The 222,522-nt window shown below is 44.3% G+C and overlaps 5 protein-coding genes and 1 long non-coding RNA gene across 29 annotated transcripts; 2 read left to right on the top strand and 4 right to left on the bottom strand.

Moving 5' to 3' along the window:
• Positions 1-2,922: 2,922 nt before the first annotated feature.
• ST8SIA5 (ST8 alpha-N-acetyl-neuraminide alpha-2,8-sialyltransferase 5) lies at positions 2,923-78,879 on the bottom strand. Of its 4 annotated transcripts, XR_012584968.1 has the most exons (10): positions 59,322-59,815; positions 52,505-53,210; positions 36,128-36,235; positions 23,738-23,830; positions 21,022-21,108; positions 17,748-17,892; positions 15,361-15,473; positions 11,269-11,361; positions 9,774-10,296; positions 2,923-4,053 (listed from the first exon to the last, which is right to left on the bottom strand). XR_012584968.1 is itself a non-coding variant. In XM_074570674.1 (8 exons), exons 2-8 carry the CDS (start codon positions 52,633-52,635, stop codon positions 9,828-9,830), a joined length of 1,131 nt encoding a protein of 376 aa, XP_074426775.1. In that variant the 5' UTR covers positions 52,636-53,210; positions 78,706-78,879; the 3' UTR covers positions 6,906-9,827. The 4 variants fall into 4 exon arrangements, 3 of the variants coding, with proteins under 3 accessions (XP_074426775.1, XP_074426774.1, XP_074426773.1); XM_074570674.1 differs by lacking the exons at positions 2,923-4,053; positions 36,128-36,235; positions 59,322-59,815 and adding an exon at positions 78,706-78,879 and having other exon boundaries at positions 6,906-10,296; XM_074570673.1 differs by lacking the exons at positions 2,923-4,053; positions 36,128-36,235 and having other exon boundaries at positions 6,906-10,296.
• Positions 78,880-89,783: 10,904 nt separating this feature from the next.
• LOC141736474 (uncharacterized) lies at positions 89,784-105,286 on the top strand. 2 transcript variants are annotated; one of them, XR_012584969.1, is made up of 7 exons: positions 89,784-89,921; positions 95,293-95,510; positions 96,164-96,338; positions 99,373-99,478; positions 99,741-99,887; positions 102,313-104,361; positions 104,903-105,286. It is a non-coding gene; the product is annotated as an uncharacterized LOC141736474 (long non-coding RNA). The 2 variants fall into 2 exon arrangements; XR_012584970.1 differs by having other exon boundaries at positions 99,318-99,478.
• A 1,517-nt stretch (positions 105,287-106,803) lies between these two features.
• Positions 106,804-141,121, bottom strand: PIAS2 (protein inhibitor of activated STAT 2). 7 transcript variants are annotated; one of them, XR_012584966.1, is made up of 15 exons: positions 138,685-138,836; positions 129,816-130,290; positions 126,549-126,633; positions 125,867-125,917; positions 125,634-125,724; positions 121,423-121,557; positions 118,445-118,550; positions 117,758-117,831; positions 116,709-116,869; positions 115,958-116,091; positions 115,348-115,519; positions 112,915-113,054; positions 111,011-111,048; positions 108,321-108,934; positions 106,804-106,917 (listed from the first exon to the last, which is right to left on the bottom strand). XR_012584966.1 is itself a non-coding variant. In XM_074570667.1 (14 exons), the coding sequence occupies exons 2-14, from the start codon at positions 130,285-130,287 to the stop codon at positions 108,752-108,754; spliced, it is 1,842 nt and encodes a 613-aa protein (XP_074426768.1). In that variant the 5' UTR covers positions 130,288-130,290; positions 141,034-141,121; the 3' UTR covers positions 108,254-108,751. The 7 variants fall into 7 exon arrangements, 5 of the variants coding, with proteins under 5 accessions (XP_074426768.1, XP_074426767.1, XP_074426770.1 ...); XR_012584967.1 differs by having other exon boundaries at positions 108,321-108,908; XM_074570667.1 differs by lacking the exons at positions 106,804-106,917; positions 138,685-138,836 and adding an exon at positions 141,034-141,121 and having other exon boundaries at positions 108,254-108,934.
• Positions 141,122-144,424: 3,303 nt separating this feature from the next.
• Positions 144,425-182,080, top strand: KATNAL2 (katanin catalytic subunit A1 like 2). 2 transcript variants are annotated; one of them, XM_074571132.1, is made up of 16 exons: positions 144,432-144,606; positions 153,069-153,139; positions 153,534-153,700; positions 155,503-155,545; positions 155,970-156,093; positions 157,610-157,720; positions 158,179-158,277; positions 159,014-159,091; positions 162,010-162,108; positions 162,620-162,683; positions 165,429-165,547; positions 170,390-170,481; positions 172,385-172,495; positions 180,064-180,226; positions 181,192-181,294; positions 181,626-182,080. In XM_074571132.1, the coding sequence occupies exons 1-16, from the start codon at positions 144,556-144,558 to the stop codon at positions 181,763-181,765; spliced, it is 1,635 nt and encodes a 544-aa protein (XP_074427233.1). In that variant the 5' UTR covers positions 144,432-144,555; the 3' UTR covers positions 181,766-182,080. The 2 variants fall into 2 exon arrangements, with proteins under 2 accessions (XP_074427234.1, XP_074427233.1); XM_074571133.1 differs by lacking the exon at positions 157,610-157,720 and having other exon boundaries at positions 144,425-144,606.
• Positions 182,081-183,192: 1,112 nt separating this feature from the next.
• Positions 183,193-199,352, bottom strand: HDHD2 (haloacid dehalogenase like hydrolase domain containing 2). Of its 12 annotated transcripts, none has more exons than XR_012585020.1 (9): positions 199,216-199,270; positions 198,466-198,547; positions 196,586-196,687; positions 194,105-194,313; positions 191,119-191,203; positions 186,217-186,433; positions 185,761-185,824; positions 184,089-184,385; positions 183,193-184,006 (listed from the first exon to the last, which is right to left on the bottom strand). XR_012585020.1 is itself a non-coding variant. In XM_074571136.1 (8 exons), exons 3-8 carry the CDS (start codon positions 196,684-196,686, stop codon positions 184,282-184,284), a joined length of 780 nt encoding a protein of 259 aa, XP_074427237.1. In that variant the 5' UTR covers positions 196,687-196,691; positions 198,466-198,528; positions 199,216-199,276; the 3' UTR covers positions 183,193-184,281. The 12 variants fall into 12 exon arrangements, 6 of the variants coding, with proteins under 6 accessions (XP_074427237.1, XP_074427238.1, XP_074427240.1 ...); XR_012585021.1 differs by having other exon boundaries at positions 196,586-196,691; positions 199,216-199,265; XR_012585024.1 differs by having other exon boundaries at positions 198,466-198,528; positions 199,216-199,265.
• A 2,273-nt stretch (positions 199,353-201,625) lies between these two features.
• On the bottom strand, positions 201,626-206,378 carry IER3IP1 (immediate early response 3 interacting protein 1). 2 transcript variants are annotated; one of them, XR_012585025.1, is made up of 4 exons: positions 206,218-206,375; positions 204,831-204,932; positions 203,638-204,037; positions 202,945-203,147 (listed from the first exon to the last, which is right to left on the bottom strand). XR_012585025.1 is itself a non-coding variant. In XM_074571141.1 (3 exons), exons 1-3 carry the CDS (start codon positions 206,306-206,308, stop codon positions 203,092-203,094), a joined length of 249 nt encoding a protein of 82 aa, XP_074427242.1. In that variant the 5' UTR covers positions 206,309-206,378; the 3' UTR covers positions 201,626-203,091. The 2 variants fall into 2 exon arrangements, 1 of the variants encoding a protein (XP_074427242.1); XM_074571141.1 differs by lacking the exon at positions 203,638-204,037 and having other exon boundaries at positions 201,626-203,147; positions 206,218-206,378.
• Positions 206,379-222,522: the final 16,144 nt, after the last annotated feature.

Raw genomic sequence — 222,522 nt, 5'->3', positions numbered from 1 at the left:
TCCCTGGATCATCTTGGTAGCCCTCCACTGGACTCTCTCCAGTAGCTCCCTCTCCCTCTTGGACTGGGGAGCCCAGAACTGGACACAGTACTTTCTGGTGCCAAACCCTCTTATCGTTCTGATAAGTCCCTGCCAGGTGCTGCCAGAGGAAGAGGAATCACGGGCAAGGGATGGAGCAGGCAAAGATGTCCCCATCGTCCCCAAGGTGCGGGAGGATGCAAGCAGAGAAGGGATGCTGTCAGCAAGGAGGGAGGACACTGGTGCCACAGTGGTTTTCTGCAGCTTTGGGCAGAGAAGAGCAGGCGAGGTGTTCTGGACCTCTGATTTCACCTCCACGAGTTGGAATGAAAAGCAAAGCACAGCTGGTGATGACGAGCTGAAATAATTGCCCGTTGATGGCTTGTGAAAGGATATCTGACACATCCAAGACAGGAAAAGACAGTGCCTGTGTACAGGGTACAACTGTGGGTTTAGGGGATAAGAATAATCTGAGCGTGTTGGAGGATACATACGTCATTCATTCAAAAGGAGAGCAAGAAAAGGATTATTTTGTTAAATATTTCACAATTCAGTTTTGCATCTCTGCCTTTCTACACAGAGATGTCTACTTAGGGCTATCACAGTAGCAGACACCTAGTGAGACACCCTCCGGTAGCATTTGTGTTGCTTCAGTGGTAGGATCTGAGGTTTGTATCATTGTCTCCGAGGTCTACATAGCCATCTATTTTCTACATCCCACCTTCAACACAACACTCATCCTCCCAACTCTTGGTTGAGACCTGAACTTACTAATTCAATAGTTTTCAGGTGTAGCAAAAATTTAGTGGGGTCTGAGATTCTACAACTAGGAAGCTTTGGCATTGACGTCAAAGAATCACAGAATCACAGAATGGTTCGGGTTGGAAGGGACCTTAAAGATCATCTAGTTCCAACCCCCCTGCCCTGGGCAGGGACACCTCCCACCACACCAGGTTGCTCCAAGCCCCGGCCAACCTGGCCTTAAACCCCTCCAGGGATGGGGCAGCCACAGCTTCTCTGGGCAGCCTGGGCCAGGGGCTCACCACCCTCACAGCAAAGAATTTCTTCCTCAGATCTCATCTAAATCTCCCCTCTTCCAGTTTAAACCTGTTCCCCCTTGTCCTATGGCTCCCCTCCCTGATCCAGAGTCCCTCCCCATCTCTCCTGTAGGCCCCCATCTTTGTAACCAGGGTGTCTTCTCCACCTGAAAAGGTGCCCGTGGCAGCAGTTATACACACTTAATGGAATATTTTCCCTCTGTGTGGTGGACAATAGATCTTTTATGGATTTAAATGGTTTATTTCTCTAGCTATACACACTGGTAGAGCTTAGAGGTGACCGCAACCTTAGAGCAAGAAAACAACCTAAGTGATAAAAATGACCTGACTGCTAACACTTCGCAGCCCAAGAGTAGATTTTGGTTAGCAGTGCTCATCACAGACCTAGATCTGGTTGGGGGGAAAAAAAAGAAAGAAAAAAAAAAGATAAGTAGAGATTTATAAAGTTTTATTCCGAGAGTTGATGCCTGTGGTGGAAGAAGGCAGGCGATTATCTGCCTTGACTCCACTTAGTAGGTCCCACAAGCCAAAGGCATCTTGCTGGGTGCCCTTGGGAGAACGGAGCAGCTCACAAAAGCAGAAGGAATCGCTTCGTCACACGAGCGCGGAGCTAAAATCTGACACTCAGTAGCACGCAGCGTTGCTGAGGCCAAAGTTAGAAACCAGCAATACCAGTTTGAGGGAACACCAGCAAAAGGGCCATTTATTACTATTACTTACCATACTAGAATGGTATTTATTATTATTACTTTCCCTATTTCTTCTGCTCTTTCCCTAAGTATCCACTTCTGAGCACTGTCAGAGACAGCCTGTGGTGAAACATCTCCGTAATTCCCTTTTATTGAGACTTTCTCAGAGGAAAGGCTGCAAACGCCACGAAGGAAAATGACGGATGCTGCAGTCTTTAGGAAATGAACCATTCTTTGATTGCTTGCTTAGCTGAGCAATTTGCAACGTGATAGACAGCAATTATATCATCCAGTGTCAATTTGTCTATTCATTTTTCCCTCTCCACATGTTTCCTCTTCTTGATTGAATAATCACCAACAATAATCACAAGCAGCTGGGGGAAGGAAGTACATCCATCGGTTTTAATGTCAGCAAGAATGAGAAGTGATTCCTCCAGCACTCACCGCAGCTCTGCCTCTTCAAAGTCATTTACATTTTCCTTACACCAGTGCTAAGATCAAGACCGTATTATTTCCATTACCTACTCCTATTTCGGTTTATAATCTAGGAACAATGGAATGCCGCGGGAAAAGACCCAGTTTCAAAAAACGCATGGTTGTTTCATCTGCTATTCTGTATTCCCAAATACAAATATTTTTTCCATTTATGTTTTAATTCTCCTGATGCTGAGAACGTCGATGGAAGTGTAAGCTTGTAAGACGGCGGCTACGTTAAGACAGACCAGACCCAAGGAAGATGGGTTTAAGTGAAGGGTGAGGACAGTAAAGGACAGAGCTGTTAGGACAGCGTGAGTAGGCAAAACCCCAGGGACTGCAGAGCTTTTCAAAGCTTGTCTGCATACAGATTTCTACTTCTAGCAATAAATTACCCTACTGTGCCCATATATATCGTAGGCTACAAACCAGCATGCAACCTCGTATGTCCAGTGATCAAAATACCAAGTTCTCAATTTATATCGTCATATAACCCTACATATACTTGTACATACCTGTGCACACACCTGATATTATATCATCATGTAATTCTACCGTGGTATTCTCTAGTTATACGAACCAATTGCTATCCGCTGAGCTTCCAACTCTCTTTGCTTAGAGACGCAGAACAGCAGAAAACACCAAATGACTTTGAAGGCACAAAAAAAGCGGCCCAAAGATTGCCTTTCCCATAAAACTGTTAAAGTGGTTTATTCAATAGAACTAAATCATCTTTCAAACACAGTGACACAGACCCAAAAAATACCCTGATTACTGGTTTAGTTATGGCTTACATCAATTGATAGGCTTTCTATTACAACCATAATACAGCTACAGAAACAATAAGCAAAAATTACAGGGTGGAAGGTTGACAAAAGAAAGGCGAGTCAATGGACACGAGGGATTAACATCAGCATGAAACTGCCACGACTCCGCTTGGATTTCTCCACCCCGACTGTCACCGCCTTACAGAAACAACAAACATGAAACAGGCTTTATTTTTGTAATAACCCAAGCTCCCTTGGCGTGAAGACACACGGTTTTGCTCCAGTATTTCCAAACTAAGGTTTTTTTGTGGTTTTTTTTTTTTTCTTTCCACCAAGCGAACACGGGGGACGTATTCGACAGGCAGCAGCTGCTCCATACAATTTACATGGGCTGAACACAGAGGTTTGATCAGGGACCTCATGGTTGATAATAAGGAGGACCCAGAAGTGAAGCAAAATTCACCATGTCCTGTCCCAGGTGGAGCAGGTCCAGGCAGCTTTCCTCATCTCTAAGGGGACATAAGTGTATCACTTGGCCAACACAAGGTTAACAAATAGGGATTAATTCAATTCTGCTTGCTTCCCTCCGCTAAAACGGGTAATAATCACAGTCTTCATAAGTCGTATGGAGCACTGGAGATACTTCGGTGTCTTGGTCCGTCAGACAGTTTCAGGTAGAACAGACATTTCCAGAACTAGCCAACAGAGTGTCTGATTTTACTGGCTTTAGCTTGTCACCATTTTACATGCTAACACATTTTACAGTGATTAGTACAGTTAAAAACGTACATCAACTTACCCAAAGATCACACACCGAGAACATTTATGGCTTCTAAAGGGAAAGTCAGACACGTCGGTAACATATTTACAGCTTTCAATCCTCGAAGCGCTGAGGCAGATTTGTCTTTCTTTAAGTTTCCCACCACGGCCCAGTCCCACATTTCTGATGTTTCTCAGATGCTCAGGGCTTCGGGGAGCGCTGGAGGTGCCGACAGCCTGGGACTCAAGCTCTCTCAACTCTAACGCCTAGCGTACATTTGGATTTCCCTTAAGTTTGTTGAAAAAAAAAAAAAAAAGCACTTAAGTACAATTGCTTGTTGATTTTGAATACCATGCAGACAACACAGGGATGCCCAGCAGCCTCACCCACATTAGACAGGATGATAATAAGACATAAAATGATAATAGTCTGGGAGGGTATTTGGGGAGATGCGGGTTATTGGCTTGACTTACAAGCACCGTTCCCCATGGTTTTTTTTCTATCGAAGGCAAACACGAATATTGTGCTGGCTTCAAAGGGAACGGGCCAAATCCTGCCTTGAACACACTCGTATCCCTGATGAATTCCACGCTGGTATTTTAAAGCAAGCAGGAAAAACACCTCTTCTCTCGAGGCATGTGATTGACACGCATACAGATAGGTACAGAGGGCTCATTTGTGATTCGATACGGTGATTTACACTGCCACGGTGAAATGCTTTGCATAGATGATTTTGAAAAGATGAAAAGTGCCGAAATCTGGAAGGGAGAATGACAGTCACAACGTTTCTGCTTCCAGAGAAGTTTGTTCTTTACACACGCCATTAAAAACACAGGATTGCTACTGCACCGTATCTACAATATTTTAAAAAATGTATCTGAAATCAAGCGCGTGAGAATCAAGAGGCTGCTCTTCCTGCCCATGATCGGGGCCCGTTTCTGGAGGCTTTCTCTGAAGTACACTGCCCTTCCCACGGATTTTTGGAAAAGGCCCTAAGCATAAATACCGTCTCCTTTATTCCTAAAACCTCAGCTCACTCCAGAAGTTCCATGGGAATTTGGCCTTTAGGGATTGCCGAATTTCTCTGTTTCCTTCTTCATATATGTGTGGATGCGAGCGAGACGGGGGAAAGGACTATTTTCACTACCCAGCCTTGTGCTCTCTGCAATCAGAGCTTTGCTGACAAGCCACCAGACCTCAGGAGACTAAAAAGGACATGTTCCCTCTCGCTCCACACCTCGGTGTTTTATCCGCCCTGGTTTCCCTCACAGGCAAACCAGAGTTTGCTCCTTCCTGCCACGTAGCTGCATCACCACCGGTGTTTTTGCCTTCAAGGTCTGAGGAACATTTCTACTGATTGACCAAACCACCCCAGAGTGGACTATTCTTAGAGTTGATTCCCTTCCATCTACTACATCTAACATCTGAAACGAACATCACCTTTAATTTATCTGCATGGGGGCAGCTTTTGTCAGGGACCAGAGGAGCTACTCCTGGCCATTGGAAGCGGAGAAGCTTCATCTGTCTTCGCTGTCATGTTACTGCACAGCGCCGAAGGCTCTGGACAAAAGTTGTTCTTGCAATTTCCAGTATTCCCTTCACATCTCTTTTCCAGGCGATGCCAGACTTACTCACCATGATGTCTCTCCTCCCTGAAATCACAGCAGGAGGAGCTGCCACGGCATGGCTCTCCCTTTGCAATTCATGAGCCGGCTTTAACAACTCTGTTGCAATCACAGACAATATGCTAAAATATTATAATGGCCCCATCACCATTTAATCCATTCTGTCCAACAGCAAAGTTGGATTTCATAAATCAAAAGCAAGCAGCTAAACTATTTCGCCTAAATACTTCCTTCCTTTTGATGAAAGCACTGGCAGATTCATAAGCCTCCTCTGTTGACCTGACAAGAAAGCAGTCCTAGCTATGTTTTTCCGAGTGAATTTGCATTGCCAGACTATGCAGATCTCAGGAACTTCTTAAGAGACTCTCCTAAATAATATGAGAAGTTGGGGCTTAAACCATAATATTATCATTTTTTTTCTCCCTGTCTCAGATTTCATACCCTCAGCAACAGAGCTGGGATTACGGCCTGAGCTCAGGATGTGCCACCAGACAGCTGATGGCGCTTCTTCTCCGACAGATCAGATTTTTTGTATCAAGGGATTTCTCTGGGGCCTGTAGCCTTTTCTGTGGGAAAGCATGACACGCTACGCGTGCCCTTTACTTGCCATGGCAGGGTGCTGCCAACACACCCGGCTTCCTGACAGTCACTGCTTATCACTCAGGTATCATGCTGTTCAAAGAAGGTTAAGATTGGACATTGGACAAGGGGTAATGGTTTTAAACTGGAAGAGGGGAGATTTAGATGAGATATTAGGAAGAAATTCTTGGCTGTGAGGGTGGTGAGATACTGGCCCAGGTTGCCCAGAGAAGCTGTGGCTGCCCCATCCCTGGAGGGGTTCAAGGCCAGGTTGGCCGGGGCTTGGAGCAACCTGGTGTGGTGGGAGGTGTCCCTGCCCAGGGCAGGGGGGTTGGAACTAGATGGTCTTTAAGGTCCCTTCCAACCCAAACCATCCTGTGATTCTATGATTTGGAGCTCTGACAGCATGGGAAAAGGGAAAAAACACTGCCTCAAACTCAGACAAATTCTTGACGTCAAAAGAGCATTTTCTTATGCTCACTACACAAAAGAATGATGGCAGAAAACAAGGAGGGCCCTTCTTTCTGCAACAGCCCTTCTTTTAAACTGCCCGTTTAAGCAGGACGGGCAGAAGCTCAGGCTGATCACTGCTGGCTCACCCACCCCACAGCGCCATTGACCTCCACGGAGCTAAAATCTCCTGGGCAGTATTTATTTGCTGCCCATGGAGAACAGAGCAGCAGGTAGGATCCATCCTCAGACCCTGCTCCTGCAACCTGCCACCACGCCGTTTCCACTCAGCCCCACAGACGCCACGGTACAGCAGCAGGAATCTGATTTTCCAGCGCCCAGTGCAAGGTAAGAGGCCAAAAAATATCTGAAAGCTTCTGCATATGGCGTTTCTGACAAACGCCATAGTTTTTCAAGCATTTTCTGAGCAACACCTGAAAAAACGAATCAGAAAGTAAACGCGCTGCAACATGCATTTCATCTCAAGGAATATTTTATATATATTTAAGTATTTTTCTGGCTTGGAAATCACTCCTTATATCTAACTATACACCTATGTACACCTTCACAGGCACGTCCGGGCGTGTTTCTGCAGTCCCTACACAAATAAAATACCCATCCACTTGAATGGGAGCTCTTTTCAGATAAATGTGGCAAGATTGGGCCTTTGGTGCACACGTGCGAGTATCCTGCACACACATTTTAAAATCCTTAAAAAAATATAGTGGCTATAGATTTCTAACCCATCAAAATCGACACACAGTAAAACTGTACTTATTACAGTACAGCCTGGGTGAATTTACATTGCTCATTTCTATGAAGCAAACGAAGGAAAGGAAATGTCTGTGACTCTGTAATTACAGTTTAACTGTAATTACGGTTTTGCTTATCCTTATCCTAAAGTCCGAAAGGATTTTTGCAACTCAAAACGGGGAATCGCACCATTTCTTTCCAACACGTGGATGCTTCTCAAGTGCCTTCCCAGCTTTTTGGAAGTATCTTTCGCAACATCGCAGACTCCTTTCGCTTGCTTTTGTTCACTTCAATCACCACAGCAAAGAAAAACCCCTTACTAAAGAAGGTAACCTTCGCAAAGCAGCAGCAGCAAAGCAATACTGAAGTCACTACTAGTCCCGTACTCAGGCAGAATATGGAGTAAGGGCCCTAGGTACCAGCTTCAGTGTCATTCCCGTTATCATAAAGCTTAACGCACAGCAAGACGGCCAACCCACAGGGTCACATTGCTCTCTAAATAGCACTTTCATTACAGCACTTCATTATCAAAGCCCTTTGCACATACATTTACAAAACACAGCAAAGACAGAGATCTCTTTTGCATATTAAATCAAGGAAACTATCTCAGCGACACGTTCATTCTTAGTGTGCTGCCTATTTCACGGCTAGCCGATACGAGGCGGTGCTCAGTGCTACACGGCATACCTCTAAGACCAAAAGCACAACACAAATATATAAAGCTTAAGCACGGGTCCTTCACCTACCCCTGGCTGGTATTTCCCAAGTGAGTTCTGATATCTTTATCAAGGATACGGGTTGCTTTTAAAGCAATCAGACCTCTGGAATCCAGCGTAAAGTTAAGGAAATGCGCTCTCACATACCGTCCAGGTCACTGCTGGTCAGTAGGGACTTTTGAAATGGTGACCATTGTGCTTCACTTCCTTTTTGATCATTTTATCCGCAGCGTGAGCGACTTTCACAGCTCTCAGCATAGCACAGAGGCTTTTAAAAGAAGCTTTGTGCATTCATGCATTGCAAAAACAAAATCCAAGTCCAGGTTTGGATTTAAACCCTCTCCTAAAAAAAGAAAAAGTTTCCCTCATATCGAACTAGCACTTCAAACTCCAAATCCTTGACCAAGGATCTTGTAATCTAAGTAAGACAAGACAAGGCACTGGACAACAGCCCAAGTGCTTCAGACTAAGAACTTAGACAAGGAAACTCTGTTCATTTAACTACGCCAGCGGAGCTGAAACAGCAAACCTCACCCTCCTGTGTCCGCAGTCATGTCAGTATGAAAGGGCATCTGCCAGCAGCCTACTACACGGTAGCCAGCAGCCAAAATAAACGCCGGTAATACGTGGCATCTTTTCTGCGTCAGGATTCGGCCAGTTTAACTGTATCAGGTGAAAAATCGAGTTTGGCATAACTGACAGAGTGACATTGGTAACTTTTTAAAGAATACACCAGCCCTTTCACTATCCTAATAACATTCTCAACATACAAAAATGCCACGTTAAGACATCTGACATCTTGAGATGCCTAATTTTAAAATAAGCATCATAATCCGAGACACAAAGTATCTTCACTGTATTTTAACTTCAATTCCTGCCAGTACTTAGCACAGACACCTGACAGTATTTAACTCGACCTGCGCAACTGTGAATCAACATTCAGATACTCCTACAAAGTCTTTAATAAAAATCAAAGAGGAAATGCCTTTTTCTATCATACGCTGTGATATTTGAACCGAACAACCAACTCAGAAAATATAACTACGTAATCTCCTTGCTGTTCAGCCCAAGAAAAGCTTGCAAAAGCGTGAAAGGAGAATGCTTCTTCAATAAAAGACTCCAATCTGAAGCTGAGATGGTCACTGCAGGAGGAAGTGGACCCATTAGCTAGAAGGAAAGCATTACAGACCATGAGAAAGAAAACATGATGGGCAGAGGAGACCAGAAATATAGGACACTAGAAGGAAAAAGAAAGAAACTCTAAAACAATTGCACACCATGATCAACACAGTTACTTGACGCTGTGAATGGGGGGGGTTAACATTCTCTTCTACCCTGGCTGAACAATTTCATAAAGTGACCTTGTTTATTCCTATTGCATCTACCTGCTATTTTGCACCAATACTTTGTGACGTTACGGAACAAAGACCTCAAGTTATATACTTCTCCTTAAAACTATAGTGCTAAAGAGTATCGTCAAAAGCCCAAATGCCAGAGGACAGTGCTTTCAATAAAATCTGGCAACACCCCAAGGTGCTCGACTGAGAAACCTATGTAAAGTCACACAGTCTATGCTAAAATTCTTCACCACTGATTCTCCTCAAAAGTTTAGTGCTTTTCTTCATAGTGAAATGATAACTATATTAATGTGCTCTGTTTATCCCTAAACCTATTGGAAATGTGCTTCTTCTCTGACTTGCTTTCCAGGGCAGCGTGTACCCTGGGACGGAGGAGTTTTGCGTCTCCCACACTGTTACGGACCCAACTCTGCTTGCAGGAAAGATGCTGGTATCCTAGATCTCATGGGATGCAATGCCTTGAGGAAATTTATATCAAACAATTATTGCATAATCTCAGGGTGTAATAAAACCTCCTACATCATACACAGGCATCGAGTTCCTGTTACACTTTTGCATCAGGGAGGAAGAAGTGTCCCTGTCAACAGCAGCCACAGGTCCCTGTATGAACCCGCAGGATCCCCTTGCTGTGCATGTGGAGGAAGTTGAAGATTTCTGAAGGCATAGCATGAAAACCGGGGCGAGGTTTCACATTGTCATAGTAGTGGTGAGTTATAAAAATCCCTGAGGGGTTCATGGGGAAGGCCCAAAAGCCAAAAAGGTGGACCTCTTCGCAGAGCTCCAGGGCAGCAGTCACCAGGATCAGTCCAGTGCTAATCCGCTTGGCCCGCACCCCTTGGCCGAGCCAGTAGCGTGAGACGTTGATGAGATACTGGGGATGAAAGTAATAAACAGCTTGCTGAGATTCAAAATCATCCAGGACGTATTTGACCCGGATCGAGACGTCCGTGTTGCGAGTGTTGTAGAAAGCTGGCAGCAGCACAGAAGCGTTCTCGTAGACCTGGAGCACGTCGTAGAAAGGTTTCCTCCATTTTTCCAGCTTATGAAATCTAAAGGGAAAAGGACGTGAGTGATGGTCAGACCAGCATGGACTCAGTCGGGAGCCAGCAGACAAGAAACCTCCAATGGGCTTTTACTGAAACATTTCTGATAGAGACATAATTGAAAGGGGAATATATTTAGATTTGTAGCTAAAGTATCAGTATGAAATGTAGGGCAAAAATGCAGGGGATAAAAAAATACATTTTCTCTCCTCTTTCGGCAATACATTCATTAAACCGTGCACAAACTCTGTAGACATTTCTGATCATGTCTCACTTCTCATTTTATTATGAGAAGTGTGCAATTTTACTAAGGTTTGGTTAGCTCTATAGTGCGTTATGCAGTGCAGAACGGTATCAAAAGTGGTAAATACCAAAGTAGAGCAATAACACTTCTAAAATTACTAATATTTAAAAGAAATCCACAAGGCAAGCAAATGATTTAATGTTATTCAAGAAAAGAAACATTCCCCCAGCAAGAAAGGAAATCAGGAATTAGCCCCATGGTCCCAAACCTGTCAGGAAGGCGGTATTGAGGTATTGAAAATTAAAATCACTCAGTCACTCCTGGCTAGAAGGTTTAACTGGCATTTTTTTAAAAACACAGGACAATGTGTGCTACTTTATTTAAGCATTTAGGGTGGCAACCAGTCGCTTGCAGCCGAATGCGTCCAATACATCTGCCTGGGGCTTGCCAGCATGCTACAGGACTTCCAGGGGAAGGATGGCTCTGCTCTTAATGATTTAGCTCATCGGCTTCCCACTTTTTATTATCAACGTGCAAGTCTAAGTGTTTACCACATTTCTATCAGTTGTCACACATTTCATATACTGAATAACTTCAACTCAGAATGAAACGTATGATTCGCAGCGTCAGTTTAAAGTAATATTGGGGGAAAAATTCCCTGTAACAGTTAAAATGTAGTGAAAAGTAGACTTGGAAAAGCAATAGGAGATGAAAATACAAAAACCAGAAAAGACCTCTCAGTAATTATACTGGGATTGACTGTCACGACATCCGTCTTTACCCCAACGTCCGTGAAGTATTTCTCAGATATAGGAGGCAAATTGCACCTATAAAGGAAAGAAATTAGTAAGAAAGTTAAACGATTCCTTGCGCCTTTGCAGGACTAGAAAGTAGAACTGGTTTAAGCACTTCTTCCAAGCAACAAATCTAGAATCAGATCGAGAATTTAAGATTGTAGGAAACACACTGATGCCCAAACTATGCATTAAAGTAACAAGTACTTCGGGGCTGAACGAAAACCTCGATTCTTCCCTGAGTCTGTCAGAGCTGACCCCTTTTTGCAGACGTAGCCAGTGTTCACTCATGTTGCTTCCTTAAGAGCAGTACAGCGATTTACTTTGGCAATTTAGGACAAGAAATGGCATGAAGCCCCAAGCACAATCGGTCTATAAAATCAAAGACTTCCTCAGCAACACCCGAGCTGTATTCAATAATTAATAGATAAACTACATCTATAACGTCGCCTTTAACATGCTTTGTTTTATACCCAAGAGAATTGAGGGGAAATACTTCATAAGAGACATATTAGTCCAGTCCTAAATAATCTGAAACTATCTGCTTCCCTTCCTTTTCCCTTTATAAACGTCTCCCAGCGCAGTGTAAGAACAGCAATTCTGACTCTACGGATTCACCAGAGGATGTCAAAGCTATTAGGAGCAAACTTACAAAGATTTGCAAACCTTGACTTTGCTCAGCCTCCGCTCACCTTGGCCTTGACCTAGATCCATCATCTCCAAAAATTCAGAGCATCCCTCAAGAGATGCTGAAGTCACTGAAACACACGCACACACACACACAAGCTATCGCACAAGCTCCGCTTCCATAGCAAACCCAGCTAAAAAAAAGCTTCGGCATCCATCATCAGAGAGAGGGGACATGAGCGGCCATGCAACTAGTTTTACTCTCACTTTAAGCTAGCCTTAGGTATTTGCTGATGTTTTGAAAACTTTTTGAAGTGATCTACAAGCCACAATAAAAGCCATCACTGTTAAGATCCCCACATCTCAAAAATAGTGCCGTGCCTAATTCCCAAACTTCATATTTTTGAAGATCGGGGCTGAATAGGAGAAAACTGTGAAGGTATTTAGGGTAAGTGATGCTCAGGGTTTTCACAATACTAGAGTTCAGCTGCCATCATAATTTCTCAGCCACAGGGAGAGAGTGAGCAGGGGAGCAGAAGAATGCACAAAAATCCTTCCAAGTCCTTCTCAGACTCAGGAGGTTCACATCTACCTCCCAGAGAACCTCTCTTTATCAGGTCAGAGAATTTATTTTAGCCACCTCATCTTTCTCATAGGCAATGTTATTTCCAGCATATTCCTCTGCTAGGTCACGCAACGTCCTTCTGAAGTCCTCTAGAATCCTCAGTTCTACCTAGCACTGGGCACTGCGCTCACTAGATTATATTTGAAAAAGGTTTCTTTCAAATATTCAGCTTCGATATTTTCAAACAGCAAACTCCCACCAGGATCAAAAAAGAAGGAATTTGTTGAAAGTGATAATTCCTTACAAAGACGATACAATCTGCATAAACTGTAGTTTTGTCGTAGGACTTCAAAAATTCAACCCTGCAAAGAGAGTAGTCCCATCTCTAAATGCGTCTCATCACAGATCTCCACTTTGGCCAGTAGATGGAGATACACCCTAACAACTAGTAAATGCAATTCATGCGTGTGTATTTTATATATTATATTGTAATAGAATTCATTGTTATCAGTATTTATTTCATAGAAAACTCTTGGTTGCATCCTGCTGGCCACCAGTGTCCTGACAATTAACGATTTTCCCAGGTGTCCTGAAGGTATCACTGAATGTTAGCAGTGGTCCACGGGCAGTTTTTGAAATATTTTAAAGAATTACTTCGTTGGCGACCAGGATGGTGATTCCTGACAGTTTGGTGAACTGGTGTTAGACTGGAAAGCGGATGTGTTCGGACCTGACCTTAAACACAAGCTTTACTTTAAAAGCGATGATTAATGTATTTTAAAATTGATGTCAGCAGACCTTAAACTCTTAAACACTAGCACATCTTTGTGCGTAATGCTGGTCCCACATGTTTTGGAGATGGTGAACCGTGGGTTTCTTTTGCACAAGTACTGTTTTATTTATTCATTTTTCAGTTCTACTTAAGCCTCTATGTAATTAATTATTGCTACCAAAAGCAACCGATTTTCTAGGTTCTGTAGTGATCTGATCCGCTCCTTTTAATCAGTTTTGGCGCCGTTCAAGGTTGTGATGGTAAAAAGGGACCTCCACAGAAAGTTCTTATACGTAAATGATGAGATTTGCTGCCCATATTTCCGCTTCCGCTCAACAGCTTCTCGTCTCCACATGTAACACGCATCGCTCCTTTCAACCATACTGACAGCTGTGATCCCACACAATAGTAGGGAATCCACAATAATTATTTAATGTATATGGGGTATACTAGGCTTTTCAAAAGCAAATTCTATGAAGCCTTATATGAGCTAAGACAATAGTTTTCTATAAAGCGGGCACAAGAGGAGGCCACAAGGGTCTGAAAACAATGAATTAAGAATGCAGTTATTCTAAACAGCCAGCAACGTACTCAAGATCAGAAAACGGGCCAACAGAAGTAAAAAGATTTATCTTTTCTACAGAACAGGTCGTGAATCTGTGAGTAGCTGTCATATGCCACGACCCAGGCAAAGAGCTTAACAGGATTTAGACAGGGATTAGTCATGCATACGAATAATAAAAAAAAATCTTTCCCATATATATTAAGGATGAAAAAAGTGCTGCTAAACTCCATTATCCAGAGACGCCAGTCGTGGGACATCCCAGTCTATGCAAAACCTGGGTAACTCCACATGTGGTGGGGAGCATAATATGAAGACACTCAACGTTCACACTCATTCAGGTTTCTCTGCAGACCCTGGAGCCTACAGTACTCATTGCTGTAACTCCCAGCACTTGAGCTCTGCACCACTTCAGAAACACACCTCTGAATCACATGAGCTGCACAGCGTGGAGATATTGACATAGAATCATAGACTCATAGAATGGTTAGAGTTGGAAGGAACCTTAAAGACCACCTCGTTCCACCCCTCTGCCCTGGGCAGGGACACCTCCCACCAGAACAGGTTGCTCCAAGCCCCGGCCAACCTGGCCTTGAACCCCTCCAGGGATGGGGCAGCCACAGCTTCTCTGGGCAACCTGGGCCAGGGGCTCACCACCCTCACACCAAAGAGTTTCTTCCCAATATCTCATCTAAATCTCCCCTCTTGCAGTTTAAAGCCGTTCCCCCTCATCCTATGGCTCCACTCCCTGATCCAGAGTCCCTCCCCAGCTTTCCTGGAGCCCCTTTAGGGACTGGAAGGGGCTGGAAGGTCTCCGCGGAGCCTTCTCTTCTCCAGGTTGAACCCCCCCAGCTCTCTCAGCCTGTCCTCCCAGCAGAGGGGCTCCAGCCCTCCCAGCATCTCCTTCTGCTGTTGGTGCCCCAGAGCTGGAGGCAGCGCTGCAGGGGGGTCTCCCCGGAGCGGAGCAGAGGGGCAGAATCCTCCCCCTCGCCCTCCTGCCCACGCTGCTGGGGATGCAGCCCAGGCTGCGGGGGGTTTCTGGGCTGCCAGCACACGTTGCTGGCTCGTGTTGAGCTTCTCATCCACCAACACCACCAAGTCCATCTGGACAAGGTGCTTGTCACGCAAAGGAGGTTGTACCTCTGGTTCAGAACTGCCACAGAAAATCATGACCGCGTGCATAGAACACTGTTTATGGGATAATGTCCACGGAAGGATAAATCCACAGCCCGAGTAACAGGGGATGTCCTGAATGAGGACATCAACTTTGTCAGTCAGTCAGTGGATTAACCACATTAGGCAAAAGTGATACCTTCAAGCATAATTTTTAAATAAATGTTATAGAGTGAGGTGGGGTTTTTTTGGAGCGTTGCTTTTTCTACAAGAAGCAGGCTTGATATGGCCAGGTTGTCAAATCCCATGTTTCCATGTGGGAGAGAACAGTTTTATAATCCTTTACGTGTCATTGAAACAGGCAAAAAAGAAAAACAGTGCTGTGGTGATTACCGAAACACGAAGTCTGCGCTGTCAATCTCCCGGCCACATCGGCTGTTCTTCAGAATTCCTCCGTTCCCAACCACCGCACACTTCTTAAACTGGGAGCGGTGGTACGGCATATCCTGCAACAAGAAAGCAAGGAAACAGTTAAATATCCCGCAACATGGAGGCAACAAGTCTCTTTTTTACTTTTTCCTTTTTTTTTTTTTTTTTTGTGCAGCTGCATCTTGCTGCAGATGCACTAATCAGAGGAAGCTGACACTGGTTCTGGCCTGCAATATTCCCATGGTGTGCATAAATGGATGGGTTTTGTTTCTGCGCAATTAGAGATAGTATGGGCAACTAACTCAGAGGGGAAAAAAAAACCCCAATAACCTGTTTTTTTCCAGACTTAATAACGGAAGAAGTCATTTTAGAAATTTGCTTTCCCTTCTGGTTTCCACACGAGGGCATGAATCATAAAATTAGCGTTGCCTTCTGAGCTGCCGGCAGACTGCTCGCTCCTCAGGCTCTGATGTCCCGCTTTTTGAGAAGCCTGCACGCGTAGTTCCAGAGCAGCTAGTAAAGCCCAAGAAGTCGCTCTAAGTCAGACAGCACGTTACAGCTATTTATCAGAACCTAGCCCAAATTTTAGAGCTTGCAACACTAATAGTATTAATGATTATTAATTGGCACTTGTACTTCCTAGAGCCTTTGGTCAGGCACCTTTCTGGACTTGCGTAGGACGCATTTTTCTGTAACCTTTGGGCAAAATTCTGTCTTCATATGCAGACATGCAGCTGCTGCGGAAGCCAGAGAGAGTGAAAAGCACGTCTGCGGGAACAGAACTGGGCCATTAGGGTGAGAGGGTTGTGACGCAGAACCGAGCCGCGCTCCGCCTTATGAATATGGAGAGATGGGCTTACATAAGCATGAGGGCGCTCGTTTTGGTACATACATATTTTAACAATAATTTCATACCGCAAACTACAGAGAGATGCGACGGTGGCGTGACATTTCTAGGCGATTATTCCCCAGATCTTTCCGTAGCATTCGTAAGCCATGAGGCAAAAAGGGCATGCAATTACACCTGCCTGAGAAAAGCAGCAGCTGCCTAACAGAGGCATTATAGAGTCGTCTGTGCTTTATCCAGCGATTTCTTAACACGAAATGCCTTGATGGTTCCTTTCAGGGAGATGAGAAGCCAGGTCTCAGCACTCAGCACAAGTCTCTTGCCCTTACAGTCTTGCTCCCATGCTTTTAACCTGTTCATCTCCTATATTTGCTGTGCTGCAGCCCTGCTCCTAGGCAGAGGGTGGCTTTGGCCACATAACTGCTGCCCAGTGAATCCCAAAGGCACTTTGACTCGGGATAGAGCCTGCGAAGCATCCTCAGGGCATACCTGGATAAATACAACAGCAGCCATAGGACACTCCTAGCAAAAGCATAGTCTTTCATGCGTTCATCTGCGCAATCAGGCCGGGTTTGGAGGATAATACTCCCGGGGTTAGATGTACCCACTCTTTGCATGTCTCCAGATGCTAAAGTGCTTTCCTGGATCTGAGCCTTTCCCCTGCTCTGCCCCAGTTCCCCATGTGCCCATTTAAATAACATCACTACCCTACCTCTTAGTAGTGCTCCGAAAGCAAACAAATTACAAGCGGTTAGACCCTGAAGGACAACTTTAATGACACAAATCTAAGTGCTTAACCTGAATATTTTTCTGACTTTCTGAAAGGGATAAATTTCAGTTACGCCCTGCAAATACGCCACTTTAAATTGATGAGGTGTGCCCCACGATTAATCAGTGGTCACATAAGCCCATTTCTCCACATCAGTCACTATGCGCAAAGGGAATTGCCCACTGGTTATACCTTGGAATGGCCGTCTGGTCAGGGATTCTTTGCTGAAAAGGTGTTGAATAATCATTACGATGAATATATTTAAAAATTGGGCAGCCTGTTCACAGATAATCTGCGAACCGAAGTAAGTATGAAAATAGTCGGTCGTTGTGAACATGAATTATGAAACAATCATGCCCCTAAAAGTGCAGACCTACCCCAAATGTTGGATTCATCGTATATGAATACATGAATGTTGTATTTTTAGAAGTTCTGATCAGTAAGAACTGATTTTTGATTCAGCTTTCCTAAATTACTTAACTAGCCACTTTGTTGCTAGGTCAGTAATATTCTGCAGGAAAAAATATATATATATTGCATACTAGAGCAGATGACCACTAGAAAATAGGATAATCATCTAAAATACCACATCAAAAATAAACATTTTCAAAGCATAAGCACTGAAGTTTGTAAAAATGTCAAACCGCCAACTGCTAAATGCTTGGCTACAGGATAGCATCTAATGCAACAAGTAGAGCGATGCTGACTCTGCAAACGGACAGAGGCATGAGGCACCTTTGGAAACATCTTGAAGATTTCTTGGTTGATATGGAAGATCCCACTAGTATCCACTTCATATTTCAGTTTAGTTCCCAAGGGAGTATTTTTCTGGGTGGTGAACAGAAAGGCAGGGGCATTGCAACACCTCGACAAAGTAGACCTGTAAAATGAAAAAGAGAGAAATAAGATCAAGGAGCTTGATCGCACGCTTTAGGATTTCCAATTACTATTACTCCTGACAAAGCAAAAAGAAACTTTTCAGCTGTAGGAGGGGTAAGATGGTGGTTCGCTGGATTTTGCTGTAGGAAGTTTCATATTCAGTGAAATTTGCCTTGATTGAGGAACACAGAAGAAATGAGATTCCTGTACCTGTCTCTTCCAGGCTGCAGGAAATACGTGTGCAAATTCTGCCCTGCTCCAGACACCAAAGCTGAGCTTCTGTCCCCAATATCCTGGGGAAAACACCCTAACAACTTAGTCCCTCTCCACTTTAGAGGTCTTCCACTTTTTGTAAATTACTTACTCATCACTGGGCAGGAAACGCAGGGGTTAAAGTATTCATGTGGGGATGTGGAAGCTTGGCAGGGCAAGGACTTAAACACAGCAATACCAAGACACTACCCCATTTACCAGCCTACTGTGGAGCACGGCACGCTTTGATTACAAAAAAAAAACTTTGAAAGGTGTTACTTTTGCCTTTGACCTTGCGTATGTGCATCAGGAAGACGATGGGGCCCCGACAGATGGGTGCCAGGCAGAACTGGTCATGGCTCAGACAAAGGGCCAAAATGTTCTTTGTCGCTGGGACGAAATGGCAGGTATTCCAATGTAAAGAAGAACTGGTTTGAAATCTCAGAAATGGGATTTGGGGCATGAGAGAAAACTCATTATATGAAATATAATATTCTTCTTTATGAAATGTAAATAGGAAAAGTGGCTTTTCAAATAGTGGTCCATATCTTAGCTCCCATCCTTCCCTGAGCGCTTTACTCCTTTTACTGGTGGAACCGAAAGCCCTGACCCCAGTTTACTCTTACTCCAGAGCCAGTTTGTTTCTCAGTCAACGCGTCTTATACCTTTAATGAAAAATACATGTCATGGCAAATGCACTAACATGAAGGCAAAGCCAAATGGCTCTCAAATAACCCAGATTAAATACCTTGCCTCTCGGGTTTGTGGCCACATCATGAGTTGGAAGAATAAGCCAGTCTTCTTTATGGGCTTTATTACAAGCACCAGAAAGCAAATACAGAATTACGCAAACATTTCAGTGATGTCCAATTACTATTATATACTTGACTCATGCAGAATGACACGATATGATGATCAGATCGAGGCAGCAATTGAGACTGAATAAGTCAATGAATAATTTCTAATAACTAAATCGTTAAATAATTACAAGCAGGCAGCGGGACTGGATTGTGATATTTGAGCTATGAAAAAAACTCGTCATTAGTTCTGCATTAAGGAATTGAAAGAGATGTTGTTCTTTAATCTAATGTCCAACTAGTGTTCCAGAGGCACGTTCCTTAATGTAAATGTCTCATCCATCATGGAGGAAGACTGTCAAGGGAATTGTTTTCCTTAGTCTCCAGAGACAAACGCCAGTGGGATTTTTGTGCTTCCTCCCTCCCTGCTGCTTAAGTAACTGCCATTTAACTTTTGATGGATTCTCCCCAGCTCACCTGGTGGCCCAGAAACAACAAAGTTTGAAAGCGCAAAACTCAGTGTTGTTAGACCACCTCCTTTTAGCCTCCCACTAGTATTACCTCCAAACTCAGAGACTGTGGTCTGTTTTTAAGAGACTACAGTTTCCCCACACATTCACACACTGAAGTCTCTGTCTCATATGACAAAAATGAAACAGACTTTGAACTTCTTTATTTTCTTTTTTTTTTTTCATGACTAGCATGATTATTTTTTCTGGAACCAGTGGGAGTTTCTTAAGCAGATATAGTATCAGTCAGGCAGGTATAGCCAGCGATCTGGGTTTTTCATTTCTTTTTTCTCCCAATGCACTGTCTAGGATGGAGAGCGGTTCTTTTCTTAATGTGCTGGTGTTGGTGGCCTGAAAGAGAGCGATGGTCCTCCTGCTGGTCTTCTTTAGCTAGTCCTTTCTCATTGGTCCCACCTCTGGGCTGGCCTCCATACTTCAATGTGCTCCACGCACTCTGGGCACAATCACTAGTTCTCTTATTCCAATCAGTCTTTAAGATAGTAATCCTGAATGGCTCTTGTCTTCAAAATCAGCTCTGATAATTGCCGATCAAGTAATTTCCAGAAAAAAATATACTAAAAAAACAAAACCTAAAAAACCTTGTGTGTGGAGCTCGTGTTGGAAAAACTGATATGAGCCTGGGACTAACAATTAGTTCTTTTTAAAGATGTTAATGACTAACTCGGCACATGCCTTCTCACATTCTCTCATTAACTCATGACAGCTATTTCCTGAAATCATGCAAGAGAATTTGGGAGAAAGCTGTGGGGCCTTGTTCTAAACAACAGCTCTGAATCATGCCGGTGACTTAGAGACTTAACCAGTCTATATTCCACTTACTCTGAAATAATGTGGCTCCTCTAGACCTACTCAAATATGGCCCTTGAACATACTAATATACAGCATTCAAGTATTGTTCTGGCTTCATTCTACTATTGCCTTCACAAGATCAATTTCAAAAGCTGTAGCTTGAACGGACCATGGAGGACCTTCAGCAAAGAGGAAGTCACATGAAGAAAGACAGAGTGCTACAGAAACAAACTGCAGAGGTCTCCGAAGAACAGAAAAAGTATCTAGATAGTCAGGGAGCAACAGCCGTTAAAAAAACAACGGAGGTGATAAACAAAGTCCGACAGTACCTAATACACCACAGAAAAAATCCAGCTTGAGTACTTTGTAGGCCAAATTTGCAGTGTCACCAATGATATGACCATTTTACACCACCAGAGAGTTAGGCTGATGTAGTCAGTGCAGCCATTAAGTCTTGGCTCCATCCTTATGTCTGCCACCTTACCTGGAAAAGCCTTTCTCAAACCAAATTCCCTGCCTTTCCTGGGAAGACCGTGCCACGTACCAGAAGAGCTTTGCCAGAAGAGCTGTCTTTCACTCTTGCTGTTGACTTTTTTAAAGTAGAAAAAAAGTCCATATTTATTCAAAAGTATGATACTCAAGCAGTAACAGTGTTATAATGCATACTCTTGCTACCCATATGAAAGTTTGATCTCTCTACAGGAAGTTAAACTAAAACTAAACGCAATCTTACTCAGTCTCATTAACGTAGACCATTCTTACTTGAATAAATTAGCTTCTGTGACGTTCATCTCCCATTTGCACATCTGTAAGCTCTTCCATCTGTCAAACAATTCAGTTTGTTTCACCCTAAAAGATAAAAAGAAAGAAAATAAAAATTCACTTTATTACAAGGGCTTAATTTCCTAAAATAGCTGCGACCAGGGTACCATGCAGTAGGTGTTTGATAGGGCAAACCAGTCGGTCTATCAGTATAAAATTTCTCATTTTTATTTCTTTTTCTGCTCAGACATAGCAACCCTAAGCCACATATACAAAGGTGGAGCTCTTCAGATATTTGGGACTGATTTCTGTTCCCTGATAGGAATTCTCCATTTCTTCAGGATACAAAATCCAATATTGAGCAAGAAGCATCTACTGTACCGAAGTCTGTCCAGAGTCTGCTGGGAAGCTAATGAATGTCTGGCAACTAGAGTGGTTTTGGGGGGAAAAGTTGCACTTAGCAGAAGGGCCCAGCACAGAGGGTACTGGAAAAGATACTTCAGATAATTTGGCCAACTGTCATCATATTTGGGTGAAGTTACCTTAATCCATGAGATCCTACGGAACAGCACTGTTGGGAAATCCATTTTATAAACTGCAATAGGACACGTGTACGGTTAAGCATCTGTGATGGTAAGAGGACATGAAAAGCTCTTTACACAAGGATCTCTCCCTCCCTCTCTGTTAATAAATATACTATTAGCTATATCCAAAAATTACACTCCTACTTCCACTAGGCTGATACAGGATGACACATTTTTGGTGACAGCATCAATTCCAACAACTTCTACCTTCGAGTTCATACATACTCTTCTGTATTTGGACAACAGAGGTAACGAAGGCCTTGCAAATATGTAGAGCCAGGGAGCAATATCCTAACCTGGCTGGGAAATTTTGAAGTCTGAGATTTCTTCAAGACTGATAGGTCTTAATGAGTTCTCTTCAGGCTTGAGGGCTTTGAATGTTTGAATAAAGCAAAGACTTTTAAGATAATTATATATTTAAAGTGAGTAGAACTTAGGATTTCCCAGGCTGGGGAAGTTACAGGAAGGAATTAGGTCAGATTGTACTTTCTGTAGCCCACCAGAGCACATTAACTTGGAAATCTTCCATTACCGTAAGGGCTGACTTAGGAAATGTAGCGCATTAAAAGCAAGCACATCAGAAGAACCCAGCACAGGAGAAGAGATGAATGTCAAATGACATCTACCGTAAAAGTAAGGCTAACTCGATCCAGCTGAGTAGGAGTCCACTACCTTCTCTGTGCCATCGGATAAGATGAAGAGAAATGAGTAATTCTCTGTACCATCTGATAAATATGCAGAAAAGCGATTCAAAACTCCCCATCTTCAGCAGAGCACTGGCAGAAGCGTCACATTCTCACCCCTTCTATTTATTTTTAAGCCCTGCAAGTCAGCAAGCGGTGCAAAGTTGTTACTCGTGTATCCTTCATCCAGTACCAAATACAGAAGACAAGGACGTAACCTACATTTTTCTGTGCAGAAAAGTCAGCGAGGGAGACACGCTAAAAAATTCATGCAGACCGGGAGCAACACATTGTATTTGCTGTCGCCTTGTTTGCTTAACGTTGTGCATTTGTATAGCCGCACTTTCAATTGAGATTCTCAGTGCGCTTTACAGACCTTAATAAGCCTTGTGGATTGTCGATAAGATTACTAAACCACTGGGTTTAGATATGGTAAGGGATTAGGCATAACCTAGGCACCTAAATTCAGTGCAATACTGAAAATGCAAAAAGGCAACACAAAAATACCCTGCTTTTGTGTGTCCAATAAGGTCCATTGGCAACCTCCCTTTTTTGCCTGATTCCATCTCTACGGCTTCACGGATACATCTCATTCAACGCATTAGTTTCCTGATGTGCATGTTGGACCACAAAAGACAAAACACAGACATTTTATTATTTCTCAGAATTGCATTTTCCTACATTTTAGTGAGCGTTATTAACTCGTGAAACTCACTGCTGCAGGAAATTGTGGAGGTCAAAAAAAGTAGAAATGGTCTCAGAAAAGATCTAAACAAATTAACAGCGAGGTCTTTTGTCCACCCTGACTACTGTAGTCTGGTCACCACCTACCACTCAGCAAGTCCCCATGCCAGTATTTGTTACCAGGAACCTTTTTGCTTCATTTCTTAGCCTTCACTACTGGCCACTGCCAATGATAGAGCCTTAAGCCAGATGGATCCTTGCTGTGAGTCAGTCTGGCTGTTATTACTCATCAGTTACCCTGAGTAGAGGACATAGAATATAATATTACAAATAATATAACAAACACTGTATTTAATTCCAAATACTGCTACGGGCCTAACCCAAATGCCTCAATCTATGTGAAAAGCTTCCATTTTTTTCAAATGGACCTCAGATCAAATTCAAATGTCACTACTTGAACATAACAAGCATTGGAACAGTCTGCCCAGGGAAGTGGTTGAGTCACCATCCCCGGAGATATTTAAAAGACGGGTAGATGTAGTGCTGAGGGACATGGTTTAGTGGTAACTTGGCAGTGCTAGGTTAACGGTTGGACTTGACGATCTTAAAGGTCTCTTCCAACCAAAATAGATTCTATGATTCTATATAAGAGAATCCCTGTTGATGGGATCTCTTGAGCCTTGCATTTCTGACAATCTTCTTGTAGGTTATCATTTTTATTCTGCCTGAAAAGTAACCTTTTAGCAAACATTCATACATACTTACATAGACAAAACCTTCACCTCAATGATGTCCTGCCGTAATTCCAGGCATTTAGTAGAGTTGTATTCCAAAGGCCCTTCATAAAACTCAAAATACCTGAAGAAGGACAAAAAGAAAGATTATAAACAATCCTTAGTCTGGCATATTTGTCTTACACATCAACAGAAATTTGCTTAAAATTGTCATTTATGATTTCTGCTTAATTTGAGACTCCACTGTTTGGCCCATAGGCAGGTTATTATTTCACAGGAAAACACAGATATCGCTGCTGATGGTACCCAGGTCCAGTTTTCCCATCTCTACAAGAGTTCATCTATCTTGCAGGCACCAAGGACCAGCTACCTTTTCCAGCAGTCAGCACATGGCAGCTGCCACTGAAAGGGGAACACTGATCACTTAAGGAACACCGTTCCCATCCTTCGGGTGTCTAAATGTGCTCGGAGTTTAAAATCCAATACCTTAAATTTTGCTCTTAGGTGGAAAGCAAAGTGCTGGAGGTTGCGTCTTGTCTGTGGGGACTGTGGCGTAGCTCTACACAACTGAGCTTTTCATTGGGATTTACTCTTCTGAATATTTGAATTTTACTCCCAAAAAATTCTTAAAAAAAATTGAGATGGTTTTGACAATGAATGGGTTTGAATGCTCAGATGCATCCCGAGTGACAGGGCTATTCTTTATGAAAATATAGACATAAATATTTACTTTTTTGGTTAAACTCCTCCACCTTAGCCATCAGACTGGAGCAAATGGAAAACAAAACACAATGATGCTCGTGTTTAGGGGCCAGAGAAAGCCCAGGCTGGACAGTGAATTTAATGAGACTGTACCGAAATGACAAAAAAAGATGTAGGCTTTAAACAAAGCTCTGTATCAGTTTCACTACTTATCATTAGAAGTCTGTATTAAAACCTAATACCTAAGAACTTCACATACTCATAGAGCAGTTATGAGTATAATGAAGAAATACCAGCAGACAACCTGGAGGAATAGGCATTATGGCCAAGGCTAGAGCAAGTTATTTTGATGGATCCTTTAAAATCTCAGAATTCATGAGGCGGTAACTCCAAACTATCTTTTGAATTTTCAACACGAAAGAAAAATACAAGGTTCCTGGTTTATTTAAACCATCATTGGAAATGTAATATTTTGGTATTTTGGGTTTGTGTCATCTTAAAACAACAACAAAATTCATGTTTGACCTGAATTCATGAATTCAGTTCTGAATATATAATCCTTAAGCAGGAAAGCACTGTTAGTTTCCTTAGTAGTTCATGTTTATAGTTAATATCAAAATTGTGGGAGACCCAAAGTCTGATCTGTTCTGGAGAAGTATTAAGCATTCACACCTCCCAGGGGAACTGTAGGAAGGGAGATTGTCCAGAAAACAACCTCTCCAGGTATCTCCAACAGGGTCTCCAAAGGCCAGAAGCATCTAAAAACAAACAGCTTCTGAATTTTGCCTTGTAAATACATCCAGAAATCAATCTGATAAAGCGGGGAAGAGATTAACCTATAGAAGGGAGGCAGGGACTATCGTACATGACTGGAAAAAGCTCAAGAGCTTCCCAAAGCAATCTGCTACCAACTGGGAACGTTCCTATCCTGTCAAATGCTGCTTTAAGAAGTGTTTCCTTCACCTCTCCCCAAGGTTTTCACCATCCCAGCTTTGCCAAATCCCAAACCAACCATTTCGGTGATCCAGTGAGAGGAACAAACCTTGAGACTGAAAGGAAGAAGGCCATGCCTAGATGGTGGAAGGAGAACATCATGAATTCCTAATAAAGGAGTAAACTGATTATCGTCAGAAAAAAACAATAGCTCAGCAATCTTTAAAAAATGTGACTATTTGGAAATGTCTTTGCATAGTTTGCATTTGTTCAAGGCAACAAATACATTTTTATGAGTTTTGTAGAGGAAAATATATATTTAAAGCCCTTCATAATCAGTGATAAATCTGGGAAAAGCCTTCCTCAGCCTCCAGAAGGGAGATAAAGTTCATGTAACGTGAACCTTCATCTGGTCTCTCACCAAAAGGCTTGGGCTCTCCTTCCAATTCAATCATTCACCTGGACATTCAGCCTTTACTAAAGAGTAGCTGAAATCTGAAATCTAGCTGAAATCACTGGCACATCTCCTGCGTGCTCGGCTTGTTGAGCTGGAGCTGAGCAACTTGTGCATTTCAAAAGCTGCTCCAAGTGAAACTGGATTAAGAGCTCACCTGGTTGCACCAGGCCAAAGCCCTCTGTGAATGTACTCCAGATAAATTCCCAAAACTAAACTGAATTCTTTCTCTGTGGAGCCAACACCATAGGACTTCTTGCTGCTCACAGCATTTTACAGCAGTAAAGGAGTCCCCTCTGACTATCAGTCCAGACAACTTTTTTGTCCTTCTGCAATACTCCTTTTTCTTACTGTATTTTGCGGTATCCATTCTTTACTTTGGTTCTTTGAGTCAGACAAGACTGGGACCCTGAATGCCCATGTTCTACACAATAGCTGGAGGCAGGTATACATCTCCACGCAACACTCAGCACGTTACACACCACTCCTACCTCTTTGGGAGTATGGGGGATAGCAATGGCCATCAGCCTCATTAACACTGGATTTCAATTCCTTGTACGTGCCTCAGGACAGCTAAGAATGGCAAAAATCTAGATTAAACACGTATTTTGATCTTTCCTGCGCACTTCTGGCTCTGCTGCTAAGTTAGAGAACTGCGGCTCAGATGTCGAACAGCACATGCTATCACGTGGGAACACCGCAGCAGGGGAAAGCTGGCTTCAGCCCGTGGCACTGGAGACAAAGATGTCATTTTATGAAACAGAGATGAAATTTCCTGAGTCCCAGCCATTCCCTTTGATCATTGCCCGTTTACCCAATCCACAAACCAAAAATAGAAATGAAAAAGGATGTGGTACCAAAGAGGCAGAAGGGTAAGGAGGAAAGGACTAGGTAAAAAATAAACCACTACCGGATCTGAAAGGAAACCCATGCGACAGCGTTGCATTTGTAGGAGAGTTACTCCATTAGCCTACATCTTCGAAAAGCACAGGACTGTCCTGCAAGCCTCTAACACTCAAACTACCTCCAGTTTTTCCAGCAGAGTCAATGGGAGCGTTGAATTCACGATTTGGCACCTTGTGGAAGTGCAGAGGGAGGACTCGTGAAACAGGCTGGATGACACACTGCTGATGGGACACACACATGCCACCTGCAGCAAAGGCAGAGACATGGACAGTGGTGCCACTTCTGCACCAAGTGGGGAGAAGATGCTACTGGCCATGGGGTCAGCTTGATTGAAACTAACTCATCCTGCCTGAGCTGGTGAATAATCATCATCTGGGCTGTCGTTTATAAGCCCTGAACCACATCTGAAGCAGCCAGCCAGACACCGAGCCCCCTCAGTGTCAACGTTACCGATGCTGCAGCACTTAGTTGTAAGCATCAATGATACTACAACAGCAATAAGGAATTTGCAAGACAGTACCTGGTCAACAGACTGGGGAAAAAAAAAAAATTTCCTCTCTTTCTGCCAGGCGTGTTCATGCTATTTATTTGCTTCACAGCAAGCCCCCTCCTGCTACAGACATCGGGGCAAATTAGCAGAGGCAGCTCCCTGGAGCACCGGCCATCCTCTTCCCGTAGGAAGTGCTTCACGTTGTACTTTCCCAGAATACAGCTCTTGCAGAACACCAGGCTCTAGCACAAGGAACACGGATTCCCTCAACCCCCGCGGATGTTCTTGAAACCCAGCTCCTCCGCTCGGCAGGGTCTGGTCCTGCTGGGAGTGTTTGGAGACCGGTCCCCCCGCCGCCGTGCTCTCCCAGAGGAAGCATCAGTCTCACCCACTCCCTGGGCTCTGAGTGCTGCTTCTGTCTATTAACTCCCACTCTAAACCACGTAGTTCTCTGTGAACGAACATACATTTGCCTGTCAGAACGCTTAATTAGCACAAATGGAAGCTGTCCTCCTCATCGTCTTCCTCAGTCTGATATCCAGCTAAGAATCAAGGGTGCCGCGCAGTTTATTTTGATTTATGCTCTTGATTAGCGACGAGTGACAAACCTGACTACGCTACTCCTTTTGCTACGGAAAAGGGCTGTGTTTCAGCTTTACAAGAACGACAATCGTGTTTTATATCCATAAACCAGAGTTGATATGTCATCGCCAGAATGACCTCTCCCTGCATTGCCTTCGCTTCCCCTGCTTGAAATCTAAATAACTTTTATCCCTCAGAGGTCACAAGTCTACGGGAAAACCAACACAAGAATTCATGATTCTCTACAGCAGGGAACACAACTACAACGGAATCACAACAAACAGCTCAGCTGCACGTGGGATTGCATTTCCCCAGGGTACAGGGCACTACACACAACCCACAGCTCTATGTCCATTCGGGTCAATGGTAGCTCTGAATTTTATAACATTTTTCCAGGATCAAATCCTGCATCTGAACACCACACACGCTGCAAGTGCTCAGAGAGGACTCTTTTTTTATGGCTCTCAGTACTGAATGCCCAGAAATGAGATGCTATTCACTCTGTAATTTTCCATTTTTGACTAACTGAGACTTTCTTCTTTTCTAACCTTCGTGTCTCCCATTGCAACCGCACTTCCAGCTGAGCAGCTTACTGAGCTCGCTGGTGAGAGACAGATTTGGTTTCCCAGTATACCAGCTAACTCTTCGGTCTTTGATCATCTGCAGTTGGGCTGCTCCTGCTTTGATCAAAAGCAAGCTTTTCTTGATCATGCTCTACGAATTAAAAAGCCTGAGACTTCAATCCTGCCTTTGAGTGAGCTTGGATTGAGGCACTGAGTTGTCTGATAATATTGAACAAAGTTTTTAAGATATAATTGAGTGTAATTGTCAGGCGTCTTTTAAACCGGGCCATTTTGTCCTGCATAAAGAGGTCTTCCCATTCGCTCGTTCCCGCAGTGCCAGATCTGCGCCGTTCGCGGCGAGGCTGCAGCACTTACGCTGCAAGAGAGCAGAGTATCGCAGGAAGGATTCCACCTACCCTGCAGGAAAAACAAAGATCTTTCCAAAAATATATATTATCCAGTGACTAAGAAATAAGAATAAATGAACCAAGCCCTGCAGGTTTCTGCTAAATACTTACTAAGAGAATCATCCAATTAGCAGTGCCTGCACTCATCAGGATGGGCAGATCCATGGCCAGCCTCGGGTCTAGCGTCACCTTTGTTACTCAGGAATCTTGCAAGTGTGTCAGAGCACGCACCCCAAAGCACATGGGGACTCATGTTCCTCTGGCAAGGCCAGCATGGGATCTCCAGACCCTTGTAGCAAAAATACTGCTGAGGTGGAACATATCCTGGCTACAGAGGCTCTGGAAAACTCATCCAGAGCAGAGAAAACTGGGTGATGACTTCACGTGAATGAGCAACCAAATCCCACTAGCTTTTGTTTCTATTAATATTTCTATGTGGCAACATCAAAAACTACAAGATTCGGTGAAAAGGTTTAAGGGCCTGACAGCAACGCAGTGATTTTTTTCCCTTAAAGACTACATCCTACCACTTCTCATGGCATATTCACCTAAGATTATTTTGGCCCCGTTTGGAAGGCACGACCCCCTTTTGGCAGATAAAGAAGCTGATGTAGAGGCGGATTGACAGGTAAGTCCATGGCAGGCAGGAACAGGGACCTTGGGCTCTGCTCTCATGGACACTCCCTAGATTACACGATTACCACCAAGAACAAGAGCAGCCGCTGAAGTTGATGGAAATCATAATGACCTTTCACACTACACCTTGCAAAAGAAACCACCTGTGGACGTACCAATGTTAAATGAGATGCCCCCTGCCCCGAGAACTGGCAAGTGAAGCAGACACGTTTGATGCCCTCAGATGAATTTACACTTCACCGGGGCTGCGGCACAAAAAAATCACATTGCTGCATGCGTTGTTTCTGCTGTTTGAGAGCCTGTGTTGACTTGTCAACACCAGGATGGTGCTTGAAAGACTGAACTGAGAGAGAAGGTGCTGTGGGCACAAAGGAGGAGGCTGAAGAAGGAACAGTCTTCTCTTATACAGGTTGGTGAAACTATTTGTTTTCCTCCTCCTTGGGGACAACAAATATAAAAATAGATGGTTCACATTCCTCCTGGCTACCACCTGCTGATGCCAATGTCACTGGTTTAAATCTTTTACCATCTTCCTCTCTAATGCTACTAGATGTAGTAGATGTCCGACTGATCACGAACTTTCAGTATGCGGCCGCAGCTAGGAAAAAAATGTGTCATTATGAACTGCGTCGTGTAAAAAAAATGAAAATATAAGCAAGAGAAAATAGTCATACATCTTTCTATACATTACGTGGTGATAGCTCCTCTGAATTACTGCATCCAGTTCTGGTATTTCAGGTTTGAGTGTTTGAGACACTAGCAAGAGTTATGAAAGGACCTGCAGAAAGTACCTGGGTTCCAAAAAGTAGGAGAGGCGTATGAAGCTTAATCTAAATATATCGGGACTGAGTAGGGAGACGCTGCGCCAGGAAGCAATTACTAGTGGCAGGAAGGTTTTTCAGTACAGTGTAGCAAGGAAAAATAGTATCCAATGCCTGGATGTTAAAGATAGAAATGGCATCTTTAGTTCAAGGCTGGTTTTCTTTCTAGAAGAACCAGAGTAATCAAACAAAAGTCAGGATCTGGAATTCTTGTACGGGGACTAATGCTTCCCAGGAGATTCATGTAGCTGAGGTTAAAAGCTATAAACTCATGAACCTCTTGATTGTCCACCTAGGGTATTTTGAAATGTTTGGCTTGATTTGTCTCCTTACGGTGTCACAAGTTTTTCTGGGTTTTGATAACAGATGGCATAAGAAATATCCATCCACCAAGACAAGGGCAGTTTTCGAAGGTACCATGCCTGTCTTCCAAATTAAAGATTTTTCTTTAAAAAAAACTAACAAACCAAACGACACGAAAGTGCTTCCACAAACCAGCCCCAAATTCATAAGTTTGATCTTTCAAAGTGGAGTGGCATTTATATTTCTGTCCTTCAAAGGCAGTTCATTGATAACTCTATGTACCTCTTAAGTAACCTTAGAAAAGCACATGCATCCATCTGTCATATCTCGGAGCTGCCCCTTTTCTGGATTCCCTGTTTGATCTGGTCCCATGACTTCACAGACAGTTTGCACAGTTAAGACGATAGCTGTGATACCCCGAGGATGCGTTTTTCATCACAAAAAAGCTCCTGACAAACTGGCCCTGGCTGCTCACTGCCATTCTGATTTTGGTCTCCTGTCTTCATGTCTCAGCACACATTTGGGATTGCTTGGCTCTGCTGCCCAATGACACATCAGTAAGTTTGTTGATGACACCAAGTTGGGTGGGAGTGTTGAATTCCTTGAGGGCAGGAAGGCCCTGCAGAGGGATCTGGACAGGCTGGATGGATGCGCCAAGGCCAATGGTGTGAGGTTCACCAAGGCCAAGTGCCTGGTCCTGCACTTGGGTCACACCAACCCCAGAGTGGCTGGAGAGCTGCCTGGCAGAAAAGGACCTGGGGATGTTGTTCACCAGCTGTCTGAATATGAGCCAGCAGTGTGCCCAGGTGGCCAAGGAGGCCAACAGCATCCTGGACTCTATCAGGAACAGTGTGGCCAGCAGGGCTAGGGCAGTGACCATCCCCCTGTTCTCAGCACTGGTGAGGCCCCACCTCGAGTGCTGTGTCCAGTTTTGGGCCTCTCACGACAGGAAAGACATTGAGGGGCTGGAGCGTGTCCAGAGAAGGGCAACAGAGCTGGTGAGGGGTCTGGAGCACAAGTCTGGTGAGGAGCGGCTGAGGGAGCTGGGGGTGTTCAGCCTGGAGAAAAGGAGGCTGAGGGAAGACCTTCTCGCTCTCTACAGCTCCCTGAAAGGAGGGTGTAGCCAGGGGCGGTTGGTCTCTGCTCCCAAGGAACAGGCGATAGGACAAGAGCAAATGGTCTTAAGTTGCACCAGGGGAGGTTTAGGATGGATATTAGGAAAAAGTTCTTCAGCAAAAGGGTTGCCAAACATTGGAACAGGCTGCCCGGGGCAGTGGTGGAGTCACCATCCCTGGAGGTATTTAAAAGCCGGGTAGACGTGGTGCTGAGGGACATGGTTTAGTGGTGGACTTGGCAGTGCTAGGTTAATGGTTGGACCCGATGATCTTAAAGGTCTCTTCCAACCATAACGATTCTATGATTCTATGATGAGCAGTGTGAATTGACCAAATATCCATCCACTCCTGCCAATGCCATGTTGTTCCCTTCTCATCTGTCCACTTCTTTGGGACCCAAGTCTCTCCAAAATTTCAGTCTAATAACCTACCCAGTACAGCTCTACTGCAACAGCTGTGGGTATAACCGCAGGAGCTAAAGCAGAAACAGCCCTACAACGTGTCGCCCCCAGAATGGTCTACTAGAGATTATATTCAATTGGACTTTGTGGGAGACTTGGGTGTTTCTTTTCTTTCACAGTCACTGTGTCAAAACAACATTGGCTCCTGACAAGCAGCACTGGGGTATGCTGCAGGGAGTCCTATTTTACCAATGTCACTTCAGAACTCTTCCAATTTTTAATAAACCGCTGTTTGGCTGTTTTAATCCAGGCCATTCCCAACACTCTGATTGAAATAAGCTGCTGATGTTGCTATACATATGACCACCCGGGAGGCATAACAAAACACATGACAACACTTACACATCGATAACATCTCAAAAAACACATTTTAGTTTACCATTGCAAGCAATGGCTTTTTTTTTTTTTTTTTCTTGTGGTTCTCAAGGTTTTAGTATCTTTGTACGAGAAGTTCAGCACTGTGACTTAGCTACAACCTTAGCTACTGTCCAGGCAAATGAGGTCCGATGTCTCAAGCCCTTACGTTCATTCTTGTAAAATGTGTATTTGATGAATCCAGTTGATTATATTTTCTATTTTGTAGCCACTGGGGACAAAGCTCCAGATTTGTCATACTGAAGAATTCAGCCTACAAACTGACAGGCCCAAAAGTATAAAGCTCACGTCTCCTCTGACCCGTCAAAGGCTTCTGTGGTCTCACCACCTAAGTCCTACATTGAACCTTATCTTCAGCTCAGATGGCCTGATGGTGGCAGGGAACACCACAACCCAACTAGTATGGCAGATAGATCATCATATCATTAAGGCAGCTTCTTGGCAATGAAAAATGAAGACTTAAGCACGAAGACTCACAATCCCAGTAGGCTGCAAAACATATTCAAAAAGAACAGAGGAATCAGGGCTGTAGGAAGTAGTTTTATATTATTATTTCTCATAACCAGAATCAGATAGAATCCTTTACCTGATTCCCCATAAGGACGTTGTAAGATTTATAATACTTGGCACAAGATTAAAAGCAAAAGGTAGAAATCTGAGCAATGGCTGATACGGAAGAACCAAAAATAAGCCAGTATTCGACAACTGGTTGACATTGAATGGGTGTTTCAAAGAGCTTGCAGCCCCTCTAGTCCGCCTTTGTTTGAAAGCACACATCCTTATGGCTTTGGGGAGTTGTGGACTGTTTCATTCTTACTCCTTGCAAGTATTCACAACTTCTTCGCTAGCCAGAAGACCTGCAGCAATGCAATATGCACAGAAATTAAGCTTTTGGTCCCCAAAAAAGCCCCAGCAGAGATCTCTGTCAGGCAGATGCCTCAGATGCCACAAACATGATCCACGTTCTCGGTTGCAACAGATGCTGAGCTGAGCTCATGATATTACCTTTTATCTCCATAATCTACGTAATCTTTTATGTTCCATGAAATGTGCAGAAGTGGCTCTTGCAGTGGGATGAAAAGCCTTGGTTAGCGTGGTTACCCTGGCACAGTGGAGCTGTCTGCAATCAGGGTAGGGCTCGTTCTCTGAAACCGAGTCACGAGCTCCCCTCGACGGTTAAAACCATTCCAATTGCAAGCCACACTTTAACTTTGTGTATCAGTTAAGGTCTGGGTTGGTTTCTACTGAAATCAGACAACATGACATTCTTCGTTTCTGTCCTACTTGATCCTTTTCATGCAGTGTTTAATCTTCACTGTTCATTGGTTTTGATATGGCCACTACTCTTGTGAAGCCTGGCCGTCTTGCAACGCTAATGCATTTATTCTCTCTTTGCTTTGGAATCCCTTCATTTTCACCTAATAAGTCACTCCTACAGAATGTGCTGTCAATGCCTCTACACCATTACATGACTAAAAGGTAATTATAGAATATACACAGGTTGATACCACATATGTATGAATAAACATGTATCTATATACATATAGATCTATAAATGATATAAAACTAATGAAAAGCATATCAATATCTATTTCAATAAATATCTTTAAACACCAAACCTTTCACGGGGAGGTGATAACACACAGTAAACTGCAGAGCCGTGCAGTGAAAGGCATTTACTCTGCATATGCTGACATGTAATTAGTATCGTGCACTTTAGATATCTCTCTGGAGACCTGGGAATATATACAAGTAAAATCAGGTCGATAAAATGTAGTCTGCAAGTTTTACATTTGGTGGAAAGAATTATTCATTAAAGGAAGGCTTTTTTTCAATTGATATCAACAGCCTGAAGTTGGGTGGCAGATTAAGACTCTCAGGAGGTGTCTAGTGATAACACAGTAAGAAAGGTGATCAAAGGTACACAGGAAACAATTTATGACATAGCTCTGCAGTTATTCACCACACAGTCTCACCTCCACATTTATACAGTTCTTTCTTATTGTCCTGTATTCTCAGCTTTCAGACAGCAGACAAATGGATAAATAATATCGATAACGCATTCAGGTGCAGCTAGACTCATCCCTGACTCAAAATCCCCATCTTTCAGTGTCACAGTCTTTAACATAAATGACTTTGAAATTCGCGTCTTCTATTGATATGATAACCTTTGACATTTACACCTAACTTGTACAGTTTGAGCCTGTTTGTATAAAAACCACTTGCATCCTGAACCTCTTTGTCTTTGAAGGGGCTAAAGCGACTGAGAATAGTACTGTCGTTCAGTGCCTCGCAACTAGCCTGTATTTTGCAGTCCTGCAATCAAAGATGGTGCCGAGAGGGAGAAACCTACATTCCTTAATTCTCTCGTGTCTTCAAGAAGATATCTGCCATAGTGCCACGGTCCTTTTACACGCCAAGTGCCTAAACTGAAGACTTTGCATATACAGGCTGTAGGTGCATACACGCACAAGGCAACCAAAGTAAAGACTGACAGACAGACTGACAGATACACACATATGTACATACATAGAATGAACCATTTTTCCCTTGCTCTGAGTGAAAAACGGCTGCTTTGGCTGCTTCTTTTTACAAAGAACCTTAACTAGTTAATCCAGCCGAGCTGCGATCCTCATACAGGATCACATTACGGTGAAGAAGAGCCGTAACAGGAATTGCAGCATTGCTGCGGTTCAGTGAGACTGGATGATTTTTGTCAGGGCAGACTCCATACTTCCGCTTGCCTTTGAAATGGTATCTAGCTCCACAGCTGTAGTGGCATACGGTTACCAAAATTAGGGTATTTTAAATAAAAGATGTAATTTGTCCAGAGTTTTATTTATACATAGGTATTAAAAGTAAGCTTCTTTTAATTCAGTTTATGTTTTCTTTAACTTATAGCCTTTCTAAGATTTCCCTGCTACGTATTGAGCTTGATGCTACACATGATTCAGGATTTTTACCCTCTATTCCAGGAAGATACCCCAAATATTCACCCTATGCCTTTACGCAGATTTATGCAGCTAGCCCATGATAGCTGTGGAGCTCTTTAGGCACAACTGCAGCCCGGTTCCTGCCTCTGCACAAGGCTCTTCATGACCCTTCAGATACATGTCAGTCAAAAGGATCCTACCACAAATTAATAAGTACGAAATGTACAACGGCACATCAGTGCTTCTCATATTTTCAAAGCAGTGTAAATAAATTAAATACTCCGGTCTTATCTTGACAGAACGCTTTTCCCCTACTAGGCCCTGGAAAGATTTCAAGTTAAACTACGCTTTCTTAGAACACATAGAATTCTATTATCAAGAAAGCCTTGGGCCACATTCTCCAACGTGCTCTTCGTGCATCAATACTGTCGTGTTGGGACGTTCCCCACCCAAGTCCCACTGTCTCACACTGCCACGTGTTAATACATGGCATTGGTGGGGGAATGGAAACAGGAGAGAGACATGGATGCTTGTGGCATATTCCAAAATGTCCCCCAGGCCTTGAAGGGGGAAAACAGCACAGCATTTGGGCACCCCTGGCATCTTCTGTGTCATGAGGAGCAGTACCCAGCAGCCAAAGCAAACTGTAAATCTCATTTTTCATTCAGCCTGTGCTCACATTTGTGGTCCATACAAAGAGAGAGAGAGATCTCTGTAGTCATTCCCTCGGGTGTTGGTACCTGGTGCCTGTGTCACTGCCACTCTTCACTGCTCCGTCATCCGTGAAATTAAAGGTGCCGGTCCAATTTGCCAATTCCTCTCCATTCTGCCAGCTAAACTGCAGCCCTCTAGCAAGAAAACGAGGCAGTTGATATTTGACATCATTCATTAGGTTAAGTCTATCAGCATGAGTTCTCATGTCCTTTTTTTAACACAGATATGTGACTATGAGACATTCACCGAACACAATAAAAAGATACCAAGAACCGCAAGACATCACCTTACTAGTGGAAACAATTTTCAGTTCCCATAGACTCTAAAAGTCCTTGGCTGAAAACAACACCAGGGTCCCCAACCAAATTGGAAGGCCGGTAATCATCTGTGCTCATAAACAACATACATATGCGTGGAGCAAGGTGGAAATTTCATTCCCAGAGACCCAAGTGCAAAAAGCTGGAGACTTAAGTGAAAAACTACAGGGCTAAAGAAGCAAACCCTCCAAGCTTCAATTTTACACCTACGGTAGCTGTTAAATGTGGTGAGCTCTGGGTCCTTCTTCTAATTAGTTGGCTGTGCTAGCAACGGATTTGTCATTTGATGACTTCTCTAAGTCACACTATATTGCTCTTTTCCCTGTTTGGGAAGACAGTATTTTTTAAGCCAATGCATATCACAATCACCAGAACGCCCTGTTTTCCAAACTTTCACAAATTCATTCCAAGATCCACGATGCTTGCAGTCTTCTGGAAACTCCACCTATAGTTGGGTAGAAATCTCACATGCATTTAAAAAAGCCAGGTCGGAAGAAACTTTTGACAACACAAGTCAAATCCTTCCCTTAGCTCAGAAGTCAAGGAAAAAGAATCTTGCAGATTGTTATTTTTAACCTTCTCCATTTTAACCCAATTTCATGATTTCAGAAGCCTGGCAGCTGAGTTGTGAACATTTGATGCTGCCAATACTGAAAGTTAACTTCCCGGCTGGGTTGTGCGGGGACAGCCAGGAAGCAATCTGCCAGCCCGTTTTGCCCAAAAGAAAGGGCATCCAGGAGACCCTGCCAGTTTTCTCGGTCAACACGCTTATTACAACGACTGGAGAATCTCTCAGACCACGTTCATCCTCTAGTCTAATTGGCAGCTGTTATAAGAATAGGAAATTAAAAAGGAGCAACACGGGGTGTTAAAATAAGGCCTTTTTCCTTCCTGCAGCAGAAAAGAGGAGTCGCTCTAAACAGCTCCAAAAATGTAAAGGAGGAATTTATTTGTTCTGTACTGGGGAAATGTGTGCACATAACTTCTTGTTGTCATAGCTGTTTTAAGACAACTTCGTCTAACTTCAAGTACCTGCAGTCCAGGCATTTCCATGTGAACTAATTGTCCATGTTCTTAAAAATCAGTAGAGATTGGCTCAGTACAGTTAGTTTAGGGAAAGATTCACCCAATCAAAGGACCGATGCTGTTTAACGTCTTTATCGGCGACATGGACAGTGGGATTGAGTGCACCCTCAGGAATTTTGCCGATGACACCAAGCTGTGCGATACGGTCGACACGCTGGAGGGAAGGGATTTCATCCAGAGGGACCTAGACAGGCTGCAGAGGTGGGCCTGTGTGAACCTCATGAAGTTCAACCAGGCCAAGTGCAAGGTCCTGCACGTGGGATGGGGCAATCCCAGGCACAAATCCAGGCTGAGCAGAGAATGGATGGAGAGCAGCCCTGAGGAGAAGGACTTGGAGGTGTTGGTGGATGAGAAGCTCAACATGAGCCGGCAATATGTGCTGGCAGCCCAGAAAGCCAACTGCATCCTGGGCTGCATCCCCAGCAGCGTGGGCAGCAGGGCAAGGGGGGGGATTCTGCCCCTCTGCTCTGCTCGGGGGAGACCCCACCTGGAGTACTGCGTCCAGTTCTGGAGTCCTCAGCACAAGAAGAACATGGAGCTGTTGGAGCGGGACCAGAGGAGGTCCACGAAGATGCTGCGAGGGCTGGAGGTCCCTCTGCTGGGAGGACAGGCTGAGAGAGCTGGGGGGGTTCAGCCTGGAGAAGAGAAGGCTCCGCGGAGATCTTCCAGCCCCTTCCAGTCCCTCAACGGGCTCCAGGAAAGCTGGGGAGGGACTCTGGATCAGGGAGGGGAGCCACAGGATGAGGGGGAAGTGTTTTAAACTGCAAGAGGGGAGATTTAGATGAGATATTGGGAAGAAACTCTTTGGTGTGAGGGTGGTGAGCCCCTGGCCCAGGTTGCCCAGAGAAGCTGTGGCTGCCCCATCCCTGGAGGGGTTCAAGGCCAGGTTGGACGGGGCTTGGAGCAACCTGGTCTGGTGGGAGGTGTCCCTGCCCAGGGCAGGGGGTTGGAACTAGATGATCTTTAAGGTCCCGTCCAACCCAAACCATTCTATGATTCTCCTGTTTTCCAAAAAAATCAGAACAAGTGGAAGAGACTATCCTGATTGCTGTAAGCAAGATGCCATGATATCGCACACTTACATCTTACATTCGGCTTGGAGAGGGCTACTTTGGTGATCAATTTGGAGAATCACGTCAAAGGGTGTATAGGTTATGCTCTAATGGCTATAGGGTAATGCAATGCTACGGTTTGCCTGGGAGTCCCATACCTTCTTCGTTGCTCTGACAGTTTTTAATCAGCTGAGGCTGCCCAAGGTACAACTTCCGAGTAGAATATTGGTGTGAAAAAAATATGAGAAAATTCTCACTTTCACTAAGACACCTTCACTTTTAGGCTTGTTGAAATAAACACTTGATTCCCATCTACCACAGTCTAACACATTTTTTTGCCACACTGCAATTGGTATGGAAACATGTATCTTTTGAATACGTATGTATTTGTAAAAGGCATCTAAATATATGACCTTAAAAATATGTTTAAATTGCTAAGGGCAGCACTGAATGACACATCGGGAGAGAGAGTAGAAGTGCGGGAAAACCAAGTTGGAATCATACCTTTTAATTGGATTTAAATTAGATATTTGGGGCTTAGATATTTACTTGCAGACTGAAATAGAGAGCATTACTCTAGATAAATAGCTGGTGTTGGTGTGTCCTTCAGAGGTGAACTCTCCTAAAGCATAGCCAGTATTTAGGCAGACGAAATGAAGAATTAAAACAGTTCGTAAAGTCCCGTCCCTTTGTACATCTTCACTCCACATGTAACAGCTGGAAGGAAAGCTAAGTAAATGCTCAAAGGTGGAGAGCGGTGAATCAGTCCATAAAGCAAAAGAAATGATAAAACCGCTCTTTAATGCCCTCCTCTCATCAAGCCTTTTATTGGGAACAGTGTGTACTGCAGCTGAGGCACCAAGTTTAAAGGAGGACGTGCACATTTTGGGTAAGATCCAAGAGGAGATCAGGAAGACTAATGCTGAGGAATGGCAGATATGTCTTACGATGAACAGCTTAAAATACTTAGCTTTGAAATGGCAGAATGGGGGATCTAATTGAGGTACAAAAATATCTAACAAGGGCAAGCAAGGGCCCGGGTATGACACTTCTACGTGGTAAGGACAAAGTAGAAAGTTGAGCTTAGGGTCAGGAGCGAACTAAGTGTCTGACCCTGAACCAGACGGGAAAAGCGGACTGTACAGTGCTTTTCTTCCAACAAACAGGTACTCGAGAGTTTAACACCATATAGACTTACATACACACAAAACACACCACCGAAGAAACATTACACAGGTCACAGGGCTGTGTGTCTCGCTGTTGAGTCTGCAAGACCGAGACCAAGCTGCTGCTCTGCATTCGCTGGAGCGACGGTGCAATAAACCTCCTCCTCCTAGTAAGAACAACTCCCGAAATAATGGTTTGTAGTATTAGGACTGAGTAGAAATGAAGGACAAGATGTTTAAAAACACTGACCTGAAATAATTCTGTTCCTAAGAAAAAGATTACTGAGAGTTTTACCATTGATTTCGATCAGCCTTGAGTTGGGAGATTTCAATTTTAAAAATAAAAAATTTTCTAATCCTCTCTGTTGTGAGTCGTTAAGTGTTGATAAAAGCTGTCTGGCCAAATGTGCAAACAGCCTGAGAAAATAGAAAAGAGACTTGAACGGCTCCATCAGTATATTTCTTTGGCGTATTATGGTAGTTAAATTCAGAGAATTACAGAATGGTTTGGGTTGGAAGAGAAAACTCTACCACGTTCACTCTCAGCGCTAACTACATTTTAACAGGTAAACAACGAAGAGGTAAATTAAGCTTCTGTGAATCAGAATCGCAATAGAAAAGCACGCGCAGAATGGAAACACAGGAAAGGAAGAGGAAGAGAAAAAGAAGCAGAACAAAAAAGAAGGGAACAAAGATTAAAAGAAAGAAAGCAGAGGAAATGACTTACAGAAGCGTCCCATGTATTTAGACAGTTCGTGTCACAGAGTTTTTTTAATAAAAAAAAAAGTTAAAAAAAGCTAATTTTAAGCCTGGGATCATTACCAATTATTACCAATGGTGGAACTTTGCCATTTGCTCAATTTGCCCTAATGCTTTTTCCTTCTAAAATTAGTACGCTTCCCCAACGTGTGATGCTGACGATGACAAGGGAAGGCTTTATAAAAGATGTAAGAACCAGAAACACTCAGTGCAGAGATGCTGTTTTGCCCGTTCACTGTAAGCAAATTTCTCGTCAAGGTTTATGGACATCATTAATCACAGGACTGACCCCTCACAAATAAGGGTATGCGCAATGTCGCTCCTTGCATTAGAGAAACTGTTAAGTTGGATGTCTTAGCAATAAAGACCTTGAGTTTCAAGTAAATGTCAAAGCAATATTTTGATCCTAATTGTCAACTGTAAATGTTGAATGAGTATGTGGCCAAATAAACACCGGCGTAATATAAGAATAGCGGGAGGGCGTGAAAAAAAACCCAGAAAATTAACAAAGCAGCAGTAATTCTGAAGGGCTTGTCAAGACCGGCTGTCAAGAAGCAGCAGGAAGCAAAGTAAAAAGCCTGTTGCGGCAATCCAAACAAACAACTCCTGCACAAGCAGAGGTTTTAATAGCTGAGGAGGTCAAACAATTATGAGGTTTTTTGAACTATAAGGTGAGAATGAACAAGTGGATAGATTGCAGCAAGCAGCTTCGTATCCATGCTGCCGTCACACTGAGGTCCCACCTGAGGAGTGTCTTATTGCCTTTCTACAGCGCGAAGGCGACGTGAAAATTAAGCTGAGACGAGACGGCAAGGCTTTTAAAAGGGAGCTATTCTACAGCGAATAAATGGAGAAGACCCAAAAGACTTTAAGCACAGCTGGCAGTTCAGTCTAGGCTCCAACCAGAGAGCAGGCCATGACCATGTACACAGTGAAATTTATTCAGGAGAGACCTACGTGATTTTGAGGCATAAAAGCAGTTTGGAGCAAGTGGTTGAGTGATCAGCATCTATGAGTAATGAGGACTGAGTGGCAACGGGGGCATGGAATCAGAGAATCATAGAATGGTTTGGGTTAGAAGGGACATTAAAGACCATCTAGTTCCAACCCCCTGCCCTGGGCAGGGACACCTCCCACCAGACCAGGTTGCTCCAAGCCCCGGCCAACCTGGCCTTGAACCCCTCCAGGGATGGGGCAGCCACAGCTTCTCTGGGCAACCTGGGCCAGGGGCTCACCACCCTCACAGCAAACAATTTCTTCCTCACATCTCATCTAAATCTCCCCTCTTGCAGTTTAAAGCCGTTCCCCCTCGTCCCATGGCTCCCCTCCCTGATCCAGAGTCCCTCCCCAGCTTTCCTGGAGCCCCTTGAGGGACTGGAAGGGGCTGGAAGGTCTCCCCGGAGCCTTCTCTTCTCCAGGCTGAACCCCCCCAGCTCTCTCAGCCTGTCCTCCCAGCAGAGGGGCTCCAGCCCTCCCAGCATCTCCGGGGCCTCCTCTGGCCCCGCTCCAACAGCTCCGTGTCCTTCTGCTGTTGGTGCCCCAGAGCTGGAGGCAGCGCTGCAGGGGGGTCTCCCCAGAGCGGAGCAAAGGGGCAGAATCCCCCCCTCGCCCTGCTGCCCACACTGCTGGGGATGCAGCCCAGGATGCAGGTGGCTTTCTGGGCTGCCAGCGCACATTGTCGGCTCATGTTGAGCTTCTCGTCCACCAACACCCCCAAGTCCTTCTCCTCAGGGCTGCTCTCCATCCATTCTCTGCCCAACCTGGATTTGTGTTTGGGATTGCTGTTACCCAGCTGCAGGACCTTGCACTCGGCCTGGTTGAACTTCATGAGGTTCACACAGGCCCATCTCTCCATCCTGTCCAGGTTGCTCTAGATGGCATCCCTTCCCTCCAGCATGTTGACTGCGCCACACAGCTTGGTGTCATTGGGAAACTTCCTGAGGGTGCACTCACAGGTGGCAGCATAGAAGAGCATCTGCCACTCCAATGCCAACCCATTCCCCAAAACCACCAGCTCCTCTCATTTAGAGGAGAGGAAAAAGGCTATTTCCGCTCATCTTTCACCTTATCACTTCCCCCAGCCTGCCTCTACCAGAGGCAGACTAACCCGAAAGGCAAGCAAAACCAGACAGAAACCAATGTCATTTTATTTCGGTGAAGCTAAGCCAAAATCTGACTCAGCTTGCTGGTCTACCGCAGATGGTCAAGCAAGGGGAAGCAGAGGAGTCTACAGACTCCTTCTCTGAAGGCATGAAAGGAAGATACGAATGTCCCCAGGAGCAAGGCAAATTACTGCATTTTCTGTCTGAGCTCTGTCCTTTATTTGTCTTCACTTTCCCTGCTCTTTCTTTCTAGCAGTTCTCCTTCTCCATATGCATTTTCCCTAGCAAAGAGGCCATTAGGAGATGACAGCTTTTGTGACTCCCACTCCTGTTTAAGTTATAAGCTAATAGTATATACATTAATTCTGTATACATCATTAATAATTTTATAATCAGATTTCTACAGGCCTGGTCATGGTGCTGCACTAGACTGTTACATACTACCCAAACACAGAAGCCATATACAGTCCCTGCCCTGACAAACAGACAGTCCAGGGTATGTATAGGCTTCCTAAAGTCAGTGGAAAATCACTTACTTTCACTGTACCTCACTTTCCCTGTTTCATAATTCCTGTGCCCTTGAGAGGAGGAGTTGAAGACTTCAGTGTTAAATGATCACAGGATTTGAAAATGGAAAGTGATGCCCCTAGCCTGCTAACAGGGATGTCACAGTGGCGTAGGAAGGTCAGATGGTTAATCTCGCTGAAGACCCAGTTCCTTCTTTCTGCAAAAATAAGGAAAATATGACTCACTGTGTCCACAGGGTGTATGGAAAATAAAATGAAAGCAGTGGTATGCATGAATGACCTGCAGACCAGAGTGATCAGAAACACTCACTAAAATGGAACAGAGAGTAAGAGAAGCTCACTAAGAAAGAGGAATATCAGGAGTCTCCAGTGTGGGAGATTGCTGCACAAGTGAAGACAACCATAGGAGCCAACAGATGTACGATAAGAGGAGTTTGGGAGAAAAAACAAGGATCCTTTTTTTTGTCACGCAGGCCAGAAACAACAAGTTTATTTACACTGCACTTGAAAAGACATCAGAGGGGCTTAAACGGAGTAAAGCATCCACTCGGTAACAATGAGGTACTGAGATCAAACCCAACCCAGCAGAGTCAAAGCAGCCTAGTCTCCGTGTCCATAAACTCCCCTTTCCTGACAAAAAGCCCAGACTCAGGCCCTGAAGACAATGAATTTAGATGACAAGAGAAAGGCAAATGCTTACTTGAATAGTTTACTATCACTTCAAACACTCTAATCCATTTTGAAATAAATATTCAAAGCACGGCAATCTAGACAGACACAGCACAGCTGAAAGAAAGAAACGTAAATCTGCCTATAGCAGTCCAGATCCAATTCACCTGGGCTATAATGCCAGAAAAATATCATGTGCGTATCGGCCTCTTTCGGTGGAGAATCCATGGGCATAACCCTCCCAGGCACAGCACAAAGAAATAAAACATTTCTGGGGACAACTCATGTACTCGAGCAGGACGCTCCCCTTCTTATGTGAGCCCGTAATAAAACTCTTGTTTGCGTTCAGTGGAAGCAGGGTTGAATCTGACCGGTTCAGTTTAGAAAAATACTTATTTCTCCAGTAAAATGAGCAAAATGCAAGTTTTAGTCTGGATACATAGACATACATACTTCTGCTCGCTCCATTAACAGAGACCATTTTTTGTCTCATTGACCTACGGCTTTGCAAGTTGACTGACAGTGGGTAACTGCTGAGCTGATTGCTTCCTATCTAATTGGGAAAAAAAACCCTTAGAAAAGGTTTTGAAAACGTAGGAAAATAGGTGGGAGGGCAGGAATGGAGTATTCACAACAAAAGGAAGAAATATGGGTCCCACGAAAAGCAAACTGTGGGTGGAGGATGTGGGAAATGGGCGCATCTGGTTACACCACACACTTGGCCATACCGTATTATACCAGGGACAAGCTTGGCTCGGCATGTTCGAGGGAAATGGTAGTAATAAAGTGGTGGAGGAGTATATTTTGACTAGCACAAAGAGCAAAATTGGAAACATAGGTGGGAAGCTGCTGGATTATAACCACCATTATACAGAAAAAAAGGTTTTGTTTCACGTAGCACATTTCACATTTGGGTTGAAGCTTGTATGAAATGTTCACATGCAACATCTGGAAAACCTGATCTAAAATCAGTCCCCAAGAAAGATAAAATGGAATCAACTCCAAAATTCAACTAGTCAGCTTAAATGGGCTGGAGTGTTGACTAGGACATCAAAGGATACCTTTCAAAACAATACAATCTTTCCTTTTCTCATCTGTGGCCGGAAGATAAACATCCAAGGAGTAATAGATAATCAGTATCAATTCACTGTTTAATAAATATTCATAATTAAAATATTATTTGTAATAATTAGGGACAACACAAAGCCCGCAACAGAATGAGCTGACAGTGAGGCGGGTTGTTTTCTTATCAAGAAAAAAAAAGGCCAGTCAAGCCCTGAGACTCCCAGGAAAACCCAAATATTTTAAGATACCAGGAAATTCTGACATTTGAGATGGTAGCTCAGTGCAAAGACACCTGACACAGGATGGGCACCACGAGCAATCTCACCATAGCATTAGAGATCCGGCTGAGCTCATTGCTTCGCATCTCACGTTTCCAAAACTAATATATTTAGCGCCAGGTCAAGTGTCCCTACGCTGCCCTGTATTCTTCTGTGTAAACATGCCCACAGAGCCCCAGTTTCACCGGGGACTTGTGCTGAAGACAATGAGCAAAAATGCCATTTAGAGTTAACAAGTCTGTACCCCGTATCAGCCACAGGAGCAGGCAATATTCCCTCTCTCCGTGCACGGAAGTGGAAGGCACAATCTCCTCCTACTATTTGTGGAAGACCTCCAAACTGTTGACTGCCTCAGATTTTCAGCTGGGACTGTGAAAAGCCTAGCCTGGGCTGTATTTGTTCTTACAAAAAGTGCCATGAAACTACCAGAGAAAACTTCAAAAGTTTTCATCGTGAGAACTAAAGCATAAACCTAATTAAATAAAGAGGACGTGGAAGGACAGTGACTATCTGCAGGGCTGATGAAAAACGAAAATGGATGCAAGCAATGAAGGGCAAGGATGCCTCAAAGAAATGAGAGGTTAAGTCCACGACTTTCCCAAGGGAGGCACGGACTGCTAAGCAATGAATACACTTGAATTAAAAAATGAGAAATGAAATGAAATGAAAAAGCAATCAAGGGTAAGAACGAGGCACAGCGAAAGGAAGAAAATACGAAGCTTTGCACAGCGATTATGTCTGAACCAAATTCAGCAAGTGTAAGAACGATCAGGAAACTCCAGTCAGGCCAAAAATAAAAGACGGAAGTTACTAGGTCTGCAACGCTGGCCATGGAGGACAGCGGTCAAGGATGTGATCGCTCACAGCTGGGGCCATGGTAGGCACAGGTGTAGAAAAACTCAAAAGAAGACGACTGGGTGCTGGGTTTGACTTGCTACAAATGTAGGTAAGCTTGAACTTTGTACCTGCCCGTACACACAGAGGGCAAGCAGCTAATTTTTTCAAACCGACATAAAACATGTCCAGGGCAGGTTAGAACAGAGACGTTTTGGAAAGAAATGTCACGGGGTTTAAACCACTTTGGATGAAAGGGCTTTGATTCACCGGTGTTGAATGCTGGGCGTTGGCAAAACGCAACCATTATTTTGTTATTCGGAGGCAACAGATCTGTGTAAAGTGCAGAAAACGCAGTTAGCCTTGATACTCTGCCAAATATTAAAAAATACCTGTTGGCACGAACAGGAGCAGGCCTAGATCCCCACACAACAAAGCCAGAGACTGAAGCAAGCTGCTACTGGTTATTATTTGGATTAGAATTAGGATTTAATTGTCTCTGTATTAATCAGTGATACTAATCAGGGCGATAGCCACCTCTCGGCTGGTAAACGGGACACCTACAATTCACTGCTCCAGGGCATGAAGCTTCTGCAGAGCTCCCACAGCCCAACATGATTCAAACCCTAAGGAAACCAACCATTCCTGTGCAGGGTGGGCTTGTGGGAACTGGATTAGGGACTGCCGGATGGCCACAGCCACAGCGAAAGGGGCAACCATCTGTAGGTCACCCTGTAGTGGCTCACATCCCCTGTGGTCTGAGCTCAGGAAGGACCACAATGTAATACACCATGGGATGACACACTCAGGATAATGCAACTTGCACACGCGAAATATTGAAATAACTGACTTTCATTACCCTTAATTTACTGTCATCTGGGGAACGGAGAAGAACTGGCAATTCGCAGACTAGATCTGCAAGTGGTTTTGCCATCTTAACAGCAGAGCTGCAACCCAACAATGCTAGAAATAAAGCAAGTTTAGAGAGAGCAGGGATTCAAACCCTTCTGATTTCTGCACCAGAGCCATAGAGAGCACTGCCAGGGAGCACAGGAGAGGAAATAATAGGCCCTCATGCTTTGGTTCTAAAATATCAGCCCCTCAATGCTTTTCCTTAAAAGCAAATTAAAATTATGGATTAGGAAAAAAAACCTCCAAGTAGCAGAAGGTAAGATTTTGGCTTTGGGATGCTTTTCGCAATTCACGTCTCTGTTGCAGCCACGATAGAGCTGTGATTGCAAATTCTTGCAGAGCTTTAATTCAGCTGCCGTGTACTTGTGAGCTCTCTCCTTCTATTGGATGTGGAGAAACAGGAGCAGTATGGAAAGCAACAAACAGCAGCAATGAGAAAGGGAATGGGATGACCAGTGGGGAATGACTTTAGAGGCAGGTGAGTTAATCTATCAGCTCCCTGATTGTTCTGCCCCCTCCGTCCCACTGCCATCTCTCCCCCAGCACAGGCTCCAGTGCTGCTCTGACCACTCGGGGAGCTGGTTCAGCTCTCTGCCTTTGCAAGGTTAGTTAGGCACGATGGGGATGCCAATCCCCAGATCCCCAACCTTTTGAAATGCGGTTCGGAATATCCCGTAACAAGAACAGCATGGCTGGAGTCTCAGCTTCTCCTGCTATGCTAGACTAGGATCCAGTCACTTTAAGGTGATGGCCATATCCCATACATACATGTATTGGTGTATATAGCTTCCAGACTTTGCTGTCTCCTGAAGTTTCCAGTGCTCTTCTCCTCTGAAGAAAACAAACCAAAGCCAACACCTGCTCTACAGCCCCATCAGGGATTCAGCGAGGTGACTCGCAGGTCGTATGTCATTTCGTTGGGATAATATTTCACTCTGGTTAGTAAAGCAGGGGGCACGGAGCTGTGTGTTGGAGAGATGACTCATTAGGTGACCTTCGGCATACGTCTCTTGGGAAAAAATATTTCAATGGAAAAAGACTTTTAACACTGGTCTTATGTTACGGTTAACATCTTCACAGGGTGTTATGAACAGGGCAGAGGAGGACATATCAGGTTTGGGGCCGGATCTCTCAACTGACGTGAGTTGGCTGTAGTTCCTCAAGAACCCAAGCTGAGTATAAAATACAACTCAGGCCACATGCAGCCTCCATGTCCACATCGCAATTACTGCTGTCGCTGGTGTAAGTAAGATCTGATCTTGTCTCATAGAATGGTACAGAGTAAATGATCCCTCAAGGTATAGCCCAGGTTTATTTTCTGTGTGTTTATTCCTTATTTGCCCATACTGTGTATAAAAGGATCATAAGCCACCTTTCTTATGAGGGTAAGGAAGGGGTAAAGATGTCTGGGGATTGATTTGCAACTGTTGAATAAAAGCTGCTTCAGAAATCCCCAAATGGTGGTATAACCTCAAAGTTATGAGAGTCTGATATTAATTACAGGGTACACACGCATAGGAGTGATGTTTTATTCTCATTTCAAAGATGAAACGCTTTCAAATAATGCAGGTTGCTTGCATGGGAAGGTTTGCTGTTTCTTGCTGTGTGATTTTTTTGAGTTATTGTACACACTCCCTCTGACAAACCCCAGGGTAATCTTTGTTTAAAGTCTTTAATAGCTTTGAAAACATGTTCTCCTCACTTGGCTGAAAAAGAAATATTTTTAAAGGGGCAGATTCTCTTCTTCAGCTGACTCGCACCCTGAGCAGAAATCAGGCTTTTTTTAAAAAAAAAAACCCAGTATTTAGTGAATTCCCTGCCAATAGAATATAGGTCTGTAGCAAAGTATTGCTCTGATATTTTTCCCTTGCCAAAGCAGGCAAGGACTGTCCTGTTGATCTCTCCCATACAACAGGTTGGGAGATGAAGACAGGGACTATTTCAACATTTTTTACTGTAGTGGTAGTTTCCTGTTGTAATCCAGAATTACGCCCTGCTGGCCAAACAAGAGCTCACAAAAAAAAAAAAAGGCCAGCCCTCAGCTGAGCATCTGATTCAAAAGAAAATTCAGCTGAAAGCCGAGAATTGGAAAGATGAGTCAATACAAAAGCAAGCGGCAGCTCTGGATTTAAGCAGAAGTCCACAGCATTTAACCTACTTTAGCAGATCAATGCAGCGGATTTTTAATCATCACATTAATCCTAAAATAAAAATAATTACCCCAGAGATCCGTATTAAAGTCCCTTAATTATATCTCATTTCATCATTCTTTTTACTCAGGATCAGGAGCTACAGAGACCAGAGCTTCCCAATGTCATTCTCCAGCTTGCAGTTCAACTCTCTCGTGAGGAGTTTAGCTGCTACTACGGGGACGATGCGTTGGCCTTGCTGAGAGCACCCACATCCATCCTACGTGGAGGAAAACTGGAAAAGGGCAAAAAAAGGTGGGCAGGATTCTGCTTTCCAATGACACGGTACAAAACAGCCAGGGAAGGAGCAGAGAACATTATATAGTGGGTGAAAAATGTGTGAATACTTAGAAATTCAATCTCTACATTCGCCCCTTCCTTCTTCCAGCAATGCCAGGAGCTCATTAATATCTCATTAAGGGGAAAGAGAGGACTTGACGAGAGGCTGGGCCCCTTGTCAGATTTCACTGAGCAGAGTTTCCTTCCTGGAGCATCCTCTCCTGCCTGCAGTCCTGCCATCCCCACAGCCAGGCTTTGGGAGCATGGCCGTGGGCAAACACAGGACCAACAGCCTCCACGGCACCCTCCATGGAGAGCTTCAGGTGGGTTTTTATGGCAATAAAACCTTGTAAGGGCAAGTGGCATGGCACAGCTTATAGCCATACAGCTAATTTTTCCATCTTTCACCCAGAAAAGCGTGCCTTTGTCCACACCGCTTATTGGGACCAGTCTGTAGTCTATGCTGTCCCCTGCGCTGTGGCCAAGCTGCTTGTTTTAGGTCCGATTCCCTCTGCCTTGCTGGCCTTTACCCATTTCCACCATCTTCTTGCAAGAAACAAGCTAGCCCTGTGTTATATTTAGCCTTAAAAGCATTGTAGATTTACTGGAATAGTATTTCAGGGCAATCTTCAGGTTTCTCTAAATACATGAGGGAATTTCTTCCCACTGCCTTGAGAAGACGCCCAGAGGCCTGTTATTGTTGCAGATGTTGGGATGCAAGCAAAGGCTATCATGAAACAAGCAGCACGTTGAATCCTAGCGAGTAAATGGCTTTAGGTTTAGGCAGCGTCCCCAAGCTCCAGCTTGGCAAGCGGCACCGGAGTTATAAATATCCCACTTCTCCTCTGCAAGGATGCTCTCCAAAACCACCAGCTCCACCGTGATCCCTGGAGGTGCAAGCTATAATGTGTCCAAGGAACCTCACAGACAGTATCAGCTTCTAACAGGGGATTTAAGACCGGAGGTTTGTCAAATAAAAGAGTAATTAAAGGTTACGGCTACCCCTGCACGGAGAAGACTGGCAATCAGACTGCCTGGGAATGGTCACCATAACGCACTGCAGGGCATGAAAGCGAGAGAGGGAAAGAAAACGTGAAAAAGTACCTTCATGATAATATTATGGTAACGATGTGGGCTGCTGTGTAAACCACCTTTCTATCATTAATAACCGACAGCCTGAGACTGCCACATCCTGCATTTTTATTTCCATGAAAGATGGGAACTACCACTTCCCAGCAGAAAGGAGGCAAAGTGCTTTTTCCCTGCGCTGAGTCAGGGGGAACCCCCTGAGACTTTTTCATGTGATTAAAAAAAAAAAAAAAAAAAAAGGAAAAAACCCAAACCATTACAAGCTGGAATAAAAAAAAGAATAAATAAATGAACTGTGTTTTCCAGCCAAAGTGACAAAACGCATGCACATCTCCCTGCCTGAGTCCCTTTGATGGCAGAAGGCTCAGAACCAGACTTTGTCCAAGCCGGGGAAACGAACATCAACCTTTTTTTCATTCCTTGCAGCTGTCTGATGACTGGAGAAGCTCCCAGGGCATGAAGCAGGACAGAGAGCGGCCACAGAGGTCACCCACTGGAAGAGTTTTAGTTGCATCTTCTCACCATTTTATCTTTACTTTCCTATTTTTTATTTCAGTCTATACTTTGGATTTATTTTTCACTGCTGTAATCCTGTCGCAGTCACGTCAACTTAGAAAAGCAAGTATTGGTAGGGCTGCAAGGCCTATAGAACAAATGGGAAAAACTGAGAAAATAAGGCAAGATGAGACCTGAACTGGTCATAAAGTCACCTTGTCAGCACCAAGGCAGCTTGGTACTACCCTTGTCTACCTAACAGATTCCTGAAGGCCCCAAAGATGGAGATTTTATACCTCCCCAAGCAACTTTTTATTCTTTAAAAGTTTCCCTTCACGGTTAAAGCCAAATTTTTCCGGCTGCAACTTAAGCCCATGACTCCTTGTCATCTCATGAGTCTTCACAGGGATGTGTTTATTACCTTCCTCTTGGCAGAAATAGTTTGGGCATTTCAAGACAGTTATCTCTCCCCTCAATTTTCTCCAAGCCAAACAAGCACATTTTTCTACACCTCTGCTCGTTCTTGCTGCTTTCCTTTGGCTCCTTCCAACGGAGTCACGTCTTTCTGGAAGTGAGGTGCCCAAAACAAGATGGAGTCCCCCAGCCAAGGCCTCACGGCTAAGCAAGGCACAGAAATTGTTCTGTGGATAAACTACAATACGCCTGTCTATACATATTAATAACATGCTTGTTCTTTCCCTCCCAGTGAGAAACATTTGCTGATATGTCAGCATTTTGCTTGTTCTTGGCACAAGGCAAACAACTACATGAGTTGCAAACCAGGCAAGAATCAAACCATTGATCTCTCCTGGCAAAATGCAGCTAAATTCCAATAAAAAATTCCGCAGCAGCTACCTACGCTACCGAAACCCACTTACCTCAAAGCATGTAAGAGAAACGTTCCCCTTTATAAAATCATACAAGCCATAACACCTCAAACTAGATTTAAGTAAAATAAACTCTGCATGGGTCAAGGTCAAACACTTGGAAGATCATCCCCACTGCTGTCTGCCATAAAAAGAGCGGTACCGTTTTCAGATCAAAGGCTGATGTGCTCTACAATAAAGCAGCCTCAGCAGCAAATTCATGAGAATATGGCAGTGACAAAATAAAGTGCTGTAATTTGGAACACTAGTATTGCCACTTTGATTTTAGGAATTTCATCAGCATGTTTGTTTCTAAAGACATTAAAGTTCAGGTAATGAACATACTACCTTACTTCAACCTCTCAAGCCATTTCAGTTTGAACTTACATAGGGTGAAGAGCCTATATCAGGGGCAAATACCCAGCTGGTATAAGTCAGTCTATCTTAAGTTAAGCAAGACTTAGATTTTTACAACAGCTGAGGATTAAAACACAATCTAACAAACATACAAATCATTACACTCTGCCTAACATCCTCCTTTATTAATGATCTAACAGACATTACAGATGCTGGATGCACCTTCCCAGATTGACAAGATATTAATATTGTCAGCACGACACCGAGAAGTGGTTTGAACCGTTATAATGGTACGGCTGGATCTCTTTCTCCATTCAGTCCGATCAGACAACTTTTCCTATTCCCTCAAATCCCCCCTTACCTTTTGAGATAGTTTCTCCCATAGAGGATCTGCTGCAGCAAGGTGACCACGGCAAAGGCGCAGATGAATATGAAGAACAAAGTTCTGTTTCCCAGCAAATCCCTGCTTGACGAAGGGTCAGTGTATCCCATCCTTAAAAGCCACTGAAGCTCCGCTGGGTAAAATTCAGTTCATTGTCGCCTTCATGCCCCTTTTGCTGGGAAGCGGAGGGGAACGCTTGCTGGCTTTTCTCTGAGCAATCCAAGGACAAGGTATCCCATTGTTTGGCCCTGCTGCCCCTTCCTTGCCCCTTTTGGATGTTAGCTCCAGGATTGTGCGCAATGGCTTGCTTCCACGGTAAAGTTTCCAGGAGATTCAGACGTGGGTAACATCTAAAATCATCTCTCAGAGCTCTTTCAGCTCAGGCAGCCTGTGCTGTGCAAGAGGCATTCTGTTCCATCTAAGCCTCTCTTGAAAACCCGCTGCTAGCAATTATCTACTTCAATCCCATTTTCATATTCCAGATGGGGGAAGCTGCAAATAAACCAGAAAACTGCAGCCAATGGCAAACACAGGGCTCCGGCAACCCGCGTTGGAAACACATAGTCGTCAGCTCTTCTTTGCTTCTGCTCAGTGATTCCAACGAAATGTGCTTGCAAGGAGACGTGACTGGGGTGTGCTATTATTGAACAAGCGTGTAACGATCATGAGGATTTCATTCAGCCCCCTGCAAAAAAAACAACAGCAGCAATCTGGTCAGGCTAGAAAGGAAAGCTGCATTTTGTGTAGCAGCGTGCTGTCCGTACCGTGCCTTCGGTACTTCAGCATTTGCAGGCAGAATGCAGTGCCTTTAGTCATAGACCGCTCACTAGTTGGGCTCCTGTATTTCCCCCCGGTTATTCCTCCGGAGTAAGCGTAAGCAAGGTCACCGTGCATCTCTTCAAGGACACGGCTCTCAGTTCCTGCATGCTGATTTATTGGAGGCTCTGAGTAGCCTCACAGCCGCAGAGAGGGAGACTGCATCTCCGTGCAGGCTCTAAGAACCATTCATTTAAAGAGACAAATATTCAGATTGTTCCTCGACCAGAAACAGTTCTCTTTTGAAAGGGCAAAGCAACAAGACCTTATCCACGGCCATCGTAACTCCTCTAAAAATCTCCCCATTGTCAGGAGGGGCTCGATTCAGCTCCCAGGGAAATCAATGGGAGTTTTGTTGCTGATTTCTTTGGGAGTAGAAGCTTCCCCCAACCCTTAGCTTCTTAAAACAAGTTCCAATAAAAGCTTTATCCATGAATGAAACATCCTGGCTAGAAGGTTGTTTTGCCCCAATAACAGATGGGAAAAGGATTTTGACAACAAAATGCAGGGAAAAAATTCTTCGTCTAAGAGAATGGGCAGATTTTTGTGCGATTAAATTTTCCAACAGTCAAATCAGCATATGCAAAATGTTCCAGTGTGCCAGCAGCCCAGCTGTGTGAAGCAGCAAACAGGGACTGTTCCTGAACTCTGTCTCAGCTGTAATTGGTGCTGCATGGGAAGAAGGGCCAAAGGTAACTTTGTGCAACCCTTTCAACCCAGTTCCTGAAGCCAAGGCTAGTCCTCAGCATCACCTAGGGCAATTCAGTAAAGAAAATTAAGGGCTAAGAAAAAAACAAAGCCTGCTGGCTTTGCCCTACCTACTTTTAAGCAACAGAAGTATCAAAAGTGTTTAAGGTAGGAATCCGGTCACCCTGAACTGCAGGCAGGAACCCCCTGGGGACATCCAGCCTCTGACGCTTTCTTCAGCCCCTTTCAAAGCTCTCACACATGCACTTGTCAGTCCCGATAAAGGCTCCCATTATCACCTGCGCATATAAAAAGAGTGGTGATCCCTGGTCAGATCAAAGATTATCCAGCGCAGAGCCTTGTCCCTGACACTGGCCAGTGGTGGATACACAGGGAAAAACAGAAAAAAAGGGCAAGGACATACTGATACTTCCTTGGAAACACTCTCCTACTCTTCTGTGGTTCAGGGTCTTCCTGAACCAGGGGAAGAATCCCTGGAGGTTGCCCCATCCCTGGAGGGGTTCAAGGCCAGGTTGGACGGGGCTTGGAGCAACCTGGTCTAGTGGGAGGTGTCCCTGCCCATGGCAGGGGGGTTGGAACTGGATGATCTTGAAGGTCCCTTCCAACCTAAACCATCCTATGAGTCAAAGAAAAATATTTTGGTTAGGAAAATAACTGAGTTGGATGCACTCATTTTTACTGTACTGGGAATAATACACATACCAGGGGACTGCAAATTAAATAGCAAAAGCAGTTTGATTCCCTCTTGTCAAAGTCTTCAGCTCTAGGGCCAAATATGTTTCTTTTAACAATCAGTTCGTGAAAGCCCATAGAATACGAGAGTGTTTCCATACAGGAGCCATACCATTTAGATGGATCTAACCGCATAACCTTCTCGGTAACGGGAGAAGCACTACAGCCATCAGAAATCTACTGCCATCAGAAATCCCAGGTTGGGACCCAAGATACTACACAAGTAGCTTTTTATGGGGAAGCTGAGAGGTAAGGCCAGTCAGGGTAGATGTGAAGAAAAAGGCACTTAATGCTTTGATTTGTTAGATTTTTACTCATAGCTTTGAAAATCACCTCCAAGAAAATTGTCTCAGTTGCTCCAGGAGTTATTTTACAATAACACCAAAGTATCAGAGCATAGAATTTGGCTACTTGTGACCTTCTATGGGTATGATGGCAGTTTTGCAGATTTCAATTTCACTTAGGTTTTGGTGAAAACACTTTCTGCCTTTTCTCTTCTATTCCTCTTCATTCAAAGTGATTTTTTTCTTGAGATATCTGTGCTGTAGCGCACCAAACTCATGAGCCATGAGATATTCTTTCTCCTGGACCGATGGTCAGCCTGAGCTGCAGTAAATAGCCTGGAAGCGTCGTGTACTCTCAGCCAGTCTTTGATTTTGTGTGTCCTCTCAACCTTCTCTGCTAAATCGAGCTGGCCAGAAGATACAGCACCTGAGAGGCCGATGAGCAGGAAAGCTGCACGCGTAAAGCAAAAAGCAAAGTACAAACATATATATTATAATTGGAGAGGGTTTTCTGCGCCAGATCTTGCGCGGAAACCGTTCCCGATGTCACATGTAAAAGAAATCTGTTTGTTGCCTTCAGCCCACAATAATACTGCAGAACTGGAAGCAGAGCAGCTCTGTGCAAGCATAAAGAAATAGGATGTCTATCGATAAATTTTCAAAATATGCTCAAGCGTTGTAAGTGAAAATAGTCACATAATGCATGCAGAAGGGCTGAATGAGCAATGCCAGCATTCATTCCCAGGGGCCCTTTGCGAGTTTGACTTGTCAAGGACAGGCCTCCTTGAAAGCATCAGGCCTCTGCAGAAAATAATTTAAATTTCTTAAATTATTTTACATCCTGCATTTAAGCAAAAAACAGGCAGCAAAAGAGCCCCTCCAGATTTTGAGAAGGGCTTGGGGAAAAAGACATAACAGTAAGTTGTGTTGCAAACACAGATTTGCTGGGCATGACTGGGCCCCAGGCGCTGTGTACAGCACTGACTGCTGGTCACGGGGGTATTGACCCTGCAACGGACAATGTAGCTACAGTGGCACTGGCAGCATACAGGGAGTCGTAGAATCATGGCATGGTTTGGGTTGGAAGGAACCTTAAAGACCATCCAGTTCCATCCCGCTGCCCTGGGCAGGGACACCTCCCACCAGAATAGGTTGCTCCAAGCCCCGTCCAACCTGGCCTTGATCACCTCCAGGGATGGGGCAGCCACAGCTTCTCTGGGCAACCTGGCCCAGGGGCTCATCACCCTCACACCAAAGAATTTCTTCCCAATGTCTCATCTAAATCTCCCCTCTTGCAGTTTAAAACTGTTCCCCCTCATCCTATGGCTCCCCTCCCTTATCCGGAGTCCCTCCCCAGCTTTCCTGGAGCTCCTTTAGGGACTGGAAGGGGCTCTAAATTCTCCCCGGAGCCTTCTCTTCTCCAGGCTGAACCCCCCCAGCTCTCTCAGCCTGTCCTCACAGCAGAGGGGCTCCAGCCTTTGCAGCATTTCCGTGGCCTCCTCTGATCCTGCTGGAACAGGTCCATGTCCTTATGATGTTGATGCCCCCAGAGCTGGAGGTAGTACTCCAGGTGGGCCGCATCACTCTACACTCCAGTCAGCCTCATGCCAGAGCACAGGAACACACTAAATAAGATCTCTTCCGTCATCAGAGGACCACTTAACTAGTATCAGCTACTCAAAATGCCTCTTACAAAATGGTGAGAGAGAGATGGATAAGCTGCATGATATGCACAAGCTCAGAAAGGGTATTCCTTTATTATTTCTTGGAGTATAGACTTCAGAGGCTAAAGCAAGAGTGGCAAAATGGAACTGCTCTTAGCCTGTCATAATATGAAGCTGACAGAAGCAGTTGGGCTTACACGTTGCTGGCCTTTGTTGTATGTGAGCTCTTTGCTAAATATCATCAGAGACAATCTATCATCAGAAACTCCTCCAGCCTGAGCAGTGAGACTCTGACATGACAAACACGAACATGTTCCACACGGTGATACCCTCCAATGGGAGCTCATCGCTTGCTCTTAAGTCCAAATGAAGCAGAATGAAATGAAAAAAAAAGAAAGAAGAAAAAAAAAAAGAAGAAAAAAAAAGTTAAAATTGAATCTCAAATACAAAGATGTCTTGGCTAACCACCAAGACCATATTTCTGAAGCTCCGGAGAAGGAAAGCGGAATTGGCAAAAGGACAAAACCTGGACAAAATCTTGTCCCTGCATGAGAGAAGACTCTTCTTCTCTCATGCAGGGAAAAAGCACGCCTCTGCTGAAAGGACAATATTCAGTCCTTATTTCTAAGTTGCAGTTTATTTTTTAACGCAAATGAAAGAGAAGAATTCACTTTGGATGGGCAGGCCTGATTGGGAATTTCCTTAAGTACCTTTCACTGAACCTGTCATTTGAATCAGCGTTTGACTGATTGCACACTCTAATTTCAGCCGAAAGCAAGGGCATTTGGTGTCTCGGAAAGCAGGATCAGTCTGTTGGTTGTTTAAATCAAGGTGTACATGACCGAACATGTTGAACTCACAGTACTGTACAGGTTCAGAGTAAAGCAAAACATGCTTCATGTTCCCTTTCAGGAACTCCGCCACTCTCCACTCTTCTTCAAGACCATTATGCAGGTTGAAGAACTTCACACACAGCACAGCAGAATACTACAGGCTGTAAAAGGTTTTAGTAGAACACTTTTTACATCCCGATCTAGTATCTTTTTTTCCCCCTAAATTAAAATTAAATCAAGCCTATTTGCCGTTTCTACGATGCCTGTGTCAACAGATCCCTGATTTTGCAAAGCACTGGCACATTAGGTGTATGCCTGGAAGGTTCTACTGAATATGAAACTCATAAACATATGCTTATCAATATTAATTCTTTTGCAGATATAAAACTTGAATTTATTAGCATAATCTAGTGGTTAACACAATGTCTAGTCCCCCATCACTGCCACAAATCCATATGTCTTAAACTGGGATATTAAAGGAAGCTGAAAGGATTCAGCCAAGATGTAAACATTTATTTCCTCCTGAGTAGGGCTAAGCCACGAGGAGATGACAACATCTACGTTGGCACCCGGCCTCCTACCTGTGGAGCTGCCTAAATAAGAGGAGGTGTCCTGACAATAACATATGGTCCGCACAGTGGATATACATTACATCATCTATTGAATCATGACCAGTTTCCTTCCAGTTATGGGTCACATAAGCACTGGAGAAGAACTGACCTCGGTGCATAATATTTTTTACACTGCTGACACCATCTCTGTTGGAAAAGAAGCGAGGTCTTCCTCTCGCTGGTAGGAAGCTCTAAGGCAGAGGCTGCCATGGCCATAGTGCTGGACATTTACTATTGACAGTTCCTTATAGCTTGCTAAAACATATAGCAAAGTGTAAAATTAATCAGGGCTCAATGCTAGGGACAGCCTTGCTTTCCCAGTGGCGTTTCCAGATTCCTAGAAAATATAGGAAGTTTAGCATCATTGTCATGATCCCGTACAGGCTCACAGAAACCCTGCAGGTAATTGAGAAGGATGGAAGCTCAGTTTCCCTGCAGGGAAAAAGAAACAGGACCGAATTGCTTTTACAGGAATCATCTCTTAAAAGTTTGATTTCGGAGCACTGCATGGGAGCCTTGGCTTTAGCACCAAATCAACAGGACTGAGGTGTTGGCAGAACCATGGAGGGGTCAAAGGGTTTCCATGGCCAACATTTGCTCTCAGAATGGGAACATGATCCTGCCTGTATCCCAAGCAAGTCATAACTCCCACCTAGCTCATCAAATCCAAAACTTAGAACCTTCTTGTGAAAGTGCTGGAGTCAGTGACACTCACTTTATAAGTTTAATGGCCATTGAAAGTTTTGACGTTTCTTTTCCCTGGAAATATTCTAGCATTACCACTACAACGAACAAATATTTCCCATGGTCAGAATAAGGATCACACATTACCTAGTGCTGAAAAAGCCAGTTAATAAATATTTCACTATTTTAACAATGAATTCTAACAGCAAAAATAAAAATGGTAATCTGAGATATTTAAAAAAACCTAAAATATGGCATATAAAGTTAGATTTAATTCACAGAAACAATGAGTCTGATCTTGTATTATGTTCTGCTGTGTCAGTCAGTATTACTAACCAGAATGGGGGTAAATATCCCTCTGAATAACAAGCTAATTAAGTACTTCAGAAATTTTACACTACGCTTATAATCAAGATGTAGAAGAGACATATTCTAGAAAATTATTTGGGCTGTTGTAAAGTTACCTTTGCCTGTTTACCACAGTTCGGCATTGATTTTCGAAGGAAGGAGGTATACTCCTCTTCAATTAACCGTCAGCTTCAGTTCACACAAACTTGCAAGTAGTCCAGACATTCAGCTTTCAAACCATTCTTCATGGTGTCCTCCTGCAGCACTGATTACGTGACTAAATACACACTGGAGGCAACGAGCGTTGCCTTGGGTAGTCTACCTGTTTACTTGAGTTACTCTTCTAGGCAAAGCCAACATGTTTTCAGACGCATTTTTAAAATAGTCCATGCTAGTCCTTGCTTAGTTCAGTCCATGACAAAAATTATAAATAAAAAAAACCAAACAGCTGGCTTCTGTGGTCTTCAAAAATCCCCACTCTTCCTGAAATACGTTTTAATTTCCTCTTCTGGCACTGTGGAGGTGCTCACTGGAAACGTGGACAACCAACCCTAAAGGAACAAATCTCTGCCCCTACAGTACTGTGACCAGGCACATCCTTCTGTGCCTCCTGTGACAGTGTGGATTCAGCTTTTAAGCTCTGCACAGCGTCCGGTCTGACCTGCATGCGGTTACGGAGATAGCTATTAATAAAACTGGCGACCCTTTCAAATTCCTTCCTTTGCATCTGTGATCGGCCGTGAATTCCTCGGTCATGCTTATTTGTCCTAAGGTAGCAAATAGAGACCAATCCTGGAACAGGACAGTGTTAGATGCTGAGGCGGGGCATTAGCAGAGCCAATTTTTGACACGAGAATTTATAATTTAAGCAGGCAAGAAAGGAAGGGGAGAGAGAGATTTGTTAGCCTCTTTGACAGAGGGCAGGAATTGTGATTTAGGGGTGATGTTCGGCAGCATGCAACTTGCTCAGCTTGCAAACACATACTAGGATGCAAACCCGAGGCGATGATGTCCCATTTGGCTGACAAACAAGTCTGAGAGTCCCAAGGGGACATCTGGCCACCCAGACCGAGAAACTCATCCATAGACAGGGCCTGGATCACCCCTCACCTCTACCAGCAGTTTGAGCTTTGCTGGATCTGCAACAGTGAAAGTCACTGCGCTGTCACAGGCAGTGCCTGACACGGGCAGGGAGATTGAGGGCAGCAGCTAAAAGGGTATTTAAGCATCTTCCTCCTCTTGAAATTTTGGGAGTTAAATGAAAAAACTTGTTTGGCTCTTGGCTGCAGTGAATTGCCCAGGGCTACAACTCAGATAAGGACTTACAGTGAGATTGGGGCCTACAGGAGGGATAAGGAGGGACTCTTTATCGGGGAGTGGAGTGATAGGACAAGGGGGAATGATTTTAAATTCAAAGAGAGTGGATTTAGATGAGATCTGAGGAAGAAATTCTTTGCTGTGAGGGTGGTGAGCCCCTGGCCCAGGTTGCCCAGAGAAACTGTGGCTGCCCCATCCCTGGAGGTATCCAAGGCCAGGCTGGACGGGGCTTGGAGCAACGTGGGCTGGTGGGAGGTGTCCCTGCCCAGGGCAGGGGGGTTGGAACTGGATGGTCTTTAAGGTCCCTCCCAACCCAAACCATTCTATGATTCTATGAGATCTTAAACTCAACCAAAGCTTGGGGCTAGCTTGGGAGTTGTTCTGACCTAAACAAGGCATAGCCCTTGGGGAAACTGCAGCTTCCCATGACCCATGGCATGAGTTTAAAAATACTCCCCAGGCCAAAGGTAGTGATCTGTGCCTTCCCTGCTCGCACACCCAAACACACCATAAGCATGGCTGACATACTTTTCAAAGTACCACTAGTTATCACTAATGAATGTCTGACCAGACTTCCATCCTCACAACACACTGCCAAGAAGAAACCCCATAATCTACCCCATTGACATTTGCTATATTCCACCTACTCCCAGTGCTTCCTTCTCTCTGGCGTAGGACCTCCTTGCCATCGGCCAGAAAGTTCCGCACATTTATCAGCAGTCTTTGGTGGTGGTGTTGACCTTTTGCCAGCAAACCTGGAATAAATTTAAATATTTATTTAAATAGCACAGTACAGTCACTTGATTGTGTTTTTTCTTTGAAAACCTCAAATGGGGAAGCCAGAGTGGTAGTTTATCCACAGCCTATTATTAATCTCCAACGCAGGGAGTTGCGACAGCATCTGGCCTCCGGGATCCAGTGCTCTAAAAGTGGGAATTAAAGAAATGCCTTTGACAGGGAGAGATATCCCCAGGAGAGCTCTCGTCTGAGAGAGGGAAGCACAGCACAGCATTTAGCCAGAATAGGGGGTTTTTTGCGGAACATTCCCATCATCATCACCTTTATTTAGATTTCACTTTGAAACAGCTTTTTTATTTTCTTCCAGGTGCATCCAGCAGCTCCGCTGGAGCTAAGAAGTTTGTGCGTGGGGTTTTTTTCATGCAGTGTGGGTAGGAAGGTATGTGGGAACTGTAATTCAGTCACTTTAAATCACATGGAGCTGAAGCCTGAAAGGAAAAATAATAATAAATGGTTCACATTGTCAGGCTCAGTGCAATTCTCAATCAATTAAAGCTTATTTTAGCATCAGGGCAGCTCATTTTTAAAAAGTTCTCCTGGCGCTTTGATGCTTTCACGTTACTGTGTAGCTAGAAAGGTCTTGCTGGGAACAAATTACTCTTGGTAAAGCTTTTCTAAACTGCATTTTTAGTTTCTGTCAAATGACAATAAATAAGATCCACGTGAGCGAACGGCAGCAACAAAATAGCTAGTGGCAGCGAGAGAGTAAGGCTTTGGACCCAGGTAAAGGAGGAAGATAAATCTGGGGCTCAAGCACAGTAAAAATATGGTTGTTTGGGCTCGGAGTCTGCAAACATATTCCTCAATGCATCTAACTTTCAATTGTGCTTCAGTATGTTGGGACATTAAATGGTGAAAAGTCAGCAATGCAGGTATTCTACATCACATAGCTGCTTTTTTCACCATTCGTTTAAAACTAAATATTATATCTGCATTTTGGATCTTTATTTTGTGCCATTATCGTGTCACGGATGTGGATGACACAGGAACATCCGAATCAATATTCCTCTTTTGCAAGCCACGCGGCACTTAAGAAAATGAAACACGATGCCAGATTCACACTGAAAGTTTCACTGGTCCCAAAGTTGGCTAATTGATGAGGAAAGCTCTTCCCTGATGTGCTAACAAAAATCGTAACTAGTAGCGTTTGTAGCTCCTTGCAGTCTATGAGAGTAGATGGCAAACAAGGACAATGCTGTGAGTTCACCTCCGCTGGAATCACTGACAAAATATTTGCTTAATAAAAGGGGCAATGATCACACTACATTCCATATTTATTTTTTTTACTGTGGTGAAGACAAAAAGATTGTGGAGGATATATGCTATACCATTGCATACCGTCATTATAAGCTGATTAAACTTTTGCTCTAAAGTTTAACAGACAAGAAAATTAAAAGAAAGGTTGAAAGGGTCTACAAAGACTGTCCCTTACTCCTTTTTAATTTCCAGCTTTCTAGCCTCCCACTTTCTCTTGCTTTTCCTCCTCGAGTCCTGGAGCCGTCCCTCACAATACACCACCCTTGATAGCATTTTTTCATTCACTTTTCCCAACCGGAAAAATGCACGATATCAAATACAAAGCAATAGGGAATTTGAGACCTTTCAGCACAGCAGGGAACTACAGCACAGTCATCAGTTTCCCTCTGACAGCTGATTTTTGTGCCCGATCTCCTCACCTTGGAGACCACTACAGGTTTGGCTTGGGAATCCAAGGAAGCTGTAGTTCAGATCGATACATACAGCATCCATCTGCTTTGGGTGAAGGAAGGACGTACCTTTTCCCTCAGCATTGTTCCTTCCAGTTGATGAAGTAGAGGAATTGGCTGGCACTGCAAAAAACAGGCCTTTCATGATAAACATTCTTGTTGTGGCACAGTGGTGGATGAGAAGCTCGACATGAGCCGGCAACATGCGTTCACAGCCCAGAAAGCTCCCTGCATCCTGGGCTGCATCCCCAGCAGCATGGCCAGCGGGGTGAGGGGGGGGATTCTGCCCCTCTGCTCTGCTCGGGGGAGACCCCCCTGCAGCGCTGCCTCCAGCTCTGGGGCACCAACAGCAGAAGGACACGGAGCTGTTGGAGCGGGGCCAGAGGAGGCCCTGGAGATGCTGGGAGGGCTGGAGCCCCTCTGCTGGGAGGACAGGCTGAGAGAGCTGGGGCGGTTCAGCCTGGAGAAGAGAAGGCTCCGCAGAGACCTTCCAGCCCCTTCCAGTCCCTCAAGGGGCTCCAGGAAAGCTGGGGAGGGACTCCGGATCAGGGAGGGGAGCCATGGGACGAGGGGGAACGGCTTTAAACTGCAAGAGGGGAGATTTAGATGAGATATTGGGAAGAAATTCTTTGCTGTGAGGGTGGTGAGCCCCTGGCCCAGGTTGCCCAGAGAAGCTGTGGCTGCCCCATCCCTGGAGGGGTTCAAGGCCAGGTTGGACGGGGCTTGGAGCAACCTGGTCTGGTGGGAGGTGTCCCTGCCCGGGGCAGGGGGGCTGGAACTAGATGATTTTTATGGTCCCTTCCAACCCAAACCATTCTATGATTCTATGACATGATCTTAGTTTAGATGGTCACCAACTTCACGGGAATACATATCTTGCTCTGGGCCACGCACCTGGTAAATCCCTGCAAGCTCTGACCAGCCCTACCCAGAGCAGAGATGGACTTTGAATGTTAAATACATACTTGAATTCACCAACTGCTGCCTGCAACCGGCATATCATCCTTCCCTAAAATATGCAGGAAAGCCATTAACTCTGTATTTCATGTCTGTTGCCCTTCCTTGCCATCCCCGCTCTCCCATCACGGCACATCTGTGCTCCAGAACTTACATGTTCCTGTTAAAAGTATTATCTTCCCAGCAGCTAGTGAAAAGTCAACGATATCCATCCAAGCTGAGTTCAAACACCAGCTCCAAGTGTTTCATACCCCATTGGTTTTAATAGGTTATTCATATTAAAAGTAAGAGATTCAATTAAAAAATCAACTATTCCCTAGTTTGCTGCTTTTGCAGAACTATCCAGTCCTTTTTTAATGTAAAACCCTAAACTTCCTCCCAGCAGGCCAAAAGCCGAGTTCATCCCTATCCTCATCCCAGTGGGGACAACAGACCTAACTCTCATTTGCTAATTAGTAGGAGGTTTGGTCTCAGCTCCGTGTTTCACCAAGCTGCCTTCGTGACTTCAGGCAGAGCCACACTGCAGTGTTGAGGACTCCAAGCTGGCTTGGGAAGGCAAAACGGCACTTCTGCGAAAGCGCGGCTGCTTCCAGCACTTGATCTGTGATTTCTGCCTGGTGCGGTGGAGTCATCTACTGCTTAGTCACCTCATCGTACGCTCCGTATGCCACGCAGATGAGTATCTTTACCCTCCTCAGCATCTCCTCCCTTATTTCTGAGCTAGCAATCACAGCATTTCTTGGCCTTGCAGGTGTATTGCAGGAATAACAAGGACAGCTGCACGAAGCTGTCCACTTACCGTGTAAGGCAAAAAAACTCTTCTGCCTTTTAACATACAGCTTTGTCAGAGAACTGCAAGAGCAGGATCCACCTGACTCGGCACAGGATTCAGTTCCCTAAGCACTGCCACCCTGAACCACTTGAGGTGCCCCAGGAACATCTGGTTAAGTGTCTTGGTTTGAGCGACACAGGATTAATTTCTCTTTCAGCAATTTCACTTTTCACTAAGGTGTCTTCTAATGCTTGGGAACACTGCACTTTTAGAATAAACTAGTGTCTGAATTTCTGAAAATATTTATTTCATATCCAGCTACGGTATGTGGGTTTCAAGGTCTCAGTGTTTCCGAGCTCTCCAGGTGCAGGGACGAGGAGGAACGAGACCCAGGCACTCGATCCAAGCTGCCGACAGGGTTATTTCATACCATGAACATCACATTCAATATAAACTAGAAAGTTTGCTGAGGAGTCTTCTCTCTTCCTTGATGGCTGCCATCCTGAGAACTCCTTGCCCTGGTGCCAGAGCCCTGAGCCCTTCCCTTCCTCCCGAAGCCGCAGCGCTCGCAGTGTCCCACATTTGCTGTCCCTGCGGGAAGTGCACGGCTTCTGCTGATGGAATGGGCTGAGTATAGTCCTCGTATATTTTATATTGGCATCAGGATCAATACTGGTTCTTTAGTATTATTGTTGTTAAGTATTTAGTCTTATTCTATTAAACCTGTTTATATTTCAACCTTCAGGTTTCCTTGTTGTTTTCCCGATTTCCCTTCCCGGGTGGGGAGGGGTCATCAGCTGATAGAATAATTGTCTAAACTTGACAGTAAATTGTTGTGGGTGCCTCAAACCATAACATTAAGACAGACACGTATCATACACAGCTCATGGGAACCAGGAAACCTAGGTATTAATATACCTGTGTACCTGACTCCCACCATAAATGTATGGACCTACAGCCTACCGAAACCCTCCATGCAGTTGGCTGAGATTTAGTCAATCTGCTCCACAGAGACTAGCAATTTTTTCAATCCTAAAGTAAATTTCTAAGCTATGTCAAATGAAGCACATCCTAAAAACGCCTTTGTCCTTCCTGACTATAGCAGGAGCTTGGGATGACCAGTTCAGTTGCAGGTATGTGTATGGTGGATGCCTGAACGCTGGTGAGAGAGAGGGTCAAGTGTGCAAACATCATGAAAACAAGTTGAAGTTAACGCCAAGTAAACAACATAAGGAAGTGAGCTATGAATGTTTCCCCCTTAATATTTAATCTGCTGAAAGTGGATTATTATATTTGTCACCTATATTAATTCCAGCGAAACTGTCAGAGAAACTCGCATTTCCTGCAGCCACCTGCCATTGAAGGGAGACAAAGCTACAGAATTTCACCTCGATTTCCAGTAATATTCTGGTCTTTTTTTTTTTCTCTCTCATACCTACTGTAGACGATCATCAGCAAATGAATAAAACATACTTTCATGCGAATGAAACAACATGTGCCAGCTTTGCTGCTGGCATTCTGTCCACATGACTAGCCCTCCCCTTCTCTAACCCTTCTTCCCACTTCCACCATTAACCCCCCTCTCACAGTCAAACGGAAGACAAGGCAAATACGGGAGTCGTGATATTTCTTCCCCCCCAGTAACATTCAAAAATGGTCTGGGGTGAGGAAAGGGCGAGTTATATTTCCAGACAATTTAAGAAAATCAGATGCTTTAAAATACGGTTTCTGCTAGAACTGAAAGAATTTAAAAAGCAACAAAAATGAAATAATTTGAAACTATTAAAAGGGAATGGCCAGTTATATAGCGTATAGCTTTTGGAAGTCCCTGCCACGTGGCAAAGTGCTTACCGAGATTCAAAAACTCCTTGGACGACCCATGCAAAGGCAAAGAGAGAGAGCATTGACAGCTTCACGGATCGCGTACTAACACCCCAGAATCACTGTGTGAGCCACCCAAAACGTCCTCAGCTAGGCGATTCTGTAATCATCTGTTAGGAAGGTGAAAGATAGGAACAGCTTGCATAACCTCAAGCATTTATTATTCAACATTCCCTTATTTTCATGCCCTTCGCTAAGATGCCTGACCTCCAGGTTCCCCCACGGGGATGGCAGGGAACAGTGACAGGAATATAAAATGAAAAAAATACCCGTGCTTGCATAATTTGACCCCTGGATGAAATCTGAGAGTGAAATCAGGGAAGTTAAGGATCGTTAATAGAATCTGCCCTGGTTTTTAGGTTATATTTCACCCTTTGGTCATCTCACCTGGCTGCAGACTAAATACCACCTCATATAATACTAAGAAATACAGCTTACTGGAGTTGCGGTTCTTGGTACACACACTGCTTTGTTTCCTATGAAGACGTCAAGAAAGGGAGTTAAAATGCCTACAAAAGAAATCTTCACTTGCTGCACCTTTTGAAGGTTAGCAGAGAACCCTCGAACAACAAGCAGCTAACGACTGGGTACACGCCAGATTTCACTGAGTTGTGCCAGGGATGAATTTGGCCATGTATTTTTCATTTGTACATCCCCCATAAAGTTGAATCATCGGGCAAATTCTGCTTAATCAGAACCTAAGCCAGTACATGCTTAAATCAATGGGAGGCAATCTCGATTTCCAAGGGAGGAAGCAGAATCTAAATCACTTGATTATCAATTCAGATTCACTTTTCTTTTTTTTTTTTTGTTCTTACAGCAAAATCTACTATGCAAGTGGCTTTAACCCACCCCCGTTACCATCAGTAATAGAGATCCTTAATCCAGCAACCGGCCAAGCACCCACAAGCTCTTTTAAAGCCCTTCGGAAAGCTTAGAGCAATCCTGGGAAGCATCCAATATCATACTGGACTGATACGTAGAACAGCTATTTCAAGCTTTTTTTCCCCTATCTGTTACCATGCCGGATAAAAATGGCATTAACTAATTATTTTAATTGCACTTTTTGTAGTATTTCTCATGGGACCTGGACTGCAGCTGCCTCAGCTTGATCCCATCTGGCTGGGGGATGGGAAACTATTATAAAATGTGTTTTCCACGGAGTGAATAGGACTTTCTGCTGCAGCTGTCTTTATGGAGGTGGGGGAGCTATTGGAAACAGGTGTATCGCACAGAAATGCTCCCTGGTTTGAAACTATCTAATAGACTCCAGCAGGAAAACTTCAATCAACTCCACAGGATCAAAACCAGCCTAACTCCCACCCTCCTTTTGTGTGCGCATGGGGGAAACACACAGTGACTACTTTTAAAAGAACAAATATCTTTGCGGGGCTGATGTCCTGAAAAGTTACTTATGGCTTTCCAACACGAATTTATTGTTTCTGAAGGCAAAATATTGCAACTTTTTGGAGCAGTTGTTATCTTGCAGGCGATGAATTATCCGCAACAAGATCAAGATCACTTATGGAAAAATATGCTGTTACAAATGGAGTGAAGGAAAACACCCCCACAGAAACCTGATTAATCAAGTACAATTGGCAGCAAGCACAGAAGAGAGACTGTGTTCTTTAGGAGACATTTTTTAGCGCGGATGAGTTTTTGTTTGGCTCCAAGCGATGTTGTCTTGTTTTCTCTATTCCCATTCCCATTTCAGAACTTGTCAAAGGCTCTGTCGGTACCTCAAACCCCACATGTCCTGACTCATTTTGCTTGGGCTCCAGTCTTTTACGGATGCTTGGTAACAAGTAAGAGGGAAGGTAACTGGGATCTTCTTTGGTTCCAACCAGGCTATCGCTAAAAATCTGCATTTCCCCCTGAAAATCCTGCTCGTGTTAAAGATGAACTACATCAGTATAACAGGCACTGAGCTGGGTATAAGGCATTCCCAGGAGCATTCCCGGGGTCAGACCCCATTCTCCAGAGCATCCATGATAACATAACCTCCTGAACATGCTACTGGGAACCTCTTTGTGCCCAACTCTTTTGGGGTGGGCTAGACAGTGAAGTTTCCCCCCCTCACAGTTAGAATTTGATAGCCAGAAGTGGGTATCACTCCTTCTCCGTGTCTGACGTTAGGGAGTTAACTTTTTTCCCCCTGTGTTATTTTAGTTCCTTTTCTGAACACATAACAGATGTGCCCAGAGCCCAGAAAAGGAGCTTTGGGAAACATTTCTGTTTTTTCACTAAACAAATTCTGACAAATCGAACATCCAAAGTACAACAGCTCCCTTCCCCTCTCTGACCTCTGCCTCACAGCTTGGGGAGGCTGTCAAAGGCCTTTTCTCCTCCCAGCACGTTTTCCGCATCCGAAGCCTGGTCTGTGCACTGCTTGCATGCTGCCCTGGGGCAACGCAGCATCTCCTGACTCTGGAAGAGGCTAAATTATATAATTTTGGGTACAGAAAGGGTTTTCTTTGACTCTTCTACATCTGCAAAATTGCTTAATGAAAGTGCAGCAACTGGTCTAACGGACCCTAATTAAAAAAAAAAAAAAATACCGCTTTCTGAAACGTTTCCAACTTGCCGTTCCACACTAGATGATCATGGTGTGCCAGGACAGAATGGTTTTTTAATGGCTGGAGATAACAGGATGCTGCGGTATTGCAAGTACTACAACCTGGCCTAAGCTGGTCTTCCCAACAGAAAAAGCAAACCTGTCCTGCTCTCAGCTACTCATCTTTGCTGTTGCACTGCTCCTTCCCTCGTACAGCATTAATCTTTGCACAGATGCATCACGACTATCAGAGAGGTAATTCAGTTTAGAATTTAGAATAAACCCAGCAGAAAACAAATTTAAAAGGCTAAGTTTTCACATGGATCAGCCTCCCAGTCCGGATTCACTGTACAAGCACAGAAACACTCCCAGGAAAGAGGAGAGGGGATGCTACACAGGAGGCACGTGCAGGGAAGCCGGAGATGAAGGGGTGAGAAGAACGGACTCTTTTGGCAGCTGTGCTGGCTGTTGTCAGCGGAAAGTGTTTGCGAAATGATGGCCTGAATAAGTGGTATGTGGCATTTTCAAGAAAGCCCTGCTGAAATCTTTGGACAACATCGTATCACGTCTCTCTCTATTTTTACACAGCACAGGCTGATTTTCCAATAAAACCACTCTGTTCAAGTAGGCAGAAGGATAAAGGCATGTCACACAAGTGGCCAGGACAAAAAAAAAAACCTAAGAGCCATGTAGAGATGGGGGATTTTAGCTGCCGGAGAGCTACTGCCTCGCTCTGCAACCTTGGGAGAGGCGCTTGACCTCAATTTGCCTTAGCTGGAAAGCTGGTGGGGAGGGACGTGCGGGTGCACAGGCCTGACAGCGTGATGTTGTGGCAGGGCTAGGCTTTGCTGGATGTTGTGTAGCTGCTCGTGGGCAATTATGTACTAAATCACAAAAGTGACGCTAGAAAGCTCCAGGCATCTTCACCAGATTTTGCTGGCCATTAATCCAGCAGAAGGCTGCTAATGGCATGTGATTGCTTTCTTTGTGCTACTGCCATTTAAGGTCACTCTGAAGGACACAAACTCTTCTTTATTTTACAGCAAGAGATTCAGGCAAAATAATAACCATGGGTTTCAGAGAATAAGTCCTCAAAATGCCAATAAACTAATGAGATGTGAATTGTATGTTTTAAGTCTACAGCCATGAACTGAAAAGGAATAAACTCTTGAAATGCAAGGCGCTCTGATGATAAATGAAATACCACCTAGTGAAAGCAGATGAAGAATTCATCTGTGGCGCTTCCATAACTAAAAACCTTTAGAACAACCCTCTGATTATGAATCCCACCCACTGCAAAGCTCTACTGCACTGCAGCTCCTGCGCGTCCACCTGGCATCACTGCACATGGAGAAGTGCAGGCCATCCACCGGGCAGCTCACAACGTGCCAGTGTGCAGCAGAGATTTTCCATATGAATTAGAGACGGATGTACCAGCACAGGAGAAAGGGCAGCCAGCAGCGTCCTTCACGTCATCCATGCATAGAGAGGACCAGACCTGTCAGCTCCAGCTGGGCAAACTTTCAACACTAGGAGCTGGTATCAAGCTTAAAAGTCTTTCAGTCCAGCCTTTGGATGATGGCTTTTAGTGTGGTTACGTGATGGCCAGCGCTGGCTATGGAGGGTTATTGCGATTTGTAACAACCCTTACGTTACAATTTGTAATAATCCCAGCAAAGATAACAGACACATCATTCATTGCCTGATTTGAAAAGAACTCACACAGCAACATAGAAGACACCGACATTGAGTGTTGCTCAAGTGTTGGCCTGATATCAGAGGGTAACAGCTCTTTCTCAGAGTCCAAAGAGTCAACTACCATGTGCAAAAAGAGCAAAACCAGAGCCAAGCTATTGAGGCAAGGACTCTGCCTCTCTTGACACTCGGGCAGTTCCTTTCAGCCTCAAGGAAAGAGTTAATCTGACTCCGAAAGGCTGATGAGCATCACCACATGGGTTAGTTAGCAAAGAGATGTAGATTCCCTGCAGCTAAAGACAGCGATGATGAAATCGTGTCACTTGGCATGTGTACCACCACCTGCCTTCCTGTTTGTCCTCAGGAGGGATTAAGCTAGAAGCCCAGTATGATCACTCCTGCCTTGCATGAGAAAAACTCTGAGGGAGTAGGTGTAAGAAGTTAGGAAAGTACCTGGAAGTCAGAGGCAGCAGCTAAGCAGCATGAACCAGCCAGACGGAAGAATCCCCCATCCTATGGAACGGCTCCAGTACAGGTTAGGAACAACGACTCAGCTCTGCCCAGATCTCTGGGCAAAAACACATTGAAAATACATTTTAAAACACTGAAAAATCGGGGGGAGGGGGGGGTTATTACAGACTAGTGAATGTCCAGAGGGAAAACTAACCAGCTTAATATAGCAAGCGAGTCTCACCATTTAAATCAAATACAATTTTTCATATGTCTTGCAGTCAAAGGAGGATCCAAACAATGTACCGAATCCTACCTTTACAAGTACGTAGGTCAGCATTGTAGTTGGGAGAGAAAAATTTGATTGGAAAAGAGGAGTGAACTCCAATTGAACATTTCAATCCCTGCTGTAAGCATTCCTGATTAACCACAGCTGATGGTTTTAGAACAGTAGGTCTGAGGATTAAAGTATTATGTAGGCTGAAAACTCCACATCACATCTCTAAAATTACTTTGCTTTGTATCATTCAATACTCTGCATGCTCTTAGGAGCAATTCTTAGGTCCCGATTCACTAATGGGAACCTCCACCTCAAATCTAGTTAATGTTTAGGGTTACTCACTCTCTCTCAGAGGCTTTTATAAGAGATTCTGCCTCCAACTCTGCTTTATGACATTTTCTCATTGGTACTCTTCAAATCCTACCTTAATGGTTTCCCTGGGAACCAAGGAATGTCCCACATGTAGATTAAGAAGAACTACAAGCCCTATTTTTTCTTTACATGGATAATTCCTAACACAAAATAGTAACGCAATGTCCATTCATTCAAATATCTTAACTGTAAATAATATACCAGACTATCAGACTCGCTTCTGAGGAAAAAAAATGCATAAAAATGTACCCAGCTCCTAAAGTTCATGATCCAAATGTCCTCTTTTTACATGCTCAACTTCCAGAGTTCAAGCACAGGACTGCTTTACCTGTGGGACTTCACTCTGTTTAATGCAAATAATAGAAACTAAATTTAAATACACAGAAAGAGGGGGAAAAAAAAAAAGCATATTTATTAGAAGTGTCAAATAAGAAGTTTGATTGATGCTCAGTCTTCATAGAATTAATTACATCTACATCTAATTAAGGACACGTATTGTGCTTTTTCTGAACAGAAATTTTAAAAAAATTAAATTCAGCTTCCCTTCTGGAGGAAACATGTGCTGGCTCTTGCTATGGGCCTGCTCAGAACATATGTGTGGTGTGTAAAACGCAGAACTCATTTGGTCGAACGTTAGCTCTCTCGGTGATAGATCTCTAGAAGAGCTGTTCACTTGACTCCAGCTATAGCCGGCAGATGAAAACAGGCATCTCCAGAAATGTTTCATTGCTCTTTAAGGTAGACAGGCAGACAAATCAGTCATTGGGTGTGCTTCTCTCCCCCCACTGGCTACAGAAAGTGCTTAAATGACTAGCTTAGACTAGAGAGCTCGCTTCTTTACAACTAAAACTAAGTGAGATTAATCCCAGTTTGATTCCAATATTACCAAAGACAACGCAGAAACGCCTATTACATTCTTGAGAGGTGGATAAGGCCTCATTCAGTTCTTTTTGACACTTCTGTAGCTACTTTGATTCCTGCTTAATACCAAAATGAGGCGCCATGAATCTACACAACGATGTAAAAGAGTAGAGATATAGATACATGGTGATAGGAAATACATTGCAGCCTCCTCCATCGCTATGGGCCAGGGTTCAGCTCAGCCGTTCTCTGTCTTTTTAGCCTGGTGGCTGGGCTAAGCTCAGTCTGCTGGTAAATGAAATCCCGTTCCCCTGATCTCCCAGCTGGCTCGATGCCCACAGCACGGATTTATCTGTTGAAAGCTTCGCCCCCAAGCCATGGGCATGTTAAGGCATCCAGAGATATCATGACTTGCTCAAGACCCTGTAATGTGGAAGTGGCAGAGCCAAGACTACAACACTTAACACGGATCGAACCCAATGTACAGATGACACTTTCACCCATCCAAATCACCTTCTTTCCTTCTTATATCTCTGTTTTCATAGAATTATAGATCATAGAATGGTTTGGGTTGGAAGGGACCTTAAAGATCATCCAGTTCCAAACCCCCTGCCCTGGGCAGGGACACCTCCCACCAGACCAGGTTGCTCCAAGCCCCGTCCAACCTGGCCTTGAACCCCTCCAGGGATGGGGCAGCCACAGCTTCTCTGGGCAACCTGGGCCAGGGGCTCACCGCCCTCACAGCCAAGAATTTCTTCCCAATATCTCATCTCAATCTCCCCTCTTCCAGTTTAAAACTGTTCCCCCTCATCCTATGGCTCCCCTCCCTGATCCAGAGTCCCTCCCCAGCTTTCCTGGAGCCCCTTGAGGGACTGGAAGGTCTCCCCGGAGCCTTCTCTTCTCCAGGCTGAGCCCCACCAATTCTCTCAGCCTGTCTTCATAGGAGAGAATATTTCTTTCGTCTTTAAAAAGCACTCTAGTTGTTACTGGTACGGAAAGAAACCAAGAAAACAGGATGCTTTCATCTAAAGGTCATCATTTAATTTAAATGTCATCATTTAAAATTTCATCGTTGCTTAAAAACTCCTGGAAGAAAGGAGGGGTAGCAAGTTGGAGAAGCTTTATGGAACGAATGGTGAACACAGAAGGACAGACTGGGCGCATCAATACTGCTCACATATTGTCTGAATACGTAATGGGAACTAAGGTCAAGGTGACACATCTACTCAGCTCAAATTATGAGATTCCTTGGCTGAACTGGGATTTAAACTCATTCATAGAGTCCAAAACTCATACAATCACAGATTAATTTATGATAGAAGGAACTTTTGGAGGTGTCTAGTCCAACCCGCCACTCAGAGCAAGGCCTACTCTGAAATTGTGAGAGGTTGCTCAGGGCCTTCTCCAGTGAAGTTTTGAGTATCTCCAAGGATGGAGGTTCCACAGTCTCTCCCAGCAGCCTCTTGTAATGTTTGAATGAATGCTCCCAGAAGTCCACTTAATAAATTTGCTTTGAAATGCTACAAAACTTTAGTGATTTGTCTCACAGCAGATTTTCTTTCCTCTCTATCTATCTATATAAGCCTGCCAAAAATTAATCAACAGTGAAAAAAATCATATGAGAAATAGTTTGCTAAATGACTCAGAAAATCTAATGAGTTCAGAGGCCTAGGACCACAAGCAATTCACTTTCACCCCTAACTGAAACTATTATTTTTTTTTTTCACATAATGAAAAGCACTGCAGGTGGGATTCCTTTACCTAACTAATAACACCTCTCATTCTGTTCTAAGCCTTAAGAGACGTCAAAAGCTTAGATGAAAAGCAGTAGGAGCCATGCCACCTTTCCTGAGCTCAAAATGTTTTGCAAGAAACAATATTCCTGGTTTTCATGTGATTTTAATGGCACTGATAGCTGTGGATTACTCCAATGCATAACCTAGCAATATTTTTCTTCATAAAGAATACAAACTCCTTGCAAAATATATCTATTGAGGGGTGGAGGGAATAGATCTGCACAATATTTTGAATCTGCTCTTTGAAACTGATATTTTTATTATTAGGTGTCTAACTGGAAAGTGTATAAATTTCAGCTGGAGGTCTAGGAAGATACCAATGCTAAGAATATTCCACTGGTTGTAGTCTTGTTTCCAAAAATTAGATATCCATTGGACTGCAGGATCTTAATATATACACGCTTATCTTTACATCAATAAATACAAACATAGACATCTACTAAAATTGCTTTTCATCTACTAATAGCTGCTTTTCTTTTCAGAACCGAATGTTGCGCTTCATTACTCAAGCAAGGAAAAAGAATATTGATAGATACGAGCCCCTTACTAGGATACTGAATAGTACATCAGAATTGACATATTAACAGTAATACAATTTTAAAATTAACTCTAAAATAAATGGGATTGAAAAACAAGAAATTCCTTTAAAAGAGGAGATAACAATAGTTCGGGAACCACAACGCACTAAATGCTTGCCAGGATCACATGGAATATAGAGTGCCTCCAACAAAGATGATCACGCACCATTTTTACACGTAAAATCACATATGGGATATTGACAGAAGCAGCAGCAAAACAGAACTGGTAACTGAGCACATAGTTCTCACGTTGCCAGTAAAAACAGGCCAACAGATATTTCTTTGTCAGATCTTGAGTGAGGATGGATATAACTGAGTTCAAATTGGAACTGCTGATTTGCCCAGTGTTATTGGTCCAAAAAGAGGCGTTTTGCTAAAACTACACAAGTAGCTAAGAATGCAGAAATACTGTCAGTGTTTAAATTTGTCACACAGAAAGATGCTCTTCTAACTTAGCATTCAAGGGCAAAGACAGTAGGGTGAGATTTCACTTCAGAGGTTGTACTTCTCTTTCTCTTCTTGAAAAAGAGACCTAAAAGTTCCTTGGTGGGTCTACATCCTTGCTGGTGAGACCCAGTGGGATTTTTTAGTAAGCTATTTCTCTTGTACCAATTACAGCTGGTTTTCCTAACGGAGACTGTAATGACAGTTATAAGCAATACATTTAAGTATTTTACAACAATCCTTTTCACATCTTAATGCTGAAATAGTAAGAATCATGCCCTTGAGAGTTTTGTAAAGCAAATACATCCTAATTCTTTGGGGAATCATTGGAAAGCTGATAAATGAATGCTAAGGGTTATAACTGATGATGATGAGCAAATGCAATAAAAAGTCATTTTCTTGGTCTGTGACCCTGAGTCCCGTTAGATCAATTCACCTGACCTGCAACACCTCCTCTGGCACCCTCTTTCCCAGTGATGAACTGTTGATTACATCTCTACTCTGTCACTCTCAGTGACCTAATAAGCCTCCCGTATCCCAATTTAAAAAAATACTTTCCAAGTAAACGCTGGTCTGAAAAGGAGCTAGAGGTAAAATTAGCAAGCTGACACTCCCAGAATTCAATAAAAAGGGGTTATTCTAATTAAATCCTATACCAATACTGTCTATGGTACCAAAGCTGTACTGATCCAATTGCCAAAGCTCTAGACAGTTAAACTTGAGCTCTAAAGGTTATCTGTCAACTTTACAACAATTTAAGGTTGTCCCTTCCTTCATGCGTGGCCCCCCAGATATCACCCAGAGTATACCATGCCTATGGGTCAGAGAATGAACGGCTGAACTATTTAATGAGACAGATCATTTTCCATTCTTCCAGGTTTCCTTTCCTATGTAAATCCCGGAGTTCAGAGATTCCTGGCTGCATTTCCTCCGTCACATTCGGTGATTGACTGGCAAATATCACACAACTTTTTAAAGAAAACTCCCTGGATCTTGGGCAACTTACTATTTTCAAAGTGTTTCAATATCCTTTGAGAGAAAATGCTATATAAATTTTCTCCCATTTATAGGGAGAAAATATTTTCTCCCTATTTTCTCTCCCATTTTCTCTCTTTCCCCGACAGGAAAACACTGCTCGTTTTCAGTACTTTAGAAATACACACTTCTGCCTGAAATATGAAGTGAACTTCTAAAAATAAGTTAATATTACAGTAAATAGAATAACAGCCAAGAATAAAATCACTCTGCAAAAGCAGAGATTTAGATCTGGAGGAAACCAACGCTGGTGGTCAAAGAAACCTGTAGTCTTTAAATATCTTAGTCAAAAATGGTTGCAATCTTTCAAAAACATGATGCATTCACATATTCACATGCTTCAGAAAGCTTAGAATTGTTCTAGAAACAAGTTTAGGTGCTTCTGTACATTCATCCTAAACCAAGCTTATTTTGGCCCTGTGCATTACAAAATTTGGATAATTTTTGAGCAAAAAATCAAGTTGTTTGGCTACTGTTAATTTAAAATGCTACACCTAATTACTCCATCAAATACCTCATTCTGCTATATCGGTGAAAAAGTCTTTCAAGAACTTTTGAGTTACGCCCAGAGGCAGGGTGCAAAGCAGTGCTGAGCACAGGGCCGAACGGGCGGCTGGGGAGTCATTTAGGTCTTCAAGGCAAAGCTGCAATCGGACATGGGCGATGCATCATCCCTCTGTAATGCAATGAATTGCAGCTACTGTAACCTGTGTTTGTGGCTATTCCTGCAGGAATGCAGAAGCCAAGTATTTTTTTTTTTTTCCTCGCCCATGAAACAAGCTCAAAATGAAACAAGCTGCATTTTCTCTATTGGAATTTATCCTGGAAGTCCTGGTCCAGCATTTTTTGAATTCTTGGTTTTTATCTTTTTCTCTTTTCTGTGATGTTTCAGCACTCTTAAAAACCTTGCATGTAATTAGAGCGTGTAATGTCAGAGAGGTGCCATGCTGCTAGCAGCCTCCCCTGGATGTGATGGAAAGATTCATTATTGCAATCTGTCAACATATTGGTGGATAGTGGATACTAGATCCTAGATAAGAGATTTACTTGGAAACAGGAAATAAGATCTTAAATCTCTTTCTTCAAGGGCGGAGCCACGGTCACATTTGTAGGGTCAGATGCTAAGATACAGGTTCCTTTCTTCACCCATTTCCATCCACACGCTGGATGATTTGCTCTGTTACTTAGTTTAATGGGGTCCCGTAGGACCTGCAGCCTCAGCAAATGCCCTGATCTCTCATCCCTGAAGCTCATCTGTGTGCTCAAAATAATATTCGTTTCGTTAACTTGGCAGCATCTGCACAGTGCTCAAATACTATTTAGGTAGCACAAGAAAAAACACGCTGCAACCCCAGAGAAGTCAAGTTGAGGCAAATCATATCTGAGTCAGATTTAATTTGACTTCTGATTTGTTTACACTTCACCACACAGTCAGTTTCCATTACGATCCCTCTTTTTTTCCTACTTCTATCATTCCACGCCATTCTCTTAACATATGAAACTATTATGAGAGTTAGTTAAATACTCCAAGATTTTTTTTTTGGCAATTATGTTCAGTGCAGGTGTTAACAGCTTGCTAACACATCTAAGGGAAACAATCTAAAGCACACATGAAGTTCAGCAGCTAATTGCAAGTGATGTATTGCTTGCAGTCCCCCCTCCCATAACATGCATGCCTCTTACAGATGTTCCATGCCTGTCTCTGAACTCTCATTTTCTTCGATACAAATGTATTTTACTTTAAAAAAAGAAAATAAATTACCATTTGAAAACAAGTTCTGTTGTGTTCGAAGCTGATTCACAATTTTTTAAAAAGCTTTTGGGTTAATGCAAACCACTAAGGAGCTAGATTTCCTGTAAAGGTTTGCACAAATGTATCGGAAACGTGCTGTAGGGAGAACAGCACATACCAGCTACAAGAAATCCAGCCAGATCAGGAGCACAGCAGCAACCAGACGTTTTCCAATCAAATTGCCCCTTATTTTACTGTGATTACTTATTTACCTTCTACACGTGCTGTGGCTGCCCTCCTATTATGCCAGATTGCCCCTTGCTCTCCGTTTCTCCTCCACTGCCACTCGTGGACTCCTGCTTCTTTCGCTCTTTGAATCGCGGGCTGTCCCCCTCTTTCGCCTCCCCTAAGCGTTGAGCCAGGTCCAGCCTTCACCTCTGCATCACAGACAGCTTCCACCAATGCTGGGTTTCAATTTCCTCCTGATGACAAATTTCAGCCCAGCCCACCAAACCCACCCCCTGCCTCAGCTCTTGCATCACGAGCTGGAAAGCCCTCCTATGCTCAAGACTTTGTAAGGGATATTTGCAGGGAAGCAGCAGATTTATTCCCTCCGTCCTTTACATCCTGTTTCTTTTGCAGCTTTTCTCTCTTACGTGACAAAAAGCAGCTGTTTGTGTCGGGGGAAGCCTCTTTCTTGAGATAAATCCTTGCCTTTGCTGGAAACAGCTTTTTCAGTTGCTCCAGTGGCACTGAAATCCCCTGGAGTCAATAAAACTTCTCTAAGGAGTGTTTCTACTATCAAGCTTTGGGTTTGTATCTAAAAGAAGCGTTTAGACTGCCTTTGAAGAGGTTTATTTCTCTTAAAATATGAACACAATTCTAAATCAATGCAACTTTTTATAGGTATGACTCCTGAAAAGCAAAAAAAAAAAAAAAAAAGGGCAGAACACTTCTTTCCTGTGTAATTTTGAGTTAAATGCCGAATCTACAAATTAATCCTGCAAACTGTCTCATGAGTAACTCGACTCAAATACTGACCTGTTTGAGGCCACTCACGCAAGTACAGCAGTGACAAAAAATAGGTTAAAATTTGCAGAATATGGGCTATTAGATCAATAGCTAATTGAGGACAGGACTGCCTGCTGCTGTTTGTTTAACACGCAGCACAAAGCAGCTTTCTGCTCCCGCTAAAAGCCTCCAGGTAGATCTCCAGTAAGACTGAACAATAACAACAGATTGCTGATGACATCTGGAGCAACGTCCCTGCCTTATCAACTCTCCGTCACGTTTTACACCTCAAATCAGGTCTGAAGTTTTAAAGCTGGATAAATGTGCAAGCTTGGTTGGATACACTCACGCAGATGAGGTAATGTGCAAGACGTTACACTGCAGGACTTCTCTATTTCTGCTACAATTTCCCATCTCTGTAATTCTGTCATAACTTAGTTTACTTCACATTTCCACTTAGAAAGTGCTTTCCCCAAGCTCTGGGCAACGCATTCCGTTTAAAACACACCACCACTAAATCTGGACTTTAACACAGTGAAATTCGTGGCCGTGTCATGCTCCAGATTTCCCACTGGTAGACTAGAACTCCCAAACCAGATACATTTGCAGGATTCCCTGGGAGAAAAGGGAATAGGAGGGATAAAATGTTTCTCTGCCACCCAAGTATGGAGAAGAATCAGTGGTCATAAGGAGCTCGCAGCACCCTTGGCTCCACCATAAACTCACCTCAGAGCCCTACAGTTTATGGGACCATTTCTCAAAACTTCTCATGAAAGCGTTGGTTTTTTATCCGAATTGTGAAGGTTTGCTATACATGTTTCTTCCTGTGCTTTTACTCCTTACTGCATTTACACTTACAGAAATACGACTTCATCCTTTATTTACCACCACCATCACCACCATATAACAGGAGGCCAGCAGGAGTTGGGCAAAAAGGATTACAAACTCCTTAAGGTGACATTTCTGAATTTTTCAGAATTTTGTGTCCTCCCACAGAAAAGGCAGTAAAAAGGAAAGGGAGAACACTCTTTTATCAGATCCTGAGATCGAGGAGAAATTGCAAGTTCAGCTTAAGTATCTCAAGAGTGATTATTCACAGACAGATATCCCTCAAAAAAATCAAAGTAGATTAAAAGACATCAAGGTTAAAAATGCTGTAAAGGTGCATGCACAGGCTACTGAAGAGATCTGCTGCTTAAGAGCAGGGAAAAGATGAAGTCCTGCTGCTTCCAAGGGATATTGTTATCAATATAGGAGTGTCCACTGTTACCATTTGAAAACCTTGCTACCTGCTTTTCCTTTGGTTGTGGAGCAGTATTCTAATCAAAGAGAAAAACATTAAACTATAAATCACAATAAAATTAAAAACTCAGCAGATGGAAAGTAGTAATAGAGCATGCACTTGCCGGGAAAGCAAGATGCTGCTGCCATTTTGCTATTAATGTCACAAGTGACGTTCCCATAAATGTTTCCAACTCTGCTCTGCTCAACATTTCTGAAGTACGAGAAAGTATTTTGTCTAGGACACAGCAACGATGATGATGATGATGTCCAGTTCTTTCAACCAATATATACCGGTGTCAACAACAGCACTGCAGCAGGGCAGAGAAACAATCTGATGAATGCTCTGCGTGCCACTGCCAAGTCACACCATTTGCTGCCTGGAAGCGCACATCAGACTCCACTTTGTACCAGAATCTGCAATATTTGTTTTGCATCTAGTGCACATGAGTTCGAGTTAGTTCGCATTACTTCGCATTTTCAACTTCTGGGGGCAAGAAGGAGCTAAGGCAAAGCAAGGGAAGAAAGGGAAAGGAAGAGGAGAGAAAGGGGAACAGCAACTGTTAGGAACATAGCGAGCAACTCAGTATTTCAGCCCTGTAACTTATAGCTGTACTACAACCACACCGCAAAGCTGGCAGATGACAGCCTTGCCCAAATACGTGTCCACAACTTCCTTTCAGCCACGCTGGCTAACACGGCTCCAAGTTGCTAACCGTTTGGACGCCACAGTGCAGAAAGCCTGTGCTGTAAAAGTACCCTCAGTGGTACAAGTGCAGGGAACTTTGTAAGGGGTTAGTTTTGCTCTAAGGGATTTTGAGCAGACAGAAACCAGAGAGGTCAAAAGCCTAATGGGATTTTTAAAAAGGATTGGACAATGCAGATACCCACAGTTACATTAGAGGTAATAATGATGTGTTTTAGGAGACATAAAAACCCTTCCAGCTTCAGAATAGAAACCAGCCATTAAACTGCTTATGATTACAGACAAACTTCCCTGCACGGGCTTCTCATTTCAAAACTGCCAAGTGCCTGAGATTTATGCCTTTTTCCTCAGAAGCCGCAAGCAACAGCCTCACTCAGAAACCATATCGTATGCTGACTTGATACTGAAAGATGACACTGAGACAAATATAGCTACTACTACTTTTTGCTATAGTCTCTGATTACACATGTATCTGAGGCATTTCACTGGATTCCACACAAATGAAGGCCCTGGAGATGTGAAGCTCTCTGTGTAGTCCTGGACGTGCCTGGTCAAGCACAGGAGAGCAGGATGATAGGAACTCAGGTTTGGTTAACGCTGCTGCAGCTTCATGCCCTGAAGAGTGCACTGAGAAACTTAAACAATAAATAATAAATTCTGAAATGCAATACTTCCCACGCAGTCACCTCCAAGGCTAGGAAGGAAGTCTTGAGACCAAGCCAACTGCAGCTTAGCGTTACTGTAGGGGCACAAAAACTGGCTGAGGACCAGCACTGTTTTTCTTTGGAGCAGCTACTGCTTAAGATGGGAAGAGATCCCTTCTCCTGGAATTTCAGCATCCTAAAGTCTCCATTAAGGCCATTGAAATCCAAGCCTCTGTAACCTCTTCCACATTTTAAAGGTGGTTCGGACAATTAGTGAGGAAATTTCTCATACCTCTTCTCTGTTTCTTCTGGGGTTCTCTCTGAAGTGGGACTTGATCTAATAGGTAGTTTTGAAGATGGAGGAGCACTCTATTCCTAGGCACAAACAGAACAGTTGAATATATATTAGAACAAACATATTTGCCGGAGAATACAAGAGAAGGAAAATTCACAGTCAGAGCTGGAACATTATTGCACCATATGCTTTCCAACAGCCAAGCACAACAGGGTCCCTCCACAATCCTTGCCCTACTGCACCCTGTCGATTTCCACCTGGAATGGCATATGGCAGTGCCTAAGAAATAAATTCTTCTTTTTGTCTTTTTTTTTTTTTCTGATGTTAATGTAATTTCCCAGCTTTAAAGGAACATTTGATTATGAAACACGCTCAGGCCAAGGATTAAAAGAAGTTCCTATCTGTTCCCGCTAATGACAGAAACAGGTCCATTGACCCGTTGGCATTATGACCAAATAAAAACTGGAAAGAATGCTTGGAGCTTGGATACTACTTTGTCTCATGCATCACTGACAAAATTCTCTGCTCTGCAGAAACCTGATGCCTCACGGTTATGTCAGAGTCCTATTTTATTTATTGTACTAAAGAGTACAAATTTTATTATTCAGCTCCCAGAGAGCACTAGGGGAGAGACATTATAAAAATCATCCCTCTGCTTGTAAAATGAAAAATACTGCTTTGTAAAGAACTGACCATGAAGAAATGTTCAGCATCACAACAGACACTTTTACCCCTGATTACAGTCAGTTTTTATAATGCCATTTTTTACTGTGCACACATTTATCATTACAGTAAACTGCTCATCGCTGATGCTAGATGAGGGAAGAAGTTATGTTAGAAGATGGGAGTCCCCGGAAGAATGAAAGACTACACAAAAAGCTCTTATAACTATCCTATCATCACTCAGATAAGAAGAAAAATTTAACAGTGGTGTTATTGTAGCAGTAATGCTTTTCACCTCCCCACAGTAGCTCTAAGACAGTTATCTTCTGCTTGAAGAAGGCTATATTGAGTTACCTTTTCCAAAAAAAAACGTTCATAAAGGTCATTATTACAAGCCTCACCATAGTTGTGGTAAGAGAGGAAGATGGTGAAACTCTGGATTTGCTTCATGAGCCCAGATTAATATGACCATTGTGGCGGGTTGTTCCCATCCCCTTTAGTGAGGGTGCACTTCCTCTGGCCGTCTCACACTGCGCCTTGGCCCTGTGATATCCCTTGCCTCAAAGGGACACATCTACTTTGGCAGGCCGTAGCCAGAGATAAAGTTTGAATGCCCCAGGCAGCTGATCCAAATGGGCTTCAAAGTGTCAACTCCTCCATCCCAGACCTGAAAGTGATCACAGTGGTTTTACCATTGACGGAACCCAGCTGCTGGGTCTGGCTCAAGCTGGGAGCCTTCTTCTTAATCTGTTCGCTTCCTGAGTAATAAAGATACAGAGATTCCTTAAAGACTTCAAACCCTCTACACGTGGGTTCACTGGGACTGCTCATTCCCGATAGAGCTTCTTCAAATTGCGTTTACTTCCTCATTGGCTTTGCTCAGGGCAGACTTATTGCATTGCCACTTGGCCTATGCCATTCTTTTCAATCAATTACAAAACATATCCTGCTCCCAGATAAAAAAAATGTGACCTTTTCAGTGCAATTTGGCAGATGTTCTCAATGTAGCAAAGTTACCAGAAAGCTGAGTGGTAGCCCTTATTTAATTCATCGCAGAAAATCCGCCTGCCTTCTACCTGAAGCAGAAAAACATTCTTTGTACTTACCCTTCCTCTTCATTCTGTTTTACAACCAGAATTGAATGAACACAACTAAACTTTCTTGAATCTTTGATAAAACATAGCTACTTCTCCATCCATACCACCATATTTAATATTATACTTTAAAACAATCATACTTAATTATAAGAAGCATTATAATAATAAATTAGGATAAGGTAGGGAAGCATTATTAGTTTCATTCACAAGCACAGATCTCATGGCAAAGAGACTGTGTAATTTATGAGACCAACCCTCAACTCTAAATGAACTTGGTTCGGTTATGTTCTTGCTTATTTGGTGTGGGTAGACAAGCAAGCATGTTTCGCTAGCACAAATGATCACACAATCCATTTCAAATTTACACTGGTCTTTGCAAAATGCTCATTTTTACAGCTTGAGTTTTCAAAAATAGTCATTTGGGGCCAAATATTTCAAACCAATGACAACAGCAATCTCACTGATTTACGGAGAAAGGAATAAAGGCAACACAGAGACGGTACTTTTGAAACAAGTCATAGGTGCTGCTTTTATGTGTTACTATCAATACTGGATATTCTTGCAAACCACCCAGTGAAGGAGCAGAAATTATATCATGTGGCATATTCTACTAGTCATTCAGTCACAACAAATCACAGGCGATTAAAAAGCTGAAATGCCTTCCTGAAGTGCCTGTCTCTCTTCATTGCTAAGTAAGGCCTCCAATGTAGATCTCTCTGTTAAATGCCTAATATTTTGTGAGATGGACCCAAGGCATGCCCAAAGTGCAGGCAAAATCTGAAGAGATTGCTTGACTATAGCCAATGCATAATATAAAAAAAAAAAAAAAAATAGCTAAAGAACTCATCAGCTTTCTGATTAATAGCTTAAAGGAATTGCATGTTGTTAAGAAAACGCCTATGAGGAAAAAAAAAAGTTAAAGTCACACTTAATACATAACTATATACCCTTGGTTGTCTGAATCTCAAGATGAATTTAAGTTTAGTCAAAGGTTCAAACCCCCAGGCTGCTTGAGAAGAGAGGTTACAAAGTTAAAAAAAAAACTATGGCAACAGATTAAGGCAACTTTCAGCTTTAAAAGCAGGGCTGCCCTGGAAAATCCCAAAAGTTTATAGTGAATTTATTCATCGCCCTTCAAAAATTATTATACCATACAGCTTCAACTTACAACTCATAGGATTTTCTTTTCAGAGTCCTGAAAAGCAACACAAAGTTTAGATTTTTTTCTGCTCTTTACAAGGTTTACTGGCATCACTTTCACAGATTTTCTAACACTGTATTGGTCAGGTACCTTTTTGCTGCCATAAGCACGTCCATCACAGGCTTTTATTCATATAGAAATATTGTAAAGCAGAAAATCCGTAGTGGTATTTTGGGGTAAATGGTCTGCAGCTTGCTTGACGAAAAATTTGCAGGACTGGTCCCTGCTATTGATCGAAAAATTATGCAAATGATCTGTTATAAAGAAACAGTTGCCTCATCAGACATCTTAATCAGCAAAAGCTTTTCTTGTAGAGTCACTTAGTAATAAAGTCGCATTTTTTTTTCTTCTCACGCATCATTACTAGAAATCAGATCCAAATAGTTAATTGACTAAAACACGAATAAACATGCTGTCTTCATAGGATCCCCTCAGAGGTGGTAATGGTAGGTTTAGAGAAGTGTAAGTGGTAAATAAAACAAATAGGCTACAGATCAATCCCAGTTAACTGCAGTGTCTTAACTGGCGCTGTTTAACATCTTTATCGGCGACACGGACAGTGGGATCGAGTGCACCCTCAGGATGACACAAAGCTGTGTGGCTCATCCAGCTCTGGGGCCCCCAACATAAGAAGGACATGGACCTGTTGGAGTGGGTCCATAGGAGGCCACCAAGATGCTCCAAGGGCTGGAGCCCCTCTGCTGTGGGAACAGGCTGAGAGAGCTGGGGGGGTTCAGCCTGGAGAAGAGAAGGCTCCGAGGAGACCTTCCAGCCCCTTCCAGTCCCTCAAGGGGCTCCAGGAAAGCTGGGGAGGGACTCTGGATCAGGGAGGGGAGCCATAGAACGAGGGGGAATGGTTTTAAACTGGAAGAGGGGAGATTTAGATGAGATATCAGGAAGAAAGTCTTTGCTGTGAGGGTGGTGAGCCCCTGGCCCAGGTTGCCCAGAGAAGCTGTGGCTGCCCCATCCCTGGAGGTGTTCAAGGCCAGGTTGGCCGGGGCTTGGAGCAACCTGGTCTAGTGGGAGGTGTCCCTGCCCATGGGAGAGGTGGTGGAACTAGATGATCTTTAAGGTCCCTTCCAATTCAAACCATTCTACAATTCTATGATCAGTACTAATACTGCAAACGAGAAAACATTTTAGTCAATCCATTTGAACAAGACACAATTAAGACCCTGGATTTACAGAACAAGCTAAGTTGCTGGCTAAGGTGTTGCCATTCTTATCCAAGAAGGGTTGAAATTTGAATTGTTCTGGGGAAAATCCTATATACAAGCAGGCGAAGGCAGACTTGCGCTCTGCAGGCAACACCAGCGTAAAAGCTATATAGTAATGATAACTGAGTGCCACCCCTGAGTCAACACACTCCCTGAGAAAAGACAGACATTACTGGCTCAAAACCAGACCAAACGGGCTACCTGGCTTTCACGTCAGAGCTGTCTTCTGCATGGCTAACTTGGATGACAGCAGAGGTGGTTCTCCCTGCCTACACAAGTCCATGTACAAATAATCTTTGATAACGCCCATCCTCTAAACAACTGAATGTTGTCAAAATTAATTTTTATAGAAAATAGGACCATGCGGCTCAGTTACAGCCAAGGAAAACCAAGTACTCCATGCACTGGAAAGCAAGCCAAATCTATCTGAATCGAATAGAAAGCAGAATCCGGAACTACATAGGAAAAACCTATGCATGTGTATGAAAAAGAGCGGATCCAGAGCAAAACAGGGCAAGCAAAAATGGATTAAAAGCTCTAATAAACACTGAGAGCAGGAAATGGCTCCTCCTGTCCCATCACGGCTTCTCCTGACCAACAAGTTTTAACTAGCAAAACAATCTTTTTCCTGTTCCAATACATCTTTCTGAATAAGGACTCTGGCTTTTTGTATCCTTGATACAACAGTGAAGCAATACTGGGTACAGTTTGGACCAACGTCTTTTCATGAAGCCTCAGCTATGCTTTGACAAACCTCTCGTTTCCAAGTTTTTCAAACTTCCAAAATTTTCTACTGTCTACTTTTCCTTACACTGCTGTAAACACAGAATAATTAATCACTTACATGAAATCATTTTAGATTCTCCTAGGCTGTATCACAGCATATGAAAAAAATTCAAGTGAGTGAAGAAGGCAGGTACAAAAATAATATATCACTTCGATTTCACTTATGCCCTTAAAATGTGTGCTGAATGGCACAGAGCCCTTGGGCTGAGCTATTTCTATAGGCACAGCTTTCTTCAGGCAAAATTTAGTTGACTCTATTGATTGATTTTAGTGAATTTACAACCAGAATGGGTGTACACCACTCTCCATACCCATGGCTGAAGGTAACGCTGTGGAAGAGAGAATAAGGACAGTAATTGCTCCCGAAATACAAAAGAAGGTTGTGCTCCAAGTAAAGAAAATGTAGGAAGAGGAATGGTTAGCACCTGTAATAAGATTTTTGTAGGTAGTGTACAGGCTGAAAGATACTTGGCATAAAAGTAGCTATTTTTAAATGGAAAGGAGGTCATGTAAAGAACAAAATGCCCATAAAGATGGCAAGCCAGTAAACACTGAGGGTTTTTTTTCAGGGAGCCTGTTAATTTGGAAACCGTTCAACAGTTTTGTAAGGTTTGTTTTCCTGCACAGATTGGCATAAATTGGAATGCAATAAAAGACAGAGAAAAATAAAGTTAATTTCAATGATATTTATAGGATCATGGCTGAGCAGCAGCAGTAGAAAACAGTCCTAAGATTTTGTGTGCGCATGCACGCAGGCACAAGGAAAAGGTTTTGTAACCAGCCATCAGGTCTTCAAAAAGAACTCTCCATGTTGACAGAGAACTGTGCACAGGGCTGAACCTCAGCCTGCGGAAGAAGTCCATACGAGTGCTGCCCAGCCCTTCAGAACAAAACAGCGCTGCTTTTCCTCTGGTGTAACACAACCAGCTTGATTAAAGGAAGCTATCCGATACCTGCTTCACAACCCCTGGAAGACATGCTGGGAGAAAAATGAGCCTTTGGGTAGAAAAAGCTTGCCAGCAAAATATTTGGTGGACACTTCCTCTTGTTTGGGGAAAAGAGATGAGTAAAACAGCACATGCAAAGTCACAGGGTCTAATAGGCCAGAAGCTCTCAGCCTTTTTCTTTCTTGGCTGAGTAAAGGACTTTGGCCAAATAGATCATTTTGTTTCTAATACAGCCTATTCAATGCGAAGCTGCTAAGCATCTGGCCAGAGGAGGTCTGGAGCTCTCGGATCTGGCATTTCCTCTGTTATAGTATCACTTTGAGGAGTGTGGCGTAACTAATACCTGCTCTTTGATAAAACGAGTAATGCCTTTGAGGTAACGTGTAATTCTGAATGCCTGCTGGCCATTTATGACCATTGAAATTGCTGTTTAATAAAAAAAAACTGCAGGACAGAATTTCCTAATCACATTCTCACTCTTCTGCTCCTTCTTGAGTGCTTGCTCTTGCTATTTTCATATCTTAAATGTATTTGATTGTGCTAAACTTTATCTAATTGAGTAAAATCCTGCAAGTTCTGCGTGGGCAGAAGCTCTGTTGGAAGTAACAGTATTTTTCCACGCCTGAGGCTGGAAGCGGTTTCTGACAAGGACCATTCATTCTGTATGGCCGATACGGCTGTTTATTCCATCTATAGTGCTTTATATATAATAATATGCTTACACAATAGTTTGATTTGATGGTCGTCTTTTCCGATCATCAGTCCTTAGGAAGTACTACTGTATAAATTTTCCTTTAGTTTCATCCCAGAAGTTGGTGCTTTCAGTGAAGACATCCACGCGCTCACTCTGCGCTTGACAATTTAATTACCTCATATTTCTAAAAGACAATTTTCGGGTGAAAGTCTGCATTGAAAACCGTGAAGTGCTGTTATTACTTTAGTGCCTTTCACGACAGCAAGTTATTTTTAAAGGGAGGCAATGCCACCTTCACGTTCCAACAGGGAGCTGAGCAGTCATTTAACCTCTTTTTAAAAGTAACTAATAAGGGGTTACGGCACCCAGACTGACTACCTGTTCCAAGCAAGCAATCAAACCTGCCACTAAACATCTTATGAGGGAAAAACCTCCTCAGCAGCAGCGGCAGAGAGGCAAACCCCCACGGCCGCCTTCCCTCCCTCGCTGAGGGGAAGGGACGGGGCTCCACCTACCGTTTACCCGAGAGCTGACACAACCCGAGAGAATTCGCCTGATGGTCGAAGCCGGGACCTCTCCTCCATCTCCGCACAGCACCCTGGAGTTCAGAAGCCACGGGGGAATTATTGGTGAAGCCCCTGTAGTAGCGGGGCAGCCGCCGCCCCTCTGAGACCCTCGGGGGGCCGGGGCCATGGCTGGAGGGGGTCACGGCGGCCTTCGGGGCGCGGGGAGGAGCGGCGGGGAGGCTAGCAGCGGGCAGCTCACCTCCGGGGAAGGGTCGCAGCGGCAGCAGGCGGTGGCCAAGCGGGGCAGGGACCCGCCGCCGTGAGGGGAGGCCGCCCGCCCGCCCCTCAGCACACCGCGGGCGGCGGCTCAGCGGGGGGAGCCGGGGGATGCTGGAGCCCGGCGGCAGCTGATCTCGGCTCGTTCCCGGCTGAGGCGGCAGGTAGGATCCGCAGCCATATGCTACGATAGCGAGTGCTCCCGTGGGGAGGAGGCCAGCCCGCTCTCAGGCAAGCCGGGCTCTGCCCCCACCTTAACGAAGGGGACGGGGCGGGGGGGGCGCGGCGGCCATTTTCCTCAGCGTGCCTGTCAGGCGCAGGGGGCTGGGGAAGGGGTGGCGGGGCGGGGGAAGGCAGCCCGGCTGGCTCTTGCCGGAGCATGACACTTTCCAGGAGTTTCTCTTTATTCTCTCTCAGCCCCGGGGGCTGGCCGAAGCGGAGAAGGAGCCGGGTGGGAAGGCGGTTCCCGCCCTCCCGGTGCTGACGGGAGCCCGGCGAGGCGGCGGCGCTGAGGCGGTCCTGGCCGCGGCGGTGGGACTCGGGCACCGCGGAGCTTATTAATTTGTTTTTATCTCCCCCCCCATGCTCTTTTATTAGAAGGGTGCCAGATGGACGGGTAGGGAAGGTGCCGCTGCTTCTCTTTTTCTCCTCCTTTTGCAGGTGTGAGGAGTGCACCTCGTCAGTGTAGCTGACAACGTTTTGCCAACATGTGTAGGGAATTCAAGTGCAAGATTTGGGGTAAAATTCCGATCATCGGTGTTTGTAAGGATAGGAGATAAAAGCATTACTTCAAACGAGGCTCGGAAAAGGCTGTGAATATCTGTATTATACAGTGCTGCGCGGCACTGATCCTGAGGAAGGATGGTCTGACCTGAATCAGATCAACAGCATTTTCTCAGGGAAATCAATCTGTTAGAAACACTGCAGTGTGGGTTCTTTTGTTTTGTTTTAAATTTATTTTTCCCCCTGTCCCGTTATTTTAAATCGCTGCCGTTCTGGTAATGCATTTCACCTGCTTTGAGTCTCTTCTTATTCTGGTGAATTGGAATTTACCAACCTGTTTCTGTGATAAACGGGTGCTTGTAAATCTTTGCATTTCTTGATGATTAATGCTATCGGAACCCTTTCCTTTTATATTTTTTAATTCTTTTAATCTTTCACTGTATACCTATTATTGTTTACTGAAATGGACGTTCTAGTTACTTAAGTCAGCTTCAATAAATGTTTTCCTTTTTCTTTGTTTTTCGAATATGTATTTCTGAATTGAAGCTATGTAATGGTTCGTTACAATCAGAATTTGAACATCTTTAGGAGAAAGAGGTTACCTGCAGAGGAGGAAGGCAGACTACTCTGGAGGTGTGACTGATAGCCAGGGATATGGGCTACCCAAAGCTAAAAGGAGCAAAGTCATTGTCTGGCTGTAGTGGCCATGAAACTTGAGGGTTTGGGCAAAACTGATGTTCTGTTTGTAATAAAGCGGTGATGTTTCTCTCTTCTACAAGTATTGCTTTCATCTCCATCGTTTTTTGCTTGCTGTTGCACGCAGAAGACCTTAACCCCTCTGCCTGCCGCAAGCATTCCATAGCAAGGTAACTTTGATCCGGCTGCTGTCACAGCAGGACATAAACTCTGTAACAGCTCTTTAATGAAAAACATTTAAAATTAAAATTGCTATTAATTTTTAATCTGGCTTTGTGTTTTCAGTTGTATTTATGACCCAAAAAGAATTGTGATGCCAATGCCTCCGTTACAGAACAGCACTTACGGTAAACTCTGGTTTGGCATTTGTGTAAATAAAGTGGTAAATAAAATGTTTGGAAGTGGGTAGCATTTATTAATACATAATCCTGAAGTCCCTGCCAGGAGGCCTGGTAAGACGTTAATATTAATGCTTGAACTGAGCTCTTTATCTTTGCTAATATGCTATATTTTATTAACAAGATATTTGGCAGAAACATAAAAATGGTTTACCCCATTGTATTAACAAGAACAGCTGCTATGATATAACAAAGTGAATTAAAAGTGAGCCAGCGGTGTTAAGTTCTTAAAAATAGTCATTTAGGCCAAGGGAGGAACCAAACAATAATAAAGGAGTGCCACTTACCTAAACTTGACTCTTAATATTAACTTCCTACAGGCTGAAGGCTTTGTGCCCCGGTGTATTAAATTGTTATAGGCCTGGCAAAAAGTACTGATACAGTAACATCTGAGACACCGGACCTTCAGTTTCTGGGAAGGGATGCAGTCTTGTCATTGAGGAAAAGGATGGAAAGTTTGAAATAAACGTGTTCATGCTGTCGGCGTTGGCTTGCTGTGAGACCTGTGAGCAGAAGCTTTGAGGTCACTTAGGGAGGCCTCTTCACCTTCCAGACTGCGATGACGTCTTTTGAAGTATAATATTGGAGAGCTTTGGGTCCCACGGTCTGTCTAATGCCTTAAACTCGGCTGTAGATTCCCCTTGTCTTTGCCTTTCCTCCCACCCCTGTTCTGCCTGACCCCGCTCTCCTCTCACGGTGCTTCTTGCCTCTCCTTTCCTTCACCATGACTTAAGGAGTCTTCTCCATCTCAAACCCAAGTTGCTCCAGCTCCGCCACAAAGTGATAGTAATATATTAATGACTTCTTGAAACACCAAGCAACTAAACCCACAAAACTGACATTTTACATCCATGTCTTGTATAATGGTCACTCCATGTCTCTGTTTTCATTGTACTTTTTGTAACAGACATAATTATCCCAGCTGGAGAGTAAGGCTCCATTGTTTTTAGGCACAAATCAAGGATTTTACAACTCCAGTACCATTCTGTCTCAGATTATATGAATAACTTCAACACAGGAGAAAATCCAGCCCTGTTAGAGGACCGTGTGCGTGAAGTTTATGTTTAGAATTAATGTAAATGGACATGCGTAGGAGACCTGTATGCTTAAAATATAAGGAAGAAATATACTGCAGTGGTCACCTTGTTCCTTGCCCCAAAAGAAAATTACAGCGTAGCCAGTGTATATAACTATATTGGAAACTTGGAGACAACGGAAAAAATACAGGTTCCAGTTAAAAATGTGATGTCTGTGCTTGTTAAATGTTTATCAGAAGTAAATTTTGCTTGTTCCTTTAACGAACTGTATAATTAGCAAACACGAAGAGTGCATAGGTATAATTCTCAATACTTATTTATTTACATTTTGAAATAAGTGTATATAGCACAGCTATAGCGCTATACTTCATTCTCGCTATCAGTACAGATGTATTTTTTTTTTTAGCACAGCACAATTTAAAAACAAAAATTCTAAAAATAGAAAAGAAAAATGGTGATGCTGTTTTCTTTTAAGTGGAAAAGAATGAGAAGACAGAAATATTTCAAGGTCATCTTCTAAGTGTGTAAATTTTGCGTGAGTGAATCTTTGAATGCCAGAACACCCTAGAACATTGTGGAAAAGAAACACTGTTTTTTATTCAATTGAAGAATAACCAAACAGAACAAATTAAGAAATAAAGTGCCTTCATTTGAGGTGGATCAGTGACAAAACTGGAAGCACGCTCTAAAAATTTTCTTGTTTGTTCTGAATTTTCTTTAGCAGAAAAAAAAGGGGTGAGTTGGTTGTTTTCTCCATTGCAGACTTTGAGATGGAAAGAAACTATAAATGTAGGGGAGAGTGGGGAAATAATACATTCTGGGGGGAAGGGGCCAGGCTGCTGCTTAGTTTGGATATTTCTCATCTCTAAAAAGAACTTGGTTATTTTAATTAGAAGTATTCCTTTTTTTCATGGTTTTCTTGAGAAAATGCATAATGAAAAAGTTGAACTGAAGATCCAAAGTTAGTATGAGAATATGTAGTAATACTATACATATCGAAAGTGTATCTGTTCGTGTAAAAAAAAACCCCTGTTTTGTAATATAATAATATTTTTAGCTGGGGTGGGTTGGTTGTTTTTGTAAAATTAATATCTTATCTGTGCAAGAAGACAAGTTCCCTGTTTTCAGATGCGCTCGCTAAGCCCCAGACTGTTAGAAACTTTTGTTGGTGTAGCGACAGAAAAGTGTGTTTCATTATTTCTCTGTCAGTTGCAACTCAAACACAGATGAGGAATCTATTTAAGTGCTGGTTATGCTATATTTTTCTTTACTTGAGCAGTAGTATAAACTAGTGATGTGGTGTGTGATTTTTATGTTTGTTAATACTCCCCATCATTTTTTCCTCACAATTCTGTCTTTTTTGGTGTCCCGGTGAAGCACTTCATGCATGAAAGGGAATTGCAAGGATAACCACATTACCTGCACTCCTGTGACCTACAGGTGACTCTCGTTACAGAAGGAGACAGGCTGAGATTAGTAAAACTTCATCTTCCTTTGCTAAGTTGTCATGTTTTTAATAGTTAATTTCCAGGGCTTCTGAGGGTCAGGAATTTTTTTTATGCAAATTGAAGGAGGGTCCAGCCTGCTCTAGGGGAACCTGCTTTGGCAGGGGGGTTTGGACTAGATGATCTCCGAAGGTCTCTTCCAACCCCTACCATTCTGTGATTCTGGGAATTGTGCTTAGCAAGAGGCAGAAGGATTATGGAAATGAGAAAAATTTCTGGGATATCATTTGTGAGAGGGGCTGTGAAAATGTTGCTTTTTGGTAATTAAGTCTTTAAAGAGGTTTTTGACTGAGCTGGACCACCAGTTTCTAGAGCTGGTTTGTTGGCTACAAAAGGAGAAGACCCAGCCTCTCCTTGAATGCCCCAAAAGTGTGTCACCTGAAAATCCCTGGGAGATGGAGAGCAGGAGTGGGAGGGAGAGGTGGCCAAGTGAGGGGCAGTGGTGGGAGGAGAGGAGAAGGATGTGTTTGGAAAAGAAGGATGCGTGTGGAAGCTCTGATGAGAGCTACCCCTTGCAGTTGCGCGGACTATCCCTCCTGTAACGTTTGGCAGGGTTGAGCTGTTCTGTCTCCGCAGGTGGATTCTTCATTTTGGTGGTAGTTGACATTTTGTGATGTGGAATCTGAGCCGTATTTTAAGTTATGCCTCCGTTCTTCGTACTTACAAAATCATGCCAAAAATGTGAACAACTATGTGTAATGCTAAGCTTAAAACTATGAACTTCCAGTGCCTAAAGAGATCCTAGAGGAAAGACGGGGAGGGACCCTCTCAGGGAGTGAAGCAATAGGACGAGAGTTTTAACTGAAAAAGAGGGGAGATTTAGATTAGATATTAGGAAGAAATTCTTGGCTGTGAGGGTGGTGAGCCCCTGGCCCAGGTTGCCCAGAGAAGCTGTGGCTGCCCCATCCCTGGAGGGGTTCAAGGCCAGGTTGGCCGGGGCTTGGAGCAACCTGGTGTGGTGGGAGGTGTCCCTGCCCAGGGCAGGGGGGTGGAACTGGATGATCTTTAAGTTCTGTTCCAACATAAACCATTCTGTAATTCTATGAACTTAATTTATTCTTTAGGTTGTGAATTTAATAACAAATAGTAAAAGTTTAGTTTCACGTATACATTTGTGTACTTTAGAAGGAAGCAATAGCTGTTTTTCTTTTTTTCTTTTTTTTCTCCCTCATCCAGGTGAATTTCACAGTAGACCAGATCGGAGCAATCATGGACAAGAAGTCCCATATTAGGAATATGTCTGTGATTGCTCATGTTGATCATGGCAAATCAAACCTTGACAGACTCCCTGGTGTGTAAAACGGGCATCATTGCTTCAGCCAGAGCCAGAGAAACACGATTCACAGACCCACACGGAAAGCTGAGCAAGAAAGATGTATCACAATCAAGTCTACGTAAGAATTTGTTTGTATCTTTCTTTTTTTCGTCTTAGCCTGAAGAGAGGTTTGCTCAAAGCCTTGCATCTTGTCAGATCTTTTTGAAGTTGACATATGAATCAAACTGTGCATTACAGAAGTTCAGTCTTCAGAGTGCAATCTGGGCAGTATTGGAGTAGAGCTCAGAAGTGATATCTAGCGACCACTCTTACCTGCTTCTCACTATGGAGAAAGATGCTTTCAGAAGGATTCTTAGTAGTAACCTTCATTTTTATTGGATTCCTTGCAGACTAACACACTGTTCCTGCAAGCCAGTGTGGTGGGCTCTGTTTTATTAGTATTACCTCTGTCTATAATGTCTGCAACTGCAAAGTTAAGTTGGAAAGTGATTTGGAGCATGACTCTGCAAGTGTTTGACAGTGACATTATGCTGTGACTACTAGCTTGAGGTGTTGATTCTGGATAAAAATAAAAATTAATTACACTCAAGCAGAATTTTATATCCTAAGAAGCTTGTAAATTGAAATACTGAAGTCTCCTTGTGGTTTTTCCTTTAAACACATCGAGAAATATTGGCACTGTAACAGAGGAGGTACAGGTGCCTGACCAATGCAAGTTTTAAAATCAGTAAATTACGAGACATTATTAAAATGCCTTATCTTCTCTTACAGGGCAATTTCTATGTATTATGAACTCTCAGACAACAACTTGGCCCTCATCAAAGGGATGGTTCAGGTTTTCTTATTAACTTAATTGACTCCCCTGGACATGTTGATTTCTCCTCTGAAGTTACAGCAGCTCCGTGTGTCACTGATGCTGCCCTTGTTGTGGTTGACTGTGTTTCAGGTAAGAATGCTCTTCTAATTAGAAAGACCTCAGTGTATTTTATTTCCTTCCTCTTAAGGAAAAAAAAATCACATGTAATGGAAAAAATTTCTTTCTCTGGAAGTTTAACTTCTAATGGTATGAATTCCGATTTGCAGCCTTAGCCCATGGCTTCTCCTGTATCTTAGAGGATTATAGCCACTTTGTATGCAGCTTGTGGGTTGAACGTAGAGGAGCTGAGGAAATAAAATCAATCCTTCAGCAAAATCCTAGGGAGTGGAGCTGCCCGTCATTCTCCTCCTCCTTCAGTTAGAAGACAGAGCGATACATGTAACTGAGTAACGACAGTTTTGGAGAGCACCAAGACCACCACCAAATTCCCAGCTTGAATTTCCCAGTCGCTGCTGTACAAAGTAGATTAGAGGTTTTGCTTATATATATAACGCATGTTTTAATTGCGCTTATATTTTTTAAGGGGTTTGTGTACAGACAGAGACTGTTCTGTGGCAGGCTACTGCAGAACATGTCAAACCAGAATTGCAGCTGGAGCCTGAGGAACTCTACCAGACATTTCAGCGTATTGTGCAAACTGTCAGTGTCAACATTTCCACCAATGGTGAGGGTGAAACTGGACCAATGGGTAATATTATGGTAAAGAAAACTTTAAAACCTTTCCGTGATTGAAATCCTATTTTAGAGAATACCAGCCTTGATATGAAACAGTTGCCTGTAGGCAGTTCAGATCTCTGGCCAACCTGAAGGAGCATTCTTCAGTCCCCTTCCACCCCCACTGTTTCATATGTTTTCTTTTGGGGATATTATTTCACACCAACCAACTGGGGAGCGAAAGCAACTAGGAGAGAGGAGAGAATTCGCAAAGCAGATGATCCTCTAGTGATGCTTTCTCACTAACAAAATGTGTAGCCTCAAGCCAGTTGCTCGATGTCATTCAAACATCAAATGTCAGACATTTGCCTGGGGGAAACTGCTGAAGGGAAACTTTGGCTTGAAATTTAAGGCAACAGACCAGAAACCAGGAGATTAGCTTTCTGTGCCTGACTTTGCTGCTTATGTCTCTTACGCGACAAGAAACATGGCCTTTCTGCTATTCCTGACTGATAAGACATTTAATTTGCTCTTTTCTGATCCGAAGATGTAGGTCCGTGTTATCCTACCAGGAATTATATCATAATATGCTAGATATCTCTGAAACTAGAAGGCAAAATAGTATTTCCTATGTTGCAGCTGAGAATTGTAAAATAAAAACACAAAGTCAACCGAGAGTCTTCTCTGCTGGTCCAGCTTTTAGAATAAGGAATTGTCAGAATCAGGCTGCTTCAGATATTATTTTTTCCACCAAATATCTGCGGGATGGACCTTCTCACCAGAACCTGGTTCCCTTTGTTTAAATGTGATCATAATGAACTAGCTAGTTGGGCGGCTAAAATCGATTGCAGCATAATCTAGTTACTGAAACAAAGGACTCTCAGCTAGGATTGTATTCTGATTGTTATATTCCATGAATCTCAGCCATTCCGAAGTCAGACCATGTTTATCGGTGTGGCAGGAATGACATGGCCAATATTTTCATTTCCAGAGAAAGTTCACTAACAATTCATTTCTTTACAAAGTCGTAATCCTCCAAATCCTACTTAGCACTTTACAAGTATGTTTCTGAAGTTTTTATTTTTGCCTTTGTTACAAATGAGTTCACTGCATGGGACAAAGTAAGGCTCTTGCTTTAAAGTAGTATTCAACAGACCCATCTTAGGGGAAATATTTCCTTGGTTTATGTTTCAGAAAATATTTGACATAATTACTGATCCTGCCTGTCACCGAAGGCAATTCATACATTTCAAATCAGTGTTTAGTGAAATGTGTTCGCTTTTTTTTCCCCTTTTAAAGATCAATCCAGCTATCAGTACTGTCAGGTTTGGGTCCGGTCTGCACGGCTGGGCATTCACTGTGAAGCAGTTTGCTGAGACGCGTGTAAGCAAATTTGCTGCCAAAGGTGAAAAAGCACAACTCCCTCCAGCTGAGCATTCAAAGAAAGTGGAAGATAGGGTGAAAAAACTCTGGGGTGATAAGTAAGTAACACAGTACGTGTGGAAGGAATGTAGGTATGTGCTTAGATACCTCGCTCTAAGGACACTCTAAGGATGTCAGTGAGGCATACCAGAGCACGTTGAGTTTGTGCTTCTGTAAAACTAAGCTTTCACAGGCAGCTTAGAAAGCTAATTAGAGACACGAGTTTTTAACTCTTACAAACAAAAAATAGGTATGTATCTAAGCAAGGCAATTGCTTGTAGTGCAGATATGCTGTACGTGCTTTCTGTGGTGAGTTCCGATAACCTGCTCTGTGAGAGCAGAGAGAGAAGATGCACTCTCAGAACTTCGAACGTAAATGCTTTTATTGAACTGCCTAGGTAAAATTAATACACAACGGGTTATGGAGCAAATCCAGTCATTTGATACCAGTGAGTATTTTTGTAAATTTAATGAACCTTAAATCGTATCTCATAAACGACGGAGTTAATTTCATATTAGACATGTACGCATCTTGCTGTTAACTGAATGCTTTACACGCGTGTGAAAGCTTAATCTATTTGCCTGTCTTCTGATGCCTTATAATAAATTAACCTACCTTGACTCATTTAGCTCACAGCGTACTCCAAGATTTATCTTGTGTGGTATTTAAATGATTTTAGCAAGGCTTCAAAAGACAGTTACAGGTAACAGGGTGGAGTAAGAGAATTCTTGGCAACAGGTTTGCTTACAGTGCCTCGTTCCTTCTAAAAAGCCTGAAAATGCATGCCGATGTCAGTGTTTCTAAGTGTAGTAAGAAACCTCAAAAACCTAAACCAACAAAAAGCCATTCTTTGCCTCCCCAAAAATCTAACAGTTATTGCTACATTCAAATAAGCATTAGCTGTTCTTCTGCTATTTTAATCTCTGCTTAAATGTGAGACTTTACAAAATAACTTAAGTGGAAATTTGCAGGAAAAGTGGATACTCCTCAAGTTCAAACTGGATGAGTAAAAATAAACTTCTGTAGGTATTTTGATCCAGCAACTGGAAAATTCAGCAAATCAACCACTAGCCCAGATGGAAAGAAGTTGCCAAGGACATTTTGCCGGCTAGTTCAGGATCCTGTCGTTAAGGTAAAGCAATATTTTGTCTTGATTTGATTGCAGGGGCATAAGGGGAGACGTTTTTTAGTTTAGCAGGTCATCCCTTAGGAAAGCCATCCCTCTTCTAAAGTCGGCCCATACTTTCTGTAGAGACTAGAAAAATTTGGCAGTGTAAGAACAATGTGCAAAAGGTGGCAGAAGTAGAAGGCAGAAAATTGGAATGGTACTGAAAGAACATATTCTGCGTATCGTTAAAGATTTGTGTGCCTCGTGTGTGAACCTCTTCTGACAGGAATTTGGAATTTCCTTTGGAATAAGAAACATTTGATATAATTTGTGAATCTTGAGCTGTGTGATCCTTGCGAAGAGTTTTTTAAACAAAAGCCCAGAACAGAGAAACTGGAGGGTTTTCAGATGCGCAACATGTTTAAGATAAACGGTAAGCAAAACCTTTCTCTGTTATATTATTTACTCCGGTCGCTTGCTTCATATCTTTGATGCCATTATGAATTTTAAGAAGGAAGAGGCAGCCAAACTGATAGAGAACTTGATATCAAGCTAGACATTGAAGATCGAGATAAAGAGGGAAAACCCCTTCTTAAGGTAACTCGGCCTTTCTACTTCGTGAGAATTGCCAGCGTGGTAGCTATTATTACCCTTGAGCTATGTAACGAGAACAGTCTTTTAGGTCTGTCTAAAATTTGCAGAAACTTATCTTACTTGTCTTTCTATGATTTGTATATATATAAAAAAAACATTTCACAGAATCATAGAATCATTTGCTGGAGAGATAAAAAAAAAAAATAATAAAGAAAACAGCTGAATTCCAGACAACCTTTTGAAGAGTAATGTCTGAGAGCACACGGTCACTTTCTATGCAGGACTGAATGTTAAAAGCAAAGACTTTAAGAAACTGCCCGGTTCCTGTGCTAACTCGTGTTCTCCTCAGGTGTATTAAAACCCACATGAAAAGGGGGCCCAGGGGATACATGTGGAAACTTCTTGAAATAATCACTGGCGAAGGGAAATCCAGCCGCACCACTGTGGCAAATGGCCAGAGATTTAATAAAACATTTGGTTTTATTTTTATCTTCCGTATATGGAAGATACAGCCATAAAATATGACTATCCATGGACCTTTTTCCTTCTGCTGTTGTAAACTGTTGTCAGTAGGGACGAAGGACATTCATGTTTTATTTTAGGAGTTTAACGTAATCCATGAGTCCTAACATTTCTGTTGAAGTGTAAGTCACTAGCCCAAGGAAAAAAGGGAGTGCTGGTTTTCACTAATTCAAACATACAGTGATGGTCAAATTGCTTGTTCTAGATAAGTATTTTACTCATAGCTTTTAACAAGATTTAAGTAGTCATACGGAAATTTTAAGTGGTTGTTGTGACTTTTTACATTACATCCCTGAGTGTAGCCTTCTACATGCTATCCAGAAGGTTTATTTGGGGGTCAGTTGTTAATCGTAGAATCATAGAATGATTGGAAGGGACCTTAAAGACCACCCAGTGCCACCCCCTGCCCTGGGCAGGGACACCTCCCACCAGACCAGGTTGCTCCAGGCCCCGGCCAACCTGGCCTTGAACCCCTCCAGGGATGGGGCAGCCACAGCTTCTCTGGGCAACCTGGGCCAGGGGCTCACCACCCTCACAGCAAACAATTTCTTCCTCACATCTCATCTAAATCTCCTCTCTCCGTGTTTCCACATTCTTTTCCAAGAAACCATGACAGCTCCGTTCTACGTCCTTTAGATCAGTGATGCAAATAATTTGTTTGAGAAGAGGTTTTTCATTCCGAAGTTAGGGAAAGGTTTAATGGAAACAGCAAAACATAGGTGGGGAGGTGAATTACGCTGTTCTTTATGAATTGTCAGTACTTTTGGGGAAAGTTATAATTTGGGGTTTCGTTTGGGTTTTTTTTTTTGTCCCCTCCCTTCTTTCTGTCCCTGTTCAGGTGAACAAACAACGGGTATCCTAAACTACCAGAAAGAGCAGCATGGATTTTATTTTTTTTTAATAAGCTCTTTTTGAGCTGTGTAAACATTAACTTCTGCCCTTTGAATAACTGGATTTTCTTGGTAAATGAAATTCTTCCATGAAAGAGCCCGGAAAATGTATTCCGTGCTAGAAGTATTTGTTTATCCCCAAGTACAGCTATTCACATAAGAGTTTGTCTTAACTGTCTTAAAAGCAATTGGAAGATTTAAAACCTTCTTTAAAACTTAATTCCTGACTATGGTGCTGGGTGGTGGGCAGGAAATCTACCAGCTTAAAAAATGTCTTAAGCCATGAGTGCAAGTAAGGACAAAGCAGCAAAAATGGAGAATTTTTTCTCCTCGATGACTTGTGAGGCCTATCATGACAACGCAGGGGAGTTTTGCAGCTTTAGTGTGTGTTTCTAAGCAAAAGTGGGGTTTTTTTAGTACAGTTTTTTATCAGAGTGCTTGTCAGCCATGTTGTAAGTTCTAAGGTAAGGTACGACACGATTCTGTTTGTATAAAACTTGTATCCTGTAGTAAATGCATTGATTGCAAAGCACTAGAGCGCTCTGCTTTCTTGTGCCCAAAGATTGCTGAAGGTAACTCACCCAGCATATGCCCTTTTGCCTCACTTTGCGTACGTAAACTACAACCCAGTCGCCTGTATAGACAGTAATTGGAGACTTCACAGTCCGGTGAGGCGGAGAAGGCAGGCAGAGCTTCTGAAAGGTGCCTTGGGAGAAATTCCTCTGTGTGAGGAGCCATCGTGGGGGAAAACATCAAGAGAGCTGTCTAGAGGGATTGCCTAATGCTGCCCGGCTGTGTTTTAAGAACTGGTGATCTCCTCCTTTTATCTAACAACGGAATTTTTCTTTATAGTGCCCCGAACAAGTGGTTGGTGGGACCTATGGTGTGCTGAACCGGAAAAGGGGACGCGTTTTTGAAGAATCGCAAGTGGCGGGAACTCCAATGTTTGTGGTCAAGGCGTAGCTACCTGTAAATGAGTCATTTGGTAAGATGATGCTTTTCTTGTTACCCACATGCAATTAAAGGCAGGCATCTGCAGGATGAAAGGGACTTAAGAATTCCCATTTTATTTAGCTCCAAGCTTCTTCCTGTTGTCCCTCTGCATCTTCAGTTCAGAATAGTTTACCCCTTTTTTCCTGGGCTTTCGTGACAGCAGAGGGTGCCAAAAAGATGCGGCATCTTCTGCACATTAAGGCTTTTCAGCGTACACCAGATTGGGTTTCTATCATTTTAAGTCAAGGTCTTACTTTGAAGGAAGTCTAGAAAAAAGAACTGGTCTTCAGCAGCAGCAGGCTGGAAAATTTGATCTTTAAAAGGACAGAGGGCCAACCTGAACAGCTTAAATGGCGTCACCCCCCCTTGCCAATCTTAAGACTACCTTTAAAATAGTAATGTGTTTCTTCTTATCCTGCCCCTGAAACGTCAACTTTTCAGTGATACAGAGCCCTTCCTCTGGTCTTGTGGCTGGTGGACAACAAGTCACCCAGGAGCCAGCAATGTGCCCTTGTGGCCAAGAAGGCCAGTGGTCTCCTGGGGGGCATTAAGAAGAGCGTGGCCAGCAGGTGGAGGGAGGTCATCCTCCCCCTCTGCTCTGCCCTGGGGAGGCCACAGCTGGAGCGCTGGGTCCGGTTCTGGGCTCCCCAGTTCAAGAAAGACAGGGAACTGCTGGAGAGAGTCCAGTGGAGCCTACCAAGATGATCCAGGGACTGGAGCACCTCTCTGCTGAGGAAAGGCTGAGAGCCCTGGGGCTGGTCAGCCTGGAGAAGAGCAGACAGAGGGGACCTCATCAATGCTGATCAGTATCTAAAGGGTGGGTGTCAAGAGGATGGGGCCAGACTCCTCTCAGTGGTGCCCGGCGACAGGACAAGGGGCAACGGGCACAAACTGGAACACGGGAAATTCCATCTGAACATGAGGAAAAACTTCTTTCCTTTGAGGCTGCCAGAGCCCTGGAAGAGGCTGCCCAGAGAGGCTGTGGAGTCTCCTCTGGAGATATTCCAAACCTGCCTGGACGCGTTCCTGTCCAACCTGCTCTGGGTGACCCTGCTCTGGCAGGGTGTTGGCCCAGATGATCTCCGAAGGTCCCTTCCGACCCCTGCCAGTCTGGGATTCTGTTTGTGTGTCCCGTTTCCCTCCCGCCTTCAAGAGCATCCTGTGACATCGTGACAGAAAGTTTACCAGTTTCGTGGTGCGCATTTGGAACTCCTCACAGGGTAAAACTAAGAAATGTCATGTGTGATTTTGGAGGGGGCTTCTTTGCCAAAGTACATCAGTGTGGCAACTGCTAAAATAATCAGGGATGAAATAAGAGATGCTTTAACTTTTAAAGTCCAAACTGGCAATTTAACTTCTTAAAAGAACAATTTATGCTTGTGTTTGTGTGGCTGGGTTTTGAGTATTTTGGGTTGGTTTTTTTTTCCCCTTCTCCAAGTTTCCACAGAGCTTAATTTCACAGTGAGACCCGTTTTCCAAACATGGAAAACCAAAAAGAAGCGTAAGCTTAGGCTCGGTGGGATGTGTATTACACTGGGCTCTCGGTCTCAACTTGCGTAGCACCTTACCGTCCCTGTTCCACAAAACTACCTTTCGAGTTCCTTGCCAAAGCTGCGGTTGAATCTTGCTAAACCAGCATGCTAAAGATACGGGGAAACAGCGGCATTCCTCTGAACTAGCGGTGAGATGCGGTTCTACGGGCGCAAGTCGGGGCTCACCGGCAGCAGCTCGGAATACTTGAGCGAAGGGGATGATGCCGTGGTGAAGCCGAGGAAATGGCAAAGGAAACACCTCTGTGTCTTCAGTTAAATGTCAAGTCCTGGACTGTCAGGCTAAACGGCGAGTTAGCCCGGCACCTCGTTTGTGGCAGTGACTGAAAGGGAACGCTTAGGGAAGAGAAAGAACAAGGTAAGCTGATGGAAAACTCCCCCGGTTGCTTTTTTTATAACCACTTTCAGAGGCTTCCTGGGGCAGAAGTGGGTTCTGGATCAAGTTAGTAACCCTCGATGGATTTCTTTACGAAATCACTCAGTCTCCCCCTGCAGCATAAACCAGCAGCACCCACAGCACTGGCAGGGGGGTTGGAGCTAGATGATCTTTAATGTCCCTTCCAACCCAAACCGTTCTGATTCTATGACTTCACCAATCTAGACGGGCAAAGAACCACCTTCTTTTGAAACATAATTCTCCCCATATACTTTTCTATCTATCTAAATTGAATTTTTGTTTGCCTTTTTGTTGCTAATTTACTTGGTCACATGAGTTCTTTGGAGCTGGCCTCATTTTTACCTTGCTTGAAAGAAGTATCTGCAAAGTAGCGGTTTCTTAACAGTTCCGGAAGAGTGTTTTTAGGGTTTTGTCTATGCAGAAATTCATAATAAACCAGTTTGTTTGGTTGGTTTTTTTGGTGTAGCTGGCTCATCCCTTTTTATTTTGTCCTTCCGTCTAGGTTTTACCACCGGCTTGAGATCCAGCACTGGTGGCCAGGCTCTTCCACAGCGTGTCTTTGATCACTGGCAGATTTTGCCTGGAGATCTTTACGATGCAAATTCTAATCCTTGGCAAGTTGTGGCAGAAACACGTGAACGCAAAGGCTTGAAGGAGGGAATTCCAACTCCGGGTAACATCCTAGATAAATTATAGTCACTTCTGTTTCATGTTGTGTTTTGTTCCGATACCATTTCCTCGTAATACCAGGAAGGAAAGTTTTCAGCGTCACATTGAACACACACGCACACACACACACACACACACAGAGTGTTCACGTGTTGTGATGATGGCATGATTACCTACTTAAAAGAAGAAATAAAAATGACATGCTAATTTGACTTGCAGGATTGTTGTCGCATGTATCTTGTCTGTGGTCGCTGAAGCCTGTGTTAAAAAAAAATAATCAGTTGCCCGGGACTAATTGGCATTCTTTACAGTTTGCCCGATCCATAATTGTCTTTTAACTTAGGAGGCAGCTCCCTTCGCTGTTGCTCTTGCAGGAATTCTCGTTGAACTGACAGGTTTTGTCCTCTCAGCCAGAAGAGGCGTCCTTTTGGTTCCCAACTTGAATCCTCTTGTGCCTCTTGAAAACTGATAGTGAAAGGCTTGCGGTCACAGGTAAGCTTGCAAGCACCCAGCACCCGGATTTAAAGGCAGATAGAGGAAATGTCTGAAACGCCTCCAGCGAAGGTTTGGATTGGATATTAGGAAAAATGTCTCCAGAGAAAGGGTTGTCAGCCATTGGAGGAGGTGGAATCGGCGGCCCTGGAGGTATTTAAAAGACAGGTAGACGTGGTGCTGAGGGACGTGGTTTGGTGGTGGTTTTGGCAGTGTTAGGTTAATGATTGGACTTGATGATCTTAAAGGTCCCTTCCAACCCGGACCGTTCTGTGATTCTATGAACTCCTGCTGCTGGGCAGGTGCAGAACCTCCCGCCCCGGGAGGGATCGTTGAGGCTGGAGGGATCGTTGAGGCTGGAGGGATCATTGAGGCTGGATCATTGGGCAGCAGACTCCTGCCTACAAGGGCTCACGATTGTTTCGGGCAGCTTTATCTGACCTGGAAGTATGAAAATCAGATGCCAGCTCAGGCTAATGGTCTTCAGGCGTACAGGTCCAGCCTCTCTGTAGCTGGTATTTTAGCAGCTAGCTCAGGTCCAGAAAAATGATGCAGCAAATGGATGGGGGGGGGAAAAGCAAACCACGCAGCATGACTCATTGCATGCTGCTTATCTGCGCAGTAGAGGGACTTCGTATGAGTCTCATAAGCTTTGCTTTCCTTCTGCAGTTGGTTTGAAGGTATCTTTGATGTAGTCCACTCATAGCAGTAACCAGATGCTTCCGTAGTGGAAACAGAGAGGTAAGAAGTCACCTAACCTTTCCTTCATCCAACACTTTTCTCATGTTAGAAGTTCCTGCATAGACGTTCTGATGCCGTTTAGAACTCATTGAAGGAAAAAGAAGCCAAAAACTCACGTAAGAGTTCACCTGAACCACAGCCTGTGACAGTCTCGCTCTCTCCCAAACAGGGCGTGCTCGAATGACTTAAATTTTGCATTTGACGTCGCTGTCACGGGTCGAGAAGGTTTAAAGTGAAATGCAGCTGCAAAACTCCTGCCCAAAACAGCTGGAGAACACAACCGTCCATCAGCCCTGATAACTAACTACTCTCAGGGCACAATAATTAACAGAATTCCAGCTGTATTTTATGCTATCATGAATGGTTTAGAGCACGTCCTAAAAATGGGACCTTTGTGACATACATGTGAGACATTTACGTCCCTTTAGCCAGTTCAGCACTTGCCCGAGTCACGCTTCAGTTCGGCATTAAGAGTACAAACAGCATTTTCAGCAACAGAGACCAGTTTTAAACGCTTTATTCAGCATGACTCTGGAACCTCGCTCTCCACGCTCTATGTATAGTTCAGGTCACTGCGCGATTGTGATGCAGAAACCACAGTTGGGCTGCAGGCCGCTAGGAAAAAAAAAAAAAAAACCTTCATGAGTAGCATGGCTTTATTGGAAATAAATCATGCTAAAAAACTCATCCTCAACAGGTACAAAAAAATTCAACAGATACGGAAACGAAAGACTGGATGCAATATTAAGACCGGCATGTGAACTGAAGACTGCTGTGAAAGGTCGTACAAAAAAAAAAAAAAAAAAAAAAGGCAATGAGGGATAGTAACGCAGCATTAAAGGTGGGAGTACAGGGCAGAGGAGAGTTACAGATACATCCTGCTTCGATATTTCTTATCCGTGTACTTTGTTCAAATACTGTCACAGTAATGGAAGGCAAAAAGCACCAGACACCTGACTAAAGAAATAACAAAAAAAAGAAAAAAAAAGGAACACAAAATTAGGAAAAAAGTGAAAGCTGGTAATTAAGGAAGGAATCATCTCAAATACAGTTAACTCAACAGAAACACAACACTTGGAAAAGCTGCTGTCAACATATTTAGACAATAACATTATTCCAGCTGTGCGGAAATGACTCGATTTTCCTCGTCTGTAACCTCTTCCCCATACAGTACTGCTGAGGGGGGTGGGGAGAACACCGCATAGGCGCAAAGCGGCAGATTCATGGGGAGGAGTAAAACAGGAGGGAATTGTTCCCATTGAATTCGAAAAGCCGTGACTAGGAACCCCGTAACGGGGGACAAAGCGGCGCTAAGCCCTAAACATATAATTCCAGTTAGGGGGGGAAAACACAGTGCAGCTTTTATCTTCCAAAAAGCCAAGCCTGCCCCAGGGCAAGCCAGAGTGCAGTATTCCCAAGCGGAGTCCGGCAGTGCCAGCAGCAAGAGATCCTACAAAATAATCCTACACTGGAGAAAGCCATTCCTATTTTGTCTCCTTACAGCTGCCAGAGAAGTTTGATCATCCGGTCAGGGAGGGCCACCAAGGACTTTATAATCGAAATTTGAGTTTAAAGGCTTTTTTCCCCACCCCCCCCCCGCCCATCCCTTCTTAAAGCTATCACAGCAAAAAAATTCAACTGTACATAGTTTGGAGTTTTTGGTGGTAGAGGGGAAGTGTCTTAATTCTGACATGACAGCACCAAGATGGCGTAACGCAGGGTTTGCATAGATAGATTGGCCCCAGCCCAAAGAACATGAAGAGGAAGAAGTCACAGCTTAGGATTTCGTCGCATTTATGAAAAACATGAAATCAGGAGAAAAAAAAACAAAACAAAACAAACAAAAAACCCAAACAATCCCATTTACAGAGGCTTCCCCTGCATCCCCCAAATAAGGGGGAAGGGGGGGAACAAGAGACATATAACACAAGTCATGGCTATTTCACAAAGCTTCATTGTCTTAAATGAAGTTTTATTACAGGCCCCCGTGAAAATATTAAAAATTCACCAATGCGTACACTTCTGCACCTTTGTCCAGGTTGTTGGTGGTGGTGTTGTTCTAGAGTGGTTAAGTGCCTTTTTATTTAAAAAAAGTTTTTCTTTGTTTTTACATTATTGCTGTGGTTTACAACAAAATTAAAAGCCATTTGTAGAATCCACCCAGCAACAAAAAGTCAGTTTCCCCAGAACAAGCCGAAAGCGTAAAAGCATGTTCTGAAGGGGCCTTTTCTATACCAGCTATTTAATGAGCAAGAAAAAAAAAAAGTAATAATAATAAAAAAAAAAAAACCTATCACTTCTGTTCCTAGTGTAGATGAATTTACTCCATTTTCCAGAAGGCAAATCCTTTCAATAAATATCAGAGTAACTTCCGAGATGCTGAAGTTCCAGAGAGAGGAGCCGCAGCTCTGTGCGATTTCTCCTTGGAGTCCCCCTGCTGCCCCTGCTTTCAGTCCAGTGAGATGATGTCGGGAGCGCTGCCTCCGCTGCTGGTTATCACCCCCGTCTCGCTCCTGCTGGAGGAGCTAACGTGCGTGCTGCTCTCCTGGTGACTGGTGGACGTGATGATGCTGCCAGGCGTGCTGCTTGTTAAGGTTGAGGTGAGACTATCCAAAAACATAGGAGGACAGTACTGCTTGAAACAAACAACGAAGAATGAAGAGACTAACTGCACAAGGGAAATGTATGCTCTGAAGATACATCTTCCCTACAACGAGCACAAAACGCCGTACTAGCAGAACCTCAACGCATGCAGAGCGAGAACCGGAGTTCTGCAAACCGGCAAGTAAGCAAGCACAGATGGGAGCCAGGAGCCCTTCTCCCTCATCCTCCCCCTTCATTTTTGTTTTCTTATTAGCTTGAGCATTTACCAGCGCGTTAAGGAACACTGCCATGACTGCAGGATCATCACAAAAAAACCCCTTTGCCTTTGGAGAACGTTCACGGCCCGTGATGTCGGGCACAACTGCGTATTTCAGGCTCCTTTCCTCACGAAAGGTAGCAGAATGCTTTTTGCTACTTCAGGGGAGGTTAGAATAATTTCATCCCCTCGAATGGCAGCAGCTGTACTAATTAACATTTTCATAGTGTATTCCTGCAATGATACATGCAGGGCTCTAAACATTTTAGCGGTGATAAATGAGCCCTGATCGAGTCTGATTAAGAAAAATTAACTCAGTTGATTTAAATTGCCTGAAGTGGAAGACAAGCCTTCTCAAAGCAGAGCTAAACGTTCTAAGCATTTAGAAACAGACCGAGGTTGCCAGGTGTCAAAGAGGATAAAGTAAGACACCCTCCCACACGCGCGCACACACGTTTTGTTCAACACATCTTAATTTCTCTTACCCTGCGGATTCCGATCTCGGGTTTATGTTTGGAACTGAGCCTGAACTGTTTGAACTGTCCAAAGTGGACACTTCATAGCAGCATACCTGCTTCCAGTCTCCCACATGAACAAACTTCTGTTATTCCCACTTTGGCAGTTCAGATCTCAAAAGGTCAGGCACAGAGTATTGCAAGAGGCAGTAAGTGGAAAGAAAAGGAGGAAGTTCATCCTTTGTTTTTAAGGCAGCGGAAAAATCAAGTCTAGAGTCCTGTCACTACTATCTTGAGTGACAAAGAGATGAAACAGAGGGTCTGCTTCAGATCGTTTTGTTTTAGGGAGTCAATATAACCCCACATTTCAAGGCTTTAGTCTGTCTGCATAAAAGTTTAGTTACAGTAAGAATCAGCCTCCCTAACTGTGTAAAGTTTAAGTTTTCAGGGAAGGAAAAGCACCACCTAGTTACTTTTGACCTACAAAATTTCCATATAATCCAAAACCAATGAGGTTTAGATATTACATGGAACACTTGATTCTAAGAGTGATCAGTCACGTGCCCCGCAAATTAATGGAGATATTTTCTTTAAAACTTAATCTCCTAATATCAAAACCAACAGAAATAGCAATTAGCAAAGTCTATTTACAGAGCTTAATCTGGGCTACAGATACACGGTATGAACTAAGAGCGTGAAATATGTGATCACAGAATGGTTTGGGTTGGAAGGGACCTTAAAGATCATCTAGTTCCAACCCCCTGCCCTGGGCAGGGACACCTCCCACCAGACCAGGTTGCTCCAAGCCCCGTCCAACCTGGCCTTGAACCCCTCCAGGGATGGGGCAGCTTCTCTGGGCAACCTGGGCCAGGGGCTCACCACCCTCCCAGAAGAGAATTTCTTCCCAATATCTCATCTAAATCTCCCCTCTTCCAGTTTAAAACTGTTCCCCCTCGTCCCATGGCTCCCCTCCCTGCTCCAGAGTCCCTCCCCAGCTTTCCTGGAGCCCCTTGAGGGACTGGAAGGGGCTCTAAGGTCTCCGCGGAGCCTTCTCTTCTCCAGGCTGAACCCCCCCAACTCTCTCAGCCTGTCCTCATGGGATGGGAGCGTTCAAGTTAGCGCTGTGCAATACCTGCTTTAGAACGGCAAACTATCAATAAAGAGTGAGTTTCCACGCCTGGATTTATCATAGTAAGGCTAAACTGAATCCTCCCTTAACGCATCTTCATTACCACCTCCTGCTGGGAAAACTGATGTTCCTGGTCTGTGGTTAGGTCTAAGCAAGTGGACTGCAAACACGGCACGGATGATGACAGCACCCTGATAGTTACTCAAGCAGTATGTCACAAAAAACAGACTTGGCAATTAACCCCATAACAGTTCCGAAACATACCTGTGAATCAACTGGGATTAGGGAAAGAAAATCCAGACCTAGAAAGAAAAAAAAAAAAAAGAGAAGGATAATAAATTGATGAGTCTTTCTTTTATTCCTACACAACAAATTTAAGGAATTTTTTTTTTTTTTGTGGTCGTAGAACAGATTTTGCAATTGTTACACAGTTTCTAAATGGAATATACCACTGTGACACCACTCTCAACGACTACTTCAGGCAGCAGCAAAACGAGTAATCTAGTACAAGTGGCTCTTTTTAAGAATGAGAATGACAAAGTGATGTATTATTCACTGGATATTGCAGGGTGGTTCAATGTGGTTGCTTAGATGGAGGTTGCCATTTGGAGCTGTTGGTTCATAATGCAAGTTTCACTGCATATTGTACCTGACTTGGCCAAACTGGGACATGAAGAGTGTCATCACATTAAAGATGCTGGAATGAAGTAAAGTCACAACATGCACAAGTCCAAAAACAAGCAGCAGGTCTCTTCCTCCACCCACGGGCAGCCAATAAGGAAACATTTCTAATATCATCCCCGTTTTGTGTCTAGACAAATAAAAGGAACGAAGAAGAGGAAACTACAAGTAGTTCAACGTATATCCTCCAAGAGCAGTGACAACTAGCGTCCGTCTTATACACCATTAGCGTGTAAGCATTTAGGGCAAGATGTTTAAAATTATGAAACCAATAAGAAATTACAGCCTTTTTTTTTTTTTTTGGTTTGTTTCTAAATATTGGCCTTGTGTTTGCTATGTCAACAGAAACAAATGGTAAGCTTATTCCCTCCCTCTTCCCTCACCTCCAAATCTGTTCTGGCCAGTGGCATTTCTCCGCCTCTTCTCCATTAGGGAAAGATTTTGAAGGAGCTTTAAGCTCAGCTCGTTTTACAGAATTGACCGCTTCTTTTTTTCTTACGCATTCTAGAACTTCACTTGAGATGGACAAAACAGTTCTAGACGTCCATTCTCTCAGCTTACTCGCCTATCCAATTTGGGAAGACGACAGATTTCTTGACAAGGGAGAAGTGGAGGGAGGGAGCAGTAAGGGAACCAAAATGGACAGAGAAACAAGGGGAATGATATCCATCCCATTGCCAAACTGGTGCTGAAAGAAGAGGAAAAAACCCAGAGATGTTGCAGGGGAGAAATGAAGACAGGCAATGGAGGAGGGGGAGAGGGAAGTACAGGAGGCCAATGTGACACCTGTCACCACAAGTCACCATTTCCTGGGCTCTGGGTTCGTTACAGCCGGCAAAGAGAACCCCCAGAGTCCCTATAGACAGTTTTCTTTTCAAGGAGCCAGGATAGAAAACAATCAGTATCCCCACCTTTTGTCTGATATTTAGCAGCAGGGTTGAAGAATACATCATAGGCATTTAGGGTATGTCTAGGTAAAGAAAGTCAATAGAGGTCAGCTTACATATTGTAGCTCACCTTAACCTTTTTCATACAGTCTAGACAGAATCAGCTAGAATCAGCTACCAGAATATCTCTAGCGTCTAGGGTTGGGATGAGTCAGCGCCATCGCACTACTATAACTTAAATAAGCAGCTACTCTCCCTCGCATCTACGACACGTAACATCCGGACGTTTACACAAATTCTAACTGAGTACAGCGAGAAGCGTTTCTGGCTGCCGTTCCAAAGTGCCAATTTGTACCCCAGAAGCGATGCTTTTCGCCTCGCTGTTGCAAAGCGCGATCCGAAACCAGAAAGACAGCCTGTGCTGGACTCGTCTAGACATCACATCAGTGCAATACTGCATATAGTCTTGTGCCATTAAAGAAAAAAAAAAAAACAAACCACCAACACACACACACACAGTTGATCAATTCTCCCATTTTTTACCCACCCCGCAAAACGATAAGGCTGTCAGAATACGCAATAAAAATAGCCACCACCTACCTGGCAAGTCTGATGAAATACTGGATATTGGTGGATGATGGAATGGTACTGGGTAGTCTGTTAATGAAGGAGGAATAGCAGCAGCATCGACCGTCGTCACGCTGGGCACTCTGACAGTAGATGGCTGATACATGAGAACCCTGTTTTGAACAGCATGGGAAGTTACAAACAACCTGGCCGTTAGTTCCAGAAGAGAAATTACGCGCCGCTGTGCGCTCTCATTCACAAGGTCACTATGTTACAACGCAACTATAGCGTGGCTACTCACTACACAGTATTCCACTCTTAATTTCCTTTTTTCATAACAGTCTTCATAATAACATGACCGTATCTTGGCTCTCAACAGCAGCTGTGACATAAGAGCAAGTTGGCAATTAAAACAAAGTACAGTGCTGGAGCCTACCATTCAGAGACAAGAATGGAAATCTCTATCTGTGGAGCACCCCGGGAGGGACGTGCAGGTAGCCAGCGCCAGGAGGAAAGCGCTTGCTCGTTCCCACTTCTCCACGTTAACTGTTCCTGGGTGCTAACCTGTCGCACCAAGGGCACGACTGACCATTATTCAGCCCCCGCAGCACGGATTACACCCATGGGAGTTAAACATCAAACCCATCTTTACTCGCAGCCTGAGCTCAAGCTAAGGTCAGCTCTCTGGGAACGTGCAACCAGTTAAAACCCTTCTGCATCCCCATCTTCTGCCCAGCTACTTCGCGGCACTGTTAAAGACGACACCGCAAGGCGTTTAGGCACCAGCCACATGCATAAAATATTTCATCAACTCCAAGTCAGGTGGAAACACCCAGAGTCCCGCTCCCAGCCGCTCCGCATCGCTCCCTCCAGCCCACCAGCCGTGAGCGTCATCCACTCGTGTTCTCCTCCCCAGGCTGCTGCACTGGTGCATTTATGCTACTTCCGATTTCAGAAGGTTGGATTTCAGACCCCCCCTTCTCAAGCACCTCTTACGCTTCAGCCTATGATGCTTCTGCCTATAGGAAGATGCCCCGCGCTTTTGCCAAAACTAGCATTCAGGCAACACCAGTTAGGGGAAATAAGCTATTCCCCAAAAGCCTGGCTTTGACTTGGATTTGAAGAATAAAAACGTGCTATTTCCATACCCAAACAGTAAAGAAAATGCATTGGTCACAGATAGACAAGAAAACTCAGTCCTCCTACAGTTATGGTTGCAGGTGGCCATCTCAGACAGACACAGGAGCACGGAAGGAAGTCTTGTTGCCTTCTGAAACTTCATTAAGAGATATAGTTGCAGATTTTTTTTCGTATTAAAAAAAAGTAAGAAACAGTCTCTTGCAGAAGGAATCCTCCACAATCCTCACAAAAAGCAACAGCATTTCAATATCGCTGCTGAAAGTTGTTGAAGATGACCAACTTATTTGCTCACCAAAGACCACACATTCCTCTGGACTAGAGACACAGTACACCTGCTCAGCACTTCCAGAGCTGGCAAAAACAGACGGGGTTTGGGTTTATTACTATTATTTTAGTACAAGATATAAGCCACTATGCTGAGAGACACAGATGCACACACCACATGCATGTGGCAACACCAACTACTAAGCCATTAGTAAAAGCTGACACTTGTAATTGCCTCGCGGAGCAGTGACCGCTGGTGAGCCTGACCAGTGTCCCTCTCTCCCTGCAGTTCTCCTGCACCCTCCGGGCCAAGAGCAAGAACTTTATGGAAGCCACAAACTAACTGCAGCCTGCAGCTGAGTTGCGCAGATTGGGACAGACAGAAGGAGGCACAACAGTAAAGAAGCTGGTTAAGGCTGTGGCTGAAGTCAGGTGTGACTACAAAGATGGAGTGGTTGGCAGAGGACTTGGGAAGCCGTTGGTTGTGCTAACCGAAGTGCAGGACTGACTGACAACCACGGCCAACAACAATGTCCAAGACATTCCAGAGTTTAACAGAGAGAGAGAGGAAAAAGCTCATCTTGGTTCAAAACACAGCAAAGTGCCTCCCTTCCGGGACTGACAGGATGGATGTAACATGGAACGCAACCTAATTTCCTGGGTACCAGAACAGATTTGATAAAGGGTATAACAGACAGCGAGAGAAAAGCCTTTAAGATGACACTAACTTCGCCAGAATGCATAAAGCTCCTCCACTTGGCATAATCTGCCTTCTCAGGAGAATCCTGTCCATTAGCTTAATCGGATTCCTTTTCTATGGAGAAAGATCCCTGCAAACACAGCAACAATCAGCGCAAGTCTTTTGTGAGATGTAAAACTATTTAATAGTGTTTCACCTGTACAGAGGTACCGTATCAATACAACCTTCTGCAACGAAAGGCCTAGAAATCCTCCTCTGGAAGTGTGGAGCTGGATCCCGAGGAGAGATTACAAGTCCGTTTGTCTACACGTCAGTTTATCTGAGACATTACAGAATAACAACTAACTTTAAAATTGACAAACCCTTTGGTTGGGCTTCCTTGTGTTTCAGACATAAATATGCACTTCCTTTTGGCAGGAGGATCTTCCTCTTCATCAGAAGAGCTTTCTATTGTCAAGTCAATAACGTCAACTTTCTTCTTGTTTACCTCATTGGCCACCGTCACAGAACACGGTTTGCTAACAACACTGGAACCTAAACAAGAAAAATAAAATATCACTGGTTTTTAAAGGCTGTTGACATCAGCGGTTTCTCCTTGCAACAGAACCAGGAACTCAAACCCTGGTTTAACTCATCTTCCTGGCTACTACCGAGAACATTACGGCCCAGGAACTGTTTTATTAGTATTTTCTATCACGTTGAGAATAGTAAAGCGCAAGCTTTAATCTTCACTTTTCAGTTTAAGGACCTAAAACAAGAGCACCCTTTCGTTTTCTTAACTGTTATTATGGAGAGCAAAGATAAAGCCCCAAAATGCACCCTTTTTGTGACCTTTTTAGTTTAAATGACAAGAAGGTTAGAAGTATGAAGCCCTCCACAAAACAAACATCAACATCCATGCACATTATCCAAGCTACAACTAAGTCTCCGAGACTTTTTGTCTGTTTGCAACCAATACCCAGATGTACGTACTTTCTATTTTGGTGCACTGCGGACTTGAGACTTTCACAGCTTCTTTCTTTGGCCTCATGGGGCACCAGGAGCCATCTTCTTGGAATTTGATTTCATCCACATCCGAACATTCATTAAGGATTTCCATAAAGAGCCTGAAAACAAAATTAAAGCGGAGTGGCTTCGTTTTTTGATTCCCAGTGAATTTTTTTTATTCTAAATGAGAAGGAGACACAGCTGAAAAGCTAATTATGATCACCTTTGACCCATCGCATGCACTCACCCTAGTTCATCTAAAAGTTCACCTAAAAGCCTGTACTCACAGCCTTCAGACATCAAAACCTAAAAGAATATCCCAACCTACCCATATTCCACTCCAACATTACTGCAATTCATAGATTTCCACACAGAAACAGAAATCATCCTCCTTTGAATCAAGTTTGACACTTGTTTATGAGTTAACTTTTAACTTTTAAGAAAGTTAATAGCTTCAGAGAGAAAGTCATGTAAGAGGGAGATCTATCCTTAGATGTTACATTTGGATTTCTCCAGAGGAAATCTACTGAGAGAAACTTATTCTACTGAGAGAAACCTATGTCCTTCATTACATAGAAATAGAAACGGAACAGAGTCCAACGGTTCCTCCCAGTTTAAAATGTTTTTACAAAGACACTAGTGTGAAATGGCTAAACCTCAAGTCACAAAAGTAGCTATCAAATACATCACGAAAAAAATTTAAGTAGTTGCATAATCTGCAAACCCAGTCTCTCACCCATCTAAGATTAGGCTCTCATAAGCTGCCTTTTTGTCACAGACAGGGCAGATCCAGGTAGGCTTCTTTTCATTCATTTGAAGATAAAGAGCAGCATCAAAACATTGCAGGTGTGTGCAAGTAACAGCCCGGCATGGGATTGTCAGTCTCATTTTTCCCAGCTGCAGGAGATGAATTTAAAGAGAATCAGAACAGCAGACAGCAGTAGGCCTGGCTGGCTAACAAATGAAATGAGAAGCAATCAGTGCAGTAACTCTCTCTTCTCACTACAGAGGAGCCCAGCGCTAAGGTCACTGCAGACAAATCCACCCTAGCAAAGCACGTACAGCGCGCTTAGAGTAAGAATAAAGCCATCCTCGAAGTCTCCACTGAGTCGAAAACAGTCAGAAATATTTCCGATGGCCCTGCATCAATATTATTTCTAGGGGTTTATTTTTATTAAAAGACCTACTGAGGCACCTGCATTTATCATTTTCTTTTAGCCAAGTATTTCAAGGGGTTTTGTGAGCTCCAGTTACATTAGACTCAAAATGGAGTAACACCTATTTTAACATTAAGCTTAACAGACCAGTCACAAACGCAGGGCCTGTTTCTACCTGGGAAGGAAAACCCCACGACAGCATTAGCCTGTTACACGATCCATTTTTGTTTATTTGTTACAGTAGCTGGCAGTATAAGCAACACCACCAAGACGAGGAGATGGGAAGTTTCATTTAGCGTTGTATCTTTTAATTATTCTGTCACCCTGCCCAATTAGTCTCAATATACGAGCTTACACCTTCTAAGGGCCTCACTATAGACATGACTGGCAATTTGATTCTGACTGCATTACAACGGAGGCATTCACAGTTCTAAACCAGAACCGGTTGAATGCTGCTACAATCGTGTGCTTGTAGACGCAACCCTTCTCCCCGCTATTTTATATTAATGAATCCGTATAAACCAAAAGCCAGTTAAGTTCCTAAAGCAGGGCCTTTTCAAAGCAGCCCAACTCGACACTAACGACACAAAATACAAATCTGTATATGGTAATTTCTAGCCATACTTACAGGACACATGAGAGATACCCGCAGACTGGTTGTGGCGATCTCACTATCAGGATCTGCAGTTAGTTTTTCTTTAACTATTAAAATAAATTCAGAAGTTATACACGGATTCATTTATTTAACATGCTAATCTTGATTTGCCAGTACACGTACTTTATTTCCAGCTATCTAAAAAGAGTTAAGCATCTAGGAAACTAGTTTATAGCACTATCAAACAACGATAGTTTCACTATTTAGAAGCAACTGGCAAACACCGTGCATCACCAGATTGTTCGGCGTGCAGGGGACGCACTAACAGCCACAATGGTTAGTAGGGCAAACTCAACCCAACATGCCAAGAGATAAATAATCATCAGTGAGTGAGGTACAACGACAATCAGCATCACGTGCAAGTGAAGCTAATTTAGGGCATCTACCTGCACCTCACAGCCCACCACAGTAAGTGGTGCTCGTGCCATTCCCATAAGGACATTTCAGGTGGGATCTCTAGGTGCGTTCCCTATGGGCGCAGGGGACCCCCACTGAAAAAGGGCGCATGATGCCTCAGCAACAGCAAAAGCAACCTTTGATACTCTGGGCATGGACTTTCTTTTCAAAATGCTGCAAGTCCCCTAAGTATTACCAGTTCTAGTTTTAAAGAGCCACTAACCACCCTCAGAAAGTACAGGCAGGCAAATTAATTTGACTTACTTAGTGCTCTGGAATGATCGGGGTTTCTGATACCTTTCATCTTTAACCTCTGCAAAAGCATAGCTGAAGTGAGCTGACGAACAAGGTACACAGACATGGAGTAATTCTACAAAAAGAGCGATTAAAGATTAAATATTGATTTCATACAGTACCGCCACTATGACAACAGGTTACTACTTACACAAGTTATACCATACAGTAAAAACAAGCCTTTTTTTTTTTGCTTAATAGTTATGAAAAGCATTGACAGATGACTTCATTACTGTGAAAGAGTCCAATACTCTGACAGAACTCTCCTGCCAATCAAGTGCAACTGTCCTCCTCCGGTTGTGCCTTAAGCAAGAAGAATAACTCCACAACCAAGGGACAACCTGGGCTCTTTTCTGGGAAAGATGATTCACCTTCTCAAACATGCAGTCTTTAAGAACATCTCACGGTTGTCTCCTAAATCCTTGCATTTTTTCAGTGTCAATCTGTTAGCGTGGAGCACAAAGACCATCACATGATAGAGAGATGAATGTCACTCTCAGACACAGCACCTGGAGTGTCACACAGCTGCACCAATTTCCTCATACCTTCTCTTTAGCTGGCTCTGCACTTTCAAGCCAAGCCTCACTGCGCCACATCCACTCCTCTGAGACTGGCCACATTCCCTAGCATTTACTACTCTTCCCTAATTCACACCGCTTGCCAGCTCCTTTTGTTCAGTGTTCGCTCCCTCTTCAAGGTCACTAATGAAGAGAAAATTCTGCAAGTCCTACTACTGCGGAATAATAATGGTTTCATCTGTATAACACACACAACCTGCAATCCCTTATTTCCACTCCCCGGCAGCCACCTTCTTACGGCTCCTATACTGCGTGGGCACTGCACAAGAATTTTAAACAAGAACACTTACAGCTTTGCTCCTCCTTTACTACCTATAGGAAAACCAGCTCTTACCTAGACGAGCAGATAAAGTTATCTAAATGCACGGGAAACCACTAAGAAAAATTGATTATTTTTTTTTTTCCTTAAAGAACGACCATACGTTGCACTGTTTATTGCCTACAGAAAGAACTCTAGAGGCTCAAGTCTGACCAGCTCCGTGGGATGACTGCCTCCTGTGCTCAGAAGCCCTCCACTATCAGTAAAGTACTTGCCATTAAACCTTTAACGATGTGAGGCCACTGACATGCCACACTGTCCCCAAGGCTCTCATTTAGAGGATGAATAGCTGCTACTCGGGTTCTGATACTCGGAGCAGAGCACCAACATTAAAACCAAAAGAACCCACTTTACCTCTCAGGGCAATGGGGAATTCCTCCAATTCATCTCCTTCCACAAGAATACGTTTTGGCAAATACAGGGGAGGAAGCAAGCAGGGATGAGCAGGAGACCACCCACATCCCCGCAGTCACGTCAAGATTCTTGTGCTTTATGATTGGGAAGCCACAGCTTAGATCTTTCCCTCCACCTCTGTTTTAGAAAAAAATCAAACCCTTTTCTTTCAGCACTGCCCTTCATTTGTTTTCTGAATGTTAGCTTTCTCTCAGATTTCTTTTTAAAATTTTAATTAATATATCAAAGCTTATAGTGGAGTCTCACTTTGTAACATGTGGTATCTCTGGTCCACAGATTTTGCTTTTGAAAAAAATAAAAAAAAAGTATGAGGTAAGCTACTTTGCTAATTGAATCCAGAAAGATTTGCACAACTAGTCACCGATAGCGGAATAAGTAGTTCTTGACTTACCAACAGCGGAAAGGGCCACTGCAACAGCTATTTAAAACTCGGAAGAATTCAGAAGTTTTTCACACTCTCCCTTTCTTTCCTCAGTAAATCCATAGGGGGATTTCTAAACAGCCACCCAGCCATTTTAAAAGGCCAATTCCTTATCAACTGTGATTAATGACTGCAGGCACTAAAAAGCAACAGTCGCCACCCGCTTTCTCTCCTGCCACCTTAAGTCTAGCACACTTTTCCCCCACTGCAGCTTCCACCAAGTTTAGAACTGCATTATGAAGAGGCTTCAATTTCCATTTTTTTCCCCCAGCTCTCCAGTCTTCCTCCACGCTGAATCACTTTTCCCTCAAGTCACCCAAACTTCCAGAATACTCTTCGTTTGTAAGAAAACCCACGCTGCTCAGAAATCCTGCATTGCAAACACACGCACCACGCAAGCATGGGCCAACCAAGCATGTTTGAGATCCATCAAGCCGAGAAACAGCCGACACCAGCAGTCTGACACCCCCTCCAATAAACCCTTCCCAGCAACCTGCCATCTAGGAGTTTTCCAAGCTGGAAATTCCACCCCTGTTTTGGTTTATTTGCAAGTACAATTTTAAATCAACTCATACAGAGGTCATTGTCATGTATAAGAGGAATCTCAAAAGAATAGAGATGGAAGCATCTATTAATCAGTTTTTCCTATGAAATAAAAACAGCTTTTCTAAAACTAGTTAGTTATTACTTGCTTAGAAAGTTTGCTCAAAAGCAAATGCCTGTCTCCAAGCCCACGGTCTTGGCACATCTGGTCAGTTTAAAAAGCCTTCTCCAATGGACAGTTACAACAGATCCTGAGAAACGTGCCCTAGAATATATGGCTATAAAGTTTCATATTTTCTCACCAGCAGGCTACAAGGAAAAAAAGCAAGTTTTACTTTTGTTATTTTGTTACGTCCAAAGTGTTTTCTACTATTTACACCACAAAAAGATTCTGGTATTGGACACACATTTCAGGCAGCCCCTAACAGCAGGCTTTCTAATGGGAATTCCATAAGGGAGTCTTTGCCATCCGTATGCAAATCTTACATATGTTACTGTAAACTACCATACTTCTAGAGCAAACTTTGTTTCCTGGCAATGATAATGAGTTCAGCCTAATACTGAACACTTGCCGGTGCGTGCCTTGCCAGCAATATCAGGCAACAGGGGAGAAGGAATGCCAGATGAGGGGGTTTTAGACAATTTTCTGCATCCTACAGAACATACAGTTTACCTTTCCAATTTCAGAAGCCCAGGAAATGGAAATCTGGTTTGGCACTGCTGACGACAACCGAACTAGAGATGTTATATTCAAGGGGCGCCCAGGTCGCTTCTGTTCAATTCCATTTTTTGGCGGTGGAGCATATCCCTACGGGAAGAAAGGAGAAGGAAAGTGTTAACCAAGTCTCCCTGCTGTACTCTGAAAACCTGCTGAAACAGACTTACTCGTTTTAAACAGATCTACAGGAAGCAGGTCAACCTAGAGGCTCTCTACGCTGAAAACTAAATTCAACACTTACTCTGAGAAATATCAGTCTTTGACAGGCTCATACCATGTCTACCACAATTTTAAAGCATTTTTTTGTTTTTAATGTGGTTTTACAGAAGTGCTAGAAAGGTGGAAGAAAAACACAGTGCAGGTAAGTTCACTGGAAGGGTAAAAAGCAATGCTGATGCTTTGTCCTTTTTTCCTCCCCGGCCTCATACCTCCCCACCCCCCTCCCACTCCAGGGAAAGAGAATGGAACATCGCAAAGGACACAGCCTTAGCAACAAGCCCAGCAAGTCATGAAGAGTTAATTCAGTGTTTCACACCCAGAAAACACTTCATTGATTCTATTTAAGAAACAATAAAGTCTTAATCCAAGAGCTCCACACCTCTTTGGTGCCTGCTTTGCCTCCCATCAGCTACACCCAGCCCCATAAGCGCCAGGTTGTCAGCTGTGCTCTGCCAAGGCCCCTGAAGAAGGGCTGCACATGAAGTATCAGCTGTATTTAAGAGGTAATAGGCTTTGCTGTTGTCTGCAGAAACAAAACAAAGGAGATACTGCTTGCTCTCAGTTTTGATGAAGAATTTCATAGCCTGGACAGCTTTCCTCTGTAGTTTTATTTCCTATACGATGTTTGAGAATTAAATCGGGAGCCACTCAGTTCGCTTTTGCTTCCAGGCAAGCACATATTCGCCAGCACATCGTGAGCAGAAAGTACTTGTGCTATGTGAAGGAGCACGTGGCCTAACCGCAGCTTATTCACCTGACCCTGCGTCTGTCACTATGAAAGGAAGCCAGTCGGCAGCAGGAACTCGGAGAATCTCTGTTTTGAGCTCACACAGTCCACCCGCAGTCCACTCATCTCAAAAACTCATCCTGCACCAGAAGGATGCCGGTAAGAGATCGCAGCCCTACGTCTTGTGCAGAACTGACTGCCAGATTTCGTTTAGTTCGAGACAGTGGTGTTCTATGCAAGCAGCTCTCCCAGAAAGGATATGCTGAAAACCCACACACATTTGCTGGTTTGTCTTGTTTTGTTGGTTTTTTTGTTGTTTTTTTTTTTTTTTTTTTTTTTTTTTTTTTTTTTTTTTATCCAGAGAAGCACACACATTCAAAACCTAGTGCTTGGAAAAAGCACCACTGAAAGACACTAAGTCTGAAAACAATAAAACAGAAATAAACAGCCTCTTCCACTCATTAGCCTAGTATGCCATAGGATAATCACTGCCTTTAATCTAAGGAGGACTCGGCAGTTGTCACATCATTTCCTAGGTTTCCAGAGCAGCTCCATTACTAGTCCATACGTTTCACCTGACATCCAAGCCCTGGCTGTGCCTCACCACCGCCCTTTATTAACTTCAGACAGGACTCTTGCTTGCAGTGGCAGAAAACGGACTTGGCCTGCCAGGTCAGAGCAGCAGAGAGCAGTTGCTGAAGAACTCTCTCCAAAATGGTTGTCACCCCAGAGGAGCGACCCGGTAGCTCTCAGGAACCTTCCATGTGCGCTTTGTCACAGAACGCAGAGGCAGCAGATGTACGGATGACAATTTCACATTGAAAAGAATGCGTGATTTGCCATTTCTTTAATCGGACATAACAGCTGCAGCCATTTACAGAGCGTATCTCCCAACTGCTTCGCTGTAGTAGGCCCCTCTCTACCAGGGTGACTTTACAACGAGCTTATGTGAACAAACACACCTTCCCTGCAATATTTAGGAGAGTATTTCCGCACATACTGCACCAGCCACAATAATCCTGCTGGTCTCCAACCCGAAACGAAGCTGACCTTGCTTTACAGAGAGCAAGGATGCAAGTTCTCTCATATTTCCCAACTTTTTTTTTTTTTCTTTTTTAGAGACAGACTCTGCAGCGCACATGCTTCATTTCAGTCAGTGTTTTGATGTTTTCCTCCAGAGACCAATGACCTTGAGATCAAATTCAATCTTGTACTCCTAGAACACTTTAAAACCTTCCCTTCCTAGCCTTCCAGGACTCAGGTGAAGAGCACTCCACTTGCCTATCACAACCGGCATGGTCTAGCACTGTTTAGTTAGGTTGCCAATTCTAGTGGCTACCAAGTGCCAACATTTATTTTGGTCTTTAAGTATTCCATGCTTCTTGCAAGAACCGTATTAGTCTAAGTAGCTGGAACCTGCTATAGCCAGGAAAAAAAAACCCCACCTATCAACAGAAAGAGCAACTGCTCTTCTATCTGGCTGTTTCCAACCTGCCCTGACATATTTGATTTTGTCCTTTGAAAGGGACCTGCAGTGGTCCCCTGAGAAGAAAAGCAAATTACCTTTTTGGGCTTTCACATTTTGTCTTGCCTACAAGAGAAGTCAACAGGAGAACCACCTGCTGTAGTGCATTATGGATAAGATCCTTGTTACTTGCCATGACAGCAGCATGAAAGGCTCTGAATTTACTCCTCTTAATTCAGATCCAACACTATAAGAGGAGGACACAGTTGTAGGAATACAAGAAAACACTGTGTTAATGTGATTTGGCACAACCCAAAGCAGTACTGGCACACTGGCAGCAATTCTCTGAAGTTTCTAGTAAGGATGGCAGCCAAGGAGATGACCAAGAATAATTTACAGACATCTGCAGAGGCGTGAACTGCTATACCAGGGAAAGACAGAACACTTAAGAATTGTACAAGTTGGCAATAGAGGCAGGCATCACTGATTAATTACCTAACACCAACGCTATGGAGTTGGACAATAGTGGTCTTTGAAACAAAGAAGTTATCTTACATTTCCTGCAACAGAAAGGAACCACCAGAGGGATCCAGACAGTGACCACACCAACAAAGAAACGTTTGCAGGAGCACTCAGACTGAGACTGTATTTGTCATTCAGGAGAGGAAAGGAAGTTGCCAAGACAATAGTGATTTATTCACTTTCTCAAGTTTCTGCTGAACAGATTAAAGAATCATGATGCACAGGAAGAACTTAGGGTTTAGATCTAAAGCAAAGCAAGAACCCGAGATTACAAACAATTTTTTCTACGACTGTGACGTACGTTACACACAAAATGGATGGCATAACCTATTCTAGTAGGGGGTAAACGGTATTAGCAAGACTAAGAGTCAGTAGACATTGACGTCCACAGGAGAACATCAGACCCAATTCTTTTTGGTGGGTTGCTTAAAGAAAGGAAGACAATCTGCAGAGGAAAGAAGAAAGTCCTCAAGTTTATCACAGAGAACTTAACTGGCATTTGCAGAGAAAAATGACCAGGAAACATAGGAAAGAAATCCTCTTACACACTGAAGACAGAAGAACAGTGATGAAGTGGCTAAAGAAATAGAGAAGCTCGAGAGTCACATTTAAGCTGAGCAGAGGCAAAAAAAGCAGCCGTGGTTGCATATGGCAGGAGGGAGGGTGCAGGACAACACATCTCACACGCCAAGAACGTGACAAACATTCTGAAAAGGAGGTTTCACACCTCCTCTCTCCACACAGCATCTTCCCAAACCCACTGCTGGAAAAAAAACCCTCTGTATACTACTTTTTCCATCTTCTATAGCTTCTAGAACTATTTCAGAATGTGCCGCATAAGAGTTTCTCTCTGTTCTATTATACAGATACCCATCGCAGAGATTTTTCAGGAATAACGAGAGGGCTTTTCCCTTTTTGTATATATTCAAGCCTTGAGGTGACCCTACCTGCATACTAACTTTTGCAGCATCAGAAACTAGTAAAGCGTATGACTGCCAACTTGGTTTAGGTGGCTAAAACACAACTAATCCATGCAGCGGCTGTAACATGATTAAGAGTCGTAACGGCTATCTCACACAGCAAACGTACAAACCGTATGCCTAACATTAATAAATAGAGAAATTTGAGTGATAACAATAAGTAGCTTGATTGTTTTAGCAAGCTAACATTACAGAAAAAACACACACTCCAAAAAGTCACAAAGAAGCCACAAATACGTACAAACAAGCTTACCGGCAACGGAAACAGCTTCCCATTTACTTTAATACACAAACTATTAGGGTAATTATCTTCTTGAGGGCAGCTTGTCTCTGCTAGGCATAACCTATATCCCCAAAAAGAGAAAGCATCATTTTCAAGCGTCGCCACATTCACGTGTCCCCACATTCACGTGTCCCCACAAACATTTAGACTTGTGTTACGCTGGCCAATTAAGAAGTTGTTAGAGAACACTACAAAAAAGGTACCTTAGCTGAACTTGGACTGTGTAATCTCTCCTGCCCCCTGGCAAGAAGTCCCTGTGACAAAGAAAAAAAGAAGTAGACATTCAGACAGCAGATCTCATATTCCAGTCATATGCAGAAAGAACTGGCACGCATGCCCCAACATCACTAAATTTTGCTCTTATTTTTCTTCTATTGAGCTATGAACAAGTTTTAGGAGCAACATCGCTGTTTAGCTCCTGCAAGTTAAGCAGGGCTTTAGGATCAGCATCCTCTATCAAGAGTTTATAGTAACAAAGTATGATGTTGCCAGAGAGGAAAAAAACCCTATGAATTCTCTTGGCTTATACCATAGGTCTTGCAACAACATGAGCCCTGGGACGGAAGATAAAAGCAACCTTCCATTCCTGCAGCCAGCAAACATGCAGGGAAGAAAAGCTTACCACCTCTCTAAATAGTCACAATTATTTGGAACCAAGTAATTATTAACTGTTTAGTGGTGCAGGATTTACCCCAACTGCACACAAATTCTGTGCACAGTAGTTCCTGAAGAAAACAGAACAGATAAACTCAGAGTAACTTCAGTGAGGATCATCACCCTGCATCCGCAAGCTTATGCGAGGCATAAAATGAACCAAAACATCCACACTTTCTCCTGAAATTTTGCAAAAGTTTACCTACACTATGCCACAGCCTTTCTTCTTACCTGGAAATACAGATTTCTCTGACCTGCTGAGGTGTTAAAGCAAAGATAAAAAACTTCTCCTGGAACCTCTGAATACTGCTCTGTACTAGAAAAAAAGAGAAACAAAAGAGGTTAAACCATGGTGATTAAAGTCATTGATTAAAACAGGATCCGCAATTGAGTTTTTCCTGGAACAAGGCACAAGTCACTTAATATAATCAAATTGTGGTTGAACTGCATGTTAACTGTCAACAGGAAAGCAATGGAACAAACCATTCATTCAACTATATTCAGCTGCCTTAATATCACATTACACTTCAGTACTAAAGCAGCTTGGCAAGCCGCGTTATAATCCTTTCTCCCACAGGAGAAAGGTTCAAACAAACACACAACAAAACATAACACTGGATACCTGGTGAAAAGGGTACCACAGAGAAGATGTTTACAATTATTTTAAGGTACTACAAGAAGAGAACATGCCCCAGAAGTTATTCATGGACAGCTGGAATTCCAATTGGACTCAACTGAGAAAGAGCTAAAGGTAACTAAGCCTTTGGGGAGGAAGGGAGAGAGCACAACCCCTAACACCAGAGAAGACTTCAAGTCTGTGAATTACCCCTCAGTAGCATTTAGTGAAGAAAAAAAAAATTACATACAACTTTCATGTCAGAATCCTACTTGTCTGTCAGTGACGGCATGCAGTAATATTTTAGTATTAAGGTTTCATGGTATGTACACATTACTTTTCTACTTTCTTTCGACTTGCAAAGTTAGAAATCTTGACCTGAAATAAAGGTAGACTGGACTTGTCCAACAGTTCAAACAAACAGCAAAAGCAATCGCAAAACCAGCACAGCAAAACCAGGCAAATTTGGATGAGCTAGTTTCTCTTTTACACCATGAGATTCATTGAAGACAATCTCTGTGCCCAGAAAACACATACAAAACATGAAATAGAACCCAGGTGGAGCAAACAGACACATCGAGTTCCTCAAACAATTCAAAACAGCTACATTGTGCACTTACCTGCACACACACACACATCATAGACAGCATTTTATGTTTCAAAATAATACTTAAGCATGTGTTTAAAAGATCACGGAAATATTTTGTTGCTGAACTGAGCGTGGGTTAAAACTAAAGCCCACATCTACACCTGCTCTCGTGTTCTCGTATTAGTGCAAAAGAGTACCTACACTCACCTCTAAGACAGTCACAGTGGACTGTACTCTAGCTCTCTGACCAATTTGGTTTCCAAATCCTTAATTCTCAAACATAACAAACTTTTTTGTTCCATGTCCCAGTCACCCAAGTCTACTAAGTGGGCCTACAAGTTACCCGTATCAATCTAAAAATCTTAAATAAAGCCTCATTTGCAAACATGCTTGTGAATCCACGTTAGACTGATTTTCAGCCAATGTTCATATCTTCCAACATCAGATGGGCCAATTTGTACATCAAGCCATTCCTCACATCTTATTTGCCCACTCCTCCTCACACAGATCTGAGTTGTAGCTCTGGCTGCTACCACCTCCAAGTACTGTGCTCTGGAACAAGTTTGAAGGCAAGCAAGTACTCAGTTTAATCTTGTCCCCCTCGTCCACGTCCTAGAAGGACCCAAATGTTACAGGACTAAATAATCCTCACTCCTATGAAAACCAGGCAACATGCAACAAAGACCCTGCAGTCTTCAAGGGAAAGAGGAATTTACACACAGCTCTAACGATAACATAGCGACAACCCTAAGGAAGCATCCTCCCTTCGTCAAAAAACGATCATTTCCAAAGCTGAGGAAAACAGCTCTTAGGGAAATTTCTAGCATATCGCCACCACCTCCAGATATCATTGACCAGGAAACAAAAGGTAACTGCAGAGCAGAAATACAATGCGCAGCCCACGCTGCATTACATGGGACAGAGTAACCATGTGGCTGGCAACTAGACTGGCTAACTATGAGCCAACAGTTGTCCCATCACACAGAATAATTCAGGAAGTTAGTTAAGATACACAGCTACTTAGAGTGAACGTAAGCAGGAGTTGGCCAGGACATCGTAGCACTGACATCTCTGTAAATCTAACGGGAGCGCAAGCCACAGAGCTGCCCAATGTCACAGCAGCTGTTGTACCAATACATGGGTTTGATATTAAACTCTTCTCTAACAGGGCATCGCGACACAAAGAGAAGTGACAAGAGGCATTGTGAATAACGATTCTTAGTAATGTTTGCTGCTTTAGGTAGTGGAGGATGACCAAGCATCAGTATATGCTTCACAGAGGTACAAGTCACAGCCTAAAAGGCTCTATTATCAGTTAAGAAACTAAAACGTTTAAGAGGATACAAACAGCTTGCAAAATGCTAAGTGTTTCTAAACATTATTACTAAATAGTTAGGGAACGCTTTCTACCACGTAAGGTAAGACAGGTTGAGTTTCAAGACAGAAAACAACGTATTTCCAAATAATTAAATAGGTTTAAGAGTGAGGCATTTGAGGAAGCTAAACTGAGATTTCAGGTTATTTGGAAGACAAAGGTCCACTCTACATTTTAACATACAGTACGGCAACAACCCCTAGGCTGAGAAGCCTTCACTAATCTGATGCAACACTGAACTTTGCTGCACAAAGTATCTATTTCAGTGCGAGATGCGAGAACCTGCAGAATGGTTGCAGTGAAATAAGTATAAACTAACAAATCCAGTGAACTTGGTCTCTTTATGTTGTTGCAACTAATTAATTATCGACCCTGAAGCCCTTTTCCTGTTGGCCCTGACAGATGTGTTCCTCACTTGTACCAGGCAGACTTCAGGTCTAAATCCTTCAGCCAAAAGGGGAGGTTCAAAGTAGATATTAGGGAGCATTTCTTTACCAAGAGGGTGGTCAAACACCAGAAGGGGCTTCCTAGAGACATGGTCAATGCCCCAGACCTGTCCATGTTTAAGAGGTGTTTGGACAATGCCCTTTACTATTACTCTTTAACTTTTAGTCAGCCCTAAAGTGCTCAGGCAGTTAGATGATCATTGTAGGTACTTTCCAACTGAACTATTCTACTCTGTTATTTAATATTCAAAAGATAAGAGATCTTATATCATATTTACAGAAGAGAACACTATTTTCTGAAGTGTGGTCTTTGGGGACAGGTGGTGGAGAGAGGGCGAGGGCAGAAGCGAGAAGGAAAGGGAGTTTCCACCATTTCCCAGCTGCAAAAAGCAATTTAAGTCTGGACTTAGTACTATCATGAGCAACACCTATTTCATGAATTAGGTGACCTGCAGAACTAATAAACACTTACCTAGACTTGTAGGTTTTATGAGCACATCAAGCACATCATAAAAAGGGAGGCTTTTCAGTTGAACATCAGGATGAACGGGTGGAATCGGAGGGGATGGCTGCTGCATCTCAAAGTGGGGCTTAGTGTCTTGGAGGAGCACAGAACTGACAGGCGAGGAAGGAGACTGAGGCGTGACCGAAGTAGAAGGGAGTGGGTGAATGCCAGCAACAGCCAGGTCAGGCTCGACAGGAGAGGAACTATTGTCCAAATTGAAAACTGCAGGTTTTATAGCCGATAAGTCCGAAAGTCCTTCAATCGTCCTTGGGTACCGACGCCTATAGAGTTCTCGGATTTTTATCTGAACTGCTGGGCTGCAGCCGCTCTTCAATAAGTGCAGTGCCCTCATCAGGAGGTCATGTTTCCGCCCGCTTTTATTACGTCCAGCAAACCCCAACAACACTTGTAGTTCAGAAACACGAAAGCTTGATACCATATTCTAGAAAGAAGAGAGAGATAAGCACAGGTGAACCCCAAGTTTCTGAGCATCGTGAAGCTTATGAGCTTCCATCATTCTAGTTCCACATTCGTTATCTTAGGTACTACCCATACCTTTACCCAACACAAGAGTATAGTTAGTTTAAAACAAAGAAACAAAGTGTCCAGGATGAAGGTTGAGTTTGGGTGTGTTCTTGATTTCAAAGGCTTCTAATTGTATTCACACTCAAAACCAACAACAACATCTTAATGCAACCCATGCAGTGTTTTCTTAAATTCACACAGAAGCACAAGGTCTAAAAAAAAAAAAAAAAGAAGTCTCACTTCATGAAACAAACAAAAGAAATTTGATTAATCAGTATTATCATCTGTCTTCCAATACATTTTAAGAAATAGAATAAGCAACTGTAAGTCCTGCATAGTTTATTCTGAAACGCTCTTTATTTTGTTCATGCGTGCATTTAAAGTGCTCCCCAGAGACAGGCACATCAGGGTTCACTCTTGAAAGGATGGCACAGCAAGGTGGACACTCTAAACAAGATAAGTTGTATCACACGAACGAACTGTTTAACCAACATAACTGATTCTTCCAAAACATCACAGAAAACTACCTGTCCTTTTTGTATTACATTCTGGTACCGTGGGACACCAAAAGGTGTCTTTAAAGGAAATAATACTATTTACTTGATTATCAGAGTTAGTTTTAGAAGACTGAGGATTGAACTATGAATATCATAAGCAAAAAGATTCTCATTAAAAAATAAAAAAAGAAATAAAAAAGCCCACTATGCAAGGTGAAGCAACCTTCTGCCCCCATTACTAAAAAACAAGTAACTTAGCATAGGCGCATCATCTCACATTTTTGTGAGCAAGCTCTCTTTTCAGAGGTATAAAATTGTCCAGAATTCTTCTAAGCAACTTCCTATTTGTGGGACTCTTCCACCGTAACAAGGAGGTTAAGTTTAAAAGATGAAAGAACATCTGACTTCAATCTGTACTGCTGTACTGTACCAACCCCAGACTCAAGGACTGGCAGATGAAGGCCCTAACAGAAGGTACAAAGTAGTAGACATCTGGGACCATAAAAGATATTTTTAAAAACAGTTCAGAAGTGCATTGTTTGACTTCAAGTAGTAGTCCAATATACAATATTTAAAGCTTTGGGCACTGATTTCAGAAGGGATGCAACTACTATACAGTTAGAGAGTTTACACCCACATATTTAACACGGATCTGATCTCAGCTGAAGTTTTAATGCTACAACCATGCAGTCAGCCACCAAAAAAAAAAAAAAGTCTGAACTCCCCCTGTGCCTCTAGCTGCTTGCTCCCTATTCTCTCCTTAACATTGAGAAAATTGTTCGGGTTTTTTTTTTTGTTTTTTTTTTTTTTTTTTTTTTTTTTACAGTAAGACAGATCAGGGAACTGAGCCAGATAAAAACTGAACTTGTGCCATTACAAGACAGCAGGAGCAAAGAGCCAGGACCTGCCTTTTCAAGGGCCACATTATTCATGCATCTCAAAATAATCATCTAAAACACTACGTTAGGACTCTCATCAGGCACACCCTTTCTTCATTGTTGAGGGGACGAGGTTATCCTATTTCAGATACCCAGTTTTAACGTTTCCAGACGGCCAGTCTGGGTACGGTGATGCTTCTATCAAGGAGCTAATCCAGCAGTCTTCAAACTGGTATTCCCCCAACGCCCCGTCCACGGACACAATTTGCAACTGCCAGTGAAAGCAGTGTCACATGAGGCATTGAGTGTCTCACCCTACCTTCTGAAGAAGGGACCAACAGCAGATGTCACCTTGATTTCATCCCAGCAACCTCTCTCAACAGCAAAACCACACAAGAAAAGACAGAGACAGAACTCCACCCAGTTCACAGCTGCTGGAAAAGGTTAGCGTCCACCTGGCATTCCCCTGCTACTTTTCCTTAGTTTCACGGTTAAAAAGGGTGACAAAAATAAAGTGTTTCACTATTCATAAAAATAGCTTGAAGTACTGTAACAGCTTTATAGTCATGCCACATAAAAGAGAAATAGCGTTAAAAGATAATACTGATATTCGAGAATTTACTGAGAACTTCATGTTGCGTGCTTCCATAGATAGCTGCATAAGCTTGATAGCAATGTCAGCTCCTTTATTTCAGATGCAGGCAGTAAGCATGATTCTGGATTCCATAATCAGAATGCAAATGAATAAAATAATCCTTTACACAGAGATTAAGGAAACAGCATGTGTTGCAAAATACTATTACCCTGCCTGCTGCCTTCTGTGCATTCCCGCAAGTTAATCAAGGTGAAACGTACAGTCACTCATGCCTTGAAACAGCTAACATTTCATGTGGAAATTCCACAAACTAGCATTCTCTTACGAGACGGATTTCATTTTATAAGAAGACACAGGCTGGCTTCAATACCATAGTCAGCAAGATTTTAAATTGGCACCTCCATTAAAAATGCTTGGGAGTGTAAAAAAAAAAAAACACCAAACACAAAATATGGTTTTGTCCATCAACGCAAAAATCTAATGTATGGTTTTGAAAGAAGTCTTGCAAAAGTAAGTTTTACTGGAATTAATTAAACAATGGCTTTCGCAACATTTTCCCCCTAAAGCTGATTCCACATTCCCTTTAAGGCAACAAGAACAACGCGCACTAATACACAGCCAGTCTGATCTACACATTTGAGCTTATTACTCCATTTACAGATATATCAAAGTGGACACTTGTTATAATCACCAAGTTTTTATGGAAGCATAACATATGCTTAGGAGCATTTATAATCATGGTGCAAGACAGATATTACTTCCAACAAACCCTACCAAGTTATTTTCTTCTGAGGTTCCAGCAATATTGCAGAAGACTGCAGCCTAGCTATTAACATGCTTTTCACATCACTGAATTAAGATTAGACATTCAAGTTGTGTCACGTAAATGCCATCAATTTTCTCTTAAGAGAAGTTCTTTACAGCTGCACAGCCCAATAAAAAGCTTTTTTAACACAGAAGACCAAAGCCATTTTACTTTTAATGTTTCTCCGTGAACACAAAGAGTAGTTTGACAGAACTTTAAGGAAAGAAATCAGACTGGATAATTCAAGTACTTTCATATTCCAGAAACATTTTTCCCCCCTGAAATTCATACTTGAAGGTCATAAGAAGTTTCACAGGGTTTTTTTGTTTCTTATTGTTGAACTACAGTGACCATGATTCATAAGCAGAAATATTGTTCTAAAGCATTAAGCCGTAGGTGTATTTGGAATGGCATCCATTTCACAGAGATGATGATGTTAGGGAGTCCACAAAATGCAGACGCAGTGCTGAAATTAAGGGTAGGCACGTTTCAGAGCAAAGTAAAGGATCAAACACCTCTCTCAAACAAGAGGTACGCGATTCTCCACACTCCCCCCCACCAAGGCTACCTGCAGTTTTAACAGTCATTGTACTTACATAAATAAATAATATAAATGGAAGGTAACCAAAAATGCCTGTTAAATTCTTGACATGCATCTACAATAAACACCAACGGCTGTAGCTTCTAGGGCAACCGCAACTGCTCAGGTGGTGAACGCTGCACTTGAACCTGCAGAAGCAATCCAAGTCGATTCAAAAGTCCTAGTCAGCCTCCACCACCCGAGAGCTCTGCTTCAGCCCCACTGGGATGTTTTCTGAAGGCTATATAGGGAAGGGACGCACCACGGACCAACCCCACAAATCCTCACTCCTGACTTTAAGCCCTTTTCTGGACACTTACAGCAGAGAAGCAGCTTTATGACATCTTTTGCAATAAATTTGCATACGCGCTGATATATAGTGGGCTAGAAGTGTATAATACTGGTAAAAAAGAGCAACGTGTGTCTGTGGATGGTTGAAGATGTCTATGCTGACCCTAAATACAAATATACATATATTCTAGAAACTGATACAACTATAGATAAAAAAACTGCAAGTCTTAGGAAAGAATGAAGATGTCATTAATTAAATCTGCTTAAGTAGTACAGCACATTAAGAGCAGCTCTGAAGAACACAACAGTTGGTGCAACCAGCATGACCATCAGGTCCTCAGTATTACAGGGCTTTTTCTTTGGACTAACTCTAACCTTGCTCTGAAATTAGGCATTAGTCTTCAAAGTTGCATGCACTTAATAGAACAGTGAAAATCCTAAATCAAATACTTGTGTTCATTTCACATAAGATGCTCAAAACAAAGCTTGAACCATTTCATTGCAGCCTTTTTGTTGTTTAAGTACCATAAACTACATTATCTCCTTCCTTTCCCCATCACTATATCTCAGTGCAATCATTAATTGTTAATTATTCTAGATACAACAAACTTCTAAGGTACCACAATAAGCCTCACTGGTCCGAAAAAGCAACTGTGCATCTAGGAAGAGCAAAGGAATTATGTACAGATACAACAGTATATTATCATAGGTTATTATTTTTAGTATTTTATACTAGTATAAATAAAAATAAAACATAGTATTTTATCAGAGGTTATCTTATTTAATACACTCAATGTTAATTGCAACCTGAAGATCACTACATCACCAACAGAAACTTCTCAATATCCATTCTGTCCATCATTTTAAGTTTACCCCAGATCAACACACAGAGTTTGATTTCTACCCCAAACCCCCGCAACTAGTCAGCATATACAATACAATGTTATTAACACAGCTAAAATAAAACAGAATACAAAAGAGCGTTTTGCAATGAGCTTGAAGAGGACACGTGAGAATACCTCTCCGTGTTTTCTCCTTGGCTAACAATTTTGCACTAAGCACTGCTTCACCTGGTAAACAGGCAAACGCTGTCCATTCAGACCGGAAAAATAAAGCAAGATGAGCGGAAAGACAGCAAGTCTGGTATGAAGGAGAGATCCAGTACATACAGGAATGAGACTTCAATTTCTGTGTTTTAATATGGTGTCTGAACCATATTGCTCTTTCACATTTGAATTGGGTGACTTCAGTACTGGGTGTGCAAGCGCAAAAATTAAAAGCGGGACTTAACTTTCAGCATCTATAAACCCTGATTTTCCAGTCATCTCCCCTTCCACACAGGACATATGAGCACACTTCCACCTCGTCTCATTAAAAGGACGCTTTTTTCCACAATGGCCATAAAACTGATCAGTAGTGTCGCACAAATTAGGTTTGGCACAGGCATATTCATTCGCCTATAGTTTGGGGTTTGTTTTTTTATTCATAAAGATGAAACTAACACATTACTTCAAAACCCAATTCAATACAAACTATGAGACTGAAGCTGTTCTCTTCTAAACTAGGGATGTGCGATGTTTCAAGCATAGTGTGCACTCTGTATTATTTGTTTCCAGAGCCAGGATGCCAGCAGAAACTTAGGGGACCCAAGAGATGTTCTTTAAGTAATAATATATAACCGATTCTCTTATCTGCAGTATTTTGCTGGGATGCAAACCTTAGCTTCAAGCCAAATCTCAGCAAGTTGAGAATTTGTTGGGAACTGGAATTGTTTTCTCACAGATGGCTCTCAGAAGGAGCTGTAGTTCTCCACTCCTGGGCCAATTCTGTTCAAAAACGTGTTCACATGCCATCTCTGGCCTCCACACCAGCAGTCTGTTCCACTTCTGTTCCACGTCCACCTATGCCCGTGTAATCCCTTTGACATTCATCAGGCTACTCGTGAGTGAGGATTATGGATAAAGGTAGGAGCCACGCTTAAAAACACAGCTGTGAACAGCAGGTCTGGAAGCCGTAGCTCAAAATACAACGTACATACAGTTGTGCTCACCACATCTCAGCAGCTCCCTAATATTCCAGAAACTGGTAACCTACAGAATTCAATAAACACTACTAATTAATTAATCTGAAGGTCTGGAAGGGTAAGCCTTTTCCTCGAAAAGAGGTGACTGTGGTTATGGCTACTTCCGAATCCTTTAACAATAAACTGAAGATTTCCAAAAGGCCTGATGGAACAGCAGGTTTGAATTTCTTTGTTTTCTTTCACTCCAGCCTCTCGGTTATAACCCTTGCTCCCCAGAAGTTCTACTCTGAAGGTCCAGAGGATGGCAGGGATGGTACTAACAAATATCAAAATGATCCTTTGCCCTGAGAATAGAAAAATGCTGCCCCTGCATGTTTCCCTCAAAAACAGGATTTAAGGGAAAACTCTGACCTCCTGCCTTTAGCCAGTCCTTAACAATTTACTAAAATAAATTCAACTCTCCAAATTGCCCTAGTGGCCTTTTATAAGGCAGGCGGAGATCACATATTACAGGAAATTGCAATCAACAAGAGAGCAGCAAACAATAATGCCATAAAAACGTCACATACATTAATCTATAAAGCAGCAGTTTAAGATCACTCCTAAAGGTCAATTTATTAAATCTGTTGGAGGTGGTGGGGTGTCTCTTGGGCCAAAAGCAGGAAGAATTGGTTGTCTGAAGAAAAAAACTTAAACCTGCAAACCAAGTGTCTGGTATTCAAGCAGACACACTCAAATGTCTCCTCTCCAAAAAAAAAAAAAAGAGACAAGACAGTAGACTGCCTTACGTTTTCAAGGCCTTTACTATGTTCTCTTCCAAAAATTATCTAGAGCTTTCCCAAAATGGATCATTAATTATGATCAGCCGGATGTTGAACATTTAGAGAAGCTCCAGGCTAACAGATTAATTTCACAGGCACCCCAGGTTAGAAATAAGATGAATGAGAACATCAAAAGACATTTCTCCAGACTAGTATTTTTTTTAAACTGCTGATACCTATTCTTTTGAGTGACAAAAGAGCAGTCCTGTAGTTGGCCTGAAACCCAGTTGCCTTTTCCCCCCCCATACTTCCTGCATTACTTGTGGCAAGCAACTCAGGTGCGTATATAATTTCAAAGGTATTTAGGTACCCAATTCCCAGACAAAGTCTATCAATACTTACGCGTATCTAGATAAGCGATTGTAGTGCTTTGGAAAATGCAGACCATAGCTCAAGCCTAAGGAAGAGGCGCTACACAAAGAAGAGTCATCTCTGCTACAAAGTTTATACTGGGGGTTTAGCTACCTACATAGCTACACCCTTTGAGAGACCTTGGAAAGAGGACACTAAACAAGAAAACATGTAAACACAAACAAGTTAAAAAAACCCTGACGTTTAACTTAGGGGGGGAAAAAAAAGCTAACCCTTCTCAAACCTAAGGCTGAGATAGAGCACTGTTGTCCACAAATAAAGAAACTCAGTTCTTTCCATGGCATTTTTTATAACCGAGTTCCTCAGCTACACTACAGCCACTTCAACCCGCGCGGTGTTAGTGCTGGAAGAAGCCTTGGTGTAGGAAATTCTCTGGCGATTGCAGCATATTTCCCACTGTTGGTCAGACTACTGTCAGTACAGCCCATCAGACCTTTCTCTACACTAAAGCCTAACTCACAGTAGTTCCTATTTAACTGGCTTTTATTCCTTTTGTAGAAAAGTCGGGGGGGGGGGGGGGGTCGGTGTGCATGTAGTATTCCCTCGGCAGCACTTCTGCAGGTGTGGATGCTGCAGAAAGACATTCTCCTTCCGAACAAAGATACTCAACAGACTGTTCAAGAGACATGAGGAAAAACAAAAACGATGTAGTCAGCTCTTTGTGTACACACCTTAAAATACAAAAGGCCACACAGCCCCCCCGAAAAAATCTGTTACAGGAAGTCCGCAAGTGCAATATAAAAGGCATTCAATCGAAGATAAAACAGGTCTGAAAAGAAAAACTGGATTTCACGCTTCAGAGGCATAGCTTTCCCGGTGAGAAAACTGTTAATGAATTGTCAGAAGATTCAATAATTATTAGTATTCTCAAAAATGGGGTAGTTACTGGGCATTCTCCCCTCAGCGGGCAGTAATGGTGCTCCCGAGGGCGCGGAGCCCCGCCGTGCGACCCTCCGGCAGCGGGCCGGGGCCCGGCTTCTCGCCAGGTCGGGCCGCAGGCAACCAAAACAGCTTTTAAGATGTCGGGAACCGGGGAGGGGGGTGAGCGCACCCCGCCACCAGCACAAGCCACCCGGCGGGGATGGAAAACGGGCTCCCCGAGCCCCCCGTCCCGTCCCAGGGCAGTGACAGGGAAGGTTTTCCTCAGGCTCCCGCGTTCCAGGCCGGCCCCTCTTCCCCTCCTCGGGGAAGGCGCAGGCGGCCGCGGGGCCCCGCCGGTTTCCGGGCGACCGTTACGGGCCGCCGCCTCAGCGAGAGGCGCCGGCAGCTCACCGCCCCCCCGTCCCCCGACACGCACCGAGGTGCGCGGCGGGGGCTCCCCGTGAGGAAAGGCCGGGGGGAGGGGGCGGTGGGTGAACGACCCACACACACACACGCGCCACCACCCCTTCCCACAACGAGAACGGCCGGGCGACATCTTGTCCCGCGCCTCCCCCGCCGCGTCCTCACCCGCAGCTCCTCGAAATCCGCCATTTTCTACCCGCTGCTGCTGCCGCCGCCGCCGGGCCCCGCCGCTGCCGCCGCCGCCACCACCACCATCGTGCACCCGGTGCGCGCCCCCGGCACGTGACGGGGGAGGGCGGCTCCAACGAGACGGCGCGGGGGAAGCACCGCGCCACCCTCCCGGTGCCGCCTCTCCGCCCGGCGGGGAGGCCCCGAGGGAAATCCTGAGGTAAAAACCCACCGGTACCGGCCCGCCGTACCCCTCACCGACCCCCGGAGTCCCGGGCAGGCCCAAACCCGCGGGGAAGCGGCAGCTCCAGTGCCGGCAGGGCGGCCAAGGGCTCCGGGGACATGAGGAGGGAGCGGCACCCCCAGGGCCACCGCTCTCCAGAACGCTGAGGGCATACCCGCTCAGCGGTTAAACAGAATTAAATTCACCAAAAAGAACGGAAGATAATACAGCCTTGCGATTGAAGCTTGTTAAATGCAAGAGGTTGGACTCGCGCTGCGATGCAGTAGCTTTCTTAGTTTCATCCATCTTGTCAAGAACATTGTCATAATTTGTTATAATGACGGCGTGACACGTTTTATTAATAAAAAATGAAACAAAAATGTCACTGGCAGTAAGCTTCAAAACTGGATAATGGGTTTCCTGCTGTAAGGGAAATGTTGAGACATTTACAGAAAAATAAACATCGAGGTGCAGCTGAGAATATTATTTTCAAAAGCAGCCAGAGATCATTATCTAGTCACAATAATTACCTAGTCACAATATTCAGTTTCATTGGCAACTGATTTACAATTTACAACTGATTTACTGATTTTCATTGGCAACCAAACAACTGATTTACTGCAAATAAGAAAAAAAAACAAAAACAAAAGCAAAGACTGAGCCAACAAACAGGCAAGCAGTCAAACCAACCCAAACGAGAAGCTGGAGAGAGACATCGGGGGGAAAAAAAAGAGTCTGAAACACAAAATATATTTGCCCATATTAACCAAAAGGCAGCAGTTTTTGCACGGTTGATGGATTTGCAGTGGTACTACAACCTGAGAACAAATACGAGTAATGACAACCACAATGTCTCAGGATGAACGAGCACGCTACACCAGGAGCTTCATAAGGGGCCAAGAGCCGGGCCACGTCAACAGCACGCTCTCCTGGGAGGGATTCCAGCAGGTAATTTTTGGCAACAAATAATTGAGATTTTACAGAGGGTACTGATACCCACGGTACACGCTGGCCATGGTCGCTCAGTATCTGGATGCACAGGAACTCAATAATTAACATTATTAGTGGTAATTTTCCAATAACTTTCCGTTTTATTTACTATCAGCTAGTCCAAGATAAACCTTTTGTTCTGCTGAAGTTTTTAAGCATAACTGCAGGTAGCTAGTCCTAGACATAAACCGGTTTGTACTTATAACAGTCATTTCCTCAAAGATTTAAACACAAGGACTTTATTAATTGCAAACCTCTTTTGTTAGTCAAAACCAGGAATTCACAGCCTAATAAAGCATGCTGCCTGCCACACCGCTGCCCGAGTCCAGCTCCCAAGACCATCAAACGTTTCTTTTTTCCCTGCAATTCAATACCAGACCAAAGGGGCGAGCTGCAGGTCGGGATCTCTTAGATCATTAAAGCACACACCAGCCCAAAGCCTTCTCTCTTCTTCTTTCAGCGCACCCTCACATGTTTCTTCCTTCAAATGCACCAGGAAAGACATCGATGTTCGAGCTCACACCACAGCCGGGCATTTCTTTTCTCATGTACACTCACCGCTCACCCCATAACCACATCTTTCAACCTTCCCATTCATCTCATCCGCAATATCCGCAGGGATAAGAGCGAACAGGTTGTAGTTTGTGTTTTTAACGCCTCACACGCATAAGATAAGAAGAAGTTGTTATTAATATTAGCTTATCTTCATTTTTTACTTGAAGAAAAAAAGAATTCCTTAAGAGTTCTTATCTCTTCTCGTATTTTGTTTTCCCCCAGCTTTCTCTCACAACCTTTCTCCTACTCATCATGGAGGCCATGCCCTTGAAAAAACACATACTCCATACTTCTGATCCTCAAGTTTTTTTCCACAAAAGCACAGGCCTTTCCTCTCCTACGCCGTTATTTCATCTCCACACCAATGCTTCTCCCAAATCCCTCATCTGTTTCTTTCAGTAACTAGAATCAGGCTCACCTTTTGCTTGAGTTCTTCAAAGTCCCACTGTTTTTTTCAAGAATTCCTCACACACACAACTCCAGACTTACACTTCCCAGATACCACATCATCTTAGCAGCTTACCAATGCTTCAACCTTTCCAACGTTTTGTTTCACACCAAACTTTTAAGAAACCTACCTCAAATGTCAGACATTTTTCCAGCTTCTGATGATACTGCTACTTCCTGTACTTCCACTTCCGATACTTCTTCCTTCCCCTCCTCTTTCTCCTCTCACCCCCCCACTGCTGCAGCTCCTAAAGCACTCCCCACACTCTCCCCTTGAGCCTTTTCTGATTTTGCAATACAGGCTTTAAAACTCAGCCCCACATCAGCCATCGGAGCAGGCAACCTGCCCTTCTTCAGGGCAGCCACTTCGCACTCCCATCTGAGAGGGTATCAGTGCAGCAATTGGTTCATTTTCCCAATAGGCTCTAATTAGAGTAAGAAGGAAGCCTATAGGTGCTAAGCATCCTGCCCCCTAAATTGAGTTAGGCTTATTGGTGGGGGGGGGGTGGACGACCAAATACATCTGGGCTTCAACCTTCTCTAATAATCTTTCTAGGACTATGCACAGTATGTCCATGCAAGCACCGATTCTTCCCACAGCTGTGTCACCTACTGAAGTAGGGACATCTGATCATCTAAATAAACTCTCCCACAAACACACTGCAGACGGTTAAGAAAAACAAAACCAAACAAAAAACCCCATCCTACAGCAGCTCCCAGCATTGCAGCAATTACACTCATCAGCGTTACACCTCAACAAACTCCTCCTGTGCTGCTTAACCAGCTGCTAATGACAACTGAATATCAATTACAAGCAGTAATAGGATTGGGGGCACCTAAGATAACTTGGTTGAAGGTAGATTTTTTGTGCGCACTGTGTTTAAAGGAAAGAACTGTATAAGCCAGCCTGAGGCTTTTCCATCGGCTTTCCTATCCCATAGCCATTTATTTTTTAACGTAACACTAGAGAAGGTGGATGGCAAAAATGTAACGGGGTGGTGCTCAGTGCCCACACTTCTCTTGTGTTAGGTCTAGAACTGTCAGAGCACCGAGGCTCACCTTAATTGCTGTGCTGCCCATAAAAATGTGCAGTCTGATTACAAGGTAAGATACTCAGAATTGAATATTTACTCTATTTATTGGAAAGAAATCGTTCATGTGAGTCCTTTGTATCTGCACTTTCTGTGCAGCTAATTGACAAAACAGAGCTTAGATGGGATATAATCTGCTATGTCAAGACATACACTAAAGTTATATATAGATATATATAACCACAGTGATGTCAGACTCTGTAGATATATGTTTAGCACAAAAAATGCAAATTGGAAACCTAATTTGTTCTTATTTATTTTTTATATTCTAGTCAGTTTTGATGATGAAATACACATTAATTAGTTTTGCTTGCCTATCCTAACATACCAGGGTGATACACCTATATTTTGCTTATAAGCACAGCAGGGAAATATTTAAATGTTTGCTATAAAGTTGTTTATGTGACCGTTATTATTTTTATTGAATGTAAGGCCTAGATAATGAGTGCCCTAGCAAGGTTTCTTTGTAGGTTCTTGAATTGCTTGGGGACATGTTGATCCTGCCAACCAGCACTCTTCAACTGCAGAATTTTACCCTTGCAGATTTAATCGCCTGAACTTTTGTGGGGATTTCACAGACTTTATCCATCAAAACAGTAGCAAACCATGTATTAAGATATGACTGCCCCTTTAGGAGACGTGGTAGAAAACTCTCTTCAGTCAAGCAAAGCCAAGAACCCAGGCTATTCTCTCAACAGGAATGATATGATCTTGGAAACGTAATTGGGATGGCTTGAATCCTAACTTCAGTTACAGGAACTTCTCTTTCACAGCCGTAAAAAAGAAGCACCCCATAATGGAAAATGAACGCATTACTTACTCTACTACCATATTAAGGCCACAAAACTAAACACAAAGTCTAGTAGGAGAGGACCTAAGTTGGATGCAGGAACATTAATCTGATCCACTTTGAAAACTTCTTTTATGAGACAAATTTATTGGAAAAAGAGATGTATTAAATTACATGCTTACCAAGATGGAAGTACATTACATTTGCAGCACAACTAACTGAGCAGTATTTTTGCTTAGGACATCCTGGAGATTAAGACATACTAAAAGGAGAGAAGGGTTCTAAGAGGTATGTGCAGTTGGAGATACTTAGTGAAGGGAGCTTGAGGGATCAGAAAGCTTGTGTTGGTGTATACTGGATTGGGAAGGTTTAAGAAAAGGGCTGGAGAAATATTCCAGAGTAGGAACAGGGTTGCACCAAAAGGATAAGGCCTTTTCGGGTATTGACGATTATACTGAGGAGATGGCGTGTGGAGGAAGGTCTGGAGAACATGGGTTTGAGGATGCTAAGCAAGTGTAGGACGGCATGGATGTGAAGAATCTGGTAGTTGCTCTGTTGAAGAACAGCTGGTGGAATTGAGTAACTGTTGGTCTCCATGGGCAGGACTTGGGGAGAGCATGTACCTGCAGCTGCCTTGCTGGGAAGTGCTCACGTACCAGAGGACCAGATCGCTCTTCCTCATTTTGACCACTGCTGTCACGTTTTGTGCCCCGTTGTGGCTGTCACCGAGAAAGCCTTTTGCATGTTCTAACCTCCCTTCCATGTATTTTCAGGGATGTTTTTTTTTTTTTAAATGTTCTCCTCCAGCTGCACTGAGGACAATTTCCAGCAGGCACAAATCACCCCAAGAGTAAATCACACCCTGAACCCAGGAGGCTGCAGCAATCAGAATGGTCAGGGTTGGAAGGGACCTCTGGAGATCATCTAGTCCAACCCCCTGCCAGAGCAGGGTCACCCAGAGCAGGCTGGACAGGAACGTGTCCAGGCGGGCTCTAAGTACCTCCAGAGACAGAGACTCCACAGCCTCTCTGGGCAGCCTCTTCCAGGGCTCTGTCACACACAAAGGAAAGAAGTTCTTCCTCATGTTGAGATGGAATTTCCCGTGTTCTAGTTTGTGCCCGTTACCTCTTGTCCTGTCGCCAGGCACCACTGAGAAGAACCTGGCCCCATCCTCCTGACACCCACCCTTTAGATGCTAATCAACATTGCCGAGATCCCTTCTCAGACTTCTCCAGGCTAAACAGGCACACGAAGAGGGCCTTTCTCACAGTCCTGCACTAGTGGCCTCCATTTTAAGGCCCACCACCACTCTTGATGCGAAGAGCTGACCACACTCTGCTTCTCCTCCGGCGCATCTCGGCTGTCTGGGTGAGCTGGGCGTGTTTAATAGTGGGCTGGGCTGGGCTGGTCCGGCTCGGCCCGGCCCGCTACCGCCCCCTCATCTCGCCATCCCCTCACAGCCCGACAAAGCACCCCGCCTCCCTCCTCAGATGAGCCTGGAGCCGATTGGCCGGCACTACTAACAGCCCCGCCTCTCCTCCCCACTCTGATTGGTCCATCCTTTAAACTGCCGCCCCCTGCTCCACTCGTGATTTGACAGTTCTTCGGGCAATCTTTCACCCTTCGGCGTCTCGATTGGCTGCGCGAGGGAGGCGGGGCGGGCTTTTCCCTCACGGCGCCCGCTGGCCTCCGCAGGGTGCGGGGCCGGGCGCTCGCTGTGACTCTCCCCCGCGGGCTGGAGCCGCCCGCGGCCGGGCCCGCTGCCCGCCGCGATGGAGCTCTCCTGCCAAACGCTGAGGACCGCCTACCAGGCGAGGGAGGCGGTAAGGACCGGCAGGCCGGGCGGCCGCGCGTCCCCGTTGCTATGGCAATCGCGTCAGGCGGGGGGCACGTCTGCGCATGCGCGGGTGCGTAGTGCGCATGCGCGGGGGGCTGGCGCGCGGAGGAGGCGGTGCCATGGCGGCCGGGGCTGGGCAGGCCGCGTGTGGGGCATGGAGGCCCTCGGGGTCATGGGTGCGGCGGTGGTTCTGGCTCTCCTGAAGGGTGGGGGCTTCCCATGTCCCCCCTTCTCCTTTGCCTGCCCTCTGCAGGAAGGGAGAGCTTCTTGTCCTGTCCGCCCCTCAGGGTAGGGCAGGCCCTTGCTCCCCACAGCCCCTCTCCGCTGGAGGGTCGGGGCAGGAGATAAAGCGAAAGGGGACAAATCTGTATTCCTTCCTCGCTCAGCTCCCTCTTCAATCAGTCAGGTCTGTACAGTCCCACCATGCCTCAATCCTACGGACGGGTTGAGCTCCAGGAATAGGATTTTCCTATTTTTATTTAACCTGTTCTTTTGCTTCCATCTGCTGGTCAGATTCAACTTGTGAGAAATAAGTTCCGGTCCGAATGAAATAGGCTCAGGCAGAATCCTCTGTGAAGCACATTTTTATTCACGTTCTTGCAAGAACGGGTGACCTACCAAGTAGGCACACTTTCAGTTCGTAAAACACACCTTTTTATTCCCTAATTCCGGTTGAATTTTTCCCTCTCCTGTTTCCCATTGGTTAGGTACTCCAGGGTTCACAGTCTGTCCGAGGCGCCTAAAATTCTTCCCGCACGTCCTGCCTCTGTTTACTTCTCTATGCTACACCTAAAGGGATTATCCGTCGAGTTTATTTCCTTCCTTTTTGGTAACAAAAAAATTGCTTAATATCATTAGCCCTGGTTAAATGTTTGACTACCCTTCTAGACACTACTCCAGTATGAATCAGTTTGTCCTTCTGTCTGTGTGATAAGAGATGTTCTACAAGCCTTTGCTGAAGCCTCTTTGTCTTAGTCATTCCCTTACCATGTCACCTCTGATGGAAACGGTTTTTCTCCTCTGCAAAAGCAATGCCTGCCTTTCTTACAAACTGGAGTACGATAGGCTGTTGAGCTGCACTGCAGGACTACTAAATACCCTTCCCAGAAAGGTGCTCTGCATGCATATACAAATCCCCAGTGTGCCTGTATAGGATGGGGTTGCTCACAAAAAGGTAGTTTTGGGAGGGATTCTGAGGCTGATTTTTTGGTTACGTCAACCTCTTAGAGTTGTAGGTTATGTATTTAGGAACGGGAGCTTCCAGCACAGTCTCTGGCTGAAGCCTAGAGTGTATTCATATGCCAGCCACTGAGAATGGTGCCCTGAGGTGGGATATTGAAATGGCATTAATGTGCAGAAGGAAGACAGGAGAAAAAGGGGTTCAATTTGTAACCTCACTAACGGGGATTTGGGTGGCCCTGGTCCCAAGGATGATGTTTTTGCAAAATGCAGAACCATTTGTGGGAATAGGAGCTGGAGCTGAAGAACTCCTTTCCCCCCTGAGCTTTACTGCTGGGTTTGGGTTGTTTTGCTTGGTAAGCTGACTTCTCCGTAGCCTTTTGGCAGGATGGATGTGAAGATCAGAGTTTATATTTTGGGTAGTGAGTAGAGGGAGGCATTCATGTTGTGCAGAGGGGCAGAAATTTGGAGTCTACTTTGTTTAAGCCAGTCAGTAATTAAGGAACAATCTGAAGCTGCCAAGAGGATTTTTTTATTCTTGCTCTAAGGTTCTCGACTTCTGGGGAGGGTGCCTAGAAACTTAATTTTGGTTTTCTGAATTCCGGTATTCCAATGCAGTATCTAAAAGTTAGGCTGCTACATCTTCAATTTGCAGCACTAAATAATTACTGGAATTCCCGGTTCCCCAGCTCAATGCTTATCTGTATTTCATTTTTTCCATTAATCTGTTCTATAGAATCGAGGTTATTATTTTCTACCAGTTTGGGGAAAGGTGTTTCAAAAAATAAATTCCTGTATAAATATGAATCTCTATATGCATTACAATTCTATGGCTGTTCACAGCTACCCAGTGTAGTGCTATGATTGAAGAAATCTGTTTAGTGAGGCATTTCACCAGGTTTAATTGTTAAATATTTCCTGTGTTTGTTCTGTAAATGACTCTGGAAAAGCAGTATTGTCGTAAACTGCAGTAGAACTTTGCAAATTCATACAAATGAGTGGGAGAATTAGTGCTTGTTAATTAATTTTTAAGTTCAACATCCTTAATTTGTATTGTTTAATAATTCTCCACGCTTTGTGTCCATTCATTTTTATGTATTCATAACACATACCACTTCAAATTAGTGAAATTTTGGCAGTGTAAAATGTGGCTTCAGCAATGTTCCTGTTGAAAGAGGGAAATAATAGTGGTCTGTGAGTGGCCCTTGACATCAGAGCATGCATTAATGAAAGACAGCATGAAACTGTTGCAACGGGGGGAGAAATCGGAAGGTTTCTGTTTTTAGTGCACCAAACTCAAATTGTAAAATGTCTTCAGATTTTAAACATTAACACCTCTGGAATGCATTCTAGTGTTACTGCTAGGACAGCTGTAACTTCTGTGGTGAACTTGCTGTATGTCTTTAATTATGAAAGCTATTTGTAATCCTTCTTCAGAGGCTTTGCCAACTCTATTGTTTGCAGCAGGCTTGTATAATTTGGAAGAGAGAAGAGAGGAAAGAAGCGCCTTTTCTTTGTGCTGGGAAATTCTATTCAATGGCAGCCAAGTTATACGTTGTTTGAAACTCACCATTTCCCTCCTCTGCTTGTGTTTCTCGAAAAATACTGTCAGCAAGCCAAACAATAATTGAACATCAGCCTTCTACAAAGCCTGGCAAGGCTGCAAATATAAGATGCAAAGGGTTAGGGGGGAGGAAAAGCTGCTGGGGACACAGGGTGGTGGAGGAAGGAGGAAAACTGAGCGAGTTCGTCATGCCTCAGGTCCTCTCTGTATCCCGGCACATGGTGCCAGCTTTATCCTGAGGAGTCCCATGCATGGCAGCCGTCCTGGGATCCCAAAGGCAAAAGAGGCAGGGGCCACTGCATGTGTATGACAATAAGATCTTTCCCTGTGTGATTACAGAGCTAACCCCTTGCTTCTTGTCTGAATTCCTGATCACAGATCCCTCTGAACTCATCTTATTGGCTGCCCCCGTTGGATGTGCAAGGACACAACGTTACAGCAGCATAGTTATTATTTCCAAGCTTCCCAGACCCTGACTTACTCTGTAACTTTTTTCTTCATTCTATTGAATATATTCATGTAGAAATATAGGGTCAAATGATAATGAAACATTATAGGGTTAAATTAATCTTTTAGTAGGTCCGTTAATTTGATAGAATTACACAAGAGACTAAGTCAATTTATAATGTAAATGCATTTTAGTAAAAGGTATGGAAATGACTTAACAAACAATTGCATTTAAAGATGCATGACTCTAATAGAGTTTAATTTTAAACGGCTCAAAGAAAGGAATGCATACCCCTCTTTTGTTAAGCTAGAAAAAAATAAAATACACTCTAAGTGTTGGAGCTAATTAGTTAAGTGCTCAACTATTTAGTTTTTAAAACAAGATCACGCTTAAGTGCCTTAAGCTTTTATTAATTGCATGGACCCCCAAATCCCCTATAGTAATTGAAAATTTAATTACATACATTTTTTTGTTCTTTTAAGAATGGAAGCTTATTAAACTTTAAACACTTAAACATCTATTGAAATACCAGTGGCTATAAACAACATGCAATTCTAGATACTAATTAAACAGGAAGGCTAAATCACTATAAAGCTAAACTGAATTTTAAGTAACTTTGTACTCGTAAGTACTCCTATTTTTTTCATGCTGTGTAAAATTTACCAGTTCTTCTCTAAACACAGCAGAAGTCCTCGGCCCTGTCAGTATCTGTCTGTGCTGTGGCAGGCGCCTTGTTTTGTGGACATTTGCAGTGGGGGTCAGTCCCTAGAGAATAAACTGGAGTTCAGGAAAGGAGACCGGCATGGACAGAGAGCTGTTTAAGTGGACAGCTAAAGCTGCTGGTGGCACTGGTGCACAGAGGTTCCTCTATCTCTTGGAAAGGCAGGGAGACGTGGCTTTGTGGGGTTGGTCAAGAAAGCAATGGTCCGTGCACCACTGACTCACCAGATTTATGGTTTGGTAACAGTTACATGTTGAAAGATTCTTAATTTGTCTTTGTTTTATAGAAACCTCACAGAACTGGGACCAGAGATAGATTCATAGATTCATAGAATCTAGATTCATAGATCATAGAATTCATAGATTCATAGAATTTTCTAGGTTGGAAAGGACCTTTCAGATCATCGAGTCCAACCATCAACCTGACACTGCCAAATCCACCACTAAACCATGTCCCTCAGCACCACGTCTACATGTCTTTTAAATACCTCCAGGGATAACAATCCATCACTTCTGTGGGCAGCCTGTTCCAATGCTTGATAACACTTTTGATGAAGAAATTTGTCCTAATATCCCATCTAAACCTCCCCTGGCGCAACTTCAGGCCGTTTTCTCTTGTCCCATTGCTTTTTCCTTGGGAGAAGAGACCGACCCCCCCCGGCTACCCCCTCCTTTCAGGGAGCTGTAGAAAGCGAGAAGGTCTCCCCTCAGCCTCCTCTTCTCCAGGCTGAACACCCCCAGCTCCCTCAGCCGCTCCTCACCAGACTTGTGCTCCAGACCCCTTGCCAGGTCTGTTGCCTTTCTCTGGACTTGCTCCAGAATCTCAATGTCTTTCCAATTATATTGGTATCTCTGTTCTGTTTTTCAGATTGACAGCTTAGTTAATTGTCTTTGGACACATGTCTGACTTCTTAAAATTAACCATCGCTGTTTGCATTCTTATTAACACAAGATACAGACAGAATGAACCTCTCAGTTTAAACTCTCTTCTGCTTTTTAGATGGGGCTCGTTTTTGATGTAAAGGTTCACTTTTGCTTCTGCTTGGTCAACACAACAAGAATGTTATTATGTTAAGGCTGAAGTGGGTTGCTCATGCATAGACACAATATTATCCTATACCCAAAGCAAGTCTCGACCTAGAAGAATATTTGAAATGATGCCCATCACGGTATTGCTGTCTATAGCAGAACTTAAAACACCTCTCAGGATAGAAGAAATAACCCGGTGGGATGAACAGCAGCAGAAGACGCGCCAAAATACAAATTCTCTTTAAGGAAAGTTCCAAGCACGGATTGTAAGCCCTGTCAGTTCACCAGGCAAATACAATTCCTGTCTCATCAGAGTATTACTGTAAATACTTAAACATGAAACACTTGACGTGTTTCTCTTCTGTGGGGGCCCGCTGTGTTTTCATACTGTGTTTAAATATTCAGGTGTAACGGTGATCTTGCCTTTTGATATGTGGGCAAACGCAACAGTTATTTTTTCTCAGCATAAAACAGCAGGAGCGGTTGCATTAGAAGAATGTACAAGTGGGACTCTCAGCAAGTGATGACTCCAGCTTCCTTCTTGCACCTCCAACCCTGTTTCAGCAGATTCAGTTCATCCAGGAAAAATGGTGAAAGGTCCACAATTCAAAATTTGTTTTCCAAACACCGGGATCTCAAAATAATAAGAAGGAAAAGATCCTTTTATCCCCGGGTGTCTTGTGTTTTCCCTTTGCTCGTAACAGTTCTCGGAATTGGTTCATTGCTTGTTGCAGCACCTCTCAGGAACTGGTGTCCTTCATTCAAGAGTTACTGATCTGCTAAGAATTTACACAGCACTCTTCTTCCCTAAAATGATTTAGAAAAATCATCCTGGTACCACTACTGAAAGGTGAATGGTATAGTAGCTTCCTTATGGACTCAGAGTGGCTGCGTAACTTTATCAAGACAATAAAAAGTAGTAAAGGCTAGAAGTGGCGTAAGAGTTCTTCCTTTTTCCCCAGCCAGTTTGATTCCTTTCTCTAGAAAACCAGAATGAAGCTTCTACCAACCTTGTTATTAATACGTGAAATACAAATACGCTTTCACCCCGCAGGAAACGTTGAAAGCAAAGCCCGTCCTTTTCACAGTTGTGTCACTAGGTGGCCCCACGTCTGAAGCAAACATCCCAGAAAATACCTGCTTTACTAGGAGACCTTTTGCCTGTTCAACCCGGCACTTTTTACAGGTTGGCAAACACACGGAGGGGTATTAGTTTTAAAATGGCACAACAGCTGATCATGCCACCTCAAGAGTTTTAATTAGCAGCAGAATGTTATATTGTATCCACTGCTGTGTACGAAGCAAAGGGAGCAGGTAGGTCTAATCTGACAAAGGAAAGAGGTAAATTGGTTTTCCAGTTCGTTGCACCACCCAAAAGCACCTTTGCTTGTAGGAATAAATGATTCTCCAGTATCTGCAGTTTACTATAATGATAATTTCTTCCAAGAGACCGGGAAGGATAGGGCAGTTGTCATTCCGTATGGATATTCCTTTTACACGTCCCGTGGGATATAAAAACATAAGCCTCGGTCAGTAGTAATTCTTTGGCTTGTTTGTGTGCCAGGCACTGGCAGAGAGCAGCAGAAGTCATCGCCAGAGATGCCGAGGCCCTGTTTCCAGTATGAAAAGGACAAAGATTTGTGGGTTTGTCTCCTGCGGGTCCCTAGCACTTGGGCTAGGCTTTTTCTCAGGGATGTTTGATTCTTCAGGCACCGTTCGATTGGGGTAGAAGAGAGAAAAACCATCCCTGGAGGTATTTAAAAGACAGGTAGACATAGTGCTTAGAGATATAGGTTAGATTAGTGATGGTTTTTGTCAGAGTTAGGTTGATGGTTGGACTAGATGATGTGAAAGATCCCTTCCAACGCAGGCAATTCTATGATTGTAAGTGGGAGCCTGTATATGCACTCCTGTGCAACATGATCGGGAATATCTGTGCTATGGAAGCAACAGAACCTACTCTCTTTCCCCATCCACTGAATAAGTGCTGCTCTTTCATGCTCACACTGGATCCTCATAAATAATGCTGAATGTCAGCATCCTGAAAGAGAAAGGAAATAATTTATTTGCCTAAATGTGGGGATTGGCCGTACCTGCTTTTCCTGTGGTCCCAGCTTCAAATCTCAATGAGGCAGACCAAAGTCGATATGCCGATTTCTAGAGCTTTCCCTGTAGCAACTTCTGTTATGACCCTAAAATCTCAGGGTTTCTCTGCAGACATTTGGCGCATATGGTGTGTTTCATCAGAGTAAGACTTTATTCCAGTATCTTACAAGATTTCTGTGTCCCTTGTGCTATTTGTGATACTGCGCTTTATGCTCCCCCAGATGGAGCTTCACTGAATGATGGCAAAGATGTTTTACACCGCCGTGTTTTTATCGCTGAACCATTTGTGAATGACTTTGGGTTCTCCAATCTGTATGAAGAAATGCAAGGGACGTACTTCATATTGACATTTTGGCATATTGGGAGCCCCTCTGCTGGGAGGACAGGCTGAGAGAGCTGGGGGGTTCAGCCTGGAGAAGAGAAGGCTCCGGGGAGACCTTCCAGCCCCTTCCAGTCCATAAAGGGGCTCCAGCAAAGATGGGGAGGGACTCCGGATCAGGGAGGGGAGCCATGGGACGAGGGGGAACGGTTTTAAACTGCAAGAGGGCAGATTTAGATGAGATATTGGGAAGAAATTCTTTGCTGTGAGAGTGGTGAGCCCCTGGCCCAGGTTGCCCAGAGAAGCTGTGGCTGCCCCATCCCTGGAGGGGTTCAAGGCCAGGTTGGCCGGGGCTTGGAGCAACCTGGTCTGGTGGGAGGTGTCCCTGCCCAGGGCAGGGGGTTGGAACTGGACGATCTTTAAGGTCCCTTCCAACCCAAACCATACTATAATTCTGTGATTCTATGACTTTAGTCACTCCTGTATTAAAATCAGGCATGTTTGGTGTTATCCCAAACTTCTAATTCTTCAAGTACTCTGTATTTCACTTGTGTTTATATGTCAAGGTCCGTGAGTTGGGAGGTGCCAACAGTGTACAGCTGCTCTTTGTAGTGTAGTTACACAGAGCCCTGACCTTTTCTCCATCCCTTCTTCTCCAAACACTCAGAAAATGGGTTTCTAGCTTCTAGAGGCAAGGACACAGCTGTGCTGGAGCACAAGATTTCCCTGCACAGCCCTTGGAGACACTGTGCATGAGGTCTGCAAGTGTCGTACCCTGAATTTCACAGCAGCCTGAACATGTTGGAGGTCCATAACCATAGTAAGGAAAGTAAGTTATTTTTTCAACCTCAAAGTAATTTCCTCTTCTCTAGGAAATGGTTTCTACCCATCCAGTAGCCCTGATGATGTGTAAGAAAAATTACATTGAAAACCACTTTCCTTCTGTTTATTAACAGTGAGTTGTTTTACAGTTCTTACATGCTGTTGTTTTAATTCGTTTGTTTCCACAGGCTACATTTAGATGCTGTTCAGAGCAATAAAGAGAATATTACATTTGATCTAGAGTTCTGTCTTAATTCACAGGATGAGATGCGAACACAAGCTCGTCGAAAAAATCTCCTCATTCTAATTTTGCATTATTTAATGGAGGAAGGGTATGTTTTTTTAAATAATAGTCCTCTACATTTGTGGGTTTGTGTGTGTCTGACCTCCCGTAATGTGTCCTTCTGTCCTCCGTTGGGTGGGTGGCCAGCATGGCCCTTTGGTTTGATGTGAGAAAGGGGTAAACGACTATTATATATTTTGCTAGTTTAGTTTGCTAAATTGTTTCAGTTTCTGGAACAAAAATGTCCTGTATAATTTAAAACTACTTTAGAGCAATCAGCAAAGGGTTTTTAAATAGAGTTTATGCTTTTATAATAAATAGAGTTTGTGGGCAGGTTAAAAATACAATATATTTACCAGTGCTATTGTTTGCTTTTTCTCTCAAAAATCAGAATAAGATAATGACTCTCAGGTTTTTGATCTTTGTTTTTTTCAAATTACCAGGTATGTCGATGCTGCAAATGCTTTGGAACAAGAGACGAAATTAAGTTTACGTGGCTTTGAAGTTTGTGACAACATTGATCTTGAGACGATTTTGATGGAATATGAAAGCTATTACTTTGTAAAATTTCAAAAGTATCCTAAAATTACCAAAAAAGTCCTGGACACTGGTATGTGGCTCTTTTCCAAAGAGAAAGCTTTTGTTTCTCAAAGCCTAAAAGGTGTATTTGCCTGATGTACACACTGCACTTCTCGTGCACGTCAGCGTTTGATGTTTGAACTCTCTTACCGTTACAGCGCTATAGTTCTAGCACATAGGACATAAGAATTGAGAGATGGGGCTTCGAGCCCTTCTGCTCTTCCTCATCTCTTTATGTAGAGGAACAAGAAGGTGACATTTTCTGTCTTTTAAAAACTGCTTTGATACTGGAAAATGCTGTGTAAGCGCAAAGTATTATGGCATAGATATAGTTTAACATCTTATATCTTTCTTCTCATGGGGAGAGAATAGTAAGGCTGCTCTATTTTCGATTTAATTTTTAAATTAAAATAAAGCACTTAAATGAAATACTATATCTTAGCTCATCCAAGCTAGTGCTTAGAAGTTTATCGCCACTAGTCTCATTAACCATTTATTTTGCACATTTTCATATACTAAAGGTAATGTGCCAAACGAGTAATGGGTTTATTTGCTCCAAAGGACTTAAAGTCTGAGGTATAAATGGATGAAACAGAATAAGGCAAATCAGAATATGAGCATTCTTTTATGACCCTGAGAGCCTGAATGGTTTTATACTCGAGCGCAAAATGTAATTTGTAGAAGCCCTGAGAATAACGGTGTGAGAATTGAAGAGTGTGGAGGGTATAGAAAACACCGACATCTCCGTTCGTCTTGTAAGAAAAATATCATCATCAGAGAAGGGGGTGACTGGCCAGGGAACGTCTCTGAGCAGTTGTCATTGTTTCACGTGGTTGCCAACAACTTTGAAATCACAGGTAAATGAAACATATCAGTAGATTAAAATTACCTGTACAGGCGAAATGGTTTCGAAAGGTACTAAAGCTACGAGTCATCATTACATTCACGGTGATGTAGAAGATCGGTACCAGCTGGAAGCAAACGTTATCTGCATGAAAAAGAGATTTATGGCTAGAACCTATTGGTCGGTGTTCACACAAAGAGGAGCAGCCTTTCAGGACAAAACCAAAGGGATTTGTTACGAGTCAAGAAGGAAAATGTATTACAAACTTTTGTCACCTCATACTTAGTCAAACCGAGTGGTAGCCACGGCTCGATCCATAATCCGAGTGAAAAAACAATTCCCAAAAAGCCACTCTTAGACACTAGGTGCATGCTAGTATGATACAAACCTTCGGCTTTTTGAGCTCACATCTGGGCTTCGTGAGTTTGACGTTTTGTGGGGAAAAAAAAAAAAAGCTTTTCTTTGACAGAAATTGTTTCAAATTATGTAAGTGCAGAAAATAACATAGATTGATAACCACCGTTGCATTGTGACATTTAAGCTGTCTTGGTACGTTGAACATGATAAAATTATTATTAAGAAGCGTGAGGTAAATTCTAATTTCCCAATTCAGGCATGAAAGAATTATTAGCATTAAATAAGCATTCAGTGTGATATATTAAATTAGTTTATTGTGCTTGATCTGGTAGTGTCCGTTTTACTGTGAAAATGACATTAGTTTTAAAATGTAAGCAAAGAAACCAGAGACTGAATGAGCCTAAAATTTAACAAGGCTGAAGCCAAACTGCTCTCTCCAATATCAGTTTGTTTTCAAAAAACTTTTTTGCAAGCTTGCATTGCTTATAATCATGCTGTTCCTGTTTAGGCATTGTTATTTCCAAGGTCGTAAATGTGTGCTCAAAACTATTTTTGAAGGGGGCGGGGGGGAATCAAGTTTCCCTTTCTTATATCCTTAATTATTTTCTATTTTAATATTAATTTTGCCACAGCGGAAAATAAACAACAGCCGAGCACTGGAGGGAGACCAAGAAGGTAAGAGAAATGCGTGGGGTTTTCTCTGGGCAGAAAACTTTCCTATAAAATACGCGGTGTGCAGCGTGGTTAACATAATGTTGTGATACCACAGGAATACCAAATCCTAGAGTCATGCTGCTGGCTGCGGGGTGCATTTTTCTGTATCTTTTCGAGGAAAATAGAGATTTATTTCTGAATATGGAGATACAGACAACTTACAAAGTTTCTGCAGTAGGGCTAAGATAGGGTGGCGTGTTTAAAAGCAGTGAGCATTGAACTTTGCTGTGATTGAAATCGATACTTTAACTTCAGTGGGAGTAAAGTTAACCCCAGACTCCTTTATTTGAAAACCCTGCCTTTTAATCTTTTGGTATTCTGAAGGAAAAAAGAAGTTGTGAAAGCCTTTCAAGATACTATTTTGTTTTGTTTTTTTTTATTCTAGGGTAGCAAGCTCTTCTCAGCATCTCCCAAGACTCAAACATCAGACAGTGCAAAGACCATTGTCAAAAACTTCACCTGGGAGTACAACAGAATTTAAATCATCCATCAAGGAGAGCCCCAAACAGGTTTAAACGTGTTCTATCTTGGCAACATCACAGTTGAAATTAATGTGATTTTATTTTAAGAGGCTATAGGCAGGAAGAGGGTGTGAGTTACACAATTAATAATTGTGTAATAATTAAAAATCGTGTAACTAATGGGGTTTACTAACTGTGTAATTTAAGGGTTATAGATGCAAGACCGTGCTTTCTGGCTGTGAGCTGGGGAGCAAGTCACAAACAAAAATTAGAGGAAAAGGAGCCACATAATCCCACCTATACTGAAAGCAACCAGAGTTGTCCCATTATATACCAGTAGATTCATCCTTTAGTGCCAGAAAAACTAAGTGTAAAGTCTGGTGTCAGTTGTAACCATCTTAACAGTCATAAGGTGTTTGAGGTTGGGGGAGTAATTTGGCTCTGTAATTTTCATGTTTGTGAGTCTCATTTTGGTAAGATTGCTGTGAAAACTACTTTATTATCATCCCTTACAAAGGAGGGAGTAAAAACAGCAGGTTGGTGGGCAAGCAAGGCTGAAGGAGAAACCTATTTTTGTTATTATTTTTTGAAGTCATAGAATCTTAGAATGATCATAGAATCATAGAACGGTTTGAGTTGGAAGGGACCTTAAAGACCGTCCAGTTCCAACCCCCTGCCCTGGGCAGGGACACCTCCCACCAGCCCAGGTTGCTCCAAGCCTCGTCCAACCTGGCCTTGAACCCCTCCAGGGATGGGGCAGCCACAGCTTCTCTGGGCAACCTGGGCCAGAGGCTCACCGCCCTCCCAGCAAAGAATTTCTTCCCAATATCTCACCTGAATCTGCCCTCTTGCAGTTTAAAACTGTTCCCCCTCGTCCCACGGCTCCCCTCCCTGATCCGGAGTCCCTCCCCAGCTTTCCTGGAGCCCGTTGAGGGATTGGAAGGGGCTGGAAGGTCTCCCCGGAGCCGTCTCTTCTCCAGGCTGAACCCCCCCAACTCTCTCAGCCTGTCTTCATAGGAGAGCAGCTCCAGCCCTCTGAGCATCTCCATGGCCTCCTCTGGACCCGCTGCTACAGTGCTTGTGTGTATTCCTGTGTAGGGAGGACCTCAACTCTGACCACTTCTCACCCTTTAAAAAAAAAAAAACCAAAAAAACATTAGCAACAACTGCTGTTAAGTGAATGTCAAAGTAACTTATAATCCTAAAATAGCTCCTCATTTCTGAGTTGACATGCTGTGCCTGTCGTTTCCACTGTTCATTAAGTATTTCTCCTCATAGCTATGTAAAATGCGTATTTCTGCAACTTAAAATGGCAGCTCTGTGCGTGAAATAACTTGAATGCTGAGCTCTAGAGCCATGGCTTGCACCACTGCTCTCATCAGCCAGATGAAGTCTAAATGCACAACGGTGTTTATCTGACAAATACAGGATTACTCTTGCAACTTCCACGTGATGATACAGCTCATCTGGGCACGTATGAAGAAGTGGGATCATACCTCTAATGAGATATCTGAAACTCATCTACTTGGCAACGCATCTGTTTTAAAATTGATTTTTTCTTTAGAACAATGGCGGTGCAGTTACTCTGGAGCAATCTGACTTTGGCTTAAGCATCTCAGCAATAGACAAAACTGGAGGAGACAGCACTCACCCAAGAAGGGTTGGCGGAAACCTAGTATGTGACTTATAATAGAAATTTATATGTAGAACAAGCACGTGAAAGTTTTTTCACAAATATCAAATGCAAGCTTTTTGCCTATATTTTTATATAAGGTGGTGTTGTATAACTAGCTGAAGGCTCAATTTTATGATCTGGGCAGTAATTGTTTGCTTTGGAGGCTCTGCTTGCATTAAATAGTATTTCAAACATCGTCAAGAAGGAGGAATGTTTCAGTTTTTAAAACCCAGGTAGTAACTAAAATTGAAGACAAATTTCGAATTCCTGAATGAGATGATAAGAGACTCTGCGGTTGAATTGTTGCAATGACCGAGGAGATGCGCGTTCTTTTCTCATTGCTACCACAGATTCTGTGGTCAGGTTTTGCCATATTTAGGACTGTAACAGCAAGCAAAATTTGGTCCACTGCAGTTCTAACAGTTAAAGCCTATTGAAACACTTTTTTTCTCCTTTAGGGCCAAGTAATTGACTTCCATGGGATGATCCAGGATGCTGTCAAAGTATCATCAAATGGAATAGCCTTGAACAGCCTGAATTGTGATCCAGATCCTTCAGTAAGTGTTTCTGTCCGTATTTCTATGCAATAAACTTGAACATCAGTTTGATATAACCAGGAACAAAATAAAATACTGCAGTGACGTTGTCTTCGTTCCCAAATGCTAAAAAAGGGCTTAGATTTCCGAGTAGCGTGTTTCCTTCTTAGTGGACAGTAATACTTGATACTGATCTAGTTTGTTGACAGCTGTTAACTCTTTGAACAGAACAACAAATACAAGTGATACCATATGATTCACCAAAAAAACCCATCAGTATGTTGTTTGGTGTTCACCTCAGCTGAGACAAGAACAGAGTTTAGGTGGTTGAGATAGAAACTTTTCAGTGAATTAAATCACTCCTTGACACAAGCCCATAGCTTCTAAGAGAGCTTACTTAGTGCCACTCCACCCGGCAACTGCTACACTTGAAGAGACTTTAAAAATGGAGAATGTGACAGCGCGGTGACCCATAGTTATATTTTTCACTCTTCTTAATCTATCTTGGGCACGTGTAGGATTACATGTGCAATAACAGAGCTGCTCGTTTTAATGTTAATTCTGGATAAGATTGTGTCAGATGAAAAGATGAGTTACTGCAAATATGGCTTACTTGAAAATCTTTATTATTATCCATATTTTTCCAGCTTTAAAAGTTGATATTATTATGATGTATCAGCTGTTTTGAAACTATTTCAAAGTTCATCTGTTTAAAAATAATCGAAGTCTGACAAGAACTTATGTTTGTCTTTTTTAGGAACGATTATTGAAACCCCTTAGTGCTTTTATTGGCATGACTGGTGAGATGAGAGAACTTGCAACGGTTGTAAGCAAAGTAAGATCAGATCTCCGTTTTGGTTGTGTAGAGGTCTTGGTTATCTTTGTCATCTGAGAATGCTGTTTGTTTCTTCTTACTGTCACTGATAGTGCTTATTCTTGAATGTGCAAGCTATTTTTCTTATCGTGCAGCTCCCAACAAGTCATTTCTTTACACGTAACGCTGTTTCTTTCTGATACACAATGGGAGGAAGTAATTAAGACCGTTCCTTTCTAGTGGGGAACATGTAATCTAATCATGCTGTACCCATGAGACTGTCGTAGCTTTTCCCTTTGTTCTTATTGCTACGGAAAATGTACTGGAAAAAGAGATTTAAATATATTAGTTAATACCAGCTAATCTAATGTATTATCTAACTGTGATCAATGGTGGGAAAAACCTTGATTCAACTCTGTGGGTGCAGTTTCCATTCAAGGTGTTGGGCTGCATTCAGTGCGGATGGTGTGCCAGCATCACAGCAATATCCTGATTCTATCTACTAGATACCATGCACCGAATTTATTAGACGCTGATATTCCCACATTCTTTTTAGTACTAGTCCTGTGCCTTGCATTTAGCCTGGAGAAAAGGAGGCTGAGGGGAGACGTTATCACTGTCTACAACTACCTGAAAGGAGGGTGTAGCCAGGGGGGTTCGGTCTCTTCTGCCAAGTAACAAGTGATAGGACAAGAGGAAGTGGTCTCAAGTTGCGCCAGGATGGCGCAGGGCATTTAGGATGGATATTAGGAAAAAATTTTTACGCTGAAAGGGTTGTCAAGCGTTGGAACAGGCTGCCCAGGGAAGCGGTGGAATCGTCATCCCTGGAGGTATTTTAAAAGACAGATAAATGTAGTGCTTAGCAATATGCTTTAGTGATGGGCTTTGTCACTGTTAGGTTGATGGTTGGACTCGATGATCTGAAAGGTCCCTTCCAACCTACACAATTCTATGATTCTATAATTGTGCTGCCCGCGTGAGCTGGACTCCTTGTCTCCTCTTGCTTGGGGCTGTTGAGAGATGCTGTTACTGTAGGCTCTGCAAGCAGTGCCCTTCCCTCATCCCGGCACGGGAGCTGCACGAACAGCATCAGTAATACACTGTATCCCAGGGCAGACTGGGGATCCTTCCAGACCGGGCAGTATGGAATCCCAACATCCTCAGCACCGTTTCATTTCACTCAATGGGTCGAGGTACAGTCGAGCAAACGGGCCTTGGGCTACTGGGGATGAGCCTGGCTACGAAGCAGGTAAATGCTTCGCGTGCATCACCTCCCGAACCCCACGAGGCACTTGTCCAACAGGCTTTATATTATCAATATTTGATAGTGTTGTGACTCTTTCTGGATATAAGCATCAGAAATGGTATCAGCTGTTGCTCCCAACTTAAAATCAGCTGTTTAAAAAGCCTGGAAGATTTCTGCTGACCGATTTTTATAGCTGCGCATGGCCCAAATTCTTGGTCTGCAAGTTGTGGATTTGCAGTTTAGTAGAACCGAAGTCTAAGACGTTTCCAACCTGAAAATAAGAAAATCCTCATTCATTTCAGTTCCTGCCTCGTTTTTAATTTATGGTAAACCCTTAAAATAGTGTTGTTCTTGCTGCTGCTTTAGCAAAAAGCAATAAGGTTGCTTTAGCCTTCATTATGGTATGTTTTTTAAATTGCGCTGTTATGTTCCTAGTTGCTATGGTAATCAACACTGTGTAAATCAATAAAAATAAATAGCATGTGGTATCTATTTCACAACACAATCTAATTTAATTTGGAAACAGTTATGGAAGTCTCTACTTAGTGTCATAAATCTGATTCATCTTCATTTGCTGTTAATAGAAAGGGAAAAGTGTAATCTACTCTATATAAATAATTTTTCTAATGGTATTAAATAAAACTTTCCCCTCGGATATAAGCACATAATTTTTCTTCGGTCTCTGGGGACTGCCTGTTTTTATTGGAGAGCAGAATTTATCCCAAGTATTTGTATTGAGGATCTGGTATTTTTCTGCAGAACAATTAGTCTCTGGCACGCCAAGTCACCAAATATTACTAAGGCAAATGGAAAGATTCATAGAAGATTTGGAAAGTTCGGTGAATTAAATGAAATTAATCTAGTGAGTGCTTCAGGGCATAGACTAATTACCGACTATCTTTTGATAGATGCTTAGGGCAAAATTTTCCTCCTGTTACAGAGTTTCTCGCACCTTTTCTTGCAGCGTATAAAATCTTGCATAGTGTGGAGTAAATAGCAATTTTTCACTGTTACTTATAAGTAATCGGTGCAGCCATAGAGTTACTAAGCATCAATTTTAACACAAACTGAAGTATTTTCACACTGCACATGATTAAACTGTGGAACTCATTACTGCAGAAGAAGCATGTTCAAAAAAGAGGTAAGAAAAATCCACTGAAGAATTAATGTCAAAGGGTGTTTGAACTCAAAGACTAAGATGTAATTTTAATGATCAAAGTCCTTCGATTGCAGATTTTGGTGGATGGAAATATGAACCGACGTGTCACTCCTATTGCTTATACTTTTTTTTTTTTTTTTTTTTTTTAAAACGTCCGATACTTGCCAGCATCAGAGACAAAATATTAGGCTTTATATCATGATAGCTCGTCACGTGTGAGCTGGTTATTAAAACCAACTAACAGAAAACAGATCTGAGAAGCAGATCTGCTCAGGATATATATTTGGCAGTGTATATGCTCATAGAGAAGCTAGGGGCTTGAGGGGAAGCCAAGGCACCATATAGCAGTTCCTGTAGAAATTATTGTCGTGTAAGCTTTCCTCTTGGGAGGTCCCTAGTACGTAGGGTTAAATAATACAGTTTGTATCACTTAATAACACTCATAACTTCATAACGGAGTTGAGTCTTTTCCTTCCGTTATCCTAGTGCAGTAAGAACTTAAGTTTGACTAACAGGATGCAATGTATGTTGCAGGACATTTATCTCCATAATCCAAACGTGAAGTGGGATGATATTATTGGACTGGATGCAGCTAAAAGGCTAGTCAAGGAAGCGGTGGTTTATCCCATCAGGGTAAGGCGCTAAATAGTCTTGAGAAAACCAGTGTTGGGCTCGTTAGAATTCTCCTTGTCATTACAGAGTTCTCACTATTTCTGTGCTTTTGTAGGCAGTTCATATTAGAACTGTTCCTGTTTCATCTGACTGTTGCATACGCATTCTCCTGTAGGAAAATGGCCTTTTAATATTAAAATTGTAACTGTTGGGTCCTATTCTTTGGCATCTCTGGCAATGTAAGAGGCGCTGGATTTGGTCTACGTGAATTCAATGGAAAATGACTTCTAGAAGAGAATATGAAAGTGATTGCATTTGAGGAATTCACTTAGAACAGATTTCAAATGGTAAATGTAGTATTTTTCTCAGTATTCGGATATATAATATTGTTTTGGAGGGTTTTTATCCCCCTCCCTTCAAATTTCTTAGGTTTCCTGAATGCGTTAGGAGCAGTGGGGTGGGGGTTAGAATCCTTTGTATTTTGTTATAGATGATACATTTTTAATCCCTGAATTTTTTTTTGTTTCCACAGTACCCCCAGCTGTTTACAGGCATTCTGTCTCCTTGGAAAGGATTATTGCTGTATGGACCACCAGGTATGGAGAGCTTTATCCCATATCCACTTGTTTATCACTGCTTCTGGTTTAGTCCCGTGGATGCATCATTCATGCTAATTAGATCAAATGTGTTAATAAAGAAGATGTTCTGTAATGTGAAATAAAAGGAGACAATGTTGGATGACTCCAGCTCTGGAACCCTCAGCACAAGAAGGACATGGACCTGCTGGAGTGGGTCCAGAGGAGGGCCACGAAGATGATCCAAGGGCTAGAGTATCTCTTCTATGAAGACAGGCTGAGAGAGTTGGGGGTGTTCAACCTGGAGAAGAGAAGGCTCCTGGGAGACCTTACAGCGGCCTTCCAGTACCTGAAGGGGGCCTACAGGAAAGCTGGGGAGGGGCTGTTTGCAAGGGCATGTAATGATAGGACGAGGGGCAATGGTTTTAAACTAGAGCAGGGCAGGTTTAGATTAGACATTAGGAAGAAGTTCTTTACAATGAGGGTGGTGAGACACTGGTACAGGTTGCCCAGAGAGGTGGTGGAGGCCCCATCCCTGGAGACATTCAAGGCCAGGCTTGATGAGGCTCTGAGCAATCTGATCTAGTGGAAGATGTCCCTGCGTATTGCAGGGGGGTTGGACCAATTGACCTTTAAAGGTCCCTTCCCACCCAACACATTCTATGATTCTATGACTACGTCTGTCTATGACACTCAAACCTGTCCATTTGCCTTTCTCACAACCCTTGACTATTTCTACATCTGAATCTTCCGCAACCAGTACTGGTACTAACCATTCAGAGGAGTGAGAACATATATCTCTGTTTTCACTCAGCTTGGGCCATATTAATCAAGTTTGGCTTGACCTGATCTTACAAAACATCAACAAATCTGGCATGGACTCACCTTCTTAAGGAAAATGTCCATTCTTTCTTCTGCATATGGGGGTAGTTTTAGAGATGGGGTGGAAGTTTTGCCCTCTGCTGTGCCAGCTGGGTGTTTTCCATGTCAGCGCAGCTTCACTGCCCCCTCTGCTCCACCTTGGCACAAGCACTACCGCTGTGAATGTGGCTGGGAGGGGACAGAGGGCACAAGTGCCACTTGATTCAGGTTGCAAAGGCTGTAGCTGCAGTAAACCCTATTTGTTCCTGTGAATGCCAGCTGAATATGAGCCAGCAGTGTGCCCAGGTGGCCAAGAAGGCCACCAACATCCTGGCCTGTATCAGGAATAGTGTGTCCAGCAGGACCAAGGCAGTGACCGTCGCACTGGTGAGGCCCCACCTCAAGTGCTGTGTCCAGTTTTGTGCCCCTCACCACAAGAAAGACCTTGAGGGGCTGGAGCGTGTCCAGAGAAGGGCAACGGAGCTGGTGAGGGGTCTGGAGCACAAGTCTGGTGAGGAGCGGCTGAGGGAGCTGGGGATGTTCAGCCTGGAGAATAGGAGGCCGAGGGGAGACCTTCTCGTTCTCTACAGCTCCCTGAAAGGAGGGGGTAGCGAGGGGGGGTTGGTCTCTGCTCCCAAGAAACAGGCGATAGGACAAGAGGGAACGGCCTCAAGTTGTGCCAGGGGAGGTTTAGATTGGATATTAGGAAAAATCAGACATTGGAACAGGCTGCACAGGGAAGTGGTGGAATCGCCATCCCTGGACTAGATGGTCTTTAAAGGTCCCTTCCAACCCAAACGATTCTATGATCACAGAATCACAGAATCTTCAGAGTTGGAAGGGCCCTCTAGAGATCATCTAGTCCAACTCCCCTGCTAGAGCAGGATTGCCTAGAGCACATCACTCAGGACTGCATCCAGGCGAGTCTTGAAAATCTCCAGAGAAGGGGACTCCACACCCTCCCTGGGCAGCCTGTTCCAGTGCTCTGTCACCCTCACCGTAAAGAAGTTTTTCCGTGTATTTGAACGGAACTTCCTATGTTCTAGCTTGTGCCCATTGCCCCTCGTCCTGTTACTGGGAACCATTGAAAAGAGTCTGGCTCCATCCTCCTTCAACCCACCCTTTAGATACTTGTATGCCATAATAAGGTCTCCCCTCAGCCTTCTCTTCTCCAGGCTAAAGAGTCCCAGCTCTCTCAGCCTTTCCTTATAAGGGAGATGCTCCAGTCCCTCAATCATCTTAGTTGCCCTTCGCTGGACCCGCTCCAGTAGTTCCCTGTCCCTCTTGAACTGGGGAGCCCAAAACTGGATGCAGTATTCCAGTTGTGGCCTCACCAGTGCAGAGTAGAGGGGGAGAATGACCTCCTTTGACTTACTGGCCACACTCTTCCCTATGCAGCCCAGGATTCCATTGGCCTTTTTGGCAACAAGGGCACATTGTTGGCTCATGGATAATTTACTGTCTACCAGGACCCCCAGATCCTTCTCCTCAGAACTACTTCCCAGCAGGTCCACCCCTAACCTATACTGGTGCTTAGCATTCTTCCTCCCCAGGTGCAGGACCTTGCACTTGCTTTTGTTGAACCTCATTAGGTTCCTCTCTGCCCACCTCTCCAGCCTGTCCAGGTCACGCTGGATGGCAGCACGGCCCTCTGGAGTGTCAGCCACCCCTCCCAGCTTGGTATCATCAGCGAACTTGCTGAGGATACGCTCTGTCCCATCATCCAGGTCATTAATGAATATAGTGAACAAAATTGGACCGAGTATTGACCCCAATGAGTCATGATTCTATGACTTTTTCTATTTTAATGGTTTTATCTGACCGATAGTGGAATGAGGGGAATTATTCAAACGTTCCCATTGTATTTCTTTAGAGAGTTCATTTCTTCCATGCTGCTGTTGGTAGGTACTGGAAAAACTTTGCTTGCTAAGGCTGTTGCCACAGAATGCAATACAACCTTTTTCAACATATCAGCATCCACCATCGTCAGCAAATGGAGGGGGGATTCAGAAAAACTTGTCCGGGTAAGAATTATTATCTTATTTGTTACACTTTAACAAACATCAGGTTTCCACTTAAAGAACTGGAGTTTAACACAGAACTGGAAAACGAGTATTCTGCTGATATTCATAGTCTTTCCTGTCTTGGACAAAACACGGGACTCTTGTTCATATCTAGCTCTTAAAATGAGAATAAATCACTTCTGCAAAAGTCTCACGATGGATTCTTGCTGTGGAATTTTAGTTCTATAACGTAAGATGAAGCAGATGACCGAATCTTTGGCAGCAAAGATTTTTGACTCACTGAATAGTAGACAGGCAGTTCCTAATTAAGAAACTGTTTGCTTAGTGACCCTTTCAAAGCACTTCACATCCTTTCTGCATGGCTCAGCTCCTCAGCTCCCTACAAAATCTTATTTAGACTCCCAAATTCCCTACTTTTCGTAGTCTTCAGGACACAGAATTGGCAAAGAATTCCCTCCTCACAAAGATCTTAGAGTCAAACACAGATGTAATGTTGTTTTAAGGAAGCTAGTTTGATGGGAAATGTATTTTTTGCATATAGTCTAGGAAGTTGCATGCATGGCTCAACTGTGGTACAAAAGAATTCAGGGATTCAGGTGTCACATCCTTGCCTTAAGATGCCCATCCTGATCTCTCTGTAATGTCCACGGTTTCGGTGTAAGAATTCCACAAGCTCTGAGCTTTTCTTTACGCTCATCTCTTAGGCTGCGCTTCGGATAGATACAGAGCTCTTGAAAATGAACAATCGTAACAGATTGCACTCGGCGAATGGCACTACAAGCATTGTTAATCTCTCCTGAAATTCAGGCAATGTCTCCAACACGTAGTTATTCTTCATGTGTCCTTTTGTCCTTTAAAATGGCACATTTTTCTTCTGACATTCACCTCCTATGTTATTGATCCTCTCGACATCTGCCTCAGTAGCTTCCTCGAAGTTCCCCTTCTTCAGGAGTAGGGATGGGACGGTCTGGTTTTTGACACTGCTGTCCCAAAGGAGTTTTGTGAAAACGCTGCAGCGTTTGCAATGATGCTGAATGAGACAGGAAAGGAGAGGCGGAGGAGTGGCCCTGTGTATTAGAGAATGCTATGAGAGCTCAGAAATCAAGTATACTGATGATGGGGAGGAGAGTGTTTGGATTAGGTTAAGGGCCGATAAAGCTGATATCGCTGTGGGAGTCCGCTATAGACCTCCCAACCAAAGCAGTGAGGCGGACGAAGCTTTCTATAAGGAGCTGGGGGAAATCTGGTGGTCACTTGCCGTTGTTCTTGTGGGGGACTTTAACCTCCCGGATATCTGCTGGGAATACAACACAGCAGAGAGGGAACAATCCAGGAGGCTCCTGGAATGTGTGGAAGATAACTTCCTCGCACAGCTGGTAAGTGAGCCGACCAGGGAAGGTGCCCTCCTGGACCTGCTTCTTGTGAACAGGGAAGAACTTGTGGGGGAAGTAAAGGTTGGTGGCCGTCTAGGGCACAGTGATCATGAGATGATCGAATTTCTAATTCTTGGAGAAACAAGGAGAGGGGTTAGTAAAACTGCCACCTTAGACTTCCGGAGGGCAAACTTTGACGTGTTCAGAAGACTGCTGGACAAAATCCCTTGGGAGGCTGCCCTGAAGGATATAGGAGCCCAGGAAGGCTGGACATACTTCAAGAGAGAAGTCTTAAAGGCACAGGAGCAGGCTGTACCTGTGTGCCGAAAAACAAGTAGGCGGGGAAGGGGACCGGCCTGGCTAAATAGGGACCTTTGGCTGGACCTCAAGAACAAAAGGAGAGTCCATGACCTCTGGAAGAGGGGGCAGGTCTCTCATGAAGACTATAAGGGTATAGCGAAGCTATGCAGGGAGAAAATTAGGGGAGCCAAAGCGCAGCTAGAGCTCAACCTAGCTACAGCTGTTAAGGATAACAAAAAATGTTTCTGTAAATTCATTAACAACAAAAGGAGGATTAGGGAAAAATCTCCCTCCCTTACTGGATGCAGTGGGAAACATAGTCATAAAGGATGAGGAAAAGGCTGAGGTGCTCAATGCCTACTTTGCCTCAGTCTTTAGCAGTGGAACGAGCTGTTCCCTGGGCACCCAGCCTCGTGAGCTGGGAGACAGGGAGGGGAAGCTGAACGAGGTCATCGCAATTAAAGAGGAAGTGATCAGTGACCTGCTACGCTGCTTGGATGCGCACGAGTCTATGGGACCGGATGGGTTACATCCAAGAGTGCTGAAAGAGTTGGCAGACGTGCTCGCCAAGCCACTTTCCATTATCTACCTGAAGTCATGGCTAACTGGGGAGGTCCCAATGGACTGGAGGGGAGCAAATGTAGTGCCCATCTACAAAAAAGGCAGAAAGGAGGATCCGGGAAACTATAGGCCTGTCAGTCTGACCTCGGTAGCAGGGAAGGTCATGGAGCAGATCATCTTGAATGCCATTACAAGTCATATAATGGACAAGCAGGGGATCAGGCCTAGTCAGCATGGGTTTATGAAAGGCAGATCCTGCCTGACAAACCTGATCTCCTTCTATGACAAGACGACCAGATTATTGGATAAGGAAAGGCTGTGGACATTGTCTACCTAGACTTTCGAAAAGCATTTGACACTGTCCCCCGTAGAATTCTCAGGGAAAAACTGGCAGCTCATGGCCTGGAGGAGCATACGATCTGCTGGATCAAGCACTGGCTGGATGGGCGGTCCCAAAGAGTGGTGGTCAATGGAGTTAAATCCAGCTGGCAGCCGGTCACAAGCGGTGTCCCTCAGGGCTCGGTGTCGGGACCATTTCTGTTTAACCTCTTTATTGATGACCTTGATAAGGACATAGAGTGTATCATCAGCAAGTTTGCAGATGACACGAAGCTAAGCGGGAGTGTTGATCTGCATGAGGAGAGGGAGGCTCTACAGAGAGACTTGGATAGATTGGATCGATGGGCCAATGCTAACGGTATGAGCTTCAACAAGGCCAAGTGCCAGGTCCTGCACTTGGGCCACAACAACCCCATGCATCGCTACAGGCTTGGGGAAGTGTGGCTGGAGAGCTGCCTGGCAGAAAAGGACCTGGGGGTTCTAATTGACACGCGGCTGAACGTGAGCCAGCAGTGTTCCCAGGTGGCCAAGAGGGCCAATGCCATCCTGGCTTGTATTAGAAATAGTGTGACCAGCAGAAGTGGGGAGGTGATTGTCCCCCTGTACTCAGCACTGGTGAGGCCACACCTTGAGTATTGTGTCCAGTTCTGGGCACCTCAACACGAGAGAGATATCAAGGTGCTGGAGCGCAGAGGAGGGCAACGAAGCTGGTGAAGGGCCTGGAGAATAAATCTGATGAGGAGCGATTGAAGGAGCTGGGACTGTTTAGTTTGAGGAAGAGGAGGCTGAGGGGAGACCTCATCGCTCTCTACAACTACTTGAAAGGCCATTGTAGAGAGGTTGGTGCTGGTCTCTTCTCACAGGTAATTAGCGATAGAACAAGAGGCAATGGGTTCAAGCTGCAGCAGGGTAGGTTTAGGCTGGACATTAGGAAAAAATTCTTCCCAGAAAGAGTGGTCAGACACTGGAATAGGCTGCCCAGGGAGGTGGTGGAGTCACCATCCCTGAACTTGTTTAAGACTCGTTTAGATGTGGTGTTAAGGGATATGGTGTAAGGGAGAACTTTGTAGAGTGGAGTTGATGGTTGGACTCGATGATCCCAAGGGTCTTTTCCAACCTAAATGATTCTATGATTCTATGAATTTGTGGCGCTTCCCCCTTAGTTGAGTTTTTTGGCAGAATCCAGCAACGAAATAAGATTGTGGATTGGGACAGCTCGGAGAAAAATATTGTGTGAATTTATATCCTAAAATGACATGAGGCTGGCGCAGGCGTTCTCTGAAGTTGTGTGAAGTATATGCGGGGTTTCTTTGTCATCTGGAGAAACGTTCGCTCATCCCGTTTTCCTCAGTTCTCAGCTGTATTGGTGTGATTTTATATTTTACATTTGTAGGAAACTTGCAAACTGGTCACGGACTACGTGTGACTCCAGGCAAATAATTTAAACACGGTGCTTCATATCCAAAGTGTAGGAAACAATATATATATCGTTTTAAATTTGGGGTTTTTTTTAAGTGTTCAGATTAAAAAGTGCTGGATTAATATATATTGTGAATGGTATTTATTTCAAAATTCAAAGAACACTTAACTGAAGAAGCACTGACAATGTTTTTACTGCTAATACAAGCCTCTCCGTGTTCACAGAAAAATAGATGAAACTTCTTTCTCAGAAGGGCAGACCCGGATTTTGTGTGTCAGCTTAGTATTTCATTTTTTAATCTTGATTGTTCAAGCAGTTTATGGTTGGGTGTTGTTTTTTTTTCACCAGGAAAAACATAAGAACTGCCTGATGGTTATCAGGAGAATCAGTCCATTTTCTTTCATTACGGTTCAGCTGATTTCTAATTTTTTATTATTTTTTTTTTCTCAAATCCTTATTTAAAAAACTACAAATGGAGCAACAACAAAAGACGGACCTTTAATCTCTGATAACAATTTAGGAGTTCCCAGAATCCTCTGATGGATCATTTTCTTCTATCCCATTATTCGCAGGGTACTCTGATAGGATTTAGCCAGAAAGATTTATATATAAAGACAGGATTACGAGCCTGTGTTCTTTATATCTCCTTTACAAACCTTTCAGAATTTGAGAGGATTCGGGGATCCTCAGCCTACCCAGAGCTTTTTCCCAACAGATAGCCCTTTTTGTCCTGGAAGTTTGGAATATGGGTACTGTTATTTATCCGCTATGCCAGTTGGCACTTAATGCCTTTTTGTGTTAATTTTCTTGTTAATCTTGTCTGTCATGTTTACTCTTCTCTCTAAACAGGTATTATTTGAGCTTGCCCGGTACCATGCTCCTTCCACAATTTTCTTGGATGAGCTGGAGTCAGTTATGAGTCAAAGAGGGACTATTTCTGGGTAACTGATGAGACCACTTCCTATGGCTTTAGGAGAATATTTCTCCTCCTTTTACTGCATCTTTTCACTAGTGTGCGTGTGTGCTCGGGTGCTGACCAACCTTTCATCGTACAGTGTACCCGTTAGAAACAAATCTTTGCTAAACTAAAGCCTGAGGCTATGCCGTAAACATCAACCGGAGCATGACCGGGCCCCTGAAAGTCTTGTCTTTTAGATTTTGTTGACGTTATAATTGCTTTGAGTGATAATGGTAATTTTCACGACTTTTTAAGTATTTTTTCCTCTGTTCTGGTGTCAGCGTTAGGAGCCTCGCGGTGTGTTATTGTCAGAATCAGCTCCGAAAGCGCTGCGTGATGGGAGCGTTGCATACGCTGGGGGGATTTAAAGAGCGAGATGTAGCGGTCGTTTCGGCCGCAGTAGATGAGATCAGCAGAGAAGCAAGCGTGAAAGGCAGGTTGTGTGAAGATCAGCAAGGGACTATGGGTCCATCAAGACTGTGAGAAGGAGGGAGGTGCAAGAGCGTATAACTGCTGGTGCTGCACTTTATTTCCACTTCAAATCCCTTATTTTAAAAGCAGTGGTGGGGGGGGAAACAACAGATGATTTGTTAGAAGCGAATGAGAAGCAGCTGATTTTAGGACGCTTTGGACAGGCTTGGGCGTAGCAGGGTAAGATGGAGTGTACGCGGTGGAATGGCATTTTCGTTAATGGGACAAATTTCGGTGACGTTGTCGGGACTTCCAGGTGCAGGAAATGGGAGGATGTCGTTATTGTCACCCATGGCGTACCCAGTTTATCGTTAAAAAACAGATTGCAAAGGTTAGGGATGGGGAAGAAGCAGGAGAAATATAAAAATATTGTTATAACCATTAGGAGTCCATTACAGGGGATTTTATGTACTGTAAATTATATACTCACAAAGATTTATAAATAGATATCATGAAGATACAACTTGTAATAATTGTCAGTTAATAGCTGTAGATTATGGGCCAAATTTTGCCTTCATATATACTTCTAAAAGCTCTCATTAACACCACTGGATTATATATTTTAATAAGGATTTTTATCTAAGATTACGTAGTTACTTTTACATATCCCGATGAAATATTGACTTGGCACCGACGCGCGGAGGCCTTTGCAGAAATAAGCCATTAAACCTGAATTGTAGCTCTTACCATCTAAGGCCCTGGTGTTGTCTCTGGGTTTGATCCAGGAGTTTCCAAGAGAACTCCGCATCCGGGACCCAGCGCTCAAACTGGTTTCCTGCAAAAATGGATTACCTGGGGCAGGGCCAGAATTCTTTGCGTTTTGCTGAAGTTCCCCTTCTCTTTTTGAGGAAGGATCCTTTCTGGGGTGGTCGCTGCCCTGTTTTTAAATTCGTTTCGATGCAGCGTCTTTTTCTTTCGATGGAACTGTTTTGCTTTTGATAGAACATTTTGCAAGATATTGAATTCAGTCGGTGTGTCTTCTTGTGGCCACTTAACATTCACTCACTGGAAAATGCCAGTAGTTGCCCAGAATAGGTAGGGGTGTTAGTTATTTAATTAAAACTATCGCATTAAAAAAAATTCTCTTACGTAGATCAATCAATCAAAGCCTTAGATGTTTTCCAGTAAGCATCAACATTGCATGGAGATTAATATGAATAAAAAAATAAAACTGAATACTTTCTTTGGATCCAGTAATAGTGAATTCTCCTCACTTTAATGCACCCAAAAGAGTCCATTTAAGTAATCATTAGAAAGCTTGATTTTAATGCTTGGATGTTAGCTAATGGAGCTTAATCATGCTTTGAACTGGGGCAAAACTGTGACAAGGGCTCAGTTGCTGTGAATGACACTGTATAAATAAAGATGATTACTTTAATGCACTGAGCAAATAATATTTCTCTGAATCTTGGTAGCGGTGAACACGAAGGAAGTCGGCGGATGAAAACAGAATTACTGGTGCAGATGGATGGCTTGGCCCGATCTGATGATCTTGTATTTGTTTTAGCAGCTTCCAATCTGCCATGGTAAGAGATCCAGAGAGTACATTTTGAATACATTTGCATGAGCTTCTAAGCACAGATAAAGATTTTATTTAGACTTTTGCAGCAAAAGCCTTGATATTTGGTTAAAGCATTTAAAGATTAATTTGGAGCTTTTACTTTTAAACTCTACAATTCTTGCTATTTGTGCCACATGAGAATAATCCGTAATAAAGTCAACATATGCTGGTGCTACCAGCTGCTAATATTTAAAATGGAGTATTTGACTTTAGAGGCAAGTTATTTACTGTGTTTAAGTTAAGAAGGGTTTCAGCCTGGAACTGTAAGGTGCTTAAAACATCTAGTGCTTAGAAGGATACTCCATAAATAGGAATGTTGGATTTTATTGGTATTGAATGTGACTTTTAAAAGTTGAGGGACAAAATTCTTCAGTTTCTTTAACATAATTTAGAACAGAAGAATAAGATTGGAACTGGGGCGCTTCATCCTGTTGGTTCTCAAAACGGGCAGGACACGGTGTTGAGAACACGACAGCCAGGAGAGGACGAGGGAGGGAGGTAATACGTTGTGTGACGACTGTGGATGCTGGGGGGAGTCCAACAGACAGCAGAAAATGGCCAGCTCGTGTGTTCTCCTTGAAGAGCGTCTCCCATGGCCACTGTCAGAAGCCAGCATGTTGATCCGGCTTGATCACTCATCTGAACTAGTCTAGCGTGTCTCTTTCTTTCCTGCGAAACATTATCAAATGGTGGCAAATGGTACGTGGGGAAAACGACGACTGTTGGTTAAACACAGATATTTTTAACAGTCTAATTTGTAGCTTGCTAATCATTTTCCAGAACGGGAGACAACGCTTGTACGGGGAGTTGAAGCACACTGATGATGGGCTTGTTTTTGAAGTTCGTTTTCATAGGTCTGGAACTAGTCTGTGGATTTCTGCCTGCCCCAAGATTCCCCCTGTCCCTGGGCTACCGATCCGTGAAATCTTCATTAGAAGAACATCCTTTCCTGCTGAGAAATCTGCGCGTTGAAAGCAGAGGGGAACCTCGGCAAAATAAACTGTGCAAATTATCTGTTCGGTGAGGGACAGTCTTGGAGGCAGACGTCTGCAAAAAGATGAGTTAGGCATAAGGAGAGTTTTATTCTTCCTTTCCCTGAAGTAAACATGAAGCAGAGAAATAGGTGTCTGCTGGGGGCAGACTGTCTGCCTAACGTTTTTGCAGTTTGCTGATCATCATAGCACTGAGGTCTTTCTTGATGTCCATGTCCCCAAAGGCACACGGACCTACGGGCCTATTCACCTCTTACATGTCGAGGTGGTCAAGCTAGGAGTCTGAAGAGGAGAAGACCTGTTTCTAGGGAGCTTCAAACCATGGTTTGGGAGAAATGACCTGTGTGAGCAGCAGCTCAGCAGCATTTCGAGCGGCGATACTTGAAATTTGTCTGAAAAGCACGTTGTTCATTGACGGGACGCTTGCCCAGCTCCGCAGTGTGACAGCAGAGCAGGGCATCCAAAACTGGCTGGGAGCAAGTGAGGGCTCCGCACCCACAAAACCACAGGCTTCATTCCTGGATGGTTGCTTTTCCACAATTAGAGATTTTTGGCTGGTTCTTGTGAGGTTGCCAAAGGAGATGTGTTGGAAGAGCCTTTCTCTGTGACTGGAGGACTTTGGGCTGTGATCAGCAGGCTGTAGGAAGTGTCTGGGTCTGAATGATGCAGCGTGTGTATCCACAGCACCTTGCCGTTGAGTATGTATGAAAAAGCATCAACTCCCAGTGCGTAGTTTATTTTGTGTAACGTACAAATGTTTCTTGGTCATGACACACCACCTAACGTTCTCTCGCAAAGTTTGTGGTAACAACACTCCATCATCTTTCATTAATTTTGTGGGCAGTGTTCACCTCACATAATTTTGGCACCTAAAGTAGAAGGGAAGTTTCCTGTGCTGTGAGACAGTCAACAGCAGATGACACCAAGCTGAGTGGTGCGGTTGACATGCCTGAGGGACAGGATGCCATCGAGAGGGACCTGGATAGGCTTGAGAATTGGGCCCCTGTGAACCTCATGAGTTCAAGTGCAGGGTCCTGCACCTGGGTCACAGCAATCCCAAGCACAAATCCAGGCTGAGCGGAGAATGGATGCAGAGCAGCCCTGAGGAGAACGTCTTGGGGGTGTTGGAGCAGGGCCAGAGGCGGCCCCGGAGATGCTGGGAGGGCTGGAGCCCCTCTGCTGGGACGACAGGCTGAGAGAGTTGGGGGGGTTCAGCCTGGAGAAGAGAAGGCTCCGGGGAGACCTTCGAGCCCCTTCCAGTCCCTAAAGGGGGTTTATAAGATGGGAACAAACTTTTTAGAGGGCCTGTTGTGATAGGACAAGGGGTGATGGTTTTAAAGTAAAGGAGGGGAGATTGAGACTAGATAGAAGGAAGAAATTTTGTATGTAGAGGGTGTTGAAAGCCTGGCCCAGGTTGCCCAGAGAGGTGGTAAATGCTCCATCCCTGGAAACATTTCTGGTCAGGCTGGACAGGGCTTGGAGCAACCTGGTCTAGTGGGAGGTGTCCCTGCTCATGGCAGGGGGTTGGAGTAGATGGCCTTGAAAGGTCCCTTCCACCCCAAACCATTCTGTGATTCTACGACACAACCGATGCAGCAATTCAGAGCAAGTGGCAGAGTCTGTGTGTTGGGTTGGGGGATTTATGCCTTGGACAAACTCATGAATTTAAATCAGTACAAAATCCACCCCATTTTGTGTTACAGTGTCTCCATGAAAGGAACTGAACAGAACTTGATTTAATTATGTTCCAGTTGTGTAAGAAAATGCTGAAAAACAAATAGCTACTGTACGTGTGAATATTTAAGTTTGAAAGATAATTAATATATTAATAAGTCATTCATCTCTTTGTGGTTCATTACTGATACACTGTAAATGTTTATGTTATTGTAGCATCGTTATCCTTTTAGAAAGAGAAACTCCGAGCAATGCATTACACCTTTCCGTGGTCTTCTCCTGAATTACCCTGCCAGTAGCTAAGCCTCACATGTAATGCTGCAGCATGGCAGTATTAAAAAGGCTCGGATGTCTTTAGAGGATCCGTGTCTTTCTACTCTCGCGCAGGGGTTTGAAAGGAAAAATCGGGTATTTGAAGCCCACTGAGGAAGAGGGCAGAGATGACAACCGCTCTGAAGGTCACTGTGTGGCTGGTGCTGGATCTAGGCATCGTGGAAGGGTGTTAAGCATGAAGCTGACCTCTCTCCGTACGCTTCACTCTCTACATCTACCTGAAAGGAGGGTGTAGCGGCGGGGGTCGGTCTCTTCTCCCAAGGAACAGGCGATAGGACAAGAGGAAAGGGCCTCAAGTTGCACCAGGGGAGGTTTAGCTTGGATATTAGGAAAAATTCCTTTACCAAAAGGGTTGTCAAGCATTGGAACAGGCTGCCCAGGGCAGTGGTGGAGTCACCATCCCTGGAGGTATTTAAAAGCCAGGTAGACGCGGTGCTGAGGGACATGGTTTAGTGGTGACTTTGTCAGTGTCAGGTTGATGGTTGGACTCAATGATCTGAAAGGTCCCTTCCAACTCAGACAATTCTGTGGTTCTGTGATAAGAGATTCCTGCGTGCGTCTTGTTGCTGCGCATCTGCCTTATGCAACCGATAAACTCTTTCCGGAAAGTCAGGCAAAAATGACAGAGTACAGTTTTGAGTGTTCTGCGCAGTCGGTTTTGGATCATTTTGCAATTCTGACGTGCTAACTTCTGCAAAATTTCGTTCTTTGAAACACCAAAAATGTTTGTTTAAGTTTTTAAAATGACAGGATTTGTATTTTGGGGGAACTGCTCCCACACGAAGCTGGCAACCTCTGTTGGGACGAGGGTGGCAGCTGAGCCACTGGGAGCAGCCAGCTCCCACTTCCGTTAAGTTTTATCCCAGTTTCCTTTTGGACTTCCTCAACGTCGCTCACAGGCAGGTTGGATTTTGCCCTCTCTTAAGCAAATCCAACCTATGGATGATGGTTGTCTGGCAGAAATGTGGCCGACGCAGAGAGTATGCTTTAAGGGGTGGCCGAGCGTATGCTCAGAAAGGTGTTTTAGGGGGATGGAAGGTCATGAACATTTTTGTTGAGGCTCACAGCCTTGAGGAATTTGGGATTGTCTGCTTTCAGAGAGGTCGGCAGGGTTTGAACCCCTTTTAAGATCTCAACGATATTTTTACAGTTAATTTTTATGTGTATTAGGCGACGTTCAGCCCTCCTGTAAGACCCCAGACTTCAGCTGCACAGGGATATTTCGTAACAAAAGTCGAGAGCCGAGGTTGTGGCTTCAGAGCGCAGCCCTGTGTTCTCGCAAACATTTGGTATTAAGCTGGATTTCAAGAGATTTGTTTAACTTGGATCTTTATTGATCATGGGGGAAACAAACAAACAAAAAAAAATTAGTACCAAGCTGCTTTTAGATGAATGAAAAGAAGCCTAAACAAAGCTCTTCACGCCGTCCTAAGCTGCACTGCAGCCATTGATCTTCCTCGGCAGCCAGCGCTTGCTGCCCAGCCTCGCTTCCCACGACTCATCAGCGAGGTGCTTCCTATTGACAAATCACTCGTTGAAATGATTCAACGTAATTAAATACAATACAGGCCTAATTAGGGAAGAAATAAAGCGATCCTTAACCATGTAGTGAATGTTTCCTAATGTATTAGCGTATTTAATTCGACTTCCATTGCGGTGCTGCTTTCTTCTCCCTCTCCACCCTCAGGGTGGGTCAATCATAGAATGGTTTGGGTTGGAAGGGACCTTTGAAGGCCATCTAGTCCAATCTCCTTGCCATGGGCAGGGACATCTTCAACTAGATCAGGTTGCTCGGAGCCCCGTCCAACCTGGCCTGGAATGTTTTGCGTGGCCAAGATGGGTTCAAGGAGATACGAGCTGCAAAATCCAAATCAGATCTGGGATTGCCCCGTAGCGAGCCTTTGCCATCACTCTCAGCAGGAGAAGAGCACAGGAGGACGGTGTGGGGAAGCCCTCAGAGGAGCAGGAGAAGACGTGGAGTGAGAACAAGCCCTCAGCTTGGGGGGGCTCTGCCCAGGCCATCTGCACGGGAGGACGGGAGGTGGGAAGGGTGAGAAGCTCATTCCTTCTTGGTGCCTTTTCCTCCAGAGCGCTGCGGTGATGATGGCGCTAGGCAGGGGTCAATTCTGCAACCGTCAGCCCTTGTTGCTGTTTCTGGGTTCCCCTCTGGCGTTGCTGAGGTCTCTTAATTTCTACATTAAATGCATTCGTTACCCTTCTCCCTTCTGGAAATGAAAATAGGTGTCTGTCTTGTTTATCGTCATGATATTTGTGATGGCACGATGCTTCCTGATGCTCCCAAAAGTCACCCACTTTTATAGGCCCTGTACAGCTCTCTGTATGGTTTCATGAGCGTTTCTTAATACTTTTATTGGTTATCGTTTCAGACAATATTTTGGTTGGCTCAGTGCTTATTATTCTATTCTGGTTAATGTCACTTAACCTTGCATTTGATCGCTAACAAAACAATTTAGCAAACAACCTAAACACTTAAGATAACAAAAATATTATGGCTTTATTTTCCTCTTTAGCCAACCAGTGAGGTCACTGTAACCTTGCTGGATAAATAGAGCAAGTTCTGTGTATGAGGGGACTTACTTCCAGAACGTGGCTAGGGAGCTCATGAAATTGTGATCTCGGGGGGGACACCCCAGGAGTGCTCTGAAGCAGGAGAAGTGACGGGAAATGTCATCGTTTAGAGGATTTGTAGGGTATTTGCAGAGACTCTGGCAGTGGTTGTCCTTTGCCTGCAAGGACGGGTTGGAGTACCTGCGCGGGCACCTCTAAAACCCTGAGAACTTTCGCCCTGCTCCCGCAGAGGATGGTAATACGGGTAAATAACAGCCAAGGGGTTGGTCAGCCAGGGAGTGATTATTTCCAGCCAAGCAAAGCAATTTTGAGAAGAAGTCGAGCTGAAAAATACATTTGGAAGGAGAGCGGGGGACTCACGTGGTATTTTGTCCTTTCGGGGTGCGACCCTGTGCGAGAGGCATTGCCCTGAATGTTGGACGGCATCTTAAACAGCCTAAAAGCATCACTGCTAATATCAATGTACCAACAGCCATTGATAGCAAACTCTGGTATTTACTTCTGGGATGGATCTGAGTGAATTCCTGTTGTCCTCCAAGTTCCTATGGATCTGGTTTTCTAATCTTCGCTTCCGTTGCCCTTGGCTCGCTGCGTGCGGAACAGCTCTTCCAAACCAAGAGGTCCTTTCCAGGGAAAAAGGTGCTTCTGCTCCTGCTGGCCAGGCGTGCCGAGGTCTGTGGAAATATGGAGATTTGGGAGCCCGTTTTTTGGTTTTCTTTATCATGTGCTATGCCAGGAGAAAACGTTTGCTGTTAAAAAATAAGGACAAGTCACCAAAGGTGACAGAAATGAGCTTTGCTGGCGCGCTACAGATCTATCTTGAATGGGGCCAGCAGAGAAAGATTGGTTCGGCCCTTGGAAGGATCACAGCTCAGCGCAGCTCCTGGAAGGCACTGGAGACTTCCAGAGTGAGTGATTATTTTGTAGCAGCTATTTCTTCTTGAAAATTGTACGGATGACTGGAATACTTGTAGACCGTTCCCATTACACAAGTGCCGAGGGACGGACTGGAGCAGGAATTTGTATTCAGTTGTTGGGTTGTGTTACCCTTAGATTCGAACACTTGGGGGAAAAAACTAGATTAAACTGAACTGTTTGGATGCGCGTCCGAGAGGAGCTGGCGGGCCGGGTGTCCTGACACTCGGTAGACTCTTTGGCACCGGCAAGAAGGACTGTTTCTAGATGGTGATGAAATGCATTGAGAAAACAGAAAGAAACATTCATTTTTTTCTTTCAAGCTTCTTTTGTGCATCACAAGCAAGTAAAAATTGAAGAGTAGCCTTAATCTTTTCTATTTTACCTTTTTCTTTTCCCTTTTTTTTTTTTTTTTTTTTTTTAAGTAAACCACCTTTATCAGTGTTGATGTTGACAGAGTCATGGTTTTTTGGCTCCAGCCTGTCCGTCCTTCACATGATCCTTTTCATACGGGTATTTTCCTTTGTGGCTGTATTATTTTATAATTTGTATTGCAGGAGCAGTCTCAGCTCGACGGCTTGTTCTGCCATGAACACGGCCCTCGCATCCAAGACCTTCCGTCTGTATTTTCTACCTACTAAGCATCCCTTACAAAGTAGCAATTAATTAGTCCTGACGGTGCCCCAGACAGACAATTTGTAGTGTCTCCTTACTAGCAAGGGGAGAAAGGGAGAGGTTGTTACTGATGAGACACGCTGCGGGTGAATACCAGAGCCAGAGACGACAACTACAACTTCTGAGTGTTAGTGTTAGGCCTCATTGTCATGTACTGCTAACATACCAAACAGGAATACACCGGATAATTAATCCTTTTTTTCTTTTTTTCTTTTTTTTTTTTTTAATTAATTAGGTTGACACAGTTACAAGTGGGATTGAAAAATGTCAGTCCCTGCAGCAAGGCACTTGCTGTCAGCGCCACGTCTCCGCAACGAGACATGCTGAGATGATTCCTCTCCTCCTTTGCTTGCAGGGAGTTAGATTCCGCCATGCTGCGGCGGTTGGAGAAGAGGATTTTGGTTGACCTCCCCAGTAAAGAGGCACGGCGGGTGATGATCCAGCACTGGCTGCCCCCTCTGAGCAACAGTGGAGGAGTGGAGCTGAGGACGGAGCTGGACTACAGCTTGCTGGGGCAGGTGAGGCAGCAGTGCGGCGGGAACAATGCCCACCTCCGTGCTTAAGGTCTTCCTGGGTGGGAACGGTACACAAGAGTGACATACATCACCCACAGCGGTGGCATTATGTCGCGGCAGACAAAGTCCGGAGGGTTGGGACAGCACCTCCCTGTCCCTCAGCTCGGTTTGAGCCTCCGGCCAAAGGCAGACCAGCGAGACACGGGGCTGAGCGTTTCACCCGGCCGTGGAAACCACTGGTTTCGCACAGCTCTGCTTGCAAACCGGCGTGCGCTCATCCTCTCTGTTGGGCCAACTTTGCAGCCTTAAATACAGGGAGACTTCCAGCAACAGTATATTTTATCACTCTTCTCACCAAGCTGGGAGCACTTCCAATTCATTGGGGTAATGAACAGTTAATTGTGTGGGGAAGGTTTGTCACAGCTCCACTGCTGCAGGAGAAAAAAGCATTTAGACAGTGAAGGGAGTCACTGGAAGCCCAGGCTTTCTTCATTTAGCCCTTTGTCCCGTCCTAAAGTCTTTGAAAGGAGCTTATAAATAATTATTTATAAACGTCTTATATTTATAAAGGGCCCAGCTGGCCCTTTTTATTACATCTGTTCACAAAGCCAGTACTGCTCAGGTTTTGTTTCATAAATGCTAATACGGAAATATAGTTGTTATTATTAACAGGAAAACTGGGAAGGGACACAGAAAGGTGGGTTTTGTTCGACCTACGGAAAATCGCCCTTTAGGAAGAAAATGCCCAGTCTTTTCCTTGCTCCTACAAGGTACCGCGGCCATTCGAAACAAGAATCATACTGTTGAGGGGAGGGTACACATAAATGTGTGTGTGTATATACACACACACACACACTTCAGACAAGAACAGACTTTACACGTTTTATATAAAGCTATATAAAATATATATGCTTGTAAATGCCATTCCTGTGCAAGCTGTAAGCTGTAACGTATCGTTCTGATCCCAGGAAACCGAGGGATACTCCGGCTCAGACATAAAACTCGTCTGCAAGGAAGCAGCCATGAGACCAGTGAGGAAAATTTTCGATGCTCTTGAAAATCACCCGCCAGGTACGGCAGCTCCGAGTAGAGAATCCCAGCTGGGAGATGCTGCTCTCCTGCTCTGACTCTGGGAATTATAATTTTAGGCCCAGCAGGTGGAGCTCTGTTATCTGTTTAGAAAAGTTTTAAACTGTGTATTTCTAAAACATCCACCTAAGCGAACATTTCGGAAAATTAGGCCTTTTTAAAAAGCTGTAGCTGCGCTCTGTGCACAAATACAAATTTTCCTTTATCTCACTAAGCTTATTGTTTTTGTATATTAAGTGTTGCATTAGGCAAGGGACATAAAAGAATGCCTTTTGGTAATAATAACAGTATTTAATAATTTTTTTCTTTTTAGGTAACAGTAACTTCCCCGTGATCCGATTAGACACGATCACAACAGCAGATTTCCTGGATGTGATCGCCCACACCAAGCCATCAGCGAAGAACCTAAGCCAGAAGTACACAGCTTGGCAGAGAGAATTTGAGTCAGTTTAAAAAGAAAAAAAAAAAACCCTAGAAGACTGAAAAACTTCCAACTTTTACTATCCGAAATGGCATCGCCTTGCCTCCAAATGAGCGAATGGTGAAGGGGAAGGAAGTGCTCTTGTTTCCAGGGAAGAGAAGCAGTGACAAACACCAGGGGGAAATCTTCGCTTTCAAAATTTAATTGGAGGGGTGTTTGGTTATTTTTGATTAGCCATTTTCAACGGCCATCCAAAAAAAACCATTCTTCGTGGAAATAACGTAATGGCAGTTGCTGTGTAATGAAGACTCCGGCCTTAATTTTATGGATAAAGACTTAAAAGAGTGCTTGCTTCTCGGTCTTTATTCACGCCAGTTCTTTATGGGTTTGGGGTAGAAGAACCGGAGCAGAAAGCTCGTTAAGAACAGTCAGATGATTAGTGTAATTCTCCCTTTCTGATTCACAGCAGAGACCTGCACCCTTTTTAATGACATGTGACCTCTTTCGGTGACATTCAGGACCTTAGCAGTGCCTTGTAAGGTTGTTTAGTTTGGCGTCGTTTTCAGTCGAGATCCAAGCCTTGATGCGCCAAACGTCTTACTTTCCAGTTGGTCTGGGATACTTCCAGGACCAAGAACGAGAGGAACGCGGAGACGTAGCAGAAAATCAGCAGATTTAGGCCAGTCTAACCAGAAAGTGGATTGGTTGTTACCCACTGCTTCGCAGCTGGCCATAAAATGCAAACAGCGAGTATTTGCAGCGCGGCGGTAAATACTGGCCAAGTTAGAGACTTTTCTGCTTATAAACATGGCGGGTGAGCAGTCGGGACTGCCTGCAAGTCCTTTAATCTTTGAATTAGAAATTCTAATGAGTCGTTTTTTTCAGGCTCTCAGGTCTCATTGCTGCCCCTCTCTTGCTTGGCTTTGCAGTTCTCCCAGTGCTCTCCTTGCCTGGGCTTGTGCGCAGCTGGTTTTCTAAGCACCACGGTGTTTCGTGCTTTCCAGCGCGCTCCAGCACCTCTGAAGCACTGACAGTCTCTATTTTTCGTTCTAGCAGCGCTCGCGTTGTCACAAGTCTTTATGGGAAATGTCCCCATAGGATTTCGCATGTAGATTTCTCTCCTCCCGAACCTGACTCCGTCTACGGGCCAAAGACCTCCCAGACACGCTCCAAACAGAAACCAACGCAGGTTAAGAACTGTTGGCATCAACATCGGATGCGTGAATTTATTCAGAAGTGTAGGTTACACTTTATGAGGGCACAAAAGCCGGTATTTAAAGACGTTTTTTTGTTCCTGGGGGGGGGTTATTGTTTCTTGTATTTCTACTGCAAAGTCTACTCCGTCCACACGTTCTGTCTCGGACAGAGATTAAATCTGAGACTGCAGCCAACCTTTCACGGAAGGAGAGCTTCCCGTTCACTCATCACCATGATTTTTCTTAACAAGAACGAGCATGGCTCATTAACACAAAAAACTATATTTTCAATAAGGTTAATACTCCAGCAATGTATAATTACAATCTAATAATTTAACACTCAGGAGCACTGTAAAACAAACTGTAGAGGACTTTGATTATTACAGTTCGCAAATGGACCAGAAAAGCGATTTACCATCATTACAAAGTTGGTCCGTATTGGGGGATTTAGCGCATAGGAAAAGCACTGCCTACTACGGGATTAAATTTCATTTTACAGCTCTACTAACCAACCGTGTAAAAACTGGAATCTGTCCCCATGGCTCGTGAAGGATTTTCTCCCGTAACATTAAAAAGAAACAAAAAAAACCCCCCAACAACAGTGACATTTTGCAACTGTAGCATTAATAGGACCCTCCTGAAGCCTAATTTCAAAAATTCACAGTCTCTAAGGCATTTAATACCAGATTTTTTGTTTCTGTACCATTCTTTTTAATAACAGCATCTAATTAAAACATCTGTAAAATGCTGACAGTTTTAATTTTATGTAAAATCTGAAAAACAAAAACACCGGGATCTGTTCTAATGAGAGGAAAGATATCACCAGTAGTTATTATTAAACAATGGTGATAACTTTAATTTAAAAGTCACCTAAACGTGCACCATCTCTACCTTTAAATTAGGGCTGAGCAGAGGCAGAATCAGTGAAATCACTTTGGGCTGACTAAGGCTCCGTTAGTCCTTGAGGTTTATTTACTCGAGTGTTTCCAGTGTTGGGTTTTTTTTCAGTTTAGCTTATTCAGCAGAAGAACGTGACACTTTCCAGACGCGGGCTCTTCATCAGGTATTTCTTGAAAACTGAAAATAAAGAGAAAACTCTACCAGGCTCCCTCTGGGATACAGGAAAGCGGCTGTGTTGGTTGTAGCCCGTCTGTCTCACCTGCTGAGCATCCACGGTCCCTCATCGCATCCTCGTGAAACTACTACAGGAAGGGGCTTCTTCCCAACTTGAGTGGAAGGAGCTCGCGGTTAGGTTTCTGATGCATGCATTGATCCTGCGACCTTAATTTTTGAAGCAAGAGTAAAGGAAATTACGCGACACAGATATTTCTTCAAACTAACTATTCCCTTTCTCACAGCAGATGCTCTAGGATATGTTCCACTGCCGCTGGGAAATTCTCACAGGTTAAGTAAGGAGCCGGATTGATTTTGCCTTCATCTGCCGGTCGATATTTACCTGTAACAGATTAACAAAAAGACACATTTACCAAGCTCCTTTGGGTATCTTTTTCCGCCCCCCCTGAAATTACAGCCTCCATGGATCAGTAACAACCAGACGCGGCAGGAGGAATGCCCATCTGAGGTTCTCCTGCAACAAACATCTCACAATCTTCCCTAAATAAAAACTGAGCCTGACTGAATCCCAGACTGGCAGGGGTTGGAAGGGACCTTCGGAGATCATCTCGTCCATCCCCCTGCCAAAGCAGGGTCACCCAGAGTTGTGGTGGCTGGACAAGAACGTGTCCAGGCTGGACAAGAACACGTCCAGGCAGGTTTTGAGTATCTCCAGAGAAGGAGACTCCACAGCCTCTCTGGGCAGCCTCTTTCAGGGCTCTGGCAGCCTCAAAGGAAAGAAGCTGTTCCTCATGTTCAGATGGAATTTCCCGTGTTCCAGTTTGTGCCCGTTGCCCCTTGTCCTGTCGCCAGGCACCACTGAGAAGAGTCTGGCCCCATCCTCTTGACACCCACCCTTTAGATACTGATCAGCATTGATGAGATCCCCTCTCAGGCTTCTCTTCTCCAGGCTGACCAGCCCCAGGGCTCTCAGCCTTTCCTCACCAGAGAGATGCTCCAGTCCCCTGATCATCTTGGTAGGCTCCACTGGACTCTCTCCAGCAGTTCCCTGTCTTTCTTGAACCGGGGAGCCCAGAACCGGACCCAGTGCTCCAGCTGTGGCCTCCCCAGGGCAGAGCAGAGGGGGAGGATGACCTCCCTCCACCTGCTGGCCACGCTCTTCTTAATGCCCCCCAGGAGACCACTGGCCTTCTTGGCCACAAGGGCACATTGCTGCCTCATGGGCGACTTGTTGTCCACGACCGAAGATGCCTCCAGGGGCAGCTCTGGTTCAAAGTTAGTGTTACTTATGCACTGGTTTCACAGGCATTATTCCCTCGCTGCCTATTCAGATATTCGCGTCGTAAGTTCTTGAAATAACAATGTTATCACCTTCCCTTCTGGGTTTTACGAGGAAGAGTAGGATTACTTGCTTTCATTTTCAACGCAACAGATTGTATGGCACGAGCAGCTGCCACCTCAGAAAGACCTTACCCAGCCCACGGTACCATCCGTAACGCTGATAATACGTGTCAGTCCCTTCAGGTTCCACTTTTGTCTGAAGGAAAATGACTTTTATAATTATCAGTGTAATTACTACGGAATGTCACCAGAGCTCCTGAATGATCAGCGGTTACATTGCTATGACTGATTTTGCCGATCTAATGGTTCTCTCTGGTTTTTTGACCAGTGCTCGGGGTTTTAGAGTCATTAGAGCAAAAAATTCACACCTACAAGATCAGCTGTCTCCCGAAATGACTGCTCCACCGACTACTTACCGGTCCTTACCAAAATCCCACGCATGCCCGCCTTCTGGGCGCCACCAACATCGTCCCTGCAGTCCTGGGACACAAGAGGAGATCAGCTGGTTAGTGGTCACAGGCGCTATTTCTGAACAAGTTTTTCATGTCATTCTCTGCTTTGCACATCACTGACCAGCCACTTAAAAGCAGCTGCATGGAATCAAATCTTTTAGCTACCTTGTAGCTAGACAAACTGTCACAGGACTGATTAACTACGGGCTTTTTACCCGATGAAATGGCGACTGAATTAAAAGAACTAGCCCCACAGACTACACGTTAAATCCTGCAAGTTTTGACGGTTCCGTTTTGACCCTTCGTTTAATCCCAGCGCTTTGAGAAAGACCGGTTCGTGGCATTTGGGAGACAACGACACACAGGGGAGACGAGCATCATGTGAAAAGGCAGGTGACAAGGTATTTGGTCCCCACGTACATCACCAATCATGACGGCCTCCTCCGGGGCACAGTCAATCCCCCGCAGAGCTTCGAGGAAGAAGGTTTGCTCTGGCTTCCCCACCACTGTCGCTTTGGTGTCTGTGGCGTATTCCAGCCCAGTTACAAAAGGTCCAGGTCCCAGAGCCAAGCCATCTTTTTTCTTGAAATATCTGGCTTTATGTATAGCTATGAGAGGAGCACCATCCAAAATCAACCTGAAGAATGCATGAAGAAGAAAGTACAAAAATTAGATTAAAGAAATTATATTTACAGGTGAAGGCCTGAGCTGGCTTTCGTTTAAGTTGATGACACTGACTTTCACAAAGCCCCAAATTATAATTCAAGCTGTCATTTGTTTGGAGAGTTAAACAAAGTTCCTTCCTTCCTTTTCCCCAGAAACAGCTAATAAAACAAATCCCCCAAATAAAGAGGTTATTGAGGAGTTTATTTCAAGAGAAATCTTGAGGATTTTAACAGGTAACTATTTTTAAATCCTGACTATATCTCCCATGCACTAAGGCCCATTACTCTAAGCAGCCTCACTTTGCACCAAGGCAAACATCCCAACATCAGAAGCCAGCTCATTTCCCCAAACAAATATTTTAAAATACATGAATCCCAGGTAGCGGTTTTAGGTAGCGGTTTGATGGCCAGAGCCTTAATCTCCTCGCCTGGATTGAGAACCCAGCAGCGCCTTCAGGATGCTGCTGCCAGGAAATCCACAGCCCGGCAGCTCCTGGGGCTGTTGGTATTGCCTCTAACAGCCCAACAGCTCTGTGTTTCCAGCAGAGATGGGTGTTCAGGTGAGTCCCAGGTACAGGATAAATCATTTTACCTTAGCTTTACGTTTTAACGTTGGAGGAATTACAATAACAAGTTACGTGAAAAGGCACAAAGATATTAAGGCGCGTTCACATCCCACCAAATTCCCCAGGTAACGGCGCCATTACTGAGCCTTTCAGAAACAAAGCTGGATTTAGACTCATAGAATGGTTTAAGTTTGAAGGGACCTTAAAGCCCATCTAGTCCAAACCCCCTGCCCCGGGCAGGGACACCTCCCACCAGCCCAGGTTGCTCCAAGCCCCGGCCAACCTGGCCTTGAACCCCTCCAGGGATGGGGCAGCCACAGCTGCTCTGGGCAACCTGGGCCAGGGGCTCACCACCCTCACAGCAAAGAATTTCTTCCTGTTTCAGTGCAACAAAAGCCCTCCAGACAGTATCTCTAAAAATTCCATTTTACAGCACCTTCTTCAGGTACCGCAGGCAGCTCCACTCTTCATCACAACAGGTAGGAATGCAACTAGCAGAGCTGGGGGATAGAGGGGAAACGCTGGCCGTTATCTTCAGGGTAGGAAGAAGGATTTATTTTCCCCTTAGCCCTGCCTGATTTGCAAAAAATTAAAAAAAAAACGTTAAGAAAACGCACAAAATCTTGCTTTGCCCCTTCACTGCCTTTCTGGAGCTCTGCTGTGGCTCTGCTCAAAGAGGCTGGCTTAGGTGAGTTGTGTGCTCCATGGAGGACGTCTGCTCCTTCCCACGTGCTTATAGAGCAGCCTGGGTACTCTGAGCAGTACATAAATGATAATATTTCATTTCACTTAATTATCGCAAATCAATGCCTTCCAAAGCAAGCTCAACAAGAAGAGGGCTGGCATGTGCATCTGCGAGCAGCCAGACATGTTCGCGATGGGAGGATGCCTCTAGGACACAGAAAAATCTAATTTGACAGTCACAACCACTGACATTCAGCAGTTCGCAGAAGAGATCTCACCTGAGAGAATTCTTTTAAATGCGGCATCAAAATCCCACGTATACAAAAAGAGAAATTTAGTCTCAGTCATTTCAAAGGTGCCTGGAGAACGGCCTCGCTCTGTGGATCTCGTTTTGGGACTCGTATCGGGTTAGATTTACCTAACCTGATGTTGGATACCAACCGGGTAGTTGCCTACCAGGTAATTAGTCAGCCTGGGCTCTTCACAGTCAGCGGAGAGGAAAAAGCACTTCTAGGGCACAGTTCAACTGTCCTATTTTAAGCACTACTAGGGGAAAAATGAACGATGCCTTGCAAGCGCCTCCTCTCTCCCTCAGGAGCTCAGGTCACCAGCTCAGATGCAGGCATCGGCACTGTAGATATCTGCATTTAATCAGATTCACCTTAAAAGTTTTGCTACGAGCAATGCAAATCCTAAGTGACTTAATTATCTGAGCAATAAAGGCCAAGGAATAAAGTAAAGGACGCGGCATAAGGCCGAAGAAAAAGAGAACGCGGGCAGTAGTTAATATTTCCATTAGACCAAACAAAACTGACACCAGTAAAACAGTTTACCCTCAACAGAGGACTGGGGGAAAAACCCTGAATGAGTCAATGAGATGTTAAACATCAGACAGAGCCCGTTCTAGGGCCTCTGCCCAGCCTGACGCACAGGACCAGGAAAACCCCCGGCAAACCCGGGACAGATTCACAGAGGATGAAATCTCCTTCCAGGCAGCCAAGCGGCTGGGAATGCGTCTGCGCGAGCCAAGGTGAACCGAAGGACTCAGCTTTGCTCCACACTCAGCTGCACCACCCAGCCAGCCCCGGCTATAGGATGCTCAGGCAGCACGCACTCCATACTATCCTTTAAATACGTCTCTCTCGGGCAGCAAGGCCACACTGCACCCACTGCAGGGGGCTGGATTTGGCCTCCAGCACCTTCCTTCCATCGCCAGAGCAAGTCTTCAATTCTGTCTGTAATGCAAAAAGCCCAAATCCAGCCTGAGACAAACTCCCCCACTTCCATTGGGCCAGTTCTGCAGGCTTTCCTGTGCGTGCTGGCCTGGGGAATGACAGAATGGTTTGGGTTGGAAGGGACCTTAAAGACCACCCAGTCCCACCCCCTGCCCTGGGCAGGGACACCTCCCACCAGCCCAGGTTGCTCCAAGCCCCGGCCAACCTGGCCTTGAACCCCTCCAGGGATGGGGCAGCCACAGCTTCTCTGGGCAACCTGGGCCAGCGGCTCACCACCCTCACGGCAAAGAATTTCTTCCTCAGATCTCATCTAAATCCACCCTTTTTCAGTTTAAAGCCATTATCCCTCATGCTATCGCTACATGTCCTTGTAAAAAGTCCCTCCCCAGCTGTCCTGGAGCCCCTTGAGGGACTGGAAGGGGCTGGAAGGTCTCCGTGGAGCCTTCTCTTCTCCAGGCTGAACCCCCCCAGCTCTCTCAGCCTGTCCTCCCAGCAGAGGGGATCCAGCCCTCCCAGCATCTCCGGGGCCTCCTCTGGCCCCGCTCCAACAGGTCCATGTCCCTCCTATGCTGAAGACTCCAGAGCTGGACGCAGTACTCCAGGTGGGGTCTCACGACAGTGGAGTAGAGGAGTAGAATCACCTCCCCGACCTGCTGGCCACCAGCCTGCGATGACTTTTGTTTTGAGAGTCACAGTCTCCAGCCCCAAGCAGCTAATGACTATTACTCGACAGTTAATATATTCATGACAGAAATATCAATAAATAAAATGATGTAAGCACTGGAATACATGATTGTGAAATTAGAGACCACTCATGAGTGCGCTGTAAAACTCTAAAATCAATGCCATTGGCAACATGCACTAACGAGGCAGACGGAGAGTCAGTTTGGGTCAATACACGTTCTTATGACATAGAACTGGCATGTGGATAAGGACAGCATTGGCTTCCTACTCCAAGGAGCCTCCTGGTGAGCAGTAATTGACACTCCCTCTTCGAATTTAGTGGTTATAAAGACAGATTAAGGTGCTTGAGATCAAGTTGTTTTTTTAAATTCCGAGGTGAAAAATTCTGTGGTAGCCATCATCCCGTGAGCAAAGAGTGGAAAGGACTCATCGCGTGTATCGTTAACAGGGCATGGAGTTAAGCAGGGTGTTACCAGACGTCCTCTTTAGCTCTGAGACAGCACTGAAAGTCGGTCCTCCCACAGCCAGGATGAGCTGTGCACGTGGCTGCTCCTCCTCCGTTACAAGGCCAAGGCTGGTCAGCTCGGCCTAAACTGCTGCTGAAGGACAGTGGGCTCCCAGAGCTCCCAGCAAAATGCAACGGAGGCACAGCAGGCTCCGCTGGGTGCAGGCTGAGGGGAACGCTCAGCCGACCCTTCTCCGCACATTTCACAGCGAACAAAATGCAAATCATCAGGGCTAAACTCAGCAACAGGCTCACGTTCCCGTCTTTGAAGCTAAAGGCTTGTTTCAAGTTAAAATCAAAGAGTGCTGTGCTGAGCTAGAACTAGGGAGGACGCACAGCTGTGCACTTCTGCACACGCTATTCCATCCTTGCTCGTGCACAGTCACAGATAAATTTGATCTGATTTACCCCTTAATCAACACACAACCCAAAAAGCTTTAGAAACAAGACAGGCCAAATCTGGTCCATAGTTCATTTAGCCCAGCATATTGTGCTGGCCACTCCTGAACGCAAGATGCTTCACAAGGTATCGCTAGATATCCTGCACTAGGTAGATAAGGAATAATCTGCCCTAAATACTGCATTTCCTTACCCGTAACACTTCCGCTCTGAAGGCCAAGGTTTGAAACATTGACACCGTCTCCCAAATACTTCCCAATATCCTTGGTTTTGTGTATTTCCTCTTGAAGCGTTGCTAACTTTTTCACCTCAGCGACAACCATGACTGTACTTCTACAGTTTATTTACAGACCGAAAGCTAGGAAAACCAGGGCTGGACTGCCTGAAGTTCACGGTTAAGGCCCCAAATACACCAAGGTTGGTGTCTCTCTCTCGGACACAGAAGACGACATGCTACATAACGGTGACATTGCTGCCACCTTCTTTTCCACATATGAGAAGGACTTCCTTGTCTATGTAGAGGTACGGAGCCCAGCACAGGACAACCACAACTCAGAAAGCCCCAAGGAGAGGGGGTGACTTACCGAAACGCTCTGTTCATCATCTCATAGTGAAAGTGCTCAGGAGCCAGTCCTACCACCACTGCGTTGGGGTCATCGGTGGCTATCCCTGGAGAATCAAAACATGCCTCTGAGCAAACAGAACTTTATTCATACTTTGGAGTACACAGTCAACGAGTGCAATTAACGGCAGCAAAAAATGAGCATTTTCTGACACAGACACATCGCATAGACTAGGCTCATGTCTTTTAGAAATGAGGAAAGCATCTGTGGAAAAGGTGTTGATCTACGACGAACACAACTCTGCAGATGGATAGTCTTAACAGCGACTGTTGAACAGCAATTCTCTCACCGAAACACGGCAGACTGCACAAATCCCTTTTTTAACTGAATGACTTCTTGTTCTCTGAGAATCTCTTTCTACATATATTCATCTCCTTTGTAAGTCAGTAAACCAGGAAGATTAGTGAATTCCATCCAGTTTTTCTACTCCCTCTAGTCACAGAAACGGCAGTAACAGTTTAAAGCCTGTTATTCCATGTATCAGTCTAGTTATGATGGCAAAGATGGTATTGCACCATGACCTAGAAGCCGTTACACTAGATTAGTTTGGGCTCTTCTGGAAAGTCTTTTTTTTTAATGTGGATTAGTTCCCCCAAGAACAGTTTGGGCCTCCTTTGTCCTGCACTGCTCTGGAGGAGGGGCACAAAGATGCTGCAAGAGCTGGAGCCGCTCTCCTATGAAGACAGGCTGAAAGAGTTGGGGGGGTTCAGCCTGGAGAAGAGAAGGCTCCGGGGAGACCTTCCAGCCCCTTTCAGTCCCTAAAGGGGCTCCAGGAAAGATGGGGAGGGACTCTGGATCAGGGAGGGGAGCCATAGGACGAGGGGAATGGGTTTAACCTGAAAGAGGGGAGATTTAGATGAGATCTCAGGAAGAAATTCTTTGGTGTGAGGGTGGTGAGCCCCTGGCCCAGGCTGCCCAGAGAAGCTGTGGCTGCCCCATCCCTGGAGGGGTTCAAGGCCAGGTTGGCCGGGGCTTGGAGCAACCTGGTGTGGTGGGAGGTGTCCCTGCCCAGGGCAGGGGATTGGAACTAGACGATCTTTAAGGTCCCTTCCAACCTGAATCATTCTATGATTCTATGATGACTGTTTTTACATGGCAGTGCCTCCTCCGAACAGAACCAGCAATGGAAGCAGAGCAGCATCTACAGGAGAAACGGGAGTACCAGAGTTTTATATAAGACAGGTTTAAGTTACCAGCTGCATCCTGGACTTGATGAGGTTTTCGTTCTGCCTTCACACAGCATTTCCTCTACACCTTTACTAGGACTACTAGAGCTCCCAGGTATCCAGAGAGTATCATCGCAGCCTGCTGGCTGATGTCTCCTGCCGTACGTCCTTCAGTTAGCTCAGAGAGCAAAACGTGCACTGAGAGATGCCATGTGGACTAGTAACACCACCCAAAAGCATCTGGGACCTTTAACCAAGAATGGACTACATTCATCCATCTGTGACCAACTTTATAGAGAGATTAGCCAAGAATAGTTCAACAGCAGCCATTAACAAGAATTTAAAGCATTCTCCGTTGTACTTAAATGTTTCAAGAGCAGCATCGAGAGAATACGAGCCAAACTGCTTGTAGCAAAAACAAACTAAACAACCCTTTCCAGACCCAAGCAATACAGATAATGCCACCAATGTACTCCACTGGTACCTCTATTTTTGCCATGTTTTACAAAATTAGCATCAGCTACCGTAAAACTGATGGAAAGATCCCAAACACATGGAGATTAAGCTGATGTAAATACCTTCAGTGAAATAGCTGCTGTCTCTGCTGTTTCTGACCCAAGAAAGGCTCCCCGAGAACACTAATACAGAATATTGCTCGGGGCGTATTTCTCTGGATACGACGTTAGGTAGAACAGATTATCAGGTTTCATCGCTCTCAGAGCCCACAGAGGCTTTTCTCCTGAACACTTATCTTTCAGAAGATTACTGACTAGACTATGGCACTAAAATTTAAGAGGAAATATCTAGCTCCTAGCAAGATCAGAACCTACTTAAATTACACGGCCATAAGGATTTCAGTTCATAAGGCAAGGGGCAGGGGGCAGCGGGAAGCCGTCCGCATTTCTTGCCGCCTTGACTTTAAAACGAAAGACTGAATATACAAGACACAGTTTTCAACTCTGAGTATTTTAAAAACGTGGGTATCTTCACTTCTCTTGAAACAGCAACATGGTTAAGTCACGGACTAACTGTCCCAGCTTCAGGCACCTGCCAGACATGTCCAAGTTAGAATATATCATCGCCTACTCCCCTTACTGTTGAGGGAAGGAAATGGGAACATCTGAAAGTAAAGCGAGTTTTAACCAGGTCTTTAGAGATGTCAATCCAGAGAAGTCAGGGCAACGAACCTTCTGTGACCAATTAAGGTATCAAAGCACATGGAATGACACCTATATGTTCAATACCAAATAAGTAACAATAATTACCCAGAGATTTTACATTTAATAATAATCTATTAAGAGAGAAATAGTCTCCTGTGTGTGCCTACACGCTGGCTTTTAGACTCTTTACGAGTGAAACCTCTGTGCAATACCTGAGGGAAACCTGATTTCCAACCAATGGACATATCCTTGCTATAAAATAATTCAGCACTGGTAAGCGCAATAAATGTCCAATGATCTAGTGGTAAGTATTACTTTTTTGTGTTTTTTTTTTTTTTTTTTTTTACACTGGAAATTAATAAAAAATACTGAGTTTTACCCAAATTCATGACCATTTGAAGGCTTTGGCTGCCATTTCCATTACTCCTCAAGAAGCCATGACTTCAGACCGCTTAATGTTAATTTAAAAAGAAGAAGGGACCTTTATGACTCTGGGGAGTTCCACATTTCAGGCTCCACCATAGCTAGTGATACCTATGACTGTCATTCTACAAAACGGAGAGCACGACATTTCCTTAGTTGTTCAGTAACTTCCCCCGTGCCGTTTTCTGACCACCTCACCTGTGAAATCAGGCAGGGCCTTATCGTCCACCAGGAGGAGTGGCCGCACCTGCTTTTGCTCCAGAAGATTTCTGGCTGCTGTCAGCGACGTGAAGATCTCGTTTTCTGCAATGTCAAATCCCAGTTTCGTTAGCCTCTCCAGCAGGTCTCTCTTGCACTCCTTCGTTGTGTTCGTCACAAATCGAATGGTAACCGGAGCACGGCGCAGCCTGATGGATAAAGAGCAAAGGCAAATCAGCCACAGCATCCCTCCACTTACACCCTCATACATCTCTTTGGGACTGAAAAAGAACCGTTTGTCTAAAGCATCCTGAACCAACATAAATAAACAAAAGAACCTTGTTGCTAAATTAATCCATTGAACTCCACATGCCGAGTGATTTTCACAGCAGCTGTGGCTCATTCAGAGATGCAGGATGCTCGAGGAGCCTGTGTCACCTGCGTGGCGATTTTATGTCAGCTTTCGCAGCCATTTCTCCCTCTACAGAGGAACAGCAATATCACATAAAACCGCATTATTGCCCTACACTTGACAGTACATGCTACCAAACAATCAAATAATTTTAAGTGACAATTTCTAAGGCATTCCCTTTAATTATTCCCCCGCCATCACTTTCTCTCTTTGTTGCTATAGAAACAAACACTGGCATCACGACTGCGTGGAGAACATCAGAATAAAGTTGGTCAACTCTGGAGACTTGCTTCCACCTGCCACTTCTTTCTCTTATTTTTCAGATATACTGACCCTTCACAAGTATGAGCTGGTAAAAAAGTCCCCTGGTTGCTAATAAAATAAATTAATATTTCTTTTCCCCTATAGACCTCAACGCTGAGAAGTAACACTAAAGATGGAACCTATCCATTTGCTCCCTAAGCAAGCTGCATGCCAATCATTTCAGCTTCTCGTTAGGAAGGACAATGACAAGGATTAGCAAGAAAGAGCATGAGAAAATAATTTTTTCAAACCTCTAAAATCTGGTTGTCCTTTGCAGTGAAATGACACCTCCCCTCCGTACCTGTGACAGCAGGCTGAAGCTGACAAACAGCACCAGGCTCTCTCTGCACCTTTTCCCTTCTCTAACCTTGCGAAGGCCAACACAGGACCTGCAAGTGCACGGCTCAGGAGGAATCAAGCAGAAGACAAAGGCGAATGAGCGGCTTTAGAAAACAGTTTGTCTGCTGATTGTACAGAAGCCCTTTCTTCTGTCCAGTCTACCCCCTGGAGGTTTGGAGGTAAGCAGCAGACGGGACAGGTACCGAGCTCTTCTCAACAGTATCACCACTTTTTTTATATATATGGATTTTCAAGAATGCTGACTCTCACCTGGCACAAATTCTCCCTGCAGCATCAAATACCATGCAGGCAAGGTCCAGTGAATAAAAGGGTAACGAACAAGTACCCATCACTTCAGCAGTTTTTACTTCCCAGCAATTATGCATCTTTAGGAGATAGTTATTTCCACAGAATTGTGAAAAGAAATGCAGAGTTTCCTAATCCCTTTGGGAACTTTTCCTCTGAGCAACAGCCTAGCTTTATAAAAGTCTAAGCAGCCAATACAACTTCAGTAAAAACTTCTCACCCTTAATTCAACCCTATTCCTCTCCCCTGATTGATTCTTACTGTCCCAGCAACTTAAGGTGTCCTCCTTCACTCACTATGACAGTATATATCATTTTGTGGTTTTCTTCAGCCATTGCAAGATGTCTTCTCCAGGAAAACAGTGTCAAAACACAGCACAAAGATCCCTGGGGTTGCGTATCCTATTTTGCCACTGACTCAGCCGGATTAAGTCATTTTACTGTGCCTCGGTTTCTTTAAGCACTCTTTCATCAGAAGGGAAAGAGGTACTTAACTGTCCTGTGTTGAAATTCCTACAAAAGATGGGTTGTATTACCAAGTGTTTCTCAAACTAAAAAATGACTGAGGTCATTTACCTAGCAGAAATAAACTTTAAAAATAATAATAAAGCAAAGCCTTGGCTGAAAGACTAAATGAAACGAGAACCCCGCAAAGGCTGCCTTGCTCACTAGGCCAAGTTATTCTCTCTGTTACTCCACTTCAGCTCACCTAAGGGCTCAGACGAACAACCAGGTTCTTGTAGTTAAACAAAGCACAGAGGCACAGCTCAGCTGAAGTGACTTTGGTGTAGATGGGGTAATATCAGGTTAATTTAACTACTTTCCACTTTGGCTAAGGCTGTAGTCCCATATAAATTAACGGAAACACTCTGAATATTGTCTTCTTCTACCTAGAAAAGACCTAGAGGGCAACTTAGGAAAACTATGGGGGCTCAGGTGATACGTGGCAACTTTTCTCTTGGTATTAATATGGCCATAAATAAATGCAGAATTTGGCCACATATTTGGTTATCCACAACAGCGTAAAAAGGCAGAAGCTTCAGGCCTGTTTACTTAAAGATGAGTCTTTGTGCAAACAGCACTGACACAACCTATCAGAGGAAATCAAAAAAGGTAGCTTGCCTTTTAAGAGCTTCCTGCGCGCCTGGCACAGCTGAGTCTTCAATGTGAAGTGTGCCGCTGAGATCCACCAAGACAGCTTTCAGCGCACGCCGAGCTGCCATCCTTCCTTCCCCAGGGAAAAGGCAAATAAATGAAACAACAAAAAACTGGTTAGCAGACAATGGATAATAAAAATAAGGAACTCAGTTAAGCGCCTCATTTGTGCCAAGCCCGGTATTACTCAGAACATTACTCGCAGTATTAAATGGGCCCCTTTAGACGGAGAAATAAAAGGCAGTGTTTAAAAAAAAATACATAATTGATGGGGTGGTATTTTCCCAAAGACTCTATATATGGAAATCAGGTGCTATTTGTTTTTTAAGTGCCTTTATTTGTGCGCGTCAAAAAATTCTCTGAACAACTAAGACTGTTGGGAAGAGGATCATTAGGTCTGGTATTGCTGGTTCAAGGCCTCAGCAAGCACATTTCCACAAGTCCCATCGACACCAATGGCGCTGTTCAAGTAAAAAATAAATACAATACTACTAAGCGATGATACAGTTCTCCGACTATAAAGCTGAAAATGCTCTGCAAAAGTGGATATTGTTAATTTTATTTTTGTAAGCGAGATCGACGGTGATACAGCCTACAATTCAGGGGCCCTAACTCTCAGGCTATTCAGTGGTCGACCACCTGTGTACCAGCGTGGATTTAACCTGGAAGGATGTTCAGCACCCCAAAGGGTTACTCCCTCCTCTTGCAAAGGGGACAGTCAAGCAGTTTTTCTACCGCAAGCTTCTGTATCACACAAGCAGGTACAGGAAACTCAGCCCAAAACAGAAGCCAGCATTCAAAGGTTAAAGGCACTGGGGAAGAAAACAGTGAGGTTACATGCAAGTCATCTGGCTAAAAAGCTGTCTTCAGAAACTACTTCTCCTTATGAGTGCTGCAAGTGCTGTATTTTGCTCCACAAGCAAGTTTGCTGAGATATTTCTTAGTAAATGTCGAACACTGCAGCTTCTCTCCTGTTTGTCAGACAATAACTACTATCTGATCTGTCATCACTAGCAAGTCATGACGATTTTATGTTGAGCCCTTTCAGTTACAGACAGAACACGTAACAAGTATGTACTTTTAAAAAACACGCAGAGTAGTCAACACCATGATTGGAACCTGCCTCAGTAAATTTAATTTTCTATCAGGACAGTTTTATCTTTGCTGACAGTTTTATCAATGATCAAGATCATGTGAACTTGATGTCTCAGGTACAAGACACACGCGCAGAAAACTTTTGAGATTCCACTTTTGTTATTCCTGCTGGTTCCCTGCAATAAGGAAAAATGAATAAAAATGGTTATTTTAAAGTATGTCTGTTGCTACACAGGCCAAAGTCAAATGTCTACGATGAAAAGCTGGTAACAGGACTCCTAAGGGAGCTTCATCAATTGCATGGGAAAAGAGGGCAATAGGTTTCTAGGCACCTTCTCTGAGTAAAATACTTCGTGCAGACAAAGTGCCTAAACAGAATGGAATTTGCATGACTCCATGACAAAAAAAAAAAAAAACTCTCTTCCCTCAGGCACTTCAGCTGCGGGCACAAGGAATTTTGAGTGCTGAAAGAGATTAAAAAGAAGACTGAAGACACATGACTGCAGAGCAACTGCACCATGCCTGCATGGACAGCACAGCTAAGGGCAGGGATAGTATATCCTAGGTGAGCAGAAATGGGATTTTTTTGGTTTATTATTCCTCTTTTACCCTAGATCTCCATTGGTTCTCTTATTCACAATGTACTTATGCAGACAGTGTGGTAGTTATTAGCGGAGCCAGCTTTCAGCATAGCTTAATTTTAAGTCTAAAGCTCATGGCCCAGCAAGAAAGTCCTAAAAAAACTTCTGTACCTTGGTTTTTATAATGGCAGCCCAACGCATCAGGGGAACTTCACCTTCGCGCTGGCATTACACCTACAGCAATGGGAGGAAGCTATACATGATAATTTGGGCAGGTCAGGACAAGAGGGACCATCTGGTTCAACCCCTACCTGGCCCTTGGTGATCTGAGAGGCCGACATGCGATACAGGGCCACAAAAAGGGACGCCTGGTCCCCTTGCAGGGCTTTACCCTCAGGCAACGGTACAAGCCGAGCAGCAAAGCCGGAGCCCCTGGAGCCACCGGCAAGGCCCAGGACATGGCAGCAGAGCAGCCCCGGCCTGTGCTGAGGGGCGCGGGGCTCCAGGGCTGCCCAGAGAGCCTGCACGGCCTCCCCCGTGAGGCTGCCATTGCCCCCTGAGGAGCCAGGAGCAGCGAACGCCTCCCTGCTCGCCAGCGAGCCCCCGGAACGGTCCCCTGCCCCACAAGCAGGGCCGCCATCCCCTGCCTTCGCCATCATGGGAAGGGCATGAAGAGACACCCAGCACGCACACCCCCGGCCAGGGAGATGGTACCGCCTGTTTCCGACAGTTTACAACGGGCAGGAGGGCCGGTCCATTCCCTAGCGGGGGGGCCCCCGAGCTCGCCGAGCCTCCCCTTTTTCCGTGAAGAGGATGGTTCCGCCCGCCGGTTCGCGCCCACAGGCGGCGGGCGGGCCCACTCGGGCGAGAGGGGAGCGCAGCACGGCGGCCACCCTCCCCCAACTCTTCCCCGAGACTAACCTGCCTCCAGCCGCCCCGCCGCTGCAGCCTGCCCGCCGCCGCTCCGCCCCGCCGGGCCCTCACGGAGCCGGGGCTGCCCGGCCGAGCGCCGGGGCCCGCCCGCCTGCCGGCGAGGCAGCTACAGCGGCGGGGGGGCGGCGACGCTCGGCGCTGACGGGCCGGTGAGGCCGGCTGGGCTGCGGCGGCGGGCGACAGGCAGCGCGGCGGGCAGCCCGCGGGGGCCAGGGCGCGCGGCGCCTCAGCGCGAAGGGCGGGAACCGCCATCAGCCCTGGGGGGCTCTGGCGGGATGAGGAGGGGGAAGGACGGCGGGGAACAGCCGCCTCACGGCCCAGCCCGCCTGCGCACCCCAGTTGGAGGCGGTCTGCGGGCTGAGCGTGGAGATTTTGAAGATCATATATAATTGTTAAAGACTGTGCTTCGCCCTGGGCGGTAGCAAGGCCCGGTCTGCGGATGGGGCCCCCCACTCTCCAGCTGTGATGGCAGTGGAGCATGCCCTGCTTGTATGCAGGAGAGGCAACCTACAGAAAACATGGGTAGCTGCAATTGGTTTTTAAGCTATTGCAGATAGGATTTTGTAAGAAATGGGGGCACATCAATGAATTCATAGAATCATGGAATGGGTTGGGTTGGAAGGGGCCTTAAAGACCATCTAGTTCCAACCCCCTGCCCTGGGCAGGGACACCTCCCACCAGCCCAGGTTGCTCCAAGCCCCGGCCAACCTGGCCTTGAACCCCTCCAGGGATGGGGCAGCCACAGCTTCTCTGGGCAACCTGGGCCAGGGGCTCACCACCCTCACAGTAAAGAATTTCTTCCTTGTACCTCAGCTAAATCTTCCCCCCTTTCAGTTAGAAGCTATACCTTAAATTGGTATGATACACATTCACAGTTTTATGCTGTGAAGGTACATCAAAACAAAATCCAATGTATATAAAGAGTACAATTCCAAATTCGTAACGTTGCAGCCTAAGGTGAGATGTCAAGGATAATTAAAGTGAGTGAGATTGACGTATTTGTGTACAAACCCATAACCTTCCTACTTTTCCCTTTGCCTGCCCCCATGCCCCTCAAAGTACAGGTATACAGCATTGATCCCTTATTCCTGTCTGTATTTGTACTAAAGACTCCGTGACGTGTCCCAAAAGTTTCATTCTCCCCACAAGCTTCATTTTCCCCACGCAGCCGGCCACAGCGTACCGCCATGCTGCAATCCACTGCTCTGAAAGCATCTTCTGTTTGCAAATCCTTACTAGAACCAGTTATTTTACACTGCGAAGTCTTAGTCCTCATGCTGATCTGTAAAATGTTCTGGTTATTGTCATTTCTGTGCCAGGTACGAGCGGTAGTGCTCTTCGCGGTTTGAAGTGACTGCTGGATCGCCTGTGGAGCTCTTTGCCAGGTGGAAACTTTTTCGCATGTTCCCGGTTACCGAAGAACCCAAACCCCTGCCAGGTTTGAGGTGCTTTCACCTTGTTTAAAATTAAGTCACAGCAGAACCGTTCAAAGCCATGCGAGGAGGCGGCGGCAGTGTAGTTATTCCCTGGCTGTTTCCCTCTACACTCCTTTCCCTGCCTGACTGCTGTCTACCCTTTTGCCCTCATCCCTGTTCATTACCCGGGAGACCTGAATCTTCAGCTGCTGCCCCACTTTGAGTCACTATTTTGCATCTGCCAGGTAAAACACGTCCCAGTTTTGCCTCAAATGCTGCGCGGAACCGCTGCTCCTTTTTACAGCACGTGCCTAATGGATTTTGAAGTGATCTGCCCACGTGCTGCACACCACGCATTGAAACTTCAGCCTTTCTGAAAGGACAGGAAGATGGGGGAAAAAAACTCACTTTTCGCCTGTTTTTAAAGCTGCTGCTTGTAATCTTTAGTACTGGCTTTTATTTGAGTAAGAACTAATGTTTTAACAGTCGTGGCAGATGATACGCAAGCTGTGCTTCAAACCATTCAGTACTCCGATGCAATGGAAACATTTACCACTGCTTTTTTTGTAAAATTTTGGCAAAAATACAAGAAGGCCTGCGTACCTTCCGTGTTTTATCTCTTCCACATACCTACTGTCCGCTTTCCATGAACAACAGATATCTGAAAATAACTGATCCAGACCGTACCCTCATCGCCTCTGAATTACACAAAGATTATTATAAAGAAATACTTTCTAATAGATCTACGTACCCTAGAATTTAAAGCCTCGCACGATCCTATCCTGCCCGTGGCCAGTGTTACCACGGCTCATTAGGTTCGCTCCATAAACCAAAATACAGCTTCATCGCGAAGAGACGGTACAGGGAAGAGAAAAAAGTATTTCATGTAAGAACAGTAACTCTGGTATCTGGAGCAGGATGAGGCTGAGTTTTGAGATACACCCACTGTACGTGGATATAGAGCGAGTTATGAAAAAGAGTGCTTAACTTAGAAATTCAGAATTTATTTACAAGTTTTCACTAAAAAAAAAAGAAAAAAGAAACAACATAAACCCCTCCTCTTGGATATACTCTACGCTGCAAAACCCCGCAATCGGTGATGATTAAATTCATTTACACATTTTACAGATTTATCTTTGTATACAACAGCGTACGCTTTAAGTCACCAAGACGTCGGAAGAAGGGATGATAAACGAAGCTGTTTTAAAATAACCAAACTGCCAGGTTTCTTTTGGCCTTCCCTTCTTTAAAAATAATCTACAACGCTTTTACAGGGGAGCAGACATAAGACTTCTATACTCTTGTAAAAAGGTACATGAGAATCAGCCTTCTTCAATCCAGACTTGCTACACAACATCGGACCTAACCCAGCAGCCTTAATTGGGGCCAGATCTGTACCAGAGCAATTAGCAATCATCTCTGCCACAGAACGGCAAGGTCATACCCATAGCTTCGGTTTCAGTAAGTTGTTAATTTTACAAAGGAAGATGGAGGGCAGGGGATGAAGCAGGAGAGAACAGAAGAGGCTGCAAATTCGCTGGTTTTTAACAAAGGATTGCATTTGAAAAAGGGCACAGTGTTCCCCTCCCACATTTCCCCAAGAAGCTCGGAATACAAACGGTTCCCCGCTTCCACCACACTAATCCACCACGCAGAAGTTTAACACACATTTTAAAGAGTACAATAACCCCGGACAGCACAGTAACAAATGCTAATCACTAATATCACCTGCTAGCCTAAATTAACACAGAGTTGCCCAGCTTTAGCTACAGCTTTTTTAAGATTTTTGCATAGCAATTGCACCTATTTTCAACCTACTTCACCATCAGCACGAAACATTCTTGGATTTGAAAAGTCAATATCGAAGGACAAGAGGAAAATCCTGTTCTCAATCAAAGCGGGAAAATTTGACTTCCAAAGTGAACTGAATCAGGATTTTACCCAGTTAATTTTGTCTCCCTCAGTATCACAACTGAACTTCAATAATTTACATCACGTTTGCCAATTCGTATTCTCTTAAATAGTACTGTGTAGTCAGTGAAATAAAAAAAACAAAACCAAACGCTACTGTTTTTCTTAATTTAAAAATAGAGAAGCGTACTGAAGGAGATTCATCCCTGAGTAACGAGACGTTTGAAAACCGCATCCTATCGACAGTCGTCGCAACGTGTTACGACGCGCGCTCGGAACAGTCAATGCCATTCACAGGTGGCAACAGAACTTGTCATAGTCCAAGGTATTTGCAGCGTTGTCGCATTGATCCCCGTATCTTGTTTAATGAAACTGCACGCGAACATTTGGAAAGAGGATAAATAGAAAGAGTGTCTTTATTATTTTAAGCTGAAGGTCAAATTGACAGCTAAACCGTGCTGGATCCCAGAAAACTCAGAGCAGTGGTGATTAGCGACTTGCTTCTTTGGGCGTCCAAAAAGATTTTCAACGGGTATCTTCAACCAAACAACAGGAGGAGAACGATTGTAACGGAGTTCACTGCTATTAATGGCACTGCAGGAAAAAAAAATAAAATAAAAGGAGAGCAGTTGTGAACATTTTCTTCTGCACATCACAAAGTGACAGAACTTATTATCTTGGGAGACTACCTTTTAAGGAGCAAAACCAGTCAAAACTTTAAAAATACACTGAATTTTCCAATGCAAAAAATCAGGATTAGTGGAAGGAGCCAGGATCAAAGCCTAGGATACTAAAAATTAGGAAGCAACAGCATAAATACTTGTAGACAGCCCGTCATGTTTTAACTTTGAGCCAAACAATCCTTCCTCCAAATGAAACAAAACCATCTCAAAGTCAGTTTTCTTTGCTGCTATTTAGAAGAAATGTATCAGTTTTTACTCTGTGGTGAGCAAGACAGGTTAAGATTTAACTCCTGTTTGTCATCACCTATAAAAGGAACTTTTGCTGTGCTTTATAGTAAAAAAATGTAAAGTCGCTTACAAATTAGAAGTCTATTTTTTCCCCCCCATCCTTTAAGGCTTACCTTTAGGAATCACAGGAATTACATCTCCCTCCCCAGGTACTTCACGTAAAATTGCATTTAGCCAAGGCGAAGCTAATTGCACGCTCTGGTTGATCACCAAGCTTTCCTCCGAGGAAAGACAAGACGCAGAGGCAGCATCACAAACCGGAGTCAGCGTCAGGGAATGTTTTACGCTTTATCAAACTCAGGGCACCTTAGCTGGGACCTGCGACCTCCTCTGCAGAGCCCACGCGTGTGGAGGGAGGAACCCGAAGGAAGGACAGGTTGGAAATGACGAGCAGAAATTTCGCCTGTGCCAATCTCATGAAGTTCAACCAGGCTAAGTGCAAGCTCCTGCACCTGGGTCACAGCAATCCCAGGCACAAATCCAGGCTGGGCAGAGAATGGATGGAGAGCAGCCCTGAGGAGAAGGACTTGGGGGTGTTGGTGGAGAAGCTCAACATGCTCCAGCAATGTGCGCTGGCAGCCCAGAAACCCCCCGCAGCCTGGGCTGCATCCCCAGCAGCGTGGGCAGCAGGGCGAGGGGGGGGGGGATTCTGCCCCTCTGCTCTGCTTGGGGGAGACCCCCCTGCAGCGCTGCCTCCAGCTCTGGGGCACTAACAGCAGAAGGACACGGAGCTGTTGGAGCAGGGCCAGAGGAGGCCCCGGAGATGCTGGGAGGGCTGGAGCCCCTCTGCTGGGAGGACAGGCTGAGAGAGCTGGGGGGTTCAGCCTGGAGAAGAGAAGGCTTCGCGGAGACCTTCCAGCCCCTTCCAGGCCCTCAAGGGGCTCCAGGAAAGCTGGGGAAGGACTCTGGAGCAGGGAGGGGAGCCATGGGACGAGGGGAATGGTTTTAAACTGGAAGAGGGGAGATTTAGGTGAGATATTGGGAAGAAATTCTTTGGTGTGAGGGTGGTGAGCCCCTGGCATGGATTTCCCAGAGAAGCTGTGGCTGCCCCATCCCTGGAGGGGTTCAAGGCCAGGTTAGACGGGGCCTGGAGCAACCTGGGCTGGTGGGAGGTGTCCCTGCCCAGGGCAGGGGGGTAAGAAGCAGATCATCTTTAAGGTCCCTTCCAACCCAAACCGTTCTGTGATTCTGTGAAATAGCAGCTCTTCGGTAAAAGAAAATAGTCAAAATTCCGATGTAACTTCATTAAAGCACAGAAACAAAACTTTACAGGCAATATTGTTTAAACAGAAGGTGGTCACCTTACCTCTCATTACAGTTCGTACAGATCGAATGAGGTTCGTTAGCTGTGCTTTAATTCCTGGTTCCTCTCCAAATCCTCCAATTCCTTGATCGCTCCCCCAGCCCACTGTGTCACGCAAAACCAAACAGATGTGTTAGGAAAAAAAAACCCCAAATCATACAAGAAATGCTATCAGTGATATCAATGAGTGAGCTATTTTGAATACGGTTATCACCAACATTAGAAAAACAAACGGTAATTTGCTTTATTTCCAGATCAGGTTTTAAAACTGAAAACTGTTCAACCTTTTTAACGAATGCAACGGTAATGACACATCGATGTTTCTGTAAAAGAAACCCTTACCAGAGAAATAAATGAGCTTATTTGCGCTTCAAAAAAACACCTGCCGACATTAAAAAAAAAAAAATCAATCCGTTCCCTATCCTTTCCCAGAAGATAGAACAGCAGCCAGGGCATCCTCTCCCTCCTAAGCCGCTCCTCCCACTCGGATGAGCTCAGAGCTCTTCCCCAGTCACCTGGGAGCAACAAGTGTCTCGACTCCCCAGTCCCCACGTCTGCCTTCTCCTTGAGCTGCTGCTCAGGAATGTGAAAAAAAGACCCCAAACCCACACCCAGCAGATCCCCCCCCAGCGAATCTTACAGGAGAACGGGAAAATGGGATCACTGTCTGCGCTCCGGCCAAAAATCCAAGCTGACTTGGAGAAGTCAGGACACTCTGGATCGGGGAATTGGGAAACCTTGGCTCATTGGTTATTTTTTTCTGTGTTTTGCAGATCTTTGTGTCAGTGGTTTTTCTGTGTTTTGCAGCGTTTTGCCATCTTTTGAGGCACGAGGATGTCCAACCTTGGGGGTCTTCGGTACCGCGGAGCTGCCAAGACCCAGAAGCGCCATCATCCCACCCAAAAAAAAAAAAAGGCACGAGGAGATGACAGAACCCACCTCGGGGTATGACACCATCATCATGGAATAGTTCGGGTTGGAACATGCACAAATGGGAAAAATGCAAAGGAAAAAAAAAAAAAAAGACACAAAGATATGGCAGGAGTCATCTCAACCGCACAGGCAGAAGATCCAACCTCAAGCCCGAAGCCCCGGAGCCATTCCTGGCAGAGAGATACCCGGTAAGGGAAGGCTGCGGGGAGAACCGGGGGGGCGGGGAAGCCGAGCCCGATGGGCCCGGAGCGGCCTCCGAGCCCTCTGCCAGCCCCCCCGGAGCCCACCGAGAGCCGGTCGGTACCTCCCGGGGGGGTTTCTCCCCTCAGGAGGCCTCACAGGGCCCGGGGCTGTGTATGTGTGTGGCGGTAGCGGTGGCGGGGGGGGGTGGTGGGAGGGACGCTCCACGGCGGCCGGGCCTATGCCGGTTTTTCCCCCGGATGGGTCGGCGACTCACCGTGTCGGAGGAACCGTTCCTCATGCAACACGGCGACGGCGTTAACGACGAGAAGCGCGGCCTGCAGCAGGGAGTAGAGGGTGAACGCCATGGCCCCCGCCGCCGCCGTGATGCGCCGACGGGGCGGGAACCGGCGACCGTGCGGGACGTGGCGGGGCGGGACCGGGGGGGGGGCGGGGGCTTGGGAAGGGGGCGGGGCGTTGGGCTCCGCCCAACGCCCCGCCCCCTTCCCAAGCCCCCGCCCCCCCTCGCTCTCGGATCCCCAATCTCCGCGATTCGGTGGTTTTTAGGCTCATTCGCCGCCATAGAAACGATAACTTTGTGCTTCACGTGGTGGACTGGAGAGACCCCATCCCGATTCCTTGCCCTGCCACAGATAGGAGCTGAGTAGTCACCGTTTATCAACATTATCATCGCGTTACCGCTATCGTCGTTTATTGCCGGTCTCTTCTCCCCAGTGACAGGCAATAGGACGCAAGGAAATGGCCTCAGGTTGCACCAGGGGAGGTTTAGATGGGATATTAGGAAAAATTTCTTCACCGAAAGGGTTGTCAAGCATTGGAACAGGCTGCCCAGGGCAGTGGTGGAGTCACCATCCCTGGAGGGATTTAAAAGCCAGGTAGACGCGGTGCTGAGGGACATGGTTTAGCGGTGGCTTTGTCAGTGTCAGGTTGATGGTTGGACTCAATGATCTGAAAGGTCCCTTCCAACTCAGACAATTCTGTGGTTCTGTGATAAGAGATTCCTGCGTGCGTCTTGTTACTGCGCGTCTGCCTTATGCAACCGATAAACTCTTTCCGGAAAGTCAGGCAAAAATGACAGAGTACAGTTTTGAGTGTTCTGTGCAGTCGGTTTTGGATCATTTTGCAATTCTGAAGTGCTAACTTCTGCAAAATTTCGTTCTTTGAAACATCTAAAATGACACGGTTATTTTTTTAAGTTTTTAAAATGACAGGATTTGTATTTTGGGGGAACTGCTCCCACGTGAAGCTGGCAACCTCTGTTGGTACGAGGGTGGCAGCTGAGCCACTGGGAGCAGCCAGTGACCAACAGTATTACTATTATTTTAATATATATCTCCATGCTTCAGCTCTGGGTTAAGATCCGCTCACCAGCGAGCACAAAACGATCTGAAACTTCAGCAGCGAATCGAGCGTCAGGACCGTATGATGGAGAAGAGCACCCCGACCTCAGAGCCCTAGTGTATTTTGTTACTAACTTACCCTCCAAATTACTAATATTAATTAAGGGAGATTGAATGGAGGACAAAAATCAAACAGATTCATCAGTGTTTTGTCATCTGGTCAAAAATATTAGTCATTGCGGTCTTGAAAAGGAGTACAGTCTCAGTTCAGGGAACATCTATTGCCCTTCCAGAGAAATCAGTATTATTTAAACATACGCTGAAGGTTTTTTTTGTAAGAAAGCTCAAAATATTTACAAATGTTGCCTCTGAGTCTACAAACCCTTATGCGTACGCTTGGCTTCACGTATGTCAGCAGTCTGGGGCACTACGCAGGTGTAGTGGCACATGTGAACACACACTTGCAAGCTCAGGAATTCCAACATAAATTCTTTATTTCTCATCCAGATTTTTTAATTGTGTGTCACCTCAAACCTCCTCAAAACTACCAGTTTAACATCTTAAAATGGAGCCACTTCTAGTTACCTAGAAGCCCCCAAAGTTTGCAAAAAAGCTTTCTTTAATCATTCAAACCATCTTTTTCCGTGTGTCTATAAATAATAAAAAAGCCTGATCTTGATTTTTACCAAACTCCACGCACAGAGAGAAATTCAGTATCTGGCTTGAAAAGATTTCATCCCAAGGCCATCACTATTTTTTAAGAAGTTGTGAGTGCTGGCAGATAATGGTCTCACAAATGGAACTGCCTTTTGTTCTCAGACATAACTTAGGGCCTTACGGCAGTAATTCTATAATTAAATACAGATAAATATGAGGGGTCACTAACGGGCACGTCTAATAACCACCATCATCAAGTAGCATTTCCTGGGCTACCTCCTTACGGTATCCAACCTATAAATAAATACTAACCTCAGTGAAGAGCTAATGTTTCGAATTATGGCACTGAAAAAAAAAATAATGAGGTTTTTAAAATAAGTATACAAGTTATGGCCTAGTATTTTTACCCATAATTAAGATGTATTTCCAAAGAGCAGCTGCTATCGAGCTTACATAAACTTGATGTGATTTTCCCCTTTGCAAAATCCATCACGGCAACTGAACAACCACATGAGTCTTCTCTCTGAATCATCGTGTTACGTGGTCGAAGGGAAAACCAAAATCACTTGCATTAGAAGGAAAGCAATTTATTTTTTTTTCTTCATTAAGGTGTTACATTTCGTTGCAGTAAATTCCCGTGGCGTCATCTGCAGAGCGCAGTCGATCACCATAAAGGAGAGCTTTAAACCGCCTTACAGATGTCAAAGGATTAAACTTCGGGCTGGTGAAGTATTGTGAAGACCTGGGTATTATTTTTGCTTCTCCGTTTGTCGTTCAATATCGTCAGACAGAGCACAGCTCTGTGGGCCCAACTGTCCTCTGCCATTAACGAGGCTCGAGCCTGTTGCATGCAAGTTTTCAGGATGAGGTTAGTTTATTCCTGGCGAGCAAACGCCAGGTCAAAGGAAGTCTTCTCACGACTTCAATCCCTACGTCCTTCGCCTCACTTGCCACCAGCTCCTGAGTTTATTTTCTGAACTAGCTTTGACAATTTCCTCCTTTTGATACTTGCCCGTAGGCCTGGGAATACCTTATAAGCTGAAGATGAGCAAACTTTAAATATTCGCTGTCAGACTCCAGAAGCAAGCTTGCTGCCTTGCGGTTTTACCTTAACGGGGCTCTAAACGGACACAAACCTCTGCGCTACGTGGACCAGGGTATTGCATCAAGGAGCTGAGTCCTTACACCTGCCTGCCACGTACCAACCTCTACGGTGAGTCGCTCCATTAACTGAAAAATTCTGTGTGTGTGAAAAACGTAGGTTCCGTGGCTCAGTTATCTGCTGTAAATAAATCCCGTAGCTACATTTCGCAGCTAAACTAAAGCCTTTGTCATCCTTCAGTCATCACACCTATTGCACCGTCAAACTGCTGCAAAGGTTAACGACGCATCTCTTGGAAGCACAAACTGAATATTCAGCTGCTTTAATGTGCAGTTGTTTCTTTTAACCACCAAAGGTGGGAATGCAGTAACATTTTGTACATTTGAAAGAATCTCTATCTGGTTCTTACCCTTCAGCAGCTACGTACAGGAAAGATCTTTGTCTTGTCCGTGACTGTAAATGTGCTGCGTAGCATCATCTCTGCCCTGGCTGATTTGGAAAGCGAATGGCCGTCCCCTCCAAAACCCCAGCCTGCCAGCTTTCCTAAGAGTTGTACCTTGAGAGGACGTTAATATGGCTTCATACACAAAAGTAGATGGAAGAACAAAGAAAAAACAAATAGGAAATTCTGAATTTACACCTAAATTTATTGATGCTATTTCCTAAGTTCATCGTGCTTGGCTGTATAACCCTAACAGCCTTTAAATGTCATTTGTTGTCTAGCATGTGCGCGCACACGCTGCTCTTCATCTTGTTATTACCAATAGTACAGGATTACACTATGTTACATTATATTGTACTGTGATTATTGGCATCCTCATCCCAGTCACGGCCTGCGCTGCGTTCCTGCTGGAATACACCAATCTGGAACCAAAGCCTGTTACGCTCGGTACCATATAGATATTTTTCAGGGATTTTTCCAGTCCATGTCTCAGCTGGAAGACAGTGGATATCAAAAGCAGGCCAACACAGGGAACAGGGCAGCAAAAGAACAAATCGATTTTGTCAGAGTATTGGAAATCTCTGCTTAGCCCTGCCCTGTGGCTGACAGAGGGGCAGGATTTGCAGGCGTCGAGGCAGCAGCGGGTCTTAAGGAGGGATTTAGAGCAGGATGAGGAAACAGCTCCATGAATTTTGACAAGGAGGGAGGGGATTTTATCTCTGTGCAGCGAGCGGCATGAAGAAAGAGCCGGGGTATTAAGGAGAGCAAAGAGGTGCCTGAGGCTGGTGTTACGGGCGGTGGACAGGCAGGAGCAGCTCACTAAATAGAGGAATGGAAAGAGGGAGACCAAAATGGCACAGGCTCTTACAGGCAAGGAGCTGGTGTTTGCCACCATGGATGTGCAAATGTGTTTCCATCGGACCATGGAAAATGGTGTCAGGAGCAATATTTGGAGCGGGAATACGGCTAACATCAAAGGATCCTGTTGTGGCCGAGCCTCCGCCAGGGATGGCTGACGTGTCCCTTCAGCTTCAGAATCAGGTCTGGTTTCCATCTCTGCTAATAGACAAATTACTCAAACTGCCCTTTTGGGACAAATACAGAGGTGGTGTAATGGTGACCAAACTCCGACCACCTCTGCAGCACAGCATACAGATTTTCACTCAGGTCTCTGAAATGCTGAACGCCTGCGTGGATCCGTGCAGGCCCTACGTCTCTGATTTGCTGAGCATCATGTTTGGGAGCTTACACAAGCCTGTCGGTGTCACAGTGCGTCCCGCTGGGGCCAGATTCTCCATCAACAGCTTCCCCAGTGAACGGTGGCCCCATCTAAGCCTGGAAGAGGAGGAAATTCATAGGCTGTAGCCTTCTTGTTCATACATTTGGGGGCCATTAAGTCACCTGTTTGAAAATACGAGTCCCGAGAGCATTACTTCCACCGAGGTTAGCTAAGCTAAAGCTAAGGCACAGTCACTGACGCCAACAACCCTTACAACCTGTTGGCAACTCCGAAGTGCCTTAACAATCCTTCAGATACTTTCAGTGCTCTGTGACCTGTGAGCACAAAGGAGGAACGGACCATGCCAGACCCCTTTCAGAAGAATACTCGCTCGTCAAAGGGCCTTCCTCCTGCTGCTTTTGACTTTCCATCTATTTCTATGGGAATCATAGATGGTTTGGGTCGGAAGGGACCTTGAAGGTCATCTAGTTCCAACCCCCTGCCCTGGGCAGGGACACCTCCCACCACACCAGGTTGCTCCAAGCCCCGGCCAACCTGGCCTTGAACCCCTCCAGGGATGGGGCAGCCACAGCTTCTCTGGGCAACCTGGGCCAGGGGCTCACCACCCTCTCACCAAAGAATTTCTTCCTCAGATCTCATCTACATCTCCCCTCCTTCAGTTTAAAACCATTCCCCCTCATCCCATGGCTCCCCTCCCTGATCCAGAGTCCCTCCCCAGCTTTCCTGGAGCCCCTTGAGGGACTGGAAGGGGCTGGAAGGTCTCCCCGGAGCCTTCTCCAGGCTGAACAACCTCATCATGCAGGAGGTAGGCCAAGAAAGTTGCTACGATAAATGGAAAATTATACACCCCGCAGCTCTCACGGTGTTCTTAGCAGCAAAAGGCATGAAGTTGGACTAGGCTCGCACCTATCCCTCTCCGTGCCAGATCTCAGACTAATCTGTCCCCTGGAACTGCCATCCGAATGGGGAGAAGAGCCAGGCTCGTTCCTTAGCAAGCTGGTGTTATGCCAGAGGCAGAGGTCATGGGTTGCAGCACTCAGTTTAAAGATTAATAGATGGTGGCTTCCCTCAGGCTGTAAAAGTGGGCAGATAAAAACAAAAAATCACAACCCTGGTGACTTCAGAGATTGCAGTCTGTTCAATAACATGAGCATAGCCACAGAGTCGTACAGCTTGTAGGAAACCATGTGCTAAAGGTTAGGTGTAAGCATAACGTGTGGGATTCATGTGTGAGTCAGAGGGACTGGGAAATCTTGGTAAAAATTACGAGAAATCCTTCCCCCCTGCATTTTTTCCCCATGACTCATCCCACAGAAAGAGGTAATATGGGAAGATGTATGTCTCTACGGTAAATTTTTAACACATCACAGAGCTAAGGTAGATAGAGCTACGCTTTTTCTCCACTTCCACAAAAAGACCCCCTGTTTTCCTGCATTTTCTAATACTGGCGTGGTACGAGTTCACAGTCCAAAGCTACGGTGGAGAAAATGAAGTGCGTCCTGTCAGTCCGTCAGCTCGCCAGCCTACACCCCTGAGTCCTTCACCCGCTCTTCTCTCCAGAAGAAAGCTGGTGGTGGAAGAAGCTGTGGGCCATCACTGCTCTGGCGCTGAATCGGCGGGCGTCATCGAGACAGCAAAGGAGAAGAACGGTAACTCAAAAATGGAAAGTGTCTCTTCAGCGATGGCAAACTCCGGGGACACAGTTCGCTTGTCAGAAACGTAACTGATACACACCGGGCCAGGCAAATCCGCCGTCGGAATCTTATCAGAGCTACTGTTCGTCACCGTAATGTTTTCCACCACCACAGGTGTAGTGAGATCTTTGGAGGAATAATTTGATGTGCAGCGCCTGGCACAACAGAAAGGGAGCAAACCAAATCGTTAGGTGTCACATGCGTGTGAAAAGCTGTTTGTATTTTGAACCCAATCCAGTTAATGACAGGATATCGCTAATGGCAGCACAGAACTGATAGCCGGGATAGAGCTGATTTAATTAATTAAGGTGGTGACCTTTTCCTTTCCCCCTTATCTTCTGCCCTTTAGCACAAAATACCTTTTGTGCCCTCCTCCATTTGGCCAGACGCATTCAAACTAAAGCCGAACAAAATTTTTGTTTAAAGAGATTGCTCAAAACATATTATTTACTTTCTTGTTAATAAACATCTCAAGGAATGTCCCTCTCCTGGTGACTTCAGGCTGTTCTTGAAAAAAAATGAAAATGTTGGCAGTAGTGAGAAATCAGGGGCTCAGGTCTCTTGATTTTCCTCAATAAAATTTCAATACATAAAATCTGGGGATGGGGAGAAGAACTTGGACCAGATAGAAAACAAACCCGACTATCACTGCACTAAACTGATATTATCCAAGCACCGCCCTAGCAATTCCCCAGCCCCCATTACTGCACCCGGCTGCGGGCTGATGGAGAAGGAGCCTGGGAGGACCCCAAGAAGCACTAGGGTTTGGCCGGCTCTTCCCCATGGGCTCCCTGATCACCCTCGGCTCCTGCAGGAATTCATCACTGCCCACATTTCCTTGGCAACCCTGGGTCCTCTCCTACTGCCCTAACACTCACCTCCGGAGAACGCTTATCGCTACGCTGATGGCAACCAACAGTAAGAGGCTTCCACTGAGAGACACCATGACAATATCATAAGTAGACGGTGATGAACCTTCAAGAGAGTATGGAAATCACAGGTGAGTTTTGCCAACAAAGAGCTTTAAGAAATGAGAAGTTTTGTGAAATGACCCCATGTTGTTACAGGCTGCAAATAACGATGGTCCTTCTGCTGCAAACCATGGATGGATGGGGGTGACCAGTTCTGTGTTAGAAGGGGATCCCTGGGAACTACTTTTTCTCCAAAAATCTCACAGCTCAGTTAAATAACTTGTGGGCCTATATCTACCAAAAGTATAAAGCAAAACTGCTTTGCAGGGCTGAAACCCAACCGTTTGGATCTCGGGGTGGAGAAGTCTGCCCCGCACTGTTAGACCACAAAGTTATTCCACATAGAATAGTTCAGGTTGGAAGGAACCTTAAAGATCATCTAGTTGCAACCCCCTTGCCCTGGGCAGGGACAATTCCCACCAGCCCAGGTTGCTCCAAGCCCCGTCCAACCTGGCCTTGAACCCCTCCAGGGATGGGGCAGCCACAGCTTCTCTGGGCAACCTGGGCCAGGGGCTCACCACCCTCACAGCAAAGAAATTCTTCCCAATATCTCATCTCAATCTCCCCTCTTGCAGTGTAAAATCGTTCCCCCTCGTCCTGTGGCTCCCCTCCCTGCTCCAGAGTCCCTCCCCAGCTTTCCTGGAGCCCCTTGAGGGACTGGAAGGGGCTGGAAGGTCTCCCCGGAGCCTTCTCTTCTCCAGGCTGAACCCCCCCAGCTCTCTCAGCCTGTCCTCCCAGCAGAGGGGCTCCAGCCCTCCCAGCATCTCCGGGGCCTCCTCTGGCCCCGCTCCAACAGCTCCGTGTCCTTCTGCTGTTGGTGCCCCAGAGCTGGAGGCAGCGCTGCAGGGGGGTCTCCCCCGAGCGCAGCAGAGGGGCAGAATCCCCCCCTCGCCCTGCTGCCCACGCTGCTGGGGATGCAGCCCAGGCTGCGGGGGGTTTCTGGGCTGCCAGCGCACATTGTCGGCTCGTGTTGAGCTTCTCATCCACCAGCACCCCCAAGTCCTTCTCCTCAGGGCTGCTCTCCATCCATTCTCTGCCCGGCTTGGATTTGTGCCTGGGATAGCCCCGACCCGAGCACCTATTATCCACCTATTCACAGTAAAGCCATGACAGGATCCTGAATCTTACTGCCTCTCTAGCCAGCGCTTTCCATCCACTTCCACCCTTTTCAATCTGCTTCCGTCCTTTTTTGCTCTTGGATTCAGTTCCCACCACAAAGGAGTGAATTTTGGCTTACATCCCCTATCTACCCCTGCCTCCAAGTCTCCCAGTCCTCTCTTCTGCTGCAGCGGCTCCTTTGATTTCCACCATTCTTCCCTCCCCAAAACCCCAAGAGAAACAACCCGGCTGATTCATTCATTCCCTTTCAGCCCGTTCAGCACTCCGTATCTGCTAATCTTACATACTTGATAACGCTGCTGTTGCCTGGCACCTCTCAGCAGTATCACCACGCAAACAAAACGCTGCGAAACGAGCTTAAAATGCTAATGAAAATGAACAGGAGAGTGAATCACCTTCTTCCTCGGAAGTCATTTTGCTGTGGAAACCTTCTTCACTAGCACGGAGCATGCTGAAAGAGAAAGCCAGCAGAAATTCAGATCGCGGTTTACTGTTCGCAAGCAGCACGTTTATTGTAGATCCATTTATGACATCCGAATATTTCACCGTCTCTAAGGTGAATTATCTTTCCAGCTTCCTTGTGAGATAGATCCTGCTGTCGGCGTTTTGCAAGCTGGGAATCGAAGCAAGATGGGACAGATCCAAAAAGCAGAATTTAATCTGACATCAAAGCCCTGAATGTCTCTCTGAAGGCAATGAGCTTCCACAGGTACCTCGAATTTGACTTCATGGTCGTCTCCAGCATCTAATCTTGGCACAGACAAGCGCGTTGGCATCACACTCTAGCACATCTAGCACACACTTTTATCTAATCCCAGCCAATTTGCCCCAGGACACAGAGGGAGACTTTAGCAGGAAATTTCCCGTCATTATTTTATTCTATCCTAGCTCCTTTTCTAGAATAAAGATGAAATGTGGAGTCACAGGATGTAGCCTGATGGCATCCAGTTAATAAACACAAGAACAAATCGTCTGCCAGTATGTTCTCAGGTATCTAAGCCTCAGAGGTTGCACTTTAAATTCTACTCTCTTTGCATCAATAAGCTTAATTGAAAATGAAATTATTGTGAAAAATGTGTGTAGCCACAGGTTGGATAAGAAAAAAGCCAGTGACTGAAGAAAATACAACCCTATAGGAAAAAAGCCAAGCCAAACCCATACTCACGTTTACGTGAGGAACGACACCAGCTCTGAAACACTGCTCAGACTGAAATACCGTGCATGACATAGAACCACAGAACGGTTTGGGGTGGAAGGGACCTTTCAAGGCCATCTAGTCCAATCCCCCCTGCCATGAGCAGGGACATCTTCAACTAGATCAGGTCGCTCAGAGCCCCTGGGCCTGGAATGTTTCCAGGGATGGAGCATCTCCCACCTCTCCGGGCAACCTGGGCCAGTGTCTCGCCACCCTCAGCGTAAAGAATTTCTTCCTTCTATCTCGTCTAAATCTCCCCTCTTTTCGTTTAAAACCATCACCCCTTGTCCTATCGCTACAACCATTACCCCTCCTATCGACATGAATCAGAGGGATCTGCAAGAACCCCTACTTTTATAAAGCTTGGACAGTAAAACCAGGCAGCATCATTTCGTAGCGACGTTGACTGTCCAAGGCTTTGCCTCTTAGCCACGAGTGCACGTGTCTGTGAATCAACCGAAATGTTGGCCCAGAAGCTGTTTCAGGATCTCACGTGAAATTTCCCCTGGTGGAAGGAGAGCTGGGCTGAGTGCTACTGAAATAATCAAAGATCCCAGAGTCCTCCATCCCTTCGTGACACAATCTCTTTTTGTCACGTCAGTGAGATGTCCTAAGGAGCACCTCAGTCTTGCCCTTCAGCTTAAAAAAAAGCTAAAAAAATAAGACACGGTAATTTAAATCTAGAGCAGAATAAGATTGGAAATTTCTGCATTACCTTGTGACTGCTGGAGATCCTTCCATCAGCATCATGCTGCTAAGACGTTGCATGAAAGTAAAGCTGGTCTGAAGGGGTTCAGACTAATTGCTCACTTCATTTGCCTCTGCTGATTGCTTTCTTCTCTCCGTGGTTTTTATTACAGCAGAGTAATCTCTTCCGTTTCTAGCCAATCAATAAAGTGTGGAGGTGGATCAAGGAGAGGCTTTACTCACCATCCTTTTGTTAAGCAATTCCTTTCACGATCTTTCTGGTGGAGCAGGAGACACAGCTGGACTCCACCTAAAAGCCTGCCAAGGCTTCCGTTGGGCACCGGACCCTTTCTGCGGCGCTATGATTGCACGAAGTCCTCCAGCAAAGCTGCCTCTGCAGTTTCTGTGTTCAGGAGTCACCGCAGAAAGACGCCATGTCCCAAGAGCGGTGCCTTCGGGTCTCCTCCGGCAGGCTGGGTGGAGGGGGCGGGCAGCCCCGTAGTTTGGGTGCCCTCCAAGCAAGGGAACCCCACCAGCTGAGATGGCTCCAGGCCAAGGGGTGACTACGGGACCACAGTAAGTCTGAGCCCCGTCCTTGCTTTTTGGGCGTTACGCAGACTGACCTGGCTCTTCACCACTGAAAAGGACGAGGTAGGAATTTAAGGAGCTGATGCTGAGCTGTTAATTGTTGATGGGCACTTCAGGGTTGGATTTCAAACGTGCTTCATTTTGGTGGCCCTTGCAGCCTGGCTTAGCTGTTCTTCACTGCGCCATGGGCAGGAGGTTACCATCGATCTTGTTCTGCAGCACCCACCTCTTCCCAAGCCTCTGTTAGCGAAGTCACATCTCCGTCGCAGAGCTGGACCTTGTTTTTATCTGCAAAAGCCCCTAGTCCTTACTGCCAGAATGGGGCTGAGCTGGCACCCGCACTGAGTTATCTTGGGAAAAAGTGCGATTGCCTGCGCTTTGTGATCACAGAAGGCGTGGTGCCCTAGGGTGGAGACTCCTTTTCTGTTAATATGTTCACACAGAACACATAAATCCACTCCAGACTGGCAGGTATTTCAAAACTAACGATAGGGATTGACGCATTTTTCTCCTTTGCCTAGCTAAATAACTACAAAACAATTTCAGCTCCTCTTGCCTCGCTGCTAGTATCAAACAAGACCAAAGGACCTCTCCAAATCCCCTGGAGACTGTTTGGCAGGGTTTCAGGTGTCCACAGTCCATATCACCGAGCACATTTAGATAATGACCACAGCTGCGAATTTTCCTCTGTGGCGTAAGGAAACAGTGAATGAACTACATCAAACAGGTTTTTACGGAGAGGTCAACAGCGGAGAGCAGGCCTGCAGATACGTTTTTGGTTGCGCCACACACCAATTATCCATTCTGCACCATCCACAGAGGAGGACACTTGGTATGTCAGTGCTTTCTCTCCCTTCTCCAGGGCATCACTGACCGTTTCTTTGGCTTTGAGCCACAGCAAGTATGGTGTTGAAAACCGCTTCCATGTTGTATAGGCTACAAAAGACTTCCCAAGAAGGGAGGACTTCTATTCGGGCAGATGCCAGTGCTTTCCTGCTTTATCAAACAGAAAGCTCAGACCAAAACCTAAATTGCTTTGTAACCCATTTGTGATTCGGAATCTGATCCAAAGCTCACCAAAGTCAATGGGAGTCTCTTCGCTGACTTCTCTGGCACTCAGACCCTGCCCCGTGGGGAAAAGATGCTAAATACAGGGCAGACCTCACTCTTGCAAGCCACCGAAGATCTCCTGGACGGTACTTAAAGCCCTCCATCATGCCCAATGTGAAGACATGATGGAAGTGTCTGGGACACGTTCTTCTCTGCAAACATCTCTTGTGAATGTGAATTCATAGAATGACAGAATGGTTTGGGTTGGAAGGGACCTTACAGACCATCTAGTTCCAACCCCCTGCCCTGGGCAGGGACACCTCCCACCACACCAGGTTGCTCCAAGCCCCATCCAGCCTGGCCTTGAACCCCTCCAGGGATGGGGCAGCCACAGCTTCTCTGGGCAACCTGGGCCAGGGGCTCACCACCCTCACAGCAAAGAATTTCTTCCTCAGATCTCATCTAAATCTCCCCTCTTCCAGTTTAAAACCATTCCCCCTCGTCCCACAGCTCCCCTCCCTGATCCAGAGTCCCTCCCCAGCTTTCCTGGAGCCCCTTGAGGGACTGAAAGGGGCTCTAAGGTCTCCCCGGAGCCTTCTCTTCTCCAGGCTGAACCCCCCCAGCTCTCTCAGCCTGTCCTCCCAGCAGAGGGGCTCCAGCCCTCCCAGCATCTCCGGGGCCTCCTCTGGACTTGCTTCACCAGGTCCATGCCGTTCTTATGTTATTCCCTTTCACCAAACTTTCAGAGACATTAACGAAAAAACAATGGAATGCCCTGAATATTCCTGAAGGAGATCTATAATGTCTTAGTATTTTTTTCTTTTTTATCCTAGTATCCATGTAACTCCAAACTCAGTTTTGTGGAGAGGGGACCTGCGGTGGGGGAGGCGGCTCTTTCCTGCAGGAATATCTTATCTCACGTGGATTGGGTGCAGTCCACCACTGCCAGCGCAGATAAAACAAACCCAGTGAGACCAGGGCAACCGGCCAAGTGTGGACGTGGCCGCAGTGACACATGCCACAGGGCGCAAGGATCTGAGCCATATGCAGGGCTCGAGCCTGTACGGCTGGAGGTTATGTACCTACTCTGGGATTTATTAGTGAACGCCTGGCTAGTAGTTTGGAGATGAAACATTTTGTATCAGTATCATCACCAAGGATAATCTTACTACAACAAAAAAAAAAGCCCTCTCAAAAATGTACTGAATAATTCAAGGCAGTTGAGCAAAATTTAGAATCATAGAATGGTTTGGGTTGGAAAGGAACTGAAAGATCTAGTTCCAACCCCCCGGCCATGCTCATCTGGGCATAAACCCCATTGGAACAAACTCCACAGAGGGAAGAAAAGCTACAGGAGATGACATGAAAATAGTGAGATGTCCTACAGGTGCTCCCCCCACAGCTTTGCTTAGCAGAGTGATTCTGCTTTGAAAGCCAGCGGAGTAAAAGTTGTTCTATCCAAGAGGGTCAGAGCAAACTCTAGGCTTTGTTTTTGTTAATTCCTCGTTGATATAGCCTAAAAAAATACAGGTTTGCTGAGAAGGTGCTATTTTTTTTTTGTACGCTGCAAAATTTATGCCGAACTTTTGTCACCACTGCCTTGGAAGTTTTCCGTAAAAATGACGAAAAAGGAAGAGAAAATTTTGCGGCAACCTGAACTGTAATCCCTCACAGAAGACAAAAGTCAAAGGAGCAGTCAAGAGCTGATCGATAGTACAAAAAACATGCAGAGGTTTTATTTGCTGTTCATTAGCAGGGCCTTATCCTGCTTGCCATACCCACCTCAGACAAAACTTCCAAATCGTCACTGTAACGCCTTTGTTAATTGGCCCTACTCATGCGGAGATAACTTTTTATGATAACCAAGGTATTTATTTGTCAGTATGATTGACCCCAAGAGCGCTAAATGCTCAGATATGCTGTCTGCTTCAAATAACTCGTTCGTGATTCACTTGATTTCCCCCACCATTTCAGAACAAGGTCGAGAAAAGGTGAAAAAAAAAAGGTCTTTTGAGGGAGATGGTTTGAAAGCACCTAAAAGTACGGTCCCGAGAGGTCTGTTCCCATGCTCTCGAGTAAGGGAAAGCACATACCTCCACGCTTTTGCTCACCAACAGAAATAACCGTGCCGAAGCATCTCAGAAGCAAATGAGAGAAGTCCTAAGTCCTGGAGAAGCACCACCACGGCTGAAGGACTGAGCTCAGTCTGGAGATGTTGCGGGCAGTTCATGGAAATCCAACTGGGCGGGGGAAAAGTAAAAAAGGACTGTCAATCACTCATGAGCTTTTAAAAATCTATTTATTGCTCATTCAAGCACCCAGGAAAATCAAGTAGCAGCTCAGTGTGTAGCCTGTGCTGTGGTTTTTGCCACTCTCAGGGGATTTTGATGAAAGAAAGGCTGAAACGAAGATCTGTAATACCACTGTTACCTTTTACCTCTCTTGTGGTAACAGCTTGGTCAACTACGCAAGTTTCTTAAAGGTGTTGACAAGCTGCACGTTCATGCGTAAGAAAAGCTGAATGTTTATTTTCCACATGAACGCGACATTAATTTTATATTAAGGACAGCAACAATACGGGCTACCCTATACCAGTAAATGAAGCGTGGCTGGGACCATTGCCCCGTGCCACCAGAGAGCTGCACCCACAGCAGAAGCACCCTTACCTTTCAGTTCAGGGTGGCCGCATCCGAACTGCCGTGGGGAAGGGTTGCGGGTCTGGGTGGACGCGCCATCCGTGCTGGGAACTGCTCCTCGGGACAGCGGTGGGCTCAAACACAACCTGCCGGGATCTCTGCAACAATTTAACTATGACAGGGGAGTTCAAGTACAGGGAGACGTCAGTACAGACACAGCCTTAGCGTATGTATATTCCGTATACAGCCGTATCAACTACTGCGTAAATCTACCCGGATCCTTTTTTCCTTCTTTTCTTTTCGAGGCGAGCTGGTGGAAATGTTGAGGGTCGAGTCTGTGAAACGCAAGCACTTATTGGGATCCTCATCACTTCAATGCGCGCAAACTTTGGCACAAGAGGAAAGCAAACAAAAAGCAAGCGGTGATAAGAAGCTTCCTTGGATGTTTACCGAAGCAGATTTATTTAGGCGCTGGCTGCTCTGCGTTTGTTTTCTAGGATCACGTTCTTGAGCTTTATCAGCGCGAGGGATGACTTTTTAATTCAAAACACTCCATTCATGCTTAATTCTGAGAGGCATGTTCCATCTGAACGTTTGCAGTTGCGGTCTGTTGATCAGTTACAAAGCAGACAAGTGGCATTTCCATGACTGGGAAACTTTAGCGTAACCCACCAAAGGCTAACTGGACATTTCAAGTTTGAATATTCAATTTGAAACATATTAATTGCGTTTCCGTTCATTTGTGTGAACTATAAATGGAATACTTGGTTTCATGACTTCAACAACATACTTACTGCGGGAAGGCGCTGCGGAACACGACGGTCCGAACGCGGCTGAGCAGGGAGGAGAAAACAAATAAATCTGCTGTAGATCCTTCGTGTCTTCTCCTGGGGTTGGACCGGGCTGGTTCTCAAACGGTGAGGGACAAGGGGTTACTCTGCACGGCTGACCACATCCAGGAGCGCCGGCACTCAGAAGCCATTAGAGCGGTAATTTCTTATCGAGCAAGGGGATTGCTTTATGTCTGGGCAAAATTTTTGATCTATAGTGGTTAAGATGTTTTACCGCCACGCTGGAGTTCATTCATCGCAGAAAATACGATGTCACTCTATACTATAATCTATACTGTATCCTGAATAATCTGCGCAGCTCATTCTCCATCTCAGAAAGGATACAGCTGCTCAGGAAAAGGTACACGAAGGCTACAAAGCTACGGGACCGCTTCTGTTGGAGGGATGACTACGACTCACCAACCTGGAAAAAAAGACAACCAAAAAGGCTCGAAAGATGCCTATGAAATCACGACTGGCACGGAAGTGCTGGATAGGGATTACCAGTAGTCAACCGGCAACTGGTCTCACCCAGGATGAGAAGCCCAGGGCATAAAATGAGGCTGAAAGGTCGCAGCTCCAAATATCAGAAGCTGGTGGGGTTTTTTTTTCCCCCCCTCACAACCTGTATTTAAGCCGTGGAGCTTACTGCCATAAGCTACTAAAAGCCCGCCTCGGTTTTAAAAAGTCACTGGATGAGTTCATGAAAGAAAAAAAAAAATAAAATCCATCGAAGGTTATTAAAACCAAGACATCATGTCTAGATCAGAAAACCCACGAGCCGAAAATCATTAGATGCTAAAACAATATTCTGGGAACATACCTCTAACTGCCTGCGTGCTTTCACAAACTATGTGATTTCATCTACTATTGGGAACGGGCTACGGCCACAAATTAACTTTTGGTCTGACCCACTCCAGCTTTTCTGGTGCTTTCACTGTTTTTTTTGACACTACGAAAGCCATAACGTTGCCAGTTCGGCAAGTCTTGGATTTGAGTCTTGTCAGCTC

Source organism: Larus michahellis, chromosome Z (assembly GCF_964199755.1).
Source record: "Larus michahellis chromosome Z, bLarMic1.1, whole genome shotgun sequence".
NCBI classification, from domain to species: domain Eukaryota; kingdom Metazoa; phylum Chordata; class Aves; order Charadriiformes; family Laridae; genus Larus; species Larus michahellis.
Note: the sequence above shows the minus strand (reverse complement) of the source record. Positions and strands in the feature narration are given on the sequence as shown.

Excerpts from the sequence above, each read along its gene's own strand:
- ST8SIA5 (XM_074570672.1), bottom strand. The coding sequence starts at position 52,635 with ATGGGATACACTGACCCTTCGTCAAGCAGGGATTTGCTGGGAAACAGA. Across the intron at positions 15,474-17,747 it reads TCTTCAAGATGTTTCCAAAG|GATATGCCGTACCACCGCTC; the intron begins GTGCCTCATGCC and ends TTCTTGTTGCAG. Across the intron at positions 10,297-11,268 it reads CCCAGTATAATTACTGAGAG|ATTTCATAAGCTGGAAAAAT; the intron begins GTCTTTTCTGGT and ends TTTTCCCTTTAG.
- PIAS2 (XM_074570666.1), bottom strand. The coding sequence starts at position 138,708 with ATGGCGGATTTCGAGGAGCTGCGG. Across the intron at positions 125,918-126,548 it reads AGAGAAATCTGTATTTCCAG|GGACTTCTTGCCAGGGGGCA; the intron begins GTAAGAAGAAAG and ends TCTTTGTCACAG. Across the intron at positions 116,092-116,708 it reads GAGAGCCTAATCTTAGATGG|GCTCTTTATGGAAATCCTTA; the intron begins GTGAGAGACTGG and ends TTTTGTTTTCAG.
- IER3IP1 (XM_074571141.1), bottom strand. The coding sequence starts at position 206,308 with ATGGCGTTCACCCTCTACTCCCTGCTGCAGGCCGCGCTTCTCGTCGTT. Across the intron at positions 204,933-206,217 it reads GGAACGGTTCCTCCGACACG|TGGGCTGGGGGAGCGATCAA; the intron begins GTGAGTCGCCGA and ends TGCGTGACACAG. Across the intron at positions 203,148-204,830 it reads TGTACGAACTGTAATGAGAG|TGCCATTAATAGCAGTGAAC; the intron begins GTAAGGTGACCA and ends TTTTTCCTGCAG.
- HDHD2 (XM_074571134.1), bottom strand. The coding sequence starts at position 196,686 with ATGGCAGCTCGGCGTGCGCTGAAAGCTGTCTTGGTGGATCTCAGCGGC. Across the intron at positions 191,204-194,104 it reads GGCCCTGCCTGATTTCACAG|GGATAGCCACCGATGACCCC; the intron begins GTGAGGTGGTCA and ends TTGATTCTCCAG. Across the intron at positions 184,386-185,760 it reads TGGGATTTTGGTAAGGACCG|GTAAATATCGACCGGCAGAT; the intron begins GTAAGTAGTCGG and ends AATCTGTTACAG.
- KATNAL2 (XM_074571132.1), top strand. The coding sequence starts at position 144,556 with ATGGAGCTCTCCTGCCAAACGCTGAGGACCGCCTACCAGGCGAGGGAG. Across the intron at positions 144,607-153,068 it reads CCTACCAGGCGAGGGAGGCG|GATGAGATGCGAACACAAGC; the intron begins GTAAGGACCGGC and ends CTTAATTCACAG. Across the intron at positions 153,140-153,533 it reads CATTATTTAATGGAGGAAGG|GTATGTCGATGCTGCAAATG; the intron begins GTATGTTTTTTT and ends TCAAATTACCAG.